General features: G+C 41.1%; 3 protein-coding genes and 1 long non-coding RNA gene across 22 annotated transcripts; 2 read left to right on the top strand and 2 right to left on the bottom strand.

The window, feature by feature from the left end:
* Positions 1–23,614: 23,614 nt before the first annotated feature.
* On the bottom strand, positions 23,615–61,264 carry PDCD6IP (programmed cell death 6 interacting protein). 4 transcript variants are annotated; one of them, XM_027451570.3, is made up of 18 exons: positions 60,922–61,264; positions 51,280–51,334; positions 49,428–49,497; positions 47,816–47,943; positions 47,118–47,271; positions 41,598–41,698; positions 39,026–39,157; positions 36,874–37,096; positions 35,990–36,113; positions 35,116–35,293; positions 34,537–34,648; positions 33,606–33,775; positions 32,525–32,773; positions 31,020–31,154; positions 30,029–30,123; positions 27,518–27,650; positions 26,938–27,149; positions 23,615–26,158 (listed from the first exon to the last, which is right to left on the bottom strand). In XM_027451570.3, exons 1-18 carry the CDS (start codon positions 61,125–61,127, stop codon positions 25,990–25,992), a joined length of 2,646 nt encoding a protein of 881 aa, XP_027307371.1. In that variant the 5' UTR covers positions 61,128–61,264; the 3' UTR covers positions 23,615–25,989. The 4 variants fall into 4 exon arrangements, with proteins under 4 accessions (XP_027307371.1, XP_027307372.1, XP_071889203.1 ...); XM_027451571.3 differs by having other exon boundaries at positions 39,026–39,142; XM_072033102.1 differs by lacking the exon at positions 60,922–61,264 and adding an exon at positions 60,420–60,643.
* A 12,539-nt stretch (positions 61,265–73,803) lies between these two features.
* LOC113842740 (uncharacterized) lies at positions 73,804–80,811 on the top strand. Of its 2 annotated transcripts, XR_011806798.1 has the most exons (4): positions 73,804–74,510; positions 75,541–75,789; positions 76,951–77,028; positions 78,609–80,811. It is a non-coding gene; the product is annotated as an uncharacterized lncRNA (long non-coding RNA). The 2 variants fall into 2 exon arrangements; XR_011806797.1 differs by having other exon boundaries at positions 75,541–77,028.
* A 12,626-nt stretch (positions 80,812–93,437) lies between these two features.
* LOC106016194 (transmembrane protein 170B) lies at positions 93,438–149,672 on the bottom strand. 14 transcript variants are annotated; one of them, XR_005263868.2, is made up of 6 exons: positions 141,932–142,348; positions 139,583–140,836; positions 137,988–138,088; positions 136,503–136,687; positions 135,236–135,332; positions 132,947–134,431 (listed from the first exon to the last, which is right to left on the bottom strand). XR_005263868.2 is itself a non-coding variant. In XM_027451573.3 (3 exons), exons 1-3 carry the CDS (start codon positions 106,803–106,805, stop codon positions 96,105–96,107), a joined length of 399 nt encoding a protein of 132 aa, XP_027307374.1. In that variant the 5' UTR covers positions 106,806–106,991; the 3' UTR covers positions 93,438–96,104. The 14 variants fall into 14 exon arrangements, 1 of the variants encoding a protein (XP_027307374.1); XR_005263877.2 differs by adding an exon at positions 149,022–149,672 and having other exon boundaries at positions 136,503–140,836; positions 141,932–142,064; XR_005263872.2 differs by adding an exon at positions 146,782–147,350 and having other exon boundaries at positions 136,503–140,836; positions 141,932–142,064.
* A 4,540-nt stretch (positions 149,673–154,212) lies between these two features.
* Positions 154,213–249,582, top strand: NEDD9 (neural precursor cell expressed, developmentally down-regulated 9). 2 transcript variants are annotated; one of them, XM_005016946.6, is made up of 8 exons: positions 154,213–154,358; positions 180,842–181,049; positions 227,584–228,024; positions 243,037–243,138; positions 244,334–244,435; positions 244,849–246,072; positions 246,419–246,508; positions 248,039–249,582. In XM_005016946.6, the coding sequence occupies exons 2-8, from the start codon at positions 181,047–181,049 to the stop codon at positions 248,546–248,548; spliced, it is 2,472 nt and encodes an 823-aa protein (XP_005017003.1). In that variant the 5' UTR covers positions 154,213–154,358; positions 180,842–181,046; the 3' UTR covers positions 248,549–249,582. The 2 variants fall into 2 exon arrangements, with proteins under 2 accessions (XP_005017003.1, XP_027307373.1); XM_027451572.3 differs by lacking the exons at positions 154,213–154,358; positions 180,842–181,049 and adding an exon at positions 211,808–211,968.
* The last annotated feature ends 1,392 nt before the right edge of the window (positions 249,583–250,974 follow it).

The following is a 250,974-nucleotide window of genomic DNA, read 5'->3' as shown; positions in this document are numbered from 1 at the left end:
TATTTCAGAATCATAAACCATCTGATTGCTAATAAAGAGAATAAGCTGTAAGGTTACCAGGACAGTCTTTGTTGCTAAGGACGTATGATTCCCCATAATGCGCATCTGCTAACCAGCAAGGGGCAGTTGTGTGCATGGCTCCGCTTCTCTCAACTTGAGCTTCTTCCCAGCTCCAGTGTGCCTATTTCCAGCGACTTTCTGTACAAGTTTCTTTGAGCAGTTTGCTGAGTTTGGCCAAACCTGTCTTCATGAGGCAATCAATGTTCCTGTTCCTGTCCTGGTCCCTGTTCTTCTAGCCTGTCCCTATTCATTCCTTCTTTCTGCTTCTTTGTTGATGACATAACTTCATTAAATCGTGTTGCCTTTTTTTTTTTTTTTTTTTTTTTTTTTTTGAGGACAGGTTCCCCACCTATACCCTTCTCCCCACAGCAGTCCTTTTCAAACAACTTTTCATTGGTCAAACAGCTTTGCCTGGCAACAGCAAACACCCAGCAATTTCCATGCCTTAATGGCTGGAGAACAAGAAACCCCAGACAGCATGGCATCTCCTGAATCACCCTTCTTTGTTCCCTCTAAACTGTTTGCATTCCTAGTGGCCTCATCCTTAAGAGCTTGATGTTATCATCAACCATGGGGCTTGCCAACCCCCATGGCCACACTCCCACATCTCCCGCTTCTTTATTAACAACAACCATCTTCTTGACATGAATTATTACTCCATATATCACACCTGCAGCAACAGAAATCAGCCACCCATAAAGGCAGGCTCTGAAAGAAGCTGAAATGGAGCTGCTAGGGTGTGGGCAGGGATGGGGAAAGGCCATAGGTGTGACCCCTCAGGGCTATTATGGGCTGTAAAGGCCTTGTCCTCACCTGGTGCTCCTCCTCTGGTGGCCGTGATCTTCAACCAGCAAGGCCCTAAAACTAGGTTCATGGCCTTTTAAAGTTAAACATCAGAGAAACTGCAATCTTCTTGATGTGTCCCTGAAAACTGTCCTGTGTTGGCCTGTCCCTAGAGAGGGACACATTTGAAGGAGCAGGAGCTATGTTGACCACAAGCACTGTTGGGAACCATTTTGTTTCCTCCGTGAAAGCTATATCCCTACAGTCTGCTTTCCTCAGGAATTAAAATTCAAGACCCTAAAACTGGCTTGGTACTTCTAACTGCTCTGACACTTAAAATGCTCTGACACATATAATCCTGTTTGTGAAACTTTTCCACCTATTTTTATTTTAAAAATTAAAAATATCTTAATGATATTGGAAATGTTTTCATTTCTTGTATGTATGTTCTGCCAAGTATTTCCAGCTTGTTGAATGTAAGGCACTTAAGAAATGTTAAACATTCAACATCAATGTTAATCTGTGCAATTGCCCCAAAACAAAGGCTCTATGCATTTGCTAAATACCACTAAATGAAGAAAAGCTTTTGAACAATTCTAGCACTATGAAAATTCATGAAGACAAATCTTCCTGCACTGACAGCCATCCTATGTACCTGTCTGATCATCCAGCATTGTGCAGGGCCTTAAGTCTTCCCTCTCTTAAGGCTCTTAAGGAGAGAACATTGTGCAAATATCCATCCCTCCAGGCCTTAAAAATATTCCCACATATACTTCAAAACCCAAAGAGAGGCCAAGAAGAAACAATTTGTTTTATTTTTTACATCTCATGCTACAACAACTTTTGGAGCTGGCAGCATGTTCACAACTCAGACAACAGCTGTGTTGCAGGCAAGAGAAAGACAAAAAGAAATGCATAACCTCCCCTTAACTTCTTCCTATGCTCCTAAGATCTGTGGGTGAATCATAGAACCAGTGGCTTCTCTATTAAAATCACATAAGATTTTTAGCCTTCTTAATGGAGACATTTCTGAAAGAACACTTTAAAAAGACACAAAAGAATTTTTAAAAGTAGCAGTTTGCATTATTAATGTTATATATGGAGTAGTAATTCGTGTTGAGAACATGGTTGATATTACTAAAGAAGGGGGAAATGTGGGAGTGTGGCCATGGGGGTTGGAAAGCCCAGTGGCTGATGATAACATTAGACTCTTAACGATAAGGCCATCAGGAATATAAAAGAGTTTAGAGGGAACAAAGAAGGGTGATTCAGGAGACTCCATGCAGTCTGGGGTTGCTTGCTCTCCAGCCCTTAAGACATGGAAGTTGCTGGGTGTTTCTTTGCAAATTTGTTTGACCAATGAAAAGTTGTTTTGAAAAGAACTGCTGTGGGAAGAAGGGTATAAGAGGGGAGCCTTATAGATAAAAAAAGGCAACATGATGAAGTTATGTCATCAACAAAGAAGCAGAAAGAAGGAATGAAAAGGAACAGGCTGGCAGAATGGAGACCAGGATGGGAACAGGCACATTGATTGCCTCATGAAGAAAAAGGTTCGGCCAAACTCAGCAAACTGCTCAAAGAAACTTGTACAGAAAGTCGCTGGAAATAGGCACACTGGAGCTGGGAAGAAGCTCAAGTTGAGAGAAGCGGAGCCGTGCACACAACTGCCTCTCGCTGGTAAGCAGATGCGCATTATGGTGAATCATACGTCCTTAGCAACAAAGACTGTCCTGGTAACCTTACAGCTTATTCTCCTTATTAACAATCGAACAGTTTATGTTTCTGAAATAACAGGACCAAATTGAGGTCAAGGTATGGGACTCTGCAACTAAAATGACAAGGTTGCAGTGGGATTGCTCGGCACCTGGTGAGCAATCTCTGAGTCTTTAAAGAGCCATGTGGGACCACAATCAGAAACATGTGGTTTGCCAGACAGTGAGGGAGCTGCGGGCTCATTTACTGATCCGACTGCTACACCATAACCCCCCCCACTGCTACTGTAATCCAAGGCTTTTGCTGTTTCGCCCCCTGATGACCTGCACACACCTTTTGACCCAGGCCCTATTTGCCTTGAAAAGGAGATGGATATACTTTTCTTCGATTTGGGAAGAACGGGATACATAAGGCCTGAAGGCAGAGTTGCTTGACAACTTAAAGCGAGACATATTGTTCAAAAGGAATGGAAAATGGAGTCATGGAACTTAAAGGATTGTTTGTTACCTTTTCTGATTGTATAGGCATACTCGGGTTTCGTATGTAAAAGCCATGTTCTGTATATTTGTATACAAATGTATACAAATATGCATTTGTATGTTTGATGTTCGTGTGTGGGTGTTGGTGGAGCGTAGACTCCATGCATACCCAGCGCTGTTTACTTGCCTGTTATACCTTTTATAAATATTCTTTTGTAAATATTACTAAATTCAGATTGAGACTTCATTTATAACATTAACATGAATGAGTTTTAAACCTCACAATTTACTTTTAACTTCTTTGCTTTTTCATTATTAACTTTCCCATATGCTCTACTCAACATAGCCCTATATAGAAATATGCTGCAGTCATTTAATATGAAGATGGAAAAGGCTTGGATAGCTAAGGCAAGTTCACATCCATCCGTAGAAAAAATGGTCTTGTCTTTTTGACAACAAGGAATGAAAAGAACACCCTGGCATCTATTCTTATCTGAAGATCTGGGAGTAATTGTGGGTCTTGCAAGACTGAAGAGGGAATCACTATACATAATGCTAAGTCAGAAGAGTAGAAAGCAGTACAGTCTGTCCTCCCAGGAGCTGTCTGAGCCATCCTTATGCAGAATAAGGCGCATCATCCTGTGCAACAGGATGGGCCTGAAAAATGAGGCTCTGCAAAGGAAAAGTGTTCAGTATGGAAAGCTTATTTGAGGTTACTGCTCTACTGGGAGCACCCAGAGGTCACCTGTTCTTGCTCCCTTATGGGCCCTGACTCCAGCTGCCCAACACCAGTCAGAGGTGCTGGTTCAAAGGCTGGAAGGTAACACCAGCACAGAGGTACAAGCCCCAGGGTGAACCAGCTTGGGCACAATAGTATCAGTGCCCACGTCTTCCAGTTCAAAAGCTGCCCTCAGCTCTGGAGAAAATTTGGCTGCAAGCTGGGGCTTCCCACATGTTACACCATACAGCGTAGGCAGGTGTGGAGAGAGAACAGGTGGAAACCTAGCAGTGTATTGGCCTCCTGCCCAGTGGGGTCTGTGCTTCCTTCAGGTCTGATGGCCAGCTCTGTTGGAGACACCTGATGAACTGGCTTTTCATTTTGTTATGAGAAGGGGAGGAAATAGACAATTTAACAAAATTCTACTTTTAAAACTGCCTCTCCTTTGGAAGTAGAATATCTAGCAATCCAATTGATGTCTTTATTGAAATGCCAGATCATGCAGAATTCCTCTGCAGCAGCCAGAAATTGTTTGTTTCCTGCATCACAGAAGGCTAAAAAACCTGTTATAAAAGCCAAAAGTCGTTTGTACTTATCAAAACAGAATTTATTAAAGAAAGTGGTCAAGCAGGCAAAACACCGCTGGGCGGCCGGGGAGTCTCTTTCTTCACCAACGGCGGGCCTTACCCCTGCCAGGGTCCCCTTTTATTGTCTAGTGGTCCTGGGTTGAGTGGCATCCTGGTTTCTTCTGTGGTTGCGCAACCAGTTGCTACGGGGTCGTCACGGGCTCTCTGGTGGTCACGGGGATGAAGGTCATAGTCTTCCTCTGCGTTGCGGATTGATCATCCTTTCCTTATTTGGGCATTTCAGTTACTGCAATTGTTATCTTGCAGCAGGTAGTTATCACAATTGTCTGCTCAACAGGATGTGGCGGTTGAGATAATCAAGTTACAGAGGTTAAACAGCTTATCCGGTTACCCCCACCGGTTTGATAGACACATTCTTTATACAGTCTTTATTACAAACCCACCATATGGAAACAGAAAGATGTTAAGGCATTTGCAGAATTAGCACAGAGGAGATATCTATGGTTCGTGATATTTCAAGGACTGACTGCAGCAGAACTGCAGCAAAAAAGAAAGGGAAAAAAAAAGGCATTAAAATATATATATTGACAAGCTATCTAAACAGTGAAAAAATATATATATTTGGGAGGACTCTCAACATTGCTAAGGTTAGAATAAATAGCTAAATAAAGATTTGATACTGGGTACTATGCCAAAATAGAGCAAACATGAATTAGTGGCCATTCAGAATGGTACCCTGAAGATGTTAATTAGAAAGGGTTTTCAAGTAACAGAACACATTTTGCAGGAAGATGCGTAGGAAAAAGATTAAGCCTTTGGTTTATCAAAACAGACCTGAGGTCTGAAGTCTTGAAGCTGCAACCTGACCACATTGCTTAATCCCACTACACTGGAGCTCCCTTGGAGAAAAAATGTGATTCAAGCCTTCCAAAACTGGAGAGCTTTTGAAGATCACTGTTACCAGAAATAAGATGCTATTGAGCTAAACTTGTAGCCTCAAGTGAATCGCAGAGGAGAGGCATCAGCATTTTCTAGTCAGAGTAGAAGTGTTGTTTGCTTCACAAGGGGCTGACTCCAACCTGAAATACAATGCTGCCATTCTGCAAAACATGTTCCTCCCTTCAGTCCTGACATGACTGCAGCATTGTGATATTCAGATACTACAACACCTATTTTAAGCGAGAGTCCGTTTGCTGGGATGTCATTTGAGGAGCTGCACTCTGCTGTTGGCAAGGAATTAAAGAAAAATACATTGTAGAGCTAAGTTCAGGCACTATGAACATGTTACTGCTGTGGCAGTAATATAAAGGAAAACGGGGCAGAGGAAGAGAGCATCTCCTCTTAGGGGAAGAGCAGTCTCACTGATGAATGAGGTAAGACAATTAATGGCTAGAGGAGAGCAAAACAAAGGATGAAAACTAAAATTAAATTATTAATACAAGCAGTCCACACAGGTGACAAAAGCACAGATTATGGTATAAAGACCAAGGCAGGTAGCAAGGAAGGCAGAAAGCTAGCTTGCTTTTGGCACCACTTTAAGATGGGAGAAGAAAGAAGCCTAAATGTCTGGCTGGCATGCAGAGGGCTGCAGGAGGACTCACAAGCCATGAAGTCCAACCCAAGCATGTTGCATACAGTTAGCAGTAAGGATCCAACTTTTCACAATCTTTCCTGAGGACAAAAAACATTTGAACATCAGAAAACTCGTACACACGTATGAACCACGCTATGCCTGAGACATGGTCATCTCCCAAGGACAGGCTTTAGGAAGCTTACTGGGAAAGAGCAAAAAGTGTGATTTCAAAGCTGTCAACAGACCCTGCAGTGGAGGACATGAAGCACAAATGCCCTTTAAACAATAATGGTGACATGCTCTGATCTGCTAATAACAAATGTAGACCAGAGACAAGAAAAAGACATTTTCTCAACACTGCAGGGGCACAAAGCCCTATAAATGTCATCAGATCAACAATGTGGGTTACAATGAAGCATGCACCTCAGTAAAGATGAAAAACAGAGGTATCATCAAAGGATAAAAAAAGTCACATATGAAACATAAAATTCACATACAAGTTTAATAGTGCTGTTTGAGCCAGATGCAGCTGTTCATTGGCCTTGGATTTTGTACTTAAGAGACACAAAAGCTAAAGAATTGTTTTGCCAGGTAAGCATCCTCGCTAAGTAACCCTGATTAAGATATCATATTATGACAGTATTCTGAAAGGGTGAGCAATGCTGCAAACTTCGTGGTTCAAGGCTTCACAGTTGAATGAAATCATCTCTTATCAGCTGTCCACAGGCTCCATCAGCTCCACAGATACTGCATCACACAGGTTAAAAATGTGTTTCAGTTAACAAATGCCTTTTTTATCTGCACCTATAAGAGTGCCTGGGAAGTTTATGAATGAGTTAATGTGTGCTAAATGATGCCCTCGCGCACAGAAAATGTACCAACAGTTGGAGAAACAGAAGCTTAGACTGAAAGCTCTGAAATGCAATCCAAGGTATATGACATGGAAATCAAAATGACTACTCAAGAGGATCAGAAAACAGAGCAACACAGCACATGGGATGGGCTTGCAGAGAAACCACCAAGAGCCATCATAGTCATTGCAGGATTTCCTCACCACTGCCAGTGCAACAGAACCATCATACAGGTTGGTGACTTGTGACTGGACATGGATACCCACTGGTGCCAGAGCAGATTTAGGAAAAATAAATAAATAAATAAAAGTCAACAGGGAAAGACATGAACAGAGACAATCTAGTTGGACTGTACAGAGTTTTGAAGCTGCTGATAAAAGTCAGAAATAAAATCTGTATTGGTTTCACCTCCCCTCTAGCCTACACACAAATGTTTTTGTTAAGGAGTTAGGTACAGCTCATTCTAACAGCATCAGGATGTTTGATTGAACATTACTGTTTACAAGCAAGGGAAGAGCATTAGCTAACAGGGAAATTGGAGGTTCTTTTTCAAACATGCTGTGACAAATTGTAGTAACCTATACTATATTTTTTATAGAGGGAACAACATGACCCTATTGTGACAATACAGATGTTTACCCATTTTGCCTCATTTGCAGACACAAAAACTGTTTTCAATGTAACAGCTTTTGTCTGGGTATGTTTAAGCCCACTGAAGCCAGAGCATACCAGATTTGTCAAATTCTTTGAAGTTTGTACTGAACAGCCAACAAGATATGGAGAAAAAAAAATGTGTATATATATGTATACATATATATATATATTCTGGTAAAGCAATGGGGCAAGTTATTAAGTTGGAAGTAACATCACAAATAAAAAGCATAAAGTAAACAGAGACAAATATCCTGTACATGAATTCTCATTTTCTGCCAGATAGTTACTGCAGGCTTCTCCAAAGCACCTTTTAACAGAGGTAACTACTAATGCTAGAGATGCTGCATATGTTGAGATACATAGAATAGGTATCCCAATTAGCTGTACCTCTCAGACATCCCTTTGCTGCAACAGGGAAACAATGCCAAAGGCACTCCGTTCTCGGCTCTCCTTCGCACTGGTGCTACCTGCAGTTTATCAAGGTAACGTATTGAATTTTCAGAGCAGTTCCTGGTTCCCCAGTTTTGTTCTTTTCTTGCTAGTCAGTTTACAGAGGCTGATTGCATTTACAGCTTTGATAAATTCTGTGCGTTGAGGAGAGCACAAATTACATATTGCCTTAGCCCATGTGGGGATGGACAAAGCCGCTTTGGCATGCTGGTGTCTTACACCCTCTAGTTGGAGGTTCACATTTCCACCCTTCAGGTACCCTCCTTCCCAGATCATTGCATTAGAAATTCGCTTCTGGATCTATAATAACTTGCAACCTGAATGAATGTATCTGCTCCAGGGGCTCTCAGACTGAACTTGTTTATCCCACCCCAGTGACAATGGGGCAAGGTGGTACTGGTCTTATGTCAGCCCCTGCGTAACCATCCTGAAGCCCACCACAGAGAGCCTTCCATTTTCCATTCCCTTCTGACACCCTCTCTAAGGCAGATGAGGTCTAATTGCTGCTGTTGTGCTGCTGCAGTAGCAAAACCCTCAGGAGGGTGTCAGGCAAACAGACACCAAACTAATGGACAGGATGTCCATAGCCCGTCAGAGGGCTATGCAAGATGCTTGGGTGGTGTCCAGAGAGAGGCGAGTTGGCTGAGGAGGCAGTCTTAGGAAAAAAAAGCTGTGTTTTAAAAAGATTTTTATAAGCTCTCATAAAAAGAAGGTGAAAGATCTGAGAAGTGGAGCAAACAAGCTGTAATGAGAAGCCTAGGTAAAAAAATAAATAAATAATAATAATAATTTAAAAAAAAAGATATCAGGAAACAGAGAGATTGTGTGAGCTCATTGGTGTCTGATTTTCTTACCACATGAGGCTCGCATGTTTCGTCAGTAGAGCCCCTACCCACAAGCAAGCACAAAGCAAACTGCCATAAATCCACTGTAGTGCTACTGCGTAACCTCATCACCTGTGCTTGGGTTGGAAGAGGCTATATATTAAAAAAAAAAAAGCAAGAAAGAAAAATGGTTTTGGCACAGCACACCAGTGCACTTACATGTATTGCCTGCAGCCAAAATGTCAAGCATGGTAGGCAACCTCTAAAAATTACCTTGTTTTGAGATTTGGTTTCCTGAAAGGGACCCATGGTGCTCTGGAGGGGACAACATTTACAAGCAGTTTCGTCAGATATTTGCTAATATATATATATATACTGTACATATATATATATATATAAACTCTTGCAACTGTCACATGCATGAGATCAAAAAGATGAGCAGCAAACTGGCATCAAGACCACTCGATGCAGCTGAGGGAGCCACCAGGGCCTGGAAGCCCTCGTGAGAGAAGCTGAGGAGGTGTCGACAGAACCAGCAGCGTGAGCGGTGGGCCATTCAAATTGGGCGTCGCCGCCATTTTGCAGCCACTCGTTGAGGCGATCGGCTCCGGGGCAGACACGTTCTGCAGCAGAGCGGGGGATCGGGACAGCCGGGGCTTTTTGGAGGCAGCCGAGGGAGCCCCCAGGGCCCAGCAGCCCTCTCAAGGGAGGCTGACGAGGTGTAGGCGGAGCCAGCAGCGCCCCCTCCCCGGCCGTTCAAAGGCAGCTCTTGCAGAGTGCGGCGATGAGGGCAGCGTGCCGGGCATGCATCCCTCCCTCCCTGCTCAGAAGAATAGCTTATCTACCGGCTGTTTACCTATAGCTAAACCACCATGGTCTGCACTAAGCAGAAAGCTCTTTCTAGAAAGCCTGTGGCTACCCAGACTGAGCGCCTGCTTAAAAATGTAGCAGTTCAAGTTTCTGGATGCAAGGAGTGCCTGAGCCTGTTGCCACCCTCAGATGTCAGCAGAGACACCATGTGTGTGAGGTGTGAGCAGGAATGGAAACGGGTTCCTGCTCAGCGTTGCAGGCAACCCCCCTCCCTACCGGCCTCACCACCCCAGGTGCCCTTACACAACAGGTTTGAGGCCTTGGAGCTTGAGAGACTGGTAGGTGAGGATGAGGTGGAAAGTCCACCCAGGAGGATGCCTAGGGCAAGGAAATCGAGTCCATGCCTCAGGGCTGCCTCCACTAAGAAAAAAAAAAAGAAGAAGGAAAAAAAAAAAAAAAGAGTGATCATAGTGATCATTGTACTGGGTCTGGCTGGGATGTTAACTTTCCCTTCAGCAGCCCATACAGTGCTGTGCTCTGCACTTGTAGCTAGAACAGCAGTGGTGTCACACCAGCGTTGCTGCTGAGCAGTGCTGGCACAGCATCAGGACTCTCTCTAACCCTCCTAGGGGGTGGACAAAAAAGTGAGAAAAGTAACATCACCAGGGCAGTTGACCTAAACCAACCAAAGGGATATTCCATACCATATGGTGTCACACTCAGCAATAAAAAGGTGGAAAAATGAAGAAGAGGGGAGGGGTGGGCTCTCGCTGTGAAAACGTTGGTCCTCCTCCTGAACACTGGCTACGTGTGTTGAGGCCCTGTTTCAAGGATGTGGTCAAGCATTGCTCATTTGTGGGAAGTAGAGAGTAATTTCTTTCCTCTGCACTTCCACATAGCCTTTATTTGTTTTGTTTTGATTTTTTCCCTTCCCCCCTCCCTTTTCCCCTTTTTTCCCCTTTAGTTAAATCGTTAATAATCATATTTCCTTAATAATTATTATTTTTTTCCCTTTAATTAAATTATCCTTATCTCAACCCATGAGTTGTTCTTTCCTTTACTTCTTCCCTCTTCTTCTAAGGAGAGGGGGTGAGAGAGCAGTTGTGGTGTTTAGCTGCCTAGCACAGTAAAACCACCACAATCATTGTAGGCAACTCACTTCTGAGAGGAACAGTGGGCCGTGTTTGTCAGCCTGACCCTACCTGTAGGGAAGTCTGCTGCCTCCCTGGGGTCAGGGTCAGGGGACATCGCCAGAAACCTTCCTGACCTGGTTCACCCCTTTGATTACTATCCTCTATTGATAGTCCAGGCTCGCAGTGATGAAATTGCTGACAGAAGCCTGAAGGCTATCAAACAGGACTTTAGGAGACTGGGATGATGGACCGGAAAGTCCAGGTGATGTTTTCTTCCATCCCTACAGTGTCAGGGAGGGGTGCAGAGAGGACACAGAAAGCCCACCTGATATACACGTGGCTCAGACGTTCGTGCCAACCCAGAAATTTTGCTTTTTTTGACCACGGGGCGCTTTACTCGGCACCCGGCTTGATAACTGCAGATGGGTCCCACCTATCTCTAAGAGGAAAATGGATACTAGCCCAGGAGCTGGCAGGGCTCATTGAGAGGGCTCAATGACTAGGTAAAGAAGGTAAGAAGGGGGACAGGGATGAAATAAGGCTCATTAGAGCTGTGCCAGGGATAACAGTGTCAGGGCCAGGGAAGAAGGCGATGGCCCAACTGAAGTGCATCTACACTAATGCACACGACAGGCTGCCCAGGGAAGTGAGTCACCATCCCTGGAGGTCTTTAAAAGACGTTTAGATGTAGAGCTTAGGGATATGGTTTAGTGGGGACTGTTAGTGTTAGGTCAGAGGTTGGACTCGATGATCTTGAGGTCTCTTCCAACCTAGAAATTCTGTGATTCTGTGATTCTGTGACATGGGCAACAAACAGGAGGAGCTGTAACCCATCATGCAGCAGGCAGGCTATGACTTGGTTGCCATCACTGAAACGTGGTTGGACCATGCTCTTGACTGGAGTGCTGCAATGCCTGGCTATAGGCTCTTCAGAAGGGACAGGCAGCATGGAAGGGGTGGTGGTGTGGCTCTCTATATCAGGGAGTTTTGTTGTCATGGAACTTGAGGCTGGGAATGATAAGGTTGAGTCCCTATGGGTTAGGATCAGCAGGAAGGCCAACACGGCAAGCATCCTGGTGGGGGTCTGTTATAGACCACCAAACCAGGATGAGGAGGCAGATGAGGAGTTCTACAGGCAGCTGGCAGAAGTTGTGAAATCACCAGCACTTGTTCTTGTGGGGGACTTCAACTTTCCAGACATACCCTGGAAATACAATACAGCTCAGAGGAAGCAGTCTAGGAGGTTTCTAGAGAGCGTGGAAGGTAGTTTCCTGATGCAGCTGGTTAGTGAGCCTACCAGAGGAGGTGCCCTGCTGGACCTTCTGTTCACAGACAGAGAAGGACTGGTGGGAGGTGTGGTGGTTGGAAACTGTCTTGGGCAGGGTGACCACGAAATGGTAGAGTTCTCTATTTTTGGCAAAGTCAGGAGGAGGATCCATTAAACTTCATTCTTGGACTTCCAGAGGGCAGACTTTGAGCTGTTCAGGACACTGGTTGGCAGAGTCCTTTAGGAGGCAGTTCTGAAGGGCAGAGGAGTCCAAGAAGGCTGGGCACTCCTCAAGAAGGAAATCTTAAAGGCTCAGGAGCGGTCTGTCCCCACATGCCCAAAGACAAGCAGGCACAGAAGAAGACTGGCCTGGCTGAACAGGGAGCTGTGGCTAGAGCTTAGGAAAAAAAAAAGAGGGTTTATGACCTTTTGAAAAGAGGGCGGGCACTCAGGAAGACTATAAAGATATTGTATAATGTTGTTTTTTGATGTATAAGGATGTGGTAAGGCTGTGCAGGGACAAAATTAGAAAGGCCAAAGCTCATCTGGAGCTCAATCTGGCTACTGCTGTTAAAGACAACAAAAAATGTTTTTATAAATGCACTAACACGGAAAGGAGAACTAAGGAGAATCTCCATCCTTTACTGGATGCAGGGGGAAACCTAGATACAAAAGATGAGGAAAAGGCAGAGGTGCTTAATACCTTCTTTGCCTCAGTCTTTAGTGGCAATACCGGTTGTTCTCTGGATACCCAGTACCCTGAGCTGGTGGAAGGGGATGGGGAGCAGAACGTGGCCCTCACTATCCACAAAGAAATGTTTGGCAACCTTCTACAGCACTTGGATGTACGCAAGTCGATGGGGCCGGATGGGATCCACCCGAGGGTACTGAGAGAACTGGCAGAAGAACTGGCCAAGCCTCTTGCCATCATTTATCAACAGTCCTGGCTATCGGGGGAGGTCCCAGTAGACTGGTGGCTAGCAAAAGTGACGCCCATCTACAAGAAGGGCCAGAGGGCAGACCTGGGGAACTGTCTGTTCTGACTGAGGTTGTCCGCTTGACTTCAATGCCAGGGAAGCTCATGGAGCAGATGCTCTTGAGAGTCATCACGCAGCACTTGCAGGGCAAGCAGGCGATCAGGCCCAGTCAGCATGGGTTTATGAAAGGCAGGTCCTACTTGACTAACCTGATCTCCTTCTATGACAAGGTGATGTGCTTAGTGGATGAGGGAAAGGCTGTGGATATGGTCTACCTTGACTTCAGCAAGGCTTTTGACACCGTTTCCCACAGCATTCTCCTCAAGAAACTGGCTGCTCTTGGCTTGGACTGGTATACACTTCATTGGGTTAGAAACTGGCTGGATAGCCGGGCCCAAAGAGTCGTGGTGAATGGAGTCAAGTCCAGTTGGAGGCCAGTCACTAGTGGCGTCCCCCAGGGCTCAGTACTAGGGCCAGTTCTCTTTAATATCTTTATTGAGGATCTGGATGAGGGGATCGAGTGCACCCTCAGTAAGTTTGCAGATGACACCAAGTTAGGTGTGTGTGTCAATCTGTTCGAGGGAAGGAAGGCTCTGCAGGAGGATCTGGATAGGCTGCACCGATGGGCTGGGGTCAACTGCATGAAGTTCAACAAGGCCAAGAGCCGGGTCCTGCACCTGGGGCGCAATAACCCCAAGCAGAGCTACAGGCTGGGAGATGAGTGGTTGGAGAGCTGCCAGGCAGAGAAGGACCTGGGAGTGATGGTGGACAGTCGGCTGAATATGAGCCAGCAGTGTGCTCAGGTGGCCAAGAAGGCCAACAGCATCCTGGCTTGCATAAGAAACAGTGTGGCCAGCAGGACTAGGGAGGTGATTGTCCCCCTGTACTCGGCTCTGGTGAAGCCACACCTTAAGTACTGTGTTCAGTTTTGGGCCCCTCGCTACATGAAGGACATCAAGGTCCTCGAGCAAGTCCAGAGAAAGGCAACAAAGCTGGTGAGGGGTCTGGAGAACAAGTTTTATGAGGAGCGGCTGAGGGAGCTGGGGTTGTTCAGCCTGGAGAAGAGGAGGCTCAGGGGTGACCTTATTGCGCTCTACAGGTACCTTAAAGGAGGCTGTAGCGAGGTGGGGGATGTTTTATTCTCCACCGTGACCAGTGATAGGACAAGGGGGAATGGGCTAAAGTGGTGCCAGGGGTGTTTTAGGTTGGATCTTAGGAAGAACTTCTTTACCAAAAGGGTTGTTAGGCATTGGAATGGGCTGCCCAGGGAAGTGGTTGAGTCACCATCCCTGGAGGTCTTTAAAAGACGTTTAGATGTAGAGCTTAGGGATATGGTTTAGTGGAGGACTTGTTAGTGTTAGGTCAGAGGCTGTACTAGGTGATCTTGGAGGTCTTTTCCAACCTGGATGGTTCTGTGATTCTGAAACTCAGCTGGCTATACTGAGGATTTTACTGATTTTTGCATGACTTTGTCCTACTGGAATTAGGGCTTTAGTTACATTTGGAAGGAAGGGAAGAGATTGTTCTGTTTCTATGTTTCACGGAGAAGAGCCTGAAGCATACCCAGTGACAGCACATTTTACTTACTTTTAAACTCTGATTCTACCTTTGGGGACCATAAAGTTCATGCTGAGAAACAAAAACAGCAGAAGAAAAGCTTCTGAGCCAACATCAAAATATTTGAAACACCCGATGGTGAATTAGAGAGCACAGGAGCTTGCAGTGCAGTCCTCTTGTCAGGAGTCTTTCAGAGAGGGCTGGATCTAGGAAATTAACGTTACTGGGATGATAAAATTTATATCACACTGGGAAGGAAAGGGAAATAACCCAGCAGCAAAAACAGAGATGGTAAAAGATGTTAAGAGTTCCTCACTGCAGTACTTTGCTTCTTGTAATGTTTTCCCCACATCTCTATGCACTTGTGTCTTTTGATCTGCGTGTCCTCCTTTGTGCCAGTTCCCAGAGGGCTGCCAGGAGACACACAGAGCTGAGCAAAACAGCTGGCTTGTATCGAGACTGGGAGGAGATGGGGATTTGGACTCCAAGGACTACTGCAGTAAGAGAAAAAGTTCCCTTATCCTTTTTCTATTGGCACCTCAATGCTGTCCACAGCACAAAAACTTTGAACCAAAGTGTTTCTACCTGCATTTCAACAATGCCCATGCTGTTGATTTGGCCTGCTTGGAAAGGGCCAAGTAGGCTGACTGGATATTTGTGCCGGTTACTGGAAGACACGCTTGCCAAATGGTAACACAGAACCTAAAATCGGTGAAACTTGAGAAAAGAGAGAGCAGCAACAACTTACCAACACTAAAAGGCCATTTGGAGTGAGGAAGGTGTGCAGCAAGCACCACAGCAACTCACAGCCTGCCCAAGCCTGCTCTTCTTAGGAGTGAGCTACAGCTGCTTCTCCATGCATCAACTCTGCCTTCAGAGTTCTGCCCAACAGTGCCCTAAATGCTGCTAAAGCTGATATAACAAAGCAAAGGGGAAACTTCACGTTATTCATCAGCCCCAGGTTCTCCACAAAGGGAGAAGGAAGGAGGGCTGAGTTGCCGCTGTTCTCGCAGAGGAGGAAGGCTGCTGCTGCATTCACCACCCCCCCTCCCCCCCACGCCAGCCCAGCCCTGTGAGCCTCACCCCTTACCTCCATGCTGCAGAAGGAAGAAAAACTTTTTCCAAAATGAACTTTAAAAAAAAATGTTTTTAGGAATAAACTAGCAGCTTCTACCAAGGCATACTGAACTTCTTTGATAGTCAATAAGAAAAACATTTGAAATTTCATTGCAGCTTCGAGCATTTAACACCCTGAGGGTTAGCTCAGTGCATTCCTCTGAAGGCTTCCTGGCACAGAATTAACCGGAACATACATCATCACTTTTACAGGCAGCATCATTTCTGATATCTTCAAAGATAACCACATGGATCAGGGGGATTATCGTGGCATTAACTGCTCTGATTACATTCCCTACAGTTTAATAATGAGCACTGAGACTGTAGGTGTATCAACAGAGTTTTAGATTTGTGAGCAAGGAAGGTTGGGGATTATTAGCAGAATGTGAGAAAAGAAAAGGTCATGCACTAAAATGTGCCTCTCAGGATGCAGATGACATTCAGTGGGGCAAGAAAAGTGATTTCTCAATATAGCGTCATGAGTTTTCTGATGAGAAGCAATAGGGATTTTGTTAGGAAAGCTGTATATCCATCTTGTCGCATCCAGACTGCTTTGGCTGTGAACTTAACCCATTAAGAAGTAAGAAAACCACATTTTGCAGCATCTAACATTAGCCTTTAAAAAATATTAGCTATGCTCTGTGCATGATTTATTATGTTCCTGTTTATCTGTCAGGGTCTGCAGTGAAAACTGCACCACCTCCTGAATTTTATTTTATTTTTTAATCAGTAAAAAGAAAATTAACTTCATGGAAACAAAAAGCCAGAAAATGGGGTCTCTGCAAAATGGTGTCTGCTAGCTGCACTATTGTTCCTCCTACCTGATGTTTTCCCCAAGGAGATATGCTGCTCTCTCCACTGGAAGTTTTTGGTTGGTACTTTATTGAGTAAAGCACGGAGGTAGCTGAAGAACCTTACAGCTAAAATTACAAGCTACCAACGAGATTAAACATTTTTCTCAGGCACATTTACTGAAGATAATGCAGAATAAGTTTACAATTCTATTGTTCTATCTCTCTCTGCTTGTTAAATTGCAGAAGACAATCTGTAGTTGCTTATTTTGTATCTAAGCAACTGTCAGACTCTGTATCTACTAATAAGAAAGGGTACAATTATATGCTGCTACTTTAATTAGCTGCAGATGCCTATGTTTATGAAATAAAATGTAAGATTTTCTGTGCAGAGTCTTGCTTTTATGCAAATAGCAAGAGCACTTTTGTAGGTTTTTCAAGGTTTTGTTTGGCCCATGCAGCTCACTTCGGGCAGGGCACATGCAGACAGTTGCCAGCATGTGTTAGACCACGGGCTCAGAGCCCAGCTGTCCCAAATGCCCATCCAAGAAAGCTGATGGGCATGGATGGGGCAGTGCCTGATAGGCCTTTCCAACACCCCCAGTGCTGGAGCAAAGCAGGTGCTTGCCCCTGATCCAAAGACCAAGAGCTATCAGCATGCAGCCTGCTTTGGGCCACTTCTTGCAGTACCCCAGGGATGTGGCTTCAAAGTGACTAAGTTGGGGAAGAATGTTTAATGTGAATTTCTGATCTCATAAAGGTGCTTCCACAGCACACAGTGATGCAATGCAGCATTTTTCTTCAGAAGAAGTCAGAGCAGGGCTAGTGCTGAGGGTCTTTCTCTGTGTGTAAGAGCAGAAGGGAGTGCCAATAAAACAAAATTAAAATCCAGTCTCTTTCAGAAACCCACAAAAACACAGGCATCACAGTATATAGATGAGGATAACCTTGTTCAGATAGAAAATACTTGTTAGATACTTGTCTCTAATTTCCAGTATTCAGTAGTTTTAGCCTTGTTTCCATGGAAACAGCACTTTTGTGATGATGCTGTCCTGCAAGGCAGCAAGTAGATTCACACATGTATATGTTCATATACGTATCCTTCTCCTGGCCTCCTTCAATTTTGAACAAATTCACCAGCAAAGTTGAGGTTCCAAGGAGAATGAGATGCAACCAGTTTTGTGAAAGCATCTACGTAAGGGAGAAGTGATCTTGTGGTTTCCCAGGCAAAGAGGTCTAAATAGATGGTAGAGAGCCTGCCTGAGAGGAGAAGGAGAGCCAGACCACCTCTTAACTGTTGCATCTGCAAGAGCTTCAGTGGCAAAGGTCATCCTTGCTTGGACATCAGCCACTCTGTGCCACACAGCATAGGTCCATGGGAAATTGGTTCTTGTATTTGGAAATCAAGGTTCCTGTTCAGAAACTTGTAAAATGCAAGAGTTCAGCTTGAAGGCTTAGGATGCCAACAAAATAACCAAAGTCCGTCTTCCCTGTTTATCCATATTTTGGGGGTATATTGCCCTGCCACATGAACACTTCAGAGAAAGAAGATGAACCAGTCAACCAACTTCATCTCATTTTGAAGAAATGAGTTACCACACTGCCTCTCATGGTAATGCATGCAAGAAAAAGGACAGGTCGGATTATCAATCTAAATTAGGAAGAAACACTGAGCATCTGTCACCATGTTTCTCATTTCAGAATGATACAAAATCCTTTAGCATATCTTTATATTTAGAGATTTTATGCCCCTCTGTTACTGTTGTTATCCAACTGCAAGAATAAAGCTATACAAGACTGCACCCTAGTAGGCTGCAAGGGCTTGCAAGCATATAGCCCCTGCCTTTGTCCTCTTTTACTACACTTCCCAATCTCTAATCAGCTCTCTGCAAGGACTGGCAACCATTTCTTTGCTTGCTGCAGCACAAACTGTCAGCAGAGATGCACACCAGATGCTTTTCCACAGAGCCCAATTTTTCTCTTGCTCTTATTGCACAGTTCTCAGTCTGAATTCAAGGTCATCCTCACAGAAAATTCTTTGTGTTTGGTCTCTCTCATGCATGATGTTAATATACAGGATGCCAAGCAGTGCTCCCATACCAGCTACTGCTGAGTATTTATAGAGGCAGAGGAACCTGGCTGAATGAGACACCTGCTGGCTGGAGCACTGGTATTTATTCAAAAGCTTCAGTGGCTAGCTTATCACATAGGATATCTGTCACAAAACCCCATCAGCCTTACCTCAAAAAGGATTGAAAAAAAATAAATAAATCTGTGCCTAAGGTTAGCCACATAAAACCACTACAACTGTATTAACTGATGTGCTACAGGTTGAAAAAAAATAACAAACTTTATTTGCTCCCATGGTGATTTTAGCAGAAATTCAGGATTATCCCCTTTGCAATAGCAGATTTGTGCCTTATGATAGGTTTCATAACCTGTGCATAAATAACATTCAGTATCAGGTAAAGTCTACAGCCAGACCATTTTTGCCACACTGATGCATGGTGTGGTAGGAATATTGCCCTCTCCTGATACCAAAACACAGCAAGTACAACTCAAGGAAACAGTATGCAAAGGCACAGGTTTCAACTTCTGTAACCCTGAACTTCCAGCTCATCTCGTCATGCTCCTCTCCACAGGGTTTGATAGACCACACGAAGTGAAGCCACAGGAGGTAAAAAGCCCAGAGTGGTACAGTCTATGTTCACCCTGACCACATGCTCTTCCTGTGCTGTAACTGTGATGTTGAAGCTTCTCCTGGCAGCTCTGCATCACTGCACAAACCAGTACACAGCCAGTAGTATGGGCACTTGCAGCACACTTTGCTTCGGGTACTTTCCAGCATAAGTAGTTATCCAAGTGGTGGCCCTTGTCTGAGGGGGAAAGGAGAAGATACACATCCTTTATCACCTCCTCCTTAGAGATTTGGGGATTTTTTTTATATTACCCTATGCATCAAGGTTATTAACTGATGATGGAGGCCATTGCCATCAGTACATCAAACACCTTACCGCCCTTCTACCCCTTAATTGAGAATAAGGGGCATGACGTGTCCTTTCAGGGAAAACTGGGTGGCTCCATTGTTATCACCACTGGCAACTTGAGGGTCAAATACCACGTGTTTAGCATAGCCAAAAATGAGAAAGAAAAAAAAAAAAAAAAAAAAAAGAAAAAAACCTCTAAATTCAGTAAACTGTCTTCTTACAGGTGCTGTTTAGCTTTCTCTGATATCTTCACAACAATCTTTTTATAGCATAACAAAACTTTTTCTTCCATAAGCCTGTATAATTTCATCTTGAGCCTTAACAATGCTGCTCAAAATTTTCCACACAAAACTGATGATTCCATCGAGAGACAAAGATTTATCAGCAGTGCAGCATGAATTGGATCATCTGATGCCTTTCCATATATTGCCACCTAGTGGTAGTTATATTTGGGGATTGGAATTGCACTGCAAAATTTTGTTGACAAGAAAAAAAAATATTTCAGCATGGCTATATAATGACATTGGAAAACAGCTGTGTCTTTGGACATTGGAAGATGCAGTGTCTTTGCTGGATTTACACCTGCGTTGGTGCTGAGTTACATATTCCTTTTCTGCTTCTGGAAATCACCTTCATACCTTTCCTTGTCACTGCTTCTCTCCCTGCTGAAGGAGGATCAGAAAAATTCGTTTCTTTCATGTTTAAAACCCTCACTGGAACCTCTCCCTCCCTGCACAGCTACAGCACCACCCCTTTCATCCTTCCCTGTACCACAATTGCTCTGCATTTTCTTCTGTTTCAATTAATTCTGAAGTCCTTTCAACCTGAACTGTTTTCCTCGCACCACCCCAAATGATGAGATTTACAACATCTTCCTGCCAAAATGCCAGGCCTTCACCTGGCTCTTGTCTGACCACCTTGACACCTTTCCGCTCCACGTTTTTTTCTCCCCCCTCCCTGATGCAATATCTGCTGTTCCTGTTGTGGCCACCCTGCAGTGCCAGAGCTGCTGATGCACCTTTCTCCTGCCATAATACACACTCGTTTTTTCTGCTCCCAGTCTCAGATGGGTCATGGTAAAACTCTTCAGCTACTTCACTCCAACATTGCTTCCTTGCAGCAGTGATTTAAGCCTTACCAGATAACACAGCACTGCATCAGGTAGGGAACACACACACCATCTTTTATGCCAGGGAGATTAAAAAAGACACTGTCCAGGTATGCAGACTAAAGGTATGAAATATAAAAAAAGAAAAAAAGAAAAAAAGAAAAAAAGAAAAAAAGAAAAAAAGAAAAAAAGAAAAAAAGAAAAAAAGAAAAGCCATGTATCTCTTGCAAAGCAATAAGGAAGGTAAGGGTGACCATGAGATCTTGGCTATCTTTTTGCCTTCCCAGCAGAGGACCCTAAATTCAGCTTAGTGGGGTCAGGGTTCTGGACATGGGCAGCCAACATAGTAGTCTCTGCACTATGCTGGCTCTACAATTCAGGCTCTAGGTCATCAATCAAGGCTTTTTCTTGGTATCTACATTCACTTAAAATTGGCAGTACTTCATTAAAAGCAACTCGCCTATTCTTCTACCAAAGCGGGCTTGGGAATCTCCTCTTGCCTACAGCCACACCAAGAGGAGCTGTTGGCAACATGGAGGACTTGTGTGGTAAGTGAGGGCTGGCTGTCCTCTGCTGCAGGCCTAGCACACAGCACCAAGACCACAAACCCACCATTGTGATGTTTTCTGAGATTGCTGACACCGTGGCCTGGCCCTTCCTTACCTGAATGTTTGACCCAGGGAAGGTTTATGATGACAAACATTAAGAGGTCCAACTAGGTGTGACGAGTAGGATGTAAATCCTCAATAGGAAATACAAAACAGAGCGACAAGGGAGATTGAGCCACCTGCAGACATCTCCATGCAGATAATGCTCTTGGTAGTTCTCCAGAGAAAAAGGACCTGACATATACGTAACAGCTTCTGCTCCCAGTGTGCTATACACATCATCACATGCTGAAAAAAGCAGGCAGGCTGTCAGTTGATCACAATTAAGCACAATAAGCCATAAACACTGTGCTGGCCAAGATACCAGCTTCCAGTGAGCCTGCCATATATAGTCGAGGCCCATAAAACATAGCTCACATGAACAAATGGCCGTCCTCCTTTCCTTCTCCTCTGCCACTTGTTTTAGCTCCACAGGGGAGCTTGCAGTCAAAGTTGAGACCAGGGGGATGCGCTCATTGCTAGAAGTGTCTGTGGTGGGACAAGGGAAGTCCCAGTTTGGGCAGGCTCAGGCTGTAACTGCGCAATAACACAGTACAGGCATGCTACATGCTGTTACTCCAAGATGTACTGAGAGGAAAATGTGCGGATTTAGGAGTGCAAATTCAGTCAGTACCACCACGATGATGGCGCCATGAGATGGCTGAACTGGTTTAAGGTGAGAGAGCTGAAAGAGCTGATAGCAGTTGTCTTGTGATAATCATGGCCTGGTACTGATTTCACAACAGCAAAGTCTCTTCCCTTTCACACTTACCTGCAGAAACTTTACCTTACAACCTAGTTAATAAACTCATGGCCAGCTTTCCCCAAGATTTAGAAACACCATTTTATTTTTAAAAAGGTACAACTGAGATAGCAGTTGTTACCATCAATGGTTATCACACCCAATATAGGAGAATTAGATGCAGGGCCGAAGCAATCATTAGGAATTAACAGCAAAAACTTGCTAATGAAGGTAATAGTTCCAAATTTGAATCCAAAACAAAAATTTTGACCATTTTTCATTATTTGTCAGAGAATAAAAGTATAAGATTAAGTATTTTGGTGAAAATAATATTCAAATAAATTCTGTGATCTAGCAGTATTTAAACTATAGTGACAAACAATGAAAACATGGTAAAAATAAAAACCCTGACCACTTTAAATACAACTTTCAATGGTCATTACTAAATCTAAAAAGCTAGCAGGTGTCTAATGCTATCCAGAAGTGACAATAAAAAAATATCCCAAATCCTCCCATGCTCCCCCTGAATGAATACACAAGTAAGAACTTCTCAGTGTTGCTCTGCCATAACTCATTTTTCAAAAGCTAGAATTTTCAAAAAAATGTAAACAATAAAGTTCTGAAAATTCAAATAACTTCATTTAAGAGTAATGGAACTAAAACTTAAAATTCAATTTGCTGTGTTCCATCACTATTTCAGTGTTCTATTAGGATAAATACATGCCAGAGGAACAAGTGGTGAGTTGCAAGTCACTTCGGAACTATGTACATTTTAATATCCAACAAGTATATGACTCAGCTAATAGAAAAACATTTGCTTCCCAAAGAGGTATTTTTGGTTTTCTCTCTGACTTTCAGCTACCTCACAATTTGTAATGTTATTTCAGAATATCCAGGCCCAAATACTGGCCTCAGGGTACCCTGAAGTAGCAATGGACTACTTTCAATATAATTCAGGCTAAATCCCATGGATCAGCCCTGAAAGCAGTCAGAGTGATTCCTATATCCTATTCAAGACTGTAGCGAAAGAACCAGCACAGGGTGGCAACGTAGAAATTGGAGGTCAGGAATTACTCCATATGTCCTGAAAGCACATAAAAATAAAAAAAAAAAAAAGAGGAAAGACCTACTAAACCTCCAATAGTTTGGTATTTCACTGATAATCCATTATTAGTTTGCTTTGTAAGACTTGCTTTTCAGATGAATTGCTTTGAAAGCTTTTATACAAAACAAAATAAATGTTCAATTTCAAAATCTCTGAAGAGCACAAAGTAAACTTCTGTCTCCATATAGCAACTACAATATAGATATTATATAGTCTCTTAACAAATAAAAATGTTCTTGGAGCATTCATTTGCCCGCCTATCTGCCGGAGTAAGTTAAAGGCTTGTAAGAATGAAGTTAACACCTTTGCCCAGTAAAAACATGCTGCTATGAATCATATCAAACCCAGCCTAATGCAAGACAATGATAACATACTTTAACCTGAAAGCAGAAGGGCATTACGATTTCCTCCTCATATAACCAAAGGGAAATATTTTTAATCAGCCTTGAAAAGTAGTATCACTACAATGACTTAAGTACAGCTGTTATTACAAAACAGCTGCTGTACTGTAAAGCACCTGCTTTACAGGTGCTGGACACAGGACACTGTTTCCACACAGTAGCTGATACGCTAAGTGCATTCACCACAGCAGAAACTCACTTGGGAACCCATCATTTATTTCCATCCTTTGCAAAGTAAAGACTTTTCTGAAGCCATAGTACTCAAGAGAGAAACCATGAAATCAGGTTTTCTAACTGATTTTTTTTTAATAAACTATAGAAGAACAAGGTAACATTTCAACTGAAGTCATGACAGCTGCATGCTTAAAAGCAGATACATACATGTCTCTGGATTTTTCTGTTCTTTTTAGAAAAAAGAAAAATGGTCATATGAAAGCTGAAAGTAATGCACAGATTTCTATACATATTCAACTAATAGCAAACTAAAACAAACAGTAACAATTGGAAAAATGTTTTAACAGTGATTTTAAATCTAGGAAACCTTAAAATTTCAGTTCTAGGAACCCTTATGCTGAACAAGTTACTTTTTTATACAGCATTGAAATAAGTCCTATAAATTGAGGCACTAGAAACAAAACTTACCCAATAGCTCAAATGCATCTAATGTGCAAACAGAACAATCTACAGGCAATAGTGTACTAGAAATGTAGAACTAAAATAGCTGAGTTAAACTTGCACTTGCTCACATCAACACAGTGATATTAGTGGAAAACTGCTATTTTTTCCAATTAAGAGTAAAATCAGATTCTGATTGTTGATTCAAAACAGTTCCCTTCCTAGCCTTTTCTCATTGTCCTTGCTTGCCTCTTAAGTATTATTCTTATGAAAAACATTGGAGATGTCCCTGTGCCACCCCATTCAGCCACGGTTATAAAGAAATGCAAAGCACCTCTCTTTGCACACCATTGCATCTGTGGTGTTCAATTCACCTATTCCATCCTTTTCCCCTACATGACTGAGCTTCTACAGATCTGGTAAATCTGTTTAGAACTAGATACTCATGTTCTGAGAGATGTTTACTTTTCACTTTATGATTTACATTTTCTGTGGGGGACAGGGAGCATTAAAGATGAGTAGCCTTCACGAAGTAATTTGAGTGATCACATAGCAAGAACTTGAGACAAAGAAAGAAGCTCACATGGATATGTATGTCGCTTTCTTTAAGCGGAAGAGTATTCAAGATCCAGTAAGGTTCACACCCAGATGCTACAGTAACTGGCACCCTCTAACCCCCCCCTCCATTAAACTATACCTTGCTATTTTAATCAGGCACTTAAATAGAAAAACAAAAGTAGTAACATTTAACATAGATATTGTGATAACTATTCTGTATGGCCAGAACATCTTGTATGAAGCACTCAAGAAATTAACTGTCCTACAGAACTAAGGGCTACAGGAGGAGTGACTCCCTGACTACACATCATGTTTAAAAAATATGAAAGAAGTTTAGCAAATATTTGGTAGAAGCCATTGGCAATAAGCTTATATTCTTCACTATCTTCATGCAAAACATAATGCAAGGTAGTCCCTTAAGAAAATGGATCCAAAAGTAAATATTCAGTGTGCTTTAATTTACAAGATAATTTTTTCTACCATAAAAAAAAAACTCTCCACAGATAATAAGCTCCCTGAGGGAATGCATAAAGTTTGAGCTCTTTACTGGGGGAAAAATATCATATAAAAACAATTTGAAAAACTCCAACAATCAACAGTTAATCAATTACACATTTTTGATTAACTTCTGTGAAAAACATGGGTTAAACCAACCAACCACTGGTCCTCTAAAACGGATCTTGATCTCTCTTCTTTCAAAACATTTTCTTGAGATGACAATAACTGTTCTTTTAAAGTGATAATGAAAATTGTTTAGTCCAAAACACTTCCAAAGTTACAGGATTCTATTCACAAGACTTCAACTACCAGTATCAAAATGGTTAGTTATAGACTTACAAAAAAAATAGAGGTTCAAGGAGAAGAGGTGTAAATTCAGTTGTAAGGCTAAGCATTTGAGATGTTATTTTGGCATTACAGCCAAGTGTAAGTCAAGGGACAAATGAAAGAACCTAAAACCACACAAAATATAATTTAATGGTAATGAAAATGCCAAGTGTTTAAACCATTCTTACGTAATTTATTTTTTTACTGATGATTTACAAGGCCTTGATTATTAGACAAAATAGCTTATTTTAATTAAACTCAAAAAATACAAACCATTAAGAGTATAGAAGGAAATGCTATGTAGTTCCATAGAATATATAACACCCAGTGCAAGCACTGCTCCATTTTTCTCATCTAATCCATTTTTAATAGGATTTTTGCAAAGAAACGTTTTGGTCTAGCCAACATGTAGTGTACAATTTCAGACCACTGAATTAGGTTCTAGTTCTGGTTTTACTCTACAGTCTGTACTGCTGCCACAGATCTTTGAGTGTTTCATGTAATCAAAAACTGATCTAGACACTTTTGAGCAGTTAACAATGAACAAGAGTTATAGACTGCCTACAGTTCAGTATGGTACATTAACTGAAGCTGAAGTTTTAGTATCCTTATTGCAATTTTCTCCCGAATTTTTAACAAGCAGAGCTTCTGTGCAGATCTATTGCTGAGGGTAATAAGGCTGTTGAGGAAAAGGGTATCCAGGTTGTTGAGATGCTGGATATGGTGGTTGTCCTGGGTTCTGAAAGACAGGTGATGGCACATATGGCAGATTATACTGGCCATACATGTATGGATTATAGCCTACTGGCATTGGCATCTGGCAATACCTGTGTGAAGAAAAAAAAGCATGTTTTAGTTGCAAAACACTGATAACACTAGTTTGAAAGTAATTTAACTTATTGATAGACACAAAAAATGCAATCACTGTAAAAGCTTTCTTTTCATACTACTCTGTGCAACAGAAAGTGTGGCAACTTTTAAGGACCAAACAAAGTATACTGCATGGAACATAACTGGAGACCGAAAGTAGAGCAAAGTAACTTGCTGAAACTAGAAGAACTGATGCAAACTGATTCTCTTATGCTTAACATCATTGTACATATATTAACATTTTCAGAGCCTGCTACTGAAAAAGATGGCAGCTGTTTCCAACTCCTTGTCCTGACTCCAAAAGAAATGAAAAAGCACCAGAATAAAGTACACTACTCAAATGCAATTTGTTCTGTGTACTTCAGCATCTTTAGCAAGATACCAGGATTTTAAAAATGATATGCCAACACTTAGGAGATAAAAACCAACTAATTATGCAAGGGATGGCAACAGTCCACAAACCATGGTTAAGGAACTGCAGTCCTATCTCCTCCTTTTAAAAAGGGGAAATGGGAAAAAAAAGGAAAAACCCTGCAACCAAAATGAATCCCCCCATAAATACTGTCAGCAAATGATTCCAACAGGAATTACATAATTAAAACTAAAAAATCACCACACCTCAAGAACACTAAACATATGTTCAGTGATAAAAAAACGATTTAAATATGTCACAGGTAACAAATAAGTGCTTTTATATTATGGGTTACACAACAGCGTAAGTACTCCAATAGCATACCCTGGGAAACCTGGATAAGTTGGGTAAGGAGGTCCCTGTGCTTGTGATGGTGCAGTGCTGGATGCACCGACTCCGGGAGCAGGAGCAACAGGAGGAGCTGCAGCAGGAGCTGCAGGAGCTGCAGCTGGTCCAGTTGGTGCAGATGCAGTAGAACTGCTTGCTGTGGAAATCACCGGTGGTGGTGGCCGTGCTGGTGGCTGTGGTTTAGCACCCTAACAAAAGAGGGTGAATTAAGTTGGAGCTTCTTTCAGAAAGTCATGGAATTAAAAGCTTTGGTTATGATTTACTTTTATTTAAAAAAAAAAAAAAAAAAAAAAAAAAAGAAGGAGAGACATTCTATATTCCCTTTATATAGATAATAATGCATAGCATCTGGAAAACAGTGAACTTTCCATTTCAGACATACAATTATGAAAACCACTAACTCTCCATGAAGTTTTGAGACTTCTCCCTCTATTTCACTTCTACCCTTCTCTAAATACACCAATACATTAAGGAATTATATAAACAAGATATAGATCAGACTTCCAGAGTATGAACCTTCTATTTCCAACCCACCAATTCTGGAACATTTACTTACCACCATGGTTCTGGGTGCTGGAGTGGGAGTCGATGATGCAGCAGGCTTACCTCCTCCAGCCGGTGTGGTCTGATATGTAGGCAGAGGAATAGAGGGTGCACTAGGCTCCCTAGCAATGCTTTGCTGCAAATCTCTATTAAAAACAGACAAGAAAACATACAGCTTTATTTACAAATTGTTATACACTTCAGCAAACTATATTAAGAAAAAGTGACAAAATAAATTTAATATGTAAAGCCTAATCAGTGAGCTAGCTCAAACAATTTAGAGTGCAAATCACTTTCATTACAGAAAATCCTCCAGCCAATCTTTGATTAAATGTTACATTTATTATTCTAATAACATCTTTATGTTCCAGCTCAATACTAGGTATAGATCACTACTCTTGGATATTACTTTGGTAAGATACAAGGAGGCTTTGGTGTCATGTTTTAGCTTCCATTAAACAGTGAGCAGATTTTACAGTCAGCTTGTCATGAAAATTCTGAGGAAGCAGTTACATATTCAGATGGATAGAGTATATTATTCAATGCAAAAGATTTAATACTTGAGATTTGACAGATTCCTCCAAAACACTTCAGAAAGCAGTTAAAGTTTCAAAAAACTTCACATAAAAATATAGTATACAAGATACATAGCAACATATAACAGCTAGAACTTCATACCTGGTATTCTGAAACAGAAGACAAGGGAGACTGACAAAGGCATACAGTCTAGTTAGCAACAAACTACAGGCTTCTATTATATAGCATGCAAAGGTGAGCTCCAAAGAACAAAACTAGCAACTTTACTGGTTGGAAAAAAAATAAGAGACAAACAAGAGCTCCAAAAAAACTGCCTTTGCAAGAAAACTATCCCTGCTGTATCACTAGGAAAAAGGAATGGTGATAAAGAGCTGGAAATACTGTCTTCGTGCACCATTACATACATTGTTACATACACGTATGTCAAACTACTTGCTGCAGACAGTGGAGTAATTATTCAATGCTGTTATTATCCTGAAACTATCAAAACCAGTATCTACCATCTTAGAAAAAAATAAGGGAAGGAATTAGCAATTTTCTTCTTAAAACTAAGCTGTAAAGATTGGTGGCTTTCAGAATGAAGTCTATTTTGGCCAACCAGCAACCAAGCACATCAAATGTAGAGCTTAAAACACTATTAAAACTGGTCATCCAATGGGCAATCATGAAACAAGGTCGCCAGCACTACATGAGATACCAGTTCCCCAAATTCATTTTTGCTATATCAAGACAGAACCCACAGCCAGTATTTTGATTTTAATGGGGCAGAAGGGCAGGTAGGACACAGCGCACAACACAGACCATTTCAGCCAAAAAACATAGGCTGAGCATACTCAGAAATACATTTGGTAGACATACTACAAATATCCCAAATCCAATCATTTCTGCAAACCTTGAGAGTTTCATGTCAGTGAACAGTTAACACATGAGGAAGTAAAAGAGAGTATCATTGCAAGATTCAGCTGAATGTTATATCAACACTACACCTACCTCTTTAACACTGAATTCTAACATATTAGAGACATGAAATATTCAGACTTAAGCCTTGGTTTGGCAGCTTACAGCTTCCAAACTTCACGTATGAAGGAAGGGAGGGGGAAAAAAAGAGGTGGAAGGGGTTGTATATGGTTGCCAAGTATTTTAAAACACAATAACCAAGTGGTAAAAAGCAATTCCAAAAAGGATGAGGTTAGACAAGGTAAAATTTGAGGGCTAAGCATTCACAACAAGGTACATGCACAGAACAGCTGCAGTTTCACCAATTATAGTTTTACTAAGAACGAGCCCTTTTTATTAAAGGCAATGCGCTTTGCTGAAGAAAGCTGAAAACTGGAAAAGGCGAGCCTTTTCAATTATCCTTTCTTCTTACACCAAGTGCACAAAAATTACATTTGAAGCATACTACACTAACTTGATCACATGCTAGGGACAAAAACAACACAACTGTTCCCTTCACAGGAAGGATAAAAACTACTTAACTTTCTTCAGTAGCACAGGCAACCCACATAATCTAAATAATAACATAATAGACCAGATCAGACTACAGAGCAGAGACCAGTGTTTTTCCCTCCATCACACTGGGGGACACAGAAGGCAATTATATGCTGAAACACTTAGATAACTTCTCAAACCATGATGACAGCAAGGGCAAGATGCAGAAATCAAAAGCTCCTCAAACAAAAGAATAAAATAAAATTACCACCAGACGCACACCAAAAAATGCAGTAGAGTAAAATCATGGTAAGATGACACATGTTCACACTGTATGGGAACAGGAAAACAGACTTCTAAGTAGCATTCACTATTTACGTCTATTATTTTTGTAGATTTTCAAGAGAAGGAGAGTAGGGTTAACACACGAGGCAAAGAGGATATAGTCAACACATTCATCCTTTCTTGTGTCATCAAGTACCATAATAAACTTGTCCAAAGATTACCTTCTGATAAATACTTAATTTCTACAATGTTTAAAGTATTTAAATCTTACTTGAGCAGTTCATCTCTTTCAGTCTTGCGAGCAAAGACAATGTCACTGCATTTGTTTTGGAATTTCAGAAGGATTTCTGTCAGCTCATTGTAAAACTAGTAAAGAAAAAATTAACATGCTCAATCAATACTTTCAGACTCTATGCTAGTGTATTTCTACATACTGACCCAGTTATAGGCATTACATTACTACTTTGCCAAGAACCTGCTGTTCCAGTAAAATTTGCTAGTGCATTTGTATTCTTTTCCAAAGTAGACACTAGCCAGCTCTCGTCCTTACCTCTAATATTGTACAATTGTACTTACTTATAAGATTAAAAACTACATACATAGTTCAAGACTGGAAAGACTATTTAAAAACAGAACAAAACTTGGTCACTTAGTGAGGAACTACACGGATTTTTTTAATTTTTTTTGGGGGGGGTAATTATTCTACTGCCTTCAGTCAGTTCCATGCATTCAATTTTCATTGACATTTCAAAGCTTTGTTTTCTTTTTTTTTGCTCTAGCGGACTACCAATTCAATAAATCAGTAAAAGCATTTAGTACTGAAGCAATAAGAGACACATTCCAGAAGCCCAGATCAAAAAAGCAAGTTAAATAAAGCCCTCCTCATCTTTCCTCATGTATGCACCAGCAGTATATAAAACATGGATTTGATAAACTGATTAATTATTATGGGAGAACAAATGAAAATTCTTCATATAAAATGGCTTTTCTGGGTCCTTCAGCATTAGTTACTCAGCTGTAATCAATACCTGTTCCTATTTCAATATAAATCAACACTCAAAAAAGCTTGCTTTTCAGAAAGGAACGAAGTGTTTCACAGCTATCAAAACAAAATTCAAGCAACTCACTGTCCTCACTTCAGCAGTACAATTTTCAAAAACGTACCTCCTATCTAGCATTGACTATGACGTTTATTATGACTTTAGATTCACATCTCACTGTGTAAATAAAACATTCTTCCTGTTCTTTAAGAATTACTTTACCTTTGTGCCTTCTTTTAAATTGGCTACAAGTTCCACAAATTTGTCATTTGCCACAGCTAAGTTCTTCAAAACTTCTTCTCTTAAATTAGATTCATTGTTTGATTGTTTCATCTTTGAAAAATCTTGATGTGCATTCTTAAAAGGAAAAAGGGAAAAAAATGAGCAATGATAATAATGCAGCCTGGTTTCATGTAAGATTCTGCACCTCCTGTTCTTAATTTTACTCATGGCTTCTACCCCCTTTTCCCAATGCCTACCTTCATCACCTTCCAGCCACACAATGTACTTCCTGATACTTGATAACTGCCAAGTGCAGTGGCTATTTCAGAATTAAATGTGTATTAATTGACAGGCAGGAGGTATCAATTAATTATCTGTTCTCTTTGGTTGACCTCCAGGTAATTCCTTAGTTCCTACTATAGAGATTCCTTCAGAGAATATACTAATTAGGCTCTCTGCTGTGCTATACTCCACTGATATTTATAAAATCATCTCAAAAGTTACAATTTTTTTAGAAGCTCTACCTCAAATCTGGTTGACATTGGCAAGCTATTAAAAGGCCAGAGAAGAAGAAAACTGACAAGAGGCTCAGTTGCATCTCATTTCTTTAGGAAAAAAAATTAAAAGACTACTTCAGCTGCCAGAAGCAGCAATCAAACTTGTATTCCAGGACACTCAAATATCAAAGTAATATCCATCAAGATTTTAGAAGTATCTATGTTAAGAAATGTATGAATATAAGATACCTGATAAATGCAGTGCCCATATTGTCATCTAGAAACAATAACTCTTCAGAAAGGGAAAAAATAAGTGCAAGTTGTAGTCAGAAGTCACAAGTAATCTTGCACACAAATAGGCCCCATCACCACTCAAACAATTGTTCTTATTTGTCTAAGCACTAGGACCTACTCTTTTGCCAGATGTTTCAGGTACCTGTCCCTAGTGTTACTCACAAATTAAGACTGAGATAAGTCACAGTATAAGAAATTTTCAATAATTTTTACTTTTGAGCATTACAGATGCTGGAAGTTGAACACATTGTAAATAACAATAAGAAATAAACCAAAACGTTCTTCAGAGACAGAAAATGTCTAACAGACAGCAAAGACAGGTCGCTTCTTATCCCAAAAATAACTATCCAGATGGGATGACAGGAGGAGGAAAAAAAGATTAAACCAAACCAAAACTTCTTACGCACAGTTAAGTTTCTTCAATGGCAAAACCATCTGCAGAATCGGGCCAAGAGAACTGACACTGGAGCTCTGGCAGAGTCTGCTAGAAATCTACATTTCTTTCCAGTGAATACTAAACCAAAACCCTGTATTTTTCCGTGATCAGAGGGATAAAGGAGTATCAATTGTTCTATGACAGTCATAAGCAAAATGGAGTAGAAAGCATATCTACAGAAAAAAAAAAAAAGCTGTAGATTTCTACTGTACTGGAAATGTTGAGGAATTGCTGCTATAGTTTGAGAGCAAAGACAACATACAGACAGGTGGTGGTACCTGAATGTTTTTGAGAAGTTCTTCCTGCTTTTTCAAGGACTCCTGCACTTTCTGTGTGTAACTTCCATAAATTCTGTCCAACTCAGTCACAGAGATAGCCTCCTCATTTATAGCACCATCTTGTGCAAGCGCAGCCAGGAATTTGCTCGTCATGTCAAAATTTACAGCTTTCATGTCATTTTCCAGTTGTTCTCTCTCCTTTTTAACTTCATCCAAACCAGCCAGCAAAGTTCTTAAGACATTAACCACCTACGTAATAAAATTGTCAAGTTAATGAGTTCTGAAGAATTACTGCAAAAATAAAAAATCTATTATTAGTTTCTATCTTGCACTCCTCACAGATACCAGCAATAATGCTGCATGCACTTCTGTTTACAAATGTATTTAAGATGACATTTTAAGGATTCATGACTAAAAACAAAACGCAAAGTAACAAAGACCTTCAAGCATTCCTCAAGCTATATTCTCCTCTACAGTATCTGCTTCCACTATTAACATTGAATTACTACAAATACGATGTTTTTTGTGTTTTGTTTTCAAAAAAAGATCAGGCATCTCACAATATTGTAAACACAGGAATTGGTTTGAAGTAAATGTATTTGATTTCCATGAGAAAAGTTACAACATGAGCCAGGGCTTCCTCAGAAAGCAAACTGGTGTAATTGCCTTTAAAATACTGGATTTAAAATATACTTTAAAACTTAAAAACATACTTAAAAACACAGGAAAACATTTATTTATTTATTTATTTTAAATCTAATTGCCCAAAAGCCTGATCATTACTTTCTATCACCCTATACAAAGTATTCATCAAATACTGCTCCTTTTACAGTTGTTTGTCACCCAGTCTTGCTGTACTTAGCAACTGAACTTGCTTACATTAAATATAACAAAATATACTCTAGCAAACTTTAAACAGAACAAGCAAGCAAGTTTTTTGGAAGTACAAGTTACCCCCCTGCATAAATTGGGATAGAAACAACAGCAATTAAGAATCAGCCTCCACATCGGTCAACTTGAGTCTATTTTGTTAGATGAGTAGCCGTTCTATCCAAAACAGAGAATAATTTCCATGCTTTACCTCACTTCCTTGTAATGTTTTTGCTGGATTAGCAGAAGGAATAGCTGCATTAAGCTCTGCCTCTGGCTTACACAGAAGTGCAATTGTATCCCGGTGAGACTGATAGCATTCTCTAACTTGCCCATCTGCTTGCACAGCTTTATTCAAGATACTATGGAAATTGGCTCCCTCTGGTGGTGGAAAGAGAAAACAGGCGTTAATATTTCAAAACCTGTCTCACACCGGACTGGTTTTCAATGTTCTTCAGCAAGTCTTCATACATTTTTATGGACCAGCACATTAAATGTTTGTGTTAAGTCTTAACATCATAAGTTTCCTATACAAGTACAGCTTAAGCAAAGCATCTCTATTATTCAAAGAGGCATATGACAGCGTATTAATACACGCTAGTTTGAGCAACTCAGATTTTAAGGCCTGTGCTAAGGCACTTCGCTAAGGCACTGGTACTAGTCCCTTGCTATCTTCAAAACAATACATATTAAGTATACAGAAAGCCTGATATGGTGATGATCGTAAGTAATTTAACTAATCATTGCAAAAAAAAGAAAAATCAATGACAAAAGAACACCTTAGGAAATAACAAAAAAAAAAAAGGATGTTAACACACAAAGACACACTAAACTAAAAGACCCATGTAAGTGGTAATCGAAACCAAGTTCTTAGGAGGGCAGCTATCTTTCGTTATGTACCATCTCTGAAACTTCAGCATTCACATGCGCTCCATGGGTGCAAAAGCAACAAACTCTACAATAACCCTCAACTCTGAGTAATAGCACAGATAACAACAAAGATATTTTACCACACCCTCTCCTAAACTGATTTGTATCTTTAAAGACAGTGTCACAATACTGAACACTACTTATATTTACACAATGAAAATGAACATTTTTAGAACATTCCTAAGATCCAAGCCAAGAAATATTAACTTTACCTGCCCTTAAAGGCTTATAGAGTTCAATGGATGGCGTTCGCTGCCAGCGTTCTTTGAATTTTGTTCGGAGTTCATTGTCTGTAGTTTCTTCTTCATCTAACAACCGTAGGGACTGCAAGAGTTAAAAGTGTTACATGCATTATAACCCCTTGTAAACATGAAATAGCTATAGTATATACCTAGTGTAGAAAACACCACCAACACAAATATCTTGTATAAATTTAATTTGGTAAATAAAAGATACAGAAGACAAATGATTAAAATCTGTACAGAATGTTTCCCTGCCTCCCCCAACTTAATCTTAAAAAAGAAAATACTCGTAAGTGAACATTCATATGTGACAGCCTGGTTTTGGCATGTGTGGACTAAACACTTAAACAGCATGTTTTTTTAAGTACTATTACAAGCAGTATTTTTAGTGCTATTACAAGCACTGTGGTTTTAAAATGCTATTAAAGTTGCAAGCGTTTTGTATAACCATGCACTTTTTCTATTGTCACTTAAAGAAAAGAAGTTGACTGGTAGCGTGTTGTTTTTTCCCCCAAGAATGTCTTGAGTGTTAGCAGTTGATGAGCTTACTTCATCTAAGATTTCTTTGTTCCTTTGTAGCAGCTCAGGCAAATCTTTGATCAGCTGATCAACAGTCTGAATTCCTCCCTGTTCAATCACAGACTTGGATTTGTTCAAAATGGACTGAGGAACAGTATCGCCAGACACATCTTCAATTGCAGCCGGAAGATTGAGGGAAGCCAACACACTGAAAAAGTCAACATGTTATATAGCAACTTGTGTGATGTGTTAGATAACTGTAATATACCCTGTTAATAATATTGCTATCCAAATAAATGATCACACAGTCCATTATCAGAATGGATGCATTGTACAACATATGTTTGAACAGAAAGATCAAACTGAATACTTGAAATTTATTCCTAGACTACACCTCTCTAAAAGCGAGTTTCAAAGCTCTTAAAAGCTAAACAAATCCTAGTCTTCTAGCTCCTACAAGAGTGACAAACATTTTCAGTAACAACTATCTGGTAAATAAATAACCAGTTGCCTTGAGTTACATTCCTATCTTTCAGGTTGATAAGATTTATTATTATTAAAGAACAAAATCTTAGGGGAAAAATATCATATAGTGGATCACTGGTTCAATCAAGCTGACCACTGAAACATGAAAATCCCTGTAGATTAATGGTAGTGGAACTCTTTCTGAGCAAGTGTCAGATTCCTAAAGACTGATGAAAGGCTGAAGAAAATGAATGCATCTAAAGAACAAACAGTATTTCAAGTAGTTCTAAACACCACTATAGACCTCAAATTTGCCAGCCTACTACACAGGAATAAAAAACTTTACTGTAATCTGGATGTTGACAGGCTGCAAGGGAACTAGTGTTGAGAGGCTGTTCCGTAACTCATCTTGATAAAGTTAACAAGAAGCAATACTTACCCATTTGCCAAATTTGTGGCTTCTCTCATCTGGGCTATTAGCCTGTTTACTAGATCTGCCTTTCTCTGGTTATAAACACTCACAGATTGCTGAACTTGCAATGGAACCATCTTCTCAAACAGGTCTACAAGGGAAGGAGCATAAATTACTGCAATTGCACTGTGAAAGTAAAAGGATACAAACATCTTCATGGCTCTTTAGTACAGGTTGTAATACAGAAGACCGATCTACACAGCATAAGATAGTTCTTCTCTGCTCCCTAGGGTGTGTAAAAAATAAATCTATTTCTACAATTCTCTAGCTTAATATAGTGGATATTTCAATAGCTGTAAATATTTAGATTTCCATCAAAGGCAGAAATTGAGTTGAAGTAATTTAAAAGCGTTACACTGAGAACATCTGTATGACTGCAAGTCATACCTTCCTTAAGGCTCTTTTTAAAAGGAAGGAAAGGAGAAAGACAAGAGCAGATCATTTTTCAGAACTTCCCTGTTCAGAAAAAAAGCTGGTATTTTGGAGCTTTACGAAGACCAGCAACTAGATTAGTGAAGATTATATGATTTGATACTTATCCCCAACATTAGTGTTCTTTCTGAAGTTAAAAAGATTGGTTTAATATCGAAGAACAGCAGCTGAGAAAAATCTGAGAATATCTTAAAGATAACATTGCAGATAATGACTTTCAACCTGTTGTTTAATCTCCTAGTATGTTGCTCATCAAGCAGTAAAACAACAACTTAGAAAAAAATGATACTTTCAAAAACTGTGGTAAACTTCATAGATTCAGAAGTAAACATTTACATTTTCATGGCACAGAGGAGCATTAGTGACCATGTGCGTTTCACAAGATAGTAATTACGACAAGCTTCGCCCACTTTGCTTACCCGTGAATTTCTGACTGAGGGGAACAACAACAGGAGTAGACTTCACAAGGCTGGCTTTTCCAATGGGCTCCAAGTCTTTCAGGTCAGGAACACGGTCATGATAAATGAAGTCATTATCTTTTTTGGCAGCTGTAAGTGCACGGTTGATTTTGTCAACCAAATCTTTAACATTTATGTATTCATCATAACGAGACGCCACTGTTTTAATCAAGTCTGCTGCATGCTAGAAAATAAAAAACACAGTTAAAATTAAAATGTTCTCTCTCTCTCTCTCCATTATATTTATTTAGGAAAACAGATGAGTGTCCCAGTTAGCCAAGTGACTTTACTTCCAAAGCATATGGTTGATATGCTTCTTTTCCGTAAATGATGGGGCGGATATTTTTTTGGGTATCAAAATTGAAAAAATAATTTACCAATTAGAATAGTTCAAAAAAAAAAAACAAACAGTGGGCAAGTTAATATCCCCCAGTAGTTTCACTATGAGTCCCCAAAACCAAAAAGAAGCAAATATGGGTTAGAGGCAGTAACACCACAAAAACCCATTCTCAAAAAAAGTCACCATGTCATTTTCATGTTCATTTGTGAAACCAAAAGCTCATTTTTGCAGATAAGGTTCAAATCTTGCTCACATGCACAGAAGAGGCAAGAACAGAGTCCTGGTTTTCACACCTGCTACCAACACCTAAACTCAAACTCAGAAGCTGCAGAAAAATATTGCTGAAATCCTACTGAACATTAAAATAAAATACAAGGTCCAATGTTTCTTCACTTCCATTTGCTGCATCTACATACAACCCTGATATATCTGACTTTCCTACACCCAATTTATTTTCAGAGTGATACAGGACAACACCGTCCTTTGATTGTATCTGTTTCATCCTGATCACATTTGTGTTCCAAACACATAAAAACATGTAAGAGGCAATTTTAGTCAAGATTTATGTTAACTCACACCAGTTCAAGAACTCAAGGTTCTGAGGATTGAGAAGTGGAACCTAAGAGGTATTAGAAATATATTTAAAGTTTGCTGACATTTTTTCTATTTTCCATTGTGCCAAAAAGCACTCAATAGCAGTTCTGTTCTTTTCTCTCTCCTTCCCCCCCAATACTATACGTTTAATTAGCATTTGCAAGAAACAGGATGACAGGAGAAGATACAGGAGTGTGTCATGTATACTTTAATTTGGAAGTCTACAACAACTGTTCTTACCCTACTCCCTGCCTAATCCATCTTTGATCTAGTTTGATCTACAAAAACAAAAAAAAAAGTATTACTTTATTTCACATGAATTTCTCAAAGCAGCTCATCAGGAAGGATACTAGATCTCTCATATATGTTAATTATGGAAGCAGCACTGTAGTAACTATGGAGGACAGGATTTAAGTTTTACTTTACTAAACATATTCAAATAAAAAGAGAGGACTAATTTCTGACTACATCTCATTCATGACAGTGTTAAAATAGGTAATGTCATATTTCTCTTCAGACTTCACTAAAAAAATCTTAACTACTCAGCATGAAGGGATACTTCCTGTAACAGAGCATTATGTGGGCTGAACATAAGAAGGCATTAATAGTCCATTACAGTGATATCCTAGAGAAAGAGCTTTGCTAGACAGATTTCAAAATCAAGAGTGAACAACAGGTATATATCTTCATCCATCACCCAGTAACGGTCATAGTATTTGCTATTAGAAGTTCATAATAGGCACTTAATTGTTATACAAACATGCAAAAAAAGTGAAGCTCCATCTAGAAGCAAGCTATAAATGCGTAACAGTAACTTTTAAAATGTCAACGTGATAATCCCACATCTGAAAACTTCCCTTGTGCTTTTCAAAAATAATTAAGATTTAAATTGGGGATGCAAGAAAGGATTTAAGTACAGAATAAGAAAATTTTTATTTATTTTAATAAAATTACTTAGGAACATTTAGTTAACATAACAGATGTGCTAATATTCAGAGATAAGCGTATGTAAATACAAAAACACAGACTTAATATGTCAAGCAGTATCAAACTGTCCAAAAATCATTAAAGTGCAGAGATATTTATCTTGGCAGCTGCTAGTAATTTGATTCATTTGATAAACATGATTTAACTTTTTCTTCTGAAAAATGTGAGAAAACAAGTATACATTTTACACACCTGTAACCTCCCAATCTCTTCACCAAATTTCTTCTGCTGTTTCGCCAGGATAGATTGATGATATTCTGCATTGGCCTGCATAATGCAGTGCTTTGCAGCCAGAACAGGAAACACCTCCTGGAAATAAAAATACTGACCAGGGGAAAGTCCAACCACATAAACCACCACAGACAACATGGGATGCAGGAAGAAAAAGGAAGAAGAGGAAATTAGAATCACCCAATTAATGGTTTAGATAGGTTAAAATATTAGAGGTAAATGTCAGAGAACATGCAACTTAGCATGGATTGAATCCAGATTTTTTTTTAAAAAAAAAAAACACGTTGCTGCAAAATTCTTAATGGCTATTATATTAGATGAACTACAATTTAAATTCAAGCCATGAAGTCGCAACATTTACTCCAAAGATTAGAAGTGCATGCACATATTAGAAAGGATAGTTACAAGAACATACCCAAACACCCCCAAGACAAAGCCAAGACAGTATTCTTAAAAGAAGGGAAAAAGGGGAGGGATGAAAACAGGTATTTTTTATGTAATGAAGCAATTACACTTATAACAGCAGAAGGCTATCAAGAAAGTAACTCCAGAATCATGAAAACAAAGAACAAATAAAAGGACCACAAATACTGAGATATAAGCCATTAAAAAGTCATTTTTAGACTTCTATATAAATGCACTTATCTTCACAGGAGTACCAACCAAGACATGAAGAAAACATTATACTGCACCCCACAGCATTAGGCATGGTCTTTGATCAAGGATTTGGCCTTACTGTTTTATTTCTTAAATCAAGGAGCACTGGAAAAGCAGAGTGATGTTTTAAAGACCTCAGTACATAAAAACTGCTTCTTCACATTTGTGCAACCTCACTGCCCCCACCAGAAATGAAAAAAAGAGGCCTAATTTTAAAGAAAAGCAGCCAGGGAGGCTGGTTACAACTGGAGTCTGACGCATCAAATCACCTTCTATTTCACACTCCTAACTAAACACGTAACAGCTCTCAGAGCCGATGTTAACTCATAGAACCAGCAAACCTTATTATGTTATTTCAAATAATCAATTGACAAATTACTATACAACTGGAACAGGCAGCAAATCTATTGTTTAGAGAGATTCACAAGCACAAAAGACAAAGCAGTAATTTCATTTAATCTCATCACCCCTCCGAATTCAATTACAACCACAGTACCTAAGCAAGAAATTGGCCCAATCTGTAAAATGCCAGTGAATGTACAAGAAGAAATAGATGCACACACAAAAGAACCCAAAGTTGCAGCTAGGTAAAATATCTATTTAAAGTTAAATTAGGCTTTATTTTTTCCAAAAATATATGTTAAAAATATCACTAACTGGCCTACAGCAAAGGCATTTCTGTGAGATTTATTGCTTAAAAATAAAAATGCATACTGCTTTTACTTTAGTACAGTAGCACTTACAGTTTGTATAGCTATCAAGATTCTATTCTACAGTACAAGAAAAGAAAAAAATTACCTGATTTTTTTCCAGAGAAAATAATTGCCTAAGTATTAAAGAGACTTATCTGGCTAAGAACATATATCAACTTGAAGGACCAGACCTTGACCTTTTTCATTTATCAATGGTCAAAATATTTCCACCAAGTTTTCTAATAGGGAAGGCATTTTTTTTTTTTTTTTTGCTTTGTTTTAGTAAATCTAGCATATTTCACTTTTGTAACAAGACCAACCACTGCAAGCTGGAATGGTTATTTTAGAGTTCTGAAACTATCAATGAACAAGAAATAACTGAACATCAGCAGTGTGGGATGCTTCCCATGGATATTCACCCAAAAAGCACTATGTAAACCGATCTCCTACTTTGCTTGATACAACTGTCAGGAGTCAATACCAAAAAATAAAGTACATTTTATCCAAGTTTAAAGTAACTTACACTGCACAAAAGAATTTCTACTGTCTTATGATTTGAATATCATGGGTAAAGCCTTCTTCACTTGCTCATTCTTAAAGTACCGGTTATTTAGTATATATTCAAAGAATGGAAAAAAAATCTTCCTGTATATGCCAAAATCAAAGCCACTCACACAGTCAAGCCTGAACAGAGATAACTTACAAATACCAAAATTGTTTTGGGGTGGAAGAAGAGGAGATGGCAGGGAAGCAGACAGGGGACACACTTTCAGCCATATTTTACATTAACAGATAGGTGATCAACGATACTATATTCATCCTGTCACCAAGACAACAAATTTCAAATGAAAACTTGAACACTAGAAGCCAATTAAGCCCCATTAGGAAGTGTTAGTTTGAAAAATAGATTTAGTGTGTTAAGGCATCCCTAATCGTATCAAATATCCCAAGATCCCTTTAAACAAATGTCACAAGTAAACACATCACATTTTTTTTTTAATTGCTTAAGTAACAGTATATTTTTCCTCCTAGATTCTTCACTGTTTTTTAAGTTACAGGTTCAAATACAACATAAATGTAGCAATGACAGTCAACTTTTCTTGAGGATAACATTTTACGTGTTCTTCATCAAGCATGTTATGAACAACAGCAGATCCCGTGTTATTTCTATGAGGGTTACTAACCTTGGGCAGAGTATCTTTATATTGACATTGTTTGTAAGCATCACCGTAATAATCTGCAGCTTGATTAGCTAGTTTAGCTATGATACCGTCTTTCATTTTATCTGGGGTTGGAGAAGAAAAAACAAAGAACAACAATTAATATCATCAATTTTTGAAGATGAGATAATTTACCTGTTTATTTTTAAGCAGCAACTGTATTGCAAGGGTATAATTTTACACGGGTGGAATCCCATTCTTCTCTCGATATCAAGCTGCAGCTTCCAGATTTTTTCACTTCAGTCATGAAACTGCAAGTTCAGTCAGTCCTAAGACAAAGCTTTCAGTAGCTGCTATTATTTATGCAGGATTAACAGTGATGCCTCAGCTCGTACCAAGGGCAAGCTGCCAGTAACAAGCAGAGTTCCACTCTAGCTTTGGCAGCTCCTTCTCAGACCTTTCCTTGTGCCAGCACGTGCATTTGTGCGGTCACTCACAAAGAATTTAGCCAAAATATAGTCAGCAAAAATATATTCAATTTTCAGCAGGATCTGTTCCCTAATCAAGCTCAATGTCAAGACTCAAAAACTCGAAGTGCAGCAGAAGAGGAGGGACTGGTCCTTTCCATAGAGGCCCACACTGAAGTCAACTTACAGCAAATCTAGGAGGCATTCTTTAACATCAGTAACTACAGTTCCTCCAACTGGCATCCACTGCTTCACAGCAGAGCCACATCCTCAGCAGCATTCCCCGCCTCTTTTTCTCACCCTGTTCCTAAAGCTAGAACTGTTAAAATGGGAACACACTATCAATTTTCATCTCCTTTCATAATGGCCTCTGGCCTACACTAGCAATTCAGCCTGCACAGACAAGGCAGGCAAACAATGCAAGTGTCAGCCATCTAAATAGCTGCTCTTACAAACAAGCATTTCCTGATTCAGGTGATTTTTGTATACTGCCAGACTGATAAGCATTAGTGGGATGTATGGGAGGGGGGATTAAGAAGCCTTCAGGGCATACTTACTTACTAAAATCAAATCCCAAGTGAGCTGCTCATTCCAGCCCACACACACATCTACAACACTGCAGACATGAGCTATGACGTAAATGAAGTAAATGTACTTAAGATATGCCAAACAGATCTTTTCACCATGGAAAAGGGTTCAGACATATGGAGAGAAAGGAGTTAGCAACTAACTTTTTTGTTAGTGTTTCTTTCCAGTACACTAAATATTTAATAAAAACAAAACACCTAAATAGAACATCCTTGTAACCCCATCTGGTGTTTGTGTGTATGTGTGTGTGTGCTAGTTACATATTCTTTCACAGAGCCTCAGCTTAAACAGAGAAAAAAAATATTACTACGTTAGCCACATTAACAACAGAAACATTAGACAGTCATTTGTCCATGTAAACAGTTTGGAATAGATCCATCACCATTAGAGGCTTTTGTTTTCACTCATGTATCCTTAAAATATCAAAGCTACTATGCAAGCCTAGAGATGGACAAGCAAACATTCAGACTTTGAGACACTTAAAACGTTAAGTTCTTCAGAAACTCTGGAACTAATCTGTAGCTCTGCAATGAAGTTTGCCTTTGCAAACCAATTTGTTTTTTGTCAAATAACTTTGCTTTCAATTTGTGAATAAACTCAATTCCATCAGAACCAACAAGCTCAGCTGGGTAAGGCTGCTAAACAGACCATCTCATGCTAGACGAAAAACTGAAAAATTGCATGTAATGCTAATCGTCAGTGCACCAAGAAGCTGCAATTGAGTTTTGAGACCAAGTCATGGACTTATATAAAAGCAACATTCAAATATCCAGAGACCAAAATACTGCTAAACATCCTAATAAATAACATAAGGAAGGGGTGGCGGTGTGGCTCTCTATATTAGAGAGTCTTTCGATGTTGTAGAACTCGAGGCTAGGAATGACAAGATCGAGTCCCTTTGGGTTAGGATCGGCAGGGACAACAAGGCTAGTGTCCTGGTCGGGGTCTGCTATAGACCGCCGAACCAGGATGAGGAGACGGATGAGGAGTTCTACAGGCAGCTGACAGAAGTTGCGAAATCGTCAGCGCTTGTACTCGTGGGGGACTTCAACTTCCCTGACATATCCTGGAAGCACAACACAGCCCAGAGGAAGCAGTCTAGGAGGTTTCTGGAGAAAGTGGAAGATAGCTTCCTGACGCAGCTGATTAGTGAACCTACCAGGGGTGGTGCCCTGCTAGACCTTCTCTTCACAAACAGAGAAGGACTGGTGGAGGATGTGATTGTCGGGAACAGTCTTGGGCAGAGTGACCACGAAATGGTGGAGTTCTCTATTCTTGGCGGGGCCAGGAAGGGAACCAGTAAAACCACTGTATTGGACTTTCGGAGGGCTGACTTTAGGCTGCTCAGGACACTGGTTGGTGGAGTCCCATGGGAGGCGGTTCTGAAGGGCAGAGGGGTTCAGGAAGGCTGGGTGCTATTCAAGAGGCAAATCCTAATGGCACAGGAGCGGTCTATCCCCATGTGCCCAAAGATGAGCCACCGGGGAAGACGACCAGCCTGGCTCAACAGAGAATTGTGGCTTGAGCTTAGGAGGAAAAAGAGGGTTTATAATCTTTGGAAAATTGGGCAGGCCACTAGGGAGGACTATAAGGATGTAGCGAGGCTGTGCAGGGACAAAATTAGGAAGGCCAAAGCTCATCTGGAGCTCAAGCTGGCTACTGCCGTTAAAGATAACAAAAAACGCTTTTATAAATACATCAACACAAAAAGGACTAAGGAGAATCTCCATCCTTTACTGGATGCGGGGGGAAACTTAGTTACAAGAGATGAGGAAAAGGCGGAGGTGCTCAATGCCTTCTTTGCCTCAGTCTTTAGTGGTAAAACCGGTTGCTCTCTGGATACCCAGTACCCAGAACTGGTGGAAGGGGACGGGGAGCTGGATGTGGCCCTCACCATCCACGAAGAACTGGTTGGTGACCTGCTACGGCACTTGGATGTGCACAAGTCGATGGGGCCGGATGGGATCCACCCAAGAGTACTGAGAGAACTGGCAGAGGAGCTGGCCAAGCCCCTATCCATCATTTATCAGCAGTCCTGGCTATCGGGGGAGGTCCCAGCTGACTGGCGGCTAGCAAACGTGACGCCCATCTACAAGAAGGGCCGGAGGGCAGACCCGGGGAACTACAGGCCGGTCAGTTTGACCTCAGTACCAGGGAAGCTCATGGAGCAGATCCTCTTGGGAGTCATCATGCGGCACTTGAAGGGCAAGCAGGCGATCAGGCCCAGTCAGCATGGGTTTATGGAAGGCAGATCCTGCTTGACGAACCTGATCTCCTTCTACGACAAAGTGACGCGCTGGGTGGACGAGGGAAAGGCTGTGGATGTGGTCTACCTTGACTTCAGCAAGGCTTTTGACACCGTTTCCCACAGCATTCTCCTCAAGAAACTGGCTGCTCTTGGCTTGGACTGGCGCACGCTTCGTTGGGTTAGAAACTGGCTGGATAGCCGGGCCCAGAGAGTTGTGGTAAATGGAGCCAAGTCCAGTTGGAGGCCAGTCACTAGTGGCGTCCCCCAGGGCTCGGTGCTGGGGCCGGTCCTCTTTAACATCTTCATCGATGATCTGGATGAGGGCATTGAGTGCACCCTCAGTAAGTTTGCAGATGACACCAAGCTAGGTGCGTGTGTCGATCTGCTTGAGGGTAGGAAGGCTCTGCAGGAGGATCTGGATAGGCTGCACCGATGGGCTGAGGTCAACTGTATGAAGTTTAACAAGGCCTAGTGCCGGGTCCTGCACCTGGGGCGCAATAACCCCAAGAAGAGCTACAGGCTGGGAGAGGAATGGCTGGAGAGCTGCCAGGCAGAGAAGGACCTGGGAGTGATGGTGGACAGTCGGCTGAATATGAGCCAGCAGTGTGCTCAGGTGGCCAAGAAGGCCAACGGCATCCTGGCTTGTATCAGAAACACTGTGACCAGCAGGGCTAGGGAGGTGATCGTCCCCCTGTACTCGGCTCTGGTGAGGCCGCACCTCGAGTACTGTGTTCAGTTCTGGGCCCCTCGCTACAAGAAGGACATCGAGGTGCTTGAGCGGGTCCAGAGAAGGGCGACGAAGCTGGTGAGGGGCCTGGAGAGCAAGTCCTATGAGGAGCGGCTGAAGGAGCTGGGCTTGTTCAGCCTAGAGAAAAGGAGGCTCAGGGGTGACCTTATCACTCTGTATAAGTATATTAAAGGAGGCTCTAGCGAGATGAGGGTTGGCCTGTTCTCCCATGTGCCTGGTGACAGGACGAGGGGGAATGGGCTAAAGTTGCGCCAGGGGAGTTTTAGGTTAGATGTTAGGAAGAATTTCTTTACTGAAAGGGTTGTTAGACATTGGAACAGGCTGCCCAGGGAGGTGGTTGAGTCACCATCCCTGGAAGTCTTCAAAAGACGTTTAGATGTAGAACTTAGGGATATGGTTTAGTGGGGACTGTTAGTGTTAGGTCAGAGGTTGGACTCGATGATCTTGAGGTCTCTTCCAACCTAGAGATTCTGTGATTCTGTGATTCTGTGATTCTGTGATAATCATGGTTTATCATTTAGCTGAAGGACATTAATTTCTGGTTAAGATTCTTTTAAGATTAGGGCAGTAAGGCTATGAGGCTTTTGAGAAATCTTCCCTGTGAAGCAGCATACAAGTAAGATAAACATCGCCTTCCTCCACTGTACTGCAAACTATACAGTGGAGAGCAGGGGTAGGGGGTGTGAGCATCACATCTGACCTTTAGGTCCTTAGTTTTACTTTTGGGTACCTTTAAGCTCTAGATGTACAGTTTGCTCCAAGAGAGAGGAGCAGAAAAGCAAAAAAGTCTAGTACTGAAGATGGTAGTGTTCCACAGGAAAGATCCTAGAAGCATATGTTCTTCAATAACTGCATGAAAATATGCTGCTGCTGAATGATTATTTCATAATCAGCCTTTAACAGTTATGGACCCAATTTTTGTTCTACCTGCAGAATTTCACTTTCAGAGATAAACTGGGCATTCTCAACGTTAGACAAGGTTAGACAGTTCCATTCTTAAAAATGAAGGGCAATGGAACAATTTAATTCCACTAAACTCCTAGGAAATGTCCTTTGTTTCCCTGTACAGTCATTTTTCTAAATTCTCACGAGATCATCCCCCATGTATAGGAGGGAAGTAGTGGTAAAGCTCCTGTGCACTATTTCTAGTACTCTTGGTTCTTTTAGATGACGATTTTAGTTTTCAAGAAGGAAAAATATGTAAACCAACAAAATCCTTTGTAAACCAAAGTTAATTGTTTTGAACACAAGAAGGAAAAACAAATGGAACAAATGCACTGTCAAATGAACCTTAGACAAATTCTAAAATGACATCTGTAGTTTGTGTTTAATGACCCGCATTTGCAGGTGGACATGGTGTGGAAATCCGTAATGGGAAAAATAAAAACATTTGAAAGGCCATTTACCAGCTCTTAGTAATGTAATATGCTTTTAAATTTTTATGGAAGTTGCAATGATCACTCAAATATTTAACCTAAGCATTAGAAGTATACCTCTTGTTGCTTTCAAAAAAAACACTTCTTGGGCTTGAGCCAACATAATAAGACTGAGAGTTCCAACTGTGTCGGGAGAGATGTCCACCGTGGGTTCTCGATTCAATGCTGACAGAACAGTGTCTTTAATGTGTTGGAAAGCACCACTTGCAAACTAAACAAAACAAAACAATGTATTATCCTTCACATTCTCAAACAGATTTTTACTTTTACAAATATAATACATAAAATAATTTCAAAAAATAGAACTTGTTCAGTATCCCATTTACTGTTTAGCTACCAAAAAAAATTCCTTGCAACTTCTTGTTCTTAAAGTTAACTTGCACTGAGACATTTATGAAGACAGACTACAAGTAAAAGCATATTGGCTATGGCTAATCACGTAAGAATGCGAAAATGTATTGCATTTTACCAAGAAGAATACAAGAGATTATTGCTATAGAACTTGTTAAGAATATTAGCCAAAGTCACTAAATCTTAAGCTGAAGGTTGTTAGTTAACAACACTCTTGCGAGGTAGGGGAAGAGGGGAACTGCTATGCAATGAAATCCTTCAAAACTAGCAAATATGCACAAGAAAACACTAGGTAATTAGTCAACCTATCTTTGTAATTAAGGGAAAAAAACACATGCAGCTATAAAATTGATGTTCTAAGATCAATAACAGAATTCAAAAGCATAAGCAGGGAGTCTCTGTACCTGATAGTGTTTAGCTGCAGCTTTCAGTCCCTCATCATTATCTAGATTCTGTTCTGCTGCAATCTGGCTTGCCAATGCTCCACAGTTGAACAAAACACAGGTCTTCTCATACCCCAAACTCGCCAGGGCTGCAATCAAGAGACAGTTACCCACACTTAAGAAAATAATCCTCAGTACTTTAGCATCCTGCAGAGGAAACCACAGTTTCAAATCAAAAAATAAAGCAAATCATAATGAAGTTTTAAAGTTGAAGTCCTCTTTAGTCCGAAGGCTGAACAGAGCCTTGTTTAATACTTCCACTAAATGTTTCTAAGTGAGGAACTATAAAGACCATAGTATAGGGGTCTACACAGTACATGAAATAATTTGGAAATCTCTTTTGAAGTGTATTTTCAAACATCTATAGAGGTTACACATCATTCAAAAGACTAAAGCACAAGAAGATACGATTTCAAAGTTTCTGAAGTGCAAAAATACTTTATATCTAGAATTATTCTACAGTTTGGACTACTTTTCAACTGTGATTTACTACAGTGAGAAGAGCTGTTTAGCAATATTACTTTTCCTCAGACTCATCTGTATATAGTTCTACCTATTAACTTAAACCAACATATTTCAGATTACATGGTTCAGATTCCAACCCAAACCATGGGTTTCTATGATTATCCAGAAGAACTTTCTAGAAGAGTTAAAATTCGAGCAAGGAAATTTGTGCAGCATTTGTTTATACATAGTGACGTGGTATATTGTTCTGCATATAGTTCACCCAAGCATATCTCTAGCACCTGTATTCAGAGCATGGAAGTTGCATAGATTTTCAGTAGTTGCTAACAGAAAACTACATGCAAGATGGATTTTTATTTTATTATTTTTTTTTTAAAAAAAAGAAGTATTGCAACAGATTTTCCAGGCTTTGTCTACAGCTTCAAAATTGCAATGGTCATCCTTCAACATTAACCATGATGAACACTTAGGTATAAATAGAAACAGAGAATGACGACAACTGGACAGCTTTACACTTAATTCAAAAGCATTTAGTCTTAGTTTCTGCATTGGCAAGTGTTCCAAATTAATTTTATGACCCAGAAATTGCAGGGCAGAATTGTCCCCATGCAAGTAAAATGAAACAGACTCAAACTCCTTACATTTGCAGAAAACAAATATAATTTATTTTTTGAAGTTTATTTTTTATTTTTTTATTTTATAAAGTAACAGAAAAATCACTTCAATGCATTGGCAGGCAGGTCCTTCTAGTAGTCTCTTCAAGAGCATGTGATGTCTAACTATGTTAATGAAGCCAGATAAACACTTCTTCTGTAGGGGACTTGCTTCACTTAGACATTTCACTTTTCAAAAGGATCTGACTTATGAAAAGCAATTAAGAGATGGCTTACCAAAAGTCTACCTTTGAAACTTAATGTCATCTTGAACCGTTTTCACTAAAGTCAGCTGGGGGTGTCCAAGGAACAGAAGTGATTTATCTCTTAGTAATGTAGCAGGGACTCGTGGAAAGTTATACTGATAGTACTAGAAACACTATTAACTTTTCAGCTATAAAAAAATATTCTCACATTTTATCATTAACACTTGCATTCTTGGTGTGATTACATACCCAGTTTGACAGAGCCTCCAAAAAGCGATCCTTTATCAAAAGCATCTTTCCACGTAAATGTTACACAGACCTGAAAGTTGTGAAAAACATCTTTATTTCTAAAATAAACAATGAAGCCTTCAGAAAATATCCCGAATTTACATACTTATCCTTTTTTAATTCTAACAATATAAAACATTTAATTCACCAGTGACATTACAAACATTCTGGAAGCGTCAGAAAAACATCAAGAGTTACTTTAAAAATTTACTATATATTTTTTTTCTTCTTGTTAGTTTTTTCAAATCTTTTTTTAAAGCAAACAAGATAAATTCTCAAAACAGACCTTCAGCTCTACTCCTTCTCTAAGTGACAGAAAAAGTTACTTCCAAACTAAGATATTCCTCTCACATGAAGTCTGACAGACAGGTATGGTGTTCACAATTAAATGAAACTACCCAACCAGGCAGTTTCCATTGTTCCAAACTACTAGCATATTTGGCACTGCTTTTTGATACAATATTTATAACATGATATTAAGAGTGAATTCAATAGCACCACTGCCAGGAAATGCTCTCAGAGAAGAGAAAGCAGGTAAAAAGCGTTTTATATTACACTTCTAGCATACATTCCATAGACAATGCAAATACTTCACAGAACCTGCTTTGAAGTTCCACAGTTTGATTCAGCTGATCAAACTGGTTGTAGGCCACAGGTATGAACCCAGGAAAGATAACAAAATCCCTCATTTTAAAATGTCCTCGGAGAATAACCTGAGAGCACACAGTACTGTTCAGTAACACTTTTCTCCAGCAGAAATGCCAGTTCAGGAATTTCTGGTCCCAACTGTTCATTCCTGCTTCCACTGACTACTTCAATTTGATAGAACAGTTTACTGATCTGCAAATCTTGTTCCTAAAGTTTCCCAGTTCTCCACATATCAGAGTTAGCAGAGCACCACATCAAAACTTTTACACATTAAAACCAAAGTGTAGGTTGGCTTTACTTCACAAACAAGTGAAGGCAGCTACACTGAAAACTAAAATCAGTTTGAATTGCATCAAAACCACTCCCTTGCAATCCCCTAAGTCTGAAAGAAATGTTTAAATTATAACCTTACCATACAAATATCATCTGCTAAAGAAACTGAAATTCTGTCCTACGTGTAAATGCCTCCAAAGAAAATCTACATCTTTCCCTCCCAAAATATAGGAGCCTGAAGATCTATTTCAGTCTCCACTTGAGGAAAGACATTTTCTTAAGCTGAATTCATCCTCAAAACCATAAAATTCTAAATAAATGTGTTAGGGGAAGAAAAAAAATTAACACATCTATAGAGAAACTACGTAATTTATTGATGCAGAGGCAGAAAAATAGTAAACCAGTGGGTTTACTCTGTTATAGCTATGAATGAAACATCTGTTCTACCTCAAAAAAAACAAGCATCATATTCCAACCATTACTAACTAAAGCTTTTCCCATATAAATTATGTTTTTTAAAAAGCATTTATAGTATAATATAGTAGTATATATAGTAGTCTGAAATAGACTTCTTGGGAAAAGGAAAGGAGTAGAAGAGGAATATTTTGGCAAAGCACACTCTTTCTAATTTAGAGCACAATAACCACCAGCCAACAGCAGAACTTTTCTGAATCTTTAATATGAAGGTAATCCTGGCCACTACAGGTGAAATTTCAGTATAGACTATTCGTGAGTACAAACTGAAAATAAACAGACGTTGGGAAAATAAGGCTCATAGTTTAAATGTCTTGCCTGAGGGAAGTATTGTTTAGTGGATTAGGTACAGGCTTGGCAGTCATATCCTAGCTGCCATGATCACAATTCAGTATAATGGTTTGACACATCTTCTTACCTGATTTTCAGAGAATGGAAACTTTGGTTCAATTGAACACAGCTGATCATAATATCTACAAAAAAAAAGGAAGAGATCCATGAGCTAAATCAAATTAAGAGTTCTGTTTCTTACACTGACAAGTAAAGAAGAGAGTACAACAACCTCCCCACCATCACCCAATAAATTATGGGGTTCACTCATAGCTATGAAGGATCTGGAGAACAGACAGAAATCCTGTCTAGGGGGATCTTTTCACTGGATGAAAAAGTTCAAAGGGAATGATAATGTTGGAACCCTGTCACAATCCAAAGTAGAAAAAGAGCATAACAGAATAAGCTGTCACCTGTCACCTTCTGATGAACAATAGGTGAGAAAAGTGTTATGGAAAGGAGTCCCTGCATACCTAAACATAAAGGAGCACACCATCTTTGGAGCATGACTTAATGTCTAAAGTGCATTTAACAATTAACAGGCTACTCTATGGTCCCTTGATCTGAATATTATAACTCAGTCTCCTACAAATTGACAGCTGTTTAAATTTCAATGTATTTGAAATAGATTACATTTGCCTTGCAACATATCAATTGAAGAGCTTAATCCTTGATAATTTTTTTCCAGTTCCAATTTTAGTTTTCATTACAGCATATTATAGCAGTCACTGAATTAAAACCATAAGTTTCCCTGTGCCAGTATTTTGTCTCCTGGGTGGAAGATGTTTAGGAATGAGTGTCAGCAATATGGCAAGTACATCACAGTCCCCCACACAATCTATCCAAGCAATAATTGGCAGTTCAAAGTTCTCCCACGTTATGCACTAGACCTGCACCACTTATTAAACATGATAGGCTACATGCAGACATGCAGAACAGACACCCACTAAACTGCCAGATGAAAACATTTAACATATGAAGCCTGTTTCGTATATGCCTCCTGCAATTACTGCCATACATAATGTCGGCTATATGCCCATTGGAAAAGTTCTGTTTCCTTAAAAAACATTCTATGTTCCCAATATCCAAAACACCTAGTAGCAGCAAGTTTCACAACCTGTGAAACAGTTAACCTTGTTCCTGTTTCCTCAGATTACTTTATTAGCCACTGTTGATAAACATGAAGCAGATGTACAAGGTCTATGTCCCACATGCGAAGAATGTTTGTTTAAAAATTCAGGAAGCATTTTTAATATACAATCATGTTAGCACTTTCTTCAGTAAATTACATCTGCTGATGTACAGGTTTATGGCTTCAGAAGAAGCACTGCAACTTAAGGCTTTTTAAAGACACTTAGCATGGATTTTAAAACTTGTGGCAATTTTTCTATTGTCTACACAAAGCTATAAAACTGTATTCTACCTTATCACACTGCAGCAATGAGATTGCTACTACAAGGGCAGCCGTTATGAAGTAAGAATTCAAATGTGCCTCACTGAGACACCTACTACTCTATAAATCAAAGGTGTTTTCCCAAAAGAACTAAAATTTATGCTATGTGATCAGGATAAAGGTAAGAACTAAGACATCACAGGCGCTGTCCCCCCCCCACCAGCCCCACATTCCCAGGTGCCCTTACAGAACAGGTTGGAGGCCCTGGAGCTTGAGAGACCAGTAGCTGAGGAAGAGGTAGAAAGTCTACCCAGCAGGATGCCTAGGGTGAGGAAGTCGACTCCACGCCTAAGGACTGCCTCCACCAAGAAAGAAAGAAGGGTGAGTGTTGTGGGCGACTCCCTTCTCAAGGTAACTGAGGGCCCTATTTGTCAGCTTGACCCTACCCGTAGGGAAGTCTGCTGCCTCCCTGGGGCCAGGGTCAGTGACATTGTCAGAAAACTTCCTAACCTGGTTCGCCCCTCAGACTATTATCCTCTTTTAATAGTCCAGGCAGGCAGTGATGACACAGAAGAGAGAAGCCTGAAGACCATCAAACAGAACTTTAGGGGACTGGGACAGTTAGTGGATGGAGCAGGAGTGCAGGTGGTGTTTTCATCCATCCCTACGGTGGCAGGAAGGGGTACAGAGAGGACACGGAAAGCCCACCTGTTAAACACGTGGCTCAGGGGCTGGTGCCAATGTAGAAATCTTGGGTTTTTTGACCATGGGGCACTTTACTCAGCACCTGGCCTGATGGCCACAGATGGGTCCCTATCTTTTAGGGGAAAAAGGATCCTGGGCCAGGAGCTGGCGGGGCTCATTGAGAGGGCTTTAAACTAGGTACGAAGGGGGACAGGGATGAAACAAGGCTTGTTAGAGCTGTGCCAGGGGGAACAATGGCAAGGCTGGGGGATAAGGCAATGGCCCAGCTGAAGTGCATCTACACTAATGCACTCAGCATGGGCAACAAACAGGAGGAGCTGGAAGCCACTGTGCGGCAGGCAGGCTACGACTTGGTTGCCATCACGGAGACATGGTGGGACCACTCTCACGACTGGAGTGCTGCAATGCCTGGCTATAGGCTCTTCAGAAGGGACAGGCAGCACAGAAGGGGTGGTGGTGTGGCTCTCTATATCAGAGAAAGTTTTGATGTCGCGGAACTTGAAGCTGGGAATGATAAGGTTGAGTCCCTGTGGGTTAGGATCAGCAGGAAGGCCAACACGGCAAGCATCCTGGTGGGGGTCTGTTATAGACTGCCGAACCAGGATGAGGAGACGGATGAGGAGTTCTACAGGCAGCTGACAGAAGTTGTGAAATCACCAGCATTTGCTCTTGTGGGGGACTTCAACTTCCCTGACATATCCTGGAAGCACAACACAGCCCAGAGAAAGCAGTCTAGGAGGTTTCTGGAGAGCGTGGAAGATAGTTTCCTGACGCAGCTGGTTACTGAGCCTACCAGGGGAGGTGCCCCGCTAGACCTTCTCTTCACAAACAGGGAAGGACTGGTGGGAGATGTGGTGGTTGGGAGCTGTCTTGGGCAGGGTGACCATGAAATGGTAGAGTTCTCCATTCTTGGAGAAGCCAGGAAGGGGACCAGTAAAAACTCTGTCTTGGACTTCCGGAGGGCCAACTTTGAGCTGCTCAGTACACTGGTTGGTAGAGTCCCTCAGGAGGCGGTTCTGAAGGGCAGAGGAGTCCAGGAAGGCTGGGCACTCCTCAAGAAGGAAATCTTGAAGTCTCAGGAGCAGTCTGTCCCCACATGCGCAAAGATGAGCCGGTGTGGAAGAAGACTGGCCTGGCTGAGCAGAGAATTGCAGCTTGAGCTTAGGAGAAAAAAGAGGGTTTATGGCCTTTGGAAAAGAGGGCGGGCCGCTCAGGAAGACTATAAGGATGTGGTAAGGCTGTGCAGGGACAAAATTAGAAAGGCCAAAGCTCATCTGGAGCTCAATCTGGCTACTGCTGTTAAAGACAACAAAAAATGTTTTTATAAATACATTAACATGAAAAGGAGGACTAAGGAGAATCTCCAGCCTTTACTGGATGCAGGGGGAAACCTAGTTACAAAAGATGAGGAAAAGGCTGAGGTGCTTAATGTCTTCTTTGCCTCAGTCTTTAGCGGCAATACCGGTTGTTCTCTGGATTCCCAGCACCCTGAGCTGGTGGAAGGGGATGGGGAGCAGAATGTGGCCCTCATTATCCATGAGGAAATGGCTGGCGACCTGCTATGGCACGTGGATGTGCACAAGTCGATGGTGCCGGATGGGATCCACCCGAAGGTACTGAGAGAACTGGCAAAGGAGCTGGCCAAGCCTCTTGCCATCATTTATCAGCAGTCCCAGCTATCGGGGAAGTCCCAGTCAAGTGGCAGCTAGCGAACGTAACACCCATCTACAAGAAGGGCTGGAGGGTAGACCCGAGGAACTAAAGACCTGTCAATTTGACATCAGTGCCAGGGAAGCTCATGGAGCAGATTATCTTGAGAGTCATCACACAGCACTTGCAGGGCAACCAGGCGATCAGGCCCAGTCAGCATGGGTTTATGGAAGGCAGGTCCTGCTTGACGAACCTGATCTCCTTCTGTGACAAAGTGACGCGCTGGGTGGATGAGGGAAAGGCTGTGGATGTGGTCTACCTTGACTTCAGCAAGGCTTTTGACACCGTTTCCCACAGCATTCTCCTCAAGAAACTGGCTGCTCTTGGCTTGGACTGGTATACACTTCATTGGGCTAAAAACTGGCTGGATAGCCGGGCCCAAAGAGTCATGGTGAATGGAGTCAAGTCCAGTTGGAGGCCAGTCACTAGTGGCGTCCCCCAGGGCTCAGTACTAGGGCCAGTTCTCTTTAATATCTTTATTGATGATCTGGATGGGGGGATCGAGTGCACCCTCAGTAAGTTTGCAGCTGACACCAAGTTAGGTGCGTGTGTCAATCTTCTCGAGGGAAGGAAGGCTCTGCAGGAGGATCTGGATAGGCTGCACCGATGGGCTGACGTCAACTGCATGAAGTTCAACAAGGCCAAGTGCCGGGTCCTGCACCTGGGGCACAGCAACCCCAAGCAGAGCTACAGGCTGGGAGATGAGTGGTTGGAGAGCTGCCAGGCAGAGAAGGACCTGGGAGTATTGGTGGATAGTCGGCTGAATATGAGCCAGCAGTGTGCTCAGGTGGCCAAGAAGGCCAACAGCATCCTGGCTTGCATAAGAAACAGTGTGGCCAGCAGGGCTAGGGAAGTGATCGTCCCCCTGTACTCAGCTCTGGTGAGGCCGCACCTCAAGTGCTGTGTTCAGTTTTGGGCCCCTCACTACAAGAAGGACATCAAGGTGCTCGAGCAAGTCCTGAGAAGGGTGACCAAGCTGGTGAGGGGCCTGGAGAACAAGTCTTATGAGGAGTGGCTGAGGGAGCTGGGCTTGTTCAGCCTGGCAAAGAGGAGGCTCAGGGGTGACCTTATTGCTCTCTACAGGTACCTTAAAGGAGGCTGTAGCGAGGTGGGGGATGTTCTATTCTCTACATGCCTGGTGACAGGATGGGGGGGAATGGGCTAAAGTGGTGCCAGGGGTGTTTTAGGTTGGATCTTAGGAAGAACTTCATTACCGAGAGGGTTGTGAGGCATTGGAACGGGCTGCCCAGGGAAGTGGTTGAGTCACCATCCCTTGAGGTCTATAAAAGACGTTTAGATGTAGAGCTTAGCGATATGGCTTAGTGGAGGACTTGTTAGTGTTAGGTCAGAGGTTGGACTCAATCTTGATGTCTCTTCCAACCTAGACAATTCTGTGATTCTGTAATTACTTACAAAGTTAGCACATGAAAGGTACTGTTTTCAAAAACATCTGCTTATTTTCATAAAAATATTTTTATTGTTGTCTGTTTTCTTCATCTTTCATTAGATGGTCATACTTTGAAAGCACATTTAACTACTGCTTCATTTTAAATACTAACAAGTACAATTTTCTGTAAGTGACCTTACACCCCAGGCCTGATATATAGAAGTCATACAAAACAGCCTCTCTTTTGTAGGTCAAGTTCAATATTGCATTGCTACACTCACCAGTTTAAGTTTGGTTTGATTTGTCACACAATCACTCCATACACACATAGTTCCTAATAAACTTTACTGATACAAACTAACACAAACAGTACAAACAATCACTTCAATAAATAACAGCACGGAATACCACTTCAACTGATGTATTTGAACACCTTCATTGTCTGCTGTCTAGTCAGTCTTTTCCACTTAGTATTACACAGAAAATGGACTTCCTATTTGATCTCCTCCTGTTCCCGAATTTAATGTGTCAACCAGAAGACACCAACAAAGCCAAGCTGTCCTTCCGCATTCCACAATTACCCAGTCACCAACTGCCATCAGGGCAACATCAAGATGCAAACCTTGCTAAATGGCCTTGGGAAGTCAGTGTGTTGCCAACTGACTATGCTTTGTATGGCAGCAGGACCCTGAAGAAAATAAACAGGTATATGTTCCTACCAATGCACACTGTCTCATTTACTACCTATGAATGTGAACAACATGGAGATTTTTATTTAAAAAGAACACAAATTCCTAGTTAACAATTTTCTTTATTATTTCAAGTATACAATGTTGTTTCTTTATACTAAAGAACCTGAAATTCTATTCAAGACTAAGATTTCTTTAAAACTCTTTAGACCAAAAAAAATCAATTAAAGTCCTTTACTGTCCTTTAGCAGTAAGTATACGTTAATATAATGGTAAACTCAGACATTAACTGTAAAAATAAAGCTAGCAAAGACAAAAATATTAAAGGAAAGGCCATATCTGCTGCATGAGTCAGTAACAAAGGTGTTACTTAAAATTTACAGTAATTTCAAAGTATCAAGACACAAAGAACAGAAGTTGCTGCACAATACAACGAGCATTGTGTGTTTGACTCTGCTAATGTGGTGAACTAAAGAAAGTCACACAAACATATCAACTGCCTGAGTTCCAACTACAGCAACAAAAGAGAGAACATATGACAGCAACACAGACCTGGTTCTTTAAATACAGGACTTTTTCACTAAAACAGGCATTACATGCTCCCAAATGCTGACAAAAATAAGTTACAGCAGCCAAATGAGTTGGAAGTCAAGGTCTAAACTAGAATTTATATGCTTCATGCATTAAGAGCCTGAAATCCTCTTCCTCCTTCAAAGAATCACAATGAAAAAAAAAATCATTCAAAAGAAGATAAAAGAGACCAAGACCTGTCTTCACTCTCCTAGATAAGAACTGAAATCCTGAACTTGTAGCTGGAAACCAGAGCTGCGAATTTCAGCCCCGAGAATTTGACCACTCAAAATAAAGCCACACACTTCTTATTAGGCCAATTAAACTCATACCAGCACAGCACCACTCCAGAAAAGGGAAATGGGAATCCTGGTTATTTTCATTATTAGGGGAGGAAGCAAGAAATCCCTTGAAGCTATAATTAGGCTAAGGGGAAGAAAAAAAAAAGGGCACTGAATCAAATTTAGTATGACAGAATTTAAGGAGAAATGCGTACCAAGCTTACTTAGTCACCTTCAGAGCAGCTAAATTCACACAAAACAAAGAAAGCTTGGAAGCAAGCAGTTTTTTGTTTGTTTGTTTTTGTGTTTGTTTTTTTTTTTTTTCCCGAATTACATTTTCCCCCTTCTGTCAGGGTATCTCAAGTACTTCTCCAAGAAGCATTTGCACTGATCAGCCAAACAACAGCCTGTCTCACACATTCAAAGTTTTACTGCTCAATGTTTGCCTAGATACTGGAACTGCAACTGAGTAAATTTCTTCCCTAAAAGTTCTGCAGTAATTACTCAGCAAAGCAAGACTTCTAAAAGACTGCAAAAACAGTGGGCATCCCTAGACTAATTAGCAGAAGATTAAGCCCTCATTTCTTAACAGTTAAGTAGTCTACTGTGCTCCACTAGGTACTATGGTCTATAAAAAGTCAAAGTAGTAAATGTACACAGAGGGCATCCACATTTTAAATGAACTCTTCCAACCTTACTTCACTAACAAACCAGATTTAAATACAGCAAGTGTAAAAATCCAACTTAAACACAAATCTTGCGAAAGTTGTTAGTGAAACACAAGACTTAGAACAACCCAAATAGCAACAAGAAAATACTGAAAGTTGAAAAGGGAAATGAATTTTCAGAGGAACCACAAGGCAGTCTGAAGCTTGTGCTACTGCACTCACAAGCTCAGCTGGATACTTCTATTCAAACTTGTCAGCAGGTGCCCACACCTTATAGAACATGAGCAAAAAACATAGAGTATTTTTACAGAATAAGAATTTATTTTCCAACAACTGTAGTTAACATAGACAGTCAGACAGGGACAAACCACAACTTTTCATTAGAGAGAAATTAAAATCTGATAGTTTCCTCCCTCATTTCAGTACATTTTATACCTATTCTATTGTTCCCATGAATAATACTGAAGAAAAAAAAGGATTTTTAACTGTAAAATAAGAATTAATGACTAAGTTCAGACCACTGTATCTCACTTCCACTGTAGAGGGAACAATCTCAAACCACATCATTTTAAATGCAGGTGTTTTATGCTTTCTGTGTGAAGCAGCAGCCATGGCCTTTCCCACCTGTGGCACCCATGAGAGGCCCCATTCAACCTCTGACTACTGCCAACAGCACCTGGGCAAGTTAAAGGTACCTACAGAGAGAACAGGTCTCTGCGTATGGAACTGACTTGAAAAGTGATTACTTAGACCATTGCAATCAGTTTCCCTTCATTATTTAGAGAGAAAACCTATGGTGAAGTCACATACTATGACCTGAATTAATTTAATGACCTACTGACACCAGAAGAGGGACATCATGCACAGCCCCATGACTTTCAATCACACGCCGTAGACCCTCTTTTGCTCCTACTCTAATGTTGATCTGACCTCACACTGAACTCACTGATGTTAGAAAGCCACATACATCTTTTGTTTTTCAGAAATGGACTATGACGACTAGAACTGAAGAGATACGGCAGGGCTTTTTCCTTTCAGCTGTATAAAGTTGTTATTGTGAGATCATATGAATTAGGTGGGCCAAACAAGGATTTCTGCTAGTAACTAATCACAAACCTGACTGTCATCAACAGGAAAGGGAGCTCAATTCCAGCATTCAAGATAATTTAAAATTAAGCCTTCCAAGTTGGCTGGCTGAATCTATCTTTCAGCTCACAGATTCTCGTTACTTCCCTGACCTTGAAAAGGCATACACAGTAATACCTTCTAAAGCATGCATAGTAATAACCAGGAATAGAACAGGAAACTACAGAGATACTGTAAAACATGATCAGCACAGTCATAGCTTTTATAGTCCAAACACCCAGTGAGGGCTTGATAAGCCCTCAAAAAAAAACAAAAAGGAGTAATGTGTAATACAAGTCTTTTCTTCAGTGTCACTGATTTATTTTCTATTCCTCCTAACTTTAAAATAATTATTAATCAAATTCTAGTGGCAAACATCAAACGTGTTTGTACTTGTTCATGATAATGTTACAGAAGTGTGTCAAGTTTATGGTTGGCATTTCACTCCACCCTAAGAAACCCATCTACTTTTATTTTTCGGGGGGGGGGGGGGGGGGGGGGGGGGGAAACAATGCCACCATGTACAAACTCTTATTTTGGTACTACAAATCTTTGATTCCAACTTTGCAAAGTGAAGTCTGTACTGGGGGTTCATTCACTAGATTAATCACAGTGATTTCAGTGATTTGAGCTATGATGGGCTTGAAATGTTTCCTGCACAGAGAAAACGGGATTAACACAGTAAATCGAGGATACAAACCGTTGATGTTCCAAAGATGGGATGGATAAGATGTTTTTATAGATGACGGGGCAGTTAGTCCCACAGCAGCAGCCTTGACACAGTTCAACAAGCAGAAGGCTCAGCCTCACCTTCTGCTCACCTAACCTCTGCCAGTCCCTGCAAGAGGGAGGCACCACCCAGCCTCCCTTCACCACACTACATTTAGCGGAAAATACCGACGTGACCATGCAAAAACATCACACTGCCGGTGCACGCTGAAGGAAGGCGTGATGGCAGGGGCGGCTGAAAGAAAAGCGGCCGGCCCCTTGACTCCTACGCAGAACCAAGGGTCACCGGTGCGCTGGAGGCACTCGAAAGGGGAAGTCGGTGTGGCGGCCTCCTTTTCTTCCTCCTCCTCTTCCACCTCCTCCGCTTCCTCCTCCCTCCCCCCCCAACCCTCCCTCTCTCTCGGCCCTGCCCCGAGGCCGGCGAGCGGCCCCCCGAGGCGGGTCGTGCCGTGCCGTGCCGTGCCGTGCCGTACCTGAGGAGGGTGTCGAGGCAGGCATCGTGCTTGTCGAGCGGGCGGCCCAGCGCGTTCTTGCGGAGCTTACTGAGCTCCTCGGCAGCGCGGCAGTGCTCGGCCTGGGCGTCGCCGCCCGGGTAGCTCTGCTGGATGAACTTGCACAGCGGCTTGGCCAAGTCTACCTCCGAGGCCTTCTTCAGCTGCACCGAGATGAAGTTCGTCATGGCCGGGCGGCTCAGGGAGGCGGCTCAGGGAGGCGGGGGGGAGCCGAGAGGAGCGGAGGGGAGCGGAGCGCGGCCCGAGGCGGCTCCCGCAGCTGCTGCGCCAACCCGCACTTCCGGGATCGCCGCGCGCTCCCGACGCAGCGTGGGCACGCACGCACGCACGCACGCAGCCCTCTCCCTGCCCCCCTCCCCCCGCGTACGTTCCCCGCCCCCGCGGCGCGAAGCGGTGCCGGGATGAGGGGAGGGATAGGGTTCTATGTACAACTCGCGCTGAAAACTGTCTTTGTAAATAAATTCATACATTAGTTCTCTGTAGGGAGTGCTGGAGTCGCTCCAAAAGGGTCGTGGGATCACTCACTAAAAAAAAATAAAATCATCAAAGGACGCTGGAAGCATTTGTCGAAAGGGTGGTGGAGGTGGGGAAGGGACGGGAGCACCTCTGCAGTCAGGGAGACTGAGTCAGGGAGCTGCTTTGCCTGGGTGAAAGGAGGCTCGGGGGGATATAAATACCTCCAGGGGGATCTCACCAATAAATAGTTGAAAGGAGGGTGCAAAGAGGATGGAGTCAGGCTCTTGTCAGTGGTGCCCAGTGCCAGGACAAGAGGCAGTGGGCACAAAGGAACAAAGAAGGCTCCTCTGAACATCAGGAACACTTTTTCACTGTGCAGGTGGCAGAGCTTTGTCACAGGCTGCCCGGAGAGGTTGTGGAGCCTCCTTGAAGATCTTCAAAAGCTGCCTGGACATGGTCCTGGGCAAGCAGCTCCAGGTGTCCCTGCTTGAGCAGGGAGCTTGGACATGGTGGCCTCCAGAGGGCCCTTCCCACCTCAAACCATCAGCAGTTCCATGAAATCTCTCTCCTGGTGCTAAAGGGCATTTTCACGTGTCTCTATGGCTGAGGATATGTCATGCACGTTGTGCTCACTTTCTGCTGAATCAGCCCTGTGTGACTCAAATACACAAGGCAGGCAGACCATGAGGCTTGCTCGAATGATGGCTGAAAAGGAATGTTTGATCTTTTTTCTTGTTCCTCATTCCTTGTTTCAGACAGCTAAAGTTGTGAGCCTGCTATTTTTGTACTGCTTAAGCCATGAGTGATGATACCATAAAAGGGAGTGGTAAAAGTATTTTTAAAATGGGGTTAAAGGTTTTGCTCTGCATCTCACATTTTGCTACAAACTGATCACGAGTTCTGCTATAAAGTCAGTGATTGTTTCCTATTTGGAGATGAGCTAGGAAAAGGAAGGCAACCTCCTTTGTTATCTGATGAATGTCAGAGGAAGAGGGTAGAGCCTGGCAAGTCTGCCCTAGCTGCTGCTGTTGCCACTGGGATGGGTAGCTCCTCCAGCATTAGCAGCTGCTGTACACAATCCAGAGCTGCAGGTCACTGGCACAGGGAAGGAGGAGATGGAGTTATCTTCCTGCTTCTGCTTGCATGGGCCCAAGTGGTGAGCCAGGTATTTACAACCTTGCCACCTTGCTTCTGCTGCAAACCTTTACTGCATTAAAAAAATAAGTAAAAAAAAAAAAAAAAAAAAAAACACCACAATATATATATTAACATAAGTTATATCTGGTGTATTTTTATATATTTGTGTTGGTGCCCACACAGAGTAAACGCCTCAATCGATTTCTCATAGCTGAATCCAAAACACATCTGAATCCAAAACACATAGTAGTTGACTTGATTTTACATTAAAAAAAAAAAATAAATCATACAATGAATACAGAAAGTAAGCTGTCCCACCTTAGTCGTATCTTGGTATATGACTTCCTCACTGCTTTTTTCCCCCAGGTTTTATTGCCCCACATGCACTTGTAAGCATTCAATCTCTGAGCCTGTGTCAGACTTGCCCTGGTGGTATTTTCCACTCCCAGAGAGCACCTCTACCCTCACAAGCTCAGATCCTGATCAGCCTCAAGACAGAGTCAGACGGTCTGTTGCCTCCCTCTGTTTCCAGCATCAACACCTTATTAGGTATAGTTAGCCTACACACCATTACATGATGCACAGCTGTCTATACATGGGAGACAGAGGCCATTAATACTTCCCAGTATAAACAGTCAGAAACACGGGAAGGGTGTGAACAGGGAAGGGCAAAAATTGCAGCCATGAGATCATAGTTTTACTTTGGAGCCCCTGTGACCTTTACATGATGTTGCTTAACACATTCAACCACTGGTATTTTGCATTCCTAAACCATCTACCAACACAACACAGAAATTTCACTTTGTTTCTAAGTTACCGGAATTCCAAACATACAGGTAATTTGCTTCTTTCCCACGGATTTCTTGTCAGTAGTCCCCTAATGCTCTTGTTCTGATTATTACAATCATTATAAGTTTTAATGACTTGTCTCCATGTTACCTCTGCCCAGTTAAGTACTATTTCCCCATTTAGTGTGAAGAAGCCACATTGTCGGTAGTTAGCAGTGCAGGGTACATAATCTACGTCTTCTGAGTCCTGTGCTTTAAACAACAGACCATACTTACTTTTTCAACAGATTTATGCTAGTGTCTAAAGGAACCAGTTTAAAACATCTTTCCCCTAAAATGTTTGAAATAATGCAGCATAAACAAGTTAGCCATATTTAAGCACTTCCAAGGTCACTGATATATTTAATGTTGGTGTAGACAGATTATTAGGTGTCCCCAGTTTTCCTCTTTTTTTTTTTTTTCTTTTTTCCTAAACAACCACTGTGTATATGTAGGCACTACAGTGTTGCAAAAAGTATTTCTAAAAGCCAAATTTGCTTTCAGTACATAACTGGCTTTTCTGCATGCTTCATATATTTTGTCTAGGATTTTTGGACAGAAAAGTTTTCACTGAATTCTGGTATCCTATTATGAGGGGAAGGAATTCGCAAGTAGCCTTGTGTTGTTTTATATGTCCCTGAACTAGAAATAATAAGGAAGTAAGTGGTAGAAACAAGAACTTGAGCAAGGTTGAGATAAATAACTTGGCTGCAGTGTTAAAGCTGAGCTTTGCACAGTGGCCAATTGCTGACTGTCTTGAGGCGCCATGCCTAAGGCTCTCTGACTAATTGTGTAACAGATACAGGCACATGAACAGCATATAGGGCTGTGGGGAAAGTGTATGTAGTGGAGAAAAGTTGCAATAAAGGTCTCCTGTTCAAGAGCCATCGGGAGTCCGTGTCGTTAATCCTTTCACTATTATATGCTTGCTTTCTGTTAACAAATTCTGTGTACAGATATTTCACTGAGGCAAGATTTTATTCTGTAGTTTCTGATCATGCCACTTTATCATTCAGGTGCCTCCCCATTTTGATACTCATAATCTTCTGGTGACAAAAGGTAATCCTGAAAATTTTATCATCATTATCTTTTGACTATGAGTTTCAAGAGTGACGATCTTGCTAAAATGGGGGAATGCAGAAAAGATGTTGTATGAAAGAAGTTCAGAAGAAGCAAAGAAGTTGCAGACAAGGCTCTGACTGGATCCAAATAACCCATCTAGTCCTGCTGCCTGTTTAAAAGCAAATATAAAATTCTGACAGAGTATATCAGGACGCCAAGCACGTAACAACACAAGTGTGATGTAAGAGAGGTCAGGCACCAGCTTTATTAACCATGACTGCAGGGAGAGTCGCCTGGGCAGCATCACCCTCTGCCCCTGCTCTCTGCCTGGCAGCTGCAGAGACCAGACTTACACACTGCTTGGAAGATGGGGAAGAAGTGAGGAAAACCATGATGGTGTTAACAAAGCCAGTTGTGTGTTCTGGGGAAGAATGGGCTCCAGACATTCATATGTTAACAAAGCACAACTAACCATGTACCCTCTCCTGGGAGGCATGGGCTCCTTGAGTGCCTCACTAACTGCCACAGTGATCACAGTTAGTGATCATTTTATCTCACACATTCCAAAGGTAATGAATCAGAACAAGGTTTCTGTTGCATAATGTAACAAAAGCCAGCACAGACAGCTCTTTTGCAAAGTTTCGTTCAGCCAAAAAAATCTGGGGACGAAGAAATGGCAACAGGATTTGCCAACAGCACTGCCAGAGTATTCCTCCTAAAAATGCTTGCTTTGCAATGTTCAAAGGAGAAAGGAAATCCAAGCTCAGACTGGCACAGACTTCAAAAAGTAAGATGCAAAAAATGCAGTTTAATCTATTCGATTGTTTTACTGGCTGTACATGGACATTTGTGGTGCAGGCAGGCAGCAAAATGCGGCATTAGCAGAGTGCTTGAACTGCATGGAAAAAGTGAAGGAGAAGATGGTTTAATCAAGGGCATTCTTATAGTACATGTCCTTTTCTAAATCTTTTCTTTTTTTTTTTTCTTTTCTTTTTTTTTTTTTTTCCATAAAAGGAGATAAATGCGACTAGAGCTGCTTTTAATCATTGTAGGACAACCGCAGGACATCACGGAGTCTGACTCAGATATTAAAGGAGAGAGTCTGAGGTACTGGATGAGCCAGCTTGTGCTAGGGGACTGCATTTCAGCCAACAACGCCTTTGCAGAAGTTATATACATTAGGGCAGATTCTCGTCCACTAGTTGTCACATATATGATTCATCCTGGCATGATGTATCTGGACATACCTTGATTAATACCAGCAGGTAAAATGTTACTGCAAGGAATTCATCATGCAAATTATGCTCTGCAAAACTCAGGAGATTATCCCTAGTGCTCACCTCTTGAATTCCCAGGTTTGTCTCCCTTGCATTCTCTCTGATGTTCCTGGAAGTTCTTAATGACATGTGGGCAAACAGAAATGTGTGTAATGAGTCACTTTTAGAGGAAAAAAAAAATCAATTTTCTTAACTGTAATGTTTTTCTCTGTGAAATCAGATAGATATTCATCAGAATTGTGTATGCAACATTTCTTTCATTCATGCTGATTGGTATGAACTGTGATGTAGCATTCCTTTCAAACCAGCAAGCCTGGCAGCTTAACACTGTTTCCTCTACTTCCAGATACAGAGATGTGGACATGCACAAATAAGATATTTCAAGAAATACAAGATATTATATTCTTGCTTCAAATATTATGTCTAAATGAGTGTTTAATTACTATCCATTCTTCATGCAGGCATGACAGGTTTATCAGCAGCCACTTTTGCAATCAGCCAGCGTTACCTACAAGCTACTTAGCTAGGTGTTTGACAATGACTAGGCATAACTGACATAAAATTGTCCTTGGAGTCACTCTGGGACAGCAAGTGAATTTCACGGTGTCTTAAGTAAGTATGTGCAGACTAACAGCTTATTTACTGGCAGAATCCTTCACGTTTCTGTAACTATGGGTAACACCAGATATGCATGCATCTGTCTAATTTCAGGCTTGTGTTTTTGTATATTCTGTCTCCACCTCTATGTCTACATTTATTTCTAGCATCTGTGTCTTCCACTTTTAATAGAGTTCAAAGACTACACTCAGATTGGTTAGCTGAATGTGAGTCATCATAGCAGATCAGTTCATTTTCCCATGGCATGTTTTGCTTTATCTCATGACTGTCATTTTTTTCCAGTTCAATCTCACCAGTATTACCTGTTTGGCATGGTAATTTATCAGTCATTAATGAGGTACCTATTTTCAGGGATGAAACAGCTGAATAATTTTTTTCTTTACTATGTAGCTGATTCAATATGATTTTCATACAACACACTTAATGCTTATATGCTAATTATTTAAATGTTCTCTTTTATTGCCCAGAAATTTGTGCAGTGATTGAACGGTAACCATGCCTGTTTGTACAGAACTCACATATGGTCTAAATACATACCCATTGTGTCCAAAAAACAGCTCAGTGAGAGAGTGAAAATTTTACTTGTGATGTACTGTTTAAGAGTAAAAAAAAAAAAAAAAAAAGGAAGTGGAAGCCTTCAGGCTTCTTTTCAAAAGTGCTGCAGTTGTACCCAGCAATTTACACTCTGGAGCTAGGGCAGCATGCCAACACTGTATCTTGTCATCAGCAAATACAAAGTTTGGTCCAACTTGCTTCCCCTCTTATTTCCTCATGTACTCACACATAATAATAAATCATGTCTGAGAATAGCACATTAGCCAGATTACATGCAGAGAAACAGAGGAATTGGGAATGTTGTCACTTTAGGAAATGGCAAAGGGAATGCTGCAAAGAATGGAGGACTGTTGGGCAATCATTGCAAGCTGAGGTAATGACTCAGAATACTTGTTGTGAAAAAGCATCACATTCAAGGTGTCCCAATTAAGTCAACTTCAATTTTTCTCCAGCTTCTACTTCCTCAGTGAGGGACATTGAGGGTGTGGTTGTATTTCTGTAATACCTGTTATATTACTATAGGTATTTCCAGGGGTCTCTGCAAAGATTTAGGAACACTTCGTAAATGCTAGTTAAACTAGGTAATAATTGAAGCAATTACACACTAATAGACCTGTCTTAAATATAGGACAGAAGCGATTTGCTGGAAGAACTCTCATTCCAGGCCCAGGAGGAGGACCAGGGACTTCTGTTTGAGTAGATTTCATTAATATATTATGGTTGTCACTCTCTCCCCTTTTACTTTTCTTCACATTCCTGAGAACACATAAACCACAAGAGGTTTTCCTAACTAATGAAATGACGAGGCTGGCAGTATTTACTAAGGACCTTTCACTGAGTAAGACAGCATGAAAGCAGTCTGATGTGTGGCAAAGATGGGTTTATGAAATGCAGGGTTTATGAAAGGGTTTATGACAGGCAGGTCCTGCTTGACTAACCTGATCTCCTTCTATGACAAAGTGACGCGCTGGGTGGATGAGGGAAAGGCCTGGGTGGATGTGGTCTACCTTGACTTCAGCAAGGCTTTTGACACCGTCTCCCACAGCATTCTCCTCAAGAAACTGGCTGCTCTTGGCTTGGACTGGCACACGCTTCGTTGGGTTAGAAACTGGCTGGATAGCCGGGCCCAAAGAGTCGTGGTAAATGGAGTCAAGTCCAGTTGGAGGCCAGTCACTAGTGGCATTCCCCCAGGGCTCGGTAGTAGGCCCAGTTCTCTTTAATATCTTTATTGATGATCTGGATGAGGGGATCGAGTGTACCCTCAGTAAGTTTGCAGCTGACACCAAGTTAGGTGTGTATGTCTATCTGCTCGAGGGTAGGAAGGCTCTGCAGGAGGATCTGGATAGGCTGCACCGATGGGCTGAGGTCAACTGCATGAAGTTCAACAAGGCCAAGTGCCGGGTCCTGCACCTGGGGCGCAATAACCCCAAGCAGAGCTACAGGCTGGGAGATGAGTGGTTGGAGAGCTGCCAGGCAGAGAAAGACCTGGGAGTGATGGTGGATAGTCGGCTGAATATGAGCCAGCAGTGTGCTCAGGTGGCCAAGAAGGCCAACAGCATCCTGGCTTGCATAAGAAGCAGTGTGGCCAGCAGGGCTAGGGAAGTGATCGTCTCCCTGTACTCAGCTCTGGTGAGGCCGCACCTCAAGTGCTGTGTTCAGTTTTGGGCCCCTCGCTACAAGAAGGACATCGAGGTGCTCGAGATAGTCCAGAGAAGGGCGACCAAGCTGGTGAGGGGCCTGGAGAACCAGTCTTATGAGGAGCGGCTGAGAGAGCTGGGGTTGTTCAGCCTGGAGAAGAGGAGGCTCAGGGGCGACCTTATCGCTCTCTACAGGTACCTTAAAGGAGGCTGTAGCGAGGTGGGGGATGTTTTATTCTCCACCGTGCCCAGTGATAGGACGAGGGGGAATGGGCTAAAGTGGTGCCAGGGGTGTTTTAGGTTGGATCTTAGGAAGAACTTCTTTACTGAAAGGGTTGATAGACATTGGAATGGGCTGCCCGGGGAAGTGGTGGAGTCCCCATCCCTGGAAGTCTTTAAAAGACGTTTAGATGTAGAGCTTAGTGATATGGTTTAGTGGAGACTGCTAGTGTTAGGTCAGAGGTTGGACTCGATGATCTTGAGGTCTCTTCCAACCTAGAAATTCTGTGATTGTGTGATTCTGTGAAATATGTTCTTCAGTACTTCTCATGCATAATGCTGAAAAGGCATATGGGAAACAGCAATTATGGTACAAGTTAGGGCAACTCTTAAGGTAGCTGGAACATTTCCAGGGACCAAACAGGCCTGTGGCAACTTCAGAATGGAGATAACTACATATTTCTTGTATCTGAGAGGATCTAACCTGCCTGACATTGTCTAAGTTTTCCTGTGTTTCTCTTACTGTGCTGCAGAGAAGACTCAGACATGGGACACAAGGCTGCTGCTTGAAGTACTGTACATGCAAATTAAAAACAAAACAAAACAAAACAAAACTGTCTGAAACAACACACAGTGGCAAAGAGCCCACAGATGAAGATAGGCAAAAAGGTCCAAGGTTACTTATCTAACACACCGTGCAGATTCCTGACATAGCCCCAAACTACTAGTTCCCAAACCAGAAACCTGTACAAGCACAGCCCCAAGCCAATTCATTTTGTATCTCAGCATAGTCTATGGAGGGTTACAGCACAGAGGTAGCTTTAATGCCACATTGTGCAATCCACAATTCTGTTACTGTCTGTGAACAAAATGCACTTTTCCCCTTCTATCTTAAAAAATCATTTATAGGAGGGAATGAAAACATTTTTAAAGACCATTATCATGTAAATGTTGTTTCCACCCTCACCTTCAGCACTGCCTAAATAGATAGGGCATACTAATAAAAGTGACAGGAAGCTCATTTTTTTCTAGCCACAAGGTAAAGATAAAAGTAATAATATTCATGCCAGGCTTTTGATTTATTTCCTGAGAGTGGTAGTGTGTATTATGAATCTACTACCAACTGCAAATGCCATACCTCAGAGTAATGAGATTACTCTGTATAAAGCTATGGTGTATTAATTTAATATCTGATTTTCTCCTTGTTGCAGGATCAACTCTGTATTTATGACTGCTGATGTGAAATAAAATGCAGTGACCAGAAGTCATTTGAAATTAAGCCAGATTTTATTGTATAATGGACTTTTATCAGTGTGGGATAAAAGTCAGTGTGGGAGAAAAACAGGACTCTTAAAAACAACTGCTAGTTAGTGGTTATGGACAGAAAGTCAATCTGCAATTAAACTACAATGCTGGTACATTAAATAAGACTGAGTAATGGCAGTTAAACTTAATTAATTAAAGCTAGAAGATACTTAAACTATCTGTAACAGTTTTATGCTGAAACCATATGTTGAGCTTTGATTTGATTACTCTCAGAAGGCCCATGGTTGTACAACTTTTCAGGCAAAACACCTACTGAGATCCATACGCTGGTAAAGAAAGATTACAGACATGTTTTGAAGTCAATAAAGACAGTCTGGATTCAAGCAAGGATTACATAGCCACTGCATAGTTCTGTATGATACTGTCTGCGTTATCTTTTGATGGGGGGTGCCTCTTAATGAAAAATATTATTTGTTTACATGGAATTCTGGAAAAAATTACATCTCAGGAAAACTTTCTGCGATAATTCTGTTCTTGGATTTTCATGCAATGAACATGTCTTGGCAGGGAAGGTGTGGAGTCTACCTGCAACTATATTTTGTGGTACAGGTTCTGTGGTCTGAGCTGCATCACGTAATCACACTGTGCACTACCAGAAGCCCTGACTCTCCACTGTTCACTGTTTCTGTACAGTCCAAGGCATTGAGAGAGAGTAACCCAGTGAAGCCAGCACAGCATCCTTCTGGCAGCGCCCACCAGTATGCACAGCCAGGAGATCTAGGCCAATCTGGTCTCAAGAGCACTGCTGCTGGGACAATGTATGGCAACAGGACCATGCCACAGCCTGCACCACCAGCATATACCTTCACCCGTGATATGCTTCTTCACATTTTCTGCCACACAGATGGGGTGTTCCCCCTCATTTGCTCTGCTGACCACACTGTCCATGAGACACAAGAGAGGACCTCATTCCACATGCCAGCTCCAGAAGGTCTAAGTGCTTGGTGACCAGTGGGTGCAGAGTCTGCCCTGTGCCTATGATAACAAGCAAAAAGTCACGCTGGTGGCAGACAAGCACAACCACAGCAGCTATACCTATGCTTTCATTCTGGCTTTCACCCTGGCTTTCACCCATAGCTGCAGACCTTCCTCCAGCAATGCCAGCTGACTGACTACCAAACCCTGGGATGCCAAGCACTGCCTAGCAAGATGCTGCTGCAGAGCCTGCAGCAGTAGCACGGTGTGCCTGGGTGTTTTGTTTAACACACACACGGGTGGCCAGCTGGCTGATAGGTGCCAGATTTCTAAGTATCTGCAAGATACTCTAAAACCGGACAGTGGGAGGCATAGTTTAGGTTTTGGGTGGTTTCTGAAGAAGAACAGGGGACCAAATCAACTCAGCATTGTTCTCTAGAGCTGACTGTGATAGCCTCTGTTTGGGTATAGCTTATGTTAGTAAGGACAGCAAAAGTATTTTTTTCTTGAAAAATATTTGCTCTTGGGCCTGACCAGGAATGCGGTCACAAAACCACATAAATCTCATGTTTCCAGAAATGGTGGCTTGGAGGCAGCTTCTGTTTTGCATGCGCTTACATCTTTAAATGCATGAGGTTGCATAAATACTCCAAAAATGCTTTCAAAACCCAAAGATGTGTCATCTTTTTTTGACATACCTGTAGCGTATCCTCATGTGTGGACATCCCTGTAATAGTCTGGAAGCACTCTGCAGCATGAACATGGATAGAATAACCTCGAACACAGTGTAGGCATAGCCTATCTGTTTCATTCTCTAGGCTCAAGTTAACGTTTCTCAAAGCAGCATCAAGATATCAATTACATTGTACCAAAGAGGGAAAATATCACCCTTGTAGTCTGACCCACTGAAATCCAGAGAGCATGGTCCTTGTGAAACTCCTAGGATCCCAGAGAAAAAAAGGAAGTGCTGCAAAATGCCAGGAATGTTGCAGCTTCAGTAAAAGCCTTCTCAAATAGAAAGATCTCATTGACTGAAGCGTTTGCTTGAAGAAATAAAATGGATAATCCAGAAGTGGTTTCCTTTCATCATACATACTTCAGGCAAATTGGACTGGGAGAGCAACACATTCTTATCCTCTGTTGAAGAATGTCTTGATTTTTTTTCCAAAAATACATATAACTGGGTGCTAGTTCTGAAAATGTCATCATGCCCTAGGAATGCTTGAATAAATAAGGGGAACTGTAGCTATAGCCTAAATGTTCTTCATTCCTATTTTTGGGCATACTTCTGAAATCCATTCTTAAGGAACACTCACTGCAATCAAGGGAAGTTGTGTTTAGGTAAGGACTGACACTAAGCCTCATCACAGCAGGATTTGCTGGATTTCTGAATTTCAGCCCAAGGCTACAGCTCAAGTCATGAAGCTGCTCCTTACACTTAAAATGGTCCACAGCAAAAACAGAGAGATGAACAAAAGTGAACTGTGGGTGTAAAACTCTATGTTGAAATTTTAGATGTTGTCATTCAGGTCCATCTCAAAATTAAATGAATAGTTCGTGAGGACTGGTTCTACTGCTCTTACTCTTCCTCTACCACATAGCTCTGGGACTGAAGTGGGATACAAGTGCTCATACTTGTATCAACACCAGGAATGTAAAGCATTTAAGACAAAGCAACACTGCCATTCTTGTACACATGAAGAAGCATGTATTTTTACACTCGAGAAGAAAAAAAAAAAAAAAAAAAGAGAGAGAGAGAGAGAGAGAGTATATGTTGGGGAAATAAATTAGCTTATTTTAATTATGGCTAAAGAACCAAAGACTCCAAATTTGCCAGTAAATCCACAGGGGTCTGACTGCTGGTGCTGGAGGCTGGCACTGATGAGATGTAGCTTTGTCACCTTGGGTTAGACAGCTGCGAGGAGCCATGCTAAGGGCTTCTTCTCCTCTTCTCTTGGAAGAGGCCTTTCAGCTCCAGCTCTAACCCCCAGCTGTGCTTGTGCCTGTCGTGGTTTAACCCGGCTGGCAGCTAAACACCACATAGCCGTTTGCTCTCCCTCCCCCCTCCCTCTCTGGGATGGGGGAGAGAAATGGGAAAGTGAAGCCCGTGAGTTGAGATAAAGACAGTTTAATAAGACAGGAAAATAATAATAACAATAATAATAATAACAATTAATAATAACAATGATGATAATAGTACTACTACTAATAATGTGTACAAACAAGTGATGCACAATGCAATTGCTCGCCACCCACTGACTAATGCCCAGCCTAACCCCGAGCAGTCCGGCCCCCTCCCCCGGCTAGCCACCCCTATATGTTGTTCAGCATGACGTCAGATGGTATGGAATACCCCTTTGGCTAGTTTGGGTCACCTGTCCTGGGTCTGTCCCCTCCCAGCTCTTGCTGTACCCCCAGCCTGCCTGTTGGCAGGACAGAGCAAGAAGCTGAGATGTCCTTGGCTTGGTGTAAGCACTGCTCTGCAACAATTAAAACATTGGGGCATTATCAGCACTCTTCTCATCCTAAGCCAAAACATAGCATTCTACCAGCTACTAGGAAGAAAATTAACTCTGTTCTAACTGAAACCAGGACAGTGCCCCAGTTGTGTATTTGTGCCAGCCAACTGGCTTGACCTCAGCGCTGCTTTGTGACTACAGACTTGTCTGACTGTGGATGTATCTGGGTGTTGCCGCGGGACCTGCTTTGCTTATCTTGCTCCATCACATGGGCCTGCGTAGCTTTGCCAGTGGTGAACCTAGAGGAACATCTGCTTGGTATGAGGATGCTTGGTGTGTTATTGAGACCTAAAAATGGAGAAATAAAATTAATTAAAATTAAAATGGAGAATTAAAAGATGGTTTATTACACAAACTGGCCACTGTCTCCAAATTGCTATTATTTTAGCTTAGGCTCTGTAGTCTTTTCCTTCCTGAAAGATTGGGCTGTAGACTGCCATATAAACTAGTTTAAAATCAACAGATGTGTTTAAAGCAAGCTTGTATCTAAACTGGGTTAAGTTTAAGTCTGGTTGTAGATGGTGGTTGGCTAATCACTTCCATTTTCATACAGCCTCAATTCTTTTTGAGTGCTTGGTATGACATCAGTGAGAATTAATAGACTGGAAGGTTTAGGCATCTGCTGCATAGGTGCACATGCAGTGTGCTGGAGACAGACAGTGCTGAGTGTCTTTTGACATTCTGACAACTGATACACCCATGCTCACTTATGCACTGGGAATGTGTTCTGGAACACCCAGAGCACACAGGATACATTGGCATGCAGTAATTTTTATTTCCATAGGAATTTACTTCTAAATAGTCCAGTTATTATGTTTAAACACTGGTAGTGAATACAAGAATGTTTCTGCTATGAATCATAAACTCCTAAAAAGAGAACAAAAGTTTATTTTTCATTGAGGCATCACAGACACTATGGTTACTCAATTAAAGCAGATTGAAAAGAGTCTACTTCTGCTGCCATGAATTTGTATGATATTACTTGGGATTTTACACAAAAAGGTATTATCATATATTTTTCTTGATTTGTCTATAATGAAATAATTCCCCAGCCCTGGACTGACGACAAGTGACTTTTCTCATTGGAAAGATAGAGGCTTTAAAAGAGGAACAGAAATCTTATTCATAATTTGACTTTAAGAAATCTTGTTTGCTCAAAGTGCCTATGTATCAAATCTGTATCTTCACTTCTCTTATAAAGTATAGGAATGGTAAAATACCTAAACTTATTGTTAAAATACAGCTAAATTGGCATCTAAATGTTTTATGAATCTCAGAACTACAACTTTATGGATTAAGATAAATGAATATCAAATTTCTTATGTGTGGGTGTCACAAGGCACATGCAAACATCAAATAAATTAGTGTAGATTTTACTGGAAAGCAAACTGAAGATCTACATAGATTTCAAAAATTTCAAAGAAAAGTCAGTTGTTGTTATTAACAGTTGTTTGAAACAGGTTGTTTTTAAGGTAATTTGCATGTATATATAAAAATGTATCATTTACGTTCTGACAATTATATTACTCTTACTCATTTTTGTTATCTCATTTAATAAATATTTGCACATACTTTCATTAAAAGGTCACATAAGTACATACCACTGCATTACTTCAACCTCTTCTAAAAAAAGATCAGAAAATAACAAGCCCAAATCCTGATATTGGTCAGCACCATAGGATCTGAATCCAGCCCTAGTTTTCAAAAATTGCCTGAATCTGAGTTGTTTGTATTCAAGTATTCTGTTACCTGTTTCTGATGATATATGACTAAATACTTTATTAGGACTAAATATTTTATTGATGAAGCAAGCTATCTGATCATTGCAACTCTATGAGTCCAACTATATTTAAACAGTATTTCAGAATGCACAAGACACATATACACAAAACCAATCTTACTATATTCCCATGTAACCCACCTTACTTTTCTGACTATTTTACCTGATTCATGGCACTGTTATTTTATAGCTGCACTTTATGGCTATTACCTCATTTTAATTTTTATTCTAAAACAGTATGATTTACTTTAGCTTGGAAGATCTGGACAAGCCATCTTCAGCCTTTTAACTTCAACCACAGGAAATCAGTGCACTGTCTGTATGTTTAGAAGCAACCTCCACACTCCTTTGATGCAGAGGTACCAAAAAGTGTGACTCAGCCTCTCTCCTAGGAGACATAAAGAGCTGGTTCCAGTGACTCCACCACATTGCAAAAGAGGTTTGCAGGATTTGTTGCTGCTGCTTCAGTCCCTGATGCTGTAGATCTGCATTTTTTCACAGGTGAGGAACAAAATGTAGGGACTTGGGGGAAGGGAGGATGTTCTGAACTTATTTTTTCAAGCCATTTGTGCTCCTGTAGCATGGGAGACGACCTGAGTTCTGAACTGTAAAGTGATTTAGTAAACACACACCCTTCTATTGCATAGATCCTTCATATCATGCATTTGGTCACAGCAAATTAACATTTATTTTTTTTCTAGAACTTCTAGTGCTTAAAATTTTTCTTATGCAGGCTCATTTACAGATATCCCCCCAAAATACCAATTTATATTTGCATCCATGCCAACCTAATAGGTTTCTATGTGAGAAAGGCGAACAGCCAATAAAAAAAATATTTCTAGCAACTGCTATCGTGGCTTCTTCTTTTTTCTGCACATCATTACCAGTAAGAGATAGGGTAGGTAAAGTTTCAACTGCGTGCCTCTGGACAGGAACGCTTGTAAGAGCTACCTGGAAAATTCACCACTAGAGGGAGCTCTCCAGCAACCAGACAAGATTCTTCAACCTACTAAAGAAAAAGCCTGTTAAAATTATGCGACTGCCAAAAAATTCATCTAGCTCACATTCGTTCCAAAATCTAAATGCATACAATTCATTATGGCAAACAAACAGACAAACAAGATATATGCTTGAAACTTTAGGTATTCATCAAACTATATGTATGTAAGGGAAAACTTTCTCTTACTGAGGAAGAACGCTGCAGGTTACTTATGTAACAAAAACTCTCTTGATCAATCCTTGTAACGTAGGAATTACTCAAGTAATAAATGATTGCTGGATCTGGTTCTGTTTATAGCAGGGCTTGCATGATGGAAAAAAAAATAATAATGGGGGGAGTAGGGTGAGAAGAAAGCGAAAGCAGATATTTTTTTCCCCCTTTCTCTTCTAATTCCCATGCAATGAGAAGTAGTTGCTTTCTGTAAATGTGAGTACAGTCTGCAGCCGTGTTGGTGTCACCAGGATGAGTGTCAACACACTATTTTTTTCATATTGTTTAGCACATTTGCTGTCTTGCAAGTTTCATGTAGATAATAAAAATGCCACGACTTGTTTTGCAAGAATAGAGATTTTGCCAGTCCAAGGCCAAAATATACCCAGCTACATACGTCCCTTGATACTGCTGTGCAGTACACTGTGTGCTGGCTACTTTTTACTTTTCAGGTCAGATGAACCAAGTGCTTTGGATCCCTTTCCAGTTCTTTCGTACTGCTGTCGAAACAGTAATATTTCAGTATTAAGGTAATTGCATCTATTTGAAAAAGCTCTTGTAAGTATTTTAACTAAAAGTTTAATTTCTTGTTGAGGGATTTTTTGAATCAGCAAAAATCCCATGACTTGCTGTAGCTGAGCAAACCACGCTACAAGGGCAACTATGAGAAGTTCCCATGACAGTGTTCCCACATCGCCCAATTGAGGAATTCAGAAAAATACTGTTACCAGTAGCTGGCTTCAAGGACAAGGTCTATGTGACTGCTAATCACAAAGGGGTTGTTTTCTTGCAGGTGGGGTTGTTTTCTTGTAGTTGTTTGTCTGAGTGCTTTTGACCAATAATCTTGTGTGAAACACTGTCCGCCCCTGTTAAGTTCTCTATAAAAGTTAGGCTATTCAGGCAATAAAATGGAGCATGATCTGACTATACTGGTGTCTGTCGTGCTTTCGGCCGTGCTTCCTGCAACGATTTCTTTAGCTTAACAAGATAGAAAATTTTATATTGATGGACCACTGTGATGAGCTATTGCATCACATTTTTTTTTTTTTTTTTTTCCAGCAACTACTATAGAGCAACATTACACAAATATATTAGACACAGCAGAGGCATGTTGACAAACAACTCTTGACAAACAACAGCTAGGTATCCCTACCACTAGAGACAAATATCTCTGCCACTGTACCGAAAGGAAATACAGGACACTAAGTTATGTAGCAGTACTTTGGGTGATTACAGAAGATGTCACAGACTGACACGATAATAGAGAAACGGCCACTTACAGGTTAACTCTGACACTATTATCTTGATCTATGTTATTATTTTTTTCATTACCTGTGTCTTTTAATTTATTCTCCCTTCTCTGTATCACACATATCTAGAAAATTAGTAAATGAATCATAAAAGATTTATCAGGTGGAATTATATAATTGCAGCATCTACGTGTTAAAACATATTTGACAAAAAAGAACAAACTAATGCCTTCGAGTAATCCAGTAATCAGGCATCAGCCTGCATGTCCTCACCTCCTATTTCTGCAATCAAATTGACTTAGGATATATAAGAAAAATACCAGACTTCTAGTTGCAACTTCTGACTCTTTCATAAACAGGCAAATGAAAATGATCTATACTAAATGTGTAATTTCAAAAACATCTGTGGCACAGGCCAAAATGTAGCAAAAGTTAGAAGGCACTGAATACAGTTTTAGCACAGATACAACTGATTTCACCATTAAGGCCTTGTGACAAAAATGGGCTTTAATACTTTAACTAGCTTGCTACAGATATGGCATCACGAGAAGAACTTTCCATAGTGCATTGATTGAATGGTATTCAGAAGATATTTATTACTTTATTATTCTGATATTCTTCATCTTGGAGGGGGGAATTCAAATGAATCTTAAAAGTAATCAACAGTGATAAATTCACCTTTAAAAATAACACATCATCATTTTAAAATTAATGTAAGAAAAGGTGTGAAATAAATACCTGTACAACATGGACAGCAAAAAATGACATATTTGAACTTTGAAGTGCACAATATGGCACCGTTTTACCTCCTGAGAGCACTAAGACAAACCTTGATGAAATTATCTCTGACCTATACACAGGTAAAAGCATGTGGTGGCTCCAGAATACATCCACTAAGAGAAGGGAGTTTACAATGAAAGGACTCCACTCAAGACCCAATCCCAACGTCGACCTCAAGCCTCCCGGCGCTGGAACATGCAGAAGCTCTGTCACAGCTGCTGACGAATCTGCCGGGAATGTAAGGACAACTTTCTCATAGACTTATTCAGTGCAAACTGAGGCCACATCAACTGTAATTTACAGGAACTTTTTCAATGACTCATATTTAAATTTACTCTATTTTTATTGTTATGGCCTGCACTTCCTATTTTTGACAGAGACCTTTAAATCACAGGGATTTTCAAGGGATTTTTATGGTTCTTTCACTGATGGGATTACATCTTCTGTATAGGAATGGTTTTTCAGAAGATGTCAGTGCGTGGAAGTAGCTTGACTGTCAGAATGACCGACAGGCACACAAAAGGAGTTCAACAACTGGCTTGCACGAGGTCCTGGCCCGTTGAAGCTACTGCTAGAAAAAGAAAAGGCAGAGACAGACTATGAGATACACTTTCTTATCAGCCAAAGGAATGAAGAGCACAGCGCTCTTCCTTCTCAGCCTATTTCTCTGAATAATTCTTGCCCTTTTCAGAACAGTACATTACATGCAATAATTGTGCAACGTGCTTGTATGAGGTGGGGGCGTAGAAACAGGTTTGGTGTGCAATTCAGGTTGGAAATGTGCCTCAGTGAATTAGTGTCATTTACCTCAGCTCCCGGTGTAATTGCTCTTGTTGCTAGCCACTCATACTCAGAAGATTGAAATAAATTTTGATTCAGCATTCAGTTACGGGGCTTAATTGCTTTACAAAATATTATGCATTGTTACAAATACACCAGAATAGTGGAGTTACCCTCACATGCTTGCATATCAAAAAGAAGATTGCATTCCAAAAGAAGCAATCCCCTTAACTGCAAATAAGAGGCTTTAAAAGATCTTTGGCTTGAATGAAAAAATGCCTTCTTCTTGGAGCCTAGCCCACATCCCTGTGTATAAAGTCCACTAGGACTTTGTGAGAATATCAAACAACAAAACCATGTTCTTTGTCCAACGTGGAGTTCTGCTCTAGATGCAGAGTTAGAGTGCTGCTCATGCCTTGCCAAAAAAGCAAATGTGTACCAGAAGCAAAAACAGAAGTTCTATTGAAAATACTGTTTGTTTGCAGAGAAAGAAATGAACCAACATTTTTTTGTTCCCCCCACCCACCAAAAAAAAAAAAAAATCTGTCCAATGTTTGGGTTTCAAAGGAAAATGTCACAATTGTACCAGAGCACCTCAGCAGTAAAAGGGCTACCATTTTTCTTGTGTTATACCAACATCCATCCAGTATCTAAAGGCATGAGTGCTGTCAGGATGAAATGCAGTAGTTTAATCTTCTGATTTTACAGCAAGGCTATAACAGTTATTTCCTCCTGTGTTTTCTAAAAAAATTCTTGTAACATAAAATGGAGAAAAACAAAAGCCACATATCCCAGCATGGCTTTTTACCCTTAACATAGATGTACGATGTTGTCTTTGGTCTGACACATTTCAAGCGTGTACCTGATTATACTTTACCCTCCCCCTCAGCTTCAGTGCCATTCACAGATTATTAGATTATCTAATCAATTTATTTGCTTTGAATCAAGAGAACTTCAGAGAAGCTACTGCCATGAGCTTTCCACCACTTTTTTGGTCAGGATTTTCTATTTTAAGAGACTGACATTAACTTGGACGACAAGAAAGGGTTTTTGTTTGTTTGTTTGTTTGTTTTTGGGGGGAGGGGGGCATTTTGTTGTTTTCACTGTTTTTCTGCAAAGTTCATCTGGTGGACTGAAACTGTTTACAGCTCTTGATATTCTAAGAGGCCAGTACAATCTATTCAGTTATTTTCTGTTTAGTTAAGCTTATTAGATCGGCAGTTACTTTTGAAAATCACAGTGAGAAAGTTACTCTTTAAACTGACAATACCGCAGAATCAGATTTCTAATGCACTGAAAAAAAAAATATGACAATACAGACATTTATTCTTTGCTGTTTGTTTTTATATTTCTATTTGTTTCATAGGTCACATTTTCAATAAAAGAAATTCATAAATATATGCAAACATTTTACAGCCCTTCTTGGAAAATGGCATTGCACACACAAGACAAGAACTATTCAGTTGCATCCAAAATTGTAGTTCTTTATATGTGCATAGGGAAATCCAGCTGTGAAAACAAACTGAGAGACTGATAATCTTTTGGTGTAATTACAATAGGCTCAAAGCATAACACATACATTTCTGTTTTAAATGTATCTACTATTTCAATGCCTTCGTCTTTATTATTTCAATGCCTAGGGTCCAATCAGGGAAGGGATCCCAAATGTGCTAGATCGCACCAAAATCAGCAAAGGGTTGCTTGCTTGTAGTCTTGCCTTCTGTTGTGCTTGTGGATGTAGATCTCTATTGTGTGAGGTCATGCAGATGTCAGCGCATGGGACAGAACAGATGTGCAACATCCTGAAAATGGGATTTGTGAGATGCAAGCAAGTGGGACCACTGTAGCACCAATTTAGTTTGGTTTAAACTGCTGTGAAACTGCAGCTTGGAGATGTGGCTCCTCAGCTTGGAGGTGTGGTTGCTATAAACTTGTTTTTTACCTATCTAAATCCTGCAGCCAAATGAAGGGAGTACCTTGTTTTCCTGCAGTCTCACCCATCCCCAGTATTAGCACTAATGAGGCAAGCTAGACAGCCAGACTGTGTTGTCTTGAAACTAAGTTGGGCTTTCATGACACAACGACTATCATTGAAAAAGGAAAATATTACTTCCCTGACCTTGTTTACGTAAGGCCAAATAAACACCAACTGGGGTGTAAAAACAAGGGAAGGACCTTATATGTGATAGCACGGGAAGAAAAGGATGGCCTATACAAACAGCAGCTTGCATTTTAGTGTAATGTGATGTCTCCAAGCGCTGGAGGGATGGCATCACCCTTTTCTGCCACTGAAGGGAGTTGCTCTACTTCCAACCTACTGAGTCTTCTGCTTTTGCCCTCAGGACTTGTGGCCAGCCCAGCTCACTGGCACCAATGGTCACTCAGCTTGTTAATTCCACCTGTTAATTAATCCTGTCTGTAAGTGCAGGAGCTGGCATAGGCTACAGACTGGGCCTAAGCAGAACAACACTGGTGGGATCTAGACCCTGAACTCTGCTCTGGTGAGGCTGCTCCTTGAGTACTTTGTTCACCTTTGGGCCCCTCACTACAAGAAGGACATGGAGGCCCTGGTGCATGTCCAGAGAAGGGCTAAGAGGCTGGTGAAGGGCGTAGAACACAAGTCCTATGAGGAGTATCTGAGGGATACAGTTCAGTCTGGAGGAGGCTCAGGGAAAACCTCATCGCTCTCTACAACTACCTGAAAGGAAGGTGTGGGGAGCTGGGGGTCAGCCTCTTCTCAAAGATAACTAGCAATAGGACTAGAAGGAATGGCCTCAAGTTGTGCCAGGGGAAGTTTAGGTTGGAAATCAGGAAACATTTATTCTCCGAAAGAGCAGAGCAGTCAGGCATTGGAACAGGTTGCCCAGGGAGGTGGTGGCGTCACTGTCCCTGGGGGTGTTCAAGGAAAGGTCGGACGTGGTGCTTAGGGACATGGTTTAGTGCGTGACAGTGGTGGGAGGGTGATGGTTGGACTAGGCAACCTTGGAGGTCTTTTGCAAGCTTTACGGTTCTGTGGGTCTGTGATTTAAAACTGACACCGGAACAGCAATTCCAGCCGCTACGGACCTTACGGCACCCAACCCACAGGCGGGCTCCGCGCACCCTCCCTGAGCCCCCCGCCCCCCTTGCGGCCGCCAAACCCCCTCAGAGCCCCGGGCCCCTCCCCTCAGCGCCTCGGGGACAGCGGGGCGGGCGGGCTGCGCATGCGCCTCCTCCGGCGGGCCACAACCCGCGTGGAGGCGGTGGGCGGGGCGGGAGAGGGCGGCCTTGCTGAGGGGGCGGGGCTATGAGGAGCCCCCGCCCCGTGCCGGGCCCCGCCCCGTGCCGGGCCCCGCCCCGTCAGTCCGGCGCCGGCCCGCAAGTTGCCCGGGACGGCGGCGGGGGCGGCTCCGCGAGGCTCGGTTCGGCCCGGCCCGGCCCGCGGGGAGAGGGGGACGGCCGTTGGCACGGAGCTCCCCCGCGGAGGGGACCGGGGGCTGCCGAGGCTGCCGGGGTCCGAGGGGATGCGAGCTGCGGGCCGGCCCCGCCGCGGCGTGGCGCGGGGGAGGTCGGGCCGGGCCCTGCGGCGCTGAGGAGCTGGAGCCCCGTCCCGTCCCGTCCCGTCCCGTCCCGTCCCGTCCCGTCCCGTCCCGTCCCGGAGCCTTCCGGGATGGATCATTTCTGTCAGCAGGTGCAGCAGAAGGACGTGGGCCGCAGGCTGCAGGTCGGGCAGGAGCTGCTCGAGTACCTGCGCGACCCCGCGGCGTCCCCGGACGTGGAGCAGGACCCGCAGCGGCTCGACAAAGTGATCGACGAGCTGGCGGCGTGGGTCAACTCCAGCAACTTCAAGGTGCGGGGCGGGGAGGGGCCGGGGCGCTCCTTGGCCACACGGACAGGCCGGCGTCTGGCCCGGCCTCCTGCCCTTCCTCCCCCGGAGACTCGGGAATCTGGCCTGGCTTTGGCTAACACTTCTCGCTTTCTGTTCCTTTTATCGTTGCCTGAACATTGCAGCACATTCCCTCTTGGGGGACACCCCCCCAACTGTTTCCTTAGCCTGACATAGCATGGCTATAACATAGCTAGTCATTCTTTTTTTGCTACCCCTCCCATTCCCTTCCCGTGCTGGGCTCTCTGCGCTTGGTGTAATGTTTCCTGGGATTCCCAGGATTTCCTGCAGGCCCTAAAGAGTCTTTTTCACTGTGTTCGTATTTCTCTCTGTTTAATGACTGAATTGCTTCCTCGGGTTCCAGTTGTAAATTTAAAGTTTTTCTATCGCTTTTAGGTGGCTTTTCCGTAGACGAGAAGTTACACGGTATTTTTATAGGTACCCGATGATGACTCATGTTTGGCTTTTTTTTCCTGGTGCGCTTTTGGCTGACATACAGGAAAACAGTATTTACGGTGGACACGTGGGGAAGTAATATTTGTCAAATTTTCTGCTGTTGGTCAGCCGATAACGATAGACAATGTAGCTTTATTACCAAGCGCGATCGCATTCGTCTTAGCGCTTTATTTTATTTTATTTTATTTTCCTGCTGTATGTAACTGTCGCTGGTCTGCACTCCCGTCATCTGGTGGCGGTGTTGATCTGTACTGCTGAGCTCAGGTCTGGCAGCAGGGCAAGAGCCGCCCTTCCTGCTGCGCAGAGTCCAGAGTTGCTGTCTTGTCTCCTAAGACACTTGTCCTTAGGACCTCTGGACTTAGTGCATGGAGGTTATGGTATTTTTTTTTTCCTATTTCTGTAATCTATGGAGGAAAACATAGGAACACCTTGCAAAGGCAGTGTGTTTGTGAAATACTTATTTTTACTCCTTAGGTTTGACAATGCTGTGTACTTGGCTGTGTTTGCACATAGCACTTCTAAGTTTGAGGCCTGAAAATGATCAGGCTCAGCTGTATTTGCATGTATCTTGCTTTTTTTTTTTTTTTTTTTTTTTTTGAGCAAATTTGTTCCTGAAGGTCAGGTTAGTTACAGGGAGTAATGTGGGCTGGATAAAGGTGATTTACTTGTTTTTGAATTCTTAATCTGAGGATAGTTGTTGGCAGTTGATAAATGTCAAAGTTAGGCAAGTTATTTTAAAACACCCTTTTGGTGTAAAGTGGGACTGGTTGGTTACTTATCTCAGTAGGACAACATAAAAGTTGTTTCCTGCACTTCTAAATTGATGAACGTAGGAACTATGAAGGAAATTTCAAGGTGTTGTGGTGGTTGTTTCTTTTTATCTTTGTAAAGCAAGTCATTCTGCTCACTGTTGATGGATGGTGACAGTGATGTTGGCTGTTAGGACTGTACAACTAAGGAGGTATGTACATTAAATAGGCCAGATAACCTTCACAAGCCTCAGTCAAAACGAGGTTATCATAAAATCTTGTTATAATGTAGGAATTATAATTATTAATAACTATTATAAGTCATAGAAATCTATTTATAGAGTTATAACCATTCTTATAATTCTTATTATATTACAGTCTCCTTTTCTGCATGTCACCTAGTGGTGGCTCTATATACATACAAAACAGCATTTGAAAGCATATTGTATATGCAGTGTTAATGGCAACAGCATAAAGTCTTGGATGGTTTGTTTGCAATCAGTGTCCCTGTCTATGATGGTATTGGTCGGCATCTGATGTTTCCAAATGAAAATTAAGAATATTCTGGAGAATTATGGTTGGCATTGAAAATTCCTATTTAATCTGAAACAAGCATGGATGTGGGAGTATCACCATGGGGACTGACAAGCCCTGTGGTTGGTGATAACATCGGATTCCTGATGATGAAGCCATGAGGGATGTAAGCAAGCTAGAAGGAACAAAGAAGGGCAATTCACAAGACCCTTGCTGTCTCAAACTGCTTGTTCTCCAGCCCTTAAGACATGAAAGTGGCTAAATGTTTGCTGTTGCTGGGCAAATTCGTTAGCCAATGAATAGCTAGTAGGAAAGTACCGCTTGTCTAGCTAATGGTATAAGAAGGGAGCCTGTCCTCAATAAAAGTTATTGAAGTTATTGATCTTTAAAGAAACCCTGGTGTGTATGTGGTCATTATGCCACAAATGGCGCCTGAACAGGGGCTTGAAGAGAAAATGAACTAACAGGCACAGGCTAATGGAGCAGGGGCTTGAAGAAAAAAATGAATGAGCAGGGACAGGGACACTGATTGCCTCATGAAGATACAGGTTTGGCCAAACTCAGCAAGCTGAAAGGAAGCTCAAGCTGCTGAAAGGAAGCTGAGAGAAGCAGACCCACACACACAACTGCCTCTAAGCAGTTGAGAACTATTTTCACAAAACAAAAATTTGGAAAAATAGATCTCTGGAGGAAAAAAAAAAAAAGAATTGTATTGTCAGGGGGAAAGACATGGTGATCCAAAGGGTCTTTTTTATCTCTAATTACCATGACCTCAGCTGGACATGCCCAAAAACTTCTAGGGAGGAACGTGTGTTAACACTTACATGAGGACATGGGTCCCTGGGGATATGAATGCATAATTGCTCCAGGAAAGATCATCTAACTAGTCAGGAATGCAGAGTTACTGTACACAGAGCCAGGATTAGTCCTGTTGGGTATTTATTGTTTTGTTTTTAAATTACCATCAGCAGTTTCCCAGTGTAATCGAGGTGATTGATATCAGCTAGTTTTATCTTCCTAATTACCAATGGACCTCACAAGTTCAGATCAACTGTGTTTTGTTTTTTTTTTTTAATTGTTTCATTACTATATAGAAGTTCATTTTAGAAAGGAATTGCAATATGTTTCGGATATTCTCTTCACGGAGTATGCTTGTCCCCACTTACCTCCCCCCCCTCAAAAAAATAATAAATCAATGGCTGTAGTAATAATTAGGGCAGACTGAACTCCTATTGTTAATATTACTTAAAAATCAAGTAGTATGAAAATATTTATATGCTTTCTTCTGAAAAGCTTTTAGTATAAAAATTTTTGGAAAAATATTTTGATTTTTGCTTAATTCTCAAATAATAAACATTTTTTTTAAATATCAAAATTGTTACCAGAAGTTTTCAGCAACATTATATTTAAGCTTTTTGCTTACAGTTTTCTACTTAACAAGCACAAAAATGTCATGGCATTAAAAGCAAACTTCAAATCACATCCATTAAGCGCTTCCTGAGAGGGAAAAGGGAATTACTGACAATTTATTGTTTATTTTCAATAATAAGAAAGTAGAACTGCTTTGTTTGAATAGTACGTTCTGGGTACCTGTCAGAGCAACCATTACCAAGTACTAAAGTGTTGATAGTTGACCATTAGATACAGCCTTCCTATCTTAAGAGTTTATTATCAGCATAAACCTACATGGTTAAACTAAAAACAGAGGATTAACATAAAAGTCAGCATGTGAGGATACAACCATGTCCAATTGTATGCAAACTACACTGCTGCCTTTTAGTACCTGAAGCAAAGACCTAGTAATAATATGAGAAACAGTTTAAAAGTCTTTCCCACCCCCAAAACTGGCCACCAGCATCAAGGTGCCATTTAGCTGTAAAACTTGCAGAGACAGAGGACTGAAAAAATACATAACTGAGTATGTAAGCCTCTGGCTCTTGGTATAGGCAGTGTCAGTGTTGAAGTTAAATAGCTGAAAAAAAAAAATGGTTTGGAATTTAGACATTACATAAATTTAGACAATATCTACAGCCTTTCCCTCATCCACTAAGAGTATCACCTTGTCATAGAAATTTTGTTCTACTTTTCCAAGCAGGACTGTATGGTTAGTTTGGAATGACAGCTTAATGAATGCAAGATGAAAATAAATGTTTTTTTCTGTGCTAATTATAAAAACTCTCCTGGGTGAAAAATTACAGTTTGTACACTTTTTCTGAAGTGCTTAGGAATATAAGAGTTTTTCCTAACAGCATAACTTTCAGAGGGTCACTCCTCTATGCAGAGATGGTGTGAACCTGTTTCCAAACATGTAATGCAGCTTTACCCATGTCCTCAATTAAAATAAAGAACACCTATTAAAAAACACCTATTCTGTGTTAACACCAGTGATAGGACCCGCAGGAATGGTGTTAAGCTGAGGCAGGGGAAGTTTAGGCTGGACATCAGGAAGAGGTTCTTCACTGAGAGGGTGGTTGCACACTGGAACAGGCTCCCCAGGGATGTAGTCACTGCACCAAGCCTGTCTGAATTTAAGAAGCGATTGGACTGTGCACTTAGTCACATGGTCTAAACTTTTGCGTAGACCTGTGTGGTGCCAGAAGTTGGACTTGATGATCCTTATGGGTCCCTTCCAACTTGGGATATTCTATGATTCTGTGATTTCAAAGACAGGAACAAAAACATCTCTGCTTTTCCTGAGATGACTGTCAGTATATATGTGTATGCATCACTGAAACTTTGTAGACTACAGCGCTGTTTTCCCATGCCAGACACCACTGTGCACCTTTCTGAACAGCAGGCATTTTTTCAATAGCAACTTAATGGCTACTAAGGGAAAGTAGAAGGTCAGTCTCTAAGACAGGATCCCAAAAGGACAGGAATTGAACCAGCAATGAGACACCATGCAGTGTGGTCTCCAGGGAAGTAGTTCACGTATGAGATAAGCCTGCAAATAAAATATTCCTAAGCAACTGCGATAACAATGTGTCACATCCCTGAGGACTCAAAACAAAAGCTGCAAGAGTCCCTGCAAAGCGATGCTCCTTTAGACATCTGTGGTCTCAAGGAATATGAAAGATTTTTGCAAGTTTTGTTACTTCTTTCAATTTTTTGAAAATAAAACAGGCAAGTTAGGGATTTTGAGAGGGACTAACCTAACCCTAAAGTAAATGATAGCAGAAAGTAGCTGTAAGATTCTTTAACTGGTTAAAAACAAAATACGCAGAAAACATTCATGCTTTCACAGTGTATTGAAAATAATGTAAATGTCAAAATAAGGAGGTGGCAAACAAGTTGTTTTGCTGTATATTACAAATAACTACTTCTCTGGATGTAGTGTTAACCACCAGCTGCAAAGATTAAACCCATCTCTTCAAATTGGGCTTCTTACCCTTTTCATTTAGGCGTTGTACTGCCTTTTGTAGATAAGTAGTCCCTTTACTGTTGCTGATAAATTGAGTACAAGACAGCCCAAGATACTTCTTTTAATTATTATTATTATTTGCCATTGTTCAGTGACTAGTCTGTGCAAACAGATCATGAAATGGCTGCAGCAAGTATTTATTTGTTGTTAATTATTTATTTGTTAATTATTTATTCTGGCTCACTGGCCAAGTACCCTGCAGGAGAGGAGGGGGAAGGAACAGGAGACCAAAACAAACCACCTTTACGAGTATGAGAGACAAAATTCTAGCATTCATGTACAAAATATGGGTTGCAGCATGAGATTTAATAGGAGAAGCACAGCCCATAGTGCCCTTCTGGGAACTGAGGAAAGGAAGAACATTGCAGAATTCTTAATTACATTGCGCTTCTGATTGCACTTGTGTGTTGAGAGACCAGTACTAATGAGGAACTATGCCTTCACTCCAGCTTGTATTACCTTAGTAAGTATGCATATGAGACAGTGCATGCCTAGAGCAGTTTTGTACCTGTATACCTCAGCTGACTACAGTAATGAAAGAAATACATCCCATATTCTTACTTAATATTATACTCACTGTAACAAGCAAGTTACAGAATGACAGAAGAACCAGACAGGAATAGAGACCAGTGCAGGTAAATTACAGCCTTCCTGCAGTGCTGCTGCAATAGCCACAACAACCTGTGAATGACAAGACAATAGAGTGACACTTATTAGTTAATCGAAAGTACTGAGAAGCAAGCTACTCATAAAGCTGTTCTAAAGCTTAGATCAGCCTTTTAGGGCCCTGTGCTGTTTACAAAAGAGCAGAGACTATGCAAGCACTGCAGAGATTTTAGAGTATTTACCGAAGAGGTGACATGGCATGCTTTGGCTGTGCAGGAGCTCGGAAAGCAGAACATCGATCATGCAATTAACACATGGACTAACACATGAGCCCATTTTCCATGGGCTAAATGAATACTAATTTTGCCTTCTTAATTTTTAAAGACTTTCAGACTCCCATTTCTGACCCCTCCTTATTTGCGCAGCCAGATTGGGATGGTCATAACAGTGTCTGTATTTGTAAAACTTACAGTTCAGCTGTTGCAGTCCTTGGTATAGGTGTCAAATACTTTATCTATTTTACAATTAGAAAAAGGCTAACTATCATAAGTGGATTCCATAAATATTTCTAAGGAATTATTTGCTCTTCTATATATTGCCACAGTCAAAAGTTTAGTTACATAAATACCCGGTTATCCTCTGAAAACAACAAAAATGTTAAGAACTTTTGAAACTGCATTATCTGTATATAAGTTGAGCACATTTTCAATGAGTAGAAACCTTCAACCAAGTTATCAACGTATTTTAGAAGACTTGAGATTTTTAGCTCTGATAGCTTCAACAGTATACCTTATGATGATGGATAATCTGGAAACAGATTGTACAATGGTGATATTAAGTAACTTTTAAATTTAAAAGTTAGATTTCAAATAAAAATGTCATTTTTAAAATGATCATCCATTTATTCTTTCAAAATTTCCCTTTTTCACTTGGCCTTAACACTTCCTTTCCAATTCACAAAAGAAACACAAAAGGAAGTATTATCCATTCCTTTTAACCACTAATAAATCTTAGTAGTATTCATGAAGTAACTTCTAAAAGTCTTCAGTGGCTACAATGAACAACCAGAAGCATGGGAAGGAAAAAAAAAAAGCGTTCCTGAAAGAACACATCATTAAAGAACACTTCTCTACATCATTTACTAGACTTCAGAGTAAAATTGTACATCACTGCAGACTTGAGACACCTTGGTCATTACATTTGAACTTAATGCACAAACTGTTTTCAAGTATAACTTCAGGCACAAGTCAGAGGAAACAGCTTGTTATCAGCACACAATCTTTCTTTCAAGTATCAAACAGTATGTACTCAGATTAAAGTTTACCTTCTATGACAACTTTTTTTTTTTTTAAATCAAAGTATGTGCAGTCAAGTACACAGTGATACCTACCCGAAGACTTCCTTGCTGTAACAGAGTACAATACTTCTCCCTGAATTGATAGGCTACAAAAATTGTCTTTTAATCCACTACATTTTTTTCAGCTGTGTTAAATTCACCTGTACACAAAGAACACTATCTTTCTGAAGCAACAGCTGAGGATTTAAACGGCCATTTTCATTTTGGGCTGCTTCCAGTCTAGACATTAAAAAAGAAAACATTCAAGAGGTATTTTGCCTGTATGTATTTATGCATATATATGTTAAATTCTGGTGACAGTTCAAATAAAGTTATGTTCTAGCCTTTTGTGTGTGTGTGTGTGTGTGTGTGTGTGTGTGTATTGTATTTTTCAAATTTTTTGTTTGTTTTTGAATTTCAAATTTAAATTTTTCCAGTTGTTGATCTTGGCAGCATACCTTATAGTATGGTATATATGCTAGCAAGATCAGCAATTTTTGACAAATATTGCTGGCACAAACAGCTTACATCCTGTCCTCTGCCTATGACTTCTGGCAACATGAACTTTTAAGTCAGGAGATTTAAAAGCATGATCTAAAAATGACTCAGCTGACTCTGGTGCAGACATCAGAGCTTGATAGATCAGCTTTAAAACATACAGCTAAGCCACGACCAGCAGTAAAGAAAATGGATTTTGATAAATCTGGATTGTCGAGTTGATTTACTTAATCTGAAATGAAGCACATCTTCATAAGCCAATTATACTTAAAATGTTTATTTCTTCTAGGTAACACAATCAGTTATGAGAAAGGAGTTATGAGAACGAGCCAAGATTTACTTCACCTACTTAAGTGCCTCATCATTAATTTCATCACCAGAGCTATGAGTCACACAAATAAAAAGACACTTCACAAAAGTAGTAGGCAAGCTGATACGAAAACTTCTATCATGCTGGCTTCATGGAAGCACTGAGAATGTTTCATGTTAGCTGTTATTTTCAGACATATCAGACTCCAACCTCTTGTGAAAGCTGGTGGAACATGCTATTTCTTTTCAACTGCTAACATACTAAGAGACACTAAACACCGAAGGAATGAATATAGACAAAGTGAGCATCTTTTGCATGTTTTGCTTATTTATGACCACCAGCTACAGTAGTTCTTATTGCTCCAAAGATTGTGTTCCCCCCCCACCCCCAACACCCACAAAAAAAACCACAAAAATAGTAGAAGGTGTTTTATTTAGAAGTTGAATTCAAAAAACTGTTTAAGATAGAAGCTCGGCATGCCCGGAATTGTTCAAAAGTGGATTTCTTACCCAGTCTCTCTCCTGCCAATTCAATTAGCTTCTGTTTTGCACAGGCAACTAGTGATTGGGTAGGGTAGAGTGGGCTACTGGCTCAGGTGTTGTTTTTATTCCAGTACCCACAGGACTTCCATTCTTTTATTCCTCAAAGCTATTAGTCACCCAAGACTAAGCAAATACACAACTGTGGACTCTGCATGTTCATTAGCATGCTGAATAACAAGTTTATGTGATGAACATCCCAAACCACTTCCCAGTCCCTCTGACAAGAGGATAGAAATAACAAAAAAGTTTACCGGGAGTCTTACATTATTTCAGTGACTTTTTAAAATTTCCATGGACGCAAGTATGAATTGTATGTAAAACTCTCAAACCACCAAATTACTAAAAATAACCTATTATACTGTTTCTCATGCTTGTGGTACCACAGGCATAAATCAAGAGAGAAGTAAAAATTAACCAAACAATTTCTGTAAAAAACAAAAATTACTCAAAGCAGTTTACTGGTTTTCACTTGTAATAATGGACGCAGAAGAACATGGGAAAGTGCTTAATCTCTAGGAAACAATTCATTCCTCATAGTTGCATTTATTTCTCTCATATATATGTAGCATTCCATTATAATTTAAAATGAAATTCTCAATTTTGTTTTTATCTCAAAGTGCTTGGTATACGGTTGCAGTTTTCATCCTATTGACCAGTCTTTGCATTTTCCCCATAGCTGATATACAAACAATTAAAAGGTATATTTCCAGAAAGAGAAAAGTAACTAAAAATAATCTCATCACATTCACAATTGTTCTTCTAGAACCTTGTTAAGATTCATACTTCTTTTTGGTCTAAACTGATTCATCCACACTCAATTACATCTAGGAATACTGTGTCTGAAGAAAATTAATTTATTCCATGGAAATAGACATATATGATTTTGAATGGACATATACAAAACCATGTGACTCAGTAAGACAATGAAAGATGAAAGAAAGGCATTATTAGCATCTGCTTAGTAAATGAAATGCATAAAACAGAAAACAATGAGAACCATTCTTACAGGTATTAGAGTTTTGACTCCAGCTTCCTCTCCAATGGCATTACGTATCTATCCTTCAACACAATTCAAATAGATATAAACTGTAACCAAAATAAATATCGGCATTCCTTCTTCAGTATCGTTTCCTTCAGAATAGTAAAAACACTGTACTTCAAAAAGAGAAAGCTACAAGTAATAAAATCAGGAATCCTGTCTTTGGTCCACACTGATTATTCAAAACTGGTTAAGTTATTGGTTTCTTTAAGACACTGAACAGCAAACCTCAAATTACACCATTAGTCACAGCACACAGATTACTTTCTTAAACTTGTAACTACCGATAAATAAAAAAATAGCTATTTGGAAGATTTTCTGAAAACAAGATTTCTGGTTACATCAGTAAGTCAGAATTGTGTGGAACATACAAATCTTTAACAATAGCAGCTTTTAACAAAGCAACAGAAGCATTTTCACATGAAACAGTATATTCAGTATTCCTGCTTCCTCCAAAGATTTAAGCTGCGTTGATGTATTTGTTCTCTACTATAAATTAATAATTAACAATGCACAGAACGTGCTTAGGGATACGATGCAGAAACATGCAGAGCTATTTAAAAGATAGCTCTAAAAGATTCTGGGTAGACATCTGCACAATGCTTTATTGTCCAAAGCAAAGCAGAGTACCATCCGTGCCATTCACGCACAAGATACTTCTGTAGCCTAGTAATGATGAAAAAAACCCATAGGTTATCCTAAGCTATTTTCTTTTTCTTGGGCAAGTTATTTCTATTGTTACTTTCTGTAAAGGACAGAATAGGCCTCCAAAACATAATTCATACATATATTTATATAAATAGCATATATACACATGCTGTGCTTTGAATAGAGCACTTTTTACAAGTTTAACAATGCCGTTCCTAAGGATGTGGAATGAAGCCTCCAAGTTTCAGAGACGTAAGGCCACTTGCATTTGTTTTCTCTACTGGAATTTTTATCTATTAAGTTCATGCCATGATCAATGAACATTTCATAGACAAACTAGTCATCCTTATTTATTCCTCACGAGACACAGTTAAAAACTTTGTCTGTTACACCAGCTAGGCACTACATTAACTGCCTATTTGTTGTTGCTAGACAATGTCATATAAAGCAGAGATAAATAAGCACCTAACCACTTTAAAAGCGATTACAATGAATCTACACAATAAAAATTATTTGGAGGAAGGTTATTCAACATTATTCAACACCTGAAAAGATACCCCATCAACGGAGGAAGGTTAGAATGGCAAAAAAAATCATTGGCACTACAATTAAAATGAAGAATGAAGTTCATCAATAAAATTTTATTAGTTACATAAATTTCTTAAGTTAGCAGTGGTCTGATAAGAGTAAGTTAGTGAAATAAAGCAAGCCTTTGAACACTGATAGCATAAAACCCATGTAATAAGAATCAAGATGCTCAATGTAATTTGGAAACTGGGAACAAGATTCAGGGTGAGGTAAAGCCATGAGACATTTTAAATTACTGAATTCAATGCTTTGTGAGAGGGTTGTTATTGATCCAGACAAGTATTTCTAAGTTGTCAAACACAAACACTTTAAAGTCAGTTATTCAATATGCCTCATCCAACAAAGTTGATTCATAATACCTAAAAAAGAACAACAATGAAGAGATAGCAACTTTTAAAAATCTTCTCCCCTAAAAATGTGTTACAAGGCACATTAGGAGAAATATCATTATTTTATTATTCCATTTGAATTAAATACCTGAAACCAGTTCTCATATTGTAAGACAATGGGGAGAAGTTTAAAATGCATTTTGACAGATGCAATAACTTAATTGCCTATTAAAGTGCTATGATTGTTATTCCAAAAAGTATCAGCAGAAAGTAAAAGCAAAATAATAAAGCCATGAAAAGTGAGTTTCGAAATCAAAGTAAGGAAAATATAGGTATTCCTATAATACAGCATTTTAAAGTGATTCAAAGCTAGAAGTGTAACACTGAGAAGGTTTATAAACCTGCATTTTACATTGTTCCCTTCATAGCCTGTAGCTTCGTACATTTTCAAAAAAATGAAAATACTTTGAAAAAAATATTAGCATCCTTAGCACTTTAAAAAGAAAGAACAGTTTATGTGGAAGAAAAATAACAGCAAGCAGGTTAATTCATTATACTGTTTTGTAGCGCAAAGTGATAAAGCTGGATTGTAAATTGTATTTTAACCCTATTTTAGCTGTACAGCAGTGCCAGTGACTTCAACAGCTCTGAAAGTCTTTTTGACATTTTAACAGCAAAAACTTGGGCAATTTATTCTTGTCAGTATTAATAGTCAACTGCTGAAAAGCATTCAGTTAAATAAATATGTAAAAGATGTCTTATTCCTCATACAGAACTTTGTGCCCTTTAAGTTTTGCTCTTTGTAAATAACATTAAAATTTCTACTCACTCCAAACATTCACACTTAAGACATCTCACGTGTACAACACTACTGGTCCCTTTAAACTAGAAATGCACAAACTCTACAGAAAGCTATGTATTTGAAAGTTCCAGGTATATCTTAACCTTTCCAAGGATACAAAGTGTTCAGAAACAAGGTAGTAAATACACTAGTGCTGCCCCACTTCCAAACTTCCAAAGTAAGATAACTGTTTTATTAAGCAACCTTAATATTTTTGTTCAATAGAAGACTTTTTTTTTTTTTAAAGAAAACCCTTTCCATCTTCATCATAGGTATACTTTCAAAGTCTGTATTACATTTGTCTGTTCCTTAAAGAGTATATGTAGGGTTAATAGTCCTATCAGTACTTAAAGGGAGCTTACTTGCAGTAAGTAGCTTTTCTAAGGTTTTCAGAGGGGCCGGTAACCATCGGATTTACATCAGGACTAGTAAAATCGTAGTTCTTAAGTGGTAGACAGATGTTGATGGGATTTAAGTTGGACCTAACTGTTGTTTTTAATGCTGAATAAGAATGTTCAGCATTCAAAGAGATTACGTTAGTACAAAGGTCAGTTATCTTACTACTCCCCCTTAAGTCAAACGCAGTGTATATCCACAGCATTCTTCTATATCTACAATTTCAATAAAGCTCAACCAACCAACAGTTAAGAACTGAACTCCAAGTTTGGCACATACTGCAATTTTCAGGAGTGTCCCTTTGTTTTTATTAAAACACTGATAAGAACAATGATCCTATCACCAAGCATTAGCCTGACTGGCAGCTACTCAAGGTGCTTTATCTCAACTTTGCACACAGGGATCGCACCTTGCCTACGACTGAGGCACATAAGGCACAGTGCAGAAGTACAAGAGTTCAGACACTAGAGGACAGTCTGTTCATTCGACTGAACCTCCAGATTTGTAGTGCAGGTTCCACATCGCTTCCTTTCTCTTGCACTAGCATTCAAGTTCATAAGCTGCTGAATCCACTTCAGGAAGCTTCTCTTCAGATCACAGATTTCTTTAGGCTAGTTGAAATTCTTTTTACATAAGCCTCAGAGCGTTGCAAGAATCCTTGAAAATGAGATAATTAGTGTCAGTACTGTCTGTCCAACACCAAAGACAAGAGCTTCTAAGGGAGCCATATTCTTTCCTGCTACTCTGTAAATTCCAGCTACTGCAGCACCTAAGAATCACAGGAAAAACAACCATCAAATTACAGATGTAAACCCAAGGCTGAAATATATGCAATTTACTGTGTTTATGCATCAGCTATTCCTAGAATATTACCAAACACTGTATTACTTCATGGCATTATGCAATTATTTAGCCTTGCTTGACTTTTTATAGTTTTATGAAAAGCCTTCAGGGATGATTTTCCTAATTGAATCAGATTAACTTTCACAACACAAGCTTGATTTGAAAAAAAGTGAATCTTGCCATTTCCTTTTAGGTGTTTTCAAATTTAATATTTTTTTCTTCAGATTTGCCTTCTGCTAATTTGAAAAATTAGCAAAAAAAACATTCAAGTTTGGTTTAATTGTGCTTGCATAAGCAGGGAGAAGACAACAGTAAGATTGCTGGAGTCTACAAAACAACTAAAAATTTCTATCAGCTTCATTTAATGTTTCAGTTAAATAACAAATCAAACTGAGTCTGCTTAAATTTTATTTAAACCATTAATCCGACAATAATTGTTCAGAAAATCAAGCAAAACATGAAAAACGATCAAGTCTTATATTGTCATCCACGAATGTGTATGGGAAGAAATCTCTACAGGTAATTAGATTGAGTTATACAAAATTAAGACATTTTTCTTGTAGATGTGCGCAGATTCCCATTTGTATAACATTGCATGATCAAGATAAGCCAGCAACAAAATACTGCATTGTAAACAAAGCCAGTTGCTCCTCCCTTCCACTGTCTTTTACATGCTGAATTTATCATATGCATATAAAGAGCAAAAGTCACACAGCAAGCAAATAGTTGTGCTGACTTGAAACAAATGCCTGAGAAAGGTGCTCTTTGCTACCAGTAAAAAATACCAGGCTAATGATGAAGAACATTTTCTTCTCAAATGATGTCTGAGCATAAAGACACCAAAATGTTCATCCAAAAAAAAAAAAGTCTTGTATACAGCTGTCTGTGGATAAAAATTTTACATAATCCATACCTCAGAAGTTCACTTAGAATAAAGCTTTTTTTTTTTTTAAAAAAATAAATATTTTTTTGTTTGTTTTTTGGAACTAGTATTTGTTGTAGACTTGTTTCCCTTACCTAAGGGATCACTGAATTTGCCGTCCTTTGAGGTTTTGGTCTTCAGGAAAAAAAACAAAAACTTAATTCTGAAATAATTATAGAACTTTTTGTACAAGATGTCTGAGAACCCAATTAACTACAATTAAATGCTTCTAGAAAACAGAAAGATGCTTTTGCAAGCTCTAAGAAAACTGAAAAGCCACCACAATTTTTGAAATAAATACCAAGAGTTAAAAAATACGGAATTTCCTTGGTTTTGCTCAGTCATTAATATGAATAGTCTGTTGAAGTGATCAAAATCCAGGTGTTTTTTTTTTTAAAAAACAAACAAACAAACAAAAACACTTCTCAAACATTGTAGGAAAAGAATTCACCAATAATTGTTTCTTTACCAAAAAAACACCTTAAAGTATATTTTGTTAGAAACTTCACCACAAGGCTAGCTTTACGATATTTCACTCAGCCACCTTGCATAAGCTTTTCCATTTGTTCCTCTAAGATTGACTGTCAAAAACTGAAAGAGATCCTTGAGCCTGAGCCCAGTACCGACATTAAAATTATTTGGGTGATTGAACTCTCAAACTGAATTCAAATGGCTACAATTTAACTAGTAGCATTAAATTATGGTATCCCAATAATAGACTTGTTTTGCTTAAGAAAACATTGAGATATTTTGAAAAACATCAATAATGAAAACATTAAAAGTGTTATAGCTTGATAATTATATATTTATATTTGTTGAATAACTGTGTGTAATACAACCTGTAATGCATAACCCAGCACAATTGGTACAGAGCCAGGAGTATACTACAAGAAGTTGCTATTGAGGAAATGAGAATATCACCAAAAGAGCAAGGGAGGAGGAAGAACAGACCCTTTGGGATAAGAGGCAGCTGAAATCGTTACCTCAAACTGCCTAACATATCTATTCCTGGGGTTATTTTTGACAGTACTCACCACTATTTGCTCAGTTTGTTGTCTTTTCTCAAAAACCCATGAAGTTTGAAAGCTCTATCATGAGCAAAATTGAACTTGCATCATTTAACAGCCCATATTGCCTTCAACACAAATGATGCAGAGAACTGGAAATACAAATGGAAATCAGATATTTGAATTTCTCTAGATTTGGCCTATCCAGAAGGCTAAATCCTTAAATTCCAGCTTGCAGCATAATAGCTATTGAAAATACTCTTTAATATCGTGTTACCATAAGTGGCCTTCAGAAGCTCCTCACAGAATTTCTTTTAGGATGAAAGAACCCAGTGCTGTCCAGAAACAAAAATACCTCAACGTTTTTATTTAACCCAGTTACAATGTTCTGTGCAAAACCATTGGGAACAGTGTAATAAACGTTCACAGTGCTATCTTGTAGAAATTCCTAGGTGAGATGCATTATTTACACATAAACAGGGCTGTTTATTTGTTAAATTTTTTGACATGTAAAACCGTGTTGCTCCTCTTACGCATAGAGGAAAGACAGTAATTTCATTTCACAAACACTGATCCTTCCCCACCACAGAATACTATTGAAAAAGTCTTGGCTTGGATATCCAGCAATGCATTTCCTATCTTTTATTCTTCAGAAACAGTCATGCACAGTTGACCTCCTAACAGGGCCACTGCCATTTTATACATAGGACAATTCGATGTCAGCATAACACAATGTAAGGTTCTCAATGGGTTCTATATATGCCTTACCTTAGAAGAAAAAAAAAAAAAAAACAACTATACTGAACTGTTGTTAAACACTGGAAATTTTAGGCTGGGAAATATACAGCAATTAAAACCACTTTGAGGAAAGCCTTAAGGAAATATTTTTTCAGAAACGTGTATTTTTATTTAATCTTGAAAGCTAACGGGAAGAATGACTTTCAGTATAAGAAACTTTACAAAATAATCTCCTACAAAACACCCATAAGTGAAGCTCAAGTGTTACCACTACTCTGATAATCTGTACAAATCAAAGACAGAATGAAAGGCAACACTGCTCACCTACAGTTTAAGGTGATATGACAGTCTCTAAATTTACAGTTCCATACCCTCAAAGGCTTAACCCTCAAAAGCATCACCCATCCCTACACCAAAATAAATTGGAAATTATCATTATAACCACACAAGACTGGGAAGGGTTTTCAAATCCATAAGCCAAATTGTTTGGTCTGTTCTCTGAGCAGCATGCATAGTTCAGATTGTTATCCAGTCACTAAAAAACAAAAAAGTTTCTTTGCTTCAAGACTACTTATATGGCACCTTTCCTTCCTTTAAGGGAGCAACATACTATCCAAATGCAATTAAAAAACCTCCAGCAGGCTCAAGGAAATGAGCAAGAAGTCAATTCTGCAATCAAGGGGATCAGAGCTTCATTTCCAAACAAAATGTCTGTCTTTAAGGATATTAACAGGTGATCTTGATCAAAAGCTTTTGGCAAAAGGTCTGCAGAAGTACAATAAGACAGGACTGCACTTTCAGGTCTCAAAAAGGTATTACCTGACAAGCATACACATTTGAACAGCTTGGTACCCAAAGTTTACAAGATGAAAGACTAGGACAATTGTCCACTGACAATTCTGGAATCATTTTTATCTTTACCACAACAGGAAGAGAAACTCAGCTGTCATTTTCATTAGAATTGCTACTTGACTAAAGCAAAATCCTTAATAAACAATCACCAAACCACTAAGACAAGGTTTATTTTTTTAAATATTGATTTAAATTTAGAGCAAATAAGTAAAAACACGAAGACAGACTTACTGGTTATCATTGCTCCTGTTATAGAACCCAGAAATCCAATGCTGACCACAATGACAGAGATTAGTCTCCCCTGCCTATGCCTCTGCAGCATCACAAACATTAACACTCCCACAGCACCATGGACAAAGAGAGAGGAGAAGAGAGCCCAGAGGAAAACCCAGTACCACATCTCTGAAAGAAAGCAGCCAAAAGATTAATATTTTTCAGGCAATAAATTTAAGAGATTTAGAAACATTGCATATAATCAATACTAAAAGAAAAGCAATACCCATTTCAGTCTTAAAAGGAGTCAATGTGAAAACACTGGCATATGCTCAAGACACTATCCCCTTTTAGCAGTCTATCAAAGAAGTAACTATTATGGTCAAAAAATTGTAAAAAGAAATCTAGTACAGTTTTTGTAATAATACATCTGATTAAAGACCACCATATTTTCTTCAAAGGTTTCTTAAAAAAAAAGAAAACAACAACAAAAAACAATATTTGTAACTTCTTACTAGGATTTTGCAAATACAGCTGCAGAACAAAAAATTATCTGAAACCAAGTGAACCAGAAAAAAGTCAAGAACTCTCTTTTATAATAGGAGACCACATCAAGCTAACATAAAAGGCAAAAAATGAGATTAAAGACTTCAGTATATCTACCCAGGAGCTGTAAGTGTTCTATTGAATTAGCTTCAAAAGGAAAAAAAAAAAAGAGAAATAAAAAATATTAAAATGTAGAATAAAGCAGCTTGGATGTATTACTAATTGCTTAGCACACACTTTTATAGATACAGGTAGTCACTATCATTTAAGTCACTGAGCAAGGACAGATCTTGAGAACATGCAGAGTACAAACATTTCTAAGAATGCCAGACATGATCATTACTTTCAAATAAAAGAGCAGAAAGCATCAACAAAGCTACATAAAAATCAAAGAAACTTCCTTACTTGGTGATAATCTTCTAAAAGCATTTACTATAATTCAAAAAGGGTAAGAAAAACTAAGAAAGGAAAAAAGCGAAACCCTAAATACATGTATAGGAACCTTTTTTTTTTTTTAAAAAAAAAAAAAGGTCAACTACAGTGATGATCTTGTATGTTTCTATCACCACAGAATTTAGCAAACTGGGAGACATTTTCCCAGCTGTCAAAATCCCAAACTTAATTAGTTTTTCCCACAATGCACCCTAAAAAAAAGATACAGCTTCCATACAACAGCAGGACAATGTTTATCAGGTGAGCCTGTATTACTGTAGCTTGACACACAGTCATTAAAGTAGAAATATGACCCAATTAGCTAACTTTTAAAAAAATAATACACAAACAAAGCAAATTAAGCAAAGCAAATTAAGCAAAGGATGCTCAGAAAGAATCGTTGCCACACAGTAACTGCAGTCCTTTGAGTCCAAGTCTGCAGAGCATACATAACCACAATACACACACACAAAAGTTCAAAATTTTTCATTTAGCAGTACTTTGAGTGTAGTCTCAACCCTTCCCCTTTCATGCAGGCATAAAAGGCAAATCCATGTCATAGGACTTACAACTCCTATAAATCAGGAGAATCAAAAGACCCACTTAGGAGAGCAAAAAGGAAGGTGAATGGTAAATATACATATAGTTAATACTAACTACTGTAGTTCAAGACACAACCTCTCTTTCTGAGTGTTTGGATACACACACATATTGGGGGTAGCTCTAAGCAAGTCCATGGAAGTTCTCCATCCACATTTTACAGATTTGCAAAATACAGTAAAAGAGAGTCCTGTACAGAACAGTACGTTGACAAGATTTGTCACAAGCTTTCATCTTTCTCAACTAAGGCAGATACAAGAGATGAAACACCTACCTAAGGAAAGCGCAATCTTGCAATACTATGAAGGTCAAGATAACCTGATACCACAGTGATGGACTCAGAATAGGTATTTCAAATTTATGGACGAAGAAAATGCTCAGTTCTTATGCAGCATTACATGACAATTGCATGCTGTAAGATTCCCAAACACTCCACAGCTATGACAGCGGTCTATTGATCAAGGTTATCCCCTGCAGTTTCCACAGGGTCTATGATGCACCACAATGCCTTTTAGGAAATCAGTGGTTGTGGTCATTGTTGACCCTTGCCAGGTGGGAAAAGAAATTAATTTGCAGTCATAGGAAGACTTCTTACAATGACTGAAATCATAGAAGAAAAGGCAATATTATGAAAGGACTAACTCCAAATGGAAGAGCCCAAACATATTCACAACCCCTCTACACGAAAAATAACTGCACAATAATCAACTATCTTTGTCTTATTTAGATTCCAAATACGGCTCAAGGAAAATTAGCATCATGCTGCACTTTGCATTTAGGGCAGAAGACAGCAGAACAGAACCAGCCCCAAATGTTAGCTAAAATTGAGTTCTTTCACACACACTTTCCCCTCCTGCTCCTTAAAGTGACATGCATACTAAGTACATTGAAAAGGCAATTAGAGAACATCCAGAAATATTTCTTGTTCTACATGAATGCAGCTGTAGTGTTTAAAGAACCCAGCTACAAACCATGACTTCATAAACCCTTAGGTTTTCAGCTCAATAGTATCACAAAGTCAGCAATGCAAGAAATGCAGGTAGCGTTACATGCAACTGCAATAACCCAGTACCTTCTCATAATATATCATTCACACCTTCTGTTTTTGCCAGACTGACTGCAGATGCTAAAATCTGCAGGTATTTACTTCAGAGCAGTTGGAGGGGAGGTGGGTGGAGGGACGAACCCCGCATATCTTCATGATGGTAGGAACCAAACAGTTGTTTAGATGTGAAAAGGGCTAGGATATAGGCCTGTGAGGCTCCTAGATGCAAAAGTCAGGCAGCAGGATGAGGGACACAGCAAGCAGTTGTGAACTGGTTAACTATCTTTCATCCTGCAAGTAGGCAAATTAGTATACAGAACACCAACTTGGAGTTTGTATTTGTGTACCTCCAAGTACACGTTGCAGATTATCCACTCTCCACCAGCTTGCGTGCAAATTGGTTAAGTAACTGATTAGCAAGTTACTAGAAAGAGTTATGAGCAGAGAGACTAAATGTTTTTTCCCCTTATACACATTCTAGCTAGAGAGCAACTCGAGTCTTTTTTATCCCAACAGGTTGAAAATGGAACTTAATCTGCTTTCCCCCCGTAAGAGTTTGAGGTTCTCTGAAATCCATTATTATCCAACTCCATGATTATGATGAAAGATGGCCCTTGGAAAAATACTGTGCTAGAGCTACACTGAAGGAAGCAAAGAATGGGTTGGGGATAACACAGAGATGCCATGAGGGAATGAAGAAAGAGAACGTGAACTTCTGAACCCAAAGGGTCAAGGCTTTGCTTGACCAGAAAATAACCCAGTAGCTGGAAGATTTTTAATATCTATTATCAATTAATATCTATTATTAATTATTATTAAATGAGGCAGAAATGAGACTGTGGTGTTTTAAGAGCATGCTGATACAACAGACATTTATGTCCTATATATGAGATTCATACTCTAAGAGGTATAAACATACCTGATCAATTGCTACTACCTTGACAAACAAAGCATGCTGTTAAAAAAGTTAATTATTTGTGTAACTACACTAAGTAACTTGGTCTTCTGATGATGAACTACATAATTGGAATACTTTGCTGGTATGATAATAATGATTTAGCTTTAGCTAGCAGAAAGCTCCAAACACAAACCTAGTCTCAGTTATTTAGTTACATCCTCACAGAGCTACCTGAAAGAGCCCTGAACAAAATAACAACATTACAAATAAAAAAAAAAAAAAAAAAAGCACACTGGAAGAGATCCAGTACTTAATGACTTACAAGCCACAACATCTAATGCATAGCACAGATCACCCTGACTTTAAGTGGGTGGAATTTCCCTCCCACTGCCCAGAGAGCTGCAGGGCTCAAGCACTTGAAATTCATGCTCTGTCTCTCCATATTTAGGATACTGCTCTGTTAATTTAGGTATTTATAGCTGTCATATATAAATATATGTATAATACCCAAATCATATTATGCTTATCTATTACACACATAGTTTGAACATACAACTGAAGGCATATACAACCTCAAAGATTAGACTTTTGTGATTAGAAAAAAGTCTTAAAGGATACTGAAGTTTAAAATAACATCTGTATTGACTTGGCAAACTTTAAGTTGCATTCTATTAACAGCTTTATCTTGGGCAAATAAAAAATGGAAATTCAAAGTATGTAAATGCTAACACTTTTGAATGTTATCTATATACATGAACATGTTGTCCCCCTGCCACTCAGCTTCAGTAAACAGGGAGTGAGTACTAAGTCCTTAATCTTCAAGATTTTTCTCTCCCTCTAGTCTTTAGTTTATCTTGCCAGATGAATAGCAATTGACTGTGACATTTCATAAACCACGACTGATTGCTCCAAAACCCTATCTGCCTTGAGATGCTGATCTATGTACCTGAGCGATGTACTCAGTAACTATCTACCACTTTCTACAGAATTAAGTCTTTGTGCAGAATTTAAGTATCTGCACCCTGAACACAAAGATACAAATTTCAGCCAACAAGATAGCACGTGCTGGAGTTTGAATTAAGAAACTACATAACGTTATATTCTTGCAGATGTATGAACTCAACACAATCACATTAAGAAATTCCTGTTAATTATACATGCAAACTTAACTCAGCTCTTTATGTATTATCGTATCTTCTTCATCACTAAGTCCTTTCTTTAGTTATTGTATTAACTGGTATACTAGAAGTTATTAGGTCTATACAGTCAAATTGTTGTTTGTAGATGCTAACATTTTTGCTGTATTAACTGGAAGAGAAGAACTTGCTGAAGAGCATTTCAATCATTAGAGACTAGACCCCCTGAAGTTGCAGGATAGAGGACAACAACATAGTCCAGAAAATCAGGGGACAAATAATTGCAGGATGAAGCTTAGGAAAAAAACAGAAGAAGGCTTCAGTCTTCGGAACACGCAATTAATTAGACATAAACAAAACACCTACTTTGCTTACAGGAAGGACAGAGATATTGCTAAGTTCCCTAAACTTGAAGTAGCATATACCATGAATATTTACTACAACTGACACGCACTCGGGGACATTTTTCAGTTCAGAATCAGTCATTAACCAACTCATTCCAGTAAAGCCTGATCTACCACTTAGTGCATAACTGATGCACGTGAAGGGGCCACTTGGATTTGTTGGAGGAGCTAAAGAAGGGTGAGGTAGGAGACCCCTCTCCTCTCCAATAGGTTGCAGAGCCTTACCCCCCACTGTTTACAGGAACATGCCCAAATGAAGATAGGAAGCTATGAAGCAAAAATCAGTGGGCCTGGGTTCAGCTACAGCAAACAGTGCTTGCTATCATGGAGCGTGATGGGCACATGACAGGAATTCAGTTGTCCGCAGTCTCCTGTAGTACTTTGTACTATATTATCCTACATGAAAGGCTAGATTTATCTTTTTGTATTGAACATGAACCAGACTTATGGTATAAAAAAATACTGGTTCAACTTCTCATTAAAACACCAAAAAAAAAAACCAACAAAACCAATCACACACATAAATTAAAACACTGAGGTTTCAAAAACTTCCTGTTTTAGGCTGGAGCTCATATTTTACTTCAAAATACTGAACAGAGTTAATACATTTTTTTAATAAAAAACTTAACTTTGCTGATAAAATTGTATAACTCCTTTAACAGGACAACTGATATTTCTATAGAAAGAATGCAAAAATAACTATTCAGGAAATGAGCTATATGTGGGGACACACTAATACCTCTAAGATTTATTAATCACCAGACACATAGATACAAAATATATACACTTCAAAAAGTTTATTGGTCAAATTAATAAAGTATAACCTATTAAAAGTTACTTTTAACTGGAAGTTAACAAGAAAGATCATAAAGCCTAAGACAATTGTTTTGTTTGCAACATCTTCAGACCTCAACTCCACCTCTGCGCTACACATTTTTATATCTATCTTTCACACAGACGGGATGGGAAAAGATGACATACTTTTTCATAATATTTTAAACATACACCCTTTACTCAAGATTCTTCCAGGGAATTTACTCAGCAACATCCCTACTATCAACACAAAGCCCCTTCTAGTCCAGAGGTAGAAACTCACCATTCCCTTTATGCCTGGACAGGACAAGTAGCACACAGACATGCTTCCCTGCTCTATACCTTCTAAGATAGGGTACGAAGGACTGCTCTAGAACTTTTTTTCCTGCCAAAGCTGCCCTCTCCTAGCAGGCTGTAACGACCTGTCTTGAGATCCCCTTCCACAGCTTGGCTTCACCGTTCTAGAGCAGAACCCCTGAAGCTTACAGTTAGGTTTACGTGCCAGCCCCGTTAACCTGTCACCCCGTTACCTCCCTCACTGCGCAGGGTGAAAAAAATAACAAAACAGTAAGAGTCTCTGCTTCTGGCATTCGTTTTTCATTTAAATAGCTTTCCCTCAGACTCCATCCATAAAAAATAAACCCGCTGGCAGAGCCGCAGGAGCCCTCGCGCCCACCTCGCTCCAAGCATCCCCTGGCACCAGCAGTCCCCACGAGAACCCCAATCCCAATCCCAGTCCTAACTGAAACGCCAACCGCCCCAACGCCAACCGCCCCAACCTGCCCCCGGTTACCGGTGAGGCTGCGCAGGACGGTGCCATGTGCCCAGAGGCTCAGCACCTGCTGCACCGACAGGTTGATCGCGGACAGATCCCCCGCCTCCACCTTCATGCTGCCGGGTCGGGGGGGCCGCCCAACGGCCGTGCGTGTCCGCGTGTCCCCCGAGCCCCTCACCGGCAGGGCAGGATCCCTCTCACCTCCCCGGCGCCAACAGCCGCCGCCCCGGCTACCGCCATCACCTGCGGGGGGCGGGGCGAGGCGACGAGGCCCCGCCCACGCACGGCCCCGCCCGCTCGGCCGTGACCGTCGGGCCGCGCGCCGCCTGATTGGTCGTCGCCGCGAGGGGCGGGCGTGCGGCAGTGGCCGTTGCAGCGGTTGGGGCAGTTGTCCCGGCGCCGCTGGGGCGCTGGCTCCCCACAGCGTGCCGTGGGGATGCTCGGCGGCGGCGTGCGGAGATGTCGCCCGGGCACGGGGCAGGGCAAACCCTCAAAAGTTAAAAAAGATGACAAACCTTGAGTCAGTCCTAATCCTGTAACTACGCTTAAGCCCCTAGTTCCTTTCCTTACATAATAAAAGAAATACAACCATTAAGTTGAATGCTGCCTCTTTGGAAGTGCAGGATGTGTGGTGATTACTGATTTAATAGCAATTTTTTCCCACTCTTAAATACGATGTCCTAAGCTACACTTACTGTGTATTTCCTATCTTTAATAAATAGTGCTTGCTACAATACTTCATAAACATCATTTTCTGTTAGCACTCTTTGATGTATGGGGTTGGGGCGGTAAAGTAATTTGCAGTTTATAGATAAAGCCATGACAGATAAATCAGTTAATATCCTGCTTGATGCCAATTACCTGATTTTTCAGATATACTATTGTGTGGTGTTTAGTTCTGAGGACTTTTGTTTGCAGCTGACAGTGCTTGGCATTTCCGCAAAAAGGTATCAAGCCAGGCAATGAAAACACACAATGAATGACTCCTTAGAGGGCTCCGGGTTTGGCTGATTGAGCACAGCATAACTGCAGCAGAGAAAGAACCCAACTGCCAGGACAGATCCATTCCAGGATGGAAGGAATATCCTCCCTCCCTCTCCCTGCAATCTCACCAGCAGCAACCTACCCCTGTGTGATTCAGGCAGGGTGCCCACAGATATCAGCCTACTTCACTGCACACAGGGATGCAGTGGGAAAATAGTGTATCTTCTATGCTTAAAGGTAAAACATACAAAGGAGTGTCCAGAAAAAAACTTATGCTGGTTTATTTTTTAACTTCTGCATGCTCAACTTTGAGAAAGCAAAGACTTCTCAACACACGTAAGAAAACCCAACCCTAAATCTGTTTGTATTTTAGACCACTGTCTCAACACCAAGTGTGCTCCACTTCATGATGAAGGTACAGAGAGAGGTTGCACAGATCATTCTTTTCTGGAGACACGAACAGTGGAAACCTCTTGGGCTTAATGGTAGTGCCAGGTGCTACTTTTCAACTCATGTAGCACCCTTTGTCCTGTGCTTGCTTTCCATAGGTCTTTCTCCAGTGCTTCCCCAGGTAACTCAGCAAATCCCTCTCTCAGTGATTTTGTTTATGTTACCTCTGTTCAGCTTCCAAAATGTTCTCCCTGGATTCTCTCTGTTCTGTCCTGCTCTTTGTCTTCCGTTACCCACTGAGCAGGTGATCTGGATACAAATTTGTAATGCACTTTTTGTCATCTGAAAATTGGACTGACTGGATCATTGAGGAAAAGACCGTCAGAACTACCGACAGAAGTAAAAGGAGGGTGGAACATGACATTTAATGTTAGCACAACATGGGGAGGACCGTGCAGGAGGAATGAAATGCCTTGAATGCAGCAGCAGAAACCATCAAAATTCCCTCGGTAGGAGCCGTAACTTTACACAGGCAGGGACTTGTGGCCAGCATTTTGTCCTCAAAAGGCACCTTCACCTGGGAGACATTGCCAAGGAGGACTTGAGAGTATTGGTTTCCTGTGCTGCCGTAGGGGTTATCATAAGCTCTGTAGATGTAAATAAAGAAGGAAAAAAAAAAAGGAGAGAGAGAGAGAGAGAGAGATAGGAGCATGATCTTAGTGTTTAATCAGGTAAGGTATTTCCTTGAAGTCTTAAAGACTTAAGAAAAAAGAAATATAGCCCTTCTGTAAGGGCCTGGTGAGCCCTCCTTTGACATGCTTCATGGTACTGTGGCACCTCATATTGAAGGAAAGGAGTCAGTCAGGGTAGGCCCAGAAGACAACATTGAAAAAGATCAGAGGAGGTTGTTGTGTGAGAGAGGGCCATGGGCTTAGCTGGGCAGAAGGAAGGATCTTGAACCTGTCAACACCCTGCAGGAGCAACCACCAGCAAAGGGAGATGATTTGTAGTGTGGATTTGGGGCAGGGGTGGAACGAGTATAAATGGTCCATTAATACAATTAGGCTAGGAATTAGGAGAAGGTTTATAACTGGAGGGAAGAGTCCTGGCCACAGTTTTCCCTAGGAAAACAATAGTGAGGGAGTAGGGAGGGAAAAAACTCCCAGGATATACATTGAAATACTTGTTCATTGAGCTCAGAAGCTGCCTGCTTTCCTGCATCTTGGGAAGAGAGGCCACACCTGCAATTTATTAATAAGCACTGGAGATATCTGGTGAAGCTTGAGAGAGTTGGCTATGTTGGCTATGTTTTGCATGCAGCGCCAACATTGCTGGCTTGTGATCATTAGGTCTTTGAGGCTCAGGTCTGTCTTTACAAGTGTGAACACACCGAATAAAAAGTCTTCAAGGAACTCCTGAAAACCTACAAATGAACCAATCTTTATTCCAGAAGACCTCACTTTCCTCCCAGCATAACTTTAGTTCCCCATATCCTCCTTCTGTAGCTGGAAGATGTGGACGATTCCTTGAGCTGCATGAATGTGAAGCATGACAAAAAGCTGATTATAAAGCATGGGTTTGGGTGAAGAAGGTTAGTTTTACAGGTGGAAAAGTAGGGTCAATGTAGTTCCTCTGCCCTTTAAAAGATTACAGTATGTCTACATACAATGTTTAGACAGTTTTTCTGTTATTACTTTCAGAAGCTGAAGAAATAATGATAAAATTGTTTGGATAGCCCTTGGCTCAATCACTTTCTATTTGAAAATGTAATGCTGTTCAAAATGAAACAATTTCTTAGGGCACGTCTCTGTAGGGAAATGAACTACACCGAGCATCCTGTATTGTCATGCTTTGAAACAAATGATTTTTGCATCATGAAATCAGCTTTCTGTAATAGTAAAAAGTCAAAATCCAAATGACATTTTGGTTACATTGCAGAAAAAATTTCCCCTGGAGATCTTCTAGCTAGAGTTAGCCATGCAGATCCACTGGCACTGCAGTTAAAGATTTGTTCGAGACAACCTGCTTTTACAGAACATAAAAGCACAGTTCAGATATCAAGAAATTTTTTTCCACTTCAAAGGGCTTTTTTTTTTAGCTTATGATTCAAGCTGCTGACAAGACATGACCAAGTGCAGATAGCAAATGATGTTAACCTCTGACATTAGCAACAGATTTTTGCATGCTTGCCCCCCTTAAGACCACAGCTTCACACACAACAGTTACTGCTCAGACAGAAGAGCTGGCAGCCATCGTTAGTTGTGGTTTGAGCACTGGGTCACTCAGAAATAACTTGGCCTTGTAACCCCAGCCCTTCAAAGGCCAAAAGGCAAGCTCAGCCCCTACACCCGATGATGGATGAAGGTGCCTCCATGGTGATGGAGGAGAGGAGGGAAGGTGATATCACGGGCTAACCATCACAACTCATCCCAGCACAAGAACAGCCTCACAAAGTTGATCTAAGCCACCAACACTCGTTCAGCGCTGCCTTGCAAGGCGCTAGAAGGTGTTGGTGGCAAGGGCAGGAGGTGGCGCCCAGGAGCCTTCTCCCTCACGCCAGTAGATGGAGCCCAGTGTCCCCGAAGAGCTCGGCATGGCTGGCTGGCCACCGCGAGGTGAGGCTTCAGCCATTGCGGGGAGCTGTCGTGACCCTGTAATGCCACTCTTCGGGTTTTGTAGAGACGCTCAGGTGTTATTTTGCCCCACAACCTGTTGGTAGCTAAAATATCAGCAGCTAGAATGTCGTTTTTCAATTAAAGCATTAAAAGACAAAATCTGCTTAGTAGCGTCAGAATATCCCTCTGTAAAAGCCACTGGCAGTTTGTACATATCAAGAAGTTGTAAAGTCTTAAAGATTGGCCACATCATGAAATATGTATAAAAGTCCCACTGACTATTCCAACATGACTTGTGAAGTGCTGTTGTAAATAATCCTCTGCCTACACTTGGGATCTGATTTTTTTTGTTTTGTTTTTAGCATTTATGTCTGCACTGCTTTAAAGAGCAAGCAATGTGCTTGTTTTAAACAAGATCACCACTCAGAAAAATGTTATTTTCTCCTTCTGTCACTGGACACACACAAGTATGCACTCATTAACAGCACAGTTTTAAGTCAGGCCTGCTGTTAGTATCACTGTGCTACTTCTTATGCAAGGCCTCATATACTCTGCGTTAATACTTTTCTTCTGAGAAAGAATATTACGAGGGTTCACCCTGAAGACTAAGTTAGCCATTGTATTTCCATTTTTCAAGACCATTGGGGAAAAAAAGGCAATTACATGTAAAAATTGTCTTTGGAAAACATTTGGAAAAGGCTAGAGGAAACAACTGTCTTTCAAAACATGAATTAAATTAATTCCACTGTTCCCTCAGGATTTAAGAATGAAGTAGAAATGAGGAACAACCCTTGCTCCTTTGTTCTCTTCTGTGCCATGTTCAAAAATGTTTGGCTAAAATGCAAAAACCTTAAATCCTGCAAGATCCTTTTAGAATAGTTCCCTCTTGTCCCACATACTCCCCCCCCCCCTTTTTTTTTAAAATATATATATACCAAACTCAAGAGATCCATGTCAACAAATGATAGTCACATTGAGTTTCTTATACGCTTAAGTCATTAGCTAGCAGGACACTGTCAAGCTATTAGTTTTGAAATATCTTCTTTTTTAATTTATTTGTTTTGAAGTTGCTGGAAGTTTGGTAGAGAAATCTGTTCCTTCATTAAACTAGTTTTTATTTAACCGTCACATAAGCATGTTACTCTCTAGAAAGAGTACAGGATTTTCTGCATAGTTTGTTTATACAATCCTAAGTACTGAGGCAACTGATTTGTAAAGCATATTTGCAATTCTTTTCTGATTCAGAATTCAGGAAAACTCAGTTTCAAATATATACATGTTGTTGAAATACCTGTAACTTGGATCTGCACAATCAAAGTATTTTGTGTGTATATATATATATATACGTACAGTTATGATCTGTAGCATCCTTACACTGAACTCCATCTCTTGCCTTGTTTTTTCCTCACTCAGTGCACTTTTGAGCAGGCAGGAGCTGGCACATCAGCATCATAAACCAAGACTTGTCCTCAGAACTCCTACTTTTCCTCCAAGACAGCTGTTCTTGCTATGCACAAATCATTCCTGTGCTTTGCAATACCACAGTAAGTTCCTAGCAACTGATTCCACATCCATTGAAGTAAATGGAAATACCAAACTGAAATCAATGAACTTCACATTCAGTTTGGAATGGCAGAATTATCTGACCGTATATCTTCATGTTATCTGTCAACTATAGGTATGTTTAGTAAAACTACCTATTACAGGTGTTTCCAGTTAGTTGTATTAAAGAAGAAAATGTTACTTCCTGTCATTAAGGGCCACCTTAATGACTTCTCAATAGCGTAAGTCAGTTTTATCTAGACTTACACAGTTCTTGATTCAGCCAATATGCTTGCAGTGCTGATTTACATAGCCCAGTAATCCATTTTATTGATACAGTCTTCTCCAGGTAGTATGTTTGAGGGCATTTCCTTCCCCTTTTTAAAAATGTACAGCTGTGTTGCCATCACTCTATCATCCCTAGATCCTCCAGTTCCAACACAATCCAATGAAACTGAAAAATCTGACAGGTGTCTTGATTTTAATTTGACTGGTTAATTTGACATTTTTGACACCACCACAAGTGTATGTGAGTTTGGACCACTGTGAGGGGCCCATTTGAATTCTAGGAATTTTGAAACTGTTTTAACAATTCTTTGAATTCCTGTAATCCCCTGGTTTTCCTCCACTGCTGTAGATATGAGCTGTAGGTATGAACTTTTTATTTATCTATTTATTTTTCCCTATCCTAAGTCATTTTGCTCAACAAGATAAAGCTGGATACTTCCAGAAAGCACAGTTGTATGGCATACATGTATCTCACAGAACCACAGAATTTCTATGTTGGAAGAGACCTCAAGATCATCGAGTCCAACCTCTGACCTAACGCTAACAGTCCCCACTAAACCATATCCCTAAGCTCTACATCTAAACGTCTTTTAAAGACTTCCAGGGATGGTGACTCCACCACTTCCCTGGGCAGCCTGTTCCAATGTCTAACAACCCTTTCGGTAAAGAAGTTCTTCCTAACATCCAATCTAAAACTCCCCTGGCGCAACTTAAGCCCATTCCCCCTCGTCCTGTCACCAGGCACGTGGGAGAACAGACCAACCCCCACCTCTTAACAGCCTCCTTTGAGGTACCTGTAGAGAGCAATAAGGTCGTCCCTGAGCCTCCTTTTCTCCAGGCTGAACAAGCCAAGCTCCCTCAGCCGCTCCTCGTAGGACTTGTTCTCCAGGCCCCTCACCATGCTTCGTCGCCCTTCTCTGGACCCGCTCAAGCACCTCCATGTCCTTCTTGTAGCGAGGGGCCCAAAACTGAACACAGTACTCAAGGTGCGGCCTCACCAGAGCGGAGTACAGGGGGATGATCACCTCCCTAGCCCCACTGGTCATACTGTTTCTGATACAAGCCAGGATGCCGTTGGCCTTCTTGGCCACCTGAGCACACTGCTGGCTCATATTCAGCCGACTATCAACCATCACTCCCAGGTCCTTCTCTGCCTGGCAGCTCTCCAACCACTCCTCTCCCAGCCTGTAGCTCTGCTTGGGGTTATTGCGCCCCAGGTGCAGGACCCGGCACTTGGCCTTGTTGAACTTCATGCAGTTGACCTCAGCCCATCGGTGCAGCCTATCCAGATCCTCCTGCAGAGCCTTCCTACCCTCAAGCAGATCAACACACGCACCTAGCTTGGTGTCATCTGCAAACTTACTGAGGGTGCACTCAATGCCCTCGTCCAGATCATCGATGAAGATATTAAAGAGGACCGGCCCCAGCACCGAGCCCTGGGGAATGCCACTAGTGACTGGCCTCCAACTGGACTTGACTCCATTTACCACAACTCTTTGGGCCCAGCTATCCAGCCAGTTTCTAATCCAACGAAGCATATACCAGTCCAAGCCAAGGGCAGCCAGTTTCTTGAGGAGATTGCTGTGGGAGACGGTGTCAAAAGCCTTGCTGAAGTCAAGGTAGACCACATCCACAGCCTTCCCCTCATCCACCCAGCGCGTCACTTTGTCATAGAAGGAGATCAGGTTAGTCATGCAGGACCTGCCTTTCATAAACCCATGCTGACTGGGCCTGATCGCCTGCTTGCCCTGCAAGTGCTGCGTGATGACTCTCAAGATAATCTGCTCCATGAGCTTCCCTGGTACTGAGGTCAAACTGACAGACCTGTAGTTTCCCGGGTCAGTCCTCCGGCCCTTCTTGTAGATGGGCGTCACGTTTGCTAGCTGCCAGTCAACAGACCAATAGAACAGACCAACCCCCCCTCCCCCTCACTACAGCCTCCTTTAAGGTATTTGTATGATTGGTTTGAACTAGGAAAATTTGAAGTCTGGTTTTTGCCTGGGGATGATACAGGTAAAGAGTTGAAGAGAATTTGGAGCCTAGGAGGGTGGGAATCCCTCTTCTGTCCTCACCAGTAACATTGTGAAAAAACTCACTCAGTGACAGAAGATTCAGGATTGTTAAGCCAAATGTTAAAAAGACTGTGCTTTTCAAACATGTCCTGGTAGGGCTTGCCCAATCTGTCCTTCAAGACTTTCCATCATGGATACTCCACAGTCTCCTGGAACAGTTCTATCCCAATGGTTTTCTGCCTTTTCCATTATGTGGTTGGGTTTCTGTACAACTGATTTTGTATTATTTTAACATGGACTTGCCTACACAAAAGGGAATCACTAGTGTAGCATAAATTACTACATACATCACGACAATGCAGTCTCTATAACACAAGGCTATGGAAACATACCTTTTGATGCAAATGGAGCATTTTACATTGTTTTGGTGTAGTTAAGCTGACTCCCATTTGACATGAGCTAATAAGACCTGATAACATACTGAAATATGAACATCTATGCAGTGCTTCACCTCCACTTTGCTATGAATGTTTAAAATTCAGTTTCATCAATATAACCTTCCTGAATAGATATTCCCTAAATCAGTTTCAAATGGTACAGTACGCTCTGCAGACCTCACATTTAATTATGTAAATGGTTATTGTCAATTCACAGAATAGGATCTCTCTTGGTCTGAGGAAAAGAAAATCAAAGGCATGTGAAAAAAACAAAGGCAGGTAGTTGCGGTTGTTAAATCGGTAAATACGTTAAATCTTGTGTTCCTTTTGGATCAGGATACTTCTGAAAATTCTGTGTGTATGATCCAATCACACACTGAATTGTTTCTTCTGAGTGTTTATTTGTACTGCCAGCCTCTTTGATAACATTTCTTTTAAAGAGAGGAAGAAAAACAGCAGCTTAACTGAAGAACTTAATCAAGAATCAAGAAACTTGGCATCTTTTTTGATACTAACCCCATGTTAACAGGTGAGTCACACATTCAGACTCACGTTATACAGTACCATGCTTTGTGAGTAGCCCTCTTGTCTTCAGTGCGTCCCAGGGTGTGGATAGTACTCAAAACACAAAGGGGTCTCCAAATTCTATTTGTAACCTCTCTGGTTTTTGGTTTCTCCATTTGGAAAAGAGAGAGGGCCTTACCTGTGAGGTTTAGTTCCCTGATAGATAAAAACTCACTGAAATATTCAGATAGATAGCAATAAGAAGTAAAAAGTATTGCCAAAGATAAACATTTTCAAGGCAGCTTTGTTATTGTTCTGGCTATCTTCCCATAGTGCTTTGCATGCAATTTAATATCACCGGTAGCAGAAATATTTGATTTGCTAGATTTGTAAGCACTATCTGATTATAAGAGTAATAAAAAGTGAAGTTCTTGATTGAGCCAGTATTTAATATCTTCAGAAGCACTCATTCTAGTCCATTCCAAGTGGGCTATTGTGATACTCAGAGGTCTTAAGAACAGGGAAAAGGGCAAGAACAGAAAGTGTGTTTTCCCACTCAAAGGATGGCCTTAGTCATTATATTTGTGCACTGCCTCACAAAGCTGTAAGAAGACCCTTCCTTCTTTGATAAGGGGAAAAATGCAATTTGATTGTGCAGAACACCGGTGTTGGAGATGTAATGGAGACTATAACTGAGAGGGCCATAGAGTACAACACTCTCTTGCTGTCCTGGGCCTGGAAGCAGTCAAGCCACATTTGCACTGGGCTGTGTCTGGGAGAAGCAGCTCTGCCTTCTGCATGTCATTCTCCTGCACTCCCTGTTCAAGTAGTAGAGGAGGCTGAACTGCATGAAAGTAGGCTGCACCTGCTTGCACGGAAATGCCTCAAGTCAGAGGCATTTTGCAAGCAAATATATTCGTCTTCACTGCCAGACTCCCTGTCCAAAGGCCTGATTAAATAGAAGTGCAGTCTCATGACGAACTAAGCATCTAAGGCTGCACTGACAATAGAAATGACAGTCTCATACTCTTCCCTCAGGTCCTCCACTGAGCCTGCACTGGCAGAGCTGCACACTGAGACCAGAGTAATAAGCTGAGCAATCTGAAAACTATTTTACCTGTAGGAATGGGAGGAAACTAGTAGTTAAGAATCTTTTAAGACATCTGTAGATATATCTGCACACAAGTACGTCTTAAATTCTTGCTTTGCATGGCAATAGCAAAAGAAATAAATACAAAACTTATCACTGCTAGGAAAGGTAAGATCTCACCTGAAGTGAGAAAGAATGCAATGGCAATACTCCCAGTTTACATGATGTTTTTGACTGCACCCGGCCGTTATGGTCCTTCCCTAAAAATAATCCAAGTCCTGATAAGATGATAAAGACCTTCTCAGAAACATTTTCCTCACCTTCTGCTTGCTTGGTAAGATCATAGAATCATTTTGTCTGGAAAAGACCTTTAATATCAGGAAGTCCAACTATTCACCTAACACTACAAGTCCACCACTAAACCACATCTCAAAGCACCACATACACACATCTCTAAAATACCACGAGGGATGGCGACTCTGCCACCTCCCTGGGCAGCCTGTTCCAAAGCCTAACCACACCTTCCTTGAAGAAATTCTTCCTAGTATTACATCTAAAGTTCCCCTGGTGCAATTGGAAGCTGTTTCTTTATGTCCTATCACTTATCACCTGAGAAAGGAGACCAACACTCTCCTCACTGCGACCTCCTTTCAGGTAGCTGTAAGGAGTGATGAGGTCTCCCCTCAGCCTCATCTTCTCCAAACACCAGTTCCCTCAGTTGCTTATCATAAGTCTTGTTTTCTAATACCTCCACCAGCTTCATTGCTCTTCTCTGCACACACTTCAGCAGCACAAGATCCCCCCTGTAGTGAGGGGCCCAAAACTGAACACAGTACTCAAGGTGCTGTCTCAGCTGTGCCAAGTACAGAGGGACAGTCACTTCCCTAGTCCTGTTGACTATGTTATTTCTGATACAAGCCAGGATGCCATTGGCCTTCTTGGCACAGTGCTGGCTCACGTTCAGGAACAGAAACTGTACAGTAGAATTAGTGCATGCACGTAGCGATCATCACAGAAATGATAAAGTGAACAAACTTCCCTAAGACATCAGAAGTTAAACACATTTGCTTGTAATGTGCGCTGAATAATAAACTCTTAAACAATCCACAACTAAGGAAAAAAAAACAAAGAAAAAAACAAAAACAAAAAATGAGAATAGTCTTACAAAAGGAAAAGGGACACAATTAATTTAATAAGCTGTTTTCCACAGAAAATTTTCCTGTTCCTACGTCATCAGGAAAACAATCTGCCTGGCTTCCAGTAGACATTCGCTGTCCTGTCCTCAGATAATCTTTGAGAGCTGAGACAGTGGGACTTCATGTATACAAACAGCACATTTGAAAAATATTAAATAAAGCTGGGAATAAACTATTCTCTAATGGAGGTCTCAGACCTGCTTAACGAAGAGGAAAGCTAAAGCAGATACTTTCCAAGGGAAATGTATACAACTGGACTATTCCAGGCTTTCATGATTTGATCTTTCAAAAACTGGCCAAGAACAGATTAAATTTCGTTTACTTAAACAGATTACAAAAAAGAAAACGTCTCACTACTCTGCTCCTTTGTCAGACAGATTGCAGAGCAGAGGATTAGCTAACAGTTTGGTCTCGCAGCATGTATACACAGACAACCTCACGGCTGAATGTGGAACTTGGTCAGTTTGCGAGACAAGGAGAAATGCAGGTTGGTCCAAGTTCTCTGTTCATGTCAGCCACTATGGTTAAATCAGCACAGTGGGACAGAACATTAGGGAAAAGTTTTTAAGTGTTGGTTTCCACTTCTCGCTACATGACATGAAAAAAGTCCCCTTTCTGTTTCTGCTTTTTAGTGTAGGAGCAAACAAATACAGCTTCCATAACAAGCATGACAGTAACGTAAGTACTAATGGTATCAGCCTTACAAATGCGTTAGTAACAAAATCCTACTGACTAGAGGCAGAACCCATGTGCCAGCATGAATGCTGGCACTGAGCCTTCCAGACAGACTGTCTGTCTGGGGAGGAAGTTGGAGTAAGTGGCTTCAACCTTCCTGCAGCCAGAGCTATCAAAGGAAACCAAGGCTGCTTAGAAACCGGAGGATGTTAGCTGAAGAAAGCCATGCCACCAGCGTGCAATGATTCAACTCCATCCACCAGCCCTCCTGCCAGAGCTGTTCTGGAGGTGACCCAAGACTTACAGCTGCACCACCTTCACCCATCCTCCTTTCCAGACTCTGTGACACAGTGCTGGAAACTTAGTAACTGCAAGGCTTGCTCGGGCCAAGCTCTGTACTGAAGATGTATCTCAGAGTTACTGCTTGTTGTCCTTTTCAACAGATTCCGTGCTGTAGTTCTCCATAACCATGCAGAGAACCTTCTGGACTTCTCTGTTACCTTTAGGCCTTCTGCTTCTAAATGTTTAGAGGCAACCCACTCCCTCCAACTGCACCTAAAAACATGCAGAAAATGTTAAAGTCTAGAGCAACTACTACTGGGTCTTATTTAAAGCAAAGTTAAAGCATCTTTTATGCTGCTTTGGCCATACTGTCTTTTTGGCTCTATTACATTTATTTTGACTTCTGCAAGTAGATTTTTTTTTAATGCCAGAGACTTGCTGATTGCATTATAGTTTTGATTTTGCAGTTCTGAAGGGATTTCTAAGAAGACAAATTCACTAAGTGAAGAGATCAGTGCTAGGTTAGAACATCATTCAGATTTCTAGACCAAGCTGAGATCTCATTGGTGAATAACATAGGCAAGATCAGATACCTCACAGTGGTAAATTATATCCAATGCTCTTTTGTGAAGTAACAGAGTAGTTTTCCAGAAGAGTTTCCCGAAGAAATGTAATGGCTCTGATGGTAGCTGTGATGATCAAGAGGATGTAAACAGTTTAGATGGGAGGCAGAAGTTCAGAAATCACCTTATACAATTAAAACAAAATATTGTCAAAAGAATGCAACAAAGAGAATTGATTCAAAGCAAGACTCAAGGTTTATTTGCAGAAGTATACCTGACTACATCATTAGTGACATTTTATGTACAAATGGAGTGCAACTGGCATACTTACCTGCTGTCATTTATAGATAAGGGTTCTCATCAACGCATCAATTACATGTACTTGTATCCTCCCAATATCCCTGAGTGCAGCAATAAAATGCCAATGGTGCAGTTACAGAGTTGTCTGCTCTTTACTTAGTCACTACAGAGCAGAGAAAACGTCTTCTTACACTGCCTTACCATAAATTTATTAGTAAGAGGTAAGCTACCATGCATTTATAGCTGGGTAGGAACACATGTTCCTACATGTTAAATTAGAGGCTGTGAATACAATTTTTACACACCCTTCACACTAATCCTAATTGACCACAGCTAAGAAATAACTGATTTTTCACAGGTAACCAAATAATCACAAAGTCCAGATCACTTACAGTTATAGCTTTAAGTTTTGTAATTTAATTTCTAATGAGTCTGTTGAAGTCAAGGTCTCCAGAGAGCTGTCATCTTTAGCTCCAAGTGTCTTTTCCATAGCCCCTTTCCAAAAATACAGGGAGCTGAAAGCTGCTGTGATCATACTACTCCTGTTGAGTCTGTTAAAACTCAGACATACATGATGTCAGCTGCAAGCCCAGCAGGGCACTTTCAGAAGATCAGATTTCTTTAAATTACAAAAACATGCTCTTTACAAGGAGCAGCAGACCTTTAATGTCAATGTTTTATAATCCAGGTCATAGTTAGTTTTTTTCACCCTGTACTTAGAATAACAATATTGGCTTGGTTGACCTAATACCACCATACAGATGTCTGACAGAAAATTCAGCAGGAACATTAAGCAGTGTAATTAAATCACATTCTGACTTCTTGATCAAGGCCAATATTGCCCTGTTTACATTCAGTATTTTACAGAATATATTCTTGCTTTGCATTAGAACTTTTTAAAGAAATATTTGCGTTCAGTCCCCCTCATACTGTTTTTCAGTGTACAGCATAGACTTCTGCCACTTTGAGCACTCGTGCTATGATATAGCAAAAGCTATGCATATCCAGACTCAGTAAGAATAAAATATTAGATAGATCTTAAAAGAACCAGAAAAGAGAGGCAAGCAGAGGGAATTGAACAGCTCCTCATCTGCTGCCCATTATGTTATGTTTAATCTATGACTACAGACCCAGCACTGAAAGGTGCTGGGAGATATTTTGTAGGCTCTGCTGTGCAAGATCATGTTGATTTGGTCAGTTGATTGCAGGGGATGGGATTTAGCAGAGCAGGTAATCTCTTCAGTTCTACACTTCACAGGGGTGAATCCTTATGCCCTTGTTGTTAAGCAGAAAATTATTCTGATGTTTAATGTGATGACTTACAATGTCACCATTATTTCCGTTCACTCTGATCTTCATGGGCTGAACTATAAATACAAAAAGGAATACTGGATCTGCATGGTGGAAGGCCAGCTTTTGACACCTGAATTACTTTGCTCTGGTTATGGGCTCCAGTACTAACAGTAATACTATATTTGAAGTAAGAATGCCCCAACAGAGGTTCCCTTGCAAAGGCATTAAATAAGAGACTAGAATCCTCGGTGCTTAAACGTGCATTTCAATATCAGCTTTTTTTTTTTTTTTTCCACCTAGACTGCTAATTGAAGAAGCTCAACAACAAGAATAACATAATATGTACTGCACCTGGGCAGGTGAGTCACAGTAGCAGTGTTTGTTTTCTGCAAAACACACCTAAATTGGGTCTTTTCTTTCGGTTACCGGACTAATAAATTTTATGAAAAAGTATCATCAACTTTAAATGTAACCAGATAAGAAATGCAAAAAGGTCTGCTTCAGGGAGGCATACTTGGAGAGCGTAGTCATATTCAGACTCAGTTTTCACCTGGTTGTTGCAACATGAAGTATGATAATATAAACCCAAAGAGTGAAATTCAGCACCAGCATGACTTGTCCAAAACCATACTGTATCATCTCTGTATAAGTACATTAAAGGAGACTGTAGAGAGGTGGGGGTTGGCCTGTTCTCCCATGTGCCTGGTGACAGGACGAGGGGGAATGGGCTAAAGTTATGCCAGGGGAGTTTTAGGTTAGATGTTAGGAAGAATTTCTTTACTGAAAGGGTTGTGAGGCATTGGAACAGGCTGCCCAGGGGGGTGGTGGAGTCACCATCCCTGGAAGTCTTCAAAAGACGTTTAGATGTAGAGCTTAGGGATATGGTTTAGTGGGGACTGTTAGTGTTAGGTTAGAGGTTGGACTCGATGATCTTGAGGTCTCTTCCAACCTAGAAATTCTGTGATTCTGTGATAGCAGTTCCAAATAAGTAAAAGGGTTAGAGCTTAAATTGTACATAAACATTGCCCAGGTTTTAGTCAGGTTCTCTACACAAGGCTGAAATGTCACCCTTCATGAAAACAGAACCAAAGAAAAGCACATTTCTCAAATTCCTCCATTTATCATGTTGATTCCATGTCTTTCTGTTGCAGAGCTTACTGGGTTTTACATCAGTCTTGGTTTCAGTAAGCTCAGGATCATGCAGATCTCTGTGGTGAGTTACAAAATTACCTTTGAAAGCATGCCAGATGTACATCAGATACGAACAATGAGCTCTTTGCAGAATTAACATCACAATTATCATCACTCAAATTTTCCATATTCCAAAACATACTTCGTATTATTAACATAATAATTCTACAAGCCTAAGAAAAGTCTGATTTCCAGTCAGTTCCTATAACCTGTAACTTTTGAAATTTAAATGCCAATTTTCAGGATTTACTCTGAATTCCTTTCTGTTTCTATAGCACTGGGCACAAATATTCACTCAATTTATTCTAGCCTCCATATCATCCAGCTGCAACTCATTTTGACTTCCCTGCTGACTCAACCACATGCCACAAATGAATTGGAAATAAAGGTCAAATTTCAAGGCATGCTATATATATCTTGAGTTGGAGGTACACAGTCGGTCCAGAAACATGCACGGTCTGCCTTATGCATCCTATATAACTAGTCAGAAATAGGAATGCTACACGCGTCAGCATAGACTTTGGCTTAAAGACAGTCTTATTTTGCTTTTTTTTTAAATTAAGTTAGTAAAGACAACAAGGGCATTGTGTTCAGGAGCATCTCTTTGGGTAAAGTAGAGAAACTTTGATAGTAACATAGTTAATTCTGCATTGGATTTCTGGCTGGCAAAGCAAATGATAGCAGAGAACTAATACTTGGTTGCCTAAGAGTCTACTAATACATGCAGCTGTAATTAACAAGCACATCCTAGAATAACTAACAATAGTGATGATGGAAACATAACATGCATTTAGAATGTGTACAAAGTACTATTTCAGCTAGGACCATTACTAATGTTATGAGTTCCTTGGGAACCAGCAGTTCAATCTGATTTCACAGACAACTAACACTAGATCCTAGAAATATTTGATCTACCGGATATTGCTGGCATTGCTTACAGTTGCTTTCTCTGACCAAAGACTTCTGTCACACACCATTCCTTAGCACACAAATAGCTTTCTCTCTTACCCAGGAATAGATTGTTACTCTAATTAAAATGTAAGTATCTCTCTCACTATTCCAGAAGCTACCAAAGACTCCGCATATTCTTTGACAGTTCCCTAAGGTATGATCTGAAACTATTACCCTGCCCCAAAGATTTGTACTTCAAAACAATTAGAACATTAGTAAACAACTGTCTTTTAATCAACACAGTAAGTATGAAAAGCTCATTGAAATTTTAAGACTCCTCTTTGCATAGAAGCTAGGAAATAAGGACAGGCCAGCTGAAAGAAAACCTGCCTGACAACTGAAATTTGCTGAACATTACTTATATGTACAAACTTCTTTACAGAACTCAGTGCAACACAATTTCAACCTCTTGAAAAGAGGAAGAGAAGGGGCAAGCACAATTCATAGGGGATCTTATTGGGAAGGCAGGAAAAGGAGAAGTTGGATACCCCAATGCACTATTTTCACTTCTGAAAATGTGGTAGGCAAGACCAGAATAGTCTCCTGGAATGTGTTTTGGGAAGTAAAATGATCATTGTGAAATGCACAATCCAGCTATAAGCAGAAATCAGAGCTCAATGCCTTTCTTAACACTTCTTTTGTAGGCTGCCTTTGAGGTGCTTTCAGGTTTTTTGAATACAATGTTACTGCCAATTTTGCATGATTGCATCCAGAGAAGCCAGTCAAGCTCTTCAGCATAGCATGTGGCTGGTGCACACAGAGGTGCTCTGTAGCCTTCCATGTCCTTTGGCAGGGGAAAGCATTCAGTTTGCATCACCACAGATGGTTGCATGGACAGAGCTGACAGGTTGGCATATGGCAGCAGTAAAAGGAGCAAGGTCAGTAGTCTCCTTAGACCATTCTTGCCAATAAACAACATACTTTAGATAAACACAAGAAAGCCAAACAAGGCAGTTACAAAGAACAGGATTACAGTTGTACATACCAAAAGAAACTTCAATGACGAAGAGAGAAGGGTCAGCTAATATTAAGTACAAAATGTCATTTTCTGCATATGCATTTTGTAGGGAACCTCTCATGCTGATCATCTGAAAAGTAGGAAAAATTTTTTAGGGTCACTTCATTAACAGGCTTATTCTACTGTACCAGGATAATTTCTGAATGATGCAGAAGATATTGGGCATTTCAGCACACATTTCTCCTATACTCCAATTGTCACAAATTGCCATGCTCCTAGCAAACAATTATGCTATATTTTTTCACTACGTTAATACAGCTGAATTCAAAGTGGTTTGGAAAAGTAACTGCACCACAGCTACTTTCAAAACAGGATTTAGGGGGAGCAGAACCCATGATATTTGCTCCAGAGGAAGAATTGAAATACATCTAAAACATTCCAGCCAAAACATAAGCTTATTTGAGGATAAAGAATAAAAGCATCACATTACCATTTTTAGTTTTTCTGGGCTTAGTTTCTGGTTAGTGGATATTTTTAACTGCAGTTTTCAACTATTTTTGGGTTGATGCAGAAGGGAATACATTTTGCTAATCTAAGAAATAGCTTGAAGAACTAAGTCATGTTTAAAACTACATCACACTTCGTTATTCCAGGCCATCAGCACCTGCCACCTGTTACATTAAAAGAGGCAAAACAGCCTGACCTAAAGTAACCATAAACCATGGGTGGAGGCAGGAGGGAGGGGGTGTTAAATCAACCTCCATCTGCAATTTCCATCATGGAAAGAATCACTCAACACTTAAAGGGAATAGGAGCAAGGAAGTAACAAAGCCACCGTGAGATTAGAAGAAGTTCAGAATGCAGCAGACTGCTTTGGTAAAGTTTTCTCTGACACTCCTCATTCCCTGTTCTTACTCTTGCCACCAAAGTAGGATCACACAGTGAAAAGCATTCACTAAAAAGGATATTGGTGGGAGAGATGGGGCACTGAAAAGTAGCACAAGCAAATACAAAGACCATTTGACTGTAGAAGTGGCACATCACACATACACTTTTCTGGAGAAGGAAAAATGAAGGAGAACCTTCAGAAGTCTTTGCTTCTGTACACCTAACCCTCCCTCAGGTGTTTACCTTGAAAGTGTCCTTTGCAGTCACCTATGGTCTTATAAGTCCCGTGTAGATCATTTGGATGGCAAATGCCAGACTAGTAAACATTAGCTTTCACCAGTTTCTTAGAGCAGTCTAAAATCCTTTCTGCTGCCCTCTCCTCAGCTCCTTAACACCAGGAGAATTAGTCATCATTCTTACCATCCCAAGCGCTAAGTAATACCTGTTCTTGGCTGTAAATTGGCTGTCTAATACCCCTTCTGCTTTGCTTGTTTGTTGACTGGAGTGCATTATGTTATTTAAAATGAGCTCTGTTAGGAGGATTTTAAACGTAGAACTAAGCACGTTCTTCACAATTACCAGACTGTACAGAATAAGTAAGATAATGATGCATGGCACAATGGACTCAAGTCAAAACATCAAGCAAGCTGCCAAGTCAAGACTATAGAGAGAGGAAGCAGGTTAACCTAGCTCTGCTTCTTTACTATTCTGCTGCCTGTGTACTCCTTGATCATGAACTAGCCCCACTCATCCCACTGGTAGCAGATGTTATCCATAGCCCTGCTCACCAAGAACTGGTAAAGGAGATTATTTCTCAAACGCATATTGTGAGAACTAGTTAATTCTAGTTTGCAGATGTTAATGTATTACATGAGATCTTCCCTTGCATCATTTAAGCAATAAGGATGGGGGCAGGCAGGGAGGTTTGCTGGATTTGAGAAACTGGAGAAAAATATTTTTTTTTAATGACATTCTAATTATGGGAAGTTCAAATCTAGCCAGAAGGCTTTGTTTAAACAGTAACTGTTACACGTGATACTGTGCATGGAGGTGTCACAGTTCACACCAACAGAGCATAACGCTACTAGGAACGTGACTTCAGAAGATTACGGCTTTGAAATGCAAATCCCTAACCAAGGTCGCTTCTGTAAACGTAACCTTTAAGAACTGGCAGAAAGCATTTTTCTTCTTTATAATTAGTGACTGTTATTACACACTGTGCTATTTAAAATCTTCTATGAATAATAAAATCAAACAGCCTCTGAATTTTGTAACTTTGCTGCCTTAGAATTATGTAAGAGATGCTGATATTGGATAACTCTGTAATCCATCTTCCCCAATTTTTTAAATAATTGGAAACATGTAAAGAAGCTTACAAAGTTTTTCAGATTGTCCCAACATAGTAAAGAAATTATCTAGCTTTGAAGGAAGTCTGCTTTGAGTGGCAGTCTCTCAGACTTCTTTTGACACTCTTAGTAGTTGATATTCCCACTACTGTTTTTTGTTCCCCACAATCCCAATTGCTGAAAACAAAACATTTTTAGAACCACTACAGGAATATGTATTCCTGACTGCACACCTTGAAAAATATGCTGGAAGTTTTAATAAATGAAACTTCCACCTGCAGGTACAGCATTTCCATGAAGTGCCCGTATTTTAGTTTAATGGGACTACCATGGAGAAGTCTTCCATGGCAGGGTTTTGCAGATGGAAGGCTTCCCTTCCTCAAGGGAGAGCTAATCCACTTTAAAAAACAAACAATCAAAATAACAACAGCAACACAAAACCCAAATATTTAACATGAGCATCTCATGGAGCATGGGTGCCCAAAGTTATATCACTTCACGATTCATTTTTTTTTTCCCCCACACTGGACTAGAGATACAGTCTCTACTGAGTGTACTGGGATTTCTACTACAGGCTTTGGTGCCTTCTGTTGCATCTAACACTGGATACACAGGGGCATTATCAGAAGAAAAAAAAAAATTAAGTCATCAGTACCTCAGTATACAGAGTGACAAGAACAACTTTCCAATTCACTTTATTGTCTGTGTTCAATACCTAACCACTAGGAGACAGACAAAATTGCTTTGCAAACAAGAATTTCCATGAACCCCTTTCCCCCTACCTACAAAAGCTCTGTTGATTGTAGTGGCCCATGAAGTATGCTAGAAAGGAAGCTGCAGGCTGTCCCTCAAAGACATTCTGTAGGTGCCCTTAGGGCATCACCAGTGTTATGTCTCCAAGAGGAAAGAGACTAGGCATTGGGCAGCTCTAACCCAACACCTATAGCACAAAAGGATAAAAATCCAAACATTGTCATTTCTCCAGGGCCAAACAGGGGGCACACACAGCATGGTACTGTTTCCCCATCAGGGTAGCTGCTTTCTTTCCTATAGGACTCTCTCTCACCACCTGTAGTATGGCACAATCTGACGTGAAGCCAAGTACCCCCTCCTAAGACAAGGTAGCACCACAGTGCCAGGATTGTAACCTGCTTTCTCTACAAAGCCTTTCTTCTGTTCAGCTGCAGCAGAGTCATGCAACTGGTTTGATCTGGAAAGCCTTGTGCTTACTTTGAAGGCAAGAGAGAGGATTTCTGTAAACCATGATGTTTTTTCTTCAGTCTTTCTAGTCTTAATTTATAAACCATTAAAAATTACCTTGATTTAAAGCAGGAATTTTTCCAATGTTTTTTGATTTCCTCCCTCAAAAGCCTACACTGTCCCTTCAGGCTTACCATAGCCTCAGAGGGCCTTCTGTTTCCAGCAGAGTTCATACTGGCCAAGCACATGAAAAGCAACCGTGATGGTGGGTGGCTTTCAGCTGTGAAGTGTGACACCAACCTCCGCCTTCCTCTGGCACACACACCTGCACCATATAATTCACATCATGCTCCTAAAACGAGTTCTGAAAGTCCTTTGATACAAGTTCATCAAGGTCTTACTCAGCCAGAGGCATATCATTTACTCACAATGAACCTGCCAAGTGACCAGTCTGCTTAATACAATGTGCTGCAGTTTTGCACCAGTGGGTTTCACCTGAGAAACAAACAAGTGGAACAAATCAGGCACAATGTGCCCACCACATCAAACACAGACACCTCCTGAATATTAAAAAGGCCATGGGAACTTTATAATGTTCTCTGTTTGTATTACTGAATGCAATAGATTCATGTACATAAAATGTTGTTGCACTTTGGCAAAAAAAAAAAAAAAAAAAAAAAAAGAGAGAAAACAACAAAACAAGAGAGAAAGGCTGCAGATTGATCTTTCTTCTACTGAAGTCAACAGGAGTTTTGCTGTGCAAAACTGACACAGAGAAGTTTCATTCCTCCCAGAGCAGCTGCTTAAACACAGCAGGTCAGTTTGGATCAGGAGGGGAAGGAAGACCGGCCAAAATAGAGAGAAGGTACTAAAATGCAGTCATTTCAGGTGTATCAACCCAACATCAATTTACAACCAATAGCAAAGCAGGATAATAGGAGTCTGCCTCATACGTTCTGTGAATGGAGAATAAAACAAATACATACACATATCCTGTGAGCAATAAATTAGGAATCATGATTATGATTCTCCTCCTAGATTTGCATCATAGATTACCTCTAGACTCGTAACTTGTTTCCCCTCCTAAAAGATGCTTTCCTCATTCAATTAGCAGAAGCTGTTCATTGCATTATCACACCTAGTGTACAACTAAGAACTATTTCAGGTTATTTATATCCAAAAAGACTCAAATTAAAGCAAGCATCTCAACCTTGGAGTTCTTAGCTTTCAAGCTTCTGCCATTTCTTTAATGAACAGATTGTAATTTCTTGGGAGAGGAAAGAGAAATACAAACTTCTTTTCCACACTCTATTCCTTAAATGCTTGTTGACTCTTTTTGCCACATTTCTGCCTTTCTTCTCACATGTTCTCTATATCTCAGTCCAATACCTTTGCTCAATGAACTTAAGCACCTCTCCATGAATTCCAAGTCCCACTTTCCTTCTGACCTTCCCCAACAGCTTTCAACCTCACATTTCAAAGGGGTCACTGTGCACTTGCAGCCCAGAAAGCCACCCGTGTCCTGGGCTGCATCAACAGCAGTGTGGCCAGCAGGACAAGGGAGGTGATTCTCCCCCTCTGCTCTGCTCTCATGAGACCCCACCTGTACCTCTGTGTTCAGCTCTGGGACCTCCAGCACAGGGACATGGAGCTGTTAGAGCAGGTCCAGAGGAGGTCCACGAGGATGATCAGGGTGACCAAGGACAGGCTGAGGGATTTGGGGTTGCTCAGCCTGGAGAAGAGAAGGCCCCATGGAAACCTGTGGTCTTCCAGTACATAAAGGGGGTCTATAGGAAAGCTGGGGAGGGACTCTTTGTCAGGGAGTGCAGTGATAGGAAAAGGGGGCATGGCTCTAAACTGAAAGAGAACAGATTTAGATTAGATAGTAGGGAGAAATTATTCACTCAGGGGGTGGTGAGGCACTGGAACAAGTTGCCCAGAGAAGCTGTGGATGCCCCATCCCTGTAAGTGTTCAAGGCCAGGCTGGACGGGGCTTTGAGCAGCATGGGCTGGTTGGAGATGTCCCTGCCTGTGGCAGGGGTTTGGAAATGGATGGTCTTTAAGGCCCCTTCCAAACCAAGCCATTCAATAATTCCATGATTTTCCCCTCATGAAAGCAAAATTCTCTTTTGCCTCTACCTCCCCTGCATTCACAGTGTCTCAGCACTTCTGGCTGTCATTTTTCTCAATAAATGAATTTTTTTTTCTAAAACCAGGTGTGAGGCTTGTGAACCCCAGGGGGAATGTTAGGGCAAAAAATGGATCTGATTAAATATCTAATAATTTCTCAACAGGCCTGGCAAAATACAGATGACAGAATCAGGGTACTTACTGAGAAAAAGAGAACATTTGGGGGTAGACTCTGCAGTAACTGGTGCTGTTTATCAACCCTGGCTATAATTGCACAAGTCAATAAGAAACAAGCTAGCTGTGCCTAGGCAATGTCCCACTGACGTAACTGAGCACACACAGCCAGATGAAACAAGCCCTTTCTCTTTGACAAGCATTCAGTAATGGGTTTGCTACACCTGAAGCAAAGTTTTATTTCAACACTTACTTCAAGAAAGCAGCAACTGGTTGTCCATGCCCCAGTGATTTGTGTAATTGAGTTCATGACATAATATCACAATGTTTACTAAGAAAGCAGCAGATATTAGTTACTTTTTTATTTTTTTATTTTTTTTTAACAAGGCCACGTATATATATCACGATTATACTTGGGGTATTCCTATTGAAAACATCACTTTAATTTAGTAGAGGATATTAAAGTTTGTTTATAAAACATACACTCCATGCAAAGAGCAGCAGATGGAGTTAACAAGCTCACCTGCTGTTTTACTTATAAATATTCTTGTAAGAGGCTGTGTGTTTTAAATTCATATGAGACATAATTTGTAATTATTTCTTGGGGAGGGGACGTAAACACTCTGAGGAAGGTGGCATAGCTCTGGGAGAGGGCACAACTCCAAGGCAGAAGGGCTAGATTTAGAAAATAGGAAAAGTTGGCTCCTTATGAAGAACAGCTGTTGAATCTCACAGGCAGAGAGAAATAAAGGCAGCCCTATAATGCAAGCTTATTTCCAGCTTCATAAAATAATATACACAGGAAGTAGATTTCAGGTGCCCACAAAATAAATTTTGAGAGTGTATTTGGACATTCAAAAGGACAGATTCCTTACAGAGAACTGACAGTCTCCAGCTTGAAATTGCACTGGGCTGAAACTACACAATTTACCAAGTGCTTGTTCTGGTTCTTCAGGATATAGCAATGTCTGAAGGACTGCAGTTCCTTAGGAGGTCCAATGAGAAATGCAAAAGCCACCCTTCTACGAGCTAAGTGTAGCCTTAATCAAGTTTTCAAGGATTCATCACCCTTGTCCTGGTGACCATGGGTTTCAGCAGCTGCTTTCAGTGACTGCATTTCTACATATGTGCAAGAATGGCACAAGTTCACAGTAATGATTTGTAACACTGGTCAAACTGATATAGACAAAACAGTAGGGAAAAACATATTAAACAATACCAGTTTGAGAAAGATTTGAAAAATATAGTGGTAAAGTTAATTAGCATCACCCTTTAGGTGGCAAAAAGTTCAGGGAGTATGTTTTCTACCTTGAATACTTAGGATGCAATTCCCATTCCAGTCTGGGCTATATGTTCAACACAGATCAGAATTTCCTGCCCTGAAGTCAGAGAAAATAATTCACAAGGATAATATTATCTGTTTCCTGCTTTCTATTTGTCTTTAAGTGACACAGACTTAACACAGCAGTATGATACTTCAATTATGAAGAACATCCCAGTCTGATGCAACACCTGCTATGGACAGGCAAAAAGTAATGTTTCCTATCCATTAAGCACGGGCAACAGCAATAGCCTGCTTGCTTTGCAATGGAACGGGGCTGCCTGCAACATGTTTTGCTTAGTTAAAAGTATTTGGAGCTTGGCCTTTAGAGTGTGTTTGTGTACATGTAATGGCCCCAAACATTGGAGCTGAATTAATACAAGCTTTTGTGAAGGCTCAATAAGCTGCTTTTGTTCCTTTCTGAATTAAACATTTCACTAAATACTAACCTTACATAAATAAATGTATAAATAAACATTAACATCCTGGCATAAGAACTGGGGCCTAGAATGACTGTATAACCACCACACAGAGTCAGGCTTTCTAGTGTGCGAGTGCGTGTACCTTCATAATTATGCAGTTAATTACTTTAAGCCAGGAAGACTTGTAACAGTGTGTACTGCAGAGCAGACTCCAGTTAGCTACTTATTCTCCACAGAAGGGAGAGAGAGCAATTGAAGTGTCCTTGGGCAGTAAAGAGATGCGAATGTTTTTATCTTCCCTTTGGAAAATGAGGGAAAAAGAAGCAGCCACCACTGTTTTATGCAGAGCTCTGAAATAACACAGATGCTTGTATCACATCCCACAGATGAGAAACCAAAAAGAGGCAGAGGAATTTGTGACTCCTGAAAACAGCACATTGCTGAGGCTGAGAGTTAGGTTTCCATGTCCCCTAGGACAGCAGAAAGGTTTTAGGGATCTGCATTTAGACAGAAGCATCTAAAGCAGACATCAGGTTCCTGAAGCTTTTTGGAAGAGAGTCCTCTGTCCATCACCTTATTCATACCAATTTCCCCGGGATAGCAGATGCTTGCTAAAGCAGGGCCTGAATGAAATCTGAAACATTTTGATTTCCTTGATTTGACTTTTATGAAACAAAGATGGAGAACATCTGTGCCACTTCAATATTTTTTTTTTTTAAATAAAAAACAGCCCTGGATTCAGCAGCATCCTGTGCTCCATTTAGTGAACTTCTATTTTTCAGACATTTAATTGCTTGAAAGAAAAAGGAAAAAATGAAAACTTTACTTTGATGGATGTCTCCTAGTCAAAGGCTGTGCTGTGCTCACTGGGATTGCTTGTAAGCAGCTAGAGGGTGCCAAGCATACAACAGGAGCAGTGTCTTTGCTGGCAGAATTTTAAACCCAAACAGGCAGGACACTGCATGCTGGGCTACTCTCTAATACTAAAATAAGATACAAGGACTTTTAATATTGCTTTAAGGAAAAAAAAAAAAAAGAAAAAGCAACAGTGGGAGATGACAGAGAACAGACTGGCTGCCTAAACACTTCAGAAGCAAAGAAGAAAACCAGAAATGGAAAAAACATCCAGCCTACCTCCAACATAGCTAACGGCACCTTCACTGTACATCAGAAACAAGGCATTTCAGTTCTTGATGTCTATATACTGGGTTGTTGCTGCTCCACGCTAAGCTTCAGTAGCTATACACAGCAAGAGGAGCAGGGACTGTGGACAAAGGTAGCCACCCTCTCTGCAGCCCTTGCTGCTTGGCGAGTGTGAGGGTCTCATGTGATTACTCACCTGGCTTTTATTCCAAGACCAAAGGCCACTGTCCATCCCTGGCAGGCATTGCCTTGGCATTTTCTGCTGGAGGACTTGGGGGAAGAGGTGATGGGTGGCAGTGAGGCTTAAGAACTGGAAGGTAACCAAAAAAAGAAAAAGACAAAAAGTCTCACTCCATCTGAGTTCATATAACATATTTCTCAGTTTATATAAATGGAAAAAATAAAATTCAAGTACTTACAAGTGTAGTGCAATCAATTCACTGCTACAAAAATCAATTATTTTAGACATCACTGTATAAAAATAGCCCATGACATCAGTTCTGCTTTTCCTCAGCTCCAGAAAAAGCTGTGGGCTATGAGGGATATGTATAGGTTTTGAGTTTAAGTTGAGTATTAAGGACTGTTGGGAATAAAACTGATACTAAGCCTGTTTCATTCATTCAGGGAATAAAATCTACTGAAGGGGAAAGCAGAAAAGAAAGAGGAGGCAGTTTCTCTCTACCACCGTGCTTGATACACAGCCATCTAAGAGGGCCCAGAGAAGGCCCAAGAGGGCATTTAAGAGGATCCAGAGAGACTAAACAAGGATGGAGGAAACCATGCTCTGGGGCTAAACAGAGAGTACAGCTTTCCAGAGCACCCCAAGAGCCACAGGCTGCCAACACTACACCGACAGTAGCATTAGCTGCAAACATCCCATGTCAGCTTTTAATCTCTTCCTCTGCTCCTCTCTCACAGAGAGGAACGACTTGTGACCTTTGGGGAACTATTTTCTGCCATGTTCCTGAGCTTTGAGAGATTTGGATTGTCTTCTTTATCGACAGTTGCAGTAACTAGGAATGGGGACCAAAAAAAAAATAATCTGAAGTCTTAAAGACTGTAACTCTAATTTGTATTAAAAACAAAACAAAACAAAACAAACTAGTCATTACATTGCATAGTTTGTAATGAAATTTTGGTAGCATATAGTGCAAATCTGTTTCATTAGTGAGGTGACAACAATAATAAAAAGATATTTTATTGAATTACTAATCTCCCTTCAAGTGACAGCTATGTGTTTTCATGGAAGACCACAGTCTGAGTACCAGTTAAGGTCAGAGTGTCCATATACAAGGTTTCAAACCACGTCATTAGAAAGCACAAGCAGGACATAGCTGTGGTTTTGTTTCCAGCAGAAGGTTTCAAAATAACACATTTTTAGCAGAACATAGAATAAGAAAATTGATACAATAGGAGCTGTGGGAGAAAAGGAAAGTTGCTAAGGGGAAGAGTTGTCATAGTTTGCAGATTGTTTTATCAAGGAAATAACCATGAAGAAAATGATCTCAGTTTGCTTCCAATGAAGTAAGCTTTCACATGAAGTGCTTAGCTCAGGTCTTGTATGCCAAATAGTGTCTGTAGTAGGAGTTCTTCCATATGCACACCAGATGACAGCTCATCTTTGTCCTTGGCTGTTATCAAGCTTCTGACCTGCCACAAGTCACTCAAGGAAGTGAAGCTGCCACCTCAACATATCCCACACCAAGCTCTGGGCTTTGCTTCCTTCTACCTTATCTTCTTTGGAAGTGCAAGAACTGGTGCTGTGTGACTCACACAGAGACATAAGTGATTAACAAGTGTAGCGAAGTCTGAGAACAGCCCATTTAGTAAACCAGCCAGCATAAACCTACAAATAAGGGAAGAATTTTAAGAAGACAAGAATTCCCTGTGAATGATTCACAAATACTAAAACCTGCCCAAATTTGTCACGTAACATTTTCCAAGCTGAAGTAGCGTACTAGCCTGCAGCATTTGAGATTTGCTAAAGCAGCTCACCCCTCCACCCACAGTGCCCTTTCAAAGGTAGATCTCAAAGCACTTTGCCAATTGGGTTGATATCATTTTGTACCCTTTTTAAGTGGGGAAAAGGGATGCTGCCTGCAGAAGTTCAGCCTGACAGCCAGAAGTGCAACCAAGAGCAGAACAAGGGTCTCATTATCCCCAGACAGTCACCTTCTAGTTTAAGTACGCAGATACTCTGTTTGGTTGGGGCAGGGAAGGGCATCATTCCAAATTCAAATTTGTGTTATGAATTTAATTTAATTCTTTTAAAATCTAAGTTTTTTTCCCCCCTTATCAAATATTTTATGTAAGTTCATAAGAGAATGTTTGTTTAGACAAAAACAATCACACCCTGCCATAATTACCCTTTATGTCCATCACACAACAGTTAATGTTTAAATGGTCCCACCTATCAGGGTTATGAGGACATAATTGCAACCCTAAGCAAATTTACACAGTTGTACTACTTAGCCCCACAACAGAATTGGCACGCGACAGAGACCTTACAGAGACAGAAGACACTGGGAGAGTCCTTTTAGGACCATTCCCCAGTGAAAGGCTTTGCTGTGAGTTTACAGGGTGATGGGAGTACAACAGCGTGCAACAGGGCTGTGGGGGAGAAGGCAGGAGCAGGGACAGGACAAATTACCACAACATCAGCTGCAGAAAATAAAATATCCCAGGCGGTGCATCATGACCAACCAGCAGCTCCTCTTCTCTTCATCTGTCCTCCAAGATGCCTGTCACTGAGGAAGAGGGATGAAAGTGTGAGCAGGCAAAATGCTAGAGAGGTGAAGAGGTGAAGGTCCCACAAACTTACTTGGTACTGCAACAGGTGCTAATTCACATAATTGCCACCACATCATCCCAGAAATTGTCTATTTTCATTTACTGTTTCCATTCGTTCCAGTCTAGACTCATACCACAGAAAACAATTTGCCTGTCAGGCACTGGTTATACAAGTGGAAGAGGTCCACTGTCCTGCTCTAGCAGAAGTCCTGGGTTGGCCACAAGTCTTATAATGGTTTTAGTGTGACTTTCCTGAGAAGTAGTATCAGGCAATACAACAGCTAGTTCAGCATTAGGTACATTATGTAGTTCCTTGAACTATAAGAATAGAAACAGGTTTTCTTGGAATGAAAAACAAGGTCCATGAGTCCCTCTCAAATATGCACCATCAAAAATAGCAAAATAAACTTGTTTTCCTAAGCCTTGGTGATGTAGCTGCACCACAGCTAGTTTACAGTGTAAAAACATGTCTTTCACAACACAAAATTCACCCTCCTCAAGAGCAAGGGAGGAGAGCAGAAGTCTTATGGACTCCATACATTTTGTGTACCCAGAACTGCCCAAGCATTGTCTGAAAAAATAACAAGCACAATCCTTCTCATCACAACCCAGCTGCAGGGGGTTAGCATATTTGTCTGTCATCCAAATGAATGGTCTTTTATATACTGTTTGTTGCATGAAGTAGGAGGCACACTGGTTTTACACAGTGACAGACACATTTCTCCAGTGAGGAAAACTGGCTGTCCTGCCATGAAAAGTTGTCAGCATCAGGGAAGAGACAACGCTTCTTCCTTCAGATGAGGAGCACCATCCTAGCAACAAAACACTGATACTCTTCCCTATGGCCATTATCACATGACTCAGTAGTCTCAGCACCACTTGTCTAATCTCTGTCTGTAATCAGAGATTAGACTAAATATAAACTGTAGCACACCAATGCAAGCAGATGCTTGGATTTTAGCCAATTTAGAGTTCAAGGACTCCACCTTCAATCATTGCTTTTATTGATAGTTACGAAAAGCTACATCCATCAGAAGCTGAAACTTTAACCTCCTACTGTGAAAGTAAAACCCTCAGCATAGGAACACTTACATTAACAATCATCAAATTTTGGGGTAAGTACATACCAAAAGGGTGAAAAACAGCCCAAGGAAGAGACACTCCTGCTTTTCTCTGACATTTTCTGTGTTCTCCAAGCCCTGTCTATAAGAGGGAGGAGGGAGTCTCCAGGCCTACAGCCTTGCTTTCTCTCCACCTGGCTCCATTTTGGCTGAGGAAGGGCATGAACACAGCAGCTGGAGGTATCAGAAGACTGACAGAGAAAATAGGTTAAACAAGGAGCATTTGCACTTTTTACAGCTTGAAGCAATCCCTTGTTAGGGGCCTGAAACCAGGGCCTGCAAAACCAGGCCTTCTTTTATAGAGCTTCCAGCCCATAATATTTATTGTCTACCTTTGTCACAAAGCACAGGAGGGAGAGGATTTTGCTGCTGGATTAACAATGAACCTTATCACTCCACTAAATTCCAAAACTTCTGCTGCAACTGGGACATGTTCTTTCTTTAGGACATCCTGGGGCCGTGCAATTCATAACATCTGCAGATAACAGGCAACTCACCCTCATTGCCTGTGCTGCTGCAAGGAAAGCTGTATCCTGCTGGCCCACAAAACCATGTCCCTCTCTTCAGTGTTTAGTGAAGGTTTTCTTTGCAAAACCACGGGCATAATTGTTACTTAGTGGTTTCAAAAAGGCACGCTACATATTCCCCTGAAAAGCCAGAGAGTTCCTTATTTACTTTCTCATAAATACTTGTCAACCATTAAAAGCTGTTTTGCAACAACCCAAGGCAAGGGAGTAACATTTCCCTGTCCTTGAGAGCTTCAAAGTACAGCCCAGCCCAACTCAACACCAAGCAAACTGAGTATCTTGCACTTGTTGGAGGGGCTAATGATGCATGTGTTCCTCACAGGCCTCCTCCTGCTGCTCTGCAAGATGGGGGCTGGCATAAACAAAGCACAGACGCAGCATGACAGAGCTTTGAGGTGTTCATGAGGCAGCCTCACATTGAAGGCTACCCCAGGAGAGCGGAGGTGGCTGCACAGCACATGAGGTATGGCCAGCAATACATAGGGCTCCCAGGGCCCGCTCCTCAGCCCCTCTCAGGAAAGCACCTTAAAAACCTGGGAGCAAACCACTGGATTCCAGCATTCAGTGCATCACTCAAGGACATTCCTGGGAGTATAACCTAGTGTATTTCTGTCATTTTGATAAGAAAATGGGATTGTTACTGTTTTGTTTGTTTGTTTTTGTTTTTGAGTCTTACACCTCCTTCAAACCCCTAATTGACTCTGTATCACTGAACTCAGGAGAGCAGTAAGTAATTCAGGACTTTAGCACTATCTCAGAGGTCTTGACTGTGAGAGTCCACAAAACCCCAGTGCAAAACAAAACCAGCTAACAAAAGAAAAAAATAAAGAAAAAAAAAAAAAAGAGAGAAAAGAAAAAAAGAAAAATCCCTGAGCACATTAAAACAAGTTAACAAGAATAGCAGTCGCCTGGCAAGCTTGTGTCAAGTTGTGTATGAAATCAAAAGCAGAGAGCAAACACTCACTGTGAGCAAAGCGAATGATTTGACTCCTGGGGATTTGTCCCATAGGCAGAGTTAAAAGAGCTGATTTCCTTCCCTGTGCAGTGGTGAATCTGTTGAACAATCTAGAAATAGAATAACTTTAAATGTCATCAGAAATATCTTCTCTTCCATCTCCCTGTGTAACATGGAAGGGACTGATAAGAATCCCTTTGTGTGAAATCTGATTTTGTTGGTGCTTTTGTGCAAGTAATTCAGAAGGGAAAACAGCGGGAGAAGGAAATCAAAATCTAGTGCACTTGTTTAGACTTGACCTAATAACTGCTGCAGTTCCACAGACTACACTCCATAAGCATATTTTCCTACTGTTTGTAGATTGTCTGTGAACAGCTGAAAGACGATCTGTTTAAGCAAATTTTTCTTTCAGAATGATTTCCCTAAAAATTTTTAACATGAATCCCTGAGCTGTGTATCTTTTGTAGGCATGTTGCTAGGAATAGTCTGTATTCAAAATGCTAGCCAGACTGGTTAAGTCTGAATGGCCTGAGTGATCACATGAAATTATATGAATAACTTTAATTTTTTTCAGTCTCAGCTGCATATTGGAAACAAGTACTCATGAGTTTATATTCAATATTGCTACACATTTTTTACACTATTTCTACGGAGATCTCTGCCATTACCAGGGACAGGAGCAGTAGTGGCAGCAGAGTATGGAGTATGAATAGCAGGCGTTCATAACTCGAGCATATGAAATGCATCTGAATCTTAAGTCTCTTTCCGTTTGGAAAAGAAAAACTGTATCTGTTTAGTTGATAAATCTAATCTGAGAAATGTGTAAGAACCAGTGGTATCAGCATTTGGTGGCACTTTATTACGTGCTCAAATACAAATCCACGCTAATAGGACATTATTTAATTTACCAAGCTGAGGACTCAAGGACTGAGAAATGCCGAAAGCAAGATTACTTTATAGTTTGAGGGTGCTCTTTTCATGCATGCAAACATAAATGCACAATCATATGAGTTCTCTGAGGTTTGTAAGAGATATTTCATGTTGCATCTGTCTTCTAACACACAAGGGCAGCAGTGGAACAACACTTCACCATCTGCTGGGAAAGCAAGAGAGTTAATCTGAGCTGAGATAAAGCTTACATGTAAAAGAAATATTTTTTCATTAGCCTAATTACTGTAATTAGAAAAAATGAGAAGGCCTTCCAGGCAGACAAGTCCTGTTAGGCATCTGTAACAGAAACAGCCAATTCCCAGACAAAATAAAAATAAATATATATATATATATATATATATATATATATATATGTGTGTGTGTGTGTATATATATATATATATATATATATATATATGTGTGTATATATATATATATATGTATGAGGTATTTGCTCTGCAAAAATAAAGAAATGAAACCAATCGCCTACAACCTAAGGATCTGAACTCTGTGGAAACAGCAACTCTTCTCCTTACCAGCAGATGCAAAGCTTTGCAGATGGTCGCATGCTTGCCAGAGGGGCAGACCCTGCTAAGGTCTTCATTCCCCCCAGAACAAGGCAGCATCACATGAGACTGAAGCATCCTTGCTAAGGGTACATAAACATTACACACCTTAAAGAAACCTTTGCTCCAGAGCAATGAATAGCAGAAGGAGATCCCGCTCAGGCATCTGGGCCTGGGTCTGTCCCCACCAGCCCACCTGCAGTTGTACTGAGCTCACAGGTGGTGGCTGGCACTTGGGTATTCTCTCTGGCATGTCTACTTTCTGAGTTAAGTTGTTTTTATGGCCTGCCTCCTCATGATGCTGGTAGAAAGATCCAATAATTGCAAGCACTGCATTAAGAAAACAAGCAAACAAACAAAACAGGTGGAATAGATAATAGAAATGACTAAGGTGATGGTCCAGTGGACCAGATTGTGAGCAGGGCCTGTTAACAGTTTGGGCTGCCTTTCTCATTTAGGAAAGGCAGTAAACAGAGCTTCAGCTCTCAACCAAATTGTCAAGGATTTACTCTGGCTGCCTACCTTGCAAATTCTCTTGCTAAAGTTGCAAAATCCACACAGTGATGCTCTTCACCCCATCTCTTCCTCTAAACATCTTGTGAGTGTGCATGCTTACAAGTAACCTCAGGTTGGCTTTGTCAGAGAAAGAACACATTATTCCAAAAGGTACCCAGCTTTTGGCTTTTTCAAACTCCCCTGAGTGTTGCTGGCCATCAGGTTAACACTGCTTCTCCCCCATGATTCTCCTGGTATGGCTCTGTGGTGGCCTGATGTCATACCTAACCACAGAAGACCATGACCTAATATACCATAACTGTTAAAAATATAGTGTCCAACACATTGGATTCCTAGCCTCACAGGGAAAATATTTATGCCATAAAACTTCTTTCCTTTGAAAACAGAAAGGATCTGAAACATGCTATTTAAAATACCAAGTAGACTATGGGGAGTAGAAACATTAAGTGGTTGAGTTTTCTTCTGAGAAAATAGAAGTATTAGCTACTTCTGTAGAATAAGAAAAATATTGTAAAGATATTAAAGGATGGTTTTAATAGTCTAAAGACATTTCTAATATTCTAAAGACATTGGAGGATGTTTTTTTTAACATCCATGTACCTTTGTACCACACTGGCAGTTCAGCAGCTCAGCGTTGCTAGAGGGGTGCAAATCAGTCTCCAGGTGAGGGTGTGGCTCAGGCAGCATGGAATTGCAATTTAAAAAGTTCATTGTTTGCAAGCTTGAATGGAAGAACAGAGTTATAGGAAGGGACATGTGAAAATCCAAGTCATCAGCTGCAAAGACTGCTGGTGAGGGTAATGTAGGAGGAGGCATTTTCAGGTCACTGTGTACAGGCAGGGGACACTGAAAGGACAGAAGTGTAAAAACAGATGAACCCTGCAAGACACAGACTTCAGCACTGCCACTAATCACTGTTTTTCTTGCAGAAACTGAGCTTCACTGCTGTCTTACAAGAGTGCCATTTGTGCTTACAGCTAAACTGACTTATCTTGAATGCAGCCCTTTTCATGAGGCCTTGTGGCCTGCAAAGCTTTCTGTCTGATTTGTTATTGTTATTATTTTGTTTTTCCCCTTGCCTCTCCGTGTCTGCATTCCTACACGTAAGCCCGGCAGAGGCTGGCAGCCCTGTGAGTAGGGATGGGCAGGAATTTCCTGGGTCCAGCTCTGGGCCCCAGCCTTTGATGACAGACAATGCTTACAGCTACCTCCTGCTAGCTGAGACGAGCTTAATAGCATCACTGCCTAAACCAATTCATTCTTCACAGACCAGAAAAATGCAAGCACTGCTACCTCTGATGGTCCTTAATGCATGTATTTCCATTCCTACTCCCCCAGCTCCTTGTTGGCATCCCACAGGCTTTAACTGAATCCTGGTCCTGCCCTAGCTGCGGGTACCATGCCCTCAGAGGGGCACCAGCTCTGCCACAAATCCAGCAGGCTGCTCAGGGCTGTGAAGCCAGCCTAAGAACAGGGATTTCAATAAAATCCTAGTTTTTACTTTTGTTTTTTTATTTTCTTTTTTTTTTCTTTTACTTTTTTTTTTTTTTTTTTTCAGCTCTGTTTTGCTTCCTTACAGCACATCACACTAGAAATATGGGCAAGTGTTTTTTGGTACTGAGAGCTGCCTTTTCATTTCGAAAGAATGTCCCCACCAACCACATTCCCATGTAAGGGAAAAGAAGCAATTACTGGTAAAGCTGCAAAGTAGGAAGGCAAAGCTGTGCTTCCTGCCAGACCTTGCTGCCGGCTAAGTATGGCCCCAACGGTTTCAGTCACTCCTGTCCCACACTGGGGTCTCGGCTTCCAGTTTATTGCACAGTCTGACATAACTCATGTTTTATATGTATTATTTTTTGATTGAAGGGGAAACAACCCCCTGATCAACTGGAGTGCATGGAAAGCATTAGAGGAAAAGGTGACAAGAAAAGATCCTCTTACCTTATACTGAAAGCATGCCGTACATCAGGCCAGGAAAAGAGAGACATTTGTAAGCTGCAACCGAAACTTCAGGAGTATAAATCAGCTTATGTAGGTGGATGAATAAAATATTGGTTAGTCTTCAGGTGTAACCCTGCAGATAAGAAAAGAGTGGAACAGTTTTTATTCTCATCATGCAGACAAATTCTGTTTTTATAATCAAGCAATTTCAAATTCCAGAACATTGGGGGAGGTGGTAGAAAAGGAAAAATTGGGGAGATACAAAATCTGGACAGAGGAAAGAATTTTGGAACAATGATTCATCTACTGCTAAACAAAACAAAACAAAACAAAACAAAAAAAATGCTGAATTCTTCCACCCATCTCCAGGACCCCACTGTTTCAAGAAGCTCCTCCATTCAAGGAATGAAAACTCTGCTCTGACCGGAGATCGGAGCTCTCCTTTATGGATAGCAGGAAACTTCTTCAAAGGGCCAGTTCATGACCCAGCTTGAGAGCTGGAAATAATTAAGCATTCTTGTCAGAGGTCAAAGTCATGGGGTGAAATTCCTGGGAACTCTAAAAAACCCTGGGTTGAATTGAACATTTGGGCTTTTTTTTGCCCATCATGGAAAGGCAGCAGGCAGTCTGGGGAGAGTAACAAGCCCTGCCTGGGCTATCCTGCCTTCCCAAGCCATGACCATGCATTCTGGGACTCATCACATGCTCTTGGTCTAAAGAAGCAAAGCTGAGCTTAAAAAAATATCTGGAAATAAGAATCACAGCCAAATAAAGTATTTATAGTAGCACCAAATATTAACTGAATGTGAAATCACAAACTAAGATCCTGATTCATTTTCTGCTTCTGATGTAACCCTGCTGAATTTAATGGAGCACTGGATGGCATGAGAGGAATCTGTTGCTAAATCAAAACAACAACACTGCTCTGGTCCCGGGGAATGGCTGTGCTCCATCGTATATGTTAGAGCTGCAACACAGCCTATGTTTGCAGTGGGGCTGGTGCTACTACTTGAAGCCATGCACAGTTATTACTGAGAGGCTACACTCAATGTGCCTGCAAGCAGAAAGGCAAGAAGGGAAGAAGATGGAAAGGAGAAGGAGCAGATAGATGTCTTCTCCACATGCTGCGTGCTGACAGGAGACATGCTCAAAAGCATCTTTATTCACCCTCCTGCAAGGAATCAGGCCACTTTTTGCTTTTCTGTGTCCCTTAGTCATTCAGAACAAAATATCTGATATCAAACTGCTGCATAAAGTAAAGAGAGTTTGGTCAGATCTGAAATCCCAACCTGATGGACATCCCACTTCACAATGGGACGAACTGAGGCCAAAGTACAGCTACTGATGAAATTTCAGCATAGTTAGGGCTCTGGCACAGTGGGATAGGTCCATCCCCAGTGCAGATGGACTCTGTCTATGCCTCTCCTCATGCTCTTGTTGTGCCAGCTTGCAAACAGCTCTGCTCCATCAATTCATCCTTGTTTGTCCCCCTCCCTCCTTCCTGTTCAAATTTCTAAACCCAAAGAGCAACTGAAACCATTCTGTGACCTTCTGCACTGACCACTCTGTCTTTCGTAAATCAAAATTGATTTTCTTTGCATGGGAACATCCAGGATCTACCCCCTGACCTTCAGCCTGAAGTTTCATGCTAAGAGAAAGACAGAATGTGAAAGCAGCATTTGACTGTCAGTGTTGGCAAGAAATATGAGCCACCCTCTACTAGAAAACAGTTTGCTTCTGTCCAGTGCCTGGAAATATGGGAACTGCCAGACTCGCTTAGACACAAGGGTCAGTATCCCATGTCTGACACTAGCCAGTACTAAATGCTTCAGAGAAAGGTCTGAGAAGCCTGTGGCTGGCAGACACAGGATAATCCCACCCTTATCTTTCTGCTTTGGAGAACAGCATAGCCAGACACACACAAACACAGGTGCATCCATGCACAACAGGAACTGCCTGCCTTCAAGTGCTCTCCTCCTGGAAATATTGCAATGTCCTGTAAATACCAACCGAAGTGTGTGCCTCTTGCCCCTAGGAACTGACTCTGTTTAGGAAGGGAATGAATAGGACAAGGGATGCTGAGGGTTCATCAACTGTATTTAGCACTAGAGTTTTTCTCTATCTGTGTGTAGCTAATGAATCAGCTGAAAATAGCCATAAATACAACCCTGTTCACCAGCCCAGGGTCAGCAGTCTAGACAGGAGCTAAAATACTATATTTTTGACAGAACTAGCCTGTTTGAATAACTTTCTAACCCTTAGCCCACATTTCCACAACCTAGGCATATTCATCATCATGATGCAGTATCCATTTTCTACCACTCCAGGGTGAAGAGTTAGGCTTCCCAATGACTTCAGATAAGTTGTCCGTGATCTTCAAGTCCCTAAGGAGGATAGAAAGAAGGGAGATGGAAGGAAGGAAGGCAACAGGCAGAGACTGCAGAGGACTTCAGTCATTCCAGGCTGCTTGGCAAGGTTTATCCTGTTCTGAAGGATTTGCTTTTGTTTCCCACTGCCCATTCTGAGCCATGTGAAGCAAATAATAACGTAACTCTTATCAAGAGCCTTGAAGAGCCTATGCAAGATGTATAAGGAGTGGCTGAGGTCTCTTGGTTTGTTTATCCCACAGCAGAGGAGGCTGAGGGGAGGTCTCATGGTGGCCTGCAGCTCCCTCACAAGGAGAGTGGAGGGGCAGGCGCTGAGCTCTGCTCTCTGGGGACAGCGACAGGACCCAGGGGAATGGCATGGAGCTGGGACAGGGGAGGGTCAGGCTGGGGGTTAGGAAAGGTTCTTCACCAGAGGGAGGTTGGGCACTGGGACAGGCTTCCCAGGGAGGTGGTCATGGCACCAAGCCTACTGGAGTTCAAGCAGCATTAGGACATTGTACTCAGAGCCAGCAGTGTGCCCTGGCAGGCAGAAGGGCCAGACATGTCCAGGGGTGCATCAGGCACAGCACTGCTAGCTGGCTGAGGGAAAGGATTGTCCTGCTCCACTCTGCCTCACCTCAAGTACTGTGTGAGGTTTTGGGCACCACAGTATAAGAAGAACATAAAACTACTAGAGAGTGTCCAAAGCAGTGCTACAATGATGGTGAATGGTCTAGAGTAGAAGACATGAGGAGTAGCTGAGGTCACTTGGTTTGTTTGTCCTGGAGAAGAGCAGGCTGAGAAGAAGCCTCATGGCAGCCTGCAGCTCCCTCACAAGGGGAGAGGAGGGGCAGGTGCTGAGCTCTGCTCTCTGGGGACAGCAACAGGACCCGAAAGAATGGCATGGAGCTGGGACAGGGGAAGGTCAGGCTGAGTGTTAGGAAAAGGTTCTTCACCAAGGGGGTGGTTGGGCACAGGAACAGGCTCCCCAGGGAAGTGGTCAAAGCACTGAACCTGTCAGAGTTCAAGGAGCATTTGGACAATGCTCTCAGACACACGGTCTGATTTTGGGTGGTCCTGTGTTGAGCCAGGAGTTGGACTCAATGATCCTTGTAGGTCCCTTCCAACTCAGGATATTCTGTGATTCAGTGAAATCCTATTCAATAGCAAACTGGGCTGAAGCTAGGAGATGGGTAAAGGGGCACTCAGCCCTCGCCCAGCAGTACTGTGCAGCCACCTGTCAGTGACCTGTCCTGTAGCATGGGATCATGGGATTTCCTCCTCCCACTCCAATAAATGCTTTTCTCAAAGTGAATATTTGCCTCTCCTTCAAGGATGAATCCCACCTGCAGCTGCTTAAGCTAGAAAACCAGAGCGCTCCCTCACAGATGGGCTCCAAAAAGGCACTGGGAGGAGCAGGGCAGGTTTCTGAGTCTGAGATATCTCACTGTCAAGCTTGACTGCCAAACTGATGGCTGAGGTGAAGTCCTCCATGGGCAGGACGTGCCTGACGTGCAGGCAGATCACCCTTTCTACCTGTATCAACAGGTCTTTGTGGCATTGTTGATCTGCAGGGAAAAATTGGTTTTATATTGTAAAGCTTCAGCTGGAGACTTGAGGTGAGGCGTGTCAGGATTTTGGAAAGCCACTGGAAAGGCCACTGGATTTCATGGCCTAATTTCTCCCTCTATTTTATCTGTTACGTAAACTAGATCATTATGAAAACATTACACTGCTCATCACCAGCAGCTTGGAGAGGGTAGGAGCAGCACAAGGGGAGGAGGAGGTCTGTTGAGCTGCTGGAAAATATTGTTGTTGATACAGTTCAGGAAAACAGAGACTTCAACACATTTTAATTAATGACTGTTTCTGAGCTTCAGATGTCTTGCGAAATACTTTCTATACCAGTAATGAAAATGCATAAAATTGTGGAGAACAGTAGCATGATAATCCACATCATCTGATACTACTGCTGTTTGATAGCTCTTCAAACAACATATGAAACAACCCTGATCTTCCTTGATCTTTCTCTTTACTCAGAAAGGAGCCCTACATAAAGGTACTTGTAAGTCTGCTTTCTAAAATCAGTGGGCATGAAAAATAGTGTCTTGGCATAAAAGACGTGCTTCCTTGGTATTAATGGAGCAAGCTATTTTTAGTTTGTTGTAAAGTATTTTGTGAGGGGCCTCTCTGAATCAGTCTGAAACACATAAAATCCTCTTCCCTCATCTGGAGAACATTGTACTCCCTCTCTCTTGCAAGGTATGTTGTTGAACAACAAAAGAACAACCTCACAGGCAGCATTTTCTGGAAAGGATCCTTAAATAGAAGTTCTCCTTGCCCTTCCTCTGGGTCCACCCAGGGGCTCAAACTGATTAACAAGTGTTGGTGGTTACCCTCATATTGGCAAGTTTCATGCTAGACTGAGGATGCTGTTCCCTGTGGTTAATCCCTGAAACTATTAAGGAATAAAATGCTACGTACAGTTGTGCCATGGCGAAGCTGAGCCTCAGGAGCATGGTGGTCCCCTAAGAGCTGCGTAATTCCTGGTGGCTGCTTTGCTTGCTGTTTGAAATACTGCCAAGGGTACAAAAGCTCATGTGAAAACACATTCCTCCCATACATCCCATGGCTGAGGCTGCTGGAGGTGCCGGGTTCTGCTGGTGTGCTGCCTGTGGGCTGCTGCTCAAGGAGAAGCAAATATCTTCTTCCATTGCAAACGGTTTCCTGGGGAAAGCTGGGGGCTGGTGAAATGGAATTGCTTGCCAAGCACATCTAACAGAGAGCAAAGTGCTGCCATTTGTGCAAAGAAAAAACAAATGCTCCCAAACTCAAATAGTTCAGCCAAAAGACTGAAGTTTTTGATAGGTCGCCAAACTCAGTGTTCTTTCATGCAAAATGCTAAAAAAAAAAAAAAAAAAAAGGAAAAGTCATGCCTGTTCTAGGGGGACCCTCCACCTTCCTATTCGCTCATAAAATGTTCAGGATTATACCACTGTTTTACTGTTAGCCTTGGGAAAAAAAAGTTATATAGGCCATTTGAAAAGAGATTTTTTTTCTGCTTGCACGGTCGTGATAAATAGCATGTTGAAGAAAAAGGAAGATAGATGATTGTGGAATTGTTTGATGGTTTTGGTTTTGTTTTTTACCTGGAAGAAAACAGATAATTGCTTTCTTCTGATCCTGAAATCAGCCTATTTCCCTGGTGAATGAGAAATGAGGTGGCATAAACAACAAAAATGGAGTTGCTAGTTAGTCCTGTAAACTCTTGTTTTAGCAACTTGAATATGTCCCATGCAAAGACCTAAGGTGAAACGGTTCTCATAGATTAGGTGATGTCAAGGGAGGTTTAGGTTGCATATTAGGAAAAACTTCCTTACCGAAAGGGTTGGTAGGCATTGGAATGGCCTGCCCAGGGAAGTGGTTGAGTCACCGTCCCTGGAAGTCTTTAAAAGATGTTTAGATGTAGAGCTTAGGGATATGATTTAGTGGAGGACTTGTTAGTGTTAGGTCAGAGGTTAGACTAGGTGATCTTGGAGGTCTCTTCCAACCTAGATGATTCTGTGATTCTGTCTCCTGAAGAACATCCTCCTCCACCTGTGGACCCTTGTCCATCCCTTTTTCTCCTCTCATCCTTCTCCTGATCAACTCGGCCTTGACCCAAGGACAGTAATAACTGCAGTTTGGTCTAAGGAGCAACTTATTCTTTTTCATTCTGTGGCCTTTCCCCACTCTTGGACGATTTTTTACCCAGCCTGGAAGTTCTTAAATTACAGAAAACACTACCATACATGAAAACCACAGCGCTCTGTTCTCACTGAAGCCCAAATGCACATTTCTCCTTTCTTTATAGCAAAATAGCACTATTGCAATAATGCTAAAGCTATTGCCAAAGCGTAACTTTATCACTTGACACTAAAAAATGATCATTATTAGCAATACCCCACTGTGTTTTTTTTTGGGGGGGGAACAGAACATATGGACATCCTTCACATGCACATAAAATGTGAATAATGACAACACTTGCAAGTATACATTCTCTGAAGGAAGGCATGGATCCAGAAGCACTGCATGTAGTTTTTTTTTCCCATGAAAGTGATTAAATGCAGATGGCTACTGGGTTTCACAACAGCAGGCATATAGGATACTTCAGACCGTTTGGTGAGTGACTGAAGTGATGAAAGCAATTCACAGAATGTGACCTCTGGAATGCAGTTATTCCAGGAAGATGCCACATATTATCAGGGAGTGAATTCCAGGACTTAGTTATTTCTGGTAACAATTAAGCTATGGGAAAAATGTTTACAACTAACTTATTAAAAAAAAAACAAAAAACAAACCAAACATTCAAATATTTGTCGAGGAATTTATTTACAATGAACAATTTCTACAGATCTCATTAGTTTCTTCTTAGGAGAGAAATAAATGGATGGAGAGTTTGGAAATGATCCTATACGTTCATTTACAAGACACATACAGCTCCCATTAATTTTAAACAAGAGGGTAATACACAGCAAAGACAAGCAAGACACACACCCACAGAACTGCTGAAAGTACTCTCGCACATACTCCAGCCCTTCACAAAAGTTCTCAATTTCTTCACATCTGTTCTCCATATGAATGGAGATTCTCTCTACTCTGTGCTTTCCCCATTTTCTTCTCCATGTATACTAGCACCCGACACTTCCCTCGCAGAAGAGACCCCCAACCCTGTCCCGGCTCACCCTTTTCCATTCAGAGCCATGCAGACACCTTTGACTCTGTACTCAGCCATCCCTGGGGCCAGGCTGGCTCCTGCTTCAGGGCAGCTCTGACCTTTCCTGGTCTGAAGGAAAAGGACAAGTGCCTTGACCCCAAGTCACCTCGACTTTTCTTTCCTCTACACCAAAAATACTGAAACAATTTAATATACTCTTGCTCAAGCAATGGAAATTACACACTCCACTATTTTAAGAAAAAACAATTTGCAGTAGTTAAAGATAGCCCTTGGATTTTCTGTTGTTTACTTAAGTGTGTGTTGAGCAATCCAACCTTAGCACAGATAAACAGAGTAACCCACAGAAATTTTACTGCAGTAATCTGTCTGCCCTGAGAGAAAGCTCACCTCAGAAGCTTTCAGTTACAAAGCAGAAAAAGAAGGATTTAAAGCACATCTGACTATAATGTATGGATCTGAATGTGTTTTCCCACTTTACAGTGACTTTTCCCCTTTTCCCTATTATTTCTTTTGATATCTAGCATCCAAAAGCTGGGATGTGAACCTGAAACAGATCTCCCAGGCTGGTTGCAGTGGCTGTCCCTGGCCAGACCTCCTCTTCCTTGGTCCCAGCCCCTCTCATTTGCTCATGACTGCACCAGAGAGTACATTGCTGTAACCCAGCAGCATGTCGTCATTCACCACAGCCATGCCTCCAACACATCCCTTGGACATGTATTTTCAATTTTGTTAAAAAAACAAAACAAAACAAAACAAAAAAAAAAACAACAGAAGGCACTGTTGTCTTTTCTCTCGCTTTAGTGATCGTCCAAACCAGCGGAAGTCTGGGCCGTTCTGTTCCCACTGCCAGAAAAACATATCAAGTACTTTGTGCTGCAGCTTTCCTGGCAAGACACAAAACTCCTTAAAATGTACCTATTTTCAGACTGCAATGTTAAACCAGACATGAGACTGGATTTACTGTAAAAGGTTGCCTCTGGGCCATGAGTCTTCCAGCAATGCCATGAGTGCAATTTTGAGTGACTGTTCTAGCTTTACTCAGCATCCCAGAGAGATTTATTTCACATAATTTTGACATGAGCCTAGCTGAAACTGGATGGAGGATTTTGCTTTCTGATACCTGACTCAGGACAGCTTCTTAGCAGGGTAATGAACCCAATGTGCTGAAAGGAGAAGGAAACCCAAGGCAGACAGCTTGTAGCTAGTGTCAGCATCTCTGCATTTGAGAACTTTTCAGTGTAGGTTTTGTTTCAATGAAACAGAACAGATTTTGCAGTGTTTGATGGGGCCAGGCTTCCCTTGCTGCCCCTTGGCTCTCCCTAGGCACTTGCCTTGCTTGCAAGGTTCATCACTGTGAATGCATGCCCAACCATCTCCTGGATGAAACAAACAAAAAATAATAATGCAAACCAGCCACAGTCAGAGACTTGCTCTGTTACGTTTATTTAGTTAGGAGGCATCTGAAACTCTAAGAGGGTTCTGACCAAAATACAGGACTGTTTTGTGCAGGCTGGCTTGCTTTACTGCTGTGAAGAGGTCAGCTTGGCATGCCCCTGAAAGCACTACAGAGGCAGAGCAAGTGACAAAGGAGCACAGTGCAAAAGCCCATGAGCTGGCTGCATTGTTTTGTGTTGCATTTGTTTCATGTCACATCTCATGTAACAACAACTTGCTGTAAAAGCAATTTACATAAAACAGTGTTTTCCCGGGGAACTGGGGCACAGACACACTGGCAGCTCTCAGGGCTGGATATGAGGGATTCTCAGCTTGGACAAAATCTCAGTGAGTCTAAACATTGCAAGGCACTAATTGCCTCAAAGGAAGCTATATATATACAGATTCATGGGCCTGTTGGAAGAGGATTTTGGGGGGAGAAGTATCTTTAGGGAAATGTAAAAAGATGGCCCCTAGACTTTGGAAAAATGATTTCAGATGAATGTAGCAGGGGTGCAAACCACTTGTTGGAAGAATAAATGAACTTACTGAGCCTATGTTGAATAGGAAAAGGGTTTCTTCTAATGGTGTAATACGGGGGAAACAGTGTTTGCCAGCAGTAGGGCAGGCTGTAAAAGAGCAAAAGAAAGAACAGACACTAAATCATTCAATAGCAAGCCTCTGGTGCTTATAGCAGGAGCCTCCCTGGGAAGACTGCACACCAAAACCCTGTAGCAGCTGATGGCTGATGTTGGTGTGACCTGAAAGGCACTGTCTGTTTTCCATTGGTTCTTGAGCAACACTTTGCTGGCATTTTTCACCAACCCAATGGCTGTCAGGAAAGCCTGCTAGATTTCTTTCAGGAACAAGTAAACTTGGAACTATTATTCAACCAAAATTTTTTTGAGAATAATGAATTTCACGTAAGGAAGAAGCTGATTTACATATCCATTCCAAATAGCAAGATGCACAGCTGTCATATCAGAAGAAGAGGAGTGCCAGTCTGGACATACACCAGTCTGTCCAGCTGAGGAAAATGATAAGCTGAGAGTGAAGACCCGACTTGAAAGGGATGGGAGGGCCTGAGAAACTACTTTGATGTGCTCAACACACTGCAGCAAAAGCATTTGGTGCTTCCCTCTCATCTAAATTAACATTTCATTTCTGCATAGAGCAGGGCCCTCAGATATGCTTCCTTGGATTTACTGTAATATTTATCAGCTGACTTCCCTGGGAGCATTTATCCACAGAACACATCTGGTATTTCCTATTGAAATTACTGTAAAAAATTTAAAAACCTATGAAAAAACACAGAGATGCTCATACATGCATACAAAAGGTTGAGAAGTTTTCACCAGAAAGAGGCATCTTTTGCCAATATGTTGGAGTATGGCCTGAGAACTTTGTGAGTTAAAGCAGCGATACACGTCTCATCAGAATAACAAAGCCAGACTACTCAGGTCTGACCTTAGCCTAACTAGCTGAGGTTTCTAAGGTTTCAGACATTTTCTGACTTCTACCTGTCCTGTTCTTTTAGAAGTAATGTGCACCCACAGCATTAATACATGGCTGCGGCTCTTGCTTTTGTTAAGGAAGTTTCATTTCGGAGGGAATCAGGCTTCCCAAACACAGCCCACAGAGGTGCTAAGATGCCTGCTGGCTCTGATTCACTACCCAAGGAGGTAAAGCTGCAAAATCTGGAAGAGTCTTCCTTGCCACAGCAGCCCAGTGTGGCAGGGAAGATGGCCCAGAAAGCTCAGCTAATACAACTCACAGCCAGGTTGAAGCAGATGCAAGTCACTTTGGTATGTGAGGTCATGCTTGGAAATGTAGGAGCTGACATTGTGGCCGGCCTGCTGCCTCTGTGAAGTCCTGAAGTCTTGATTTTGCCACCTCAGTAATAAATTAGCATTGATGGGGCTAGGAGCTGCAGCCAGCTTGGCCTATGAAGCACGAGGGAAAATGTGACTTCAGGAAAGATATTGCTGTGACCAGCTGCTGGCCATTAGTGACCACGGGGCTTTGTCTAGTTCCTCCTATCTCAGATGCAAACATTGCTTTTCGGTAAAACATTCCACAAGGGACTTAACAACTGTGTTTACGTAGGTGAGCAGCTGATTAGTCTAGAAATGAGAAATATTTGACAATGTTAAAAACGTGTCATAGATGGAAAAGGCTAGGGCTAGCAAACAAGCAGATTAAATAAAGATAAAAACAAACAGTGTTTGCTTTGTAAGGTAATAAATTGGCTGTGGTTGCTTATCCATTTCAGAACAAATTAGAGTTGGGGACAGACTGACAGGGTTCTATGAATTTGCAAAGCATGCATAAATTAATAAATTTATCCTCTGTACTTCTTTCACCAGAAGCACTCCAGCAAGTATACCACTCTGAAGTGGTGTGCACTGAGACAAAAAAGCTGAAGTGCAGTGAATGAACCTCTCTCTCTCCCCACTCTCCTTCTCTTCTTGCTAACTCCAGCTTTCTTGCTGGTGGCCAGTCAGAGCCTGGTGCTTCCCACTCCCCCTCTGCCCACCTCTTTTGACCTCAGAAGTCTGGCTCATTTTTCCCATTCACTGATGGCTCTTTGGAGCTTGCCTTGACCAAAAAAATTATTGAATTGCCTTTTGACTGCCTCACACTTTCTCTCTTTCCATACCATCTTCTCTCCCCACTTCATTCATGCTCCATCACAGTGTGGGGACCTTCAAGACACCTTAGTAAAGACCAAAATTTCAATACAGTGTGCTTAGTTACTCAGTATTGATCCTACAATGGACATTAGCACCATTCTCCTGAGTTAATTAGATTTTCCCTTGCCTGCTCAGCTGGGCTGCTAGAAGGGCAGCATTGCTGCGTAGCTTCCTCTTGACAGCTTATTCACTTCAGGTCCTGCAAACAGCCCCTGAAGAGCCTACTGTCAGCATCTCATTACATCTGTTTCTCTAGAAATTACTAATGCCTGTAGTCAGGACAACCAAAACACCTGCAGCAATGCCTCAAAGGGCACAGGAGATTATGAACTGGGCTCAGAACTTAAGAAAGGACTCCAAAAGAGGCAAGAGGAGGAGTGAACCTTCCCCTCATCCCCTTGTGTTCCCTCCTCTGTTGGATATTCTTTGCTTTGTGACCAATAAGAAGAATTTTGTCAGTGTATGCCTAATCATGGGAAACACTTTGTTGATTTAGATGGGCTCTTGTCCCATCTCCATGCTGATGATGAGTTGCAAGCTAAACCTCCATCCATGCATGGGAAGGAAGCCTCCACCACACTCTTGCTATCCCTTTGTTATTTTTTAAAGCAACTCAGGCTCTCAACTTCTTCATCATTTGCAACAATGAGAGTGAGGGTCCTGAAGTACCAAGGCACTTCTTGTTGCCCACGACCATAGCCTGGGGAGGTGCTGAGCTGCACAGAGCCAGGCAGACTGTGGCCACTCTTCCTCATGCAGCACAGCAGGGTTGAAACCTACAATGAGACTCTCCAGCAGTTCAAAATTGTTAGCACTGAAGCAAGGGTAGAAATACTGTCAGGAATTGGGGCTGCCAAGTAAATAATCATAATGAAATTATTACTCGGGATATCTGCACTGAACATGGAGCTTAAATGAACCTCTCCCTGTGGTCTCCCTTATTCAAGGAGCACTCAGCCTGAATATCTGAGAGATCTTGTCAAAAAACAAGGTTTGCCAAGCTGAAAGGAAATGACTAAAACCGGAAGAAAAACACTTGCGGTTTCTCTCTTACAAGAAAGAGAGGGGCCCAAGCACAAACGTAGGACTTACAAGTAAGTCCTCCCTGATGAACCACTGGGAGAATGTGGTCTCCTTGGGCTGTGTTAACCTCACCGAGGACTCAAGAAACGCAGTGAGAAGGGTCGGTAGAGGGAATTGGGAGCACCCCTGGCTAGGTAAGTGCCTCCCTGGCTGTGCCTTTTGCTGCCACCCGAGGCCCAGCTTGAGCCCAGTCAGGTCTCTCTTGGCTTAGACATGCACCAGCCTGATGGGTTTTGAACAACCCTGACAAGCCATGCAAACTCTGTGCTTGCTAAAGGCTGGATTGTCATTTTACTACCATGGTCTGTTTTACTGAAATAATATTTTCTGAAATAAAATTTACTGAATTTTTTTTTTCATTCACCTGCCACTTGCTGAGAGAAAACATTATAAGTTCTTCTGGAGAAAGTCCATCCTTACTTGATGCAAGCTGTGCGTTACCAAACTGATCATCAGTGTTTAATTATCTCATCTGTTGTATTTATCAGACAGGAAGCTTCTCATTTACTTTTTATTGCTGAATACACAGTGAAATGTGTTTCAGTCATGGATACATCAGGACATACTGGCAGTTCTCTAAACAGGGGTTTGGGATGTGAAAAATCTCAAATATAACTTTAAAATGGAGTTTTGCAGACAGAAGAGATCATTCTTTGCAAGCACAGGTTTGAACATAGGTCTGTTTCATCATTCTTACTCGTTTCCAGGCTTTCTAACCTACAGAATTTTCATATAGTTGAATTTTTATCATTATTTTTTTCCTTTGTTTATGTGATTCATAATGTCTGAGGAACATTACACGATTGCTACTTTGCTAGTCTGGGGTGTTGGGCAAGGTAGTTTCTAATGCTGGTAGGATTTGATTAAAGAAAAAAATAGCAAAAAAGCATCTGCAAATGTTATTTGAATAATGACTACAAAGTTGTGTCAGTAGTACACTGCTCTTTCTTTCACTTTCTGCAGATGTTCACAGCTGATCTGTGAGATTGTACAGAGACCAAACATGAATCCTCAGAAAATATTACACGGTGACTTGCAACACACAGTCCAACCTCTTTCAGAAACATCATCCAAGGTGCAATAGGATATGACAATACGACATGACTTGAGTAACTGTGTGTTGTAAGCAGAAATGAATTGTTCTGTCCAGTCTCGCCCTATTTCAAGGAATAAATTCTTCAGTTAAAAACTATACTTGCAGACTAAATTCAGTTAAGCAACACCCCATTATTACTAAAAAAAAGGACCATTGCTTCTACTGCCCTGGTAAGGGAGTCTTCTCTTTTTGCAACCTGTCAGGATTTGCAATACAGTCAGGAGGACAATCAAAGGCTGGACATACCTGTTTAGTGGCCAAGCCTCATGAAAAGAAGCCCTCAGCAATCTCATTGTAAGTTGCTGAAGTCCATATCTGCCAGCTCCAGACAGCCCTTACTAAACAAAGGAATAACGGAAAGACAGAACATTCAGCTCATGGTGCTGAGGGTTCCTCTGAAGCAATATTGCTTCATCAGACAAGCCACATTGCCTCTTGGAAAGAGCTTTGACTCTCCTTCCATGCCAGGGGCCACAGTGGCTTAGAGGACTTGCCTGCTTCTGATAGTGGTGATAAATGAACAGGCTGGGACCAAGCTTTGAAGGCTGGTGAGATACAATGTCTTACAGCATGAACATTCAAAATTCAAGCCTGTGACAGAGGAGGAGAGAAGAGCATAAACAGGGAAGGGGCAACCTGGTATTTCAAGAGGGAAGGGAGATGAGGAATGGCAAAATAGTTTGGGGAAGTTACAGCATTCTCTTTCACCCTCCTTACAGTCCCTATTGATTCCTTCTGCCAGTTGTTCTACCCACCTCAAAAGCAAGTCTTCCTATCACTATGCAATGCAGTTTGATCTGCACAGTGTCCAATAGAAGAACAAAATGCTCTAAAATATATATCTAGTCCATGTTCTGCTAAATCCATACCTATGGGTTTTATCTGCACCTGGAAAACGCTTGTGCCAAGTAATCAAGGTGGGCTAGTTGATAATAATATTATTATTTTTTTTTTAAATAAAATTTATCATTTGAGGCCTACTCAAAATATCTTTGGTTGTAGGTTAGTGTTGCAGGAAGCACGGTCGAAAGCATGACAGACACACAGTAGAGTCAGATCATGCTCCATTTTATTGCCCGAATAGCCTAACTTTTATAGAGAACTTAACAGGGGTGGACAGTGTTTCACACAAGATTATTGGTCAAAAGCACTCAGACAAACAACTGCAAGAAAACAACCCCACCTGCAAGAAAACAACCCCCTTGTGATTAGCAGTCACATAGACCTTGTCCTTGAAGCCAGCTACTGGTAACAATATTTTTCTGAATTCCTCAATTGGGCGATGTGGGAACACTGTCATGGGAACTTCTCATAGTTGCCCTGGTAGCTTGGTTTGCTCAGCTACAGCAAGTCATGGGATTTTTGCTGTTTCAAGAAATCCCTCAACAGGTTAGGGTGTTGTTGTTTGTTTTGTGTGTCTTTTGGTGTTTTTTTTTTTGTTTTTTTTTTTTGTTTAACAAAGTCATTTTTGTTAGATTTCTCTCACCTACATTTGCCCTTTTAGAACAAAGCATGCTCTGAGCACTCTATCATACAAGCCTAGTGACAGGCATTTTACCAGGAGCAGCATATTTTAAGCAAATAGCATTTCAAAGAAATTTTGAATTTGTACTTTCAAGAATTGAAACTGGAAACTATTGTACTTGCCACTCAGCGGAAAACAATTTGAATGAATCAAATACTAACTAAAGAGTGTATCATGAATACCAAATACTTAAAATACTTCCAGCAGCATCTGGGAAACAATCTGAAAAGCAGAGACTGTTTTTTTTTTTTGGTCTGAGTCATGTAACAAGGGCTCCATTTGCCATTATTTGGTTTGAAGCATGTGGTTGGCTGCTCTCAGACCCTCTGACATCCCACCAAAGACCAGACCAATAATTCTCCCCTGTCAGCAGTCTTTTTTTTTTTTTTTTTTTTTTAAATAAAGGTGGTGGTGACTAAACAACCAGATTCCAAGAAGATTTAGAGATTCAGACAGGGCAAAAATAATGATCTTCAATTAATTTTTAATCCCTCTAATTTAAAGCTCTGTGTTTGTGTCTACATGGCTCTTGAGAGCAGGCCTGAAAAAAAAAAGCTGTACTCACAATGTGCCATATAATCCATAATCGATCCATCCTGTATTGTTGTTGGAGAAACTCCTGAGATGCAGCGCAGACATATTCCCAGATATAAGGGGCAAGTCTCAAGTGACACACTCATCACAGCTCAGCTGAACATCATCTGCTTCAATACCTCTGCAGAAACCTAGATAAAACCCACCTCCTCGAGAGTTTTGCTGTGGAAAACCAGGTGCATGTGTTCTCTCCATCCAAACACTGATCAAGATCCTCCTGTCTCATGCCTGAACTTTATGGGTTTTGCTGTCTCATACAGCAGCAGGCCCTTGTTGGATGCTCTATCTTCTACTTATCTTTCACAGAAAGCCTACTCTTGGTTTCTGGACCTCACTTGTTATGGAAATAGCTGCATTATCCATGTGCTCAGACTGTGCAGCAAGAGATCCTGAGGATTTTGTGGCTCTTAGGGATGCTTGAACAAGAGCTAGTCTGTGCTCTGTGTTGTTTTCCCCTTCTCCATGGTAGCTCCTAAACATGTTGGCTTTCTTCCTCTGGTCATTTGCTACTAGAGGGGGACTGAAGGGTCTTCTAGAAGGTGACAAGGAGTAGTAAGGACTGAAATATCAAAGGAGGATATTTTTTTCATGCGGTCATAAAGAGAATTAAAGAAGGGAAAAGGAGTCTTAATTATTATCTGAATAGCAAGAAATGACCCCAGTTACTCTGATTCATAAGTTGAGAGAGACTACTTTGTAGAGCTTGGCTGCTGGGGATGCACCAGCATGTTATTTCTTCACAAGTTTCACACAAAGTCTTCAGACACACCATGACCCAGTGCAGGAACTTTGCTATAGGGGAGGATTTGGCCATGAAGTATCTGCAACCCTATACCTCCCTCGCGTCACTCAGCCACCGTGACAGTCCTCACCCTTTATCCTGAAGCTTTCCTGTTCTTACACAGGGATTTTTCTGGCCTTGTCTTAAGTAAAAACTCCCTGAGAAAGATGCTGGAAAAAGCTCTTGAATGGAAGAATATATTTTTGATAGCAAACTGCAACAAAACCATTTTGAGTAATTTGATTTGGGTGACTGGCTGCCACATAGCAGCATGGGGTTGATAACCACACAAAGGGTCTTTGTTGCCCTCATACACCATCATAGACATGAATCCAAAACACAGCTCAAGGAAACAAATCCACTTTCATTAACACTTCATCTTCCTCTGAGTAATTGCTTGTTCCACAAGTGCCATTTCTATTTGAGCTGATAAATTCTTATTTGCCAAAACAGATCGCTGAATGACTCAACACAAGACACCTCAGTAGGATTTTGTTTCATATTTCTGTGGTACAGCTTTCTGAAAATAAGACACCATTTTGTAACAATAGCACTTATTTTCTACCACAGTAATCAGTGCATTTTTACCTTGTTCATATGTTGAATGGGCTGTCTCATGAACTGCACACCATCAGTGTTGTGCTGAACTGCTCTTTTAAGTGTAAGTACTCAGGGTAAGAAGCGTCACTAGAAATGAAGTATCCCACATACATTTCCTAGGAAATACTGTGCTTCAGAAAGTCCCTCTGAACACCAAACTTTCCCCTTCTTTCAGAATTAAGAATTTGCTGCTGATAGATCTAGCTAGCAAATTACAATGTTCCCACACTAATTGAATAGCTAAATAAAAGGTGCCATGTAGCTATGACTCCTATCTCAGGACACCTTCCTGAATGAGTGAGTAAGAGGAATGTTTTACTGTTCCCTTCAGTCCCCATTCAGGTACATAGCTCACTTCGCAGCCTGGGACAAGGCTTTGCAGGGACATGGCTTGCTCCAGCAGAGAGGGGGAAAGGACTCCTTTTCTGCCTTTAGCAAGACAGACATTCTTCAATTTCTTTTATGGCTAGAGATGACATAGCTGTCTAGAGGCACTCTTGTGAGGAGAAGAGCCAGCATGGGGGTGGAGACCTACAGCTTTGCCTCCCCATTTGATGTGGTCTCTTTTAAAGGTCACCCACTGGGACCCAACATTGATCAATCTATTTTTATAAAAACACCAGTGATCCCAATGAAGATTTATATAACACATTTGTGCTATAGCTCTTGGTTCCCTTTTCTTAAATTACTTAAAGCAATATAACAGCTTTCACAGGCATACCTTAGGAGACTGCCAACATTTCCTTGATGTAGGATGATCACAATTGAAAGGAATGTGAATTTTATCCAGCCATCGGTAAGGTTTTGTTTTCCTTAATCCCTGAGACTAACTCATTGGATAGGTTTCAGCATTCAAACAAAATCTTAATTGAGATTTTCTGTCACTTAGGTTACCACATGACTCTTTTAACCAAAACACCAAGACACCTTTGAGGAAGGACTGGGGCAGGGGCTGGCTGTTGGAACAGGAGCCCACAGTACTTTCTGCTTCTGAGAGCTGGTTGTGCAAGAGAGTTTTTCAATATGCAGCAAAACACAACTAAAGCTTCTGTTTGGCATTAAAGTTTCTTTATTTGAAATGCTCTTAAACATGTGAATGGTGTAACCTAGCAAGGATCCCCAGAGGCTAAAAACAAACCACCAGTTTTATATCCCAGGGTGCCATCATTTTGCTTTGTGCTGCACACACAGTGGTGAGTTTTTCCCCCAGTGTGAGAATTTAGCTCATCTACTGAGAACTGTACAAGACAAAAACTCCAAATCCTTCATACCTCAGCAAAACTCACTAACAGTTGGGTTTCATTTCATCTAGATGTCTGCAGAGGTGTTGAAAGAGACTTGCATTTCAGCTGTGTTGACTGCATCACTGAGAAGAGTAGCCAAGTTGAGTAGTAAAGACATGGCTGGTGAAATGAGGGAGATTTTAGTACTGTTTCTACTGAAATAATTTTTAAGCACCCTAGCAGCTAAATAGCAGCATTTTCTCTAGTGAAATAAGTTTCTTTTCTATGGGGTGTTTACTGCCCCACTGCAAGGATGAACCACAGATATGAAGTGGTGGGAATGGAAATACTGGGTACAATCTCTCTTCACCTCCCCAGTGACTATGAAGCCACTTAAATTGGGGGTGTTGGGGGGTGGAATGTCCTGGCAAAGGGAGGACTAAAGGAGGAGGCAGACAACTGCCTCCTCACCTTGCCCTTAGCATCCCCATGTCTCCAAAGTATCCTTCATGCAATATAAGGGATAGCCTGAAGGCTCTAATTTGGAGAAAAACCTAAAAGGAATCTCAGTTCCCCACAATGAGCTAGGGGCAGAAGCACTTGAAAGATAATGTCTAGACTTAGCTTTTGCTATGATTTTAGCCCTGGGTTTCAGTTAAAGACTAATAACTTGGTCTGTTTAGGTGATACTTGGGTCAGTGAAAATAGGCAAGCCACTTCTCACCCTGAAATAGGTATGAAAGAGATGAAGTAAAGGAACCTTTGGAAGAACCTCTTTCTCCCATTCTGGAGGGATTGTAGATTGTCAAAACTGGGTCTGGATGCCTGACAGCTAAAATTAGGCCAGAGGTAGCTGTGTTTCAGCACAAGAGCTGCTTCCTTTTACACGGCAAGTACAACTCATTACTACTTCGCTAGGAAGTCACAAGGTTGAATGCAACGGCAGTAGTGCTTTGTTCATGTGCTGCACTGCTGAGTGCCAAGAAGAAAAGATTGCACATAACGAGCTTTAGCACCTCAGCATTTCACAGCTTTCATGCCAGAAAGATATCATCAACATCTCTGAAAACATAATTAGCTGTTTTGTTTTTTGTTTTTGTTTTTTTTTTTTTTTTTTATTTTGAGCTGTGAAGATTTTCCGCAAACTTTTTTTGGAAGCTAAATAATGAATCCTGGTGAGCATTTTGTTTCAGGGAGATATTCACAATAAATCCCAATAGACTTTTAATCTTTGAAGGTATTCATGGCTTAATGATACCTAACAATAACAACTGCTAATTCTTCCCACAACTCTCAATCACTACAAGACTACTACCAAAATCCTACTAAGCAAACAGCGCAGGTTGGAACCAACTGGGCTGTGCCAACAGGAGCATGGCCAGCATATAAGGAGAAGTGGTTATTCCCCTTTGCTCTGTGCTCATTAGGGCACATCTAGACAGTGTGTCTAGTTTTGGGCTACCTAGTACAGGAAAGACAACGATAGCCTAGAGGGAGCTTAGCAGAGGGCCACCAGTGATTGGTGCTGGAGCACTTGCTGTGTGAGGAGAGGCTGAGGGACCAGGGTTCATCCATCCTAGAGAAGAGATAGCTTTCAGGGGACCTATCAGCAGCCCCACAGTGCCTACAAGGAGGAGATAGGAAGACTAAGCCAGGCTTTTCACAAACATGCATAGTGGCAGGATGAGACACAAAGGTTATGCGTTCTGACAGAGGATGGGATGTTCAGTCTTGACATGAGGAAAGTCATTTTCCCCACAGGGACAGCCAAGCAGTGGAGCAGGTCACCCAGACAGGTCAATAGTCTCCATCCTTGAAGGTTTTTAAGACGAAACGGACAGAGTCCTGAGTGAGTCTGACCCTACAGCGCCTCCTGATTTGAGCAGGAGGTTAGTCTAGGTGAGCTTAAGAGATGCCTTCCCACATGAAGGATTCTGTGATTCTTGTACTGTGAACTGTAATTTGTCATGAAAGGCATAGAAACACTAGTAGATATCACTGAACAGCTTGCAACAACACATGTAAGCACATAAGTAAACTATAGTAATGTGTGGTCACATCTCCACTAACATCACATCCATTTAATTCAAGACCTTGCGAAGCAAGAACTCAAGGGTTATTGTCACAGTTGTGAGTGCTCAGGACTAAATGCTGGTCTGCCAAGACCTGGTCTAGAGCCAGGTGAAGTAATTGGAAAGTTTGAAGGTACATATCAGCTGACTTGAGATGTAGATATCCAAATCTAAACTCATTATTGGCAGCTGATTGACTGTCCAGAAAAAGAAGTCAGACCACATCTTTAGACAGAAATCTAAAATAAATGAGACAGATTAGTGCCAAAACACATTTACTCTCCCCTGACTCTCCTCTCCCTGAAAGAGATTCTGACTGCACCAGATATAGCCTCACATAGTGCTGACCTCTAGAGTTGGATGAGATAGATCCTACCCCTGTTGACTTCCACAGGGGGGATGGATTGTGGTCGGAGCCTGTTGTGGTCAGTAGTCATACTCAGAACTAAATTATTCAAATTCCATTCAGAAATGTAATTCTGGTGCAATTTCCCATTTAGTTTTTTTCCCCACAGTTCTTCAATGCTAACAACTATTTACTGGGGAAAATTATTTTCCCTGACTGTCACAGTTGTAATGGTTTTGAAGCCTATAATAAGAAATTAGGTGAAATTTCATAGTGAAAAGCAAGAGGAACACAGAGAAAAATACCTGGACTCTACTAGCAGGTCTGAAAAGTTATGTATGTGCTGTGGGATCCAATAGCTTCTCACTCATCCCAAGCCTATGTATGTTGTTCTGGACAATATGAGCCTATGCTCATGTGCCACAGCAATAGGAGAAAACAATATCACCTTCCATGTTACCAGGGGAAATGCTTCCAGCACAGGCAGAGAAGTGTTTGTGCCAGGCACTGACCCCCACCTAGGACACTGTGCAGGGCAAATTGAGATGGGCTACCCAGGGTGATGAGGGCTGCAGGGAGGCTGCTTTCACCAAAGCTGGGGTTAACTCCACAGTCTGTTTCTGCTGGCAAAAGCATGAGGTCACATGATATGAATCAAGATGCCAATCTGTGTTAAAAATAACCATGTGGGAGGTTGGACAGAGCAGTGCAGCAGCCAGCTGCTCCCAGCCAGGCAACACTGACAGGAGCAGGAGGAAGGGTGGGACTGCTCTCCTCAGCAGCTACCAGCGCATGCTGGCCAGGACCTGCTGCAGCAGACACCCATCAACTGGATCTGAGCAGAGGGAGGGTCTGAGCGGCTCCCATGCACACCCTCGGTAGGGAAACATCACACATAAAGGAGCAACTGACTTCTGATGACAGACAGTATTATCCCCACACCCTGAAAAGGGGCATATCCTGGGCTGTAGTACATTTAGGCTGGAAATTAGAACAAGCTTTCACTTACTCTCCTTTCAGTTGTTTTCTTCAGTCTTCAGCATCTTTGCCTCCCACAAATAAAACAATGCCCAAGCCAGAATCACCCACCTTCAACACTTCCTACAGAAATGACTTTCTGTGCCATAAAAATAGAGGTATAGTAGTAAAGATTTAAGTGATGAACAGGTCTCCGAGAGAAGCAATTGCTTTCATGAGGCAAACTGAAATAAGACAGCCTTTCAAGTGAATCTGAAGAAATGCATGTCTAATTACTGCCTGTTTTCTCACAGTGAATATGCCAATTAACTTGAAATGAAATTGTTGACTGCTCCTATCAGCCTTCCCTCTTTTTGTTGCTGTTAAGGTTTTTGCCTCTCACCATCTACATTTCCATTTATTTTACTTAGAGTGCTTAAACTATCCTCTCCAACTCATGCCGCTTGCCTTGGTAATATAAAGAAGCCATGTAGGCCTGGCTCAACACAGCCAAACAGTGTTCTGAATTCCCTAGCTGACCCAAATGAGATGGCTCTAAACTTTCCTCTGTGGAAAGTTGACATGATGCTTGGGAATGCCAAGCCAAGCAAGTAAGGAGATTGTCAGAACAAACTTTTCTAATAAAGCAGAACTAATATATGGGCAATGCCATTGCTATGAAAGGATATACAGGACTCCAGTCCATAAATTTACTTTAGACTTCAGCTACCATAGCTGTGAATACACAAAAAAATGTCACCCCATAAAAATTTTGATCCCAGCATAGGCACCATTATACTAACAGATGATAACAGAAGTCCTTCTGCTTGTAGGATTTATTCTACCTGTTTTTTACTCAGGTTACCCTTCAAGATGTTAAGTCAAGTTTCTCCCAGCCTCACAAGTAGTCAAAACACAAACAAGCATGAGATATTACACACTACCTGCACAAGAAGAACTTGCCCTGTATTGTGTATGCTGGAATAGGAAGGCCCTTCAAAATGGATCAAGAGCTTTTTTGAGCATATTTGTGCTGCTGGCATTTGTTTCTGGCCTTTGACACCTTAACAGGGTTGCTTCAGGTACAAAGAACTTGCATACAGGATAGATACTCACACATATTGCACCACTGTAGTCATTGTCATCCACATATGCCAGAGAAGCTCCATAAACTGCCCATGCTGACTTTTGCAGTGGTGGGGGACAGGCCATTTATGAGTCAGTTATCTCTATGTTGAGTAATGACCCTCTACTCCTTTTTCAGCTCCTCTCTCCGTATCAGAGAAATCAGTGACCCTTACTCCTACTTCAAATCCACCACATGACATACTCTACAAACTAGAATTGCTTCATATAAACCATAGTGTTCAGATAAGTGTGCCTCCTACCACACTCCTTTCAGCCCACAGGATATTCTCCTAAGCTGGCAAGGAATTGATTTTTCAGGCTGTAGATGCTGCCTAATGTATAGATGTCACCTCTTGTGTCCCAGTGCAGCCAGGTACCTACCATTTGTTTTGCTACTCCATCTATGTAGGAAGAAAGCTTCAGACTTGAGATTATTCTTGCTTTGCATGTGTACAAGCCAGTACTTTCAGTCAATGACCAGCTGTCACTGGCCCACAACTAGGACTCACATCCCACTGTGGGCCAAGAAGTTCACTCTGATCTAGATTTCTCTACACACATGTACAGTATATCAGTTACCTTTCAGTCTCTAGCATATTTATGCACAGAACTTCTTCCTCAGAGTAGGAAGGGAAGAGTTTCTCTTCCCATCTTTGTTCTTTGAGTCCAATACACCAACCTACCTTCCTACTCATAAAATGTGTAACTAGATCAAAGTTTTATCCCATGCTTTGTCCTGAATATTTTTCCCCAAGCTTGGCTGATAGTGAGGTCTACAACATTTATGTTCTGATGGCATGCTGAATTTGAAAACTAACTGTAACAAATAAGCAGTGCCTTATAGACCCATAGAAGAGACATACTGTTATTTTCCATTGTATTAAGTACTTTGCGCTTTCACTGTCCTCTTGAAAGGCTGCCTTCAACTGATCAGCTACAGTGAAAGAGCTTCACCATTATTCTTTAGGTGACAAAGATCGTTAGATCCTGAAAGACATCAACTTAGCAGGAAGACTAAACTAAACATGGTGTACCTGACAAGTAGTTAGGAGCAGTGTCCCCATGGAGCTTCACACATGGTTTGCAAGATGAAAGATGGCTCTTGCTGCCTGCTCTGCCATTTCCATCTCAGATGCTCAGGTCAAATCAGGTTTCACTACACCACTGCCTGCAACACTTGAACACTGAATTGTTTCCAGGCCTTGACTATTTTTACTTAAAATTGTTAACATTATGTAAGAAACAAAAGATATGGCTAGAGACACTGAAACCAGTAAACTCTCTCAAGTCTCAGATGCTTGAACTATATCAGCCACAGTATTTTAATCACAACACTTGTGCCTCACACAAACTCATTTGCCATCATCTTACATTCTTCAGAAAGGCTCAGGGCTTGCTCACAGACTTCACTTGACAAACAAGCCCAACATCCCAGGTTCAGTGGTTGGCAGCTGATGCTGAAAGCAGAAGGCATTTTTAGCTGCTTGTTTTCTAATCTGAATTTGTCCACCTTCAGCATCTAACCATTAGATCTTGCTGTATCCATAGCTAGTTTGATTATTAACCAACTCTCCGCTTCCAGATATTGGTGAAAGACAGTCAGATCTCCTGTTTGAGGAAACTAAATAGGCTTAGCTTCTCCTGCCTCTTTAGACAGCATGGTTCAACCCAATGCTTGTGCTGCTAGAACATTCTCTTCCTATCTGTCAACATCCTTTTAGTGTGTAAACACCAAAAGCGGACTCTGTATTTCAGTAATGGTCTCATTAATGCTGTACACATGGAAATACCACCTCCTTGACCTTTACTCAGTGATCTGCTCTAATCCAAGACAGAAGCATTTAATTTCAGGTGTGCTGTATCACATGGGGAGCACATGCTTAGCTGATTATTTGTTATAACAACAAGCCTGGTTGACTCACAAGGAAACTGTTTCACAAAACCATCTATACAGTATAACTAAAAGTACATTTTTGGTCTGCAAGTACCTTGAATTTGACTGACAATTTAAAAACACTATTTCAATGAGATTAGTATACCAGATGAACCAGAGAACCGTGAAAAACAGCTTTGTCCTTGACTTTGTCCTTTAACAACTTCAATGGTTGTATCATCATTGAATTTGTCTAATGAAATACCATATTTGCTCAAGCCAAAAACCAAGTGACTGAACAGCTCTGAGTCCATGAATAAGCCCTTTGGTGTATCTGTTGGAAATGTCCTTTCTGATTACTTCTCCCTGTAATTGCTTTAAAAAGTATGACAATTTGCAAGATCACAAATCATTTAATGTCTTCAATTAGTTTTGTATATTTCTAGTTTTGTTTTTACTCAGAATATCCTGTGGAACAAATTCACTTGCCTTATAGAAGCTTGGTTTTGATGTTTACTTAAGCATTCATCACCTCTATCAGATGGCATCTTAAAGTATACTGTGACTTTTTGTCAGAACAGTTTTCATAAAACTATATTGATTACTGTTAGTTTTATTACCTTCTTTTAACCCCTAAAAGAAACTCCATGACAGCCTTTCTGTGATTTACCCCAGAATTTATCAGCTTACCACATGCTCTTCAACTGTTTGAGTCACCCCTTCATCTTTTCCTTATTTGATGAATCTGGCTATTTTTGGCTTGACACTTGACTTCATTTTCCAATTCTTGCTGCTGTCTGAAATATGATGGAGGTAAGGGTGTGGTAAATGAAAATGCATTTTTCTCAAACTGCTGTTGAAACTTTTGCAGTTTTGTCTTAGCCATTCTGACTTCCTCTACATGTTGTCCCCTCTGAAGGGTTAGAAATAAGGTTTCCACACACAACCAAAGCCACAGTAGCTTTAAAAAGTTTCAGTAGAAAACTTGGTTAAAACTTCAAAAAAAAAATAAAATTCACCCTTACCTTTATTTTGGTCAGGGGAAGGAAAGTGCTGTAGGAGATGCAGAAGGACTCTACCCCTTCTCACATTAAGGTCTTTACTGTATCTCCTTGAAGTGATGCAGCTCCAGGACAACCTCTCTATTGCACACACTGGGAAAATGCAGCCAACAAAGGTGGAAGGGATAAACTGACCTTTGGGAGACATCTTGTGCTTAGTATGTCTATGAACACTGTCGTTACCGTGGGTTCACACAGTACATAAAGAAGGAATAAAGCAGAGTTAAGTTGGAATTGGCTGCCTCTGTAAAGTTATAGTGAATGGCTGGAATGTCCCAGTAAGATGGATTAGTAGAGACCCACATCCCAAATTCCAGGTTGAAGTCAATTGCTCTTCCTAGTTATATGAAGAACATGATGCTATCTATCACTTCATGTACAGGTTAGCATTACTACCTCACACCAACTTGTCTCTGAATTCCTGCAGTGGGAACTCAGGTGACCTCCCAAATCCAGATGGAACATTTTAAGAACTGAATTATTACTTGCATACTACAGGAAAGTAACCAATATGCTGAAGTGTCTTTGACTAATGTATTTTGTCTAATGCAAAACAGTTTCCAATTTATTGTTTCTGACAAGAAATAGGAGAGCCTGCATGGCAATGCTTTACCAGTTAAGGCTGAAAAGAATTTGTAGAATGTTATTGCCACCTGTATTAGAGAAGGAACAGCTGTTCCTCACACTGTATTTAAAGGGTAAAAATAGATGGCTAGAAAGCTGCAAACACATTCATGTGGGAAGCATGAAGGGAAAACACTGACAAAAGCTGTGCTATAAGCACATCTGTGCTCAGAGAACAGACATCCATTATTTAAGTAATGGCTGCCTGATGCTCAGCTTTGAAAGCAGAACAAATATTTGGTGCTGGCTCTGAATTTTCCAGCTTTCAAGTTTAAGCAATGTGAAGCAGTCTTTGCATCACAGAGTCATTCCACACAAGTTCATTCATTTGGCTTAGCTTGCAGGGCTACACTGAGGTTGGCCAGCTTTCAGGAGGTGATCTGCTGCTCCTCAGCTGGCACTGGATTCAAGCCAAAGATCCCCTCAAGGTTTCTGGAGACACACTAGCAGTCGTTTTAAGCACTGTTTTCTTACTGATGGCAACACTTAAACTAGGTAAGAGTTAAGGACTTCCTGGAACTAAGCAGGAGGCAGCAGGGACTGAAAGGAGATGATTCTAGGAGGGGACCCTGCACAAAGCCTGAGTCTCCACCCTGCCTTCTTCCTCCCTATTAGGAACACACTTCCTCTCCCAGAACCTGCCTTGGCACTTTCCCCTTGATGAGCACACTCCCTCCCATCAGGAAGGGCAAGAATGGCTATCATATGAGCAGAGGAAGCTTGTACAGAGTTAAGTGGTTTACCAAACATATCCATCAACCAGCAGTGGGCATGCTGACATGCTGGAAGGTACCTGTTTGGTCAGCCTTTAATTTAGGAAAGGGTGAGAACCCTTTCTAAAAGAAAGGGAAAAAGTTGAGAGCGCTGCTATGCAAAACCTCTTTCAATACAGCCTGCATTATGTTCCCAGAACAAACCCTCCAGGATGTACCCACAAGTTCTGCTGTTGTGTCTTCACCTCTGAGATACCCCTCCAAAAGCTTAATTGGAAATTTAAGAGCTTTGACAGGGAACAAATAATAAAAAAAGCTCACTTAGGCTCTTTTCACAATAAGTTTTAAGCTGTGAGACTGATCTCACTGAACTAGTGTCACTGAAAACAAAAGCAGAAAAAAAAATAAGGGAGAAAAAAGTGGGAAGGATACGACTCTTAAGGAGGGAACAGGATGGAAATAAAGCACCAAAGCAAAAGGACAGAGGAGAGCTCTTGAAATAAAGTCCTGTAGAAGGTGGGAGAGCAGAGGAGCAAGTCAGCCTCCACTGCTTCCCTCCCCACCCACAAGTCATCACCACCATGACCTCAGAGTCATTCAAAGCCCCTCTCCCACTGGTGCCAACAATACTCCAGACCACCCCACATAACAGGTAGCTGTGGGACAGGGAGCAGGCAGGGATCATGAATTATTTCAGTCTCACTTGGTGACCCTGGACTGCTGGAAAACCTGCAGATGTGACACTGCCAGCAATACAGCCTGCTTAAAAAGCCTTATATCCATCACAAGAGATTTTAGAGACACACAACCCTACTGGCACATGTTTTGCAGTGGTAGGGAAACACCCCCAGTTGTTCCACCTCACTCTTCACATCTACCACCACAAAGACCTCACGTCTCCATACCCTTCTGTTTAGAGGCACCATCAATTTCTCTTACAGAGTGCTTTCTGGAAAGCTTCAGAGAGAAAGTAGTTACCTATATCACCACGTAGAAGAAGCCTCTGGCTTGAGTAATTCCATGGACAAGCTGACTGGCCCAGGTTTCCTTCTCACCTGGAACAGTATTTTTAAGGTTCTGTTGTGGAAGACAGTTTTACTATTGAATCCATAGTAAACTGGACTAGATAAAGTCCTCCTACATGAGGAAAATATGAGGCTTCAAAAGAATTATTCAGAAGAAAAAATTTTCCTAAAGAAAAAATGCAAGTCTGAGAAAAATAAAACTCTTCTTCCCCACATTGTGTTTATTTAAGCTTTGAGCACAAGATTTTTTTTTTATTTTATTGTTTCAAGGGCTTATAATAAGGCCATGTGTCTCACGTCAAAATGAAGGTAATTGTGACCCAGTGCTTTTCAACCAAAAATACCAAAATTGGTCTTTCCAATTTAAAAAGAAAAAGTTTTAAACTGCTAATAAGTCTCTGAAAAATATCAGTTCTTAACAAAATGATTACTTGAGACAAAGTAGGGCTTTTTGGTCATGAAATGATATGGAGAAAAGCATTAGCCTGGAGAAGAGGATGCTCAGGGGTGACCTTACCACTCTTTATAGATATGTTAAAGGAGGCTGTAGTGAGGTGGGGGTTGGTCTATTCTCCCATGTGCCTGGTAACAGGACGAGGGGAAATGGGCTAAAGTTGCAGCAGGGGAGGTTTAGGTTGGATATGAGGAGAAACTTCTTTACCAAAAGGGTTGGTAGGCATTGGAATAGGCTGCCCAGGGAAGTGGGGGAGTCACCATCCCTGGAGGTCTTTAAAAGACGTTTAGATGTAGAGCTTAGGGATATGGTTTAGTGGAGGACTTGTTAGTGCTAGGTCAGAGGTTGGACTCGATGATCTTGGAGGTCTCTTCCAACCTAGATTATTCTGTGATTCCCAAACAACTTCTCTATCAAGGCTGTCAAATGCCTCACTCCTATCCCAGAGAAGCTATTTTGTAAACTGAAACCTGGTGCTACCTTGAAAGCAGGGAGACTCCTGACCTCCAGCTTTCACATGTAGAAAGCAGGTTTTGGTGTCACCAAAAAATGACTCATAATGCCCCTTTGAGCAGTCTCCTCCTGTCAACTGGACAATAAAAAAAAGCTTTACAGAACTATGAGTTTGTGACCACTAGTGTTTAGTTGGCAAACTAAAGCAGATATCTTTAAAACTGCTTTGTTTGCCTGTGTGCATTGCAGAGCACTACCAGGGCCACGAGGTCACAGATCCCAATCTCACCCCACATAGATCACTTAGCACATTTGGAGAACACACCATTTGACAATTTGACAAAGGACAAATTCACATCCTGACTCCCAAGATTCACATCTGCTGTCAACATTGGTGGCAGAATTCTCCCAGTTGCACTCCAGCAAGCTCTGGCCAATTTGGCAGGCAGGTGGCTACAGAAGAGCAAGGGGAAGGCAGGGTCAGAAGCCAAATCCCACATATTTGGCATGTCAGCAACCAGAATACCGGTCAGCATGCATAGGTCTTATCACCCACAGCATGTGCTGTCTCACCTTGTGAGGACTTTGAAGTATGTGGAAAGGGCTGAGATGACTGTGGTTTCTTTCACCTCTTTTGAAGGGTCCAGTGCTTGTGACATAATTTAGCTCTGGGATGCCCAAACCACTGACACTTTCACTTTTCCTAAGCTTTGCCTGTCAGGCCAAATTGCAAAGGAAGAGCTAGCACAGGCAGTAGGATTTTCTCCTGTTAAGGCAGGTGGTGGTCCCTATAGAAGTAGGGGACTGATTCAGGGAAGAGTTGGGAAGCAGTGTTTCTGACTCATTTCCTATTTTTCGCATGTAAGGGCAATCACATTTATACAGGTGTAGACAGGGCAGCTGATAGGCAAACATTGTCTTTCCTTTTCATCTGCTGCTGGCATTTTTCCTTTGAAATCAATCTCAACTACAACCACACCCACTGTTTCCGCAGCCTGATCTCTGAAAGATGGAAACCACAGCTCTCCATGCCACAGTCACAACAAAGACACAAACTCCTGTTCAGCATTCTGCCCAGTTCCTTGCAAGTATACTGCAGAGACCTGACCAATGACCAAATTTATTTGGACCCATGAACTTCACATGAATTACTGTTCTAATCAAGACCAAATGGCCCCGAGATCAGAGCTGTACATACAAGAGCTCTTGTTCCCATTCCTGAAATAAGGCAGCTATATATGTCCCTGAATACATGAGACAGACAATCCATCCCCACAGGAGGTACAGAGGGCATCTACCCCCTGGTCAGGGCTACCTGGCCCACCTCTGGCCTGGAATACCACTGTCCCTAGCGTTCCATTCTACCTTGCACCAACAGATATGAGGAACATTTAATGACTCAGCAAGGGAAATGCTGTTTTGAACACCAGACCCTGAGCTGGACTGGTGCAAGCCCTGGGCCCAGTCTGTGCAGCAGTCAGTGCCCTCGTGAGCTGACTTCCCCTAGAACTGGCCCAAGTCAAGACCAAGTGTCAGTTCCTCATACTATCTCCTACAGGTGGTACACTGCATCAGAGCTGTTGGAGCATGAAGGTCTCAAAAGTTTCTTTTGTACATGAGAAAACCGAATACCAGTTATCTGCCTGGGCCATTCAGTTGCTGAGCAAGCAACATTTTACTACAGCAAGAGTTTGCCCAGCTTGCCTGCTGGTATGCACTCTGCTTGCTGCCTGGCATTCACCTCCTCAACTTTGCCATGAGCTCATCCCTCTCTTGAGCCAGGGAATTCCAGGCAAGCCTCCCATGCCACAGCACAGAGGTTTATACAAACAAGTGTTTTTCATTATTGTTTGAGCTTAAAGAACATAGTTTCCAGATTTTTTTTTTTTTAATGTATATATAAAAGTTTATGTCAGAGGCTCACTGAACTTTGAGAAATGCTTGCTGCCAAGTGGTGCACCCTTTTTGTTAACAAAAAAAATATACACAGTTCTGCTTGGGTGACTGTATAACTGATATGCTGGGGAGATGACAATCTAGGAAAATAACCTACTGGGATTGGTAGACCAAAGAACTGATACACCAATGAATGTCTTAAAACATTAAAACTTAAAACATTACAAGTGGTTTTCACATTTATTCCAATGCTGAAAACAGTTATCCTTTGGCAAATTTTCAGGAGGGAGAACTCAGGCTTTTTGATAATACTGCAAGTAAGCCAGGGGAAAACAAGCATGAAAGGGAACAAATTAATCATCCTGGAGCAGAACTGGACTGGTGCTAAGAGAACAGCATATCCAAGATAATCTTCCACTATCACAGAAACGGACAGGTGACTATATATAGGGCTTCAAATAAATAACTGACAACTGACACTTCACTATGCACATTTAAATATGTACCTTCTTAGGTAACTCCTGCCTTTCACAAACATCTGGTTTCAATAAAAGGTTACACTTGGGATTTTACTTTATCTTTGAACACAAGTCTGAACTAGTCCTTCTGTGTGCAATTACAGCCCTGACAGCTGAAACTGGGGTTTACTTCAGTGTTCATTTGTCTCAGACATGGCACTAAAAAGTTAGTGTCGCCTTGGATGCAAGTTCCTTCCACTAATGTCACAGTTCTTCAGGCAGTCCCACAAGCCCCAAATCTCTTAGCCTCATGTGGAAAATCATTCATAGCAGCTGAGGAAACTAGAACCAGGAGCAAGCAGACACAGGCAGCTACTTCACTGTCACAGAAGGTGTTTCAAAGATGGAGTTTGCAAGCCAAGCCCTTTGTGCAACACACCCTGCCACTATGGCTGCTATTTTTGCACAAAGCATGGATCTACAGCCTGAGACCTCACTTACCTACTTTGCCCAAAAGGCCCTGTTTTTGTAAACTAGAGCTATTATTCACAGGTTTGCATAAAGCAAAACTGAAGGAGGTTGTGGTTCTCCTCTTACTTTACAGCTCAGGTGCAATGCAAGGAAACCAGGGTTTAATTCTGTCCCTCTGTCTCACTTGATTACCCACATATCCTCTTATGAACATACTCAAGCCACTTAGTTGCAAAGCATCGCACAGAAAGAAGGAAGGAGTTCTTATCTGTTCTGTTTCCATCCCCCCAGTATTAGCTGGCTCACCTCTTGACCTGCAAGTGCCCCAATGCTCAGGCCAGCGTGGTACAGCAGGGCAACACTTACACCATGCAAAGTATGAGAACCATTCAGAGGTTCCCAATAACAGTTAACTCAAGGGAGAAGTGACCTCTGATTTCAAAACTGATGCTAAAAAGAGAGCTACTGATCTGTAACTTTCTCCTGTCTTTGGTGTGGTATAAAGCAAGCATGAGCTAGCAGATGATCACAGCCACAATACTGGGTTATGTTTACCCAGACAAAAGAAGCTTCTGATGATGTCTTCCTCTACAATACTGCCTTTAACAATTGTTTTCATCCCACATACAAGCACATGGCTTGCACAGGATGGAGGACCATTCTCCTACGAACTATCCAGGCAGAACCCAACAAGGACCTGCAGATGCCTTCTGGTGCCATGCCAGTTCTTATTGTATGTTTACTGCCCAGGACCAACCTGGCCCCTGCTCAGCTGAGCTCATGGGCCAGGGACTCCTGAGGAAAGCAGGCTGATGTTCATCTGTCCACCAGCAGACACTGGTGGGTTTCTGGCACGCATGAGATGAGCAACTCCAGGAGGCAGCTGCAGGAGCCATTTCACCTCCCTCAGGCTTTGCTCTACTACCCATGACTAATTCCTCACTTAAATCAGAACATAAGGACATCTGATAGTACACACACTTCCAATGGGACAGCTGATGCTTCATTTTCTTTTAGCTTTTAACCGTACTGCTTATTCTGCTTCTACATTAACTCACCTTTCATTTGGCTGCTGTTCATTAGGTCCTTTATGACCTCCTGTGCCTTACACCTTACCTCCTTCTACCCCACCACACAACTAACAGCTTGGTGGGTGGTAATCTGCAGCATTGCAGATGCGATAATGCAAAGCTGTAGATTTGCCTACAAGATTTGGGCAATAATCTTTCCTAGGTAACTCACGCAGCAGGATTATGGGTCTGAAGCATAGTGATGAGGCATGCCTCCAGCTTCTCTGCTACCACCTTGTACCTCTCAAAACCATGTCTGAACAGAGAAGGTGGCATGGCCCGGTGCACACTGAGCACTAACTGGTGTATTTGATTCCCATGGGTCCCTCTAAAATTGCTCACTATCTGCAAGTATGCTGACACTTACCCTAAGCAACAGCTTATATCTGAAAATGGCATTGCACAAAAGTTAGTTTCCGATCTTGCAGACATCTACTGTAATTGTCAACATTGAAACATTGACTGGTCTGTGACAGACAGAAATAAGCTGCTAAACACTGTCAAGACTGCAATGTCCATGGTCATCTGCCTTGGAAACACAAGCTTCATCCACCTCCAAGAATCAAAAGGTTAGGAAAAATGAATCTTTGCTTTCATTTCCTCACTTCAGACAAGGCAGTTGCCCTCCTGGTGGATACCATCACTAGAACCAAGTGCTACATATCATGACCACGCATGCTGTCCACTGCTTTTTGGGCATTAATGGGGCTAAATAACACAGGAAGCCACCAAAACTGCTCTTCTGCCTTGAAGAAGTGACATTGTACTATAAGAAGTCTTACTGACACATCTGCCATCAAACATGCCACGCAGAGTAGAAGCAGTCTTGCATCAGCCTACTCTTGTACCTCTCAAGAAGGCTGAGGTGGTCCAGATCCCTTCCACCTCAATTCTCTCAGCGTGGACACAACACAGTCTGGATGAGGAGAAAAGAATTATGTGCAGATTTGAGACCAATATATCCATTTTTAGAGTGTGCATATACACAAACATGCACACCAAACCTCCCTGGCACATCTCAGTCCAACACTTGTAGCATCAAAAACAGAACTTAAAAGAATACTATGAAGTCAAGTACTCTGAATTAAGACTGCACAAATAACCTCTATACCTGCATTTCTTAGCTTTAGTCCTCAGCCATATGCATTTTATGACTTTTTCCACAAGTTTGCTGCTTCATTTATTGCCAGTAATTTAAGTATTAACCAGGGGCTGTGCTCTAATAAGTGTCCTGTCTAGAAGGACCCTGCTCTATTTATTGTAGAAGTCAAAATATGCTGCTGAAATGGTGAACACTGAACGGTTGAAAGAAAAATGTCTTGTTTAAAAATAAAGTTTCCATAACCTCAGAATGCTCCTGAAAGTGTTGCAGTTTCTACAAGATGCCTGTTACCTTATTCAGCCCCAGACTTTGAAAGCATACTTTATATTTCTCTACTTCCAGCTAATTGCACTGAAATGTTTTGGCCTGTTTTGCTGAAGTGGAAAGCATGCACGAACAGTAAACAGAAGCAGAGGCCTATATTTCAGGTTTAAGTTAGATGTGGTTCCCCCCCCCCCCCCCATTTCATGGTAGTTTGACATAAAAACAAATTTATTTTTTAGTTAAGTGAACTTGTGAGCAAAGTTGGGTCAAAGTCAAAAGGAACTGTCAGCAAATATTACCAATAATTCAAACATGTGGCTTAATTTTCCAAGAACAACCTATTTGAGATATCTAAAGCTTAATATTAAAGTATGCTTTAAATGGAAATGAAAAACAATGTTTCAAATTGCATTTTCTCCCCCTCAAAATAATTATGGAACAAGTAGACCACAGCTGATGAAGGAAAAAATACAAAGAACATACAAAGTTCTGATTCATCAAATATCATAATAACCTAATAACCCATAGCAACAGCAAGTTGTTATTCCCTTTACAGTCCTCCTACAGAAGAGGTGGGACAGAAAGGAAACAGAGCCCACATTGTTGCTCCACAAACCCTGAAGGGAAATGGCCCCTGGAGCAATGCTCAACCATTTACATGTACTTGCCAGCTTGCTTAACAGATTCATGGTTTAATTGGGGTAGTTAAAGTATTCCTTTCCCTATCTGGGTTCAGAAACAGGTATCAGGTGAGGCCCATCCCACACAACAGGAGTGAAGCAGCCTTCAGTTCATGGACTGGAGCCAATTACAGAATCTGCACCTGTAGTTTGACCTCAAGAATGTCAGGCTATCTGGTCAAAGTCTGGCAGATGTGAACACCTTCAAGCAGAAACTTGCAGTCAGATGTATCAGGTAATTCTCACTGCAGATTGCTCCATGGCTGCCCAGGAATTCAAGTGCATTCCTGTAGTTTAAATCAAACACCTTTTGGACTATTGCAGCCTCAAATACCACACACTGTCTGAACAGTGAAACCAAGCACCTGTTTATCAAGCTTTACACCTCAACTGTGTATCCCTGCTCTTCAATTTCTCCCAGCTCTCTTCATTTCTACCTGCTAACACTTCTCTCTCCATGTAAGCATGTGACCAGAACAACTCTTCCAAGTAGTTCTTTCTTGAGCAGAACAGGTTGGACGGTTATTTCCAGCTAAAAGTGTGGGCTTTTTTCCTAGTACCACCACTTATTTTCTGCCCAGGTCTTGTACAAGCCATTTCACATCCTCATACCAGTCCTTGCTCTCAATGTCTGCCTGAATTTCAAGAACTGTGTCCTTCATCAAATGAAAGGGGAATTCAACATCTAGCTATAAGAACTGTGAAGCAAAGGCACATAGTGTCTGTTCATTATGCAGACATAGGGAAAAAGGCTTTACAGCAGGAAGGCACATGGGTTGCACCTTATTTTCTTTTCTTGGTGCTACTAAAGGGTACAGAGTAAAATTGTGCATTATATAGAGCAGCAGTGAACCCTTTCAGTACAGTGCTGCCCTTCTTTAGAAAGGAGGTGCTCAAGATTTCATGTTTGCCTTTCTTCCTTAAACACAGCTGACAAGGATTTCTTCAACATTTTTATTTTGAAAATGATTTTAATTGGATCTGTTTTTCCATCATTTTCAGTACCATGACTTATCCTGGTAAGCCACACATCACAGAAGGATCATTTTGCAAAACAAGTGTTTTCTGTATGCCTCACAGTGGAATGAATTTATTAATTGAAATGTAAGGGTAATAATCCCACAGCATTAATTTGAGAAGCCCTTATTTACTTTTGAAGTACCTTTTATTTGCCTAAGGTAGGAAGTTGAGCAGTATCAGAAAGGTAAAGTATTCTACGGCCTTTTGTTCACAGGATTTAGCATAAGGCTACTGCTACCTAGCATGAAAGCAAATAGCATCCTTCAAGATTTTCTTAACTAAGCAACAGACATGAATGCTGTGTGGACCTCATAGGAAGGTGTCCTGCCTCTCTAGGGAAGAGGAGAAAAAAAGCAACAAAAAAAAAAAAACAACCACTAACATTTAGAGCCTTGCTCGATGCCCTTACTAAAAGGCCATCCCACTTCATGATAGGGATCCCTCAGCTCCCCAGCTATATGGCCCTTCCTGGATATCATCAGGTCAGAAACATATTGCAGTAAAGTGGGGACACTGCTCAGATCAAATACGTTGCTTACACTCATGAAGCTTTGCTTCAGAAATAGCTCAGACAGCTTGACCTATGCTATCTGTAGGCAAAGGAAGTTATTTCAAAATTACTGGCATTATTGCAATAACATAATTGCACCTCAACACTGCACCTGTAAAATTCCCAGCATTTCCACAATATCCAGTGTCAGCATATCTCCCGGGTCACATGGTCACCCAGAACAGGAAACCCTAAGCATCCACGGGTTGTCCAGCCCTGAGGCTGCCCTTCATGAGGTCAATTCTTGCAGAAGAGTCATCCTAGGGCAAGACAGAGGGAAACAGTGTTTCTGTCCTCTACTGAGAGATGACCACAAGCAGTAGGTGCCTTAAGTCATAGAGGCCTGAGAGGAGGAAGAAGGGTGCCAAAGCAATTGTTAAAGCTTCTACAAAGCAAAGTCCAGAAGGAGAGAGGTGAATTAAGCAAGGCCAGCATCACTGGTTCCACAGCAAGGTGGTGCATACTGCCTCCATTAAGAGTCTTCCTGTTACTATCTCACACCTGGTCTCTTCAGCATAATACCCAAGTTCAGTTCTGGGTGAATATCAAGCTAAAACAGTATGCAACCATCTCCTTTTGTCCCACTCGTCCCTCAGGAAGCTTGCTGTATGTTATGTATGGAAAAGTTTTTGGTGCTGTTATTTAAATCCACTCCACATTGGTGGAAGGGCGAGGAACTGAGTTCAATATGTGTAACGTGTTTTAGAAGTCAGGAGGCAGAGGGAAGAAACAACAAAAAGAGCCATCCAGAAGTTTGCTGCTATTCACATACCAAGACATTTTTTTCCCTTCCCTGTGAAGTGCTGGTTCTGTGCTTAAGACCCAGACAGGAAAAATCTTGGTCCGGACATCAGTTTTCCTCATTTGTTGGGAGAAGAGAAAGGCAATTGCTGTGCAACCTTTACTGTCAGTCTTGACGTCAACCAAGGACCCTGCAGCTTATTGAGTGCTTTTGTTATATATATATATATAGAGAGAGAGAGAGAGAGAGATAGCATATAGATATATATAGATATATATATATAGATATAGCAGATATATATATATATATATATATCTGCTTTGTTTGGAAGGAGAAGGTGCTAGTGTCATGATGCAAGCATCTTTCAAGAAGGCAATCACTTCTGCCTTGTTCTGTGAAGTTCTGTCCTCCAAAATCTATGGAGGCAGTGTTAACGTTGTATAAGAAAGTGCCAAACAAAGTCATGCCTCCTAGGTTCTCTGCACACTACAGATGCTAGTGAAGGCATTTTGAAGTCCAGGAGCCACTGTCACACCTTACAGACTCATCCAACAATTCAAGACAAACAGTCATTTGTGATAAACTTTTCTGGATTTGGAAGTACAAATAGTGACAGTTACTGACCTCAACAAAATGTACTGTTTCCAAGGCTTCTTTCAGACTGACTTTTCTGGCAAATGGAGAAGATCCCAAAGCCAAAAAAACTCCACTCAACTCTTTGCTCATGCTGTACATTGCATGCTAGAAGGGTTAAGCTTACTGCAGCCATACCCTATACCCATCTAAAACTTCACACCCTCCACACATGGCATAAACCTTCTTTTAGCTCAGAATTTTTTCACAGGCTTGCACAGCTATTTCCAGTCAACTCCTATGTTTCTTTTTCATGCAGCTCAGATCTTTCTTTCAGAGATTTCGTGTCTCAGGAAATTCTCATTGAGGAGCTGCTTATCATTGGATGGTCACTCATGTATGTGAAAGCTCAGAAAGCAAATCCCATGCACAATAGCATACTTGTGTGTTCCTTATCAGCGTAAGGACAGGGTCTCAGCAATGTGATGTTTGGGTTACTCAGGACAACAAGCAGCTTTGAAAAACAAACCAAAGTGACCTCTGAAAGCATGACTGGTCAATTTAAAGCCAGATTAATGATCTCCAGTATGAGATGATCAACCAGATCAACCTTTATGTTTGCATAATCCAGATGGTGGTCTGGCTTCTAGGCACTGTCCCTGTATGAAGAACATGCAGAAGAATATTAAAACAATAAGATATTCAAACCCATAAAATATTGATGTTTTAATCCATGATTGTGGATTGGTTACACTTCAGTTTTCTGGCTGTGTTTCTCTCAAAACTTGCTCAGTAAAGCCCACAAGGTAGCTGATTTTCCCCCAGATAAGGTCTGTTTGACCTTTTAGTTCTCCAGCACAAAGCTGCAACATTAAGCTGCGGACTTGCCAGTGAAGGAGCTGCTGGAATAAACATTCCAGAGCTATTGAACAACTCTGGATATCAGCCTTCCTGATAAATGCATTGGGAGCAATAAAGTAAGGCCACGCAGCATGCATCAGTTTGATACCTGCCAAAATTCCTTAGCCCTTAACAAGGATATCAAAAAGGTCATGTCTCTGATTAAAAACACATATTGCTAACAGTAGCAAAGTTATTTAACCATATTTTAGAGAGAAAGTTTTTCCCTGAGGTCAGTCTTGTGCATCACTAGGAGAACTGTGCAGGGAAATCCTGAGCAGCCCCAGACAGTTTGAATTGGCAGGGCAGAAAGTAAGCAAGCTTTTTGCTCCTTTGTTCATCTGTTTCATTGACCTTTTCTTTCAGATGGGGAAAAAAGGTGCTTGGGTCTATGAAGAAATACTTAGAACAAGGAAATCCTGAAAGTGAAGAGTCCAGCAATCGGGAAAGGCAAGAACCCACCAGTTTACTACAATGCAGGATTTTGTATGGAGATAGCCGTCGTGGATGCACAAAGCTCCTGTGTTCCTTTGATTAACATACAGTAGGTGGAAGCCAAACACACCAGACAATGGTAAGTTTCACTTTCTACAAAGTCAAAAGGCACTTTAATAGAAGCGTAACTGCCTCTTTCATGGAGCTCAGCAACAAAAATATTCTTTCTTAAGGCTGACTGAATGCCTACTTTGTTCAGAAGTCAGGCAGAGCTCTCATTGTCAGGTTGGTCACAACCCATTTTAGCGCAAAAGCTAGGAGAGCAGACATCCTGGGCAGGCAGCAGTACTGTAAGCCTTGGTAGTAAATGCAGCTTTACTGAACACACTGACAGGAGGATTTTCTTTCAGGAAGAGGAGTGAGGCATCTCCCTAACAAACCATGTCTCAGGGGAATTGTACAGGCCATTGAGGTATAGTGTAAGTATGACGATAATGAAGATGTGAGGGACTTGGTCCATCTCTCCATCAGAGGGAAAACTTTGTAGACTCCGCTGATCACTTTTCATATTCAAGGGAAATTTCAAAATGTCATCAGAAAGAATTCATGATCTTCTATGGACAAGTAGTAAACCAGAGCAATTCAAAACATTTTAGACAGACTAGATAACACCACTCTAAAACCTCCATGAGTTTCCAGCTTTGCACTCCTTGTTTGCCAGTTTTGCAGCACCCCTGCAGCTGAGCCACCACACAGCTGATGGCACTGCAAGTGAGGCACGTAGGCTCAGGGCTGATACAGCAAGAGGACAGGAGATAAGAAAGCTGTTGGCCTGCATGTTTAAGAAGCATTTCTTCCATCAACCTATTATGCAAATATATAGGCTTGCCTTTGAATTACCACACACACTCTTTTGAAGTCTAGATAACCATGGAAGCAAGAGTCAAGTCGTGCAGAACAAAGCACATGTCAGTGCTAACTCTTATGCTATAAGAAACACTTTATCAGTAATGACACCAAATCGGAGCTCAACAACAAGTTTAACTTTTCTCCTTAGCTTTCACCCACTAAAGAATAGGCTTAGAAGCTACATCATTACACAGGTGATAGAAGAGATAAGGAAGTATGCTTATGATGTAATCACTTAAATCATGGCAGTCTCCCAATTATGAACCCACTTCTAATTATCCCAAATCTTCTCATTTGGCATGCACCACTTGCACATTTGTTTAAATTTGTTCTATATCAGAAACCTGAAGACAGGCTTGCATGCCTGTCGTTCAGAACTAACACCGTATTCACCACCCTAAGAAAGGTATTTTAAAAGAAAACCACAGAGCAATTTTGAAAGGTGTCTGGGTGAGAGAAATCAGACAGGAACTCAATCCAAGATTTTCACAACCAACATTGAAGATTTCTTTGCTTCTTACTGCTTTAAGAAGCATTTTCCATCTTTAAAAAAATCCTAACAGCCCCAACCTGAGGGTTGTTTTCTAGCTTAGTTTGGACAAGAGAGAAGTTAGTTCTTTTTCTAGGGACACCTCAAGATCTGAGATCCAGCCTGACCCTCTCCATATTTTTTAGTGATTTCTTAACCTAAGCTCTTTTCTAGAAGCCATAATAGTTTAAGGTTCACTTCTTGACCTTCACTGCTTTTACTCACCCTCACCTCTTTACTCTGTAAATTAAAAATTGTGGGTCTTCTACTTCTTCATGTAAGACAAGCGTATAAATAACCAGTAAAAACGTACCTCATGTAAGTCATGTCAGTCATACAATTAAACATTTTCTCCTCCTCATGATGTATTTTACTGAGGTATAAATCATGACTAAAAGGCAATTTAGTGCAGACAGGAATTTTACTGGGGGCTGCAGATCTCCTGGACTCATCTGGAAAATGAGAAACAATCATAGATGATACATCTTGCTGGGTATACGATCTACTGAAGCTAGAGTACTCCGTCTAGACTGAGATTTAACTTCCTCATTCAAATCCAGTGAAATAGGACTGCACTAGATGCAGTTCCATAAAACATTTGTGTTGGATTAAGGAGGTTTTTACAAAGCCCGATCACACTGAAGAAACCATGCGAACAGAATGGAGCACTGCCAAATCACAGGAGCCGAAAGGTAGCCAGTGGCTCTCCTAAGTTCAGCAAGGCTTCAGCTGCACTCACTTTCTTCCTCCCATTAAGGAGAAACTCTCCCCTTTGTCCTAGCCAAAAAGAGACTGCAGGCTCAGACATCCCCCAAACAAGATATATTAGAATCAAACACCTCCTCCTTGACTTCCAGCAGATTGAAGTACACAGCTTTAGTATTTTATCCCTTTGAGCCTTCTGCTGTCCAGAGCCACCAGCTCACAATACATTTTCTGAAACACAAGATTGAGAATGTGCTGATTTCTACAGCACTCTGCCAGCTCCCACTATGAGGAATCCCAGTATTCTGTTTTGTTTTATATATTTTTTACTCAGCCTTCACTGTTTTATCTGCCTTGCAGTTCAGGAAACAAAGCTGACCCCCTTGGTCTGTGCAGGCAGCTGCATCACAGCAACATGCCCTTCCAGAGGGCATCCTCCTGCAACACATCACACTTCTGCGCACACCTGCAGTACTTGTCCAGAGACTGTTCCTACCCATGACCTCCTGCACAGGATCTCTAACATCCAGCTGAATATATACACCTTTCACAATTTTTAAGGTTTCCAAGCAATAGCTAATCTTAGATTCAGCATAATCAAGTTTTGAGTCAGGCTTCAGCAGTACTGTCCATCCAGACACTGGCAAGAGAAAAGGCCCCTTGCCAAGGGGAGAGGGAAATCAGGATTAAAAACTGTATTAAAACCCACAGAGAAAGGCTGGGAGGGCTGGAACAAGTCCATATAAAGAGGGTGAGAGCTGACAATAGAGCACAGTATCTTTCAGCCATCTGTTTTGTTTTTTACCTTAAAGGTGCAGTAAAATGTATTTATACACAATTCCTCAGTTTACAAGGAAAGCGATTGCCTTATAGGCTTTAAAACGGGCCTCAGCTGAGCAGCAGTTCTCCCAGCCTGGATTTTGGGGATTGTATCTCACTCCATGAATAATACTTTCATTCATGGGGGCCATAGTTTTTAGTCTCCACTGCCAACTGACATAGATTTTGTTCCTCTCCACTGAGATACAGCAAGATGGAGGCCTGAAGTAACAGTTGCCTGAAATGTACCTAGTGACAGGAACATTCCGTGCAGAGTTATTTCTCCATGATAATTTTTAATGAACTTTGAGTTTCACATCCACTGAGACAGCAAGACAGAGTACCTCATAAAAAGCCTTGAAGAAAAATACCAAGTGCTTGGATTTTTTTCCCCTTAAATACAAGCTTCTGAGTAGTCTGAACAAAGTAACTCATCAGCACACATTGGCCACCAGTGGTTTATCTAAAAGAATCCTTCACGGAAGCCTGGCCCTGGGAGCAAGTTCTGCATTTGCTGTTCATCAGAGCAGAAGTCCATCCTCATGGGATAGAGCAGTTTTCAGGAGGTGCTGGCAGACAGAAGAGCACAGAAAAAGCCTCAGCCTACCCTTTTGTTCCTGTATTCAACCCAGCAGCTCCTAGACTGCAGACAGTCATAGGCTCAGAGCTGGCTTAGTCCTCTCTCCTTTCCTAGTCCAACCCAGTGCATTCCAGGCACATCCCAAGCTCTGCTCTACCAAAGAGCAATGAGAACCAGAGACATGGCTGAAGGAAAGGTTCAGGTTGTGGATTAATGCATCCTTGACCAAACAGAGAATTGACACTTAGCAACAAGGATGAGAGTAGAAGGAAGAGACCATGGACACAGCTGCTGTTGGGTAACCAGGGCATTTAAGGGTTGGTCTGTTCCAGCTACAGTGACTTCTCATACAATCACTCAAATATTGTCTTGTCCAGTCAAAGATACCCTATAGATGCTGTGTTTCACCACTGTGTAGGGTAGCCAGTGTCTATGTGGCTCACGAGGACTCGTGAAAGAAGTTACAGCGCATCTGATGCGGTCAAAGTAAAGGCTTATTACAGCAATACAGAACCATTTTACATAAACCACACTTGAAATGTATCATCACCATTATTATCCTGTTGGAGGAGGTAGATCCAGAACAGTAACCTAAATAGAGATAAATACAAAAGCTCTGGACTAAGCCAACGCTAACTTCATACATGTATTCAGGACAGACTTTTCCCAGAGTCAGAAGTGATGAGACACCAGACCCCATTTTGGTCTGCCTGTAGCAATTATTACTCAGTAAAATGAAGAGGAAAAACAGAACAAAACCAGCCTCTACCTTTCACAGTTTCTCTAGCTTACTGCTAACCAGAAATATTCACATCTTCACAAGAAATACTACTTCATAGATTCATTCTTTTCTGGATATGTTAAGATAAATACAGTAAGGCAGGCCACCTTGCAACCCTTACGCATGTGTGAGCAGATCTATTCAGGTTAACGGTGGCCAGCCACAACACCTGCAGGGCAGGCTTGCACTTCAGGTAAACATTTACCTTGAAAACAATATCAAATTGGTTTGCCCAAAGTGACCATAAATATTTTCCTCTGGGAATTCTGTTTCGCTGCTGCTTTTTGTTTGTTTGTTTAAAAGAAAAAAACACTGGCAACTCTCTACAAAATACCCTTGTTTTAGGATTAAAGTAAATAAAGCTCAAAAGGTATCTAGTATCTACTGAAATCCCACAAATACACGCATTTCTTAGCCACAGTACTAGAACACCATTAAAGAGCACAGATACATCAGTTTGCCTACAAATGACAATGGTTTCATTTTTCTGCTCATTTCCCAGAATATTTTTTAAAGAGGCTTATTTCATTTTATTCTTCTGCCTTCTCTCACTCATGAGATTTCCTTATGCTCATGATTGCTTATTTGGCATAGTATTTTGTTGCAAGAGAACAGCCAAGACCCACATGCATACATAGCACAGACTTTCCACTTGAGGAGAGCTAGTTTTTACAGTTTATAGATGGCACACAAGCTAACTTGCAGGGTGAATAACCTTAAGCCTAGAAACATTGAGAGGCAGTATCTGCATGCAGCATTTTGTGAGCCAAATCAGAACCACATTATCACCTTTTGTTTCTCAACTGCTGCACCAGACACCAATCCCAACGTTATATCTTGAAGTTCACTCAGTTACTGAACCTTAAAAACTATCTTGACTATATACAGCTGGGCTGTTAGAGGGATCTACAACATCACTAGCTGTTGCACCCCAAAGGATTCCCTTGCTTAAAAGGATAAGGAAAACACAAGAGGTGGTTTGCCCCAGGCTCTACTTGAGAGCTTAGAGGCAGCTCCGATTCTGTATTTTTCCCCCCCAGACCTCTTCCCTACCCTAGTATACTTTGTGGTTGAACCCAAAGCCATTTGCCACCAGTAGAAAGACTTACTCTCTTCACTGAGTCACAGCTCTTGCCTCATTGTTATGAGCTCACCACGTTGGTCCACGATGAGCAGCAGAGGCACACTTCCTTCAGTCATACCAGCCATGGCTGATGGCCATAACCAGATCAGTCTCACCTCACTGGCTACAGGTATGCAAACCTCAGTAGCTACAAACACCTGGAAGACAAAACAGCAGCTTCCTCCTATACTACTCCCTACCCTTGTTTATTCAAGGACCTAATAAGAGATGACCGTGGCTATTTTCTACTTAAAGTCATTAGTTAAACAGCAATTGATTACAGATGGAGAACAATCTTCATGTTTTATTACTGATGACTTGTTTCCTGGCATTTAAGGACAGATGTAGGTTGGCAGATCTGTTCCCTCAGGCTGTAGATGGTGCAAAGTGTGGCTACACTCTGTGTTTACCAGCTATTATCACATCTCATCATGGGCTTTTTCAAGTTCTGGGTATGTCAGCAAGATTTAAAGGCTCTGTGTGAGGGAATACGAGAGCAGTTTGGTTTGTCTGCTATCAGTCAAGGATTGCTGATATGCTTTAATCTATCACTTCTAGCTTTTCTATGAAGTAGTTGCTACTTTTTTTTTTTTCTCAATGGTTTTCAACAGACCTCAGCAGCCTTGAGCAGAGACTGGCAACAACGCAACTAAATGGACTTTTTATTTCAGGTCTACCAGGTAAAACACAGAGAGCCCAAACCACAATACTGAATTCAGCTGGGTCTTGCTGCCCTCCCCATGCTGCACCAGGCCATCCCAGGGGAACTGTTCCTACAGTAACAAGGATCCAAGCTCAAAGTCTGTCAGGCCCATCTTTCTGCATTAAAACTGAGATGTGTGCAAGATCCTACTCAAAGTTTTCATCTGGTGCCTATTAAAAATGAGACCAAGCTAATTGAAAAAATCAGTGGGTATTCTACCAAGCAAATGTCTTCAGAAATCTCTACTGGCTCCTTGAACACAGCAGAAAATAGTTCAAAATACCACTGCTGAAGCCTTCTCTGCAGCTTCTCTCTCAGATCCCATTCCCATCCTATTTCCCAGTTCTCTGACTTCTCCCATTTGCTCCTCAAGTGAGAGATGCTCTCCTGACTCAAGGCCCCAGGTCAACATGCTGCAACGTATCCTCAGTTTACAATGATTTCAGCAAACAACAGTGCTGGTAATACTCTGTAGGACTTGATTCTTGGTGTTTAAATATGCGGTATACATACAGCTATTGTAAGAAGGTAGTGGCAGATCTTTTGCAGAGTCTTTCACCATCTAATAGAGCTCTACTTTGTCTGACAGCTGGCTTACGTAGGAATCACTGTATTTGATTCCATATGTCCATCTGCTCCAGAACACTGGATTTGACAGGCAAACAGCTGCCTTGCTAAGACACAAATAGTTTCCACAAAGGGTAAGTTTGGCCCTAACTTCCATGAAGGTTACAGGTGTCACTTTGTGGCTTGAGATTGAGAATTTATGGCCCTTCTCACACCTACCATAAAGCTATCAAATATCTGCTGGTTCCCAGATTACCACCAGGACAGATAAACCCGCCTGACAGCTCCTCTTTCCAGATTCTCCAAGCTCCATGTGACCAGTCACTGACCCTGACCCTGAGCCTTGCCATCCTCACTTCCCACCAACAACCCCAAAGTCATCGTTTCAGAAACGCTGGTGATGGCAGAAGTGCACTTACCTGTTTCTTTACATTTTTTTCCCCAAACAGAAAGATTCAGGGAAAACATTTTGAGGTCAGTTGCAAAAGGATTTCTTTAGTCCCATTTATAGCAGCTGATTTAGTTAATGCCTGAAAAGGATTATAGTATTTTAAATACAAAGCTTCATGTTCTGCTGACCCTCCCAAATGTCATGTTACATTTCAATCTAATATCTGATTGGAGACCCAAATTCAGATCAAATTTGCAACAGGTAACACTCTGGATGTGTTTTCCAGCAAATCTAGTGAGCCTGGCTAAATCCCCTAGCTTTTTCTTTCACAAGGCTCTTTTCTATCCAATACCATGATAAATATCAAGTGCCACGACTGGATTTTTTTTTCTTGTATTATTTCTCAATAATAAACAGCACTCCTTATTTCTCAAGAGTAAGGACTATATCTGATGTCACAATCCTCACAGTTTGGTAACATGAGTGTATATGTTAGCACTGCCTCCAGCGTGAGCTTGCACAGTGCTATGGCATTTATCATCTATTTCAATAGCATTGTGATCAACTTGTCAACTCAGATTGCAGGCGTAGAGACAGTTTTTGTTCTTAAGCAGCAGGACTGCTGGCAACACACTGCACATGTGGTGTTTCTTTTTTTTTTGTTGTTGTTGTTGTTGTTTTTTATGCAATATCATTGGCAAGCTTTTATTTTAGATATTCCTTCCCCCCCAAAAAAAATGTGGCTATACTTTCTTAAGGGTCAGAATAGGGTCTACAGTAGATGATCATGACCTAAAACTTCATTGGGAAAATAAAATAATAAAATAAAATAAAACAAAACAAAATCCATTTGTAGAGAAGGAATAAAGAAGCTGTTGCAAATACAGGAAGGTTAATGTATTAATCTTCTGCTGGCATGGCACACTCTGGGAAAAAGGCTAATTAAAAGGGATTTGAGGAAGGAGTGCCTTATACTGAGAGCAGTGGCAAGACTGCTGGGTTATCAGTGATTTTTGAAAGTCCTCATTAAAGTTCCAGAAAACAGAAATTGTACCAAGAAACGGAGTCTTTGAACTTTGTCTACACTAGAAATACATGGAAATACACTCTTTACATTAGTTCTGCAATTACTTACAGCTTTAAGAAACTTGGAAGAGCAAAGAGTGTGGCTCTATTTTCTCTATGACTAAATCCTGCTCCTGTAAAATATGTGTGTAATGACTTCTGTTTACACCAGTGATGGGAGTAAACAGCCTGATGAGAGAACATGGCAAAATACTGCTGATTTTATCAGCTGAAGCATGTGATATGCAGGACTTGTTTCCCAGGAAATCAAACTATTAACCAAATTACAAAGCTAAAATCCCAGCTCTGCCCTTCTGACAGCAGCAGGTACAGATTTAGACAAAATCACATGTTCTCAAGCTCTTTAGTTTTAAAAATGAGATGGAGAACGAGTCCAAGGTACCTCCATCTCCTGTCACACGTGTCTCCATTTGGAGATATTGCTGTGCACTTCAGACACAGGTGATACAGACGCTTTAATTGAGGGGGAGCTGCTTTCCCTTTCCCAACTTTGCTGTTGTCACTGGACATTGCTGTTGTCACTTTGGCATAATGGTGTGCATTTAATTTATATTTTGAATTACTGAAGGATGATGACTAGTTAAGTCCATTGGCCATGAGGTTCATGACCAGGTCTGAAACAATTCCAGATCTTTTCAGAGCATAGGGTCATGGGTAAGGGGTTTGGTTTTTGCTTTGGTTCATTGCAGAGAAAACAGTCAGCTACAAAATTAGCTCTGCAACCATCCCTGGTCTAGATTCACGGCCTTGGCTTGGACCCATTAGTGGCAACAACTGCAAAAGAAAGTTGAAGGGAGGAAGAAAAAAAGAAAATAATTCCATAAATTCCAGTAGCTCCTGGGGAAAAAAAAAATATTTGACCTTTATTATCTACTAACTTCTAGCTCTAACACTTTGCTCTAGTTTTTGTTTTTAAAATACTGTTACTGGCAGAATGGAGTCCAAAGAGAAAATAGACTGGAAAAAGTGTGAGACTCTGGGGAAACAGTTACTTACTGGCAGTTTCACAACTGCCCCTACACTTCTAATGAATTTTCATTCGTCAAATTCAGTGCAACTTGGTGACAAGCCAAGATTATTCTGCCTGCCTTTTAGCTCAAAAACATCCTTTTGGTCCCCTGCTCCTAAGCAGTGCCTTTAGTTCATTTGAGAAGCCTTGAGAGAAAAAAAGAGTTGCAGCTTGTAGTTAAAAAAGCCAATTTCAACTTCTCATGGACATGTCTTCTTATTTTAATCTGAAAAAGGATTTAAAATTTTGAACCAGGTGTAAACACCATGTGTAACAAAACATGCTTCTCAACAACAGTACTACAAAAGCAAATATATTCAGCTTTGAGGAAAAAAAAAAAAAAGCACAACTGGTTCTGATTTTATGTGGACTCACTGTCTAGGATGAAGCCACCTAACAGGATTTGAGACTGAGCATCCTTTCAATGTAGGATGAAAGCTTCTAGAGGGAGGAATAGATCTTACTTAAGGTGTTCTTGAGATGTTCTTAAATGTTTGAGGCCTGGTTTGTGTAAATAGCTTGCATTTCCAGTCCAGTGGCAGATAAAACAGTTAAGCTATTTGACTTCTCCCACTTAATACTACTTTAACCCCACTAAGGCTTTTTGTGTGCAGGTCTTATAGTAGAGCTGTCGATAAAAACAGTCACAGATTTCATTTGGCCTTATTGCAAAAGAATGAAAAAAGAGTTAACACAAACTGATCTCACTTCCCTCATTGTTAGGAAAACAAAAGAAAACAATAAAAACAAACAAAAAATAGTGATTTATTTTAGATAGTCTGAATAGCTGTAGACAGAGAGTTGAAATATGGCAAGGAAATTGCCACCCTAAACAAGCTCCTTTGAGCAATTTGATTAATTTTTTTTTCTTTTTTTTTTTTTTCCCTCCTGAGCTATGAGTCTTTGGAATGCACATACCATTGGTTTACTAATGTGCACAAAGAGCTCTTCCTGAGGTCCTAAAGCCTCTATGTACCCCAGAGTGGGAAAACGAATGTGAAACGAAGAGGTAGAGCCCGATGGTTTGTCTGGGGCAGGCTATTTGTGACTAAAATACGTGTGCTGTCACACATACAATGGTGATGTTTTTTGCATTTTCCTCCAAAATGCACATTTAAAGATGAATATAAATATAAATCAAATACCACAGTTTGATGGGATGAGATTTGTAGGGGTGATTTATACAACTGACATGTTCTGCACAAAGCCTAAAGTCTGCATCCTGGGAACCCAAACCTCAGCCTGGAGATTCTGAACCTCCTTCTCTCCCATTCAGCTCCAAAGTGCTTGGTGTCTAATGCATGCTAAATACTGGTCTTACATTAGGCCTCTTCATGAAACCACCCAAAACCCATGCCCAGGAGGAGGCTGCAAGGACTGTGCCTCTCTTCTATCAAAAGGCACCATGGCTAAAGCTTATTTCTGGGACACAGGGAGCACAAGATTGACACCCTGATTTGTAGCAGTAATGAATTACATTCAGTTCCTTTGGGTTTAATCTTACAAAACCAGGGTATAAAGAAGCTTCATGAGATCATCTAATACAAATTTTTGGCCAGCGGCAGGATCAGATATCCCTAGGTTAACCCCAGCAAGTGTATATCTAACATGCACTGGAAAAAGTACAAGTAGAGTCCACAACTACATTCACATATCTGCATCAGTACTTTATACTCCCATAACTTATCTTTCTGTCTTATGGCTAACTAACTACTCTTTACATCATACTTGTCTGCTTTCTTACTCTCCCATTATGCATGAAAGAAAATATTGACTTGATAAAGAAATAGTGAAATTGCAAATCAAAGTTAAACCTTCTAATTGAAGCTAGTAAACAATGCTACAAAGCAAAATAAAGGGGAATTACTAAAAATAAGTCAATTCTTAGTGCTGTCATCATGTATGGGGCCTCCATCTGGAACTGTGCTGTGGATGTGGCAGCTCTTTGTTTATTTTGAAGGAGTAAGTTAAGCAGTCACTCAAGGGTGTGTAGGAAAAGCCTGAGGCTGGAGATTACAACTTAGCTTTCTAATTAGACTGGAATGAAAATAGGTCTAAATCCATTGGGTATACAAGATAAGTTTACATACTTAGTAATTGATAATAATTATAGTTGCCTACAACAACAGTGAATGCCTAGTTGTTATTTTGTAACCAAAGGCAAATGAGTAGGGTATTCATTATACCTAAGCTGACAAAACTTTTTTAAAAAGTCCACCGCAACAACACTCCAGGGCACAGGGAGAGCTGTTATTTATCTGCCAGCTGGTCACTTGTTGCAGGGGTCCAAGGAACTAAACATTACCCGAACAGTCTAACTCAGTCCTGCCTAGCACTGTACTTACTCTTGAGAAAGTGATGAAACAGTCTGACTGTCATTTCTTTACATAGAAGAAATCACATAAAAGTAAGTGAGATGCAAAATACTTGAATATGGACACAAACCACAGGATAAATATTTGTTAACTCTCAGCCACAAAATACCTAAATACTATCCTACATGTAGCTGTCTAGGGAGGGAATAGGAAACAACCCATGGAATTTTTGATAATGGATGATCATCAAATGATGATCCTTTTTGTTGGGTTTTAATTTTAATTATAAGAATTTAATATGCAGGAAAATGAGAGATTTTCAGCTGTACAAATAGAAGTTACACAAAAGTGCTACCAAACCTATGTCTGATTAGCTTGTAAAGAAGTAGGGATTTGTAATAACATGTATGCTGAAAGCATTAGAGCAGCCATGCATATCCCCTTGCACTTACTCCCTCAGTTCCTAATGTCAGGTACCTGTGCAGCCTATGTCAATATGCAACAGAACAAAACAGTACTTTGGGAATCAGAATAGTTTGGTCTGAGTCTATCTTTATATATGTGTGCTGTGGGGTGTGTGAATGCCTGGTTTCCGAAGGAAATGAAAGCTTAAGGGTTAACAGACTGGTCTGAGCCTGTGAGTATTTCTTAGGAAAGTTCACCATGTGCATGGATGACCATTTATCTGAGCTTAAGAAACTCCTGACCCTTGTCTTTCAGGGAGCCACAGCTGGTAGCGCATCCACAGCCTAGTTCAGTGAGATGAAATACCAAGTTATCTGTGAAGTCACTGGGGTATATAAAGTAATACCACCAAATACATTTCTTTGCAAAGCAGAAGTTCCCTTTCTGAGAGTTATGCAGGTGCAAATTGATTTTGAACATTGAAAATATTGGGGATTTGTCAGGGACTTTGCAAAAGAAGATAATCTGTTTGCACATAAGAGCACCCCTGCACACTTTATAAGCTATCTTCTTTCTGCACTTTTAGTATTTGGGATTAAACTTTGGCAACAGATATGATGTGCATGTCTGGGAGGTATTTAACTTACATGCATTCTCAAAGCAACTTGCTCAGATTTCCAAATATTTAGAAGATTCTTACATGTTTAAAAATACCTTATTGCATTTTGGTGGATGAGTTCCAGATCTTACTGTGTCCTGTAAACGCTTCCAGATACCCCCTTTATGGCAGCCTGGATTTTAGACAAGGTTTTATTAACAATAACAAGGGTATGTCCTTTACAGCACTATCTGAAACAGCTCGAGAACTGTTTTGCTAGGTTGTGGGAGAGAGCCTTAATTTTGTTTCACTAAGCTGCATTAATAAACTGCTTCAGCTGTAACCAAAGCTATGGTGAGTAATAAATGTGATGTCTCAGTCTTCTAGAGGATGGTGTTTACAGTGATGGACACTCATCTAAAGGATGGCCTAGAGGAATGAATGATGCTAGCAGTCTAAACACTCCCTGGAAGAGGGAGTAATCTTCAAGAGCTCATATTCCTGAAGGGGTGTAAAACATTAAATATATATATAGAGAGAGAGAGAGAAAGAAAGAAAAAAGAGAAACACTTCTCTGTTATTATAGAGATTTTATACTCTCTCACTTAAAAGTGGCAGAAAATACTTTTAAAAGCTTAGAAGGAGAACAGAATAAAACACTTTCAAATAACATCTGTATTCTTATCACAACTGGAAATGGGGAACATCCTGAGACTTTAGAAACCCACATTTTCCCCCTCTTTTTGTGTATGAGGGAAAATTGAGAGAAATGGGGTGGAAATCCCCCAAAATACAAGCATGTTATTTCTTTCCCCAGAAACTAAATAGTTACATAGAAATGAAGGTCCTCTGGCTTTATTTTAAAATCTGCCAGCAAAACTTAAAAAAATTCGCATAAAAATTTTGTTTGTTTGTTTGTTTTGTTTTTCAATCTGCCTCAGTATCATTATCTGTGGTACACAGATGGTTTTGAATACAAATAACTTATTGCTGATGTACAATAATCCTCAAAATACTGTGTTCATTTGATTCCACAGACCAAAAATCTGACACAGTACAGTCAACAGCTAGGCAGTCATTAGGAAATATGTGAATACTATCCTACCTGCCTACATTTTTAATATCAGGACAACATCAGTAGGGCAGACAGTATTTACAGCATGAAGCAAAAGGAAAAGAGAAAACATTGTCTTAAGGGCTTCCTTCAATAATGAAGTAGGAAACAGTTAATTTCTGTAAGGTTAGTTTGGCTCATGTAAAAGTAACATAAGATATTTGAGATTAAACAGTTTTATGTCCTAAAGTAGAACCTATTTGTCAATCCACAAAAAGAAAGAGCACCATACAGATATATTCCCAAAACTATGTTCTGCTTGGATGTGAGTGGTTCATTTCCAGAATAAATGAAATCTTGCCATTTCTAAACTAAAGTTATTTTAGTTGTTTAGTTCTTGCCTTTCAGGACAAACTCAAAAATTTTATATTCACCCTTCAAGTCTGCAGCTGACACCAAATGGGGCTTTATTTATATTTCAGATCAAAAAAGTTTTAGGGGCTATTATTGAAAAACAGCAATAATTTTTATTCCTCACTCAAAAGAATACTTTTTAAATTCGAATCTCCAATTTAGCCTTTCCATAATCAATATTACATGGCATAAAATAGGAAATAAACATGTCAAATACATTTCACAGTCCTTTTCCTTTAAGGTGCTTGCTGCAAAATTACATACCATATTGATCAACACAGGCACTCAGGTCAGACTTGGTTACTCTTTCTCTACCAGAATATTTACTTCTCTGTTGGACTTACAAAAGGAGACAGCAAATTTAAGATGAATGAGATTACCCAACATCAGTAAAGAAAGACCAGTGCTTTTGAAGCATGCAGTCAGTACTTACTGACTCTGCTAAGGTGCATTCACTGCATTTAAAAACAGAGGAATATTTTACCATATTAGTTGTAAACAGGAAAACTATAAAACGAGTATCTTTACACGTGGATATAATTTGCACACATGCAGACATTTTAGCATTCATTATCAATTAGCAAATAGGTTACCGAAAGCAGGAATCTTTTTTAGAAGTTACATAATCCAATATTTTGCTGTTCTTACTGGAAACATGTTGGCTGCTGAGTAGCACCATTGAAATCAGTGATGGCACTTCACAAATGAAATAGAAGTCCTCACAAGAGAGAGTTTTAATAATCTGGCCTAAGGACTTCCATAAGAGTGATAGCTGCTGCAGTTATCGCCACTTAAATGTTTAAATGCTTTATGAGCATCCAGGTCCCCCAGTAGCCTTTGTTCCACATTAAGCAAGTTAGACTGTCAGTGTAATGAAACATAGCTAAATGCTTGTAGAATCAGGTGGGCTCCAAACCATTAAAATAGCTTACTGGAGTGAAAGATGCGGAGCAGCAGCAAAACCACTGCCGGCTTGGTGAAAAGGTCAGGGACATCTTCATCTGTATTTGGTATTCTTTGAACTTAGAGAGTTACTCTACAGAGAAAAGTAACAATCACATGCTCGTGCATCGGATTGCCTTGCTGTTAAATGGGGGAGCTGGCACATTAACCACAAGACCATTAGTGTGAGCACATTTGAAGGTCTTTCACTGTTGCAGGAAGAAGTTGCATGGTTGAAGAACAGGGCTGCAGATACCGTATTAGATACAAATATCGTGTACAGCCATGGGTAGTTTTGGAAGATGCACTGTGAAAATTCAAATAATGCTAGCTTTTAGAAACTTTCCCTTGTTGAATGTTATGAACATTCCAGCAGACCTGAGGCTATGTTTGAATAAAGAAAGAGCTGAAAAAAGTATCTAGTTCCTTTAAGTAGGTTAGCGCAAACACTCCCTGAGCTAGCCCTTTTGCAGTCGCACAATACTGTGTCTGCCTTTACTCAACTTTTTTTTCTTTTTTCCCCCCATATGGGCCAAAATTTTGCAGTAATATCTTCCTTATGTAAAATGCTGCCTTCTGTTTGAATGTTGAGAAAATACCTGAGATCCATCAGCAACTACTGTCTCTCAAGACATGTCTCCTGCCCTACCTGCAGAATGAGGGGCTGATCAGGTCAGAAGCCATTTTGACACAGTTGTGCACCCCATTAAAAACCCACATGAAGTCAAGCCCAAAAGCAAATCATTGTGAAGCCTTTGCTTCACACTCAAACCAGATTTATTAGGAAAAGAACCTAACCCTATGTATGATAATTAATCTTTAAACATTTCATAAATAGTATGATCTGGGTGATTATTAAAATGTAATACATATTATCGCTCTAGTAATCTTTTTCTTGAAATTAAATCATGATTTGTAGCTAGGTGGTGGTTTTAGGTAAGGGTAACTTTTTTCGTTATGGGGCCTGAGACTGGGAATTATGCAATAATCTCAAGAGCTTGTCATTAAAGATCAGTTTACTAATTGGTTGGCCAAACATTTCCTTAGAACTTCTCTTTGGTAGCATTTTCAAACCATTATCTTGAGGGATTCTACATCATATAGCTAATTTTTCATTCTCTAAAGAAAGATGGAGACAGGATTTCAGTCCTAGCAGTAAAGAACGCATTGCTGGCTACATTCAGCAGTTCCATTTCTGTCAGGTGTGGTGCCCTTGCAGATTGACCAAGAAGCATTAGCAGGCATTAACCCTCTGGCTGACAGCAGTGAATAAGGCAGATGGTCCTAGGGCACAGGTGGATGTTTTAATTGCACAGCTGTGCACATCTCCTTGTCATATCAGGGCTAACCCTGGTGCCTGGCACAAGAGGCATCAAGTGCTTGCCACTGCACAGTAGAATGTCACAAACATGGTGACACTTTTTTCTTCTCAATTTATTAGCAAATCTATCAAAATCTATCAGGAAGGTCCTCATGTATAAAGACACATGGACTTCAAAATGTGTAGTCCTTTTGGAAGAAGCTACTGCATCTGATTCCCTCCCATCATTCAGTGGAAGGAGCAGGTGTCCCCCCTACATTTCTTCCACATGACTCCTCCATAGGAGGAGTCTGCTAAGCATCTTGTAACTCAATGAGAACTGCTTACAGAAACTAGCTCCCACAAGCACAGTGAGGCCCTTTGCAAACTCCAAAGCTGGAGGGCTCAGAGTGGACCTCCTAAGCACTGGCATGGAGTTAGCAGATGTTTGGCAAGCAAACAGGTGCCATATAAGTATTCCTTTTATGCTGCAGCTTTGTGGATGTGAACTCCAGCCAGGATGCATAGTTAGGTACCTGCCACAGAGGAGGAAAGAGTCAAGATTTATTGCAGTAGCACATTCAATATGAGAAGAAGCCAAAGCAGAGTAAGCAAGGACCAGTTGTACTAAGCACTGGAGTGAGAATCATTGCTGTGCATGTCTCCACTTGGCCTTCTAGATACTGTATTTTGGCAATGTGGTTAAAACTGCACACACAGTCAGCGTGAACAAGGTTTAGAAAGAAAGGCAAAGTTAAGTGCTCTCAATAGTATCGTGCCTAGCAGCACCCACAAAATGTCAACACTTGTCACCACTGGCACTACACAGCAAATTTTCTCAGAGTCCATTTTGATGCAGCTCTGCTTCACAGCCTGCAGAACAGGAAAACCACATCCTTTCTGAATAGCGAGCATATGACCTAGAAATTCTCAGCATGAGGTGTGATTTCACTGGAAAAGACAGACATTTTGAAACTGCAGCTAGCAAGGTAGACTGCTGATGCAGAGAGGTTACTGAATAAGTAATGGATGCAGAGGTCTTGTTTTTAAGCACATTACACATTAGTAGAAACAGAAAACAGCCAAAAGGACTGATTTCCCTCTACTATATCCTTGTCTTCTGTGCATCTTCCATCAAATGAACAGGCTTTTCAGAAGTCTTGGAGAAAAAAAAAATCATACTGGCTACTTTGAGCACGGAGATGCTTGTCTGCAATGAATCATTTTCTGTTCCTTGCTGGACCAGGGAAGAGGCCATTCTCTGTTTACAGGATAGAAGTGACAGAGGTCATGGCAGCCTAAGCGAACAGGCTGTGACAATTTTACAATGGATGAATTTTTATCAGCTGAACCCTTGGGACCAGCAACTGGCCTGGATTTTTGTACTACTATTATTCTGACGACCAAATTTCTTCCATTCCCTGAATTCCTGGACCAAAAATTTACCTGGAAACAGCTCAAATGTATTTGGAAGATGTGGTGATTATTATTTTATACATTTTCTCCTCCATGTCTGGTTTCTGCCCGACGAAATGCATTTATGGGCAGGGAAGATGCAGGTCTCAGACTCCAACTCAGTTTTGCTGAACCAGGGTGTTCAGATATCTTGTCTATGATCCCAACAAATATTCAAGGGTTGGATTCAAAAGGTTTGGGCACTCAGCTCTCAGCCAGCTGCACAAGGGTGGGCATAATGAGATAGGACCTATTGGATACCCCTGCCCTCCTGGAGTACCTGGGATGCCCTAAGATACCTGTCCATAGACTCCATGCTTACAAAACCCAGTCCCATCCCTGCTAGACCCACTTTTGAAAATCCAGACCTCAAACGTTCACATGCCTAAGCTAACTAAACCTCCAAACAAATTTGCTTTTAGAGAAGGAGAACACAGTGCCAAGAAAAGGGGAAATACAGCTTGGCACTGTTTGTATTGTCACAACACAGCCAAGGATATGCTGGGGGAGATTCAGCAAAGACAGCAACCCCTTTGAGCAACACACATGCCTCCCTATCGAGCCATGCTGCTGCAGCTTGCCAGCTCTCCCTGCCCCTCAGCTCATGGCTGCCTATACCAAATGCTGTGCTCTTCTTGTGTCATCATCCACAAATTACTAAGTGCCTGCATTTTCCTACCTGAAAGGTGCTGCTGCTGATGTTACTATTCCACCTCAAAGAACAACCAGCAGTTCAGAGACTGCTGACCTACAACGTACAACAGAGAAAAACCTGGTAGCCAAGTATGCAGTAATTTTTCTTAAATTCACGTGACTACATGATCAAATAGGTGTATTACATCTCTGCTATATATAGTTCTATGGCAATAAATATTTAACCTCTGCAGGATTTTCTTTTACCCAGTTTAACCACAGTGTGGACAGTAAACCACTGACAGACTAATGTATACAAGCTTTCCCTTATTTTTGTCTGCACACAGCTAAATGAAACACCTTCTTCTCTAGTACTTCATTTCTCATGTCTGTCATGGTTGTGCTCCAGAAGTGGGTTCATATTAACATCTCAGCACTTGTTTTCTAACCTCACCTGGTACAAAAGTGCCACACTCTGCACTTACCTCATTCCTGAAACCTTGAAGGGGAATGAATGATAGGGCCATAACTAGCAGCAAAGAGTTTCAGAAAAAGTTCTCTAATAAAATGGAACCATATGAAGGAAAACAAACAAACAAACAAAAACCTGCAAATGAATTTGAACAGAAATCAGCCAACCTGAGAAAAATCAGAAATTGTTTGCAAGTAATGAAGACAGAAGGAAGCAAAATTCATCAAGATCATATTTACTATGAATTAGTCAGTCAGTTCTCAGCTTTGGAACCACTGTTACAGAAAGACAGGTCCTTGAATAGAGAGGAGGAAGTTGCTGCTTTGAAGGCTAGACTCACTTCTAAGTTAAAACTTCTCATACCCTGACAGATTTTTCCATATCTAACTACATCATTCACGGCAAGCATTTGGAATTCATCTATATGAATTCATCTACACATAGTAAGTCAGAATTATTACCCTACACATGCGAACACAACTGTCACCTACTTCAACATAAGCTTTATCAGCTGGACTGGTCCCAAGAGGCAGTAATGACCCATAAAACTGAGCAGCTTTAGTGCAGCATGTGCATTCCCAACACCACCAAGATCTTGCATAAATCAAAGACAGATGCAGTCTTTAGCATGTATGACTACTTTAATGAGTTGTTATATCATATGTATCTATTAAAATGGCATGCCTGACATATTTTAGATATGGGGGCATCCACTTACGTAAATGCATACTTACAATACATCCAAAGTCTAGAACCACAACTGTATAAACATGTCACATGTGGGTTTGCTTTTGTTTTCTGAAATGCAGAACAAGCTCTGCAAGAGAAAACAACAAACACTAAAGCAGAGCTGAAAGCTGCCCAGGGCCACAAGTGGAAAAATGCCTCTGCATCAGTCATCTTTCATTGTATCACTGCACAGAAAAAGCTGAAAAATATAGACACACTTTTTATTTACCCAGATATTTGAGTAAAGTAGCACTAAAAGCAAGAACAGATGAAAACTCACAAGTTTTTAAGGAACTCAACTCTTTTTTTATTTTTTTCTCTAAAGAGTGAAATAATGAAATAATCTCTGTCATTCTCAAAGAGCAAGATTGAAGTCAGCAAACAGAGCAGCCTCAAAGCCTGAGGGAACAGGGCAGAAGGAGCAATTGCCGCTCACCATATGAATGGCAAGCAAAGAGAAAAGCAGACCTGACCTTTCAGGGAGACCTGGAAACAGCCCTGAGAGCACTGGTCATTAAAACAAACCAAAACACACAAAAAGGCATTAAGAAAACCTCACTCCAGTAGGAACAGGAAGTGGTTTAAGGGGATTAGCTCCAGAAAAACAAAGCTCCACTCTTCCTCATACTCCCAAGGACTCCCAGAAATACTCTTCTGTAGCACTGATGAGGCTATGAAAATGTACAAATGTTGGCAACCGCTCAATAAATTATAGTAATGGGAGGTGGCATCTCTGGACCTCAACCAGCTAGCAGACAATTGTCTCATTTTCGTGGTGTGTCAGATTAAATTTAGCCTTTAGTGCTTTGCTTGTGTTGTGCTGTTACAGAGCAAAACGCAGAAGAACATTTAAACCTTACAACACTGACTTTGACCTGCAAACACAAATACCAGACCACAAAAAAATAGTGCCGAATCATTTCTTTTCCCAGCTGTGACCTTTCTACCCCCTTTCCCTTTCATGTCTGTCCATTTCTTCATGAATGGCTCTCAAGCATCTATATCACAGAAGCATTTGAGAATATTTGGTAGATATGTAGTTGAGCTACAGGGAAGTTTTCTCAGCCAGGAGCTTTTCATGGTGGTCAACAAACATAGCTCCCATTTTCTGACAGTGCTTCTTCAACTCTAACAAACTACAATATCTGAGTATCCTGTTTCCCAGGAAAAATTTCAAGTTTTTTTCAAACTGAAATACCTTGAAATCTTGGGATATCACAAACAAACACATGTGCAACGCAGTCATGGATATCAACTAGACAACAGTTTTGCCTTGGCACTCTAAGACTGGGATATCTGGCTGAGTCTTCTCCGTCTTGAGGCTAAACAGATGAAATCTCAGAGCCACAGCCACACCTGAGTCAGTTTTGCTAGGATCAGGATTAATTATACCTCCTTGATCATCCACTGAAAAAAAAACACAGCCTTTTCAGCTGTGCAAAGCCAACACATCAATAAGCTGAATTTCAGAGTGTGATGCTTTGCTGTGTCAACACAAGAAATATCAATCCCTTGAGCTTCAGAATTATTCAGAGGCTTGGGCTTTAAAATGGGAGTTATTTTATGGATTCAAAACATGGCTGACGGTAAAGTCCATGAAGTTTGTTAGTTGTTTATCTGACTTCAAATTTCAAATCTGAGATCAGCTGTGAAGAGTTGTAGAGATGGATGAGAAAAGAGAGGCATGAAATTGGAAACAGACAATAACAGTTCCAGGTACTTTAGCTATATGGGGACTTTTGGAGAACAGGTATCGGTATGACTAGGTACTAACCTAGATCTGAATTAGTCTGAGTTAGCATGGGAGAACAGATGTAAAATACTAACTACTTCTGCTCAAGCTGGAAATGCCTGAAAAATTCCCTCTGCTTGTGGTATTTTGGTGCTTCTGGGTTCAATATACAGTGGTAAATAAAAACTAGGGAAAATCCTGAAGCAGATCTCCATCCAATCGCCATAAATTTGAGAACATATTGCATCTGTTGCAAACTTTGTGGGCGAGTTGCATGGGAGGTGGATGCAGGTGGAAAAAAAAGCTAACTTCTCAAAACCTTCAAAAAGATAACTCCCCGGGTCCACAGCTTTGTTGTACAAGTGGACAAAGACTCACTATGGATCCAGTTCAGTGAAGCACATGCAGAAGTAAAAGCACTGCTGAGTATGAAGGGCCTTAAGAACATGCATAAAGTTAAGCACATGTTCAATTGCTTTGTTGAACACGGGACATAGGTTTTCATCCCTAGCAGCCATTTCCTGTTTGAACACCCTATTCACGGAAAGAGAGAGGAAGAAAGAGGGTTGTATAGCATGATATTTTTAGATAGATTTTTAATGGAATATTTGTTAAGCTTTCTTCCACCCCAACTCTCCCCTGCCTGCTGTCTGGGTTTTGTATGTGTGTTTTTAATGGTTAGCAATGCATCACAGTATGGCTGCTGTTTAAATATTTGCCTGAAAAAAATGTAGTCTGTACTTAAGAAAAGTGGTTTGGCACAAACTGAACATTCTCAAACGTCCATTTGCCAGATGGATCACTTTGTTAAATTACAAAGAAGAAATATGGTAAAGGAGTTGAAAATCGAGTGGAATGTTCCTAAGCACACAGCATTGTTTACTATCTGCATGTCTCCTGGCATCCTGTGAGCAACTACCAATAAGCTCTTCAAAAATGTTCCTTTTCTTTAAAGAAGTCTGCATTTTTTACAATAATAAAAAGGCAATAGATATATTCTACAACAGCCTGATGGAAAAATGTGCTAAAGTATTTCTATAAATCAAATGTAGCAGTTTGGCATTAGCTCTGAGGCAGTAAATTTAGTAAATTAGGACCAGGTGATTTTAAAATAGAATCTTACATAACTTTCTAGTGTGATATATATATACTTAATTTAACAAAAGTTTGTCTGTCTTCATAAAGTTATCTTGGCTGCTACCAAAATGTGGTTTAATCTTTAAGAGCCATATTTTTTGTTATTTATCAAGTGCAGAATGCTTTAAATAGCAAAGTAAGGAGGGGAATAGATTTTCAAAGACAGAAAAGAGTATTATCTATACTGATCCTCACAAGGTGTGGGTACTTTGGATCCCTAATGCCCCTGTTTCTCTCTCATTATGTTGATTAATAGTAGTATGTTCCTCTATCCATCTTCCTTTTCTTGCTCTTTCTCTTCTCCCACAATTCAAAGAAACCTTTTCCTTTCACTCTGCCCCACAGTGGTTACAGCTTGGTCCAACTGACTTTTTTCACCCATTCGCTTAGGTCAGCATCTGAGACCTTGTGTTTCCTCCTGCTTCCTCACTTTTAATCTCTGCACCAGAAGGCCCATCTCTGAGAAAAGAGGAAAATTAAATGATAAGGCCAGTCTGAGGAGTCTATTCCACCAGCTTTAGTCAAAGCCTGGTGATCCTATCTGCATATATATGCCTGAAAACTGCTTTCCCAGTACATCTTCTTGTGTTTCTAAGCCAGCATTTAAACCACTAGATAGTCATGTCTAACCATGCCTGTTCTGGGGAGAGGGGTTTGCATACATACAGCCCGACTAGTCACAGACAGATCTTCTTGATCTTCTTCAGACCTTCTTGATCTTCTTTTTGAGCAAACACTCATCCATACCACAACCTTTCACTGGAACAACAGCTTCTGGAGCACCATCATGGAACAATTCCATGGTAGCTCATCTCACTGTGGTACACTGCAGTGCCCTACTTTTGAAAGCAAGACTGAGGTCCTTTTACAGTGCCTACTCATTGCTTGGAGGGGTAGCACTCATGCATTATCTCAAAACTCTGAAATTAGAGGACAGTGTCACTAATACCCCTAATGTACCCACAGGTTTTTATCAATGGCTTACATCTGGCAGTACTTCATGGCACAAAAAATGAGCTTTGCCCTGTTTTGAAAAGTAGTTTCATAAAAGCCATGAACACACAAGGAGACAGATCTTTACAGCTCCCAGACAAGGGAAGTCTGAGGAGGTGAGGAGTCAAATCTTCATGTCAACCCTATGACTCAAGCCCACATCAGATTCCAGGAGCAAAGTCAATTGGGATGTGTGGGAAAAGACAGAGCCTGGGGGTAAAGATGGAAAAGAGGATGTAGGTATTGAATGAGAGATCAACAGACTGTTGTGTGCAGCCTGCCCTTCACATAGTCCCACGACTGGTGCTTCTATCAGCTATGTATCCAGTCTGAAGCAAGTAGAAGAATAACAGTGGTGGATAAGCATGACAGCTGAGTTATCTGCAGTGCTACATCCCTCACTGAGACAATCTGCTTAAAGGAGCCAATTAAGTCAAAGCCAAGGCTCATGATGCTACACGGTGTGGGCCAAATTCTGGTCCCAGTGAAGTCAAGGGAAGCTTTGCCAATAGGAACACGCTCTGTCCTTTTCACCCCATGTTTGGCTACCCTACTGTGGAATCATTCAGAGTTCACAAACGATAGCAATGGAAAAGAGAAGGAGCAGAGCTCCCATGTTCCTTCTCTTCTACTATTGTTTCCTGAGAGTCTTGCAGCAGGCAGTAATGCAATGACTTTTTCTTTAAATGATGTTGGACTGAATTGCTCGTTGAAAATAACAGAAGAGGAGGAGGGGTTTGGAAATAAGTCATTTTCCTTTAAAGAATGATTTTGGGAGAGCAGACCATAAGCAGATTTAGATGGCAGCAAAGATAACCATTTTTGGTAGTTTTGTGGAGATGCAAATTAACACTGAGTATGAGATGAGAGTTTAAACACAAAGGCCCAGAGAAGAGAAAAAGAAGTGTGAGACATTTCACGTGCTTTTCTCAATTGTTAGGGGTATCAATGGGTCTTTACAGATCTGGTGGAGGCAAAAGAGAGAAAATATACTCTCTTTCCAATTGCATATTCTCCCTCCAAACACAACCAAATGGAGCAAATTCCCCTGAAAATCCTCAAACCTCAACTCAACACTAGGCTGTGACTTCATGGGCAGCTTAGTGGTAAAGGCAAAACAGGTGCTTCCCCTTTGGATTGATTTTTTTTTTTAATCCCTAATTTACATTTCATTAAATTTTCTTTTTTGATTTCCCTCCTCCCACTGGAATGGAGTGGTTGCTGCTAGTGGACAACAGCTGATCTGCTGGCCCCACCAGGGGTAAATGCTTTCGTGCTTTGAAATCAAGGGTGATGGGAGATGGGGAGAGGAAAAACATGAGGATATAAAATACAACAGCAGATCGCCTACACTAAAAGAAACAAGGGAGATATTCAATAAGAGGTTCCTAAAAGCAGAGAATGATAAAAATAAAAAACAATTGAAAAACACAGGCTTTGCAAACAAAATGGACACAGTTGCCTAGTCTAGTCATGGGATGATTACTTGAACAATGTGTAAAACTGATGAACAAAATCAGGAGAAATTGCACTTTAGGGGCAGTTTTGATTTTTTTTTTGACATACTGAAGTAGCATGCATTTTGCAAATCAGGAAGAAGGAGGGTATTTAGGCAAGGGCTTCTTTGGTCCTGTGCCCATGAAATGGGGCTACAATGTAGAAATCCTCTGCAAAGGATTCTACACAAACCCCACTTCATATGCCATTTTGTAGCTCCAGGTTTCTGTACAGCCTCCCTCCACATAAATTCAGGGGAAAAACTCTTCAAGATAAAACTTCTGGGGATGGGAATTGCTGCGTATTGCTGCCTATGTCCGTGTGCACCTGCTGAGAAAAAACTTACTGATGCTTCTCTAGCAAATCTCACCTTCCTAGATATTAAATACTAGTGTGGCACTTTTGACACAGGAAAGTGAACCTCTTTATTCCAGACCTGTTTCCTGTTTAATTGTCCATGCTCATGCCCCTTCCTTCGTGAAGGGCTCCTTTGCAGGTGGAACTTGCCACAGTCCACAGAAGAGACCCTCTTTCTTGGGTGAGCTGTGTGCTATTTGAGTCATCCTTCATCCTTACAAATCCGCTAAGCCAAACACACGTATTCAAAGAGCCTGATTCCAAAGTGGGATAACAGTGCTGTGGTGGGCTGCTTGACTTTGACCAAAAATTCACTGCACGAAAAGCTTAACATGCCTAAGCTACAGGGAAGCTTCTCATCTGAGGCAATTCTGGTTCCAGTTCTGGATTCCTTTCATCTTAAACTAGCTATGATGCCTAAGCATATCTTTTCTCTTGAGCAACCTCCCTGTATATCTATCATATTTCATCCACACATCTGTAAACTAGAAAGAAGCCTTTTGCAGTGCTATTTCTCATCTTTTCTTAAGAAAAACTAAACAAAACAAAAACTCTTTTGGCATCAGCAGGTCAAATGGCATGCACACCACATGTCTGGAAGCAAGCCTGTATTTTTTAACCCATGTATTAAAAACATTTGGTGCCAGAGCAGAAAATAAAGGAGTGTATTATACCATCATGACTGTTAGACTGTTTTATTTGTTTGGGAAATGAATAACCCTTTTACAGTATCTCTGGAAGGAATAGGCCAGTGCATGCTGCATCCTGGTCTTCTTTTCTGTCTCCAGCCTTCCCCACATACCATAAATTACTCTTGCCCTCTCACCACCACCAGCTCGTGGGCAGGCAAGCACTGGGGACCCAGTCTGCCCCAATGCTGCAGCTATTTCAAAGGCCAGAAATTGCCTGCAACAACACCAGCTTCTGCTGTCTCTCCTACCCAGCACACACATGATATCCAAGTGCCCAGGTCTCTGGCTTGCCTTGGCTGCCTGCACTACAGGTGTCAGTGCAACTGCAATTGACAAAGTCCTGCCCACGCTGCCCAGGATGAGAAGTACCCTTGGCTGACCCAGATGCTCTGCTCCACCAGGGCAGCTGCTTCTTCTGCATCATCATCTGCAGTCAGTACTCAGCCTTGGACCAGAGAGAAATTCACTTTGTTCTCATTTGATGTTCTCTCCTTTCCTTTTCCCATGGTGAGATGGGTCCCTCATGCTCTTTTAATACTGTTTCCCTTTCCCATGCTCATTTCCTCCTGAGAACCTGACTGCCTGCTTTGAATAACAAGTGGAAATTGTAGTGGTATTTATTTTCATCCTTTATTTAAATCTGAACAGATTTTGCAGTTTTTAATCACTGGATCAGGCTGGTTGCTCAGAGAGATCCCAGTGCCAGAATAACTAAACTGCAATTGCTTTCCATGATTTCCCAACCTAACAAAGTCTGTATTCACTTTCAAAACTTTTTAGGTGGGAGGACACCAATATATTTCTTTCTGGCTGGCATTTGAAGCAAAACAGAGAGGGCAGGGGGAGCTACATTTACTCCTTTTATTTACTCCTACATTTACCCCTTAAGAGGGCCACTAAACAGGACTTTGATGGTTGACGTGGAAAGTTAAATGAGTGATTCCTGAAGAAACTGCGTAAAGCTGCGTAAAATGCCCTTCTTGAGAATGCGAAACTGCCTTTGTGCTTTCTTAGGAAAGGATGTGGGATGCCTGTAAGATTAGTTCATACATGCTAAAGGAAATGTAGTATTCTTGACCAAGGCAAGTGAACCTGCTCTGTGGCTTTAGCCACAGGCATCTTAGGTAGAACAGCAAAGGATAGTCAAATTTTAAAAGATACTTCAATTAACAATTTTTCTTTCACAACTTGACCCTTCCATTTAAACCTGACCATGACAGGGATGACTATCCACCCTGGAGAGGGTGGATATCCACACCGAACCACTATCCTGACTAGCAGTTCAGACTTCTGTTACTGCCACATGGAATAAACTCCTAGCTTGAAAAGATTTCCTTCACTGGTCAAAGAAAAATGGAGCAGATTTTGTTTTGATTTAATGAAATGCAAAATATTCCCTTCTTTGGGTGAGAATGAAATCTTTTTCTCATTATCTCCTAGTGAGGTGGGAGAGAGGGCCTTTCTGTCCAGACAGACATAAGAGCCAGCCCACGTCAGTGGTGAATTTTTGTTCATGCTCTTTTCAGGAGACAGCAGCATTTCATCTTCTTTTCATAGATTTCTCCAAGCAAGCAAATTCCACCATTCTGTGAAATTCCACCACACTGTGTACAAAACCATTCTATAGTGAAGAAATTCTGGCCACTGAATACCAGCTGAACCAGTCTGCATAGCATTATGTAGGTGGCAGGATGGAGGTTGATCAGCAGTACCCTCCTTTGCTCTTAAAGTGCAGTGGCACTATAACTAAACTAATTTTAATCCCAATCCCCTGGCCAAGTATCACAGCAAGAAGTGATGCAGATGTTGCACAATGTTATCCAAAGGATAGCCAGGGATTTGTGTGTGGGGAAAAAAAAAAAAGAAAAAGTCATTCAGTGCTTCTAAAACACCAAGCTCACAGACTCCTCCTGAAAAGGATCTCTCAAGTGTGAAGGAGACCCTCTGCTGTGCCTCTCTTTTCCCAGGTTGTGTCATGGGGAAAGCAGAACAAGGGGTTTCTGTTTCAGTAACCTTTCAGAGTAGGGTATCTGTCTTGTGCTTGTCTCCTATCAGTTGTCACAGGGCGATAGCTGGCTGATTTGCTTCCATGGCTGTTTCCCTCCCAGCCTGACTGATGGCTTTGTTTCATGGTGCACACTGAGGGTTGCGGTGGATAAGCTGCGGAGCCTGGCTGGCAAGTCCCCCTTTGGTGGCAGGACTATCTCACCTGCTGCTGGCCCCTAAATACCTCAGAGCACTGGCTGGTAATCAGGAGAGCACAGGGAGGGCACCAGCCAGTGGCACAGTGAGAGATAAAGCAAGCAATAAGCTCACCAGAGTGATGTGTAAGAGCAGGAGAAGGGCACTGGGTTGTGCAAATAAGCAGAGAGTAATATTAATTTGTCCTCAGCAAAAGCAAAAAAACAAAGGCCATCAATGCAGGCACAAGGTGAAGTCAGAACCCAATTGCTACTTCACTAGAACTGCAGCAGCATAAAATATGAGACAGTGATTCAAGTCATTGCTGGGCTGTGAAGCAAAAAGACACATTACATGAATTACCCTCCTGAGGACTTCAATAGGGCCCTGTCATTATAAATCCTGCCAGAACATCTCAAGTTGCCTCTACAACACAGACATCAGTGAAGCCAGACCTTGGCTTCCTCAACAGCGTGTTCCATTGTATAATTTAGCTGATTATCCAAGGCAACGAATTTAAAACTTCACAAAACTAAATGTGAAATACGGTATTACATAGTAAAGACATCGCCCTTTACAAGGTCATTGAGAAAAGCAAACTGCTTGTGCACAAATATGTGCTTTTCACAACTGTCACTTTTTATGGTACCGTGTCAAGGTTAGAGTATTGTATTTACAAATATCTTTCAAGGTATACCTAATGCCTGATATTCATGATAGACTGGGGAGCTCCGCCACACTGCTAGTTCTGTTAGAGGTGTCACACTAAGCAGGAGTATTTCACCCTTCGGGAAATTAACCTCCCCCTCCAAACTGCACAGAAAAGCTAAGATTGTAAATAGAGCAGGTGAGAGGGGGTAGGCGGGTGAATGAATCAAATGAGCAGTGGGACTTTATTGAGGAGGTGGTGCAAGATGGCAATCTGTTTTACTCCCTGTAAAATACTGATTCTTGTATCTGTTTCCTTACAATTGTAACATACAGCTATCAACACTGATAAACTTTGGGGTTTGATGTCAAAAATTTCATTCTGGTGGTGTTTAATTAAAGCTTTTTAGCATGAGTTATGGAGAGGGATAAATGGCAATACATACTAGGCAATAACCCGAATAGAATTTCACATTAAAACATCTGTTACCTCAGATTAAACTCAGTCAGGGACATTTTAAATGCATCAGAGGCAATGCAAGCTAAAACAAAAGCAGGAGGCACAGCTTCTCAAATGTGCTTAGGTTTCATAATGTGATTGTAAAGCCCTCTGAAAAAGGAAAAACACCTTTTACATGAAAAATATAAGTACTGGTGGGATGGCTGGAAAACAGACACACTCTACATTTATACATAGGTGGAGTTAGAAGTGTGATTCTGCTTCTCTTGTTTTTGTCTCTGATAGTTATCTGGTCCTTATTAATGTAGTTTTACAATCTCTAATGCATTAATCTTCATGATAATGGTGCCAGAAATGGAGGCTTTTGCATCAAGAGATTGTACAGGGTTCATTCAGGGAACAGGATTTGGTTGTTAGTCCAGCACCACACTACCACCTTGGCCGTTGCATCCTCTGTCCCTGGGAAACGTACCATAGGAGAAATTTTTATCCCTGCAGTATGAAGGGCAAAAACATGCACTAAATAAATAAATAAATAAATAAATAAATAAATAAATAAATAAATAAATATCAAAGGTCAAACTCTCTACTTGTAGAAACACACCAAGGAGATTTGCAGTTTCCTAACAGTAAGCTAGTCATGCATAATCACTGAAACAATTCTTTCCTTAAATAGAGTGTCTTAAGGATAAAGCATACAAATGAGCTGTATTCTTTTGAAGCTACTCAAATTTATTTTGATGGTACACTCAGAACAGTGTTGCCCAAAACTCAGCACTATAAAATAGTATCTATTTTGAGTATCTTCTTGGAAAAACGGGGTGAGAAGAAAACAACAACAAAAAAATAACAGAAAAAAATCCCCATGAGTGCCCTATGGCACTGAGCAGGGAGCACAGTTGCAGAGTCACGTTCTGCACTGCAGAAGCAGAAGGTTTCTCTTCTCACTGATGACTGAGCTATCTTTTGTATTGGCAGGGACTCCTACTCCATGAACTACCAGGGCATGTGCAGGCAAGGCAGAGTACTGAAAAAAATATACATTTCTGCACTCATTTGGTAAATATGTACAGTACCAACACTTATTTTAGCCTAGAACCAGGGAATGGGGGAGATTACAGATAAAAGTATTGCATTCTTCAGAGCCTATGAAGCCATTTCAGCAATAGGATCTCTCTCTTGGAGGACAAGCCACATGAGAATTTAAGACTATCACTGTACTGTGAAATGAAGCTATGTTTGCAGACTGGTAGTACAAGTGTATTCTTTGCTGTTTTTCCTTAGGCCACTAGAAATAGTCTTGAGTCCATCTGTGACCTACAAATGCTGGGTAAGAGCCAACTTGGGCAAAAAGCAGAGACTTTATTTCCCTTTTATCTCAGCAAGCCGGTGTACGCCCCCCACACACAAAGATTTCCATTATGGGCATTACAGTAACCATGGCTGATTAAGGGACACGACGTAGGGAGCGTGGAGAGGCCGCTGCGTGTTTATTCCCCCTGACGGTCCCTGCCCTCCAGCCAAGCGCCCCCAGCCACCCACCCCCAGCCCTAATGGCAGCCCCGGCCCTAATGGCAGCCGCCCCGCCCCCAGCCCCGCCGCCTGACGGCAGGAGGGGGAAGGGGAGGGGCGGGTGGGGCGTGGCCTCCGCGTGAGCGGGCGGCCAATGGGAGGGGCGCTATGCAAATGAGCGGGGGAGCCTGGCGGCGGGGCTGGCGGCGCGGCGGGGAGACGCGGCGGCGGCGGCGAGGATGATGATGGGGATGGGCATGGGGATGAGGGCGATGCGGCACTGAGCCCTGAGCCCTGCCTGGCCGCCCCTCCGCAGCCATGAAGTACAAGGTGAGTTGCCGGGGAACCCCAGTGCCCGCTGCTCGGGCTCGGGTTAGCGGGGTTGGAGCTTTGGGGAGTCGCGTTTTGGGGGGTGAAGGGGATGTGCTGCCAAAAAAAAACACAAACAAAACAACAGCCAAACATTTTCCTTATCCAAAACAATATTAATAATAATAATAAAAAGCAACTTTATATTTAAAATAATAATAATAATAAAAAAGCAACTACGTTTGCAAAGATAGGCAGCCCTCCCTGCTCTTCCCCATTAAATAAAAAGAAGGACTTGGACCTTCAAGACCCTTTATTAGAGTTTTATTCGGGAGACACAAATTTGCAGGCTTTTGTATTAATATTACTCCACTTAATTCCACTTGATCCTGCTATAAAATGTCTGGGCAAGGCACTGCTTCACTCATGGGGCTGTAGATTAGCATACCGACATACTGTAATGCTGTGCGATTAGGAAAAAAAAAGGGGGGGGGGAGGGAAGGAAAAACTTTACTTTCTCTGCCAAAAGTAACTGCAGCATCAGTGCAACGGGGAGGTGATTTAGAAATGTCATGCATGGTACGTGCTTGGAGACTTTGGACCGAAGATGGGCAGAGTTCAGTGTAAAGGAGCCCACATCCTGCAGCGGTGGATAAAGCTTAATGTGAGACGTCTGAGGGATGCCTAGGCCAGTCTACACTCATTCTTATGCCTTTCCGATGTCTGAGCTCAGCCCAGGGTTTGAAGATCTCTCATACCCAAACTTGGGAAAGTTTAGACTTCATTTTCAAAGCTGCTGTCAGTTTATCTTGTGGCAGTAAGAGTAACCAGGAAAGGGAGCTTGTTTGAGATACAGACTGACCAAGATACCCTGTGACTTTGGAAACTTTGATCTGCATCTGGTGGCTTTTTTTTTTTTTTTTTCTTTAATTATTACTGTCTCTCAAGTAACTGCTTTAAAGTCTGAGGTCAAATTCCTCTCATGCTCCTTTCCACTCCCCCTTCAGACCAGTTCAGGCGGACTTTGTACCTGCTTAGGAAAGCTGTGCCTCTCCTCAGGAAATATCAAGCAATTGGGAGTAAAAGAGCACAGTGTCATTGTTAGACCTCCTAAAATGCTTTCCGCTTGTCCACAACTAAGCAGCACTTTTATCCCAGTAGCAAAATAATGGTCCTGCATGGTTATGACAACTCCCTGACTTTTCTTGTAACCGTCCATCCTTCCTGTGCTTCACAATCACACTTCCTATGTAACCCAGTGGCACTGCAAGAATAGGAATTAATAAGGTAGTTGAAAAGGGGGAAGTCCGCCCTGTTCCATAATGCTTCCTGTGCCCCCGGTTTGGTTGGAATGAACACTTTGGTTTGAGGAGGTGATTACGTAATTCTAGACGAAGCATGCTAGACAAAGAAAGAGCAAGCCTTTTAAAAAGTTTTTTTTTTTTTTTTTTTTTTAAAAAAAAAGAGAGGGGTTTTGATCTCAGAAATCTTCTTGTCAGGCTACAATGTTTGCTTTCTTTAGGTAATGTGAAGTAGTTACTTACACTGTTTAACTAGGACAAACATCCTTAGGTATACTTCATATCCCTGGATTAACATACAAAGAAATTACCTGCTTATTCAGTCTCAGATATTTTCTTTCTTTCTTTTTGTATAGGGAAACACAAAAGTCCTGTGCTTTTTATTGTTTACAGAAAATAAAGAAACAGAGCATACTTATGTTCTGCCTGGGAATGTGACAGCTCTTCAGAGGTGGCATAGCTTCCAGGTGCAGAGTTGGGTCTGTTTCTCTGCTCCTGGTATTCTCCCGGTGGTGTTATTTTGGGGGTTGTCACTCTTTACTTTTGTTGTGATAATCTATCAGATAAGGCTTCATCTACTGAAGTGATTGAGGTCCCTATTACTACTTAGGGTGTTAACGGAACAGGAACTGACTTGTATGGGAGACCCCAAGTACATCTCTTCATCACTCCTGACTTCACTTTCAGTGTGACTAAACCCAGGGTTGTTTCTGGTCTAGAGTTAATTTCTGCTACTCAGTCTGTTATCTTCTCCCTTTTTTTACTCATAAGCATTTCTTAAACTTATTCCCTCTCTTTGTTCTTTCACCCAAGTTTCTTTTATTCTTCATTCCACTCTTCAAACATTCTTCTAATACCCAAGTCCCCTGAATGCCAGGGAGGAAATTCATGTGGATTTCAGCAATTTTAGAACTTAACCTTAGATGTCTGTATATTTCTATATTTTATTTACTGTGTGAAATTCGGTGAAGATGTGACTGTAAACCAAGGACAGATTTGACCTCAGGTCAGGTCTTCTTCTACCATTCATGTACAAGTTAAATACTGGAGAATACAAAAGTTATTTTAGTTGAGCCATGGGAAGATAGGAAGCACTGAGCATAACAAATACATCTGTGCTGGTTGCTAGTATTTCTTAGTCTGAATTGTCTGAAAGCTACTTTCAGAAACTAATTCTTGTAGGGTGCAGTTGTATTATGGTAATGCCCCAGTTCTTCCTCATTTGATGGCAACAGCATCTTTTTGTGCTAAATCCCCATGTTCCACAAAATTGCATCCCCTCAAGTTCTCGAAGGATGCTATTCCAGTACTCTTGAAATCAGAAGGTGGAATCCACTCTTCCTGGAACCAAACCCAGACTGATTGTTACTCCAAGGATGAAGCAGTTATGTCTGAAATGCAGTATGTTGGAACAGAAATATCTGTGGGTTACCGTGAACAGAAAAGAACATGGGTGGGAGAGGTTATCTCTGGCCAGTAATTCCAGTGCCCTATCTCTGGCACTGCAAGTGTGACACAAGCAAAAGAAGCGGGGTATTGTCATAACAAGGCTTTTGTGTTGTTGGCTGTTCACAAGCAAGACAAAAAAGAGGGGGAAGGAGAAAGGGGACTTAGCTGTTTACTAAAAGATTCATACAGTTGGTGAAAGAGAAGAGAAAAAAAAGTACATTCCTTACCTCACTTAAGCCAAAAGGAATGACGTAGATGTAAAGTATGAGGTCTTGATTATCTATTTTTAGATAATATGTTGGGCAAGGAAGAAACCTAAGTAAATAGGGTTTGAAATGCCTGCCATTTGTGCTAAGGCACAGTGCTGTAATATATAGACTTGATTACAATGCCTTCGTGCCAAGACAAACAAAATAGTGTCGCTGGGAAGAAATACTATATTCCCAACCAGAAATGCTTGTGAAAAGCTGCTTGTAACCCTGGCAATGAAAGACTTTAAGCATTAGGCCATGTAAAGGGAAAAGAACTGCCTGTACTTTACTAACCAATCCTCTTTGTCTTGTTTATTCCTCACACTCTTTGTTTTCCTCTTTTTTTTTTTTTTTTTTTAATCTCAGCCATCACAGTGTGACAATCAAACCTAGAAGTAAGTAGGAGCTGTAAAACCTTGGAGAAGGTCATATTAGAGAAACATATTAGAGCAACAAACCAACAAAATGAAAACTGTACAAGTTTGTGCTGTCTCTGTTATGGTCATGAGTTTAGAGTAAAAGTTTCATGATTTTTCTCTCCTCTGTACGCATATGGAGGGAGATGGCAGAATCCCAGCAGGATCAGGCCTAATGGCATTTATCAGCTGCAGCACTAGTGAGAAGTAGCAGCAGGACTGGCTCCTTCACAAAACTTGGAGAGCCACTATACTTCTCAGATTTCTGCTCTTCCCCACTCTGGCCTCTGCATGCTGCCCCTGCCCTCCAGTAGACTTACATACAGCTTCTAAATCTCAAGTTCGTATTTATACACCTAATGGCAGTATTTGCCTCAGTACATCCAGGTATCTGAGAAACTTGTGACAGAATTTGCTTAGCCTTCCAGAGACGTCCTAAGATAGCAAGGTACTGTTAGTCTCATTTTGCAGGTGGAGGTGCCGGGTCTTAAATGCTACAGAACTTATTTCAGAGGGAGGAGCCAGGACAAAGCGTTACAGCTAACAGCATGCAGTTTTTCGCATGTTCTCTAAACTTCTGTGTTTTCATGCTAACAGCTGCTCATTAGTAATGTAGCTGTAAGCTTGTTCATCAAGAGCTAGTTGTCTAAAACAATGCTGTACTATCTAATGACATGATCAGAGGGGGCCCTACCAGATTAGAGAGTAGAGCTGCCTAATAGTAAGGCTTCATGGAAACATTTTCTGCAATGGAAAAACTTCAAGCAAAGGAAAAAAGTTCTGCAGCCCTTCTAAGCCAATGATCACCACTCTGCAGGACACAGGCTAGTGTTTGGAGAAGTCATATGAAGTGTTATTGCGAATTCAGCATTAACTCTGGGATCAGGTTGTAACACTGTATGGAATCACCTTTGGAATCTCAATCTCAAGTATGGCAACAGTCAGGGTTAGAAAAGATTATACTTGCACTGATAACTTATCGCTGAACATTGAACTCCTACGTGTGGTGTCTCAGGAGTTTGTGATTGAATTGCCTAGTACCTGTTGCTCTACAACATTACAAATACTAGAGTCATTGCAGTAGGGTCAGGCTTGACTAGTGACCCAAGTAAAAGTTGAGAGGAGGAAATTCTGAGTCACTCACAACCTCCCTGCTCCACTACTGGAAGGGGTGTCCCTGTTTGGCTTCTTTGGCCAACTTTAAACACAGTAAGAAACAAGAATCTTATATTCATCATCTTGCAGAGAACATGTGTTCATGGCAGTGCGCTGAGAGAAGCAAGCCTACAGTCCTGCTCTTGCACAAGAGTGCAGGCAAAGAGGAATCTGGAATCTTTAGTGTCTGGAAATAGCAAACAGCCTCGTGTCTCTCTGCATGCAAAGACTAGGAGAAACATAGAGTTCCCTCTGTGTCTCAATGCCATTACCAAAGATGCTAGGGCCATGGGAGGACTTCAGTACAAAACAACTTGAGCTAGCAAAAGTCACTTTTGTTTTTCCTAATTTATTTAGATTAGCTTATCCCAAACACTTAGGTGTGTAAGTCCTATTGATACCAATAGGAGGTAAGCATGTTTTTGTCCCTAAAGTCTGGAGCACAAAGATCAGTATACACAGGTGTCCGCTTTAGCTGTGACAAAGCTGGAGAACCTGCATCTTTGAGTGTTCCTACTTCTGCCTGCCATTGATGAAGAGAAATAGCTGAACTTTTTGAGAGAGCATATACCTCTAAAAGCCTACATTCAGCGGTGTTTGGAATCATAAATTTGGAAGTCACTTTTCAAGACACTTCTTTATGTAATACATGCTCTCTGAACACCCATGAAAGCAGTGGACGTTCATCAACAACCGTACTCCAACTGCCAAAATATGCTTTATAGTTGGTCTGCAGTAGGATTAATCAGACGGTCCTCTGGGTCTGTACTGCCAAAAATATTGCTGAATACATGCCATAAATATTTGTAAGTCAGGCTACTGCTAAGTAAATCTGCATTCAAAGGTACTCCTTGCTGCCTGTAAATGGCTGCAGCTCTCAGTATCAGTGAAGCTGTGTCTCTTTACAGCAATAAAGAGTACAGCCCTTGAGTTTTGCTACCTGTCTATCACAGGCTACTCTTGGCAAGTGACCTTTTTCATTTGCCTGTTGGTCTAGACATTACAGTAGTGGAAACTGTCTTAATTTTAAGGAGTTCATTTTTCCATAGCGGATTTGGACGTAGTTTGTGTTTGACAAGAAACAGGACTGCTACAGCTATAGTTTGCAGTCTGAGAAACCCAAGTGCTTAGCATGACAAAAACTTTATTTTTTTTTTCCTTTGTAGGGATGAAGCCTATTCCTGCCTTTCTGTTTTTGTGTTTATTTTAAGGGTGCTTCATTCACAGTCTGATTGAATTAGGCTGCCTGAGAAAGGAAGAGTAATAAGAAGGGGTTTACTCTATAGAAATGCAGTCAGCACATCAGAGGTCCTTTCTTAAACAGGCCTCACTCACAGCAAGGTTGAAAAATTTAGCAGGAGCAATAATGTGAATCATTTGGTCACAACAAATCTCAGAAAATGCTGTCCCATCCTAGGACTTTATCTTAATTCCTCCAGTTTTGCTTAGTTGAGGTCAGGAGGGAGGGAAGCAAAGACTGAAGATTCTGTGATTGTCTTTGAAACATATATATATATACTATATATTATATATATAAAATCCATCTGGAAGTGTACACTGTTTGTTTGACATGCAGTTTACAGTAGGTATGTTCATGAATACCTTTCTCCTAAGGACTTTACATCCAGATAAAAAGCTTAGGGTAATAAATCATCTTTTACTGTTACAGAAGGCTGTTACAGAAGGGCCTAGTTTACAAGCAGATATCTTCTCTTTTTTTCTCTCTCTGCCTTATCTTGGTTTACTTCATTTGCAGCCCTTAAGCTCCACAAACCAGTCTCTCATGCAATCGAGAATACAGTTAAAGTTTTATTTCAATTTGAGAACAAGCATGGTAATGACAGCTGGCTAAAACACACTCCCTTCTTGCATCTCCATGAGAATGCTTCCCTAGAAAATGTCAGCTTGCCAAAAAATGAGCTGTGCTGGTATTTTGGTGACTTTCTGCTGACTTCTGGTGAGTGCACAGTGGTCTGGAGAAGACCCTGATGGGACTTGCCAAGCCTCATCTGACAGCCAGGCCTGCCTATCCTGCAGGCGTGTGATCTCCAGGCAGCTCCAGCTTCTTGTCCCCCTGCCAGGCTGCAGGAGGGTGCCTGGGGACACAAGTTCCCAGGCTTGTTTTCCCCCAGTAACCTGAACTCTTGGGGCATCATCACAAGTTGTGGCTGCTGTTTAGTAACCCAGGTGGGTGATGATGAAGTTATGGGAAAGGATGGCTTTCCCCTCTGTGAAGAGTTTTTGGAAAGAGCTGGGAGAAGAAAAACACGTCCCAGTTCAGCTAAGTTTTAAATGTTAAAATCAATTAGTCATACTTTCCAAAGCTGAAGACATCACACAAAAGTCTGTGACAATACCGAAGTCTTATGCCTACACAGCTATGGTTTCTTGACAGTCAAGCTATCCCCAAAGAGTTGCATATGGAAGAGTTAAATCTGGGAGCAAGAGGTTCTTTTAAGGAAAATTTCTCTGGAAGAAGGCTGCTCACTAATGCCAGAAAATGGAAAACTGAGAACTCAAAACACAAGTTTCTGGATTCTTTCTTTCCATCCTTCCTTTTTTTTTTTTTTCCTTCTGCTCCTTCAATTTTTACACATTCATCATCCAATCTCCTTTCATTAAGTTTTAATTGCTTGCCTCAGGGAAAGAGGTTAGGTTTTCCACATGCTCTTTGATTTTGAGGTACTGCAGTTTAATCACAGTGAGATAATATTTACTCTAGTGCTATTGTTTGCACACTTTATTTTTTCCCTCTTTTTTTTTTTTTTTTTTCCTGTTGATATCACAGAAGGCACACAGTCCTCAGACAGATTTGAAAAGGCTTTAAAAGTCATGGAGCTAGATCACACCCTTCCTTGGGTGGGGGGAAAGGAAACTGGTTACGAGGGTAAAATACATACAGAAAACTCTGTGAGTTAGGTGTGGTGGAATTTCCCAAAATATCAATAGGTCTTGAAAGTAAGAAGTTAGGGGATGTGGTTTGTGTTCCCAGAAAGAGCAAAGAAAAGATTTCAACACTTTAGAAACTCAGGGGGCGGTGGAATAAGATCAGGATATGTGATCAGGGGATTGTTGCTCTGCCTCGCTGTTAATTGTGCTGTCTCTAAACATATCTGCCTTGTGTGATAGCTCCAAACCAGGCTGGGTGGTCTGACAACATACCAGCAGAGTGCATTAATCTCATGGGTGTCCCCCAATGCTGAGCTAAAGTGCATTGCCCCAGCCAGGCCCTTTTCTAGCCCAGCTATGGCCTGTTCAGTACCAGCATCAAGAGTTCAAGCAGGAGTTTACTATGTGTGGGAGGGAGCAGCCTCTACCGCATGCTCACCAAGCACCTCAGAGGTCTAATGTGATGCAAAAGGCATTAAAGGTACAACCACCCATCTCTACATCAAAGATAGGAGTTGATAAATGAACTCCTTATGCAATGTCTGATCTAAAATTATATTTCTGTGATGATCTGCGTAATGCCCAGGAAAGCAGGGCAGCCCCCTGAGACCTCACATCCCCTCTAACTAAAACCAAATGAACAGCCAAACAAGGAAAAAAAAAAAAAAAAGGCAAAAGAAACACAACCAGAAGAGGCAAAAGCATAGCTTGCTGTGCAATGTAGAATTATCATTTTATTGCTCTTAATTGATTCTGAGCAAGGGAACTGTGTTTTCAACTCACTTGCCCAGTGTGAAATGTCAGGCACAGCAAAAAGCAGATGCACTCAGTGAAGAACAGTGAAGGATCTTGTCTGCTAATAATCTTAATTTTCACATTTTTCCGTACCCCCATCTCCCTTTCATCACTAAGCAGCTGCCCTTATATTGTCTTCTTTAGGATTCATGCACTTGGATTCCTTCCCAAATTGCAGGTTCACTGCTCTGCTTCAGTTTCGTAAAATACTTTGCTGACTGCCTGCAAAAAGTCTGGATACATGAATCTCTCTTATATGCTTAAAAAGGGATAGCTGTGGTGAAACAAAAATGTCCTCAGAGCTGAGAGCATGTGGTCTCTAATGTGTTCACTTCATGCCAGAATCCCAGTGGTGGAAGAACTGATGGGCCACATCAGCAAGCAGGAGTGTGAAGTGCCTGAGCCCTAGCTGATGTGCTAGTTGATTGCCTGCCACCCCTCCCGGGTGGAATATCGTGCCTTTAAAAGCCGACTGTGAATATATCCAGAGCATGACAGGTATCATGCCCTCCTGTGGCTTACCCCAGCATGAACCAGTAAGGAGGGTACATGTGGACTTATCAGCCTTACTTTCTGCATAACTGGTCTCACTACTACAAGCAGCCCAGAGCAAACTCCTCAATTCAGGCCTCTCAGGCCAGACGAGAGCTGGGACAGCTCAGTGGAACACTGAAATTAGACACTTGCCTTTCCTCTCTGCAGACCCAAGATTTTCCACATCACAACTTCCAGACAGCTTGGCACGCTTCAGCATGACTGGCAGCCTGTGTTCCAGAGATACACAGGACCAGACTGAGGATACTCAGTGCAGAAGATCTGTTCTTGTTAGGGCTCTGCTCAGGCTGTCACCTCGTAGCTTGCTCTCTCATTAGCTGTAAAGTCAACCTTCCAAATATGTGCATGGAAAACTGCCTTTTTTTTTCCAGACGGCGGGACTTGCAATTATTTTGGCTAGTAACATTTAACCAGAAAAGCAACATTTAACCAGAAAAGCGTCTTCTCTAAAACAGAGCTTTTTTTTTTTTTCCTAAAGAAGGTAACTATGGCTTTTGCCTCTGTAAGTCTTTGAAACCTTACGACGCTGAGCATTTGCAGCTGTCTCTCTGTTTTGTCATTATCTGTGAGACAAGGAAACTTATGTTTCCCAGAGCCAGTGGACAGACCACCGGTCTGAACTGGGTGCTAAGGGCTTCTCAAAGTCCCTCTGCTTGTCCTGCTGAAGCTGTGGTAATTGCACTGCCCTGGTGGTGCAGCAAGATGTTTCATATATGTTGTGGTAGCATTTCCTGCTTCCGCTGTGGAGCTATTGACTTAAGATAAAAGGTTAAGTACCTGCACACAGCTTGCTGCTGGCACCCAGGTACTATGGGTCTGCACACACACGGGCTGCTACCGCCAAGCACTAAGGGACCATTTTGCAGTCCATAACCCATGCAAGTCACTGCCTTCTTCCACATTAGAGGAGGACAGCAACAGACATTTTCCAAGGCTGAATGTCTTAGCCTGTCACCTTAGACAACTTGTATTAAATAGCCATTGTGAAAAGTTGCTTATTGTAGCTACAACTGTAACCTACTGTGCCTCAATAGATTCTCTCTTTGCCAGTGCAGCACAGTAGATTCTTTATTTCAGGGGCAGTGACAGGGAGAAGTAGAAAGGGAGATGGGAGCTAAAAAGCACCAATTTAACACATCCAATGACTCTTTCACTGTAGCTCTTCTGTCAGAAGGTGTAGTAGAGCATGAACATCACCCTTGCCTAGTGCTTATAGTCAAACTTTTTCTGTCAGAATAAAATGTACTGGATTTTCAGATCAGTTCTTCATTCTCAAAGGCAAATCATTACTATTAGGCCTACTACAACCACACAAGAGTACGTAAATGTTTAAGCTTACTGTGGAGCAGCAGTGATTCATCTTAAACCTAAAGCAGAAACAAGAGATAATGAAAACCACAAGGAGACAGGAGAATATTTACAAAAGTATTCTGTGATGGAGAGTTAAAAGCAATCCAACCAAGATGAAGCTTCTAGTTTGTGCACAGGCACTTCTTTGGGGTGTCTTCCCTACCTTTCCTTCCTTTGCTGCTCTCTTCTTTTTCCTAAGCTATCAAAACTTAGAAAAGAAGCCATTTGGGCTTTTAAGAAACAATTTGTCCAATAATAGAGAGGAATCCCACCCTTCTTCAGATAAGAACAGAAGTGATTTCCCTGGTTCTATTTTTGCATAAACTCCACAGATAGGAAGCAATATTTAAAAAGAAAACAAAGAAGAAAATAAAACACACAAAAAAACACAATACACCCCACAAACCAAAGTAGGGGGCAGTACGCACAAACCTGTGTTCTCTGGAACATCGTCAGATTGCACCTCTGAGGGAAGTGACTGCACTTCAGTGAGCTTACGTTTGGCTGACCCTTTCCCTTCAGTGTTCATTCACGGCAGCACTAGCTGAGCACTCAGGTCAGCAGCTCTGCACCAGGAGCTTGGCACCACAGCCCTTGGTGCTTAAGGAGCCTTTTGTATTTAATCTCATAGCGTGTCATTTATCATTCCTGTGTTTACTTGCATGGCTGCATGCACCTCACACACTCTTGTTACCCACGTCACTGTCTGTGTTTACTCTAACAGCAGGAATAGATGTTTCCACCGCTCTCTCAGTTCCCTCTTCTGCCATTCAGCCTCATCAACAAGCAACCTTTCATTCTTCAAATTAAAAATAACTGAATTTTATCAGTTCCCTTTGCTTTAGGGAAGGCTAACAAAAATAGTTCATATTTTTCAAAATATTTTTGTGTGTCTTTGTTCAGCTGCAGGCATGCTAGCCATTGATCACTGTAGGTTTAGGAGATAGGAGACAACTTTGACTTGTCTGAGATGGACTTCATTCAGTCTTTATGCATCTGAATCTGGCCTGTAATCTCTTTTGCATCTGAGAGGAAAAATAGTTTACAGAGAGATTTTTTATTTTTTTACTTCAGGTTCTACATGTAGGACATGTGACAGCTTTCAGGGCAGCATCTTTTGTTCTCAGCCAGGTTTTACTGGGACATGCATCCTGGACTCAAAAGAGAAAAATCTAAAGTTTACAGAGAATATGAATGAATTTAGAGCTGGCATTGAAAAAACATGAAATACCAGGTTCACTTTATGTAGTGAACCCTTGAAAACTTTACTTCTGTCTCAGTTGATGTTGAAATTTGGGACTGTGGGCACTGTAATCTGCATATCGTCTAGAGAGTATCCAGTCAAGTCCAAAGAGTCCAGAGACTTTCCAGTCAAAAAAGTTAAAGCTCTCGTTAACTGAAGCTTGGCTGCTGTGCTGCTATAACACCAGAGATCAGGAGAACAGAGTTGTTTACAGACCACGGGTACTTTCAGTTTTAAGCGAGCACAATTCCAACTATCATGCAACTGAATTATATCATATATCATGACACATATATATGATAAATATAATTTAACTGGATTGATGGAGAGCAACAGAGACATCCATCCTTAATCTTATTAAAAGAAGGCCATAAGAGCCTTCTTTTCATAAAAGTTAATTTTATGAAGTGCAGCTGATTTCCATGGCAAACTAACATTTGTCCCTATCTAGGATCAAATAATTTCTTTCCTGCCATTACAGAACATGAATTTGTAGTTCTGAATCTGTTGCCCTCCTTTTTCCCCCTTATTGTATTGGAAATATAAAAAGACTTTTGTGCAACTTCCCAGTTGCCAAAATAACTCCAAGACAAGTTTCTCATCAGCCTTTTCTCTATTGCCAGTTTGTTTAAGAAATGGCTGAGTTTTTTTTAGCACTTAGTCATGCAAAAAAGTCACTGCTGTGCCTTTGCCTTCTCATCTCAGATGTTAGAGCTTATTTGGTGCTTCACAGATAAATGAGTAATAGAACCAAGCCTCTAAGAGCAAGTCCAGTCAATTCCAGATAACCCTGTCCTGTGTCTAAGCTGATAGATCCAAACAGAGGCTATATTGTGAGATACGGTCTGATGCCCACAATATCCCAAAGCTATTCATATTTGTCAAATTAATCCAGATAAAGTATTGAGGGGTATCTTCGATCAGGACTTCTTTCTGCATGTGGAAGAGTAGAGACTACCAGCCTGATCACCACAGCCTGTTAAAGATTGCTGTGTGGTTTTCAAAAGCTTTCCTGATTAGCTTCTGTGGTGACTATTTTGATTATTCTCAAGGCTAACTATGCTGACTAATAGCAGCATCTGTGATACTGTTCCTGAAGCTCACACTGAGAAGTCCTGTGAAGGAAGAATGGAGTCAGGGAAACTCCGAACAAAGGAGGTTTGCTTAGCATGAACACTTGTTGGCAACCAAGCAACAGGATTTTTGTTTCTCATTCCAGTGCTTGTTTGGAGGAATATGTTATGACTTTACTGCTCCATCAGTGAAGGATGCTGGTGGCATGACTATGGGCTATTCATAAGGCCTTGGGAAAATTGCTGTGAGACAAGTGGCAACCAATTAGTATAATTCACATACTGGTGCCCAAGTTAACACTGACAACAAGAATCTGATGCTATTTGCAGCAAGGAAGTTCTTGAAGCATATCCAGAAAGTATTAACATGCTGCACGCCAGGTGGTGAGAAGGTCACTGGAACAGAGATAATGAGCAACTGGAAACAAAATTCACATGGGAATTTTTATCTGCTCTAATTCTGCCACCATTCCAGGCTTTGTTCTGAGAACTGCTTTGCTGTAGAACCTAATCATGTTTTTTTAAATACCTTAAACCAATGAAGTATAGAAGAATAAGCATTTATCATTGGTTTAGCCTGCTCATTTTGTGGACCCCGTGTAATCATTGTCCTCTTCAAACACCATCCTCTGCAAAAGCCCTGTTTAGTTATACAGGCTGAGCTAGTCACATTAGTAGATTTCTCCTGCGAAAGACACATTTGAAATAAATGTAAAAAAATAAGAGATTAACTTGAATATTCACACTAGACAGGAGCTTTTCTTTTCTGAGCTTCTTGGGCTCAGCTGAGCAGCAAAGTCAACACAGCAATAGCACAGATGTAGCATTTGAGAAGAGACCATTGTGTTTAATGGTGCTAAGGAATAGTTTTAAAGTTCTGCCAAGGCATGGACAAAATTGCTTTGTGCTGTATCTCTATTCATATTTCTCAGCATTGTTGACTGATGAACAGAATAGATTTCAGTCAGAGGGAACGGTGGGCCCCCAGTGCTGTGCTCTTCATTCACATGGGAGCTCAAAATGGCAGTCCTGCTTTTCCAAGCCAGAGCCTAATTTATAATGACCTCCCTAATGACGCTGATGAAAGGCAAAGCCGATGTTTCTCATACATTTGAAAGCTGATCTCCTGTTCAGAGAAGAGAAAACTGATCTCATGCACCCTGTTTCAATAGCACATGTCTGAGAAAAAACATATTCATCTACCTTTTATGTGACATTTGAGCTTCCCCCTTCTCCGTCCACCAGTTACTCCTTCATACAACCTCCTGGTTGTGTGATGTGCTTAGAAACATCGACCCGAGCAAGATCAAATGAAGTCTGCTGTCTTGATGAATAACAGAGATGATGGAGAAATGCAGTGATTTTCAATGGGAAAATATATAATTAATGGGGGACTTAAAAAAAGTTTTAGTATGTCCAAAAGGGAGAATAAATAATGACAGATAAAAACAGTAAACTGTACTTGCCACTGTCCCTTTAATAGAGGGAAGATAAACCTTAAGGGCAGCTGCATATCCTATCTTACAGGGGATTAGCACCATTTCAGTCTGTGTACTGCATCCACATACTTAGAACACTCCAGATACAGGGTTCCCTGTGTTTTTTCAGGTGCTTACAATTAATTTATAACTGTCTCTGCTGACTGCCTTCACCAAAAAAGCAGGCAGACATGGAGCAGTCACTGCCAATGTATCTGGAAACATCACCAGAGCCAAAAAATGAAATGTCCATGACCTTTGTGAGGGCTCCAAGAATGTCAGTACATACAGCCTGCCTACTTTCTATTGAATACCTAAGCTTGACTGTTAATTCAGAATTGAATGTGCCACACAGGCCTGCAGAGACAGAGGGAAAGGAGCTGGTTCAATCTATGAGAGGAGATAGCACTTTTCAGGAGGACATCTGCACCTCACAAATCACAGGTCTACAAAGACTCAGAGGTGGCTTAAAACTTCTTAGCAGAGGTACTGCTGGTAGCATAGCCACAGCAAAATGGATCTCTGGGCAAACTGCAAAACCTGCCCGAAACGCTAGACAGATGCTTGGGAGTAGACCCATGTGAGGTTTTGTGTTATTTCAAGTGGAGAAGTAACAATAATCAAGCAAGATGCATATAAGAACGCTTAAACTGTTAAACTGACGCTCCTTGGCTGCCCTTGGAGTCCTCCCAAGTTGCACGTTGATGTGCTATGCGGTAATGTTTGGTTCTTAATTCTCTTTGACAAAAGGACATGCCCACATAGACTGGTACAGCTTTCCCTGTGGCAAAGCTATGACTCCTGCTGGGGTCGCTGAGCACATTGTTTCTGAAATAATGTTCTCTTCAAGGTCTGTCTACAGAGAGCAGGGCTGTAAGGAACCTTGTCCTTTGTATTATTTTTTTGTTGTTGTTTGGGGCTTTAGGGTGGTGGTGGGTGGATGCAAAAGCTTTTTAACCTATTAAGCTGCTTTTATGCTGTTCCACCAAGGAAGTTTACAGAAAGAATGAGAAGGCACAGAGCTACATAATACGAGTGTTGTAGTTCAGAAACAGTGACATTTTGTCAGTTTGTATTTTAGCGTGGGTTTTCCTCACCCTGTCATCCCTAGATCCCTAATTTTAAGAAGTCTGCAGGTGTTAGCTAAGAAAAACTGTCCCACTGTCATTATGCTAATGGAATCTTCACCTCTACTGGAAAGCCTTTTGGGACCCTGCAATTGTTCTGGTTTATGTTGCTTGGAGTGGTGTTCAAAATTTATTTAAATTATCAGCTAGCTAGCTGTAGCTCTGCACAGAGTATACACGTGTTTATAGAGAAATTGATGCCAGGAGATGATGAGTTTACAAGCCTCAAGGAACAGGAAGAGCATCCTGGAGCTGAGAGCAGAACTCTCCTGGCTTACTGTCTTTACAGGCAAACAGACCATTTAAAGAGCTTCTACTGGACCTGGTATTACTGGAAAAGCTCTCACTTGCAGTGTTGCTAATACATAAGTACCTAATTTCTCCAACTTGGAAAAGAGGAATCCCATGTTATGTTGCATCATTTTCTGGGTTATTTTGGTTTCCTGCACACTTCGTCAAATTCAGTTCTTCTTCCTCTCTACCTAGAATGTCGTTGAAGTTTTAGAAAAATTCTTGCTTGTTCATTTGTTTTTCTTCTCTTTCTTTCTCCACAGAATCTTATGGCAAGAGCCCTGTATGATAATGTCCCTGAATGTGCAGAAGAGTTGGCCTTCCGTAAAGGAGACATTTTGACGGTGATAGAACAGAACACTGAAGGTCTTGAAGGATGGTGGCTCTGTTCCTTACATGGTCGGCAAGGCATTGTTCCAGGCAACCGTGTGAAACTTCTGATAGGTCCAGTGGTGCAGGATGGTCCATCTGGCCAGGATACATCCAGTTCAGGACTGACACATCAGTCCTTCAACCAACAAAAAATCTATCAAGTGCCAAGCTCGCATGCTTCAGCACAGGACCCTGTCTACCAGGTGCCGCCTTCACATCTGAATCAGGGAATTTATCAAATACCCACTGGTCATGGTCTAGTGGAGCACGATATTTACCAAGTGCCACCTTCCATGCAGAGATGCCTTGATGGTCCACCTCTGATTAACAAGGTACATGCATTTACTTTTGTGTCATAGCTCCAAAGCAGGTCACTTGTGCCAACTGCCAGTGAAGTAGTCAATATGTAGTGATAGCCTGTGGGCTTAAGGACGGGTAAATAAGTAAGTCAACTACCAATTGCTGAGCTACTTATCCACTCCCTGCTTGTAATTTTACTGCTATGGAAAGAAAAGAAAGGCCCAGTTATTGATGGCTTGCTTAATGTGTAACTCGGTAGAGCATTTAGCAGCTGCTAAAGGTGAGGGAAGTATGTGGTCTTGTGTTCTCACAGGCTCCCTGAGGAGCCTGGAGCACATCTGGCCTACGGCATTTTTGCATTATATGCTCAAAAGATAGCTGCTGCAGTGAGATTAACTCTCCCACAAGTTAATGATCAGTTACATCATCTGCCCAAATAATTTTTGTTTAATTAAATATGTATTGCCTCAGTGGTTCTAAACTACAAAGAGGGCAATGATTGATGAGACAAGAGATACTTGGAAGAGTGAAGGAGCAAGAGGATGATGATAACAAGGGGTTAATAATGAACCTAAAGTTTCTAAGAATGCACCTGATGATTATGCAGATTTATTGATTGAAGGTGGGATCTCCAAAGCTGCAGAGCTCCGAAGTCTCCAGTGAGAATGAGCAACAGTGCATTATGTGAATCCCCCCCTCTTCCTGTTGTCCGTCTCAGGCTCTTCTTATCTCTTATCATTGCCTCATTTTACATTTGCGGGTGAAATGGTGCACAGTACCACCTTTGCATGTGGCAGCAGGGTCTTGGTGACTGAAAAGATTAGGGAAAGTGTGTACAAGTGAGGGAGGAGATTCTCCTGGCCTTCCAGACTGCTAATTGCCAAGCCAAAAAGAAGTTGCCCTGCAGCCCTTCAATTTCCTGCTCAGCAGCTCTGGCAGTTAGCATCTTCCTTACCTTGAGAGCATAAAGCATGGTATTTATATCCAAGTTATATGAGCAGATGGTGTTTCTGTCAGGAAGTTCCTGACTAGTTCAAACTTTCATCTCATGATTTATATTGGCAAGACAGTCTGTTTTGAGTTGTTCTGTTTGTTTGTTTGTTTGTTTTTAGACGCTAAATTCACATTTTTTCATATCAGGCCTTTAGAAGAGTTCTTCTCATGATTTTATTTCCTTGTTATAATTTCATTTTCATTGATAGGTATAAATGGACTTATTTCGTTCTGTGCAAGAGCAAAAGATATGTGAAATCATTCCAAGTCAAATTATAGGAGAGGTTTGTTTGCTCAGCTTTTCCATAATTATGCTTTGTAGGGCATGCAAAAAGATAAAATGAGCAGGAAGATAAACTGCACTTGCTGCATAAGTAGAAGTAGGATCTTTGTTGGAGCAATCATGTGGGTTTTCTTGGGTAATCTCACATCTTCTATCTCCTTTTCTCCTGTGCCTACAGGCTAGATACAGTTAAACATTTTCTGGGGCAGTGTAGTTTACCTATCCACGATAACATTCAGGCACCTTCCCAGGTAGTGAGCAAACACCTGGCAAAAAGCCTCTTCTTGAACAGACAGCAAAGAAAAGATCACATTTTAGTGTAGGTCTGTATGGTCTGTATCTTCCAGAACCATGTGGAGATGCCTCAGCCAGCTGGCTCAGGCCACAGAAGATGCACCATACTGCAGAGCTGCACCAAAGCCTGTTGAGAAGAATGTTAGCTCAGATTAAATTCTATTTACTGACTAGCTACTTTGGTTTTAGGAAACCTGGCCTGTATAAATGATGACTAGCATAGTTCACGCAGTGTAACGAGTGTGTGTGTGTGTACTCTGAAAGGCAGAAGTACAAACCTGAAAGGCAAAGCCCTCCAACTGCATGCAAAATCTCTTAACCTTCCCGCATGCCTTCTCCAGCTCCACTGAAACTAATAGGACATTCTGCATAAACTTGAACACTGAATGGAGTGTGATAAAACCCCAGGTACATCGAAATAATTGAAACAGAGATTTCAGTTAAATGCAAACTTCTTGTTGAGGTGCAAAAATCAGAGACACTAAAACATCTGTTTTCACTAAGTTTCAGCCTGGAAATTTTTCAGAAAATTTGAATATGCTTTTTTCTGAATTCAAGGCACCTTCTGTAGAAAACTAAGACCATTTATTTGGCTGACTTATAACTTGTTTCATTTAATTCTTTGCAAGTTATGAAAAGTCAGCTGTGCAGCATAAAAACAAGTGGCTACACTGTCCACTGTAGAATAAACTAAATGTGCATTTATAAAGTGGTTTACCCTCAGCCAAGTAGCTGTCAACCTACTTAGCACTGGCCAATTCTTGTTACTTAGGATGGGATTGTTTTAAGCCCAACTTTGAATTTATTTGTCCTAAAAGCCCCGAGTTTCACTATTCAGTATTAGTGGCAAACTTGCTGGATGGCAAACCTCATTCCAGTGTCTTGCTTTGATTAGAGGCAGACACATGTTTAGCCCCTTGGAATTCTCTGTTTCAGACTAAGAAGAGTGCTTTGGGGTTGAAATGATGATAGACAAGAGAGAACTGTAGGTTTATTAGTAACAGAAGAGTCTAAGGCAAAAAAAAAAAAGTGAAGAAGAAAATACTCCATTCTTTATCAGTCTAACCTTGCAAACCAGTGTTTACTGCTATGCTCACCAAAAACAGCTGCTGCAACTCCCTGCTAATGCCTTCATGAAAGAAAAAAAAAATAATTAAGGGGAAGACTTTAGTGCTTGCCTCCTTTGTCAGGGGAAACAGCCTGTCCCCAAATCTTCCTTCTCTAGGGATCAGTAAAACAAATCTTGAGTGTTTGATTTTGGGAATCTTTGCCTTGACTACCAAATCTATGAATATATTTTCTCAGAGTTGTGACACCTGCCACAATGACTTAAGTGAGCCATTCTGCTTTCTTCCATCAGCAGAAGGAGCTGGTTAGCAAGCTGTGTGACTTTGTGGGGCTATGGAAGTTAAAGGTTTATTACTATACACCCATCGTATGTGTATGCCTTCTCCCTTCTCATAGCAGTAGCTCAAGAAGGCTGTGTCCTAAACACCATCCTAAGTAGGTCCAGCAGCAGTTCCTATCCTATGCATTTCCATGCACGTTTGCCTGTTTTCTTTGTGCAAATGTGTGGTTTGGCTGCCATACAAGTTTTACAGGCAAAGCTCTGACTGCTGTCAGGCAGGAATTGTCTAGCCTCAAGTAACAGTAAATCAACAGCAGGCATGTTATAAAGCTGTGTTGAGGTAACACATCTAGTTAGCCAGAGAGGCAAAGCAAACCAAAAAGGAGTCCTGAGGCAGGTAATTATGATGAATTGATTCTGGCTAGGCAAGTTGTTGACGACAGAGCTTTACCAGTTTCTTCTGTCAAATAAAAATACCACCTTCTAAAACTTACCCTACAAATGACAGAGATAATGAGGGGTGGTTTAAAATTAGCCTTGCTCAGCAGTAAGCTTTTACAGCTGTGCTGCAAGTTCAGTCACAAAACAGTTACACCTCCAAGTGTGAAGAGCATCAGAGGAGCATAAAGGTACAAAAGCTGTATCTTATGATTTATTCCTCCCTTCTGTGCTCAGCCTTACTTTCACTGCAACCAGCAAAGAGAAGGAATCTTCAGTCAAATCTGGTATTCAGGAAACCTGGGTTTTATCCTTGCCACAGAGTTCTGCATAGTCCTGAGTGGAGTCTCAGCACCTCAGTGATCTCATCTGCAAAACATGTGGGGGTGATTATAAGGGAACTCATTCTGTGCAGACTGCTGGGGGAACATCCTTTGGGAAAGGCACCATCAAAGCACAAAGTGTCTTCTGCATCTGCGGTTACCCATAGCTTTCTCTAATTTAAAGTTCTTGTGGAAAATAATGATTAAAGGACATCACCGATATAATTTAAGTCTTCTTTTTTTCTGGTTCAGTGTTTCCCTAACTGACCTGCTCCACTGTCCCTGCCATCCAGCAAATAGTTTTGGCCAAAAGTTTAAAGGAAATTTTTCCTTGTTGGAAAACGATTACAATGACATCTGAAAGCTTTCTGTAGGAACCAGTAGCTTGAGGGAGAACTTCTGATCAAGAGAAATCGGCACAAAACAGAATATGAGGTGGATGCACCACAGCTGTTCAAGGAGGGAAGCAACTGCTTTGCAGTGGATATCAGCCCTGAAGTACAACTCCCACAAGGCGTGGAGTAACAGCCAAATAGAGATTAATGCCAACTAGGAATACATCAGTTTGTTGTTGTTGTTGTTTTAAAGTAAAACTCCACAGCTTAGGAAACACTTAGACTTCCCCACCTTTTAAAAGGGGATGAAGCAGAACACAAAAGGAACTCATACTCACACGTGAACATCCCTGGCCTATTTCCAAGTGTAAACACGCCCTTGACATGGATCAAGACTTTAACACCTCACCATCCTGTGATCTCCAGCTTTTTCACAAGTTCACTGCCTTCAGCAGGAGGTTTAGGCAAGCTGTGGTTGAGAGTACAGACCTTGTTCCCTAATGGTCTTTATTTGCACTAGAGTCAAGTTGGTTCAATCTACGCGAAAGTGGCACCACCACCCCACAAGTAGCACCACCCTGACTGTTCTGGCATAGGCTTCAGTAGCAAGTCAGCCACATTGTGACGTTTTTCCTTCCAATTAAACAAATACTGTCTTAGTGGGGAGGAAACAAATGACTGCAATGTAACATTTGTTCCAGGAATGAGCCTGCCCTCTCTTTATCATCTTTTTTCTTGCCTAGCTTCACATTTATGAAGTATGAAAATACATATACCTAGCATAGTGAAGAGCTGTGGTTAGCATGGTAGATACTTGTGTCAACAAGCGACAAAATAGTGCATATGCTCCCTTTCTTTTTTTCATAAAAAAATGTTTTTACATTCCAAAATAGAATAATGTCCCCATTTACCCTCAAGTAACAGCTTCCTGTGATAGTTTACTTAAATGGCCCAAGCAGTCCATCTTTTCTTTTACTTTCACATTACAAACTCTACTTCGGGGATTTGTATCCTTTGTAACAAGCTGCTGCTTCAGTGTTAAAGTGTTGAACACACAACAAATTTGCTGAGTGCACCAGGAATTGTAACACGTACCTCAACACTCAGCGCTCTGTTTCATGAAGTGTGCTCTGAAGGATAAAATTCTCTCAAATCAAGTGCAAACTGAATGGTAGAAGCAGCACACAGACATATCCTTAGATTTGGGTGTTTCTCTTGTAACTTCATGTGAAATTAATAAGAGAAATGCCATTTAACTTCATGGGCTTCATCAGTAACCTATCCTCAGTAGTCTCCCAGAAAACCACTGAGTGAAGAAACCCTCATCCATAAGGCAGAGTAAGCAGTACTTAGTCACTGATGTGATTTGTAGACAGCTATTTTAAGAAAAAGACTGCATTTTATTAGGCTGAGTAAACATATGAGCTCACCATTACTCTTTGTTTCTCCCTATGTGTAGCTCTCTTTTTAATCAGTTCTATTTGTAGACCAAAGGCATGCATTTTTTCCTCGTAATATCAGAAAAGGGGCCAGTCCTGCAACCTCATTCAACAGATGAGCTCCCCAGGAACACAAATCTGCCTGCACTGGCACAAGTGCAGGATTAAACCTTAGCTTTAAAAATAATAATAAAAATAGTTTAAATAAATAAATAAGAAAAAACAAAACAAAACAAAACAAAAAAAAAAAAAAAAAAAAAAAACAACAACAACCTTTTGGTCTCTTCCTTGGTGGTTAGACCTAACTGCATCTTTGGTTACATCTGAAAACCCACTAGTCAAACAATAGGTTTGGGTGATTTAAATTTCCCTGCAAGTACCCAGATCGAAGAACTACAGCAGTCAAGCATTTTAGAAAAACTTGAGTGCAAACCTGATCATTTAAAAAGCGAGCCTCATCATAGGAGGAAGTGCAGTTTCTGAGATGGGAAATGAATGGATGTAGACTGGTGTTTGACTGTCAGGAAATATAGTGCTATTGATAACTAGAGGCTTTGCAGGTGCTGGATGATTTTGTAGACAGTTGTTTTGGCAGAAAACTTATTAGCATCAGATTGTCATAATTTCACATCTGTTATGATTTTTTTGTTGTTGTTGTTAATAGCAGTTTTAATATTTTGTGTGTGTGTGTTTGTTTGTTTTTATCTTTAGAAAACACTAAGCTTAAATGAACCTTTCTACCAAAACAGATCATCCAAATGGAATCAAAGTGAAATTAATGCAATTAAATTCTTAGGAGACAAAAACCTTCCATGAGACAGTACATCTGTAATCCCTAAAGAACACTGACATATTCCTATTGGATCTTATCATCACAACTTTTTTTATATACACAATCAGACCTGTCTGAGGTCTAGTCTAATTATTATATTAACTGCATCCTTAATTGCCTGTTGCATTAATACCTGTTTAAGAGGAGTCTATACCTCCCATAAACTTGCCAAAACAAGCCACGTAAAAGTAAACAGCAGTTAGCAGAACTTGTCTGAACACTTGCCTTGAGAAACCCATATAAAAATAGAACCAGAATATAGCTTCTAAGCCCAAGAACCTCTAGAAATCAAATTACACTGAACTTCTTCCTGCTGGAAGCTTTCCTCTGCCTACTTCTCTCAGAGCACCATGATTCTCAACTTAAGTGACTGAGGGACACTTCCCCTACTTCTGCATGTGTGCAGCCATGAGAACACTCACGTGAAATTGAAACTGGCAGTGTTACATTGCAACCATTTTTCCCCTCACTTGGAAATGCCAATTTACCCAAATGGAAACTGTTGACAGGGAAGAGTCATTTCTGAGAAATGTCTCAAATAAAGAAATAAAATATTTGAAGGGAAACAAATAGTTATTGAAACATCCAACTTAAACATTTTCCAAATGAAGATTTCTTACCCCTCCTCCCCCTTTTTATTCTCCTCTAACATTAAATCTAGAAATTTAATATAGGAAGGAAGAAATAACAAAAATAAGATGAAAGTCCTCAAAAGAATTAAAACAAATAATTTGACTGAACCAAACTGATTTATTGTTTGTGAGCCTTCAGGATTTCCTATCACTCACAACAGTAAGACCATTCTCTGCCCTACCTGTCCCAGAACCTTTTCTTCTCATCTTTGTTCTTCATTTCCTCTCATCTTCCAAATGCCCTATCATTAGGCTTCTGTTTTTGAGAGCAGACAATCATGCTATTATCAGCATAGGAAACAAGTGCACATGTTGAATGGTTCTTCATGTTGGAACCTTTTTAAAATGGGAAGACTAAATAGACTGGGATGGCCAAAGCAGGAAGCTGCTTCCAAAACACTGAAGTACCAAGTTTTACCATGGGCTTTTCATTAATCAAAGCTTGTGCTGAAATTTGATCACAGGCTTCCAGATAATGCTTTAGCAAATACACATACTTCTCCACCAGAAGAACTGAGCAGACAATAATTCTGGTAGTTTTTTTTTCACCACAAACATTTATTTCGGCACTCTAGAGTGCATGATTCTTCTATCGCCAGTACTGTAACACATCAGCTCTTTAGTCCTGCTGGCCAACACACGCAGAAATGATGAAATCAGTCTGTCTTAAATGAGTAATTGTCATGGGGATGGCACTGGTAAAACCCTTCACAAGTATATTGGACAAGTATCACTTTTTCCACTTCCCTTGAAAATGCTGATAATTTTTAACTATAAAGAGCTGCTCTTTGCAGTTCTTCTCTTCCTCTCCTCAAAAGTGACACGTCTTCAGAAATATTGATTTGGCTCTTTCTTTTTAATCACATTTTGTAAGGAAGAATGACATCAGAAGCTAGGAATACCCCTTCCCAGTCAGCCTTGCGATTCAAGGCCAGCCAGCACTAGGCCTGTTCCACTGAAGCAAGCAGAAATGTTGCTCATAACAAAACTGGCAGAAAACCCTCAAGCTGATGCAAGTGAGAGCAGGACCAAGTCAAGAAAGCAACATTAAATGAAGAAAAAAAAAAAGTAAAATTTTGTTAATGACAAATGTACTGATCCTTTTTCCACCTTGTACTGCTCATTCAGCAGTCTATGCAAAGATGGACCCTTGTTTGGTTTTTTGATCATGAACACCAGCAGCAAGCAGAAATTCCACACCATAATCCAAAACTACAGCTGATACAAATCAGCACCATTCCACTGCACATAATACAGCACTGTCTTTCTATGCTAGTGGAAGCTTAGGTCATCTGTGTAACTCTATAACTTAAAAAACAAAACAAAACAATACAAAAAAAAAAAAAAAAACGCTTCCCCTCCATGGGTTCATGGTTTGGATCAAGGCCAGCATGTGATTTCACTTTTTTTATTTTAAATCACTTTCACACCTTCTATTTTACATCTTTGAGAATCGTGACCCAGAACTTGCATAAATCTGGTTGAAATAATATGATGTCAAAAGAAGAAAAAAATAACAGATTTTTGTTACTTCTCATTATTTGTATTACAGCATCATGTTTTGCTTCATTTTGCTTTTTTAAAAAATAGACTGGGCGTCTAGTGGTGAGGCACTTCATAGCCACATCATAACGTTTCCTTTTAAAGCCCTAAACCTGCAAAACAAAGCATTTTTAATTTAACACACTGGGTGAGTCAATGATATCTGGACATGCCTCAGCCCTGAGAGCACATACAGTGACAGCAGGAAAGCAGATTGTCATAAGCAATGGTCCCAGACAACAAGTGGACATAAAGCATAGGGGGAAAATAAGCAGGCATTTTAAAAATGCATGCAACGTCAAGGAACAAATCAGTTCTGCGTCAGGGTAGCGTTTGACACAACCTTATCTTCACACATCTGAATATTACTTCTCAGCAAATTTAACAGGGAACACCCAGTTAAGGACAGCCTACACAAAAGCAGCAGTGTCACCACGTGTGTTGATACCATGCCTCTTTCTAGCAGAATAACTCAGTCAGCCTGGGAAGGAGAAAGCAGTCATTTCTATGAATTTCCTTCTGTCCTCTAGAAACAGTTGGCCTCATAGCACTGGAAATCAGCTCACAGTTGCAGCCCGAAACCTGGTTCATTAGAACTGCCTCTACAGGCTTCCCCCCCTCTTTCAGCTTGTGAACCTTGATCAAAAGCTCTCCCAACATTTCAGTGATGACAGAAAGTACTCTACCTGAATATTTTATAGTGGCCTGGTGGTTATTCATTATTTAGATTGAAATAAAGTGTTATGATTTGATTATCCTAAGACCTATGGCAACTCACAAAAACAAACATTAGTAAGCGCAAGCATACTTAGCACATGTGATAATGAAACCACAACCTTTATTTACTGACAGCTGGAAAACACATTGGATATCGTCATGTATAGCAAATAAGATTACTGCATCATACAAATATTTTTGCTCATTTTTTGCAGCAGACAATCCTGAGTGATTTTATAGGTATTATTGTTAGGAAATGCATTATCAGTCACTGGAAATCTTGATACAGCTTGTAAAAGACAGGAGAGGAAACACCTAACTTTTTTTTTTTTTTTTTTTGTAAAAAGGACAGAGTTCAGCCAGCTAGCCAAGTTTTTTCAAATACTCATCTTATCTTATGAGCACTCTTCTTAACACAACCTTCTTGCTGTTCTACTTAGTCATATAACCACCACCCTCAATAAAAAAATAAAAAAAAAATTAAATAGACACCTGGCTTCCTAAGCACATGAAGCAAAACAGAAAGACGTGCTGAGAGGTCGCTCACTGTCTGATCCAGCACAGTTCAGTGGCTCAAAGAGTCTAAGAGAGAAGGGACCACTTTTGGACCACTTTTCCCCCCAAAAAGAAATTCTCACTCTCTTACAGTTTTCCCATATCCCTTTGGCTGTTTCATTTTCCTTACAAACCTAAGATAGTCCAGGTAGCTGTTATATATCTACTTAAGAGCCTTGGGAACAGATTTTCAATAACTGTAGAGTTTTACATTAAACAAACTTACAGAAATACCCTACAACAGTACAAATATGTTACTTTTCCTTTAATTATATTTTGATTATTTTTTCCTACGTCCAAGCTTTATAATGACTCCATTTTATGCACTACCACTTGGTCTTTTCCAGGACAGGACTCCTTCCAGGGCAAGCCACAGCTGATTTAACAGAGCCAGGACTGACAGCTGACATTAGCAGCAGATGCTGGCTGTAGCTCATGCCCTCTGCTGAGCGTTACCCATGGGCTGAAGAGGAGAGCATCTTGGGAGGAAACATATTTCAATGCAACTATTCCTCCAGATTTAAAAAATACATATACAAGATCTAATGCATATGCCTCCTCTTCTTCACCTCTAAAAGCACCGATCTGTTTCAAAAGCAGTCAGCAGGGGTCAGTTCAGAAGGTTCTTGGGATTAATAGGCCGTACTGAGAAATAGCAGTGATTTGGGGCAAGTTGTTCAACATACCCATGCTTCAGCTTTCTCACCTTATAAGACTCAGTAAAGTGTATTTTCCATCATTCTGCATATCAGGTACTGGAGTTCAGGGGAAGAGGCTGAATTCTGCCCTCCACAGTATTGCTGTAAATCCAGAGTAATTCTGTCGGCTTCTGTACATTTATTCACCCTGCGTTCTCTTTAAGCAATGTAAACTACAATTTTGTGCATGTGCAGGAAGCACAGGAATTGTCTTGCGGCTGCCTTAGTTTGGAATGTTCTCTGTTTTAGCCTAACTTCCATTTTAATCCTGGAAGAAACAGAATATCTTTTTTCCTTATGTTTAAGGAAGAGAGTTTTAATGAACCACAAGGCTGGGTATTTTGCAAAGTACATGCACATTGAGCTCTTTTTCATGGTCATAAATATGCCATTGGCATGGAGAAGACGCAAGTAATTGCTTTTGGAAGAGTGTGGTATTCAGCAAGAACAAACTTTCTGTTCAGTTGTCTTTGTTTTTCAGTACTGAAAGTTCAAAGTAGGCTCATTACATGTTTCACCGGAGCCAAACCTGGTCCCTGTTAGTTGCCCTGCATGGATTAAGTGGTTAACGATGTTTTGAGAATGTCGGACTAACTAGTTTGTGGGAACACCATCTGTTTCCTTCAGTGTGTAAACAAGGAAAATTGCTGGTTTGAAATGCAGGATTATTTAAACTCAGATAACCACAGACATTCTTAAAAGAGAAGAGGTAAAAGGAAAAAGAATCCTCTTGTAGTCTGAGGATCAGTGACATTTGCTGGAAAATAAATCCTTAAGTATCAAACAGGGCTGCTATCCCCATTCCACAAGTGAGAGAAGAGGAACTTTTCTTTTGCAGCCACCTCCTTCCTTTTCAAGTCTGTCTTCAAAACTAAACAGATAGCAAACATGCAGAACCATAAAAACTGGTTCAACAATGCATTGAAAGGGCTGAGCACTCCATTCAGAAGAACAAAGTTCATTTAATAGATTTGTGGGTGAATACCCCAAATCAGAATTTTCTTCGGAAAGTACTAGGTTTGGTGGCTTTCTTCATCTATCCAGCTACCTCCCTCTTCCTCATTCAGAAAAAGCAGTGTTCCACATTTTCATTTCATTGAGCAGCATGAATATTCTTTTAAATTACTGTTACACAACATTTGCTCAAGGTATGTTTTGGTGATGAGCAGCTTCTGTTCTGAATTGACTAGGAACAAGCCCAGCAGAAGGCATGTTTAACGTAGCAAAAAGTGATGGAAGGGAAGAGGAGCAGAGGTACAACAGGAAATGTTCTTGTACTCAGTGCAGAGCATTATCAGTGTTTGTGGGGAATTTTATGAAATCACTCAGAACGTGTTGTTACTGGAGAATAATCCTTCATACAGGAAAATACACCTGAGTCACTGGGAGAACAAAGTTGACTTTTAAATTATCAACAAACCTTGGTTGTTGCTGGGTGTTGCTGTTTTGTTGGGCTTTTTTTAGAACTGTATTTTCTGTTTTTTCTTATAGCTATTTCAGAAGCCTGAAAAGGAGCAGGCTTAAAAGCCTCAGGCATTTTTACATGGAAAATAAATGCCACATTAAACAGAGTGCACTGCTAAGCACGGCCTTCAGACACGTCAGGTCTCATGTCCACAGTCAGTCATGTAGACAGGCTGTAGTCATGAATCCCCCAAATCAGGGGGTGTTTTAACCTCACGCTGCCTTTGATGACAGCCAGAAGCTCCCAGATAAAGGAGTGATGCTGCTTGACCACTACTTCAGCTTAGTCGAGTCTATGCGAATGCAAAAGTGTCAGAAAGATGAGTGCAGTTGGCTTCCTTCATCTGGCAAGCCTAACTTTAGTGTAGTTATTTAGGATCAAATTGCAGCCATAAATAAACAGCGGCCTTGTACTTGTTTAAGCCTTTCATATGGCATCTGGTATACCAGCCTTTTCTGAAAAATGGGAAGAGTCTCTAAGAATGAGCAACAAGAATAACCACAGCTGAATGATACTACTGCTGTGCAAATGCTGAAGAACTTGAGGTGCCAGAAAGCTCCTACTGAGGTGCTGTGTGCTGTCTCCTTGGGTAGGACTGGAAGAAGCATCTTACATCTGAGGCCTGGAGGAGATCTGGTCAAAGTTTACTCCTAATCTAGATTTAGGATGGAGTTCAGCTTCTGGAATAGATCACAACTGAGCAAAGATTTATAAAGATTTCAGCCTGAGGAATGATGCCCATCTATTTGGAGCCTGGCAGCCTTGTCCTGCGAGGCACCACTCAGCTGGTAAAGCAGAGCTGACCTGCAGTGGTGCACCACTTCTCCCTGCTCCCAGAGCTGGAGTGGGGCCTCTGCCTGCATCTCAACAACAGTCTGTTTTTTTCTCTGCCATGGTCAAGCACTGCCCTGGCATAACAAGCAGCCTGATGCCACAGTGTTCACGCTGGCAAAAGTATTCATAGAGATGGGCAACACAAGAAGCCCTTTGGATTTTTACTTTGCATTTTCTGTTCTCCTGAAGGATGATTTTTAAAATCCCAGTGACTCATTATTGAAGCAAGGCTGTGACTGTGATTTTTGAACTGCTGGAAGGATCCTCTGAGTAAACACTGCTTCAGATCAAGTCCTTCTCTTCCTAACTTGGGTGGAAGGCATTTGACTGGCAGCACCCAACTTAAGGGGAAAAAAAAAAAAAAGTATGCTAGTCAGATCTCTAGCCCTCATGGTCAGAAAAAGCACAGGGAAGCAATGTTGACATAAGTTAAAAGTTTCTCAGGCAAACAACATAATCCCAGTAGTATATGAGAATGGCCTGGGAGGGGTGATGTCTGGAGTGAGCCATTATGGGAAACTTCCAGTAACTGAAGGGAGAATTGTCTTTAGAGTTTTGCCTGTAACCTCTTTTACAGTGTAGGAGGTGACTCTGGGGGAAAAGAAACAGTCTGTAATAAATTTACATTTTTAGATTCCTTTTTAAAAACTCATAAGTATTTAAATCCTATTAATCCTACATCCACTTCAGCAGGAGCTCTCTGATGGACAGTGAACCGATATAGCACTGAGGAGATTGTATCGCTTCCAGTTCCATCTTCCCTGTCCTCTGATGCTAATTCAGGGAAAAGCAGCTGAAAAACAAAACAAAACAAAACAAAACAAAACAAAACAAAAAAAACACGACATTCCTCCCTTACCTTAGGCACACACAGTCAGCACAGTGTACATACTACAGGGCTCATTGCCTTGGGCTACTCACAGCAGAATCACACCTGCATTTGAAAGTGATAGGTGATAGGACAGTCACTGGGGGGAGGGGGAAGGGGGATGGAATCCAGTGTTTTTTTCACAGTATGGTGCCCTGAAAAAAGACTACACAGAGCAATATTTATGCAACAAATAAAAAGAAGAAAAGCCTGCATTGTTAATGCAGCAAAGAGGAGGTAGCAGGTTAACATCAGGGAGTTTCCCTGCAGACCTCAGCCAGGCAACACTCACAGTGAAATTTGGCCAAGACATGAGGATTTCTTATAGCCAAAACTGCTGTGGGATCTTTACTGAGCACGTGGTTGGAAATTCTCTTTCACATCTTGCATACATTTCTAAAGATAGTTAAGTAACTCTGGTAAACGATTCTCCCCTGCTGAGCACAAAACCACATCTCATACGGGCCTATGTAATTTGTTATTTTATGCCTTCAGGTTACAGTATTTCTATTTATTGTTGTTGGAGCTAAGCAGCAGCGGCAGAGGTTAAGCTGTATTTCTACTATAAAGTTAGCTCTTCTGGGGGTTAGGTAATATCATTTCTTTTATACCACACTATACTGAAATTCTGGCATTCATATGCCTTCCAAGATGTAAGGCATTTATTTTTCACCAAAATTTATTTGAAGTCATTGTGGCAGTTAATGGTTTAGAAAATGCCAAAAATGTAAATTCTAAGCTTTTTTCAGAGATTGCTCTCATATTGCGTACTTAAAGAATGGCTTAACATTTCCTATCTCTTAGCCACTAATATAGACAAACCACATGGAGACAGCATAATTAAATGCCCCACTTTGGTAGGTTTAAGCATAGCTTTTCTAGGTAAAGAATTTTCAAAGCCACAGCTCACACTCAGTTATTCAGGATGTTGTCCTGTGGGGCACAGTAACATGGGACATTCTGCTGGAGTAGGTAGAAAATACTTCCATGAACAAAGGAGGAAGACTCCCATTGTATTTGGAGCCTCTGTCAGTAAGTGGGAACACTCAACACGTCAGTAGGATTAGCAAGGTGTGTATAGCCTTGATCTCAGTGAGATGGTGGTATGACCATCACATCGTGTGGTCTGTGCTAACTGGCTGTCAACAAGAGGAAGGGACAAAGTTCTCTTATATCTCTGAAAGAGAAACTGCTTGACAAATAGGAGATAAACAAGCAGCCATGTCAGAAGTGGTCTGGAAGAAATAGATCGTACATTTATAGCTACTGATGGTCACTTTGCTGAGTTCAACCGTGAGAAATATATGTAGACTTGTGTTACTGACATTGTCACCTAAAATGTGAATGTTAATAATACCAGAATGCTTATAGTGAAAACCCTATGCATTTACAGAGAGTACATGCCAAAATCTTCAAAGACTTAAGTTTCCTATTCTTCTAACCCACAGGTAATAACTCCAGTCAGGTCAGGCCAAGGTTATGTTTATGAATTCCCTTCCAAATACCAGAAGGATACCTACGACATCCCCCCTGTTCGCCCTCTCCAAGGGGTAAGTACCAATAAAACTGCCAACAGCACTGAAAGGGCACAAAAGATTATTAATTTCTACCAGAAGTTTAAGAGCAAAATGAGTTCTCTCATTTCAGAGAGAAAACATGTTTTAATTAAATGCAATTACTTTTTCACAGAGTGCAGAAATATTTCAGAGTTGTATTTGAAGTTGACTAAGCTCTTGGCAGCACACCAAACACAAAATTCCCATTTGTTTTCTGTATTTTGATCAAACAGAATATCTAAACAGAATAAACTTGCTGCCTGGGAACATTTTTTTTCCTTTACTTTGTTTTTGGAAAGTTGACAGTAATTCATTCAGTAAGGGTAAAATTATCTCCCAGACAAACAGCTACCACACAGGGAATTGTTTTCACCATATGTCTACTGCACCATGCCACTGAACTTGAAATATATCTTTGCTCTGGGGAACACCTTTGGCACATGATCTCCAAGACCACAGGCATCTAGAATGGATGCTTGGAGGACTTCTAACTCAACAGCCCTACATCTCTCTGTGGCTCTTTAATAGTGTAGCTCCTCTAGGGAACAACGTTGACAGTCAATAGTACGTAACAGACTAACACTGAGTGGATGGAACTGTTGGGAAATCTGGGGTAAGAGACATTCAAACATTAGCTTTAGAGCACACGCAGAACCCACTGTACCATAGGACATAACACCAAATGGATTGCTTGAAACAGCAGACAGTTTTACTCCCTGCTAGTAAGACAGCCCACACTACACCTGATAAAGCAGATACATGATACTGAGGAGCAGCCTTAATCTCAGAGGGTTTAGTAGCATGTTCTTGCACAAGCTTATTTCTCCATCCCTCTAATCTCTGTTGGTGAGGGTGTCATCAGTTCTAGTCACATGAATGTAGTGCTCCCCTGTTCACCCCAACAGACATCTGTAATAGACTGGCCTTGATTTAACCTTTGGGATGGAAGTTAGCCATGACTTCATCACTCCAGTCTGTTATCCACACATTTCCCCAAAGGGGTCCTAGCAGAGCATAATTCCTCCTAACTGTCCAAAATACCAGCCAAATCCAAGTAGCTGTCCCACATGAAACAGAGGTGCACAGCTCTGGTCATCTTCAGTCTGAGAGGAAACATGGAAACCAAGAAAACTTGACCTGAGTTTTTGTGAAGTAACTTACTTCTATAACCAATTTATTCTTTCTTTAGGTATATGATATTCCCCCCACATTGGCTAAGGGGACTGCACATTCAGGTCCCATGGGAGAAGCGAAAGCTTTAGGAGTCTATGATATACCACCTGCCAAAGGGGTAAGTGCTAGAGTTTCCACAAGATCATGTTTAAATGAGTTCACGTATGATTCTGAAGGAAAATGAGATTCAGTACTTTAAAGGTTTCCTTAAGCTTTTAAGGTTTTTGTTAAAACTGATGACGTGAAGCACTGTATCAAAACTTAACGTTATGGAGTGTGAACTGGTCATTAGACCTAGATTTTCGTTGTGGCAGCATGCGGCCTTCTTGGATTTTGCTGCCCATGAGAATTTGCATCAAGACAAAGATTAAAAAGTGAGATATTAAAACTGATGCTCCATCAAACTCAGAATGTCTGACTCCACGGAATTCAATAGCAGATCTTCCATCCAAACATTCAATTTGCCATATGGAAGATGTAAATTATTTTGCTATTCTAGCCAAAGGTCTCATGGTTTGCTTTCTGTTTCAGATCTATGCTATACCTCCATCTGCATGCCGAGATGATACAGGCCTGAGGGAAAATTTGCAGGATTTTTCATCTCCAATGGGGCACAGTGCAAGACCAGAAGGAGTGTATGATATTCCTCCTCCTATCACCAAAGCAGCTGGGAAAGAACTTAACAAGAAATTTTCTTCCGAGGGCCTTTTACTGACTGATGGAGTAACACACAAACAGAATGTTTATGACATCCCTGTGAACCATCAAAACCATTTTCTTGGACAGCAAATTGCACCTCAGAAAGATGTTTATGATACCCCAAGGGGAATTGCATTCCCAGGACAACAGACAGGACTCATTGAAAGTCTGGTCTCAGAAGGAAGAGAAGGTGTATATGATGTGCCACCACCAATTTTCCAAGACACTAAAGGCTTACAGGATGTGACTGATGGGATAAATAGGTTGTCTTTCTCCAGCACAGGAAGCACAAGGAGTAACATGTCCACATCTTCAACAGTGTCAAAAGACTCTTCTTTGTCAGCATCAACTGCACAGGACAAAAGACTAATCCTTGATCCAGACACTGCTATAGAGAGACTTTATCACCTTCAGCAGATGGTGGAGACAGCTGTCAATAACCTCATGGCCTTCACTACAGCAGACTGGCGGTCTTACGGACATATGGAGAAACACATTAATGAAATTCATGCTGCTGTGGATAAGGTAGAGCAGTCACTGCTGGAATACCTTCAGTTTGCAAAAGGGTCGGCAGCCAATGCTTCCTGTCTGTCTGAGTTCAGCCTCTACAACAAAATGAAGAGGGAGGTGCAAAGGCTGGAGGACTCTCACCAGATCCTTACCCAAACCAGCCATGACTTGAACAGCTACAACTGGTCTTTGAATGTTCTAGCTGTCAACAGACTGCAGAACAAGTGTGACGACCTAGACCGGTTTGTTATGGTGGCAAAGACAGTCCCGGACGATGCCAAGCAGCTGACCACCACCATCAGCGTCAATGCTGAGGTGCTCTTCAAACAGGTGTTGAGCAGCTCCCATTTCAGGAACATACCAGAGAATATGAACGCTCCTGACTACGTATATAACAATCCTCATATGCTACATCATGGAGAAAAAACACAGAATCGCTGTGGTTCCCTCCCTCCGCTCCTGAGTAAAGGTCAGCACCCTCACAATACCACCAGCGAGAGCTTAGAAAAGAGCTGGATGGATGACTACGATTATGTTCATCTTCAGGTAGGTAAACCCAACACCTTGTTCTGTGCAAGACTAGGTAAAAGTTGTTGGTGCTTCTTTTTGCAAAAGCTGTATGCAGAAAAATAGTAAGTAGATTGTCACACTAAGACATGTTCAGGAGTAATTTCACCAGGGTGATTACTAGCTCTCAAATAAGACTGTCACACAGGCAACAGCAATAGCCTTTTACTTCAGCTATGCTATCCTTTTCTTCTCCCTGCTCTCAGGGATCTACTGTCACTGATAAAGTCAATACAAAGAAGCCTGCTATTTGGCCTATAAGTTGTCATTTAGCTCAGGAACAGTTTTGATTTAACACAGTGTCTTCTTACATTATGCAAAACAGGGGAAAGAAGAGTTTGAGAGGCAACAGAAGGAGCTGCTGGAAAAAGAAAATATCATCAAGCAGAGCAAAATGGAGCTAGAACACCATCAGGTACGTTTGCTGAGGCGCAATAATCACACTGAAATGTAGTATTCTTGCATATATGGAGTACTGGTCAAATATAACAGGAGAGGCCCTTGCCTTAGCACTGTGCAACTGCTAGCACCTTGGCAGTGAGACATGCCTGAGTGCCAGAACACACAGCTAGGAAGTCCCAGATAGCTGGGACTGTGTCTTGGCTAGACAGTGAACCCAGGTTAGCTTCTTTCCAAGCCAGATTTGTGCCAGTCAAGCTCCACCATGAACAGATTTAGGAATGCAAAGGACAAAGACACATACTGTCATGATCCAAATGAGAAATGGTGAGCATCAGGATTGCAGCACTTTCCTTGCCCTTGGCATGTCAGCCGTTGCTTATGCCAAAGAAAGCTCAAGTATTTACTGCAGATTAGCTGTTCTGAAAGTCAGCATCTCTGCCCACTTTGTTTCCTTGCTGCCACTCAGTAACTGTGTGGAAGTAAAGCCACAGCTCTTGGTGTTTGGAATGACATCTCTTGTGACACAAATAAGCCTTTCCCTTGAAAACAATTTCCAACTATCTCAGTTTAAGAGATCAGTTATCTTTTTTATTACAGCACACCACTGTGGCAGGCTCACTGTGTACATGTAATAGAAAGCAGTCCCTATCTCCAAAAGTTCTCCTCCAAAAGAGAAGCAGACTTCTGTAGCGTCATATAGTGGGTCAGTCACAAAGCCAACCTGAGAACTCAATTTTCATGACCCATAATCCAGTGTCTTAGTCACTGAACCACACTGAATACACATGCTGCCTGCACATACATTCAGTGAACAACAATACCATTAATACTGCTTAACATCACTTTAAAGCTAAAGAAAAACAAACGGGCAATATAAAACTGATGACTGTCATTGCGCCATTAATCCTTCAGTAGATTACTGCCACGTGATATGGCAGCAAATTTTACATTAAAGAAACAAAAGAGCTCAGAACATTCCTGTTTCCCCCACTTTTGGTGGGGAGGACAACAGTAAGACACCTCATGTTCTGCATTTCATGCTGAGCATATTAAACTTTTGCTTCATCAGCACTTAAACTGAAGTGCCTGTCTTTATTTTCCCATTTCTTTTTGTTTTCTTTAAAAGCAATTAGGAGCCAAGAATTGAAGGTTTGTCATCTCAAAACCCCACAGAAATGGCAGGTTTTTAAAGATTGCATAACTGTCATTGCCAGTTGGATCCATCCCTCATTTACGATTTCAGCATATTCTAAATGAGAAACAGCCTGCAAATTCAGTAGGCTTCTGAATGCAAATGGAATGTTTTTAACATTTTTTTTTCTTCTGAACTCTGTTTGGCTTTATGTTAACAAAAGCTCTCCCTCATTCTCTACCCTCACTCTCCAACGTAAGATATTGTTAAGAACATGTACACTAGTTTTTATTCAGTGTGACACTAATCTAGGATACCTGTTTTACTGTTCTGAGGCATAAGGTATAATTGTAATACTTAACCTCTTTATAGGAACATTATTTGAAGAGAAACTTTTTATTTGTCTTTCAGATCAATCAGTTTCAACAGCTGGAGCAAGAGATCACAAAGCCTGTAGAGAACGACATTTCGAAATGGAAGCCACCTCAAGCTCTCCAGATTGCAAACAGCACTGCTGCCTCTCATGACAGAAAGCCGCTTTTATTCTACTCTGACCAATATGAGACTCATTTCAATTACCTCCTAAACACCATCGATGCCTTTTTCAGTTGCGTCAACAGTTCTCAGCCCCCCCGAATCTTTGTTGCCCACAGCAAACTCGTCATTTTGAGTGCTCACAAACTTGTGTTTATTGGAGACACGCTCACACGGCAAGTGACGGCTCAGGACATACGCAACAGAGTGAGGAACTCCAGCGACCAGTTGTGTGAACTGCTGAAGAGCATCGTGATGGCTACAAAGATGGCTGCCTTGCATTACCCTAACACCGCTGCGCTGCAGGAGATGGTGGACCGAGTAACAGAGCTGTCTCATCAGGCACAGTTGTTTAAACTCTCACTAGTCCAGATGGCATCCTTATGAAACAAAGCAGAACATGACCCATGAACAGTGAAACAGAAAAGCAAACTGGAACTATTTTTATGTAAATGTTATCATTTATTTTTTGAAGATATTTTATATGAAATGTTTTAAATATGGTCTTACGAGTTAGAAAATCTAAAGAAATCACTGAGCTGGGAATATATCTGGCTCTATATTGTGTTTCTAATATACATTTAGACATGTATACACTCTGTATATGTATATGTTGCTACATTCCCTAAAACATCATTAAGCACCTTAAAGTATGTGTCGGGTAAGCAGTGCGTATCTTTTGTATATACTGCTATTTCTTCAGTATATTTAACTGGATGCTACACTCTTTTTGATTCATTCCATCTTAATTTTGGCACATAGACTGGTTGTGAAATCTACTTGTAGCGATCCATGAAGCAAGTGTAATGGTTCTCATAGAACCCCATTCCCTTAATGGAATTAACCTAGTAATTTCCAAGAACTTTAACTACCCTCTCACTGTTTTGTTATATATATGATTCAATCATTCTGAGTAGGATATATGCACAACTGCAACAAGCAACAAAGTATGTTTTTTGGGGAGAAAAGCATTTTTAGGCCATATAAGAAACAACCTTCTAAGAAGGAAAGAACTGTACATATTAAATATTTTATGGCATTCAAATTTTGCTGTTTCTAATAACCATACAATATCAGATTTTAAAACCTGGAGTCTCAGCAACATAGATTTATGTTTACTTTGTATATCCTTGCATCAGCAATTAAAGTCATACTGAAAAACGTTGTTTATGGACTCAGAGTTATCCTGAGAAAATCCGTTGGGCTCATCTGTGAGGCTGCAGATGAGCAATGTCTCAAAATATTAGTCCATCCAGAAGGATTAAGGTAAGGATTGTAATTCATACAGGAAAAACAACAGAATTTGAAATATTGGATAATTAAACATATGTATACATTGTACACAATTTGATGAAGAAATGGCACTTATTTTTTTTCTAGGAAAAATTTGTGGAAATAAATTTCATCTACTTCAATTTTGACTTCCATTCAAGTACTGGCCTTTTTTTTCCCTAAATTCTGTTCCATAGCTACTGGTCCTTCTGCACTACAACATTACCAGAAATTACCTCCTGTTTTAATAGGGCAATTACATCAGCAGTATACACAGTCTTACACAATAATTTTCAACTTGGACCCTTAAAAGTTAAGGGCTGCAGGGACCTTTAGAAACTTAATGTATGCCAGCTGCTCCAAAACATGTATAAACTTGTTTTTATTAGTTGCCTTTTGCGTGCCCCCTAAAATTAAGTCACAGAACACCAGTCGTGCATGGTCCTCAGATTAGAAGCTACTCCTCAAAGTGGGTAATAGGAGCAGCTGAGCTCATAAATTCCAGGTGATTCTGGCATTTTAAAAGCAGAAACACTACTGTCCTCAGATAAATCAGGGTAGTGCCACATTGATGTATTCTGACTGCAGGAGAGTGCAAATTGCTGGTAAATACACCATGACAAGATCAGTAGCACCTAGAAAACAGATATTTCTGCTTAACTTTTTCTGTTCCCCTGTTTGTATCTAAATATCTGCCTTATTGCAATGGGATTCACTGTCTTGAAACAAAACAGTTTCAGCAGTGTATGAAATGTTGCTGCCTTATATCATCTCAGAGTAAAGACTGCTCTTAACATTCATAACATCACTTTAAGGCTCCAGAAGGTCCCCAGGAAGTCCCAGCCCAACCTCATCAGGATCAGCCCCGGTGCTTGGCTCAGGCTTAACATTCAAAGCTCAAATTAGCTTGAGAATAAGGGTACTTATCCTATTGTAACCAATAGCCAAAAAATTATCTGCGTGAACCTGTTTTGTACTTACGCCGTTTGGGATTCGTTTGGTTTTCCTTGTTCACTTTTTCCATTGTATATTCTTAGGAAGTGAAAAAGCGTTCTGAAGCTTAGCTGTTATGCTGATAGTTTATGCTTTCAAAAAAACTTTAATCACGAGCCTGTATACAGATTTCATAGGGAGTCATTTTTAAATCGTTAAATGACTAGGGATTTTTTTTTTTTTTAATAAAAGATGATATTTGGCCTTAATTCTTCTTGTTTGTAAGATGCTTAGAGGACTGTAAAAGATCCACATGAGAACCAGAAGAGCAGCTTTGCTCAGTGCAGCCATCCCCTCCCTTCAACTAACAGTGAGAGCCTCCCTCTTCTAATGTGTGCCAAGTTAAGTGTATCTGGGCTTCAATGCCACCTGAAACAACCATATGGCTTGACAGATCACAGTGTTTTCTGAAAGTTATTTTCCCATTTCACTGCTGCTGAGGTGTTGCCCTCCCTGCTGTCAAACACCCTGGATGTGCAAGAAAGAGAGAAAAAGCCTGTCGCTGGCTGGGACTGGTTCCACGCTTATGGCAGTTTAGCTGCCAACAA

Source organism: Anas platyrhynchos, chromosome 2 (genome assembly GCF_047663525.1).
Source record: "Anas platyrhynchos isolate ZD024472 breed Pekin duck chromosome 2, IASCAAS_PekinDuck_T2T, whole genome shotgun sequence".
In the NCBI taxonomy this organism is placed as follows: domain Eukaryota; kingdom Metazoa; phylum Chordata; class Aves; order Anseriformes; family Anatidae; genus Anas; species Anas platyrhynchos.
This window is presented reverse-complemented; position numbering and strand designations above follow the sequence as displayed.

Excerpts from the sequence above, each read along its gene's own strand:
- PDCD6IP (XM_072033102.1), bottom strand. The coding sequence starts at position 60,628 with ATGGTCACGTCGGTATTTTCCGCTAAATGTAGTGTGGTGAAGGGAGGC. Across the intron at positions 47,272-47,815 it reads CTGCAGCTAAACACTATCAG|TTTGCAAGTGGTGCTTTCCA; the intron begins GTACAGAGACTC and ends TGTTTTGTTTAG. Across the intron at positions 26,159-26,937 it reads ACTTATCCAGGTTTCCCAGG|GTATTGCCAGATGCCAATGC; the intron begins GTATGCTATTGG and ends TTCTTCACACAG.
- LOC106016194 (XM_027451573.3), bottom strand. The coding sequence starts at position 106,805 with ATGAAGGTGGAGGCGGGGGATCTGTCCGCGATCAACCTGTCGGTGCAG. Across the intron at positions 100,231-106,708 it reads CGTCCTGCGCAGCCTCACCG|AGATGTGGTACTGGGTTTTC; the intron begins GTAACCGGGGGC and ends GCTTTCTTTCAG. Across the intron at positions 96,236-100,059 it reads AACAGGAGCAATGATAACCA|GTGCTGCAGTAGCTGGAATT; the intron begins GTAAGTCTGTCT and ends TGTGATTCTTAG.
- NEDD9 (XM_027451572.3), top strand. Across the intron at positions 243,139-244,333 it reads CTGTTCGCCCTCTCCAAGGG|GTATATGATATTCCCCCCAC; the intron begins GTAAGTACCAAT and ends TTCTTTCTTTAG. Across the intron at positions 244,436-244,848 it reads ATATACCACCTGCCAAAGGG|ATCTATGCTATACCTCCATC; the intron begins GTAAGTGCTAGA and ends TTTCTGTTTCAG.